Source organism: Juglans microcarpa x Juglans regia, chromosome 2S, assembly GCF_004785595.1.
Source record: "Juglans microcarpa x Juglans regia isolate MS1-56 chromosome 2S, Jm3101_v1.0, whole genome shotgun sequence".
Classification (NCBI taxonomy): domain Eukaryota; kingdom Viridiplantae; phylum Streptophyta; class Magnoliopsida; order Fagales; family Juglandaceae; genus Juglans; species Juglans microcarpa x Juglans regia.
The window spans coordinates 7,714,111-7,993,390 of NC_054597.1; the positions used below are offsets into that span (position 1 = coordinate 7,714,111).

Below are 279,280 nucleotides of genomic sequence, written 5' to 3' on the forward strand. Positions count from 1 at the left end.
AAAAAATTATAAATATGATACGTAGAGTGAATAGTAGTGAATGCCTCATTTTAAAAAGAAACACTACTTTATCCTCCAATTTGTACCGCTCCATTTGACCGCTTGACAAAAATTTTTTTTTTTTTACTTAATAATTAAGGAATTGATTTTAAGTGTATTAGTGTTTTTTTTTATTTTTTAAAAATATTTAAATGTATTAAAAAAAAAAAAAAAAAAAAAAAAAAAAAAACCCGCCTAGCGGTAAGAGGGGGCGGCATATCCCCCCGCCGTTTTAAAATATCGGAATAGGGATTGATTTCTCCCCGTAACTCAACTCCGAAGATGCCGGAGTGGACAAATCAAAGCATGTCACTAAAGGCACGTGAAGGAATGAAAAAGAGAGTCAACTAACAAATAAATAAGTAAAAGAAAATAGGAAAATAAAACGTAGTAGAGTTTGTTCCAACTTCTGTCTCTGCGTCTCAGTCGACCTCTCTTTCTTTCTTTTTAATGAAGAGGCGGAACTCTAAAATTCCATAACAGCTAAAAATTCAGTTTTCTCAACATTCTCTGCACTTCCTATTTGCGGCGCAATTTTCGAGGCCGATTCTCTCCTCTTCTCGACGGTACGGAATCTTAAAACTTCTTGGTTCTTAGAGTTCTTTCTAAGCTTTTGTTTGTCTCCTGCTTTCAAATAAGAATTGTTTGTCCTGGGAATCGTGTTCTGTCGAGACATATGGATTTTTTTTCTTTTCATCTATTTAATAATTTTTTCTATGATTGGTGGATCTGTTTTGGAATTGTACAAATTCCGCTCGGGTTTTTGGCATTTCTCGTGTTCTACAACTGTGGAAAATGTTTATTTTCCTTTTTGCGATTTTTATCTGTTGTGAAGTTCGTGGATTTGAAGATTTTTGGTAGAGTAGGGTATTCTGACTGGAAATACGTTTGTAGACTGGATCGGTTTTGCCGGCTGGTCAGTAAATGTTGAGCACTTGCAGGTTTCAAATAATTGACCTGGAGCAAATTTGTACGGAAATTTATAACGCAACTTCAGAATAATATGAGCTCATGTGAGCTTGTTCGCGTTTCATTGTTAAGTTGAAATGTGAATTTTGAAAATACCAATCGAATTCTATTTCTTAGAGTTGTTTTGAACAATTGAATGTAGCAAAAAGGAGGAACCTGTAACCATTTTGAAGTTTTTACAAACAAAGATGTATTGAAAACATATTGTCCGTACTGTCGTTGTGGGACTGCTAATGTCTGCCCACGGAATGCATTTGAATATACATAATAATCAATTAGTTGCGGATGTTATCATGCTGTTTCTCATCTATTATATTCAAGCTTTCGTTCAACTGTTGATCTAACATGCTAACAATAGCTGTATCATTTTTTTGCTTTATTCCTTCTTTAAAATTTGTGTGCATGTGGTTTAACTCTCTCTCTCTCTCTATCTCTCTCTCTCTCTTTTCTTTTTTAAATTTAATAGAGGTTAAAGAAAATATTTCTAAGGATTTTTACTAAATATTTTGTGTATGTGGATTTGTTGATATTGTTCTAGAAAGGACCCTTAAAAAAAAAATCTACAGGGTAGTTGTTTGTTAGCTGAGAAGAGAATCCTTTGGCCTTACCTTGTTCTAACTTTGGGGATAACTTGTCTCCTAATGCAGATAAAATTATTGGCTTTTGACATTCACGGGTAGTATTTGCTCTCATGAAGACTGAGCAGTAAAAATACTGGGGAAAAATTCAATGATAAAAAAGATGAATTCAGCAAAGATGGCCGATAAGAAGGCAACTCTTGACACTGCCGCATGGATGTTTAATGTCGTCACATCTGTTGGAATAATCCTTGTCAACAAAGCCTTAATGGCTAAGTATGGCTTTACCTTTGGTATGTTGTAGCTTATTACTATTTTTGTACACTACATTTGAATAATTTTCTCCTCTGCATTACTTAACTAATAAATTCCATGCTTCATGCCTTAATTAGTAGTTAGTTTTGATACGATCACCATGTTGCATGCTATTCCTCATGGCATTCTTGTGTTGCACATAAGTGTGATTTATCACAGCAAAAATTCCAGTCCTTATGAGTTATTCCCTTCCCTGGCAGTGAAGGCAGATGTGGAAGCTCAAACATAATCGGCCATTTTCTCACCTGTCTAGGCACCTTAGCAGTGCTTTCTGAAGCTTTTCCAGAGTCCTTTATCTCCAGTATAACACCATCAGGCCTTATATCAACCATTGGAGTTAAGCCACCACAATTACAGTCCATTAGGATTAAAGATTACTTTATACCAGCTCAAAGCCTGACATCAGTCGTCTATAAATTAAGTCCAAATTAATAGAGTCCTTCTAAGTCATATGCTAGATCATTACCAACAAGTTCTGCAATCTGACTAAAATACAACCGAAGTGCCTTGTAAAAGTACAACTAAGAATGAAATAGTTGAGAATCCTTAAAACAATACTGTTCAATAGATCAATACTTTCCATGACCACTAAGAAAGAGTTGGATACAGCACCGGTTTTTTAGATGGGGTGGGGAGTTGGGGGGGGGGGGGGGGGGATGACGCTAGAAGTAAGGTCCTCTGGTCAAGAAGATGTCAGAAAATGTCATTGTAGTTGACAATGGATAACCCATCAAGACTTTTTGTTTCCGTTAAGGTGGAATCCAATAGATACTTTCATATATCATACAAGAGATTAGGACAATGTTGAGTGAACAAAAAGTTTCTCATTGCTTATGTTTTAATAAAATATAACTTGTTCTTATTTAGTAATCAACTCCTCTTTCATAAAAAAAATTGTTGCAAATTGCTCCTCAATCCATGTATCGAGCCTGACATTGTATTTTACATAATGACTCCATGCAGCTACAACATTAACTGGTCTGCATTTTGCCACAACCACGTTGTTGACTGTTCTTCTTAGGAGGCTGGGATACATTCAGCCATCTCATCTACCATTTTCTGAACTTCTGAAATTTGTTTTATTTGCAAACTTTTCCATAGTTGGGATGAATGTGAGTTTAATGTGGAATTCTGTGGGATTCTATCAGGTCAGTTTGGGTTAACCTTTTCTTTTGCTCCCTTTTTGTGAAATTTTCAGAAATTACAATATATCTTTCTTTTCCAATATTTATCATCAGATTGCAAAGCTGAGTATGATCCCGGTATCTTGTTTTCTGGAAGTTGTCTTGGACAAGGTGCGTTACTCAAGGGACACAAAACTTAGCATAGTATTAGTACTCCTTGGAGTTGCAGTCTGTACTGTTACGGATGTGAGTGTCAATGCTAAGGGTTTTATAGCTGCTTTAGTGGCAGTTTGGAGCACTTCGCTACAGCAGTATGTAAGTATTCTTTGCTCAACCCATGATCCTTTATAGAGATGGCATCAGGTGTGATAGGTGTAGGGGTTGTAAAGTCAGTTGTGTGATAGGATTAGGTCTATGGTGTTTGCATTCTTTGCAAGTATTTCTTTCATATATGTGAGTGCAGACAGAATGTGCCTACATATACACACACGTTGCCGCCTATATGTGTAGTTTACATTATTTGCCAGTTTGTAATTGTGTAACCCCAGCTATCATATCATATGGTCTCTATATGAGTAGGGTTTTCACATTTTTATTTAGGAATGATTTCAGTTTCAAAATGTAATTTTCAAATTAAAGACTGGTTTGAGTAGAGTTAGTTCATTTTAAAGGTCACAGATTTCTAATATGACATTGTTGTCTTTATTATTATACTTTTGCAGTATGTACACTTCCTCCAGCGGAATTATTCTCTTGGATCTTTCAACCTACTGGGACATACTGCTCCAGCACAGGCAGCATCCTTGCTGGTAGTAGGACCCTTTCTGGACTACTGGTTGACTGGTGAAAGAGTTCATGCATATGGCTATAGTCTCACATCTCTGGTAAGTTTCCTTTCTCTTTATTTTAATGATAATTCCATAATTCTCAGTTGGAATAGTGTCATAGTGATGTGTATTTCTCTACTCTACAAATATGATAGATGGGTAACTGTCCAACATATCATTCTGTCACCTCATGCGGCTGTGTATACCTTTACATACATGTGAAGATCTATATATTTTTATGCTTAGTTGCATGCAATGGGTAGGGTTTTCACATATCATTCCTGGTAATCGTATCGTATCCTTAATGCCTATCGAGTAAATATCTTGTCAGCAGCCAAATTCTAATGGCTGCAATTACTTGGAAAATGCTCAATAGATGAACAGTAGCGAACTAGATAGACCCTTTGTCAAAGGTGGCCAAGGCTTGACCAATTAAGAGAGCAATCAAGGAGCAAAACCAGACCATTGAATCATCTTTAACATAGATGCCCAATTTCTTTTTTTTTCAGATAGTACCAAAATGACTCTTAGCAGGGCCAACCAAAAAGACCATACATCTTCTGCAGAGCTCAAATAGTGTCTAATAGTAAGTTCTGCAAGGTGTGGTACTGTTGGAAGTTGGAATCACAGGTTAAAATCGGTCCGAGTGACTTATATGGTTCTCTATACTAACACATTAGTTCCCAACATCTGTAGCACATTAAGATAAGACTTGCTCTTATATATTTTTCGCACTGAAAGGTTGGGATTTGTCCTTTTTTTCATTGCAAAGAAGGATTAGTTACCTCCTTCATAAAATCTCTCCTTACAGAAGAGAGGTTCAATGGGGATTCGCCATGAGCTAGCCTCATATCCTATAACCTTATATTTTGTGCTTTCAAAGCAAGGTTTCTCAGAAGGTAAAATGTTCATAATTCTTTATCCCACTTCAATCATGTTCATGGCACAAGGTGGGGTGTTTTTAGGACAGACATTTGACTATCTTTAAAAGAATTATACAAGTTTAACCGGGATGATGTCACATTGCCTCGAAGCCGTATTACCTCTCCCCGGCAAGACCAGTTTCTTTCTTTGATGTGACACAGAGTTATAGAGCCTTTCTTCTTCTTCCATTTTGCCTTCTTTTTGCTTCCTCTATGAAGTGCTTTTTAATTATTTGAGAATCCCTATCAGCTACATGAATGGGTGCTTCCCTTCCTACTGTACTTCACTACACTTCTTTTTATCCATATATAGCATAAGTCATGTGAATGTCATATCTGAAATATAGTTGGGACCAATGAATTTTTCATTAACCTCAAATTGCAAGGAAAAGAAAGGCAGTGTTATCGTGCTTCTGTAAAAATATTTTATGGTCTTTGTTATGTACTTTTTTTGGTAAACGTGTCTCTATCATCTATGTTGATATGTGATGAAGGTGGGAAAGGAGATCGTGAGGATGGAATAATTGTGGGTTGGGTTTAGGATTTATATTGGACAGATGAGGAGTCAGAAGACGAGAAAGAGAGAAATTTTTTTCTGATATTTAATTAGAAAACAATTAACTAAGAGAAATAGAAATTTGAGCTTTTGTTAGCTGTTAAGCTAGGTGGTGGTATATGCCACATGGATTATTTATTTATTTAAAAAAAAAAAAAAAAAAAAAAAGACGAAGGTCACCTGTTCATGAGTGACCCCCTCCCAAATTTTATTAATAAAAACCCTCAATTATGGCAGAGGAATACCATGGAAACAAGAACAAACCACAAAAAAAAAAAAACCCATCCATCATCAACGAATATATAGAATCCCCAACAAATCAAGACGCACAATCCCCCTAAGTCTTCCTAGTACCATGTCCTCACCTAAAAAAATCACGAACTCTCTCCATCGTTCCTTCTTTAGCCAAAAAATCACATGGATTTAAATTACCATGTTGGCAAAAATCTCTCATATTCTCGTATTGGTTGGGTGGTATTCCAGTTATTTTTGCCATTTGGTTTGGCATGCTGATAATTCTTCCCAAGTTAGGGGTCAATTATCCAAATTAAAAGTGAACTATAATTTTTCCAAAAAATAAGGGATGGAAGCTATCAGTCTTGTATGGGTGTGTGAGTTATACTTACCTTATATATATATATATATAAAGAAAGCAAAACTAAAGATTGCCTCTATTTTGCCACTAGAAAAACAGAGGGAGGAGCTCATCATTGTATAGCAACTTTCAATTACATTGATATATTGCCCAGCTCATCATTAGACACATCTTCTCCAATCCATCATACTTGCCAAATATCAATTCGGTTGGGAATTAAGAGTTATCCCGTCTGTTAAAATTAGAGAATATGATCATTATTTTCTAAAGAAAGTAAAATTATGAGCTTATGTAATAGTTATCCCATCACTTGTTTGTTTCTTGATTTTTCTTTTTGGAGTTCTCCCACATGACAAGTTTTGAGTTTTGGGCTGCTTGCTTTGGTGTAAATGAAGAAAGTGAGAAAACATTTTCTGTCAAAATATTCTCAAGGAAAAGCATTCTATTTTCATTGCCTGCTGAAGACAGAGGAAAACATTTTGACAGAAAATCATTTGCATATCACCACCACCAACCCATTGAAAATTGATCATATCACTTCCACCAACCCATTGAAAATTGATCTTTTATGAACATGATATTCTCATCACCATTTATATTGACAGGTTTTTTTGTTTTTTTCCAAATTGCCTCTTGAGTGAATTCTGCCCTCCTCTTTCATCATTCTCTTTCATCATTAGTGACAGCTTACAATCTCGTAAAACGATAGATTTTCTTCCATATTTGGCCTAATCTTATCATGTGACTGACATGACTTTTAAAAGAGAGAAACTAAAACAAGATTAGGTTTTCCAAATTGCCTCTGAGTGAATTCTGCCCTTCTCTTGAAACGATAGATTTTCTTCCATATTTGGCCTAATCTTGTCATGTCACTGACATGACTTTTAAAAGAGAAAAACTAAAACAAGATTAGGTCAGCACTTCAATCTTCAAATGCCCTGGCATCCAATTCAACAGCACCCCAGTGAGTCCTTCCGAATGGTCATTTACCATTTTACTTGTAGAGCCTGGGTGACATGGCCAATAGCCTTGCAATGTCCTCAACGAAGGAATGAACCTTACTATGTCTGCCTCTTTGCCCAAGGACTAGATGTGTGTACGGCTGGTGCGCACAAACACAAGCATGCTTTTATGTATATATGTACGTAGACGTGCTTGGCATACATAATTGCTCATGAGTTTCCTTATTTGTATAACATGTAAACACAAATATTGCTGGACATGAGATCAACAAGACTAACTTCATTTTCAGTCCCTTGCTGTTTTTCAAACGGGGGACAGTAGTAGAATGGTCCTACTTGTTACAGGCCACGCGTGTGCATGTCTGTATGTCTGTGTGCAATACATGTTTGGTTGCAGCTATTTGTGAGTACTGTAAATGATTTGGCCACTGTTTTTTGTTTGTCTGCAGTCATTCATAATACTGTCTTGCACCATTGCGGTAGGGACCAATCTGAGTCAATTCATCTGCATAGGAAGATTTACAGCCGTATCGTTCCAAGTGCTTGGTCATATGAAGACTATTCTTGTCCTGGTGTTAGGATTCATTTTCTTTGGGAAAGAGGGTCTCAATCTACAAGTAGTTGTGGGGATGATCATTGCTGTTGCTGGAATGATCTGGTATGGCAATGCCTCGTCTAAGCCAGGGGGGAAGGAGCGGCGTGCCCATTTCATTCCTAGCAACAAATCACAAAAACATGGCGTAACATCAGAGTCCCCTGACCACCTGGATGACAAGGTCTAAAATCTCAGTGAAAGGAAGTTCAAAAAAAGAAAGGGAGAAAAAAAGGTTGGCGTTTATTTACACATAGGAGGCAGATCCCTCGAAGTCGATTACCATAAGAGATTCTCATCACAGTTCATATTCTTGTTGAAGTAAAAGAATGCTGTTGAAGGGGCTGCAATTTCCCCCATTAAAATTATTGGTACAAATATTGTTCCATCGCAATTCCTTCTTTGATTTCGAGCCTTTGTGCGCTCTCTCTCTCTCTCTCTCTCTCTCTACATTTTTTTCCTGGTCCATTATTTAAGTCTCTTAAAATTTAGTAATTAGTAGAGAAATATTTTTTTTTATAGAAAAATTCTTCTCATCAGTTATTATTCACCATTTTATATTTTCTAAAAAATATCTTTATATTTTATAAAAATATTATAAATATAAAATATGAAAATAAATAGTAACTGATATAATATATCCGATTCATCCGTTGAAAAATTAGGCCATGTGTCAAAAATTATTTTGATGGAAGTACGCCCTGTGCGCTCTGTGGATAAACGACAGGTAATTCAGCTTTAACCAACAGTCGTCTACACAGACTGACACATACACGCAGTAAAACACACTTCCTGGCAGCATTTTCTTTTCTTTTCTCCTCCTCATGTTTTTTTTTCTTCCTTCTGGCATCATCAGAACGAACTCAAAAGGCCGCCATACATGCTAGAAGTCTGGAATGCGTGATCCTGAATAATTGAGATGTATGTACAGCATACACACAGGAGTTTCTTCTATGTTCACTTTATTGTGGCCCTAACTCCTACGTACTAACTCGGATATTTAACAACTTCAACTACTTGGATCTTCGGTTCCCCAGAAACTGGTAGACAATAAAAACATCTAATAAAATCTCGTTTCAGCCAGTGAGGAACAACTATGCAATCATGTCAATCCGTATTGAATTCTGTATACATTTATGTCGATATTCTCAAGATTTTAAGCAGCCAGCCTTACAATATTTACTGTATAGATTTGTCCAACAACATTAATTATTGTAAAGTATGTTTATTTTTCTTTTACTTAACATCTTTAACTTGTCCCGAAGTTAAAAGAGATTAAAAAAAAATGTTCAAACTTGATTTTAACCTTTCCTTTGCCCAATTGATTTGATTTTATTTATTTTTTTGTTGAATTTAAGCCATCGTTTAATGTTACTGCTTTGTGCAAGTGTGATCAGATACACTGATTACGACCATTGAGTTGAACTTTAAAATTGAAACCAGAAATTTCGGAGACTGGAAAAATAATTGAGAATAATGTTAGGCCTGTCGAAGATTTGGTTCAATACAGCTGCTTTCTGGGTCCCACCTTTTTTGTTCCCTTGCTTCTTAAGGTTTTTTTTTTTTTTTTTTAAATGTCTTCTTAAGTTCTTAAGCGGTAACCATTCCGTTTGCTTCTTAAGACTGCCAGCTATTAGATTGGAAGTTAGATTCCACTTAGATCAATTCACTTCATTTTAATTTTAACTTGAATATAATATTTAAATATTCAATTCTCAAATCATTAAATTCATATCAACTCAAAACATAATTACACGTGATCAGATCCACAACTTTTTTCAACTTAACATCTCTTTACATGTAGGACTTACAACTTTTTTCAATTTCTTATAAACACATTTAAATTCATTTTAACATCTAAACACATTTAAACTTATTTTATGTGAGTCTCAGAAAACTCACTTCACTATCTCAACTCACTATTATTTATAAAGAATTCAACATATCTCAACTCAGATCAACATCCAAAATTCATGAGTTTCCAGTTCTCCTTTTAATAAAAACTGATAAAGAAATTCTGCTAGTTACAAGTCTTTAGATAAATACAAAATTTATCGTGGGACATATTACAATTATAAAATATACCAAAATAATATAAATATATATTAACAAATAATCTCAATAAATTAAGAAGAATAGCCTCTCGGTTCGTTGCTATTTTATCGAGTTATTTTATTTTTAAGTTGATGTGTATAATACTACATTATTCACTTTATTTAAATAATAAAATTTGATTTATAAATTTAAATTTTAAAACTCATCTTTCAAATCCTTTATTATATATATAGGAGAATTTTACTAACCTATCTATCACGATTCACGTACCCACTGCCAACCGGAAAAACAACACGTTTTTGAGACAATACTATTGTATTTAAATTTACGTTGGCTTCTTGTTCTCTCTCTCATATTCATCATATGTCATAGAATCACAAAATAATTTGGTAGCGTCAGTCGCTCTCGTGTCACCTCCATCTCTCTCTTTCTCTCTCTCGTGGCACTGATTTTCATTTTTCCAATGTACTTTTCCCATTTCATGCAAAGAAGGAAAGACCAAAATGCAAGTGTGTCCCCACAAACTTTAATCATATAAACCCCTTCATTAACTTCCAAATTTTACCAATATCTTCCTCTTTTTTTTCTTTCTATTTCACCCAAAATCTTATCTTTTTCAATCCATCCCATCAAGATTACATACAAAATATTAATTTTATATGTATTATTCCTTGACTCTTTTAAATTAATTTTTACCGTTAAATTCTCATTTATTTTTCTAATTATAATACACTCCTCATGTGATGCAACATTTACGTGTGAAATCGTCATGCAACACTTTATTCCATGTCGATCGGTCATTTTACTAAAGAAGTAATACAAAACATATTATAAAAACAAGACATTTTATATAATTTACCAAAAAATGCAGCTTCTTTTTCATCTTATGCATAAAACACCCAACCCTATTGAGTGAGTCCCCCATAAACCTTACAATAATTCCATCCACGTGTTTGTGCACGTGCGGTGTTTCCTTTCTTCCTTCCTTCCCTCCCTTCTTTCATTGCTTTCTTTGTTCTAACTTCTCTCTCTCTCTTATGAATTTCGATTTCTTTCCTTGTTCATGCTAGAATGTTAATGCAAGTTGAAATGTCGAACAACTTCTTTTCTTTATTAGCTGTGGTCCGTTGGATCGCTGGTTTACTTGTGCTAGATATGGGCCTTTGGGCTTAGCACAAGAAGCCTCTAAGTCAATACTTTTTCTTTAATTGTTCCTTGCCACATGTCACAAGTGAGGAAAAAAAAAAAAAAAAAATTTATGTGTAGTCATCTTATACACTTTATTAATATGATTGATTATAGTATTTTTTTAATATAAATAATTATTTTAACTAATCACATCCATAAAATACATAAAAAATATATAAAAACGACTGTATGTAACAGAAATTGTACAAAAATAAACACCACCGCGTAATGCACCATTCAATGCTAGTCAATAGATACATTGCTGCTAGAAAGCCTTTGCAATGATGTCAAAGTTTTTATTTTTAGAAATTTCAAGTATATTTTTCAGAAAAATAAACGTATTATGTGATATTTATTAAATATTTAATTCATTTTAAATACACGCACATATAACAATAAAATATTATAAGACTCACAATCTTTATCCAGTTGTTCCAATAATAATATAGTGCTAAAAGTTAACAAAGCTATTTTAAAAATTTTAGATAAGAAAAATGATACAAGCTCAATTATTTTTATAATATTTTATATAATAATTTTTAAATATAAAAATTATTTTTATAATATTTTATATAATAATTTTTAAATATAAAAATATTTTTATAAAATAACTTATAAAAATAATATCACTTTTACTAAATAAGTTTATTTTACAATATTATATAAAATGTACGTGTCATTACATAAAGCTTGCCAACAGTATAGGTGACCCTAATGCTACTAGATCTAGTACAGTAGATTTGCATGGGTACGAATTATTTATAATTTTTTTTTACTAAAACCATTTGTTTTTAATAATTTAAAGAGAATTTATAAATAATATTTATGAAATGTACTGTAGGTAGATAATTTAATGCAACTATATAAAAGGCTTAGCATTAAGATGAAAGAGGTACCAAGAGATAATTTAATGTGGATAGTGCCTTTATTAATTACGAGCATGAATGAAATTAGTTAGATATTGAAACCACACGTGTACTCGAATGTAATGATGCTGTCAAGTAAAATAAAACGAAACGTGTCTGGTGAGATGGAAATCAATGACTGAATCTCTGAATGATATTGATGAGTACTTCCTCCTATTTCAACATTTTTATTTTTATTGCTGCCATTATATAATTGGTAATTAAATTTACGACGATGATTGTATAAGAGTTTAATACAATATATAAGCGAGCCGGATCATATCAAAAGGTTTTATCAAAAAATTGCTCAAACCTTATTAAAAATTTACTAAAATATCACAACAGATATCTTTATCGGATCGAATTATCAAATTGCTAGCTACAAATACACTCATAGTATGTTTGAGGCCTCATTTGAATTCAAAATACATCTCAACTTATCTAAAATATAATAAACAATTCAATTTTTTTAAATCTCAAAATAATTTTTTTAAATTTCCACGTAAAATATAATAAATAATTTAACTTTTATTCTACTATTCATAAATTATCTCAACTTATTTCTGAATCTAAACTATTTGAATGTCAAACTTATATCAACCTATCTCAAATCAATAATTGATGAGATTTATTATTTTTTTAATTTTTCATAAAAAGTTAAATATATTTTGACTTACTTTATATATTTAAATACATATTTTAATGAAATTAACAAAAATATTACTAATTATAAATTAACTCAAATCATATAAAATTAACTCAAACACAAGCTTAGACTTCCGTGCATAAAGGCCCAACACTTAAAAAGTTTTGAAGATTCTTAAGAGGGGGTGCTCCAATACTGAGAAAGGAGGACTCCTACAAACAGCCAAAACAAAAAAGATAGCTTAAATTAAAAATGATGGATTAACTTAAGGGAAGGAATCTCATTGACAGTAATGGACCAGTCATTGATCGCACGTACGCGGAAAGCTATTAGAGAGAGAGAGACAAAGAGACTGCTTTATAGAGAGAGAGAGTCGAAGAGTACGAAAGATTCAAATATTTTAATTGAGAGAAAAAAAAAAAAAAAAAAAAAAAAGAGAGAGCCATCTCAGTATGGAATCCAAATTTTTTTTTTATAAAAAAAATAAGTCTTACTAATAAAGAATAATTTTTTTACACTTTTTAAAGTGTGAGTCACATTTTTATAAATATTTATATAAAACTTGTCTATTTAAAATTTATATAAATTATTTCTCATTTTATAATTATAATTTAAGAAGCACGTTTTGTTTTGTTTGTTTTTTTTTTGGGAAACTAGACGAAATATGAGTGAACGTCCGTGTCTCCTCGTATCTAACGATTTCAGTTCTAACAGAAATTGGGTCAAATCTCTAGAGCCTTTAATAATATATAAATATGAGATATAATCTAAATAGCATTGTAAATGTATTATTATATTTAATATTGAGCTCATTTTATATTTATTGTGCTTATTTGGCAAAACATAATTAGGTTAAAGAATTAGGAAAAAATATTTGATTAATTGCTGATAGTATTTAATGTTATAGAGTATATTTAATGTGTTTATTTGGCAAAACATAATTAGTCAAAAATTAGAAAAAAATATTTATTATTTTATTTATTAACACAATTATTTATTAAAATATAATTATTGTTCATATGGAAGTTTTCTACGTTATTTAATATAAAAAATATTAATATGTTAATTTTTTTTATAATTATAAGAAATTTCAAAATATAAGAATTGTTTATAAGTTGATTATAAAAGAAAAAAATAATTACCATTTGAATAGTGAATTGAGATGAAAGTTGAAAATTAAATAAAATATTGTTAAAATATTATTATTATTTTAAGATTTTTAAAAAAATTAAATTATTTATTATATTTTATATAAAAATTTAAAAAATTTATAAAGATAAAATGAGATAAAAAATTTTCATTATCTCATTTTACTGGCGGGGAAGTGAGAGAGACAAAATAGACGAGAGAGAAAAAAGATTATAAACGGCAGCAAAAACCAGAAGGAAGAGAGGGTGGCGTGGCGTGGCGTGGAGTGGAATGGCATGTCATGTGAGCAACAGCTGTGTTCCTTCTTCTGTCCACTCCTCCCTCTTCCTTCCACTTGATAAATACCTCTTCTTCCCTTCCTCACTCCCGCTTTTGACTTCTCTCTCTCTCTCTCTCTCTCTCTCTCCCTTGATAAAGAAACCCAGTACTACTTTCTCTCTCAAAAACCAGAGTTTTCTTATAAGCCCCACCCCCTCTCCCTCTCTCTCTCCCTAATGGAAGCCCTGAGACCCTAAGACACCTAATCCCTTGCAGCATCCAAAATGAAACCTTTCTGCCTCTCAAGCTCTCACTTCTGTCTTTTTCTCCTCTCCTTCGCTTTCCTGACCTCCCTCCGAGCCTCTCCGGCTTCCTTCTCTTCCTCACCCGGTAAAGACACCCAGCAGCTCATTAACTTCAAAGCCGCTCTCCCTAACTCAACCCTTCTCTCCGACTGGCTCCCCAACCGAGACCCATGTACCTTCACCGGCATTTCCTGTAAAGCCTTCCGGGTTTCCTCCATTGACCTCAGCTCCACCTTTCTAAGTACCAACTTCAGCCTCGTCTCCGCCTTCCTACTCTCCCTTGACCACCTTGAAACCCTTTCTCTACATTCCACCAATCTCTCCGGCACCATTTCTTTCGCTCCCGGATCCAAATGTAACACTGTCTTATCCACCGTAGATCTCTCTTACAACAGCCTCTCCGGCTCTCTCTCCGACCTCTCCAACTTGGGTTCGTGCTCGGCTTTGAAATCGCTCAACCTCTCCAATAATCTCCTCGACTCTCCTTCCTCCACGAAAAATGCACTGAAACTCGGTCTCGAGGTTCTTGATCTCTCTTTCAACAAGCTCTCCGGGGCAACCGTTTTCCCCTGGCTGTTTTCAGCCGGTTGCAACGGTATGCAACGCTTGGCCTTAGAGGGAAACAAGCTCACGGGCGACATAGCGACCGTCTCCACCTGCGCCACCCTGCAGTATCTGGACCTCTCCTCCAACAATTTCTCTGTGGATATTCCTTCTTTCGGAGATTGCTTGGCTCTGGAGCACCTCGACTTATCTGTCAACAAGTTCTCAGGGGACATCGGCCACGCTCTCTCCTCGTGCAGCCATCTCGCGTTCTTGAACCTCTCTAACAACCATTTTTCCGGACTCATTCCGGCGCTCCCTGCAGAGAAACTGAGTCTCCTTTCTCTCTCCGGCAACGACTTCCAGGGTGTGATTCCCTCGTGGCTTGCCGGCGCGTGTGCTTCCGGCGTCCTCGTGGAGCTCGACCTTTCGACCAACAACCTCTCCGGTACGGTCCCGGCGGGTTTGAGCGTTTGTTCTTCGTTGGAGTCATTTGATGTAAGTTCAAACAAGCTCTACGGTAAATTACCAGTTGAAGTATTCGCAAAGATGAGCAATTTAAAGAAGTTGGACCTGTCTTTCAATAGTTTCTTCGGTGCTTTGCCTGATTCTTTGTCGAAGCTAGTGGGATTAGAGACGTTAGATCTTAGTTCCAATAATCTGTCTGGCTCTATTCCCATCACTCTCTGCGAAGCTCCCGGTAATAGCTTGAAAGAGCTATTCTTACAGAACAATCTGTTTTCCGGTTGGATTCCTGCGAGTTTGAGCAACTGTTCTCAGCTGGTATCTCTGGATTTGAGCTTCAATTATCTCTCGGGAACGATCCCTTCGAGTTTGGGAACGTTGTCCAAACTCCGGGACATGATACTCTGGTTGAATCAGCTACACGGGGAAATCCCACAAGAGCTCATGTACATCCAAACGCTCGAGAATCTGATCCTGGACTTCAACGAATTGACGGGGACGATTCCTTCGGGGTTGAGCAACTGCACCAACCTGAATTGGATCTCCTTGTCGAACAACCGTTTGAGTGGTGAGATTCCAGGGTGGATTGGGCAGTTGTCGAACCTTGCAATACTCAAACTGAGTAACAATTCATTCCATGGGAGGATTCCGCCGGAGCTCGGGGACTGTAAGAGCTTGATATGGTTGGATCTCAATACCAATTACTTGAATGGATCTATCCCGTCTGCGCTTTTCAGGCAATCTGGCAATATTGCGGTAAATTTCATAAGTGGGAAGACGTATGTGTATATCAAGAACGATGGGAGTAAAGAATGCCATGGAGCTGGGAATTTGCTTGAGTTTGCAGGTATTAGCCAAACCCTGCTGAATAGGATTTCAACCAGGAACCCTTGCAATTTCACTAGAGTATATGGAGGTAAGATTCAGCCCACATTTAACCACAATGGGTCTATGATTTTTCTTGATATTTCGCATAACATGTTGTCCGGCAGTATTCCAAAGGAAATGGGAAAAATGTTCTATCTATATATATTGAATTTGGGCCATAACAATATATCTGGAACAATCCCAGAAGAGCTGGGGTACTTAAAGAGTCTCAACATTCTCGATCTTTCTAGCAATAGACTTGAAGGGACGATCCCACAGTCCATCACTGGACTTTCTTTGCTTACGGAGATGGATGTGTCGAATAACTATCTCACTGGAATGATTCCCGAAATGGGGCAGCTTGACACTTTTCCAGCGTATAAATTTCAGAATAATTCTGGTCTCTGTGGTTATCCTCTTCCTAAATGTGGGGGGGATTTGGCCTCGGGTCCGAATTCCGAGCACCAGAAGTCCCATAGGAGGCAAGCATCCCTTGCTGGAAGTGTGGCAATGGGATTGTTGTTTTCCCTCTTCTGTATCTTTGGTTTGATCATAGTTGCCATCGAAATCAAGAAAAGGAGGAAGAAGAAGGAAATGACACTTGATGATTATAATGAGAGTCGTTCCCACTCGGGCATAGCCAATATCAATTGGAAGTTAATCAGTGCCCGTGAAGCATTAAGCATTCACCTTACAGCATTTGAGAAACCCCTTATGAAGTTCACTTTTGCTGATCTTCTGGAAGCAACAAACGGCTTTCACAACGACAGCCTTATTGGTTCTGGTGGTTTTGGCGACGTGTACAAAGCGCGATTGAAAGGCGGGAGCATTGTTGCCATTAAGAAACTTAAATATATTAGCGGACAGGGTGATCGGGAATTCACCGCTGAAATGAAAACCATTGGAAAAATTAAGCACAGGAACCTTGTCCCTCTTCTGGGTTACTGCAAAGTAGGAGAAGAAAGGCTCTTGGTTTATGAGTACATGAGGTATGGAAGCTTAGATGATGTTCTCCATGGCCAAAAGAAAGTTGGGATAAAGCTGAACTGGGCTGCAAGGAGAAAGATTGCCATTGGGGCTGCAAGGGGATTGGCTTTTCTGCATCACAATTGCATACCACACATCCTTCACAGGGATATGAAATCGAGCAATGTTCTGGTTGATGAAAACTTGGAAGCCAGAGTCTCTGATTTTGGAATGGCCAGGCTTTTGAGTTCAATGGATACCCATTTAAGCGTCAGCACTTTAGCAGGAACTCCTGGCTATGTCCCTCCTGAATACTATCAGAGCTTCAGATGTACTCCTAGTGGTGATGTCTACAGTTATGGAGTAGTCTTGCTTGAGCTGCTAACTGGGAAACGATCTACGGATTCGCCTGATTTTGGTGACAACAATCTTGTGGGGTGGGTGAAACAGCAAGTCAAAGTGAGAGTAAGTGATGTTTTTGATCCGGTGCTCATGAAAGAGGATCCCGGGCTTGAGATTGAGCTTTTACGACACTTAGAGGTTGCATGTGCCTGCTTGAATGATCGGCCGATGCGACGACCCACAATGATTCAAGTGATGGCAATGTTCAAGGAAATCCAAGCAGGGTCTGGGATGGACTCTCAATCTACCATTGCCACCGAAGATGGAGCTTTCAGTGCAGCTGAAATGGTAGAGATGAGTATAAAAGAAGCCTCTGAACTGATCAAGCAGTAGATCAACAGTTTCAAGCAATTTTCAAGAGCGTTCTTTGGAACCAAGAAAGAAGAAAGGTGGAGATGAATTTCTTTGCTCCCCCAGAAATTTCCCCTCTTCTTTAGCACTTCAAGTGGCATAAAAACTGCTGCTGCTGCATCTGTGCATGTATCTCTGTGATTTAATGTATGTAATCTTGTTATTTATACATAGAAGGTTGTTTAACTTGCAAGTTATAAAACCTGTATATAACAGTCTTAAGTTGTTGTTCTGTACTGGTTCGTAGATTTTCTTCACGAGTGAACTTTTCATTCAGATCATGTAATCCTCAAAAGTGGCCATTGCATCTGTTACCTCAGTGATGGTGACTATAAGTGGAGGGTTCTTTTGGCCCTTTCTTCATGCTATTGCTGCTTGACTTGCTCTCTCTCTCTCTCTCTCTCTCTCTCTCTGTGTGATGACCCAACTTTTGTTCCATTTTTATAATATAAATTAATGCCAAGAAATGTCCCCGTGTTCTGCAAAATATACTGAAATCATGGCACCAATGGAGTCAGAGATTCGTAACTCCATCATGTGTGCAAAACCTTCACTGATTCAGTATTCGGATATCGTATTTATGAATTTAATGTCGTCTTCATCTTTCTCTTATCTATGTTCGTAGTCAAATGAAGAATAGCTTCGAAACTGTAGAAAGCTTTCTGCATTCCAAGGAACATCCAAAAAGTTCAAAGACAAGTGCATGAATGTGGGAAACCCCAAGTGCTGTTTTCCATTTTTTTTTTTTTAAGAATAATTGTATATTAAATCCTATATACCACACACTTATTTGTCATAATTTAATTTGTAAAATAAATTTTAATATTAATATATCTTGAATTTAAAGTGGGCTTATCTATTAATTATTTACATTAATATTCATTAACAAAAGATTATTATCATTCCTGGTGGAAGATTTTTGAACCATGTTTTTTGAGAGAAATAATATTTATAGTTTTAAAATGTACAAGTTTCGCATATTCACTTTAAAAAAAAGTGAATAAATATGAAATTCACATGAAAAAAATCATTTTTTTTAAAGAAATATCTTATTTTTTTTTTTAAATAAAATGGGTTGTATTTGCATGCTCTAAAACTGTATCCTGTCCAACTCTATTTTTTAATTCATACCCCAGTTTTATCCAGAAATTAAGAAGGCAGGGACCATTTCTCTTTAAACCCCTATTCTATATACTCTTGGGAGTTTCTCTATTTCTTTTGCCATTCACATCTATGGCTGTACCATCTATAAAAACTAGTCCAAATCTCAATAACTCCAAAACCTATGCACAAAACTGGCAGCATGCTCCTCAAGTGTCAATAATAATCAATCTTGGAATTTCTTTTTTTTTTTTTTTAAATATTATCCTCTCCTTTCTATAAAAACAAAGCAAATTAAAAATAGAAATTTTGTCTCTTGTCGATCGACAAAATGTGCACATCACACGTGGCCTTGACCTAGGAAGTAATAATTTATTTATTTTATTTTATAAGCATGCATTAACTTAGCACGAAAACAAATGCATACAAGTTGTTTAATTGCTGTCATCGATGAACATTATCAACATGATGTTGCTTCAGATCTTGACTTTTCAGTCATGAGCACCAAATTATCAATCAGGACTCACATGGGCAAAGCCCACATGGCTTAGGCTATAAAATATGCAAATATTAATTTAGAATTATATGTATATAAATAATAAAAGTGGCCATGATTGAAAATTATATAAATGTTGGGAGTTTTGAATGGAGGTAGCAAATGATGCCAAATAGTCATTATTCTAAAGATTAAAAAAAAAAAAAAAAAAACTAACTATCAAATGTATAGATTAATTTGGTTCATAAAAATAGTTTATAGATTAACACTGATGTAGCTTATTGTGTTACATCATATATTTTTACTATAAAGAAAATCTAATTTATAAACTTTGGATTATAATTTATATTGTTTTGATTTAAGATTATGTGAGAAAAGTTATAATTGGGGGGTCAATTTGGTGTTGGCACTGTTATGCATGAAATTCAGGGTTGAATTAGTGGACATTGTCGGAGAAACTGAGTTTATATTAAAGGCCATTACTCCACTTTTTGCCAATGATAGCGAAAAATACCAATATTTGGCTAATGAAAAAAAGGTACTTTCTATCAATGTTTTGAATATGGTATTGGTATTCGTTTTGGTCGAACCATTCAAACAAGATATTTTAGTATAGGTATCTTTTTAGATACTATTTTAAAATAATTTATATATAAATAAATTATATATAAATATATATAAATTATATTTTAAAATAATAGTCTATATATGAATAAATTATATATAAATTATAAATAATCTAGTCTAAATTAGAGGATAAAAAAATGAACTTATTGTTTGAAGAAAAGAAAAAAAGAAAAAGAAGAAAGTAAAAGCCGAAATATCGATCTGTACGAGTCAAAATATCAGTCAGTGTTGAAATGGCTGAAATTTTGACCGGTATAAAACTATACCCTTATCTATACCGACTATATTATATAAACGAAATATTTCGGTCGAATCGGCAGTACAGTACAAAATTCAAAACCTTACTTTATACTTCAAAAGTAGCTAATAATTTTCTCATTCTCATAGTTTTTGGTATCTTTAAAATTATTTTATTTGCGTAGGATGGTGGATTAATACCGGTTCTCAGAGATTAATTGAGGTTAAAATTTAAAACCTTGGGGAAAAAAAACCACATCCTGTTATTTGTTTATTCATTAATATCAAATTCCAAAAAAAAAAAAAAAAGAGTAAGGAGGCTTTCCTCAAAGAGTCGGGCTACTCTGCCGCCGCTCATGTTTATCGCTTTTGAGTTTTGGTTTTTTTTTTCAATTTTTTTCATAATTTTTAATATATTTAAATATTTTAAAAAATTTAAAAAAAATCTAATACACTTAAAATCACTTTCTTAATCACTAAATAATAATAATAAAAATTTGTCAAGTGGTCAAATGAAGCTGTACAAATGGGAGGGCAAAGTAGTATTTTCTTTCCTCAAAATTTCTTCCCTGCCAACTATGCTAATATACTGTCATAGCAATAAACTATATGCTATAAATAATAATTTAGTTAAAAAAAAAAAAATCTCTCCTTTTGTTTTATTCTGAGGGTTACAGCTTACTCTCAATTAGATTACAGAAAATACATGTAGTAAAATTGCTACTATGCATGTACGGTACAAGTACAGGCCGTTGTACCTTTAAGATTTTATTTATTTATTTAAAAAAGCAATAAAAATGTCATATATATGTATATATATAAGAAATCATATTATGTTAATTAGCGTTAAATATTGCTTTTAGAAATTTGGAGGAACAGACATCATGTTGAAGGTATTTGTATTGATAGGTACAATTTGCATGGCATTAATTTAATTAAATGATATATGGAATGCATGCGCAAGACATCTGTAGCTGATTCCTCGATACCGTCCCCTTGTCACTATGTGGCCAATTTGGTGTTCACTATAAATGCCATTCATGTTTATTACTCGACATAGGCCATTGTTTTGAGGTCATATGACAGCTGGTGTGTCTCTGGGAAGAGTCTTGGAATCGACATGCTAGCTGTCTCGGAGCCCGGAGGTGATTGATTTATAAGATTGGGAAAACATCGCCATTACTTGTCTATCTTACTAGATGAATGTTAGGTCTATAGAAAAGATTTACAAAAGAATTACTTTACATATTTGTGTGACTTTATATGAATCATATTATAGACTATAATTCTTTTACAATAAAAAAGTTTTTATATTAATAATAAAGAAGTTTGATTTAGAAACACATTTTTCTTTTCTTTTTATTAATGTTATTTCTAGCGATGTCAACAATAATACAAAAAAGGATTTGTAATACATCGGTTACCATTCACTCTCATACCTAACAGTTTTTTTTTTTCATAAGATGTAGGGTGTGTGATAATAAATAGTGAATGATACGAAGAACTTTTTAAAAAAATAACCTTGGGAACCTAGTGGAGATGTCTCCAATAGAGAGAAATCATGTTCTCTTAATCCAGTCAAATCATGTTTGCAGTATGTACCTGTGGGTATATTTATAAAGATGAGCTTTGCTACTTATCATTCTCACACACCATACTTTTTTTTTTTTTTTTTTGGTTTTGTTTTTCTTAAACTAATTGAATTTTTTTACTTATTATCCATATATCACATATTTAGTAAGAGAAAAAATATAGTATGGTGTATGAAAATGATGAATAAAATTTTTCTTATAAAGACTGAGCTGCCCTGTATGGTGTGCCTTGCATGGTCTGAGATAGACTCCATTGGATGAGGTTTCTTATCGATTACTATAGTCCCCTAAGAGCCTTATCTTAGGGTCTAAAGTGTGTTTTATTTAGCTTTAACCTTTCATTGCCTTATATCACATGGATCTCTTGTGATCGTGCCTTTGGCGCCCGTTATCATTTCCTCGCCTATTGCGTGTAATGAACCCCATCATTCTTTCCTCGCGTGTGACGGGTTTTTATGCCTTACACTTTCTATTAGTTTATGTTTGGATGTTGAAATGAGTTGAATTAAATTGAGTTGAGATAATAAAATATTGTTAGAATATTATTTTTTAATATTATTATTATTTTAAGATTTGAAAAAGTTAAATTATTTATTATATTTTGTATTGAAATTTAAAAAAATTGTAATAATGAGTTAATCATCCAAACGAAATGCGTTGATACTTAGCCACTTGAATTTGTCCTCTCAAAATTATCATTAGTGTAATTGTATTTTTTTTTCAAATATTTTTTTAAACATTCTTAATCATTAAGAGAAAAAAATACATAATTTCATTGATAGTTAATTTCTTAATCATTAAATAAAAAAAATTAAAATATCCGAACGATAATTTTGAGGGAGCAAATTCATGGAGCCAAATATCATTCTCCTTTCATTAATTGCCAAGCTGAAATTGTATTGCAAACGTATTGACTAAATTATTAATATAATAGAAACGAGAGATCCTAATTCCTTCTCCGTTGGTACTTAATTATCAACATTCCAAAAGTCTACATTTCTTATTAGACTAATTAAATTTTTAATCCATTAATACCTTAACTTATATGCGTGCTTTGCCTCTAGTATAATTGATTCGCCAAATCATTAATTTGAAAATACTCCTGATATATATGTTACATATATATGACCTGCATACATATGCAATTAGAAAATAATTTTGGGATTGAAAGCACTTTTGATATATATCGCATGTGTAGAATTTTTGGAAAAGACAACGTGATACTATACACCATACATCTGAACTTTTGATCTTAGAGGTTAGGTTTCGTTTGGATGTTAAGCTGAGTTGAGATAGTATATTGAGTTTTGTGGAGTCTTACCTAAGATGAGTTTAAATGTATTTGAATGCTAAGATAAATTTAGATATATTTATAAGAAGTGAAAAAAAGTTATGAGTCTCGTATGTAAATAAATATTTAGTTGAAAAAAATTATAAGTTTCACGTATAAAAAAATTTTGAATTGAGATAAATTTTATAATTTAAAAATGTGATGTTTAAACGTTAGATTCATAAAGTTAGTTTGAACCACTTGGCCTCGTTTGTATTCATAATCTATTTCAATTCATCTAAATTTATTTCACTACTATTCAGTAATTTTAACTCACAACTCTTACTATTATTCACAACTCATCTCAACTCATCTTTAAATCTAAACTATACCTAAATAGCATTTTGCTATCTACTGTACCACCTGTCTTCCTGTAGTGTAAACCACAGATATCTGCAACAACCCGCGTCCAGGCGTGTAATTTTCTGTGTAACTATTAGCATTGCTGTCACGCAAAGTCGTTTTTGGAACCGAAAATATGCAGAATTTGTGTGTGTACACGTGAGACAGGGTTGGTTGGCGTGAGTAAGACCCTAGTACTGAAGCATTCAGTCCAACACGTGCAGAACAGAACAGCGCAGAGGTGGGCTGGGCAACACGTGGGGCTACGGGCCACGTGGGCCTGTCTGAGGGGTTACCCTACAGCGTCGCCTTCTCCTACTACGCTGCCGTCGCTTTCAGGTCCCCTATATAAAATCGACCTCCAAAAGTGACTTTCCCACCGTGTGACCCCTTTAGAGATAACTCTCAAATCAAGGCCAGGCAACCTTAACTTTGGTGTTTTTTAATCTGTCAAATTCTGTTCACGTCAAATTATTTCCTATGACTTTTGACCTTAATCTAGGACATAATTAATGACTAATATTAATTAAAAAAGTGTTAGTTAAAGACTTTTTTTTTTCTCTTTTTTCTTCAAATATTTTTTAAATCACTTTAAATATTTTTAAAAATAAAATAAAATTTATAAATTTATTAAAAAATAATTTCTTAATCATTAAGTAAAAAAAATCGATACAAAATATGTTTACAAAAATTCGGTGGCTCTGTCATTTATCGAAGACTCTTATACTATATACCATCTATCTCTTGGTATAATTTAATTAATAAAATTTAAAGTTTTAAAATTTATATTTCAAGTTAAATTATGCTACTATATGGTGTAAAGACATGTAAATAAAATGATTTTTTTTCAATAAATAATAAAATTAAGAAAATGATATTTCTGAATGGACCAAAATGGCAACCGTTTTACAAACACTGATCCTTTTCGAAGTCAGACTTAGCCATCGATACCAACTCTACTAACAGTCTACCACACGTGGAAACTTGACCGGATGAGGCTCGGGCAGCAGACAGCTAACGGGTAGTGTATGGTGGCAACCGAACAAGAGATAGCACAGTGAAGATCCATAATTGAAAGACATGCCGTAGGCCCATCTATAATATCAGTGCTGATGCAATTTATGTGAAATCCATTTAAAGAAAGCGTTATTCATTATAATATATATATATATATATATATATAGATTTTTAAAATTGATCTTATTTATTTTAAAAGATGTTTGTACTCTAAACTTTGTACACATGATTTTTCCTAAATAACTGGACCTTGTTCATCTATTTTTTAACAGGATAACTATGCAATTTCTTCATTAAATAATAACTCTAAGGACTTTTCTACTGAGCCCAACTCTCAATGCTGGGCATGTCCAAGTGCAATTTCACTTTTTCCTAAAAATATTTTTTTAAACATTTAAATATTTTTAAAAAATATATACAAATTTACTAACAGTAACCTTTTTAAACATTTAAAAAAAAAATTAAAATGTACTAGCAGTCAAAGTCAAAGTCATGGGCAAACAAGCATTCTCCTAAATCTAAACTCTAAACAAAATAATATTACTTATGTCCAATGAAAAAACTAGTGCTAGATGTGTCAGGTTGAGTAAAACTGTAAGGGCATGTTTCGATGTTATTAGAATTTTCAAAATTTTTTATAATTTCATTCTTAAAAATCACTTAAACAAAAATCAATTTTTAATTTTTTTTATCTAGTCAATATCTAATCATTATTTAAACATAACGATCAATACAATTTCTACAAATTTCAAAACAAAATACAAATTTTACAAATTTCAAAGTAAAAATTATATTAAAATAATTTTTTAACTTTATAATATTTTTATTCAACTTTTTCTCTCTTATTTTTTAAGACCTAATAAAATATTTTCATTCAAACTATTTAACTATTATTCACAAAATTCTGAGACAATACTCCAATTGTCCAAACACGTCTAAGAGCACTAGCAATAGTGTAGGCAAATACCAATATAAACCAATATTTAGCTAACAACTCCATTAAATGAAGAGCTAAATGCAAATTTTTTACTTACAAGCTACAATGTCTTAACATATTTTGATAAGTACTGTTCATCATTTATTAATTATTTTATTACCTATTTCTCTCTCCTCTTACTTGCTTTCACTCTTGACGGTAGGTAAAATAATAATTTAATTAAAAATTAAATTATTAATTAATATATAGTCAGTATAATTGTAAAATATGAAAAAATAGAAAAAATATTATTATTAAAAAATAATATTTTATTATTATTTTAACTAATAGATAGATAATATAATGTGGGTATCTCTCTTGAATGACAAAGACAAAACATGTAATTTTAACTAAATTTTACTTTCTTCTTTGTCTATACCATTGTTAATGCTCCTAAACGAACACGATAATTAATTATGATAAAAAAATAAAATTTGTTTATTTAATAATAACAAATGTTTTCATATAACTTTAAAACGTATAAATTTCGTGTTTTTTTTTTAAAAAATAAAAATATGAAACTGTTTTTAAAAAAACCAGCGGTCCAGCATGGAACTTACGCGACATAAACATGCATATATAAATCATTTTCTTTATTTCAAATGGACGGAGATGAGTTTCACGAGACCTTGAAAACGAGGGTTTGAACGTGCGGTTCACAAGGGACAACGTGCATGGGGTGTGCGGTGAAGGAAACTCTCATGCCGACCTGATTTTTGGGCTCTTATTATATATAGCTGCTGCTTTACGTGATGGACTCATCTTTTTACGCATTCTCACTAATATCTTCTAATATTTTTATTGAAACATGGGATTTTTGGAAGTATGTGATTTTAATATATTATGCATGTTTTAGTGAGTTTTGTCAGATTAGCGTAGAAATTAGTAGACCTCACGTGTTTGTGTTTAATTTCCTTACGTACGTCACGATCCTTGATTTTTCTATTCTAATGGTCTCTAACATTGAGCCATACAAGGATAAGGGTATTCATTAGGTACGACTATATTTTTATATATAATAAAGCCTAGAATAATGATGAAAACATGTTTTAATTTTGAGATTAAAATTCTCATGTTTTTTTTTTCGTCGAACATTATGAAATTCAACTCAAGCTCATGAGCACTAGTGTAAAGGGCGGCTCAACGCGTGATTAATTCAGGCTAAGATAAAAATTTAAAATACTTAATATCATTTATTTTTTTGAAAGAATTAATGTAAGTTTTTTTTTTATCATTCATCAATGCATGAGCTTTCTTTCATCATCGTTATAATAAACTTATAATAACATGTTTTATCCTATTTTTTGGGACAGTATTGCTCTGGGGGGCTTAGACAATTGCCTTAATGGCCTAACCCAAGTTGAAGCTGAATGTGTAGCTATAATGGATCGAAGACATATTGCAGGCTATATATATATATATATATATATGTATATATATATGATGATCAAGTTTGTCCAAGGAAAACCTGTACTGTGGGGATAATCAATATATATTATCCCTCAGAATCTTATAAACATGCATAGAAATGATCATCGAGGTTTGATTACAAGAAAACAGAACGTCAGAGCAGAAAATGCATATATATATATATATATTTATAAGCAGATCAGGTACCCCTGCGGCCTGCCCATTAGCGTCATGGATTTATGGAATTTGCTGATTACATATTCATGCAAGTACGTACGTGGAGTATATGTTCGTAGATATTCATCACACGCATGCTAGCTTTCACCTTTGTCTTCATTTGGTCAGAAAAAAATGGGGGAGAAAACGATGTTCATGCATGCATGCATGCCTACACATGCATTTATATATAATTAGATGCTCTTTATATATATACAAAGTTTCCAAGCAAATTAATCAGGTACATGCATCTCACTTGAGTTCAATTCATTAATTCACTTGCACACATATACATATATATATATATATATATATATATATTTCCATATATCAAGTTCTTTATTTTATTTTTCTTGTTTTTTTTCCTGGCCTTCTGAGATATATGATTCGGTCAACGAAATCGAGCAAGACAAATTATATAAAAATGCCCTTTTCTTCTTTTGCTTTTAGGTCCTATCTGAGAAATGGTGTACGCGCGTTTCTTGCATTGAGTAGTACTATATATCAGCCCTTGTAGTATTGTACTCTTCACACACCTTACGTGGCGTCCATTTTTCCCTCCCCACCAGATTCCCTCTCCCCCACTCGATTCTCTCTCTTGGCTCATTGTCTCACCCAGCCCTGCTCTGCGCCACCTGCAGTGCCACCGCCCACCACCATCGGCTCCCTCTCGCGCCGGCAACCTCCAGCCACCTTCAAACCTCCACGGAAGCCCCCAAGCGTAGCCCCCTCATGTGAAACCCGAAATGGGTTCTCTTACACGGTTTGCCGCTGCTACTGTCGCCGCCGTCAGCCTCCTGCCCCACCATCGAGCACCTTGACCTCCCCCTAGCCCCGTCGAGCACGACAACCCTCTCCCTCTCTTTCCCAAAATGGGTTTCACCCATACGGGGTCTGCCCCTTACTGAGCCGTATGCCGCCACCTCGTACCTCCCTCAGCCACCACTAGCTCCACCGCACCTCCCTTAGTCCTCCATGCTCAGCCATGCCTCTCATTTGGCCAACGGGGGGTACGGGTGGGGGAGAGGATGTGATGCGGGTTGCGGGTGGGGGAGACGATGGCGACGTCGGGTGGGGGTGGGGGAGAGGGAGAGGATGCCGACGCGGGCGGGTGGTGGGGGTGGGGGGAGAGGATGGGCGAGGGTGGGGACGGGGACGAGGGGCTCGGGCTACACGGGGTAGAGGAGCAAGATGGGTTTTGGGTTTTGTTATGGGGGTTTTTTGGTCATTTTACTTGGGGACACGTAAGGTGTGATCCGAATGTCCCAAAACATGGGGTTGTTCCCAATATTATTTCTTCTTGCATTTGTATATGAAAAATCGTGTAGTTGTGCCAGTCCGTCATGTTTCCATTAATATATATCTGGATAAAAAGATTTTCTTAAATTTGTATTCAAACTTAAGAGCTAAGGCATGAACACGTGAAGACTTGAAGTGAATTTTTCATCATCATTTATATATTGATCAGTACTCTTTAATATTGCACGAAAAATCTACCCGAACATGAATAAATATTATAGTATCTATTTTAAGTATTTATGTATCTTTCTCTTTCACTTAAATCCCTTAAGTTTGAACACAAATTTGAAATAATTATTTTTCTAGTATATTTATGGTAGGAGCAAGTTGTGGTGAAAGAGAAACTCCCGCTTCTCTCTAGAAAAGTTAATAATCCTTTTTAATCAGTGTTAGTCAGAAATATAAAAGCAATGAAGTCTAGCTCAATTAATTACCAGTTGCTCGAGTGTATTAATATATATAGATGAGTACAGAGTAGTTTAAATTACATTATCTAGATAGATACAAGAATTCAAATATTTAAACATCTACTAACAGAACACTAACAGAATTAAATCTGCAGTGATTCACTAGATAACTACAGCAACAAGTACTAGATAACACTGTAACAGATTTATCTTGATGAGATGCTGATTAATTGGAGCTAATATGTCTAACATCCCCCTTTAAGGTGATGGGAAGATCTCGAACCATCAGCTTGTCACGAAGGAGCAAAAATTTGGCTGAAGTGAGACCCTTAGTAAAAATGTTTGAAGGTTGAGCTGCTGTCGAGATGTAACTTGCTTGTATGTCTTTTTTTTTTTAAATATCTTCTCCCTGATAAAATGATAATCGACCTCGATATGTTTGGTACGGACATGAAATACTGGATTAGAAGATAGAACCAAAGCACCAAGATTATCTACCCATAGGCTGGGAGCACTGGTTAGTGGTATGTGCAACTCCCTAAAGAGCATGCGAAGCCAATAGAGCTCAGCCACAATGAATGCCATAGACCTGTATTCCGCTTCTGTGCTTGATCTTGCTACAATGGCTTGCTTCTTGGCTAACCAAGAAATAAGGCAGGGACCAAGATATATACAATAGCCAGATGTGGACTTCCTGTCATCAAGAGACCCTGCCCAATCAGAATCATAAAAACCATTAAGTTGCAAGGAGCCCTTGCTGAAGTTGAGACCAAACTGTAAGGTGACCTTTAGATACGACAACATTCTCTTAGCTGTTACTAGATGGTTAGTGGTTGGGTAATGTAAGAATTGACATAGCTGGTTCACACTAAAGGATAGGTTAGGTCAGGTAAGTGTGAGATACTGTAAAGCTCCCACCAAAGTTCTATATTCAGTAGATCATTGAGTGGATCTTCTGAAAATTTGGAAAGTTTTGAACCTGAGGTGCAAGGTGTGGAAGCTGGTTTAGCACCAGCCATCCTTGTGCGATCAGTAGCATACTTTCCTTGACTGAGATGAAGACCTTCTGATGTTTTTGTGACCTGGATTCCCAAAAAATAAGAGAGGGGACCAATGTCTTTGACAGCAAACTCAGCACTAAGGTGAGTAATAAGATGATCAATGGAAGAAGAAGAATTACTTGCAACTATTATGTCATCAACATAAATAAGCACATAAACAGAAATGTTGTTCAAAAGGAATGTAAAAAGAGATGTATCAATTGTGGAGCCATTGAACCCCAGAGCAAGTAAGGCTTGTGACAATTTCAAAAACCAAGCTCTAGGAGCTTGTTTGAGTCCATAGATGGATTTATGTAATCTACACACATGATCAGAGAGATGAGGATCCTAAATTCCTTTAGGTTGTTTCATGTAAACCTCATCTTCAAGAAAACCATTTAAAAAGGCATTGGAGATGTCAAGTTGTTTGATAAACCAGTCATGATGAATAGCTAATGCTAGTACCAATCGAATTGTGGCTGGTTTAATAACAGGGCTAAATGTCTCTCATTAAAGTCCACCCCATCAATTTGCTCAAATCCTTTAGCCACTAATCTGGCCTTGTAACGATCAATACTCCCATTTGATTTTTGTTTGAGTTTAAACACCCACTTATTCCCGACAACTTTCTTATGGCAAGGTCGTGGACATAAAGTCCAAGTTTTGTTGGCTATGAGGGCATTGTATTTATCCTGCATAGCCTCAAGCCAATGCTGGTTCTTCATTGCTTCCTTATAGGTTTGGGGTTCAGAAGGTAAAGTGATGGTAGAGAGAGCTTAGAGAGGATATTTGGTGGAGTAATAGATATGGTAGTCTGGAAATTGTTTAGATTTGCAAGAGTTGGTCATGGATCGTGTAATGATTTGAGTAGAGGAGGAGGCAGGCAGATTTATGGTGGTAAGAGGAGTGGAATTAGGTGAAGGAAGTTGGAGATCAGGTGAGGAGGAAACATGTGGGGTTTTAGAGATAAGATCAGTATGAAGAGCAGGTGGAGAAGGAGCAGGTTGTGTTTCTGAGATGGGAGCATCATGTGGAGCAGGTGGGCTTGTGTCATTGGGAAAACTAGGCTCAGGTGAGACAGATGTGGGTGATGTATCAAGGAAAGAGGCTGTGACAGTGAATGTAAGAGGTGTAATAATAGGAAAAGAAGAAATTGAATTAGGAGGCAAGGGATTAAAGGAAGAACCTGATTGTGAGGCACTGACAGAGGAGGGAAAAATATCCTGCAAGGGTGAGGAAGCAGCAACTGAAGCCCTTGTATCAGAAGCAGGGAAATTCAATTAATCAAAGATGACATGTCGGGAGATGTAGACTTACTGAGAATTTAAATCCAAGCATCGATATCCCTTCTGATTTGAGCTATACCCGAGAAAAACATATTTGGTGCTTCTAAAGGCTAATTTGTGGGTTTTATAAAGTCTAAGTAAAGGGTAACATACACAACCAAATGGCTTTAGGTATGAGTAATCTGTTGGTTTGTTAAATAAGGTAAAGAATGATGACTAATTGCTAAGGACAGGTATAGGAAGCCTATTGATGACATATATGGCAGTGAGAAAAGCATCATCCCAGTAACATGATGGAAGATGGGACAGAGCTAAGAGTGATACACCTGTGTCAGTAATATGCCTATGTTTTCTCTCTGAAATCCCATTTTGCTCAAAAGTATAAAGACAATAAGTAAAATTCCATTGTTAGAGGGGAACTTTTTGAAATCGGTGGAGAGGTATTCACCACCATTGTCAATCAAAATTTGTTTGATTTCTCCAGAGAATTGAGTTTCAAATTGTTTAAACTTAAGAAAACAAGAGAATACATCAGATTTGAATTGCAAAGGAAACAACTAGGTAAATCTGGAAAAATCATCAATAAATATAACATAGAGTTTACATCCACTTATAGAAGCAACTGGAGAGATCCAAACATCTGAGTGTATTAACTCAAGAGGATGTGTGGATCTGTTATTGGACTCAGGAAAGGGAAGTTTGTGACTCTTAGCAACTTGACAGGACTCACACATATTATTTTGTTTTACAGGACCATAAATAGGAAGCAAAGCTTCTTGAATGACCCTAGCAACTGTGGACTTAGAGGCATGAGCTAATCTGGAATGCCAAATATTGATTGGAGCTTTAACACCTTGTAATGTAGTGAAAGAGGAATATGAGCAACTTTAGGATTAGATTTCTTGAGTTTCAGCTGCTTGAGATACATGGGATACAGTCCAGCTTCACTTTGCCCTTGAAGAAGTGTTTCCTTGGTCTGTAGGTCTTTCACAAAGAAATGAGATGATGTGAGCACAAAGTAACATTTATTGTCATTGCAAAATTTCTGGATAGATAAAAGATTAGAAGATGCATTAGGGCAATGTAAGATATTGTGTAAAAGAAACTTGTTTTTGGAGTTAAGAAGAATAGAAGAACTAGTGTTGGTGATGAGCAGGCCTCCTCCATTGCCCACTGTGACCTGATCATTGCCCTGATAAGGTTGTTGTTGTAGGGTCAACTTGTCCAATTCAGAAGTAATGTGGTTGTTGGCACCACTGTCAAGATACCAAGGCTGTTCAACTTCTTATGTGCCATGAGTGTGGGTTGCCATGGCTGCCAACTGAGCTAGTGGATGTCGACCCTGGTAAGTAAAGTCCATCTTGTGATAGCAATCAAGTGCCTGGTGGTTATTTTTGCAACAAATTTGGCATGGTGGGAATTTGGTGCATGTGAAGGGGCTGCTGGATGATTGTGGCTTAAGGGAGAAATTGCTAGTGTTTGAATTGGTAGGAGGTCGATTATAGTTTGAAGGCTTGCCTTGTTGGGTGGGGTATTTGGGTTTCTTACCATGGTTAAACTTTAGTTTGTTTGTAAAGAAAGCAAACTGAGTGCCATCACTAGGAAGGGTCTTGTTTTGAGATTCAAGTAATTGCTCATAATTGAGCAATTCAGTTTGAAAATCATCAAATGAAATTGATTTGTCTCGGGTGGCCAAATTAAGAGGTGTGATGAAAGGATTATAAATGGAATTAAGACCCCCGATGACATAGGAGATCAAGTCTTCCTCATCAATAGGTTTACCTGCTATTGTGAGTTGATTAGACCAGTTTTTGGCAAGGATCAAGTAATCAGAGCAGGTTTTAGTACCCTGCTGCAATGTTTGGAGTTGTCTTTTGAGGTGGGAGATGCCAGATCTGGACTGAGGAGCAAATTTGCTAGCCAATGTATTCTAGACCATTTTGGATGTTGTCAATCCATAGACTGTGCATAGGATCTTCTCACTAAGAGTGGCATTTAACCAGGCCAAAATAAATTGATGTTTCTTTTGCAAAACCAAATAATCTGGATTGAGATCAGAAGTAGATTTCTTAGTAGAATCAAGAAGATATTGAGAGGGACAAATTTCTGACCTATCAACAATGCTTAGTAAGTCATGGCTTCTAAGCACAAGAATGAATTGGGTAATCCAATTAAGATAATTGGTTCCAACTAGTTTGCCAGAAACCAAAGAGGTAATGTTTGGGATAACAAAAGAGGGATTGGATGAGGCCATATAGGATCGAGTTGCGTGAGCAATTTAATGCTCTAATACCAAGTCAGAAATATAAAAGCAATGAAGTCTGGCTCAATTAATTACCAGTTGCTCGAGTGTATTCATATATATATATATATAGATGAGCACATAGTAGTTTAAATAACATTATCTAGATAGATACAAGAATTCAAATATTTAAACATCTACTAATATAATGAAATCTGCAGTGACTCACTAGATAACTAAAGCAACAACTAGGTAACAACTGTAACAAATTTATCTTGGTGAGATGCTAATTTATCGAAGCTAATATGTCTAACAGTGTTTCCACCGGAGAGGAGGACGGAGCCGTGACTCCCATCCTCCTCTCCATTCATTTTCTAGTACTTGTCTGTGTAGAAGTTTTTCTACTAGTATTTTTAATCCCTCATTTCCATCGGCTTGATTTTGGTCATATTTACTGCACTCCAACGATTGTCAACCTGCACGCACCCCCACCACGCAACCCCCTAGTTGCTGATCTATCAGGATGAAGTGGAACCCAGACATACTCATGTGCTGTTTGTTCCGCACGTGGTTGTTACGTGCCATCGCGCCAAAATGTGTCTAGTGGTTATGCGCACCGTATCAGTAGATTCACCACATCAAGATCTTATAGATTTGACCCACCCCATTCCATAATGACCAGCGCGTGCTCTCCACGTGCCGCCCCAAAAACTAGGTCAGCCGCAGTCCAGGCCATTCTATCCCGGTCTTCCTACTATGTTGTCAGTTTCCCTAACTGACGATTTTGAGGAAGAAAATATGAGTCTCTTCAAGAAATATCTTAGGACAACAAATTGTAATGCACTTTCAACATCTTGCACCTCTAGCGGTTGAATCATAGTTGGCACAGCTGTGCGAACTGTAAAAAACTATCATTTAAGATGGTGCTTTCTTGGCAGGGTATGAGTGAAGACTAAGATGTTGATCCCGAAACCTAATTTTTTTGTATTACTCTTGTATTGTGATTGTTGTAATGAAGTGTAATTTGTTGAGAAACTTCACCCTCTATTCATGTATCTTGCTTTCTATATCTTAATGATATATTGGCTTGTTTAGGGAAAAAAAAAATGCCAGATGGTAGAGTTAAATTTATTATTTATTTTGAATAATCAGCAAAATGGATTACGTACGGTACGAAGTTGTCGAGCGTATAATTAATACGTTGTTCCTTCATCATCGACATTGATGGTATTTTTGCTAGCTGGCAATGCTTTTATATGGAAAAAAGTCAACATCTATACAGCTGCATGCGTATATTTACAACGTGCCATCGATGTTGAATTATTGGAGGGGAATTCATCCAAAACTCTCGTACAATGTAAGTCACTGAATTGATGCGGAATGGTTGACTTTTAATTAGCGCCGAGGTTAAGCAAAAAAAAAAAAAAAAAAAAAAAAAAATCTTATTAAAAAATAATAAAATAGAAAGAAAAAGTAAATGTTGCATACTTAATTACTACTTTTTCTTTTCTTTTCTTTTTGTAATTTGCACGATTTATGCCTTATTTTTCATCGATCTTTAATGGCTAGATCTAAACTGATTAATTGTGAAAGTGATAATATATGATAATATTATCGGTTGAAAAATTATATCATAAACTTGGCGAATAAAGTACTGTAAAACTTTAAATCTTACAAATCAAATCTTATTATTTAAATAATATAGATAATGTATTCTACACAGACTTAATAATAGAATAACTTGTAATTTTGGACGTTCGGCACTTTCGCTTACGCGAAATTAATAAGTTTGTAAAATAAAAAAATAATAATCCACATAGATAATAATCCGTGGTTCTTTTGGGCTTTTGATTTGGGCAGAGTGAATTTCTTAATTACCCACTATCTGAGAGGGCCCTAACATACCGAAGATATGGCCCAGACAGACTGAAAGGCTTTATGGCTGTTAGTTGGAGTAGATAGAAAATGATCGGGACTTCCTGTAATTTTTTTTTTACTCAAACATCTTCAATTAACTCCACAATTTAATTGCACATGTCTCAACAAGGAATTCATGTTAAAGCTTCAACTACAAGTTAATTACATATATGTGTAATATATAAAGAGAAGTGTTATAGATACAAAGAGATTTCATGAAAGTAAATTCATAAACTGACGTGGATTTATATGAGTCGTTAAATTTACTTTATGATAAATGTAACTTTACAATCTGACGTATTATATCAAGGCACTTCATACTTGGTATGTCATGTATGGAAGGTAGAAACTAGGTAGAAAGGGTAGAAAGTTGGCATCGTCGAGCTCAGAATTCATCTAAATCTGGGCAGCTGCTGGGTATCTTGCCTACCATTATAACATGGAGGATATGGATTTGAAGGTGTAAGGCAAGAATGGAGGGGGTGGAGGAATCGGTTCAGCAAGTTTGGTCCTCTATTAAATTCTGGGTGTCATGGGCTGCTTGTAAGTTGAAAGAAGTTATTTGTATCAGTCGATTTGACGAGGTGATTCTTTGTGAGTTCAAGCTGCCAATTGTTTATGCGCGAGTCATTTGTCAAAACTGTTAAATGGGGCCGTCCGAAAGAGGGATGGATATTCAATTTTCTCTAGCTCATGTTTATAGAGAAGTTAATGGAGTAGCTGATGGTCTAGCTAAAAGGGGTGCTCATGGAGTTACGGGCTCGGGTTTCAATATTAGACTTGCCTTCTTTCAGAGTATTAGATTGGATAAGGTTATTTCTTTATTCATTCTTATAAGTTGGTTTAATGTTGTTTTCACGGTTTTTCTCGGCTATAAGTGAGGGCTTTAATAAAATCGAAGAGGGGTTGTTATTGGACATGTGGCCCTGACTATTTTTTTTTTTTTTTTTTTAAAAAAAAGCCATTTCATTTTGTGAGTTTACTTTGGTGTAATCATTTTGTAACAAAAATATTTCTCATATAAATATATATATATATATATATTATATGTAATTCAAATTTGTAATCCACATCGATGGCCCAAAGTGTTGATATAACACAAGTATGCATGCAGTGCATTGCATCTCATATACAAATCAAATTTAAACACACAAAAATCCACTTTACCGACATGTTCTTAGGCCAAATTTGGACTGTTAATATATCTATCTATATATATATATATATATATATAGAGAGAGAGAGAGAGAGAGAGAGAGAGAGAGAGAGAGAGGAACAATATACCTTTATACTCTTAAACTACTAATTAAGGGTTTTTGCATTTTACAATCCAAACTATCAAAACGGATACATTGGGTCTTCAGAGTTTCAGACTATAAAAAGTGACAGTTTGCACTTCTTAAAGACTAAATTGACTAGATCCAGCCTTTTGAAAACCTATCACTAATAATAAGAGAAGAGATAAGATCAAGAGATAAGACAAGGAAGAGATAAACCAAAAGAAGTTAGTTCAGACTCCTAAAAGAAAAAGTCTTCACAAGGCAAGTTGGGACTCTATCACTTCAAGGAAGAAAACAGATCTCTATAAAAGGAGGAGATCTCTCCAAATGAAGGATGGACTCTCCAGAGGCTTGTGACAACTTATTTATGCCTAGATTAAATTTATACATTGTATTGATCGATATGTAAGGCCATGAGAGATTGTAAAATTATCAATTATAGTAGAATTTGCCTCCAAACAATCCGTGGACGTAGGCTTTTATGCAGAACCAAGTAAATGCATGTGTTTCTCTTTATTTCTTTTTATTTGCTTATTTATTATTTATTTTATGGATGAACGTGAAGAACACCGTATCGAAACTCGAATCATCATCGTGGGCCGGGGATGATTCTTTCCTCCCTTCCGATTTGTTGTGAAAATTAAGGCATTAATAATTAGCGCCGTCTGTGGAATTTTTGTCCTGCAACCAGCGTGCTACTCACATGCCCACCACTACATAGTTTCAAGCAACTAGGGATCAGGAAGTGTCGTCAATAAATATGGAAGGAAGGATCGCAGAAATGGAGGAAGTAGTGAGGAAACTCACTGCTGAAGTAGAATCATTGTAGAAAGAGAATGACACCCTCAAGGCAAAGAACAAACCATCAGGGGAAGATACAACATCGAGCCAAGCCGATAGGATCGACATGGAAGCACATAGCGCGGGAGTAGACAAATCTCCCCAAGCAAATGAAGAGACGAAAAAGATGTACCACGACCTGCGCAATTTAATGGACAAATACGAGGAAATGGCTAAGAGGATAGGGATATCATCCTCGCTTGATCAATTGCTGACCAACACCAATATTCCGTACAACACAAGAATCAGGGCAGTACCTTTGCCACCAAAATTCAAAGTACCTGCAATAGACATGTATGATGGATCCAAAGACCCAGCGGAACATTTAGAGACCTTTAAAGCCCACATGACGCTTCACGAGTTTTCTGGCAAAATTGCATGTGGGGCATTCCCTTTGACTTTAAAGGGAATGGCTAGAGGATGGTTCGGGGTGTTACAACTAGGTTCCATCGACAGTTTTGAGGAACTAGGTAGACATTTCTTAACCCATTTTATGGCTAGTTGGAGGCGAAGGAGACTAGTGGCATATCTCTTGACCCTGAAGTAAAGAGAAGAAGAGAGCTTTAAGGCATATTTGGCACGGCTCAATAAAGAAAGAATGACAGCCGACAACCAAGATGAGAAGATCATGTTGGCTACTTTACTCGAGGGTATTTGGCTGAGGAGCCCTTTATGGTTCAGTTGGCAAAGAAAACCCTTTCCAATCTATGAGAATTTATGGACAGAGCAGACGACTTTGTCAATGTCGAAGATACGCTACTCGCCTTAACTGTTAGATCGGAACGAAAGGAGGAGTAGGTGACGAAGGGAGGTTAAAAAAAAGAACGAGAAGGGGGACAAAAGGGCAGGATAAGCCAACACGAAGGGAGAGAGACATTCATGCAGGATGATATAGTAGCGATCACATACACTATTCTAGTGTGCACGGAAAAGATAAGGTCAAAGAAGCCAGACGTGGCGAGGATCAAGGGTGACAGGCCTAGAAGTATTGCCTGGACCACAATGCAAGCGGGCATAGAAATGAAGATTGCCACACGCTAAAACAAAAGATTGAAGAGATGAGGGGCAATGGCAAGCTAGAATGCATTGTTATTCAAAATGCTACTCCACCATGGCATTCGGGTGATAAGAAACAGGGGCGCAAACCCTAATGAAGCTAGAGCACAAGAAGGAGAGGTCGCCAAAAAGAGGAAGGAGATCATAGGAACTGTGAGATCGATGTCCTAGGTAGGATGCAGATCAAAGACATCCACCACCAGGAGAGATACGAACAATCGCCTGAGGATATGCCAGGGGTGGTCCAACTTCCTCTGAGAGGAAAGCATATGCTAGGTAGGCTAGGTACGATGAGGTATACAGTGTGGAAAGACCAATGAAACAATCATGGATACAAGTATCACTCACTATCTCCTTCGACGATGATGATTGCAGCGGAGTAGTCTACTTGCACGATGATGTGCTGGTGGTGACAATGCTGGTGGAAAACTACATCACACGAAGGATATTAATTGATGATGGGAGCTTTGTTGATGTCCTTTTCTGGGACGCATTCACCAGGGTGGGAATTAAAGTAGACCAACTGCGTCCTGCACCAACTACGTTGAAAGGTTTCACTGGGGAAGTGATGCAACCCATGGGCTCCATCACTCTACTAGTGTCGGTAGGGGTAGATCCTCATATTGCCATCGTCGTGACAAATTTCCTCGTGGTAAGGACCCATCAACATATGATGCTATCATTGGTCGGCTTACGCTAAACGTCCTGAGAGCGATCACCTCCATGTATAATTTGAAGATGAAATTCTCCATGGAGGCGGGAATTGGAGAAGTTCATGGAGAACAGGTACTCGCCCGAGAGTGTTACATTCAGGAACTTAGATAAGGAGAAGTAGAAGTAAAAGTGGTTGAGCTGCGAGGAAACGACGCCAAGATCCCTCTGCCGCCACTAGAAATACTAATGATCGCAGAAACAAGGGACAAAGACGCACTGAGGGAGGGGGAAGTGGATGAACCCTTGGAATTTGTTGCCATCGATCCAACCAAACCAGAAAACACTATAAAGATCGGAACTAGAATAGCGAGTAATGAAAGACGACAACTAAAATAGCTCCTTATCGAGCACGAGGATATCTTTGCATGGAGTCACAAAGACATGCCTGGTATTGGCGAGGAGGTTATAAAGTATAGATTGAACATCAGCTAGGGCGCACGACTTGTCAAGTAGAAGAGATTTTAGCTACGAAAAGTACAAGGAGATTGTAGAAGAAGTAGACCGACTATTGGCAATGGGATTCATCAGAGAAATGCAATATCCTGAGTGGTTGTCGAACGTGTTATTAGTGAAAAAGTCCAACGAGAAGTGGCACATGTGCGCGGACTTGACAGACCTTAATAAGGCTTGTCTAAAGGTTAGTTTTCCTCTCCCGCAGATAGATCTAATTGTCGATGCGACTGCATGACAGAAAATGTTAAGCTTAATCTCTTATTTAGGATACAATTAGATCCGGGCAAGCCGGCCAAGAGAAGACGACCTTCATAACTGATCGAGGATTATACTGGGGCCACATACCAGAGATTGGTGAACAGGATATTCAAACATCAAATAAGTTGAAATATGGTAGTTTATATAGATGATCTATTGGTGAAAAACATGGAATTCAAGAAGCATATGGAGGATCTGAGGGAAGCCTACGGAGTATTACGCCAGTACGGGATGAAGCTCAACCCAACAAAGTGTGCATTCGGGGTGCAATCGGGCATGTTTCTGGGGATCATGGTGTCGGAGTGAGGCATTGAGGCCAATCACGAGAAACTGCGGGCGATCATTGAGATGAAGTCTCCCATGAATCTAAATGAGTACAAAAGTTGGTGGAAAAAATAGCGACTCTCAATAGATTCATGTCCCGGTTGATAGATAAATGCCTCCCTTTCAAGTTCTGAAAAAGGCCCAAGATTGGGACTCTAAATGTGAAGAAGCTTTTCTAAGATTGGAGGAGTACTTGGTGCACCCGCCATTACTTAGTCAGACCAGGCAAGGGGAACCATTGTCCTTATACCCTAGAAGTTGTATTGGCCGTGTTGGTAAGGTTGGAAGGAAAGGAACAATTGCCTGTGTATTACATAAGTAGAGCTCTATGAGAAGTAGAAACAAGATATCTGAAGATAGAACTAATCGCTTTTGCCGTTGTGACAGCTGCACGACATTTGTGGCCTTATTTTCAGGCGCATCCCATAAAAGTCATTGCCTTGGCGCCCTTACAAAAGGTATTACAAAAACCCGATACTTCGGGAAGGCTAGTTAAGTGGTCCATAGAATTAAGTGAGTACGACATCAGTTACGTTCCTAGAACTGCTGTCAAGGGATAGATTTTAGTTGACTTCATAGTAGAATTCACAAACTTCCATGAAGAAATGTCAAAGGCTTTAGCTGGGAAGCCATGACGGGTATACTTGGATGGATCATCTTGTCGAACAGGGGGCAGTGTAGGAGTGTACATAGTAATAGGTGATGGGGTTGAGATGAGCCGTACGATATGACTGAATTTCAAAGTGACAAATAACGAAGTCGTGGTCACCGGAATGGCCATAGCAGAAACTTTGGGCGGGAAAGAAGTAGAAATAAAGGGAGACTCACAAGTGGTGGTTGGCCAAGTCACGAGGGAGTATCTAGCAAAGGGAGAAAAGTTAATAAATTACCTCCATCAGGTGCAGGAAGGGTTCAATCGACTCCAATATTTTCGGATCTAGCGGATCCCTTGGGCTAACAATTGGAAAGCTGATCAGTTAGTGCAAGAAGTTTAGGCGAAGCGGGAAGAAACTTTGCCTTGAAAAGTAAGCATCTGGACAATTGACACATCGGCTATAGGAGCCAAGATCATGGAAGTATGAAGGTACACCCTGACATGGGCAGATGATATATTCAGATATTTGACGATTGGAAACCTTCCTACCGAACGTGAGGAAGCAAGTAAGGTCAGGAATAGGGCGATCCGATTCAAATAATGATGGAACATTATACAAACGAGGATTCTCAGCACCATTACTGAGATGCATCTCGAAAGAAGAAGCTAACTACATCATGAAATAGGGTCCCGAATAACCCTCCTGAAGAGTTGAAGTCAATAACCTCTCCTTGGTCATTTGCTCAATGGGGCATAGACCTGGTTAGTCCTATGCCCTCAAGCAATGGGGCACTAAGTTCATTATGGTCGTTGTGGATTATTTTACTAAGTAGGCCGAAGCTGAAGCACTGGTGACGGTGACTGCCCAAAGCGTTACTAGGTTCGTGTGGAAAGCGATAATATGTAGATTCGGGATACCGCAAAGCATTATCTTTGACAACGAGAAATAGTTTGACTACGAGCATTATCGTAAGTGGTGTGTTGAGCTCGAAATCAAGGTCAAATACTTGTCCGCAGGCCACCCTCAAGAGAATGGGCATGTTGAGGCAACCAACAAGACCATTATAGGAATATTAAATAAGAAGGTAGGCGAGAAGAAAGGGATCTGGGCGGACGAACTCCCTGGAATATTGTGGGCATATAGAATGACGATGAAAACATCAACCATTGAAACACCTTTCTTCTTGGCCTATGGAAGTCAAGCAGTGATACCGGTTGAAGTGGGGTTACCTAGCCACAAGAGGATAGACTTCGACTTCGAGAGAAATGATGCGAAGCTAGAAGAAAATCTCAACCTGTTGGAAGAGATAAGAGCAGACGCAGGGGTCAGAGTGGTAGCCAACAAAAGGAAAATAGAACAATATTTCAACAAAAGGGTAAGGCCGAGGTACTTCAAGGTGGGTGACCTAGTCCTAAAGGAGACCGGGGTAACTACAGTAGAAAAAAGAAAGCTAGGGCCATGACGGGAAAGGCTATACATCATGGTAGCTAGTCATCTTCCGAGAGCTTATCGCCTGAAAGACACCACGAGACGTGAACTGCCCCATCCCTTGAACGTTGAGCATTTAAGAAGATACTACGTTTAACTTATGAATGTATTAATTTCGGTACAATAAATACATTATTTTGATTGGATAACATCTTGTTTTCTCTTATTGCTTTATTTTATCTCACTGCCTTAGTTGTTGTCTGGCTAATACTCTTGTCTCCAAGGTTACGCGGTCGAGGAACTCTTCCGTTACATCTCTCGTCAAGGTTACACAGTTGAGGAACTCTCCTAGTACAACTCTCGCCAGCGTTAAGCGGTTGAGGTACTCTCTCGCCACACTATTTTCGCCAAGGTTACACGGTTGAGGTACTCTCCTGCTACACCTCTCACTGAGATTATACGATTGAGGAACTCTCTCGGTACACCTCTTGCAAGAGTTACGCGATCGAGGCACTCTCCCGCCACACTCTTTTCGCTAATGTTAAGCAGTCGAGGCACTCTCCAACTAAACCTCTTGCCAGAGTTACATGGTTGAGACACTCTCTCACCACATTCTTTTCGCCAAGGTTACGCGGTTGATGAACTCTCCCGCTATACCTCTCGCCAAGGTTACCTGGTTGAAGAACTCTCATTACACCACTCGCTAGAGTTACGCAATCGAAGCACTGTCTTGCCACACTCTTTTCACTAAGGTTACGCGGTTGAGGCACTCTCCCACTAAATCTCTCGCCAAGGTTACGTGGTGAAAGAGCTTTCCTGCTACACCTCTTGCCAAGGTTACATGGTCGAGAAACTCTGTTACACTCTTTTTACCAACATTTCCTGAGGGAAAAACACCAAAGCTAAGGGGGAAAAAAAAAGCCAATCACCACAGAACCAAAAGCACAACACAACATCGAAACAACAAAACACATTGTCAAGATCAAGACAGTTGTTCAGAACATACACATTTTTAGTCCAACATACACAAATTTTTAACTAAACACAAAAGTTAAAATTTTTTAGGAGCTACGAAGAGAAGGAAAGGCGTCCGACATGGTGTCTCTCCCAAAGTAGTCGAAGACATGGTAAGCAGCGGAACTGGCTCTGATTGACTTCCAGTCTAAGGTGTGAAGATCTGCCTTAGGATGATTAAGCAGGAATTCTCGCAACTGTTTAATCCTAAGCTTGAACCGAAGACCCCTGGCTCAGCCTCTAACGGTGTAGGTGACATTCAATTGAGGAAGAATGCGAGCAATCTCACTTTGAGAACGAGCTAACTTGACGTCTAACTCTGTCACCTTCGATTCCGACTCGAACAACTATTTTTTATGGGACTCCAAGATTTGGTTCAGCCGTAAGTAATGGCGATCATGTTCCTTAAGTTCTTTCTTCGCCGTTGCCAGATCCTGTTTCACCTTGGCTTTCTCGACCTCAGCTATACTTAGTCGGGTATTTGCTTCTCGACGTCCTTCTTCAGAGTTCACCAAGCGAGCAACGTAATCAACTTTCGCTTTCTCAAGTTCCACAACCTCTTTCTCCATCTGATTGAGGCGAGCGACCAGACTGTCCCATTCAACTCCACTGGCTTCTGCTTCACGTTGGTACCGACTGGTTTCTTCTAAGGAACTCGCCACCTCCGATCTAAGCGAGTCAACCTGACCACGCAAAGCGGCAACCTCATCCTCAAGTTTAGGAGAGCAGGATTCAGCTCGGGATAATTCTTCAGCCAACCTTTCCTTCTCAGTTCCTGAGTCGATAACACCATTATGAGCATTGCCGATAAAGATCGCATGGATTGGTTCTCCTTCTCCAATTCCAGGTGGTCCTCAACCAATGCAGCTGCCAACCGATCAACTCCCTGAGAATCCAACCAAGTTAAAAGCAGTGGGGTAAGGAAAATAAGATCTTTAAGATAGAGGAACTTACTGGTGAAAGGATGATGCGAATATTATGAATAGTGGAACGAAAAGCCTCTTCTCGGTGTGAACATGAAGATCAAGAAGAACCACCTGGGTGAGAACCCGATGAATTGGTTGAGGACAGGAACCTTGAAAGACATGCCAGCAGAACCTTTGAGGGTAGTAGTGTCCTAGATCGGCATGGTTGGAAATATGGAAGGATTAGAGGAGAGAGGAGGTGGAGTACTTGTATTCACTTGAGTAGATGTTCCTGTTGTCTGATCGGGGGGATCACAACATCACCATCCCGAGAGGGACCAACGAGAGGGCTATCCACCGAAAAGGTCGGAAAGGGTTCACCACCCCTCGCAAGAGAGATACTAAAGGGTGAGGAAGGTATCGACACCTTACTTCCACTGGCGGGGATAGGTTTGGAAAGACAAAGGGTATCTCGGGGGTAATCCCACACGCGACAGTTGAGGCAATAGGCAAGCAAGATACAATCGCAGTAGCCCCAGCCGATGGGCCCTCAACATCTTCAACTCACAAAGACTCCATGAAGCCATCTAAAGAAGGAGGAAAACCGCTCGATACAGTACGAGGCACATTTAGGAAGTCTGGGTTCAAGATCGTGATGACGTCGCCCTCATCCAAATGAAGGTCATCTTCTGGGGCCGCCAAGTGCGGGAAAGTCTGTGGGGCTACCTTAGAAGGGACATTTGGCGACAAGGCGGATTCGGCCTCTATCACCAACTCCAGATCAACTTCAACTTGGGCCATGAGCTCATCAAAAGAGTTGGTCATGGGTACTTGAGGGTGACCCGAGCCCTATCCTCCACTCACCAAAGGTGGTGGTGGGGGTCCACCTTTAGTGGAACAAGATTCATCCGAAGGTTTTACCCCAAATGAGCTTTTTTCTTTTTCTTGCCCCCTACTGTTGACCGAAGTCCCCTTTTTAAACAGCCCACCGGCCACGGGGCGCCCAAGAATTGAAGACCAAGAACATGTGCCCTACTAGGCACCATAAAAAGTCTATCAATATTAGAAGAGGTTAAAATAGTATCTGACCAGGTGGAATTGTTTTTCTCATCTACCCAAGGTTGTACCAACTGGATGCAAGCCTCCTTTTGGGCATAAAGAATGATCTCAAAACCGCGCTCATCGAGAATCGGGGACCATTAAGCCATAGTGGGAAACTCATGATTCGCGGCCTCATTAGCAGGAAACTCCCAATTGTCCCTAGACACTAAGAAGAACTTCCTTTGCCAATCCTGGGCATGGGAATATTTGCGTTCCAATTGAACCAGTTTATTGTGAGACCTAAAGCTGCAAACATCTCCTTCCAAGCGTCTGAAACTGTGCAAAGAAAGAAATTCACGAGTCGTGAGGTTAGGGTAGTTATCAGCTGTGGGCTCCAAAATGTGCCGCTAGAGAATGCAGCAAGCCATCATAATATGCCAGGCAATGGGCACAAGTTGAGTCGAAGCAAGACCCAAGACGTCTAGCACTTCAGGAACGGGTCATACAAAGGGCAAATGAAATCCCATTGCAAAGATAGCCAAGTACAAGGCAACAGAAACTTCCATACCTCTCACGTCAACGGCTACACGACGCTAGTCTGGTAAACCCAGAACCACCGAGTTTGGGATGTTGAAGTTAACCCTTGCGGAGTCCAATTCACGATGGGAAATGATGGAGGACCATCGATGGCCCTAAAAAATCGAGTGAGGAGCATACCCCCTTCCAACAGTAGGGTTAGCTGCCACCTCTTCCCAGTGAGGGGGAGAGTCATGAGGTCTTGAAGACCCGGCTCCATGGGAAGAGGACAAAGGGTTGCCTTTGGAAGAATCCATGGATTCACAAGGAAGATTGAGAGATAATGCACGGAAGCAGAATGCTCAAAAAAGGAGAGGGAATACCAAATAGAAGAAGTGAGAAAAGGGGGATGCCTAAAAATGATAAATAATCGTAACAGTTAAGTGGGGTATGCAAAAGGGCACGAAGGTGAAGCGATGTCTTGACAATGGGGCATGAAATGACGAAAAACCCAAACAACGAAACAATGCCATAATTACAAGTCTCATCATGTTGCACATGATGAGACTTCACGAGGTAACTGGAAAGGGACTGATCCTCTTCCGGGGGCCTGTTGGGTTGTATCATGGGGTTTAGCTGTAGCACAGCTCGATGACCTAGTTGATCCAAGGCCTAATCCAATCCAAGCATATCATGGCTAGCACCGGAGGAACAATCGCCTGAGAACTTCGGGATGAAAGGGATATCAGCTCATTCAAAGATAATCTAAGCCCCAATATCCTGAAGGCTTGAATTTCAAATAACGGGTGAGATAGTTATCGCGTAACAACAGGAAGCATTGTGACCTCTATTTATATCATCCATGTATGATTATGAAATCCATCTAAATGAATTACTAGAGAAATCTTTATTATCTTCACTAACTTTGGCATTAGAGGCGTTCCCCCGAACTCTGAAGCCTCATTCCTCTTTGGTTGCAGGTGATCGTGTTTGCGACGCTATGAGTCACGTCCAAAACAACACCCTCACTTAAAAACGACAGTTAAATCTTAATGAATGGTGTAAAGTGTTTGTTTTTACTAGTTTGAGGGTATAACATGCTAATTTGCATAATTTAGTGAGCAAAGTGTGCTTTAATTTTAGTTTTTTTCATTTTTTATTTTACAGATCAATGGCAATGTCGTAAGTACAGATTGATGCATGTTCTGAACGTACAGGAAAAAATGAGGATAAGAAAAGAGCGGTTCTCTCTACTATGTCAAAGAAATGGTGCTGATGAAACTAATTGAGTGGAATTTCATTGAGTCCTGGATGTTATATATATGTATATATATATAGGCTTAATTATAAGGTTCACTTGATCCTCGTGGCAGCCTCGCTCTCTCGCCTAGAGTTCTCTCTACATCTCTTAGCAGCGTTCCTTGACAACATTCCACAAACTCTCAGAGCTTCTTCTCACTCCCTCTATGGATATGGAGTAGTTGATTCACCAAACAGAAGCCCTTTCTTGGGAAGGTTTAAACGTATCCCTTGAAAACGAACCTGCTAATGGTGATCCTGAATTAGCTCTTATTGGTAGAATAGTTGCAACTCAATCGCTGAATAGAATTTCCTTACATGCTTCCTTCAAAGCTGCTTGGAGCTTTCTTAGTAAGTTCCACATTGAAGATCTTGATGTAAACCTTTTTCTCTTTACTTTTCAAAATGCTGGTAACAAAAAGAGAATCCTGAGCCAAATCCCTTGGAACTTCAAAGGTCATCTCCTCATCCTCAAAAACTGTCCTGCAGAAACTATATGGAAAGAGATTCGTCTCAATACATCACCTTTCCATATTCAAATCCATGGGCTTACTAGAAACCATATGACAGAAAAAAAATACTTATAAAATAAGGAGTGCTCTTGGAACTTTTCTAGCTGTAGATGTTGATCCTCTATTTGGTTTAGCTTGTAAGAAATTTATCAGAATAAAGGTGGACTTAGACATCACCAAACCTCTGAAGCAAGGATTCTGGGAACCAAGGGACAACAATTTTGACACATGGGTCTCATTTAAATATGAACGTCTATCTGATTTTTGTTATGCCTGTGGCAGGATTCGGCACTCCCAAACTTTCTGTTATTCTCTAAAATCCAACACAAAACAAATGCCATTTGGGCCTTGGCTCCGTGCAGATCTCCTATCTTCATGTCGGCTAATCCTATTCATCGAGGTCAAGAATGAGTCCCTAGGCTCTCTATGGCTTTTACTCCATAAGAAGAAATGAGTCAAGAAAATATACTTCCAGACATTGAAATGTTGAAAAATAAGGGTTTTGGTTCATCGGCCCTCATTCTACCCATGTTTCCTTTAAACGAAAAAAGGAAATAACCAATAACAAAGGATTTGCATGGGAAAGGGAAAGTTGTTATAACAGAAGAAGATCTCTCTGTAAGAGGAAATTCTTTCGTTAGAGGAAATTTGGGAAATAACTGGGACTTTCATCAAGCAGATAATCAGAGCTTCCACAAAGTTCTCAATCTTCAGAAACATCCGATTAGGGTTAAGTCACCCTATGAGCTTATTTCAAGCCAAATCCAAAAGAGTATCACCTCAAGCCTCAAGCAGATGCAAGCGGAAAATAAAAAAAATGAAAATCTCACCTCCCGGATTTCGACTAGGCAGAAGGAAACTAGGCTACTACCGGCGTCTCCACTGATTTTTCCAGCCCCTTGCAGCGGCGTTCTAGTGAGTGAAATCCCATTGGATTGGATGGCGAGGATGACTCCATCGACTATAGTCTATAATAGCCCCTTAACAAAATTAAATGGCCCTCCAACAACCGGATAGCCCTCATTTATTCTGGGTTTAATTTCTTCTCCACCAAAATTTTCTCCATCAATCACTCAAGATGCACAGGCTTCTCAATCAATCACTCCATAGGTCCACTGCAGTAACCTCACAGGGGCGGATTTGAAGAATTTTATCCTTCCTTCAACTATAAACACCGAGGAATGGGTCTTTCGTTGGTTGAAGACAAGTGCGGAAGTCTTTATGCAAACTAAACTAACTGGCTTCTCGTTGGTAGGAAACAATATTTCACAGCAGCATTCAACTGGACTTTCTCTACAAGGCCCACGAAAGACGACAGAGAGCACGTAAAGCCCAATCAGACATCAACTTTTTTTGGAAGGTATGGCCCAAAGCAATAAATGGAAGTCCGGCCCCCCATTCAATGCATCAAGCCCGTTGGATCCAAAACCAAAACAATTAAACTTTTTGCCCTCCATTATTTATCATCCGATCAAATTGAGTGCTCCCTCAGCAGACTGAAGCCATCTATCTGCTTCAAAAAAGCCAGAGCCCAACATACGATATGTGGCAAAAACCAATTTCTCTCTTCAAGATGGTCCTCTAGCTGGCAGTCAAGAGATCTCAACTTCACTAATCCCAATCAATGAGTTGGAAGCTCCCCAGAAAAGGGCGGCTCCTCTTTCTGTCCAAGGTTCTAACCCACCGAGAACAAAAGTGTAGAAAATATCTGAGGTTGATAACCCATAGACAGGTAGCATTATCAAAGATACTAGAGATGAGGAAAAATAAGCAGCTATTTTGTTACTATCAATTAAAACCAAAGGAGCATCATCTGGTAAGGTAAAAAAAACAAAAGAAGTTGCAAGATCAAAATCATACACCAGAGCTTCATCCAAGGCATCACTATCTGAAAAATCCAAGAAAGCTGACGAGGCGGGCTCTACCATGCCTCTAGTTTTTCCATGAAGTCTCTGGTTTGGAATTGTAGGGGTCTAGCCCACCCAAAAGCAATTAGAAGTATAAGCGCTTTTATAAATAAGTTTAATCTGGATATTATCTTTTTGTCAGAAACTATGGTGTCTAATGATAGCACCTATATTATTGTAAATAGACTGGATTTCCACCATTTTGTACATGTCCCCGCCTCGGGAAAAAAAGAAGCCTTTTGTTATTATGGCGACCGGGTGTGGATATTGAATCAGTTCATATTAATGCTAATCCTATTTCTATTTTAGTTTATTCTGATCCTCTCAATAATCCTGGTTAATAACTTTTATTTATGCCCCAACACAATGGCAACAAAAAGCAAATTTCTGGACTCATTTGGACTCAACTCATAGCTCCTTTAATGGTCTTTGGCTCTGCATAGGTGATTTCAACGACTTATTAGGCCAACGAGATAAATATGGTGGCAGACCAGTAACGTCCCATCCATAGGCGGCCTACAACGTTTAATGGATTCTCACGGCCTCATCGATGTTGCCTTCTCGGGACCTATTTTCACATGGACAAATAATCAGATGGGAAGAGCGATGATTAGAGAATGACTAGACCGTGGTATAACAAATGCAAAATGGCACCTACTAATTATAGATGCCACTATCCAGCACATAGTTTCTTCAACTTCATATCATAATCCCCTCTTGCTTAACACCATGAAGATAATGAAGAATCTCTCTCCTTTTAAATTTGAGGAATTCTGGACTCGAGAGCCACTCAACAATGTTATAATTCAAGAGGTATGGAGCCATCAATTTTATGGGAATCCAGCTTTTATTTTATGCAATAAAATTAAGGATACAAAAAAGGCACTCAAGCATTGGAATAAAATCCACTTCGGGAAGATCCAGACCAACATGCAACATCTCGAGTCAGAGCTAAGTAATCTCCAGAGTAACCCGCCGAACCAGTGAAGCTTACAGAGAGAGAAATTCCTTCACCACAAGCTTCAAGAACAACTAAAAAATGAAGAAACTCTTTGGTGACAAAAATCAAGAATCAACTGGCTCACCACAACTGACCTAAACACAAAGTTTAATCATTTGTCGACGACTATCCGTCGAAGAAGAAACGAGACCAACTCAATCAAGTTGAGCCCAGGTAATTGGACAATGGATCAAGATATCATTGAATCTATTTTCATAGATTATTTTAAATCCATTTATACTTCCACAAATCCTATTTTCCCGGAGCATCTTGAAAACCTTTTCGAAAGACATATTTTAGAGGATGAAAATAAATTCCTAGTAGCCATGCCTTCGGAATTGGAAATTTTTGGAGCACTCAATCAAATCCCAAACCATAAAGCACATGACAAAACAGGATGACAGCTATTTTCTACAAACATTACTGGTATATTATCAAAAGAGATGTGGTTGCGGCTGTTTAAATTTTCTTTAGAAGTGGAAAACTTCTGAAACAAATAAATCACACCCACATAGCCCTCATTCTAAAAATAGTAAGCCCAATTTCCCCTCAACATTTCTGGCCAATAAGCCTGACAAATATTATTTATAAAATCATTACAAAAATTCTGGCAAATCGGCTTAAAAAATCCCTTCCATCCATAATCTTCCATTTCCAAACAACATTCGTACATGGTCGCAATATCAAGGAAAATTCTACAATAGCTCATGAGATGTTTCAGCATCTAAAGCATCACAAGGGGAAGAAAGGTCAGATAGCATTAAAGCTAGAAATGGAAAAAGTTTTCGATTTGATTGAATGGAATTTTCTTTATGTTGTTATGAGCGTTTTGGGTTTCAACTCGACCTGGATAAATCTCATTAAGGAATGCATTTCTATGGCCTCTTTCTCTATTCTCATCAATGGATCCCCAAAAGGTCTGTTCAATGCACAAAGGGGTCTTCGGCAAGGCGACCCCATCTCACCCTTTCTGTTCATCCTATGTACGGAGGTACTCTCAAGACTATTAGTTAGATCAGAAGCTTTGCAAAAGCAAGAAGGTATTAAAAGCAGAGATAGCCCTCCAATATCTCACTTTCTTTTTGCAGATGATTTAATTATCTTTGCAAAATCAAAAGGAAGGGCAATTCAGGCGATCAACAATACTCTAGAGAAATATCAAACTTGGTCTGGCCAGCGCATCAATCAAAACAAATCTTCTATCTACATTACTCAAAATATTAGTCAAGCAACAAGAAGAGTAATCTCAGAGAATATGCCATACAAAGAGTCAACTTCAAAAATAAAATACTTGGGAATGTTGGCAACTTTTGGTCGATCCAGGAAATATGACTACAAAGAAATGTTGGGGAAAATAAATAAAAGGCTGGATGGTTGGAAATAAAAAAAAATGCTCTCTCAAGCCAGTAGAACTATGCTCATCAGTAGCAAGCGTCATCCCCACATATCAAATGTCAACGCACATGCTTCCAAAATCAATCTGCAAGAAACTGAATATTAGTTTCAAAAAATTTTGGTGGGAAAAAGCAAATGATCAAAAGTACAAGCTCTGCCTAAAATCATGGAAAACTATCTGCCAACCTAAAAAAGATGGTGGATTGGGATTAAGACTGATGAAAAATATGAATGTAACCTTGTTAGCAAAGACAGGATGGGAAATGAGCCAACCAAGTAATAGTATCTGGCACAAGCTCCTATCCAAGAAATATTTGAAATCAAGCATCTTTGAATTAGCAACCCAAAAGGTAACTGACTCGAGTCTTTGGAAATGAATTCTAAAGACAAGACCATTGCTGGAAAAGGTACATGTTTCAAAATTACAAATGGTTTTTCTGTGAGAGGTTGGCTTGACCCCTGGATCCCAACTCTGGAAAATTTTAAACCTTTTCCTTTCACCCACACAACTAATCTCTCGACTACCCTCGAGGTCTCAGATCTGATTTTTCAAAATAATAGATCTTGGAATCTCTCAATGTTAACATCTCTGTTCCAACAAGAAAGCATAAAGGAAATTCTTAAAATTCCTTTGCCCAACTCCAATCAAATTTCGGATTGCACCATTTGGACTAAAACCCAAAATGAGATTTTCTTAGTTAAAAGTGTCCACCATCTTGCGTCAACTATTGCAAACTCTTCTAGAGAAGCAATCTCGTATATTTCATTGAGGAAAATTTGAAATCTCAAGATCCATGATTGCCACAAGCTCCTTTTATGGAAAATATTTTGGGATATTCTACCAACAAGAGAGCGCTTTGAAAGGTTCATTTCGAGCATTCCCTCTATAAACTGCCCACTTTGTGATGAAAAAGAATAGACTCTCCTGTACCTATTCATTGAATGCCCCATAACTAGAATTCTCTGGAGTTATACAAGATGGCCTTCAAATCTATCCTCCCTGGCGGCAAACTCAATGAAGGATTGGTTCCAGTTCATTTTATACCCTCAGAAAAAACTCGGCCTTACCTTCCAGGAAGAACATCCTTTCAAAATTTTTGCAAGTCTGATTCTAAATTTTATCTAAAGGCTTCGAAATGACCAAGTCCATAATCATAAGGAATTCTCTCTTCACAATCTTTCACAATAGCTGAACCTCTCTTATCAAGAAAATCTACATGTATGGAAATAAAAGATCAACACCAAAGTGGAGAAGGAATGACAAAAACCTCTCACAAATCAAATATGCATATCTTTTGATGCAGCAGTCAGGAATTCTTTCTCCTTGGTTTCAGCAGTGAACAGAAACTCAACAGGAGAAGTTATCAAAATCTGGACCAAGAAAAATTTTACTACAACTCCGGTGATTGCATAGGCACTTGAGGCAAAATTAGCTTTCAAAATGGTGGAACATCTCAACTATCCCTCCATTTCTCTAGTTGGAGACTCTCAGTTGGTGATTTCTTCTATTTATAAAGAGGAGCAGATCTGGCAAATAGCACCAATTTCGGACGACATTGCAAACTCTTTGAAATCTTACATAGGCTAGAGTTCTAACAAGATTAATCGATCCCAAAATCGATTTGTGCACTCGGTTGCGCAACGGGCAACGACAAACTCTTTATTTGATAGTATTTCTTTAGAGATTATTCCTACTGCTATTTTGTATATCAATAATGTGAAAGACCCTCCTTAAATGTCTATAATATTTTTTATTTTATTTATAATTTACAAGTTTGCTTAGGATATATATGCTCGCCTCGCCCATAATTAAGCCTATATATATATATTTAATTATGGGCGAGGCGAGCAGGTATTGAGTGCTAGCTAGCTTGTCGCAGTTGAAGTCATGAGATCAATTAATAATGGAGCTAGCTAGCTAGCATGAATATTTGGCAACTCTGTCAATTATTAATTGACAGTCATATCTAAAATCTTGAAAGTAACAATATTTAAACTGTCTATAAGTCCCTTAAATATTAATTACCTATATAATAACTATATATAACAAATTTAGGAAGAATGAAATTACCCGGTGAAATTAATTAAGATCAGGATCGATCGAGTGGTACTTGATCAAGGTTAATTTTGAGAGAGAAATAACCAAACCAAGTTATAATTACTTGATGGCTAGGTGTTCGATCGGTCGACTTTTATCACTTTCCCGGCCCGAAATAAAGGAGTACGCATGCATGCAAGATATATTATATACCTATCTGGATGTGATGCCAATTGACCTTATAAATATCTTTGACAGAAAAACAAAATCTACTATATATACATTACAAGAAAATTATTTATTTGCGACCAGTTAATTTTAATAAAATAATTATTTACAATTAAAATTAATTACGAATAATCTTTTAATTACAATAAATTAATCATAAAAATCCGTTTTTTTTATAGTGATATATATATATATATATAAATTAGTTGAAAAGTGGTGCCAATAATTATTAGTTCATTGAAATGAAAGTTTTTCTTTATGATGCAGGGCGTTAAACTTAAAGACTTAGTACATGCAAAGACCCAACAAACCTGGGCATATATTTTACAAAACATTAGTACTGTTTATTTCCGGTGTCCCCAACATGACTGTCCGTCAAAGGCATGCACAGCTAGCTAGCAATGCCAGCAGCTCATCGTACGTACAACAAGCACAATGGATCGAGGATCATTATATATCCATGATTCAGTACTACTACAACATGAATTAATGCTTTCTTTGGACGACATTTTGCATTCCAAAAAGTCGGTCATTTTCGTTTTAAAAATCTTTTTGTGACGAAAAAGACATTTTTTGAGATGAAAAATCTCGTCCAAAATAAGCAGTTATATTAGATCATCATGTAAGTATTACCAGAAGAAATTATTAAGGTGGGATGGAGTTTGGGACTGATCCTCCATATCGTGGGACGGGGAATGTGCGTGTCTTCCTTCGTAGGTTGTAATAACCATCCTTGGGTCCTCCGCTAATCGCTCCACGCGTTTCTTTACTCGACAGTTATCTTGTGTGCAACGATAGTAGCTCCTGCATGCATGCATGCATGCATCAAAATTATTCAAAAATCCCAACAAATTAAATTAGGACTTTAATTATTACAGCCAGTTCGAGATGATCATCATGTTTTGTTGCGAGTCACTGATCATGATCACAATATATATTATATAAGATATTAATTATATATGAAGCACATCATGAGAATTAATTTATTTTTTTAATACAAATTGACAGTGCATGGCTATTTAATTAAGGTACAAACATATACGATCAAGTACTCTTTAAGAATTTCTGTACGTTTGAATTCTAAGGTCCAGATGATCAATTGGGAGAGATTTATAAATACAATATATAAGATCATGTGATTCTATAACAGTACTGATTAAATCTTTAACAATAATTACAACTAAAAGACCGACAACAATATATTATATAAAAAGGTTATTGGTCCCATATTTACTGTATGATATCCTGATCAGCTGATGTACAATAATTAATGAGAAATGATATTTGCGGTCATAAAGTGTGCAAGTACCACACACTCCTTTAAAAAAAGTGAATAAATATGAGATCTACATGAAAAAATTAATTTTTTAATAATGAATTCTACTTTTTTTTTTTAAAAGAGTGTACGATGCTTGCACAATGCATGATTGCATCTAACATTACTCGATCTACAAGCTGATGGACTTACGACTAATACTATGATATTTGTGTAACACTATATATATATATATATATATATATATACACACATAATATATATATATATAAAAAAGAATGATTACTTCTTAAATTAATTTAATTTAGATTATTAGAAAAGGAATCTGATTTACTCAAAGAAATTCAAATGATCATCTATATATCGATCCAGCTTCGATTTTGTAGTAACACTACAATAAATATGGATTTTTTTCACGAATTTTTTTTCCAAAATATTCGATCATGGTAAATCGTGTGCCGATGACATGAAAACTGTGCGTTAAAAAAAAAAAAAAAAATACACCTTTTACCACCCGATCACGTCGGCATGTAATCACCAGTACCTTATAATTAGTTACAAGGCAGGAGCATTCGATATGGCCGGGGGATATTATATAGAATTGGGGATCGATACTGGCCCCCAAAATTTTGTTAAAAATAATATTATATATATATATATATATATATAGTTGTAATTATCTAATTACTAATGTGGGTTCCCTAGAAAGATCCCATATAATGCAGTACTCCAAAATGCATGGTCCCTCCTAGACATGAAAAACATGCATGATTACAAAGCCTTCCTCCGGTCCCTCTGATCGATCCTTGAGTAAACAATCATCGTGATATTTACTTATATAAGATCAAGAGCTAGCTAATTGTAGGAAACTTCGTTACAGCTACACGACAGAAGAGACAGATCAAAGCCAGGGTAGGAAACTTAATTAGCTGTTCCTTTTAAAGCTACTTTTCATTGTGTCATCAACTTCAAAAGGGTATCATGATCATCAGGACGAGAACCCAATTAATTAACCTGGGTAGAATTAATACGGGGTTAATTAGCATGATTAGCATTACCCTAATATCCAAACATCTCCAACGTCGTACCCACGTTAACGGTCAAAATTCGACCCTTCAACAGTAAAAACCCTAACCCAGGTTCATGTTCAAATTAACTTGGGAAAAAGCTAGGTAGCTAGCTCGACACTTGGAGTACAATTTTCTCTCGAGTCCATTATGATTTGTTGGAAAATATGAACCACATGCAGAAGAAGTGAGTACTTCAACATGTATCATTATGCATTTCTCTTTTTCTACCTGCAACTAGCTAGACTCGAGAGGACATGCCAATTCAGAGCCGAAATCATTCATAAAAAATTATTATCCTTGACTTTATATATCCGGATTCTTTTATACAGCAGCCTCTAGAATATGCACTAATATTATTAAATTTACTAATATTATTATAATAATTAAATCATTAAATTCATCTTTTTATAAGTTTAAGCTTAATGCAGTGGTGACATTTGGGTTAGTGCGTGGTCTTGAGTTCAGATTTTAACTCTCTATTTCTGTTTCATATGCATGTTGGGATCATTTAGCAAGGGATCATCAGAGTATATATGACAGACATAAGAAAGTGCTAGAATATAAATTAAAAAAAATTAAATTAAATTTATATTTTCTTTACTAAGCGGTCGATCACATGCAGAACCGAACCAAAACAAAAAGAGGTGCTAACAAATCATTAAGGAGGAATTCCAGTTATCCGTGCAATTGCTCGTGAGTTGCATATATATACAGAAAAACGTGGTTTATGATCTGGCCGTGTGCTGCGCCACATCAATCATCAACACTTAGATTTGCTTTCTCAAATCCTTCATTAACCACATAATTAACAAATGGAGACTTCGTAAAACGTATATATAGCACCTAGATCAGGAATAAGTAGTACTCATGAGGAACTAAGAACTGAACTTTGCTTTCTTTGTTTTGAGTAAAATGCATGACTGATATGTACTCTGTATGTGTGTGTGTGTTTCTTAAATTCAATGATCACTTCTGTTCTTGGTCTTAATTTCCGCAGGAAAAACATGCATCTTCTGATCTTAAGCTAAGAAATTGGTACTAGTGTTAGTGCAGTTGCACTTTAACCCACACACAAGTATACATATATATATTATATATATATATATATATTGTCATTAATCATACTGCGCCTCAAGCGTGTTTTTACCCATCTAATTCTTCTGCATTAACCGTTTAACATATACTAATTATGATAACATGAATTAGAATATTAATGAAATCGAAAGGGGGGCATGGCATGCATATGGGGTACACCATAGCACAATATTATGATCTAAACTTTTGATCTTGACGATCGACCGAAGGGAATAAAGAAAAAATGAAAAGATTTTGATTTGTCTAACCTGGGATGCTGGGTGTTCTTTACCACTTTCTGTCCGTATTTCCTCCACTTGTAACCATCATCTAACACGTCCACATCGCTCATGGTCTTGAAGCAAAACCGAGGTTCCCTCACCTTCCTCCTCCCCTTTATCTTCTTCATTTTCATGGAAGAAACCCCTAGATGATGATGATGATGATCTAGATCTCCACCGCCTCTCTTGCCTGTTAAGCTCTCACCCACATCTCCCCATGCCCTAGATTAATTAACCATTCATTCAAAACCCAACTCATTAGAGAGAGAGAGAGAGAGAGAGAGAGAGAGATCCGAAAGAGAGATAATTTGCATGGAGCGTTTAAAAAAGGAACATAATTACATGGATGGATATAAAAAGCTGTCTCTTTACCAGAGATTTGCGCTTGATCTATTCAAGGAAAGTAGCTGGGATCCTCTACAACCTGCAGATGTTATGTCTTCTCTTTGCTTAGTAGTGGCAGAAGAGAAAAAAGTTTCGCTGAGATTACTGGAAGGTGCATCTGATGCAAGTGAAGGAGGTATGGTACTGAATGCTTTGAGAGATCTAGATTGGTGGCATCCCAAAGGAGGCAAGCTGGTCAAGTTGGAAGGGAAAGGAAAAAAACCCATATGTGAAGGTACCGGATCTTGATCCTCTAAGAGGCCATGGTTGAGCATGGTTTGGGAAGTTGTTGACATCTCTGTTACGAGATCTCTATGAAGAGTACTGTTGAAGATCAAATATGAAGGTGCTGAGTTCCTTTTATAGGAGAGGATCAGTGCTGCGATAATAAGGAATATTATCTATATATATATATATATATCTAGGACTACAAACAGTACTTACTACTCGAGATTAGAAGCAGTACGTACAAGAGGCTCTCTCAAACGATTCTAGGATAGATATACTCATAGAATTACTGATAAAAGAAAGTACTGTTCAAATACCTAGCTAGATAGCTATATACAGACCGTTTGCTCTTCCTGCTCTCTCTTTAATTTCTCCGATCTCTATCTCCCCTCTTTTTGAATTATCCTATTAGTAAACAACCTTACTACCAAAGAAGAAAAGAAAATCAGAGAGAGAGAGAGAGAGATGGAAAATAAAGAAAAATGAAAGGATGACCTGAAAAGGATTAAGATAAAAAAGGTCATGTGTCGCACGGGAAGCTAGTGGAATGTGAAGTACTTACTACTTTTTACAAGGAGGTCAACAAAACACGACAAGTATTGGGAGCTGAGAGCTAGCAGACTAATTAAGCAGTGGCGGGTTAATTTGGTTGACACATGAGCTAGGATGGTCATTTGCATTAATAAGTACTGTACAGAAAACCCGTGCTACTGCTAGTTGCCCAAATGGATCCAAGGATAAAAGTGAAAATAGATGAGTGCACAATAATAGAAGACAAATCCGAAAATACAAAGTGCACAAGTGATGATCAAAATTATTATGATTCACCACAAACTTTCAAAAAGAGCAAAAAGACGTTTATACTTATAATATCGATCACTCACTTTCTAGCTAGGGTTTCTTTTGCATCCTCAATTTAATTTCTAGCTAGGGTTTCTTTTGGGCAGCCCGAAAGGAATATGATCAGATGGCAATGATGATGAATCTTTGGTGCAAATCTCTCATCTCTTTGTATCAGCTGTGAAGATATTGTTATGATTAATAAAAGAGGCCCTATTTGACCTTTTGCAGAAAATAAAGCTTCTCGCCTTTCTCATCATCTTTCTTTTGGTGATTACAACTTTATATACTTCACTCAGCTGCCCCGGCCTGCATCCAGCTACCCACCATTTCTCAAACTCCAAACCATCCTATTATAATATTGTTGTCATTCAATTAAGCATATAAACAATATTTGGTAAATTTTTTGTTCTTTCTCTAAGCGAAAAAGTTCTGCATGGACATCCACAGCCTTGTAAGCATGCATTTTACGGATCATGGGAAATTATAATTCTAAGCATACCTTGGATTATTACTTATCGTGGTACCTGTTTGTGTTGCATCCTCATGATCCGAACAGATCATATATATGATCGTTATATAAACCGCTTTTGGTGGATATACGTGATTAATTAATACTTTATCATGAGGATGTAATTAGATGGCGCTTCTTAATCCACTACAAGAAAAATGAGAATTAATTGTGACGAGAACGACCATTTGCGACAAAAACAAACTCATTTTGGCAAGAAATTATAAGCATTTTCGCAGAAAATAACTGACTAAAAATAAGCAATTTTCTTGTAGTGATCAAACGGCACCCGTAGCAATTGAAGTCTAATCTCTCTAGCTACCAAACATTACTTAGTTCTATTGGGATTAATTGGTTATCAGCGGCTAAATTAAAGTGAAATAGCAGAAGCAAATAAAAAAAAAATTAACGATCACACATAGAACACCAAGATTTAAGTTGTTCGTGTGAGCCTACGTCCATAGGCGGAGTCGGCCTCAATGAACTCACTATCAACAAAGGTGGAGTACAAGTGATCAATCACAAAATCCTCTATCACATAGCCCCAATATTACACCCAATGAACTCTTAGGAATCTCACAAAAGGATTTCTTTTTCTCTCTCTGTATTCTGGCTACTCAAAATCACAATACAATGAAAAATAACATGGATTTATACTGTAAAGTGTGGAAAAACCCTAATTACGAACATTCACTCGAGCAGTGTGTCGAACGAACAATCTGCCTGGGGTTTGCTCGAGTGGACTGTCAAGTGGATGTTGAGCGAACAATTTGTTTGGGGTTCACTTAAGCCACAGTTGAGCCAGGATCGAGCCACAGTACGGGTGGGCTCCAACTTCGACGGAGTCAGAGTGCCCACCCCTGATCTCCGACTTCGACTAGGGTCGAAGGTCAAAACACCCTCCGACTCCGACTCCGATTGGAGTTCGGAGCTCGAAGTCAGAGTTCGGAGCTTCGATCAGAGTAGCATAAAACCAGAGTACACAGGATAGTCACCAAAATTCTTATGAACTCCAGAATAATTAAACATGTCTCATAACTCAGCAACACTTCACAATTCATAGTTTCATTTTCACAAACACGTTCCCTGCATACACTGGTGCCATTCCACAGTGTTCTACTCCACTGTAATCCATTTCATTTTACATTTAGAAGCAACCCAACAACCAACAACTAGACCCAAAACAATTGTTATAATGTAAAGCATCAAATAATTCCAAGCAACCCATCATCATGACAAAAAATAAAAATTACGAAAATTAATTAATTTAGGCTTCAGAGCCTCGGACTATACTTACGAGTTACGGCATTGCAAAGGCTGAACGGCACAGACGATGGCAAGATCACAACGGCAAATGGGAACAGAGCAACAAAGACTCAGAGAGGAAACAGAGAAGATTCAGAGAATTAGAAGAAGGGAATGAGAGTGAGGGGAAGAATGAAGAAAGGGGAGTCCTACGTTTTGGACCCCTGTGTGAAGAAATGACATCGTTCCATATTAAGTGGAACGGTGTCGTTTAGTTTTTTTTTTTTTTAAATTCAGATGTACGTCATTTTACATCTATATTTTTTTTAAAAAAAAAAAGTTAGAGTTCGGAGCTCCATGAAGCTCCGAACTTCGACTCCGACTCCGAATTCCGACCACTCTGACTCCATCAAAGTCGAAATCGGAATCAGAGTTGAGGTCAGACGGAGTTAGAGTGGGGAGAGGGTTTGCACATTCCTAAGCCATAGTCAAATCAAATCTCTGCAATGACGTTTTCAACATGAATCAAACCACACTCAACAAGTTTAATACTCCAAGAGATATTTCAAAGCAATCCATGTTGGTAAACCACGATATATATATATATATATATAATAAAAAGGACTCGAAATCAATTTCGAGATTATTTAACGTAAACTCATAATTAGCCTTTAGCTTTAGGTTTTCATTACTTCATGCATGCGTGGAGCTGACGTGTTTATGAGGTTAGGATGGTATACCGCGTACGTACTGTGGGAATAATAATAATATGTTGCTTCACCAACAACGAGTGATCTTAAATATGTTTTTTTTAGGGCTTGGCCCTAATTTATAAGTAACTTGGGAGTAGGGAATGGGGTAGTGGCTGGCAAACAGGCCGCATCATTTCTTTTTGTCTCTGTTTATAGATAGGTGGCCATTATGCCACTTAGTTTACATTCCATTACTTCATTTTTCAGCTTTTATCGACTTATTATTTCCAGCTTTGGCCAAAAAGACATAAAAGTTTATTAAAAAAGACTGTTATGATTTTACTGAATGTCCTTTTTTTTTCACCTTTTAAGAGTACTTTTTAATATTAAAATATTCTCCTAAAAAAAGTTAAGAATTAAATTTAAAACCGAAAGTAGAACTTGTTATAATGCTGTCGAAAACACCAGTTTAGCATATTATTTGTTGTATTACGATCGATGTCCCTTTTGTTAGTCATGAGATAAAGTTTTTTTTTTTTTTTTCAAGTGATCTTTGGTGGTGCTTCGTAATTTTCTATGATTGGGCCCTCTGTGATCTAGACGTTATACATGCTGATGATCCCCAAGAATTCTTAAAGTAGTTACATTCATGTTTTTTTTCCCACGAGCAGTTCTCGTGTAATAAGCTAATTATTTGCCACGATTACGTGTCTTGGAAAAGAAATTTATGGCAAAAGATCAAATTTCTTGTAGTGAGTTTATTATAATTAACAGATCAAGATTATTTCCTTAATTTGATGCAGATCAGATGAAGATAAACATGTAACGTCCTGAGTGTGAAAGACAGGTTTTGATGATCAGGGTATCGATCATCCCCGCCAGTTCCATGGAATGATTGCACCACGCCCACCTCTCTTATATCTTGATCTTTCTCTATCTTTTGTCTCTGATTCTTGTCTCGATCCCCCAGAGCCAAAACTCTCTCACACTGCAATCTGCTGTCTAAGATCCTGCCTTTGCAGAGACATCCCATGCCCTTCTCACCTCAATAATAAGCTGTCATGAAATGACCTCTCTCTCTCTCTCTCTCTCTCTCTCTCTCGATTGTATACATGATGATTTGTACGTATTTCTCAGTCTAATTTCTGCCTCCATCCCAAATGTGAAGAATCATCAGTACTCCAGCTAGCATATATATTAATATATATTATTCCAAACAAAGGTGCTTTAATTAATTACTTCAGTGATGTACGATTGGTTTATATATATTAAGATGATAAGTGATCAAGTCTCTCTCATATATATATTGAACTCGGAACATCATATTAATTTCCTAAAAATCCAGCTTGGTACTCATAGAACAGTGATGAAATACTCTAACAACGTCCATATATGAACTCGATGATGTACATAGTCGACAAATTAAGGGTGCTAAAAAAAACTTTTTGAGTCCATTTTTAATCTACACAAAACTTAGAAAAATATTATTTCCAAGAACATATTAATCACACTGGAACAAGCTTCAAGAACTTACACTACTGATCATAGCTTTTAATGACGACACCAATCAAGACCCTAAAAGATCAACACATGAGTGAAAGCTAATGTGGACCTAACATATATCCAGATAATTATTTGAATGCAACAATTCGAAAGGTAGGACCATAACCTGCATGAATTAATGGAGGCCATTGAGAAAAGCAGAAGCGGCTTTCCACTTGGGAAATTGCTCTCTCTCTCTCTCTCTCTCTCTCTCTCTCCACGCGCTGGTCTCCAGGCTTAGGAAGAATAATGGGACTAACTATATATATACCGTCCGTAAATGAGTTCTGTCGATCGAATAATTTCAGCAAACACACACATATATATACCTTATTCAAACTTCAAATTTCGAAGTAGTACTGTGTAGAAGCAGCAGTTCTCATGCACTACTGATCATCATCAGTTAATCTGTACATGATTCTCTTTCGCATAGAGAATGTGTTTGAAAATGACTGTTCAATGAGAATATTAAGGGTGGGGTACTCTGGCTTTGCTTCGAGGATATATGGTACTGGCTGGGTGTGCTCAAGAAGCTGCTGACATGCGTGCGCCAACTTATACATATATTGTTGGTGCCGCGTGAACCTCAAGAGTACTGTACAATATATATACTAGCTGTGCAGTACTGTACTCAAATTACCTTTTGTCTTCTTGCTGCTGGCCTGAAATAACGTCTGATCTGAATTGTCATGTGTTGGGAAAGGGTTTTTGTTCATAAGTACTCCACAATAAGGTTTTGAATTCTCTTTGCTAGCAAGGAGCCAAAAAAACAAAAGAAAAAAAAAAAAAAAAAAAAGACTCCGATACGATCTAGTGCATGACGCAGAGAATAGAACATACATATAGTTTTTTAGATATTCCAGTTTCATATGGTAGATTATTACCATTGGTCAATTTTTTCCGAATACTATTGCTTAGGCCACTGGAGAATCCTCACCGATTTTATTTTATTTTTACTTAATGATTAAGAAAATATTTTTTAATGAGTTTGTGATCTTAATTTTTTTTAAATATTTGAAAAAAAAAAATTTACCTGTTCCGTGAGGATTCTCACCTTGGTGGATCATATATGTAGCAGGCTCCTTTTTTTCCTTGCCAACTTTAGTACTGAGTGTAAAAGGTGTGCGCGTGTGTTTTAAAACTCTAGATCAGAGTATACAACGGATGTATTTACCTCCAGCGGTAAAGTTTTGGGTCTGATATAGTTGTTCCATGGATTTTTTTCACAAATATCGTTTGTCCAAAATCATCCTCATCAGCGGTGGAGTGTATTATATGGTAAGACCATAGTAACACTCACATACTTCACAGCCTAAATATTGAAATAGATATATATATATATGAATTTCTATAGAGAGATTTTTTTGTGCCAAGATTATCAGTATGTTACCATGTTGTACCAAAGGGGGAGGGGCTATATATAGCCCGGCCTCCAATCTGTAACTACTGGTTGGTCTTCAAGGCCGATGAAGTAATAGCCACTTCGTGACCCCTGACCATGAGAATGGGAAGAGATTTCTACTCTGGGTGCCCTTTTATTACATGCGGTCCAAAGAGACATTGTTGAGAAATCGACTAGATTAAGATTTAATGACATGAGGGCAAAAAGAAGACTATTTAGTAGTGCATTGATATTGTGTTTGTACTCACTTCCTGCAAGTTGTGTTGTTTCTTTAAAGTTGCAACATAGCTGTGGGTACATCATATTTTTTATGGAGATTGAGCATTAATCTGAGTTATGTGGACTCGAGAGGGATTAAGGATACTTAATTTCTTGTGACTCTTAGATTTGTGGAGCATGGTTTATTCTTGTGGTGGCTCGATTTGATGATCCAACTTGACAAAGGTTTGTCATGATTTTTTGGTGAAGTTTTAATGAGGCTTGGGCCATGGAGCGCAAGATTGAGCTGATAGCTAGGCTTGGACCCAGTTTGTGGACTTGAGAAATGCTAGAAATAAAGTTCACGCGACAGATAACTCGAGTGAAACTCAGGCGTAGAGAGTTTGCTTAACACTCACATAAACAAACATCAGATAAAGCGTTCACTTGAGGTTCGCTCGACACCTTACTCAAGCGAATAACGCAATAATTGAAAATTTTGGACTTTCGCCGTGTAATTCTATATATATATATATATATATATTTCTATTATGAATAGTATGAAAAACCTGAGCAATGTAACTTCGCATCAAGTGTAATTTGTCATTCCTCAAGACAATAAAATCATATGCAGTTTCGTAGATGTATGCACGTTGCTGAATCACGTAAATCTTTGTATCATGTGATTGATTTCTTGTTTTGTTTTACTTTTCTGTCATCATTTTTTACAACAGTGACCAAAATGAATCGATACATAACGAAACACTTTTTGGAATGTTATTATGTTGATCTTCTCTCAGAGAAATTTGATATAGTACTCTAATTTTTCTTTTACATATATGCTTGGTGCATGGTCACACAATCTATTTATTAGTATGAATAAGATTGAGAACATAATATTATAAAATATATATATATATATATATATATATATATATGAGATCTTGTCCACTATGTGTGACAATGAACCTTATAGAGCATGTAAAATGTATATATGTGAGTACTTAAATGGAACTCAATGGAAAACATAGATATTCTCCGGCCGATCGAAGCAGATGCATGCGCTCCGAGTTTTGCAGTCACAGCTGCAGCCACTAACAGCAGTCAGCAGCTGCATGCGGGTCCCGGCCCATGATTCTGAGAGCGGGGACGTGTGTTTTATTGCAAATTAGAGAATAGGCAAAAAATGGGAACCAAATTATTAAAACTTCTACTTTATGCAGAAACCTAACCTCCACACAAAGATCATATCTTATCTAATTCGATGTTAACGTATTATATGAATGAAGCCAAAGTTGAGTTGGCCGGAAGCTAGCTTGTCAAATCAACTTTTAGCCTCCTGGCCTCCTCCTCCTCCTCCCAACAACTCACACGAGGCGCATGTAACAGATCGAGATCAGTACTAGCTGCCTGTTCATTCCCCTGATCTTCATCCTTACGATATGTTTGGGAACTAATAAACTGTTTTTAGATTAGCTATTTCACGTGATCTGAAATACTCTTACCATCCAAACGGAGTCTACGTACGTTCGGAACTACAAAATATGGAACTGATCTTGATCACCTGCCCCATTCTCTTTGATTTAATGAAATGTGTCGACTCTCAATTTGTTTTTCTAAAACGTACCTGTGAGCGAGACATATATATTGATCAAACGAAATGTAAATGTCGTGAAATAAACTGCTAGTTATCATTAATTTCCAGTATATATTGCCATTTTCCACAACATATAAGCATGGTACTTTCCCCCCCGATTTTAATTTGGAGAAGAATATTAGAAAATTATAAGTTTTGCTATGTTTTCAGAAACAAATTAAAAAAATCATGATCACAACGAAAAAAGAGTTCAAACATGATATTTATATATTTTGGTTGTGTTTTGGGCCTTTGGCTTAAAATAAAAACAGAACGAAGAATCAATTATGATCTAAAACTACGTACAAATAATTAGAAACCCTTAATGATCAATTAAGAATCAATCTTAAGTGCAGATCACTAGCTAAACTCAGCTAGCTGAAAATGATATTATTGTGGCAACCCTTATGAAGTCGATTGCTCTTGGGTTTTGCCGACGTTGTATTTGCGAAAGTACTGGAGTACTAACAACCAATTATCGTTGCAAATAGTCTTTTACAACAAAAAGAAAGGTTATTAGTATCGATTTTTTTACTTGTAAAAAGTCGAATCTCTTATAGTACACTTGCTAAACGTTGGTCTTCTACACCACTAATTAACATATAAGCGAGATTAAATTTACAAGAGAAGTTTAAAATTAATTTTTCTTACAAATTAAATCTTGTCAAATTTATTTTTTCCTTGTTAAATGGTAATTTCTCGTAATCTTTTACGCCTTTTTATCCCTTCAAATCTCATCAAAATAATAACCTAACTAATCAACTCACTTGGGAGCGCATAATTGGGCATCAACAAATGATTGAAGAGGCTTATCTTCTCCTTTTGGTAATTAGGATTATTGGTTTTTTGGGGCCTACCCTAAAGAGTAAAGAGAGTGATCATATGCTATAAAGTCTTGGCCATTATTACCCATGTTTGCCATTACAACTTACCACGTCTAAAAGTTTTCTAACAAGGTAATTATGTTTCTCATAATAAGCTTGACATTGGGACAAACATCCAAGTTCTTATAATTTGTTGACAAAAGTCATGATCAAGAGAATTATTTTTCAATCGTGTTGTGCTTACAATCATATTGTTTTAATCACACTCCAGGGATATTCTACTACCTTTAGTACTAGCTTGGAAGACCCTGATTTACAAAACCTAGCTAACTGTTAGTTCTATTAATATCGATACTCTACCCAACCCAACTGATAAATTTAAGGAGTCAATTCTTGTCTCTTTAAGTCTCTTTAAGTGTATCGCTCAAAGTTATTGCTAGTATATATATTTTATTTTTTAAAAAATGTTTGAATAAATTATTACTAGTGCATTTGTATATTTTTTTTAATATTTGAAAAAAAAAACTAAAATATACTAAAAGTACTACACCTGTGGAGCTAAGTCAAGTGAGTGGCTAGTAGCACCACCTTTCAAAAAACTGCTTAAAGAAGAGTAAAGAACTAAACAAAAGGAAGTTCATGGCCCAGGAGAGGACTTTGCCTGCCTGCCAAACTTACATGGTTTGGTATCTGTGAATAGATGTTCTTTGTACTTCATCCACATCATTGGCACTAGCTTTACTGTCAAGCAACAGTGATTCTAGGTTGCTCACGCACTGTAACTAGAATGCTTTTGGTAGGTAAAAAAACATATATAAGAAATAAAGCAAAAGTAGCTGTGTAAATTTACAAGATATCATCATCTGATCTTAGCTTTAACGGGGTGACAAATTCTAAGTTGTTGATTTTTAAAGTTTCGAGCTATAGTACTACCCATGAACCCTTTGGTCAAGACTGCAAGGATCAATGTCAAACTTTGCTATATATGAATAATTATGTGCTTAATAGTCTTTGCAGGTTCTCTTTTATTTCAAGAATGTGAAAAGTTTATTTATTAAAATATATTCAGCATGTGGAATACTATCATGATTTTCTTATCACTCTTTTTCTTTTTCTTTTTTTAACAAGCAAACAAAATATCAAGATATGCTGATCAAAGAGAGTCGATTGATCGGGACGGAGTCCCAACTCCCAACGCCAGAACAATATTCAAAACGGTGCCCATCAACGGCCGGAAAAAGAAAAAGAAAAGGAAAGGTTATTAAAATGGAGAGAAAATAGGACCATGAGAATATAATAGTCTCGATCGATCATACTTTTTTGGGTTTGTGGTTGTTTTCATTACTAAGAAAAAAAACCACTGCAGAGATGTACGTAATTAGTCATCTACTAGGTTTGAATAGATCAACAGTACACTTGGTGGATTACAAAGTTTGTACAACATCTAGCCTACAAACTTTGACGTTGTAGATATCTATTTTATGATTGTAGTAATGAGGAAGATGAGCTAAGATTGTACGTGCAAGATCTAGACATATATAGAACTAGAGGTTGGATTTGAATATGAAAAGTTTGGATCTACACATGTTGAATCTGCTGATCAAGAGCCTTGGAAATGACAAATTTGGAGGCTTATAATGGTAGTAGATCGAACATGATTGATCACAACCGTTTATGTATTTTGCTTATACTTAAATGCAAGAATATTGCGGAGGCGGTCTTCGGCCTCCCAAAGCCCGTTGTCGGCATCGGCGTTGTCCTGTACAGGCAGCGATGGCAGAGAGGCTAATGCCATTTGTTTGATAGAGTATGAGGGACAGAATCAAAAAGTACATTTTGTTATTAAAAAAAAAACAAAAAAAGTCACGTAGGTTGTGCATTGTTACCGTGGGTGCTCTATAGTTTTACTTTATTTCAAGATATACTCATTTTGTCTTCCATCTTTCCATTTTTGTTTTTATTTAAGTTATTTTTGTCATTTTGAGCGGGGATAGACGCATTGCAATGAGGGGATGAAAATATTGAAAAAAAAAAGAATAGATAAGTTGAAGACTCATATATTACAAAAGTTATTAACTAAAATAGACAAAGTAGGGTTTTAGTTATTCAAAATAGATGAGTTTAGATATACATCGGGGATGCTCTAGTGGGAGGTGGAAGTAATTAATATAGAAAAAGAAGGGTGAGGAAAAGAACATGGTAGGTGAGGGAGAGATGGGTGGAGGTAGGTAGGAGTAGCGAAATACAAAGAAAAATGGTGGAAGAGGATAGATCAAAAAAAAAAAAAAACTTCCTAACTACTATGGGAAAAGGAGAAAGGAAGAGGAAGTGGGCCTTTCCTTGAGGGAGAGAGTGAGGTTGGTGGTAGGTTGAAGTTGGGAGAAATTAGAGAGAAGGGAGACAAAACATGAACTGGCATAAAAAAAAAATGAATATGGGATAAAGCTTGAAAGGTACTTAAAGTGAGAAATTAACATATTAGATCGTTACCTTAACCCAAAAATTCAACTGACGTGCTGGGACTCAATAATATTATATCATTTATTCACTTTAATTAATACCATTCAAAGTAAGATTCTATTCACACACGACAGAACTTCAATACATATATATGTATGTATATCCCAGCCAGCAAAAGGCACGTACAGACCCCAACTACAAGAAAGAGTCCCGAAGTAACTACTAAATAGGTTTAAATGAAGACCCAGTTTAACTTCAATGGCTCCTTCCATTTATTTCCCCGCAAGAGCACTTCATGCTTTCCCATATTTTGCACCCTGTTTTCAATTCTGTCTCATGTGCATTTATATTTATAGTTTTCTTGTAAAAGCAAAATCACACCCTCAAGTCTGTATCTGTTTCTTCTTTGTTACCAGTTGATCTTACACTTGTAACAGAAGAAATGAATGGGAAATTGCATATATTGATGTCATTCACTTGACAAGCAATTGCTAATCTCAAAACTCTAACCTTCATTAATCTAAAAACTTGAATGAGATTGAAAAACAATATCTATATTCTAGCAAAAAGGAAATTATCCAAGCTCAAATAGAAGAAAAACCATACTCCTTTATCTCAAAAATGATTAGCATGTCTGGCAATCAGTAAATGGTTTTCAGGAGAGATGCTAGACGGGACATATCTGACAAGCCGTGTTTCTAAACCACGTTCCTTGATCCACATTAATCTCCCCATGTCAATAATCTGCTTGCACATAAACCCCAAGGCGGCCCTTTCAATTGCTTTCATATTCCTCACAAAGTCCTCCACTCCAATTGCATCTCCGCTGCATTCTCCTCCCCTTTCACTGTCACAGAATTTAGAAGTAACTAAGCCAATTGCTCAAGAGAAAAAAAGATGAAAATACAAAATGGAATCCAATTTCTCACTGACATTCATAAGAGAAAAACTACAAGAAAATAACAACATAAAGATAAGTTCAAAATGATTACATAGAGTCTAGATGCAGTTGGACATCAGTAACGTCAGGGAGATCTGAACCATGATCAGCATCTACTGCCCAGCTGGTAAACCACGTAATTGCATGGAATTCTTCTTTGGTGATCCCCAAAGTAGATAAATATTTTTTATCTAAATGGCAGCCAGAGTCACAGAGCTAGTCAACTTATAATAAGAGATATCTAACAATGATAAACATGATCAGCTACTAATTGATAATCCCTCTGTTCCACAACAGATGAAAGCACTTTTTTTTCAGAAATAGATGAAACTTTCAAAAATGAAAGCATTTATCTATTTCAATTCTCATATTACCATCAAGTATGAAGTAGTTTCTCTCAAATTTGGACCACCTTTTTTTTCAAATCTCAATGCATCTTTTTGGGTCAATCTAATGGTTTTTTAGAAGTGCTTGTTTTATTAAAACACACAATCTTTAAAACTTCATCTATTGTGTGATGGGGGGAATATATTTTTAATGCTGAATCAATTGATTACTCGTGTAATGGTTTTTTTTTTTTCTGATAAGTTGATTACTTGTGTAATGTTTCCACTGGCAAAGATGATGGCAACATGTTGCTACAGCAAGACCTCTGAGGTTTTGATTACCGCTGCAGGAATCAACATTATCTGGACTAGAATGTTCAGCAAGACAACATCTTAGAGTCAAATCTGCAGCCAAAAAGTTTATAAGGCAAACTTATTCAGCAACACTATCATTTATCAATGGTCTCTATTCACAAAATGTTGTGATTGTATAAAAAAAATTCATAGTCAAGGTTGTATGGAAATTGAAAAAGTGGTACAATTACCGGTGGCAGGCCCACAGAGATGTTTACCAATGGCCAGGTAAGGAACTCCCCGCAAAGACTCAACCGCATTCAAGTTTAAATCCTCAACTGTGACAGTTTAATTTCACAATGTAACATGATATAAATTTTCATTAACTTATGTCGCCATACAATGAGAACGTCCTTCCAGCATGCAGATATGCCATCACTTTGTAATATAAAAGTTACAGAAGAACTTAAATCTACATAAGCAAATTATGTTGATAACATGTTTTACATGTAAATATAATGTGATATCATACTGTATAGGAGGAAGCAAAGCAAACTAATTGCAGATAAAACAAAATAGTTGGAAATAACCATTAATCTAACTAATAATCCTTAACGATGCAAACAGATATCAGAAATTTATGAAACTTAGGCAATAAATTAAATACTATGACAGCAAAAAAAATTATGTTTTTCCAATAAAATGTTTCCTTTGCTAACTTAATAATGCCCATTTTAATTAATTTTCAGATGCAAGTACTGGTGGCAGGGTAAGGGGAATCTGCTACCAGAATCACTAAGATAAACCACCTTCATTGCCAACTATAGCACCAATAAAGTTGTCAAAAGCGTCTCGCCCCCAACTGCTTTGGCTCCACAGTTATTTTTCCTGTCCTATAAACATTTTCCTCTTATAATTCTAATGTGTCTTGCAACTTCTTAAAGAAGTTTTAAAAAAATCTTGGAAGTATTGCTGGACTCCATTGTTTCAGGTAGGATGGCCCAACTGCAATCTTCTTGTATCTGAAGCTAAAACTATCATGTGTTCAACTATTTTTAGAGGGAGAAAAGAGTGAGACTGCAGTGTGGAACAGAGAGTGATGTGGCAGATTTCGGACTTTTAGATGGGCCCACGTAGCATACTCCTGTTTCAAAACTGGAAGATGTGGGAGGGGAGCCACTCCCAACGTTGTCACTCACTAATACAGGCTATCCACTCCAAACCAACGCTGCCATATTACAGTCAGCACCATCATTTTCACCACCACCATTGCCGCAAAAGCTTCAAAGTTCTTCAGCAGTGTATCTAATCAAACCTGAAAACTAGCAGCATAAAAGAAGCTAGGGATACAACATTTACCACTGATAAAATAGAATTAATCTTCAAAATTGTCCTGTGTCATATACGTTACACATGTTTCTGCTCAAGCAAGTACCCGTCTTTCATGAGTGAACGTAAAATCACTGGGAATCTTGGATAGTACGCTGTGTTTGATTGTTGGGATGAGTTGAACTCATCCCAACCAATCATTAATGGGACTCATTACTTTTTCAATTTCCCATAAAAAAGTTAAAACCCATCTCAACTTACTTTATACATTCAAACAAATCTCAATGGGACCCACAAAAAATTACTATTCACAAATCAACTTAGATCATCTGAAATCATCTATACATCCAAACGCAACCTAAGGTGTGGTTTGAATAGTGAATTGAGATAAGATGAGTTGAGATGAAAGTTAAAAGTTAAATAAAATATTATTATAATATTACTTTTTATTATTATTATTATTTTGAGATTTGAAAAAGTTGAATTGTTTATTATATTTTGTATGAAAATTTGAAAAAATTGTAATGATGAGATGAGATAAGTTGAGATAATCTCTCAATCCAAATTAGGCTTAGTACTGCATTTTCCTAACCTTGAAACGTGGGCTACCCAAAGTATACAGCTTTAAAGAAATTTGAGGTTCTTGCCTTAGAATAATACATGTAAAACGTTGGCCAGATGTTTCAGGATAAGTACTAGAATGGAAAGAAGTTATACTGAGTCTAGCATATAATTTTATCAAAGTTCTCATAAATGCAGCATAGATCTAATAATGGAAGTGTCGTATAGATTTTCAAGCAAAAGGATTCCAAAAACCCTTACTGTCAATTCTCAAGCGCTCCAATATCAAACACTCTTTTTGTCGCAAGGAACGATCAGCCTAGAATAGCATTGGCATAACATAAAATTAATAATTCGAAAAATCTTGAGTTCAAAGAGCACATGAGCAAACTCCAAATTAGATCATAACCAAGTGTAACGAATAACAGCGTTAATGTAAGAAGCAATTTCAGGTCCAACCCAACTAACCTTCAGCTTGTATGACTTTCGCTCAACTAGAAAAACCTTTTTGATCCCGTAACAATCGGCAAGCATTTGTGTCAAGTACCCTCTCCCAGCTCCAAATTCAACCACTGCAGACACGCCATTTTTGCCATCGTCATATGACCCCTCAGAGTCGCACTGTTTCCTCCCAGCGTCATTCTTCAATACCCCTGATTCTTCCAAGTGGCCAAGAATCGATGCCTGTTGCACAACATGTTTCTCCTGAAATGGCAATTTCCTACGAACACCCACTCAGTCTTTAACGAGACCACACCCACCCCACAAAGCAAAACTCTTTTATGCAAGCTTGTTTACCTATCGACTTCTCTCTTAATCCACATATTGCAAGCTTCCGGCATCTTATAGGATTCACAAATATCCTTACATACCAACCCATGAACAGATTCAATCTTCTCAATCAATTTAAAAAAATCAGGCAGACCCATACCATGAACAGCAGCTCTCTTCACTTCTGAAGACACGTGGCCCAAATCTTCTCTGTTTTCATCTCTGCCAGCATTTATGCCCTTCTTGTAGAAGGGTTGAAGAGTCAAGGATTGAACTTGTTTAAGTAATGGGCATCTCTTAACATGCCCTTGAAGATTATCCTTAAGTACGGAGCTGTCATATGAACATAAAAGAACCCCAGAAGAAGTAAGATCAAATTATGTTTACGGTGAGAGTATAAACCAGAGAGGGAAAAAGAAAACAAGAAGGGGAAGATGAAGAATTACTGAGAAGGGTCTACTGGGCATGGGATCCACTGGCCAGACCTGGGATTGTGGTTTCCACAGAACCTAAAGCACAAGTTTGATTCAGCAAAAAAGAACCGGAAAATTGAACAATTAAAGAAAGAATGGCCATAATAATTGCGAGGGAGAGATGGAGATTGACGGATGTAGAGAGATACAAAGAATCGCCGAGAGGGACGTTGGCACAGAATCTGTTCTTCTTCGGCAGCCAGAACTGGCAGCGGCACCCCTCCATGCTTGTGATAATTAGTAGCCGCAGGCCCGCAAGCAAGCCTCGAGCCCTATATTATAGTTTGGATTCTATTGGGGACTGCTTGCGCACGCGCTACGTGGCTTTACGATTCGTTTCATTTAAGTGCGTTTGCGTTTAAAAATAAATGAAATGAGATAATTTTAAATTAAAGATAAAAATTATAAAAAATATTATTAAAATATTATTTTTTAATATTATTATTATTTTATAATTTTAAAAAAATTAAATTAAATTTTAAAAAAAATTAAATTATTTATTATATTTTATATAAAATTTTAAAAAAATTATAATGATAAGATCCAAACAGTACAGGTGAGAAAGCCAGCCTCACTCATCGTCGAACATTCCCTACGTCAATGAATCCTCTCAGAGCATCTGCATCGGCTTCTTCAAACAACATTTCATCTCCAAATTTGACTAATTTTGTCAATAGTTGGTCTATATTGAATTAGCCAAACCCTTTTCATCCAAGATATGATCTCTAGTAATTTCATCTTTTTTTTCAAAGATGAAAAGAACTGTATCAAGTCCAAATGCATTGTTTATTAATTTTAGCTCCCTATCTCCTGCGATTTTTTTCTTTTTCTTCTTCCCTCTTTCTCTCTCGCGTCTCTTCTTCTCTATTTCTCTCTCGCATCTCTTCCTTCTCTCTTCTTCTAATTTTTTTTTTCTCTACTTTCTCTTCTTCCCTCTCTCTCCCGCGGCTAAAAAAACTTCCATCTTTCTCCCTCGCGACTATTCTCTCCAGAACGGCACCGCAGCAGCTTCTCCCCAGCACGACAAGCAATAACACGGTAAGATTCGAAACCCTAGTCTTGATTTTACTTTTGATTTTATTGTTTGGGTTTTATTTTGTTGATGTTGTTTGGGTTTGATTCGAAACCCTAGCCTTGATTTTACTCTTGATTTTATTGTACTGCTCCTTATTTGACTCATGTAGCTATCGTATCTCTGTCTCATTTTCGTGTGTTAGTTTGAACACAGAATGTTCTGTAAATATTGAAAATTTGTCATATTGGAAATTTAACTCGTGTAGCTCCTTATTTCTGTCTCCTTATTGGAAATTGGAAATTTTTCCGTATCTTTGTCTCCTTATTTGACTCGTGTAGCTCCTTATTTGACTTGTTGATGTTGTTGGGGTTTGTTTGTCATATTGGAAATTTGAAACCTAGTATAAGGCATGGAGGAACGAATAAGAACAAAGGAAGGGCAGAATAGACACACTACTAGTGTAACCTTTGATTTTTTTGGATGTTACATGTGTCCTACAAAGTTATATGATGGAACTACTAAATGATTCACCAACAAATTTCCAACTACTAGTGTAACTTCTGATGTTGTATAGATTGTCATGGTAGTGATTGGGACAAGGATGAAAAATTTTGTTTGCCCTTTACAAACTTCTTGTGCTGCCCCTGTTGCAAGATATACTGTTTCATGCATCTAATGTGAGCTTTACTCCTTTTCAAATACTTTATGGTGAATGAGTCTTTCAATAAAGAATTCTATGGAACTCCAATTATTTGGGATTATGTTCCTCTCTTCCTTTTAAAACCTAATGTGTCCAAAGGCAAGCTTGCCCTTCTTGTGGCATCAAAATAAACATGTTATTTTTCATTTTCAGAAGTTGAATCTTCTCTGAACTGTTTCCATTGAGACTTTTTTGGTAAGATCATTTTTGGTAGATCTCGTAGAAAACAACACCGTAGTAAATCTTTTGCACCCAGAATGATTTGAATTTTGGTTGGAGGCTTGCATGAGATTATGTGTGAATATGTGTGAATACTTGAGATTGTGGTTGCTATTCAGTGGCACTGTTTATTAGCTCTGCTTGTAATGTTTAATAGACCTGTTTTTTTTTTTTTAAAGGAAGTATTGTCCTTAAGCAATGCAATATTAGACCTACTTGCATGAGATTATGTGTGAATACTTGAGATTGTGGCTATTGTTCAGTAGCACTGTTTATTAGCCCTGCTTGTAATGTTTAATAGACCTATTTTTTTTTAAAGGAAGTATTGTCTTTAAGCAATGCAATATTAGACCTGATTGCATGAGATTATGTGTGAATACTTGAGATTGTGACTGTTGTTCAGTAACACTGTTTACGAGTCTAGTCCTGATTTTCTACAATTATATTTGAATTAAGGATGAACACCACATTTGATGAAGATCTATTTTTTACTACTCTATTGCAAAGTGGTGAGCAATGGAGATCCACTACCCTAATGACTAGTAGCCATGATAATGTTGGACTCCAAGCAACACTATTGTAAGGTGAAAAAAGGTCACTTAGTAAGAAAACACAATGAGGTGTGTCTTTCACCGTAGAGGAGAACAATCTCCTTCTATCGGCTTGGCTCAATATTAGCACAGATGTTATACGAGGGACAAATAAAAAATATTATCAAATGTGGGAGAGAATTAGCAATTATTACAATGAGCATAAAAATACTAGCATGACAAATCGTTCTGGGGGTTCATTGACCAATCGATGGCCGGTGATCCAAAAATGAACAAATAAATTTTGTGCTGCTGTGGCTCAAGTAGAATCTTTGCATCCAAGTGGTGCGATAGAGCAGGACAATGTATGAGTTTCTAACTAAATTTCATTCTAAATTTATCTTGCTGAAATTCTATTCTCACATTCTTGTTATATTCACATATTTAAATTGAAAGAGTTAAAATCATGTATAGGGAGATTGAGAAGACCACATACAACATGGAACATTGCTGGTGTCTATTGAGATACCAACAAAAATGGCAACAACACGTGTTCATGTTGTCTACAAAAAAGAAACCACATGGGAAATGCCCTATTATGGTGGAGTCGACTCCACTAGGAGACGACACGATAGATGACAACGTAGAAGTCATTTTTTAGAGACCTACAGGCAAGAAGGCTGAGAAAGAAAGGGAGAGAAAAAAGAAGGTTACAGAATCTTACGATTCAGAATTTGTTGAGACCTTAACTTGCATGACAAATGATAAAGCTATCTTCATGTTTGAAAGAAGACAAGCGACCAGTAAAATGGATGTTGATAGGGCTCAATTACTAGTGAAGAAAAAGAGGAGAAATGATACGGAGAATAGGAAGACGATATAGAGATAACAAAGATGGATCTTGTTGGCATAAATGGAATGCAACGAGAGTATTTCTTGAATCTTCAAAAAGAGGTTTTTGAGAAATCAATGAAGTGATTTTTATCTCCATCTCTATCTTCATCTTTTGAAGATGTGTAGCCTTTTGTTGGTGTAATGTTTTGGGGATGTTTTGTATCTTGTGGTTGTATTTGTTTTGGTGTTATAGTCTATGCTATTTTGAGATTTTTTATTATTTTGAATCACAAATATGGGTGTTTGAGAATGTGGGCAGCAACTATATATGAATGTTGTATTGTGAGCAGTGATGAATATGTGTATATTTGGATATTGATATGGTATAAATTGTTTATTGGATGAAACTTTGTTTATTGTTTTTAGATATTGATATCGTGTGATGAAACTTTGTTTATTGGATTGTGAAAATGAAAATGAATATGATTGTTGGAGATTATAGGAGGTTATGAAAAAAGATAATTATATTTTATTATTATAGAGAGTGTGATGACTAATCCAATGTAGACTTTAAATTTTGAATGATTAGTTAAAAGTGAAAAAGCTACATATTAGTTAAAATTTGAAGAATAAGATAACAAATCCAATGCCAGTGCTCTCAAAAGTGGGAAAAAAAAATTCCATCCCCTTCTTCAACTCTAAGCCATTGTCCCATTCTCAGATCGAGTTCACCGTCACCTTCCCCCCTCTGCCTTAAAGTTCATCCCCTTCCTCAGCCTTAATCGTTGTCCCCTGCTTGATTTCGATTTGTGTGTTGTATAGCGTCAATGGTTGACCTCTACCACTGCTGCATTTGGTTTGTCAAGCAATGGGGGTAGATGGCACTTATATAAATTCGGGTTCTCGTGTTTCATGGCATTGGTTGTTTTTTCGGGTATGAGGGGATATTTGTCACTTAACAATGAAAGTAATTATCGTTTGAGCATCCATGTTTGTCCTTTTATAATATTAATGTATGATGTTGTCTAATGTTTGTTTCAATTTGGAGTGCGAATGCAGGATTGGCTTTGTTGGATTTCCAGGCGAGAATAGATTGGGATCCTTTTGGTGTACTTGCAAATTGGAATCCTAATGACACTAATCCTTGTGGGTGGTCAGGAGTTCATTGCATAGATTGTGAAGTGCAAACGATGTAAGTCTCTTTTGCATGGATGACATTGCAAAAGATATTGCTTTTAAGGATTATATTATTATAGTTTTCTTCTTTTACTAGGCTAAGTAATTTCCTTTTCATAATTGTCTGATATATAAAAATTAAGATGGATCTCAATTCTAGAGGTCTTACGTTCATAAAATTAAGTATGGCAGTATGAAGCAATTTAAGTGTATTGCAGGGATTTGAGTCAACTTTCTTTGGAGGGGACACTGGCACCTGAGCTTGGGAAACCTAATAACTTACGTTTTCTGTAAAAATTCATTGTGTCATGTTTCTAGAATTTGATGTGAAGGGAAAATGACATGCCTCTTTTTGGTTGATTCATGTGAAAGAAAAATCAATGTGTTGTTATTGCATTACATGATAAAGCTTGGTAACTTCAGTCTCAGATAATTTTCTCGTTGTACCAATTCTAGTGATGTTTCATTTTGAAGTGATATTTTATAAAAATAAATAATTTGAATCTAGGATACTATTACATGTTCAAACTTGGTAGTTTTTACATCTTAAACCTTTATCAAGGATGTCTTTTAAGTCTTACTCTGAAGAATGTGTCTTTTGGTAAGCATTTTTTTTTTATGTCAGTTCATATAGTAGCATATGTTGTCATTGTATTGGATACTTAATGACATTTTGGACTTTAATAATTTTGGAGTCATGTCTCTGTCATTGGTAAATGAACTATTCCAGAATTATAAGGGCTCCACCATTGTAAACACTATATCTAGAGTCTTGTAATGCAGCTTGATATTTATCAATTTTGTTGTGTCTTTTGAATCTTATTGAAATATTCCAACTCTTGCTTCCTATTTTTCTATTGACTATTGATGGTGTACTTTTCAAGAACCATTTCTCCAGTACCATTTCTAATGAGATTGGAGAGCTTAAAAAGCTGAAGCAATTGGATTTGAGGGAAAATAACTTGTGTGGAGTTATTCAGCAGAAATAGGCAGGATGGTGTCACTAAAACGCTTGTAGGTTGACTTTTATATTTTATTTGCATTTAATGTTTTAGATATATTGAAGCTAATTAGATGATTTAAATCTCAAAGATGTATAGTTTGCACATTAATGAGATTAAATTTGTGGGTTCTAAACTTCTATATATTTTATTCTCTATTGAATCTTGTTCCTGTGTCACATTTGAGACGTTTCTCATCAATCTGAACCCAATTATATGTGGGCACTGGGCACTAAGTACATCATTGTGATACTTTGCTACTGAAATTGTTTGTAGCATGCAAGATATCTGAAGAATGCAGAACTTAATCATACACTAGATATATATTGCATTTCAGTTATAATAAATGTATGTGAGGCACATTCTAAAACTTTGCACTAGCGTTTAGGAGATTGACCAGCATACCTTGCTATAAAATTTCTTCTAGTTGATAATGTAGAAAGGTCTACAGTTTTCTCCTTTTAGATTTCTGATTCTTATTTACATTGCCTGTGTAGTGCTGATTAATAAGCCCGACTCATTTGTTGCAAGGAAGGCCACACTGCGACTACTTTTTATGGGTAGATATTGAGGCAGGAAATGAAAGAAAAGTTATCAGGAAAAGAGAACGTCACCTCGAAAAGAGAGAGAAAGAACTCCAAAATACAGCATGCTACTCTGCGTGTATTGGAGACTTTCAATTCTAATCTCATGTTGTTGGATAGGATCAATAACAATTGTATGTTAAGTAAATATGTACCAAGTTGTGTAACTTTGTTCAAGTTGTAATAGGTTTAAAACCATTGTCAATATTGTAATATTCAAACTTAGTAACTGTGTATGAAACTCTCCAAACTTGTAATATTTATTTATTATATTATTAAGTGTTGTTATGTTTTCAAATAGTTCGTATTGCTATATTTTCAATACTCAGAATATCAATGATGGCATATTGAACATGAGGAAAATGATGGCAGCATGTACTACCCAGGATTTAGAAAATTATAATGATCAATCTGGTTTGCCATCAAAATTTACCAATCTAGTAATCATTTCCAGATATGATGCAAATCTTATGTCCACCAAAATTTATAGAAATCCGTACTCATAAAATGATTAAAATACATTCAAAATACCCAAAGTCATCAATAATGCATCGAGTTACAACAATACACTGAGAGTCCCATAATTCCATCGAGTTACATAAATGAAGTTACAAAATACATGAACCAATTCTTTTAACATGGTAAAAAAATAGAAATCTACACAATCTTCTCATCTTTTAACCATCTCTCAAATCTCATTAAGCCACCATCATGCAAATGCAAATCTCCTTACAAGTAGGGACCATCATGCAAATGCGATCATCAATCCTCGAGAGGTCCATGATATTGCGAGTCCACCTGCAAGTAGTTTGAAAATTTGGATAAAAATCATGCAAAAAATCTCATTATTTGTTCACCATAAAATATTGGTCATAAATTGTCATTAATATCTAGCTGCATCTTTATTAGTGATTATTATTTAGAAACTACTTTGCCACTACAATAACATGTGGACCCCAAACACTTATTGTGGACTAAACAAAAATTATAAGGAAAAATATAGATTTGAGTTGGGCTACTTTGCCATTCAAAGTAATCTGCTCATTTTGACCGCTAGTTACTTTTGTAACTTTTATTTTTATTTTTTTATTTTTATTTTTTTTAATATATTTAAATAATTTTAAAAAAATATATTAATATACTTAAAATCATTCTTTAATTATTAAGTAGAAATTTTTTTCAGAGCGGTGAAGTATAACAGTACAAATTGAGAGGTAAAGTAGATTTTTAGGTATAGATTTATACCTCGGGACCCAAAACCCAAAACACCTATGGGGACCCAAAACAATGCAAGTCTCATCTACGACATCATACAAAATAAATTGATTAAATATTAGAGATAATGCCATGACATCATTTTTTTCCCAAAACAATATTTCATTCATGAATTAGTCATAACACAATACTTATAGAAAAGACAGATAACAAAAAAATAGCAAATTCATTATCTTTGATTCTTTTCACACCCTACCTACCACTTTGCACTATAGGGACATATGTCACGCTGTGAACTTTTGTGAATTTTCACTATTTAAGTAATTATAATCCACTTACCTTTTAAAAAAAATTAAATAAAAGCAAGGAAAACAAATAGAGAGAAAGTGAACCGACTGGTGCCGGTCAGCAGTGACCGATAGGCATGACCCCTAGGCAAAATTTCTCTTTTTATTTTTTTTATTTTTCTTATTCACGTTGTTTGCTCTTCTCATGCATGCATTTTGAGCTTAAACATATTCGCCACGAAGGAAATTAATGGATAGCATATGGCTTAACAAACTTGGGAGATGCTGCTACCAATGACTGTTGTTTAAGTTTAATTAGTTTCTCAAATTTCTCAATTGCCTCTATATATGGTTTATGGATACTATTACTATGCCGTTCAGCTTTAACCGCATTTATTATTTGTTTTTAATAGGTTGCATAGTTATATTTTTTACAAGGTTTTGGTTTTTGAATTCTTGCAAGGTCTTGGCCTTCTAGAAATGTAGGTGAACGAAAGAGAGGGTTATCAATAAAATGTAGGTTTCTTTGTCCACCATTGCCTATAAACTTGGTATTTATTTTATGTTTCTTGTGTCCTATAATGGAACACGTCTGTATCTCTCGTTTAGGGTGAGTTTGGATCTTAAATTCATTTCAACTCATCATTACAATTTTTTTAAATCTCAATACAAAATATAATAAACAATTCAACTTTTTCAAATTTCAAAATAATAATAATAATAATAAATAATATTTTAACAATATTTTATTATCTCAACTCAACTCAATTCAACATTCAAATACAGCCTTAATAAATTTAATAAGAACATGTACCTCGTCCAAAGTAAGATTTTAATATAGCTATACTACAGAAATTTTATATACAAATGCTTTTATTTATTTTACACATCATATTTTCATTTAATTTTCATAACCATAGATGATGTGACATTATCTATTAATATTGAGGCTAAAGTTAGACAAAAACACATGAATTAAACTAGAGATAAAATCCAAATACGCCAAAAGGGAAACAGATGCATGCATGCATTGTATTTGTGATTGATGTGAATTCGACTCTGCAAAATCTACACGGTGGACGCGCGTGACACAGAATCACTGCCCTACGCATAAAATCTGCTCTTTTGCCAACGACACTTTCGTCTTTCTTCGAACTTCGAAACTCAGTTCCGTCTGAAACACCACCCGGAAGACTCCCTCACTTCTCTCTCCATCTTCGTCTCTGTCTCTCTGTCTCTTTTTCTCTTTCTGATTAAACTTTCTCTAACAAGCAAATCAGAGTTGCCTTTGCAGGTCCGTACAATCGAGATCTTAGAAACTTCCCAAACGTTTCGCTCTTTACTGTGTATCTTTCGGTATTATCATCATCGGTGTTATCTTTATGTATGGCTTTTGATCTTAATCGAATCGCTTGCTTTTCGATATGGGTATTCTCGTTTCACGGGCTTGATTTGCTAGGGTTTTCGATTTCCGGGCCGCAGTCACGAACGATCTACAACTGAGTCGAACACCGAGACAATCATCTGGTAATTCCTGATCTGAATTTTCTCTGAAATCACATGGTTCTCGTTCAATTATGTTTTTAACTACCTGTTGAAAACTCTGAACAGCTGGCTCTTGAATACTTGGCCTCATTAATAGGGTTTGACGGGCTGTTTAAATTTGGAGTTTATTTATTGGATTAGGATCCACAATTCGGAACAATTTGGAGGGTTTTGGTGAATTTGTTGTTGGTTTATAATGGAACAAGAATCACAAAAAAGGAAGGTTGATGAGATGGGCCTTGAGCCCTCGAACTCGCCCATTCTTTGCACGAATAACTGTGGATTCTTTGGCAACACAAGTACTAATAATCTTTGCTCCAAATGCTATAAAGACTTTCTTTTGAAACAGAAGAACGATAATATAGTTTTACAAAAGAAAGTGAGCGATGAAACAAGCGTGGAGGATAAGGCTCAAGTTAAAGGGGTTTTGGAAGTGAACCAGAGTCGAGTTGAGGAAGGGGCTTCATCCGAGAACCCTGAGAAGCCACCTGCAAATCGTTGCAGCTTCTGTAGGAAGCGGGTGGGGCTGACAGGGTTCAAGTGTCGGTGCGGATTGACATTTTGCTCGCTGCATCGCTACTCTGACAAGCACAACTGCTTGTTCGATTACAAGATCGCTGGGCAGGAAGCTATTGAGAAGGCGAATCCTGTTGTGAAGGCCGACAAGATTGAGAAGATATGATGGTTATGGTGGTTCCTTTGGATTTTGTGTCTAGGGGGTTGTCATTTGCTATAGGAAGTATGATTTTCAGTTGCTTTGATGTATTAGGAAATAAATTTACTATTGAATGCTATTCATGTCTGATATGTACAGTTTGGTTGATTGTGGTCTCCAATAATAGTGCTTTAGTTTAAAAGATTTGGATTATTTATGAATTATTAATTTGCAATAGATCTTGGATTCTATTGATGTTTACTCAGTATCATATCAAATTGGTTTTTCATTGTTGTTTTATAATGTGCTTGCTCCATGTGTTGGGCAACATGTTGTGGTATAACGATCGTTGTGAGATATGAACACAGCTGTCCCTCTTGTTACTATCAGTTTCTGAAGAAGAACAATGCTTATTTTTCAAGTCCAAATTACTCACAGTTGCCATTTTTACGAAACTGAAATCAGGAATATGCATGCACTGTAATGCTAGGATCGTTTGAAAGTAGCTTGATGAAATGATGTGCTTCCAGTAAGCCTGTGATGATTTCTCTATTAACACCGTCGATACATTTTAATGTCCTGATTCACTTTTTTTGTTAGTTTACAGCCTTGCCTCTTTCAATTGCTTGGTTGACAGATCCAATTTGGTACTAGATTCAGTACCTCGATTAGATTCCACTGTCTTGTGGCATCATCTTCTGTTTCACACAATGGTGTGGGATGGGAATTTGGATATCGGTAAGCAAGTAGTAATTTCTCTGATAAAACACATGAATAATTCAGTACAATATCGGTAAACGCTCCAACTTAGCAGGCTTGGGTATTGCTATGTGGCCTCTTGTCTCAGTGCATCATTTGAGAATGTCTAAAGGGTGTTATAATCATGTTCATCAGCTGGGATTTGTTACCTTGTATTTTATTTTTATGCGTTTTCTTCATCTGTTGCCAGTTAGGAATGGGATTATTCAGGCATTGATACCCCCGCATTGGTATTTGTTCCTCTCAGTAGTGGTGCTGTCCTTGAGCAAAGTGCAATGGTGAGTTCCATTGCTTGTGGCCTCTCTTAGATTCTTCACTCGATGGTTTATCTCTCAGGGATTCGGCTGAGAGATAGACCGAAGAGAAGAAAAAATGGGCATGCTGCCTATGGCTGATGGAAGCCTTTGATTCACGATGGCCAGTAGTGACAGCCACATCTGACCTTCCTGTACACCCTTCAATCGTCTCCCCGATTTATTTTCAAGTCTGTTATTTGTTCTCGTGATGTATTCATGTAATGGTGATCTAAACTGCATTGAAGCAGCTGGGGTTTGTTCGCATATTTCTTAAACCTATAGTTTAGCGGATACGGGTGCACTTCAAAGGGAAATACTTAGTTCTTGGATTTTGAATGTAGTACAATAGAGTTCAGTACAATATAGTATCGAATGAGACATACGGAACTGTGTTAATTTCTACAGTGCAGCTTTTAGATAGTTCTTCCTGAGATCTTCTTCCCAGGTATAGAAACCCATCAGCAGACAAACAATTATGTCTGTCATGAAAGTTTGCCAAGGAGCTAGAAAACATGATAAAACATCCTCATACAAGTCATACTGAGCAAGTAAAATGATTAAGAAAATTCCTGCACATCATTTCAACACCAGCTTGTCTCCTCGGATAGAAAGGTTTTACCACAGCTTACCTTAACATGCCGATTGGTTAGAATGTTCAAAAGTGGGTTTTCCTCAGCATATTTACTAGATTGCATACCCTAACAACTGTATCTTTTAAATCTTTCGTCGATCAGCTCATATAAATCTTCTGCACTGTCTTGCTGATTTTCTATCTTCTGCACTGTTTAGGCTTCCTGATTGTTACATCATGAACTGTTGGATTCCCAATAAACTGCCGCTGCCTACTAGAATTTTCATTCCAAGAATCTAATATATTACAGGGAGTGGGGATCTCATGATGGCAGGAACCATAACCTGGCTAAAGAATGCAAAATAAACAAAATTGAAGAGAAAACTGAAGAAATATTTAGGGTCGCAGCCCATCATAGATTTAATCATGCTTGGTATTTGAGTCTTGGTGAGGTGCAGGATGCCTTTGGGCGAGGAGCCGTTTTGTGCTCTCAAGGACACCAAAAAAGATTGAGCCGCCTATGCCTATCCACAAAACTCTTGGCTCAATGCCCTGAAATAAAAAGAAATTTTTTAAGTATGGCTTCAAGAAGGTGCAATGGTTTAACAAGTTAGGTTAGTAGCCATGAATTTTTATGACTCGAAGAGATTAGAGCAGGAAATTCCTACCTTCAGTAGAGCAGGAGGTCCTTCTTTTCTAACGATAGTTTGAACACAATCAAGTATTCCTTTGTACTGGTTTCCAGATCCCTTTGAAAGAATAAAAGAAACCACCATATAATAGCTTTATATCTGACATTAAAATTACCTGAATGCATGGAAAATCTATATGCACCCAATGCATGTATCTGCAAAGATTTATAGAAATTTTACCAAGCTTAAAAAGGCCAGGAAGCAGATTGGTCTTACCTGAATCATCAACCTTGTCTTAATCACATCAAGGGGAGTAGTTATAGCCCCAGTTAGTGCACCTAAAAAATATTTATATATAACAATAGATTGATTTCATAAAACCAAAATGGCAATAGAAATTCATGCGTGCAAAAGCATTAATAGGAGGTTAATTCACTTATCATAAAAAAAAAAGGAGGTTAATTTGAAGCATCGTAGAGAAAATTTTGAAAAGATAATCTTTCACAAATTCAAAAGGGCATCATCATGAAGATGTCTGAACCCTCCCTCCCCCCTCGAAATTATATAAATAGTAGGCTAGTTGCGTAGCACACTCTTGCAGGCTGGAAAAGTGTCAAAGAAACAAACTAGCTAGCTGAAACATATAAATAGTAGGCTAGTTGCGTAGCACACTCTTGCAGGCTGGAAAAGTGTCAAAGAAACAAACTAGCTAGCTGAAACGTCGTGTTTCTTCAATTCTAGACTTCACTGAAAACTCCTGATTATCCTACTTGCCTACCATAGTTTCTGAAGCTTGAGACTATGGTGCATTACAAAATTGATGTTGACCACCAAATTCCAGTCAAACCATTAGCTCGAGGGTGCTTTTGGTCCGTGGAATAATATCTTGGAATATTGTAGTTATTCCCATTTTTTATACGCAGGAATAACTATTCCTTAGTTTGGTTACATTTCTATAAGGAGGAATGGCTATTTCTCCGAAAAATGAGAGGGATAGCTAATCCTGAAGCACTGGAATGGCGAAGTTTTAAAAAACCTTATCTTCTCAAACCTTTTTTTTTTTAAATAAACTTTAAAGTAAGTACCTTGGGTGGCCATCCACCCAAAAAAACCCACAGAGGTTGGTCAGACCACCCCCAACAACTACAAGTGATGGCCTAGGCCACCCACGTGGCCATTACGATCTCCAGAACCATTTTGGGGGTGGTCCGACTACCCCCATAGGTTTTTGTAGGTGGCCGGCTTTGTAAAGTTCTCTCGAATCTCCATAATACCGGGAAACCTACAGAGGCAAGAATGGGAAGAGGAAAAGGAAAATGGTGGAACTTGGATAATTTAGGAGTTTTGCTCCAATTTCAATGAGACTCTTATTTGTTGTCCACCAAACAAAAAGAATAGGAAAGGAATGGGAGTGGGAATTGGCATTCCGATTCTTTTAGGAGAATACCCGTTTTGTGAACCAAACATACCCTAAAAGTAAGAAAAGAAAACTCTTGGATTACTTTTCTAATTTCCTCATTGTGACGCTATTGAAACCCAATCTTAACTACATGTACATGAATCAGGTGTTCCTATGCAGCATTGTAGAGTAGGTGTTGATATGAATGACTCAACAGAATATAAGAGCCAACTCACCTAAATTTGCTATGCATAATCAGTTTAAGTGAGGGCTCCAATTTTCATTTGTAACCAAATTCTGAGAGATGCATTATTTCCTTCAAATGAAAAACCAAAACCCAACAGGGACATTCGATTCTCATAAGATATCTGACTACGCTGTCAATATTTCCAGCCGTTCATGATGGACATCGCATTACTCAAGTCACGGAGAATACAAATCTCATGATCTATTGTCTTTTCTTTCCTTGGACACGAGAGTGGGGGAGGGGGAAGTGGGCAAATGAGAATAGAATCTGATGTGGACACAGTCCAAAACAAAGTCTCATCTGAAGGAATTATATTTTGAGATACACAAACAATGAATGTATTCACCCTTCTCAGAATAGGTAGACAAGTTTCGATGTAATTACAGAATGCTGGAAAAATGTTAAGCCATTAATCTATCTACAAAGTATCATTACATGAAAATTTCAACTGAAAGCATATGGAAAACGTAATTTACTGTTATCTTACCAGCAAAAGCACCAATAATGGCATTCTCAGGATCATTTAGATCTCTATTTGCCTGGCAAAAAATGGAAACTGGTCAAAAGAATCAATCGCGCTCCAAAAACGAAATTAAAAGAAATAGAAGCACAACAGCATGCATACCAGCAGGGCCTACCATGCCATCATGTTCATACTGTTCTATGGTAGTTCAACAATTTATCCTAACTAACGACATAATCATATATGTCTTTGATAATCACATACGCTTGCAGTCAAGCTTAATACACACACACACACACAGAAAGAGAGAGAGAGAGAGAGCTGAAAATAATTGTAAACAATTTAGATCATACTATCAGTGAGAATGAGAGACTGAAAGAATATAGGTCTCTAATAATTATCACTGTGTATAAAATCAACCAAATATAAAGAAATAGGATTCTGGACTTGGCATTTTATAACAAAAGCAAAGCACATATTAAAGGTCTGTCGAATGATTAGGCTTTTTTTTAGTCAAATGATAAGCTTACTATTAAATTTTTGCATCAGATATCAGATGTAGATTTTGGTAGCATATGATTTTACAAACATTTGTTACTGTTATTTTTACGATAAGTAGTTAAAGCTATTAACTGCAAATTGAAATATAAAAATGAAAAATTGATGAGGAATATAATCAATACTTTAGCTCTAAAAAAAGGTTTATGTAGCCAATTCCTCTCAGTTTTTACCTGGAGAGCTCAGCCTTCTAAATTCAACTTGAATAAGCCTTAATCTGAATTAAACCAGCCTATATAATATTAGGTCTTGTACTCTCACTGTAGGTAAAACTTGGAGGTCAACATTATAGGAGCTCCAAACACTAGATCACAAATACAGCATCTTGACGTTCGAAATTGCAAATCATCAAATGCTTTTCATATACATTAGCATGATGCACATTCAAAGTGGCAAATGAATAACATCATCAAATAAAATTATTTTTCCAGAAAGTGCTTAACTTAAAATTACTTGGTAAGGAGCTTACTGCTGCCTTGTAACCAATCCGAAGCTGTTCATAGATGCAAAATTGAATGGCATCAAATGGCAAATCCCGTAATAGGAAAGATCCATATCCCTGAAATCTCAACAACAAGGCCACATATACAAACGAAACCATAAAAAGGCTGTCAATAACAAATGGCATGCAGGTCACATATCAATGCCACATGTAATGCATATGCAAATAAAAAACAAATCAAGAACTCAGATCCATCCTCTCCTGGAAAGAATCCTTTCAGCCTTTGAACAAGTGTAAGAATATTTTTATAACATGAAAGACATGGATATTTTTTTTTTTTTTTTTTGATCGGTAAATGAAAGACATGGATACTTGAATTGGGGGCAGGGGGGGAGATGGTGAGGACACACCGCATATAGTCCTTTGAATCCCTCCTTAGAAATAATAAGGCGAACAGCATCAGGAGCTGAAGTAAATTGCCCAATCTGCATCCTTTGCTTAACAATCTGAGAAGTTGGAAAGGAAAAAAAAGAGTGGGTTCTAGCAAAGCAGCTCAAAACATTTAAATGCAAGTAAAAGGTTTCCTACCTCTGTTGGAACACGAATGAAAGAAGTGGCAAAGCCCCCTACAACACCTGCAGTCTGCATGAAACTCAACAGCCATAACAGTTTATACAGTCAAACTATCAGCTATATTATCAAACAACTAAACAAATTCAGAGGACCATAGAGGACAAAAGGCTGAAAATGTATCCTCAATTTTCTTGGAGGATACTGCATCAGATGTATTCATTCACTAGGACAAAACAGAAACTGATATTCTAGACCTCTGGTCCAATGGGGAGACCCTTGAGACATTAGAGAAAGTTGTTCACAGAAAATGTGCTTGGGGCTTTGACAAGAGTAATGAACTAACCCATTGTTATGTGCCTATCTTTGTGTTGTGACAAGCCTTAATAAATTAATTAATGAGAAAAATTAAACAGTCATGTGCCCAGGCCAAGCCAACATATTCATGATAAAACAAAATTGAAGAATCTCTTACAAAATGGGCTGCAGCACTAAGATTTTCAGGAAAAGTCTTTAACAGTTTCTGTTTTGTAGGTTCGTAGACCCCAACAAATAAAGCAGAAGCCCTGAAAATAAAAGAATATTATCAAAACAACTTAGAAATACAAAGAATAACCTTTTCTTGTAGCTTACGAATAAAAAAAAATGAAGGAAAGAAGCTGCAACAAGAACTACAGTTGTATCAAGAAACAGGAGTGATGGTTGTTAGAGGACATGACATATCCTTCCAGTCAACAAGAGAGGACAAAACACCTAATAAGCCTGTTAACGAATACAATTTAAAGGATTGAATTCACTCTTTCTTATCAGCAAAAGCTTTTGGGACAATTAGCGGGTTAACATAGTAATAGAGCAATGGTATTAAGTTTGATTCCCCTTCCCTATTAAAATGACAAACTTCTTCCCAATGACAATGGATCACTGGAAGTTTGGTTCCACACATGAGAGGGAGTGTTAGAGAATATAATTTAAATTAATATATTCACACTTTCCCATTGGCTTAAGTTTTTAGGGTAATTTACAAAATCAAATGAAGTGATAGTCACAACATAGTGAATGGCGACTTCGTGAGCAAATTAGAGAAAAATCCCAAGAGATTTTTCTTCATCTGAGGGAGGGGTTGGAAGAACCTATGAACGGGCAAATTAAATGTAAGAACTACAACTCTAAAGCCCACCGCACGTTACCTGTTGCATGTACATCAAGAATCACAAAGCTAATGCTAAAGTAACTGTTAGTTTGTCTAATTGTTTTATGAAAGAAACTCATCACACTGACCACATAATTGTTGGTAGACTACTGCAGAAAAGTGGTCCTTGTGTGCCTAGAGTAGAAAATAAAGCATTATACCGCCATCATACCTATGAGTGTTTCCTAATATAATCAACACTGAGCTATGACATAAAGACACTTCTACAAGCATAATAGGAAAGTAATCCCCATGTGCTGGTGACATCATAGAACTAGAACCAGGATTGTGAAAGATAAAGCATAATACAAAAATCATAAGCACTTCTTTATATATTGTACATTCAGAAAGATGGTCAAATTACTTCCACAATGGTCATTTACTGGCAATATGGAACCATGGATCCAAGTTAAAACGTAAACAAGAGCTAATAACTATCACATTCAGACACCAAAACAGATAGATGCAAACCCAGAATACCCCTTCTTTCTCATGCAAAAGTCGATTCCATTACATTTCACAATTATTTAAATGCATTAGACTATCTCTAAGGATGACAAATAATAATTTTGTGATCTATAATAGATGACACAACACACTACAAAATAATTACTATTCTGGGAGTATTCTCTCCGTACAAGTGCGAAAAAGTTATAGTTTCTGCCGTCGAGGATGGTGGTTAGTTAGGAGCTTAGCAACGTTGATAGTGGTTAAGATGGGCTACACAAGGGAGATTGTGATTGAATCAAAGCTCTTTTCAGTTGTGAGAGAAGGTGGCCTTTCGTATTACTGAGAGAGGCAGGAGGCTCAAGCAGGAGTTATTACTGTTGGGGCTGGGCACTGTTCAATGGCTTCAGAGAGCTTTGGAGGATAGTGTGAGAGGCGATAGTAAGGATTTTTATAAGTTAAAAAGGGAGGGTTATCAGAGTTTTATTGCTCAACGCCGTGCGAACAACCGTGGTAGATTCTTGGAGGTGGCAGTGTACGGGGAAGGGGGCCGGCGAAGCTTCATTCTCATTCCTGAAGAAGAGGAGGGAAAGGGATGGAGAAGATTGTGGGAAGTGTTGAGGGAGGTTACTCAAGCAGAGAGAAACGGAGTTAGGCAAGATGGTGATGTTCAAAGGAGGCATTGGGAGGAAGAGGTTTTTAGGAAATCGTATAAGGAAGCTCTTGCTCCGGCAGGATCTTTTGGGGCACCGAGAGCTGGAATAGGTGGCTCTGCCATGGGTGAGCAGAGAACAAGATCAAACGGCTTTGTTGTTGGGGCTAAGCATCGTGGTACAAGTGGCCCTTTTCGGGAGAATAATGTTGTCAGAGAGGTGCGGGAGGTACTCTATATGGTGAGGGAGGTGCAGAATCAATTGGGATATTTGCAGGGGGAGGTGGATAAAGTGTTGAGGTGTGTCGGGGCTAATAAGGAATGGGAGGATACGGGGCGTTTTGGGGGAGGAAATGTGTTTTCTCAAGGGCTTATTAGAGTCGATAGTAATGGGATGGGCCACAGAGATGGGCTCAGGCCCGTTTTAACTCACATGTGTCTTACCCAAAGGGCCGGGCTGAAAGGCATGGGCCCAAGCCTTACTTTCAAAAAAAGGCCCAAGAATGGAAGGCTCGGGCTGGTAACGCTGGAGCAGGCTAGAGGTCCGCTATGCAGGTGTCGTCGTCGCGCCGCCAAAAGAAGGTGGTGGACCTACCAGAATCATCCTCGCGACGCCACCAGAAGACGCTGACGAAGGTGGTGGCGCAAGGGGAGGGTCGTTTGTCACTGCAGAAGGCACAGAAATCGCCGATTGCAAGGGAGGAGGACCTTCCACCACCTCCGAGTGCTTTCCCTCCTCTGGGGAGTGCACAGAAACCGCCGACGGGGTGTGGGGGAGGGGATGAAGGTCTGCGAGCCACCCTGAGTTGCACAGTGACGTGGTTGTAATGGGAGACAGCGATATAGGGGGAACTGAGGTCTCAGACAATGACGATCTTTTTCTTTCAGATGAGGAGAACTCTCAGAGGCTTATTCAGGTTTCAAATGAAGCTAGTGGGGAACTTGGTTTTGTGTTTGGGGAAGAAAATCTGGAGGAACAGTCGGATTTGAAATGCAGAACCCTATCCCTTTGAATTGTTTGTTGCCAAACCATTCTAGTGCTTCAGATTGGGTGTTTAACACGGTAAAGGATATACATGAAATGGTGGGTCTGAAGTGTGAAGGTTATGAGGAACAGTTCATGGCACTATTTACCGCTATCAAAGCGGGTCACCAACAACATAGGAAAGCTAGCTCTAAGAAACAGCGGGAACTCAAAAGGCTAACTTAGTCCATGAAGTCTGAGGGTAGCTCTAGTAGGGATAGGACCAAAGGGAAGGGGCTAGCCTATTCCAAATGAGACAAAAAATTGTATCATGGAATGTACGCGGACTAAATGAGGCTAGTAAGCGTCTTCTAGTAAGAAACTTGTTGTGAGGGTGGAAGGTGGACATCGTCTGTTTACATGAGACGAAGTTGAAAGTTATTATCACAAAAATTGTACGAAGTATATGGAGTTGTGCACACGTGGATTGGGTATATTTGTCAACTAGTGGGGCCTCAGGAGGGGTGTTGGTGATGTGGGATCAAAGGGTGGTGGAGAAAAAGGAGGAGTTTATAGGGTTGTTTTCGGTTGCATGCTCTTTTAGGAGTGTGTCAGATGGTTTTTTGTGGGCTTTTGCAGGTGTTTATGGCCCCAATTTAGACATTGATCGTAGATTATTGTGGGATGAACAAGCTGGAGTACACAGTTGGTGGGACCTTCCATGGTGTATTAGTGGAGATTTTAACGTTATAAGATTTCCCAGTGAGTGCTTTGGAAATAGAAGAATGCGTCCAGCAATGTCAGATTTTTCAGAATGCATCTTTGAGTTGAATTTAGTGGACTTATCAATGGCAGGGGGTTCAAGTACGTGGGCCAATAATCAGACGTGGTCTCGATTAGATAGATTCTTAATTTCCCGGAATGGGAAAGTCATTTTCAGGAGGTTTGGCAAAAAAGATTGCCTCGGCTATGTTCGGACCATCGGCCTATTATGTTGGATTGTGACGGGATTCAAAGAAGACGTAGATATTTCAAGTTCGAAAACATGTGGCTGAAATCGGAAGGTTTTGTGGAGAGGGTCAGACAATGGTGGTCTTCTTATCAGATACAGGGTACCCCAAGCTTCACGTTTGCGGGTAAATTGGTAGCTTTAAAACAAGATTTAAAGCTTTGGAATAGACAGTCTTTTGGCGACATTGGGGAACACAAAAATAGCAAGTTAAAGGAGATTCATGAGCTAGAAAGGGTACATGAGTCTAGGGCATTAACTCCGAAGGAGATAGCCAAAAGTTAGTGCTGGATGCAGACCTAGAGAGGATTGTTTTATTAGAAAAAATTTCGTGGCGACAAAAGTCGAGAGCGTTATGGTTGAAGGAAGGTGATCAAAGTACTAAGTTTTTCTACAAGGTAGCCAATTCTCACAGGAGATCAACTAACATTGAGATGTTGAAGATTGATGGGGTAGATTGTAAGGATGAGCAGAGGATTAATAATCACGTAGTTGGTTTTTTTGAACAACTACTTACCGAGCAGGAGAGTTGGCGGCCTAAGCTTGAGGGGTTAGTTTTTTATTCTATTGGGCCTATGGATGGTAACCGTTTGGAGAGGCCTTTTGAGAAGGTCGAGGTTTTCAAAGTGGTGAGGAAAATGGCTAAAGACAAGGCCCCAGGTCCTGACGGGTTCTCTATGGGTTTCTTCCAAACATGTTGGGAGGTATTAAAGGATGATCTCATGAAGGTGTTCCAAGAGTTTTACTTGGATAGAAAATTTGAGAAAAGCCTAAATGCCACTTTTCTTGCCTTAATACCAAAGAAGGTTGGGGCGGTGGAGATTATGGAGTTCCGACCCATTAGTCTAGTAAATGGGGTATACAAGATTCTGTTCAAGGTACTTGCGAATCGCCTTAGTGAGGTAGTGGGGAAAATAATCTCAAAACCTCAAAATGCTTTTGTAAAGGATAGACAGATATTAGACGCGGTTCTTATTGCAAATGAATGTCTGGACAATAGACTGAAAGCTGGAAATGGGATTATATGCAAACTAGACATGGAGAAAGCATATGATCATGTTAATTGAGACTTTCTACCAGACCTTCGTGGAAGGTGTGGTTTTGGGGAGAGATGGAGATCATGGATCCGTTGGTGTATATCTACGGCGAAATTTTCAGTTCTGATAAACGGAAGTCCAACAGGTTTTTTTAATAGCTCTCGAGGTCTAAGACAAGGAGATCCACTGTCCCCTCTACTCTTCGTTCTTGTGATGGAGGCTTTGAGCAGAATGACTACAGCCCTAGTCGCCAATGGGCGTGTGACTGGTTTCTTGATTGGATCTCCGGGAGGGGGAATTATTAATATTTCACATTTATTGTTTGCAGATGACACTCTTTTTTTTCTATGAGGCAGATCATAACCAAGTTCGAGTACTAAAGGCCCTCTTACTTTGTTTCGAAGCAGTCTCAGGGTTGAAAGTAAACTTGGACAAATCAGAGATGGTGCCCCTAGGAGGTGTTCAACGAATAAGACAGTTGGCTAATATTCTAGGGTGTAAGATTGTCTCTCTTCCTCTGACATATCTTGGTCTCCCATTGGGGGCCGCTTCGCGAGCGGCCTCTTTATTGGATACAGTGATCGAAAAAGTAGAGCGTCGATTAGCAGGCTAGAAGAGAATGTACCTGTCTAAAGGTGGTAGGATTACCCTGATAAAGAGTACATTATCTAACCTACCAACCTATTTTTTGTCATTATTCCCTATCCCAGCATCTGTGGCACTTCGTATTGAGAGACTACAACGGGATTTCTTGTGGGGTGGAGTAGGTGAGGAGTTTAAATTCCACCTAGTCAGGTGGGAGAAGGTATGTAGTCCTCTCTCTAATGGTAGTTTGGGAATCAGAAATTTGAGAACTTTCAATCGGGCGCTACTTGGAAAATGGTTGTGAAGATATCATAAAGAACCAAAAGTTTTATGGAAGTTGGTGATTGAGAGTAAATATGGTGGATTATGGGGAGGATGGTGTTCTAATGAAGTGAGAGGGGCAAACGGAGTGGGTTTGTGGAAACATAAAAGAGGAGGATGGGGGGTCTTTTCTCGCCACACAAGTTCTCGTCTTGGAGATGGGGCTAGGATCAAATTCTGGTATGATACTTGGGTGTGGTAATGGTCCTCTAAAGAATCTCTTTCCTGCTCTTTTCAGGGTAGCAAGTGCCAATGATGTTTCAGTGGCGGAAGTCATGGCGAGAGTGGGGGAACAAATTCAGTGGAATATCAACTTTAGCTGGGCGGCGCATGATTGGGAAATGGACAGTTTTGCAACTTTCTACAGCCTCCTGTATTCAATCAAACCGAGTATCCAGCATGCTGATTCACTGTGGTGGACTCCAACAGAGAAAGGTATGTTTTCGGTTCGATCGTTTTATAAGTCACTCTCTCAAGAATCTCCAACTCAGTATCCATGGAAAACGATTTGGAGACATAAGGCGCCTATCAAAGCTGCATTTTTCGTGCGGACGGCTTCCTTGGGTAAGATCCTCACAACGGATAATTTAAGGAAACGAAGAGTGATTATTACAGATTGGTGTTGCATGTGTAGGAATGGGGATGAATCTGTGGACCACCTTCTACTACATTGTGATGTAGCTCGAAGGTTATGGAACGAGGTTTTTAGTAGAATAGACTTGGGTTGGGTCATGCTTGAGACAGTAGTGGCGATGTTGGCTAGTTGGACAGATCTAAGAGGCAATCAACAAATCAAGGCTGTGTGGAAAATGATGCCTATCTGCATCATGTGGTGCGTGTGGTAGGAGCGCAATGAACAGACGTTTGAGGACAAAAGGAGATCGTTGGAGGAACTAAAAGCTTTCTTTTTTTGAACTCTTTGTAATTGGGCCATAGCCGTTAATTTTAATGGCCAAGATTTTCATGAGTTCCTTGTATCTTTTGCCCCTACGTAGTATAGGGTCTTCTTTGTACTGAACATGGTATTGCCTATTCTTTTATTAATATACTTTTACTTATAAAAAAAAACTTATGGCATATACCATGACAATTGATACAAAAATCAAGGAAGCTCTTATTATCTTTTAATGAAGCTCCATAATTTAAAAACAAACAAACTTGTTCAAAGGGAATGAACGGAGTAGTTTTCTGCTTCAAAACTCGGGATTAAGGTTGTGCAAACCTAGTTCATAAGTAACATAAAAATGGAGATGCAAGAGCAAATAAGAATACTGATATATATATATATGAAGTTATGAACCCTAAAATCTAAGTAAATTCATGCGCTTTAAAGGGTACTTACGGTAAGACGCCGGCAAGATTTCCAGTCAATCCAGAATAAAGGTCCTTCAAATCTATTTTACCACCACCATGCACAGCCTGTAACCAAAGCACAATATTAAAATCTAAAGACACCCTGGTAAACAATTTGCATCAGAGAAAAAGACCCATGCAAACCAAAAATCAAATTAACTATATAACCCCCTCTCACTTATAAAAAAAATATATAACCCCCCCAAAAAAAAAGAAAAAAGAAAAAGCAAACTAATAACTTCAAAATAGCCAAAAGCAAGCTATTTATCCCAAGCTTATACCATCCTAAGCGAACAACACACTAAGTGGACTGACAAGAGTTCTCTTGATGTAGGAACTAGAAGTACGATGCTATACCTTCTTTTTTTTTATATAGGTAAGAAATGTTTATTAATCCTCATAATTAGGCAAAGCCCGAGTACATAGGTAGTATACAAGAGATATATACCTAATTACAGCCTACTATCAAAGAAAGAAGTAAACAAGTCATTAAAATTAGTCCCCTCTAATACAATGGCCTTAGCCCAAAGCAACAAAGATTAATAAAAGAAAGCTCTAATACCCCCCCCCCCCCCTACAAGAACGTTCTCTATTTTCAAAGCATCGTCCATTCCTCTCGTTCCATATACACCACATAAGACATACAGGCACCATTTTATATAAAGCTAAGATGTAATTGCTAAGTATTTCTGATGCGGGCAACCTTGCACTGCTCACCCTCATATTCTCTTGTTCTATCTAAAATTCCTTGGCCGATAAAAAATCCAGACTTTAAAATTATATCAAATTGATAGTTTGAAAATACCAGAGAATATTTCAAAGTTTTACTTTAGGAGTGTGAGGTTGCATCCATAATCTCTTTGAATAATTGGATGCGTACCAAGTAATTCTCAGATTTCTTTGTTTTCCAGCATGATTTAACATTTAATTATATGTCACCATATAAACCTCTAGTGTTAAAAATGGTTAAATTTATTCTAAAAACTACCTCCAGTAGGGGAGAATTAGCTCATGGATTTTAAAGGCATAAGTAATTCTTATGATACGGGCTATTAAATAATAAATCATGTAAATTAATCTCAGATCATGTATATATTTCTCTTGACTTTTGAAGTTGATTGTCTTTATCCATCCATTTGATTATGACTAACGATCAATTAAAAGTATAATTAATCCTCTGTATTTTAGACCACCAAGACAAAGAAATCCTGAGTTGGCCACTGCGTGCAGATGCTTAACAAAGAGGCCAGGACATAGCAGAACAATCATGTGGTCAAGACAAGAAGGATAAAAGAACAAAAATTCAGGACCTCAGAACAGTTTTATCTTGATCACATGCCTGATAAAAGAGTAGAGGTGCAACTCAACTTAATGACATCTCTATTGGACATTGCATCAAAATATAGGCATTAATGAAGGAACTGTCAAAATAAGTAAAAATGCTGTATGAATGGCCGAATCGTTGGCCTTCTGATTTCTCTCTATTATATAATTTGTACAAAAGAATTCTATACATGGAAAGAACTACGTATATGCTAATGTTATCCCCATACAATCTGTCAAATATTAAGCTAATTATTCGGAAGAGTAAATCAAGGAAACAAATATGGAAACAAATATGGACAGCAAAGCTGTCCATTGACAGCCCCCCTCAAATTGATGCGGGTTGATCAACAAGCATCCATTTGCTACTTAGGAAGCAATGCCGATGACGAGTGAGAGCCTTGGTGAAGATATCAACAATTTGTAGTTCAGTGGAAATGTGTGGAAGAGTGATAACACGAGCTTCAAAGGCTTCACGGATAGAGTGACAGTCGACTTCAATATGCTTTGTGCGCTCATGATAGACGGGATTGGCCGTGATCTGAATAACACTTGTATTATCGGCATGTAAAGGTGTAGGATCGGTCTCAGAGAAGTCGAACTCAGCAAGCAAACCTCGAAGCCAAATAATTTTGGAACAAGCGAGACATCGCTCAGTACTCAGATTCTGTAGATGACTTAGAAACTCTGTCTTGCTTCTTACTCTTCCAGGAGATCAACGCATCACCTAAGAACACGCACCAACCAGTGATGGAGCGACGTGTATCAGCACAACCAGCCCAATCAGCATCGCTATAAGCAACAAGACGAGGAGAATTGCCTGCAGGAAAGAATAAGCCACGGGCAGAAGTGCCCTAAACATAGCGTATGATCCTACGAACAGCAGCCAAATGAAGATGACAAGGAGTCTGAAGAAACTGGCTAACTTGCTGTACAGCAAAAGAAATATCTGGTCTAGTGATGGTGAGATAGACAAGGCTACCCACCAATTTCCGATATAAACTGGGATCAACAAGTAAGTCACCCTCCTCTTTGCGAAGCTTGACATTTAATTCCATGGGAGTATCGACAGAGGTAGCTTCCTGCAGTCCAGCTGTAGCCACCAAATCACTAGCATATTTATGTTGATTGAGTGAAATACCAGAGGGACTACGATGCACCTCAAGACCAAGAAAATACGTGAGAGGCCCAAGATCTTTCATATGAAAGGATTCTGAGAGATGGGTCTTGAGCTGTACAAGTAAAGCAGAATCGGAACCAGTTATCACAATATCATCAACATAAACCAAAATGACAACAATACCCATGTCTGATTTCCGAAGAAACAATGAAGCGTCATACTTGCTTTGCTTGAAGGAAAATCGTAATAAAGTGGTTCGAAATTTATCAAACAGGCCCTCGGAGCTTGTTTGAGACCATAAAGAGAGAGACGAAGTTTACACACATTGGAGGTCGGAGAAGGAAACAATCCCGGGGGTGGCTTCATATAAATACACTCTTTAAGATCCCCGTGAAGAAAAACATTCTTAACATCCATCTGATGTAGTGGTCAATCATTGGAAGCAGCAAGAGCTAGGATCGTACAAACAGTGGTCATCTTAGCCACAGGAGCAAACGTCTCCTCATAATTGACACCATATTCCTGATTATTCCTAAAGGCAACAAGCCGAGCTTTATAACGATCCAAACTTCCATCAGAGCGAACCTTGACTGAGTAAACCCATTTGCAACCCAGAGGAACTATAGTGGAAGGACAAGGCTCAATGTCCCAGGTGTGATTGGCCTCTAGAGCGGCAATTTCTTCCTGCATAACTTGTCGCCACAGTCATGCTTGACAACATGTGAGTAGCATGTGGAAATATCAAAATTGGACAATGCAGCAGTAAGAGCTGAAATAGAATTGCCAGAAGAAAACCCAAACCTATCCGGGGGTACAGACACTCGAGGAGAGCGACGTACCAAAGGCTCTAGAGGCGCTGCAACTGACTGATTCCAGTGCATGTTAGGATCAGATATCAGGTGAGCCACTGGAAGAGACTGTGGGTGGGAGCGTCTTGTATACACCATACCTGGTTTAAAGCGAGAACTGACTGGATGAAGATCTGAGAACTGCTACTCAAAGGAGGGAAGGATCACAGTAGAAGAAGAGGGCACAAATGACACAGGAAAGAAATGTTGATTTTCAAAGAAAATAACATTCCTAGAAATGTGTGTACGATGTAATGTAGGATCATGGCAAACAAATCCCTTTTGACACACATTATATCCCAAGAATGCACATCTAACAGATTGAGCAGATAGTTTATGTTGCTCATGAGGAGGTAAATGAACGAAACATACACAACCAAAGATACGAAGATTATCGTAACTAGGTTGCTTAGCAAACAAGTGGAAATAGAGAGACTCCATGTGTAAGACTTGGGAAGGTAAACGATTAATCAAGTGAGTAGCAGTCTTCAGAGCCTCAACCCAGAACATGGATGGAACAGAAGATTCTAACAAGAGAGTACGTACCATATCAAGAAGATGACGATTTTTGCGTTCAGCTACTCCATTTTGTTCGGGAGTAGCGGGACATGAACGTTGATGGATAATACCTTTAGAAGCCAAGAATGCCTGAAACTCAGTAGACAAATATTCACCGCCAGAATCTGTGTGTAATGTCTTACTAGTCGCAGAAAATTGATTGTCAACATACGCTAAAAACTCAGTGAAAGTACAAAAAACCTCAGATTTAGAGCGAAGAAAATAAACCCAAATGAATCTGCTATGATCATCAATGAAAGTCACATAGTATTTAAATTTTTTTCATGTGAACTAACAGGGGAAGGTCCCCAAACATCACTATGGATAAGATCAAAGTAGCGAGAAGCTCTACTAGCATGCAAAGGAAATGGAAAAGTTTTGCTTTTACCAAGTTTACAAGAATCACACTCAAGAGATAAAGAAGTACGTTCTTTATTACCAAGAAAGCCAGAGTGCAATACATGAGTTAAGATCTGAGTATTGGGATGGCCTAAACGACGATGTCACACCATACTCAGATCAGGAACATTATTACAAGCAAAAGACTTAATAGAAGAAACTGGAGAAAGTGCTGGAACAGGTAAAAATAGTGGAAACAAGCGCCCCACTTTAGGTCCCTTCGCGATCGGCTCCCCCATTACCTGGTCCTGCACAACACAACCATCACCAGAAAAATTAACAGCACAATTTTTATCAACTAATTGACCAACAGAAATAAGATTCGTGGAAAGCTGAGGAGCAAGAAACACATTAGTAAATGTAGAAGAGGCATCTCCGACAGCAGCAATTGGCAGAGAACTGCCATTTGCAGCCTGAATGACAGATTGACCAGCATAGGGCCGAACATGACACAAATTTGTGGAAGTATTCGTCATGTGATTAGAAGCCCCCGAGTCTACGTACCAAAGTATAGTAGAATGTTTACCTTGAAACCCTATCGCAGATAATGCTGAAATTTGCATCTGTTGCACCATTTCAGGAGTGCAATAAGTTGCCGCAGGTGGTGCAAGATCAGAAGAAGCACCTGAGGAAAAGTCATGTGCTACAGAAGTCGCTACGGGAGAAACAGTAACAAAAGTCTGAAATGTTTGGGCCTGACGATTCTGGGGGCGGATACGACATTTTTTGATAATATGACCATTTTTCTTGCAATAAGAACAATATTTTTTAGGACAATTTGCAGCAATATGCCCATATTCCTTACAACAGAAACACTGCAAATTTTTAGAAATCATAGGTGATCCTCGTCCTTAGGCAGCATAAGCCACCGTTGCCGTCCCGGAATTGTCATGAGATTGCTCCAAAATAGCTTGAGTACTAAGATGTTGTTCTTCTCGAAGTAACTCACCAAAACAAATATCAAGAGAGGGAACAGGAGATTTGTTCAGTAGAGAGGAGCGAACAGATTCATATTCTGGACGTAGTTTCATAAGAAATTGATCACGCCGGCTAGTCTCGTGAAGCTTCTGAATAGTCGAAAGAGCGGCATCAGGAACATCCATAATAACCAAATCAGTATATTCATGCCAAAGAGTCAAAAATGCCGAATAGTAGTCTTGGATGGAAATACTACCATGTTGAAACATGGCAATCGCATGTTCCAACTGAAAGTGACGAGCATCATTATCTTGATGATAAACCTTCTTCAAGTAATTCCACATGGATTGTGTGGAGCGATGAGCCCGCAAGTTGGTGACAATATGTGGCTCCACCGAACCAAGAAGCCAAGACATGATTCGAGCATCAAGCACAGCCCAAGAAGGAGAAGACACGACATCCTTGGATTTGTCAGTGTTGGATGTCTGTGCAACATCCGTGCCATCAATATGGCCCCAAAGGTCTTTTCCATTGAGGAAAAGTTCAAACTGAAAAGCCCAGGTAGAGTAATTTTTGCCTGTAAACTTGACACACACAGGTGCAGAGTCCATTGCAAATAAATGAAACCCGAGACAAAGCAAAAAAAAATATCCAAAAAATTAAAAAAACTGAGAGAAGGACCTGCTGCCGACAAATGAGAGAAGCCAAACAAAATACCCAGACCAAAAAATAAATATGCCGAAACCACCCAATCCAGGAAAAATAAAACAAACTCCCAAAGAAATTGGAGAACAATACCAAGACTTTGAACAGAGGCTGCCGAAAGACACCACTCCAGCAGAAGAATGTGTCGATAGACTGAGAGGGTGCCAAAAATGCCCGAAGCTGAGACAGAAGGTGCCGACAAAGACTACCCCAGAACCAGAATGCCGAAAAACACAAAACCGACACAGAAGACGCCGAGATGTGCCAAGATGTGCTGCCGAGACTCAGAAACAGGTGCCGAGATGTGCTGCCAAGACTCAGAAGACGCCGACACACGAAACCGAGAGAAAAAAAAATGATTCACGAGGGCGACAACGAAACCGAGAGAAAAAAAAATTTTCAACCAGCTCTTGATACCATGTCAAAATAAGTAAAAATGCTGTATGAATGGCCGAATCGTTGGCCTTCTGATTTCTCTCTATTATATAATTTGTACAAAAGAATTCTATACATGAAAAGAACTACGTATATGCTAATGTTATCCCTATACAATCTGTCAAATATTAAGCTAATTATTCGGAAGAGTAAATCAAGGAAACAAAGATGGAAACAAGTATGGAAACAAATATGGACAGCAAAGCTGTCCATTGACAGGAACAATCTCTAGATCCATATGTCCTGCCAAAAACTTAGCATTTGTACCAGTAACATCAAAAAGTATATTCCATAGTCTTCATTTAAACATCAACTATAATTCCAGTAACATCAAAAAGTATATTCCATAGTCTTCATTTAAACATCAACTATAATTTAGTATGCATAGATAACCTACCTGCAGCCGTGTCTTTATTGTATCAATAGGGTATAAAGCAGCCTCAACAACAACACCAGCTGCACCTCCAGCTATAACACCCTCTGCAACATCCACCCCCACATTCCTTAGAAACATTTTTTTTCTTAGAAACTAAAAATTGAATGTGAAAGATTTATTCTTACTAGAACTTTGTCCATTTAGCATAATGAAAGAAACTGACAACACGAAAGAAGGAAAATTCTCTGCCCTCTCTATTTGTAGTCTGTATAAGGTCTGGAAGAGCAAAGGCCTTTGGTGTTCCCTCATGTCATCACCACAAGGCCTTACAATCACTAGTCAAGATGCTTTCCATGTCCCCTCAAGCATAATTTATTAAAGAAATAAAGAAAAAATTGTTCTTTTTTCCCCAAAAACTCATTGACGAGCATCTATGTATTCCTTTGCTAACATAGGGTATTGGTTAATCCTCATGCGGTGTCTAAACATGTATGGTTAATTAGACAAGATTGCTAATACAGGTTAAGAGTAAAAACAGCATAATTTATCTTCACACAACTTGCACAACAAATTCTAAAACACTTCAAATAGAAAGCATGTTACTGCTTTTCCTATTTGAGAAGTGCTACCGTAACAAAATGATTTCACAAAATTAAACTCACAAACTAACATAGCTTCACATAATACGTTGGATCTACTTTACAATAAAAGTAACTTTATACCACATCAAACCATGTCAGTTTGTGAGTTTACTTTTGTAAAATCTTTTTGTGGCTAAAGCATTTCTCTTCCTGTTTTCTGGTTATAAAACTTTCATTATTGCTTTTCTATTTTCTTTTTAACCATGATTATATATGAAAAGTTACAACTAAAAGCTCGAAAGAGGGAAAGATATAGAAACCATGCAACCTAATTTTGAAACTTGAGATGAGTCACTTAGTTTAGAGAGAGAGAGAGAGAGAGAGAGAGAGAGAGAGAGATCTACTACAGAAACTCAATGCATAATCTTAGTGTTCATACTTCAATGATCCAAAGTAGTAACCTACTTGAGAAAATAAATATTATTCATATTCTAAATATATTTTCCTGTAATAACATAATATATGCAATTTTCATTACCCACTTCTATGAGAATATAATTGTACCATTGAACATCAAATTCTTTCCAAATTAAATTTGGTTTCAAAATGATACATTTTAAATTAAGGCCCTTCATAACATTGATCAACTCGTGTTTGAGCTTCAGTATCATTCTTAGTCACCCCAAAACAATCAATAACCCTTGCCAATATTCTTCAACTACAAATTTAGAGCATACCAAAGAAAGTACGAAAAAAGTTAAATGGCTTTTCTTCTCCCATGCTAACTGATGCAAATGACTTCTTTCTTTCCAGCAGTGAGTTCCGCATTTTCCTGTCACATGCATCTGCAAAACCATATCACCTGCTCAAAAAAGAAGTAACAGAGTGTAATAAAGATATCACTGATGTAACAAACAAAATAATTCCAATCACATCAATAGATGGATTGAACAAAATATGAGATCCTGATATGAGTCTCCCCTAAACTGAAAGGATTTAATTCCAATTCATGTTCTGTGTTCTTTACATCGCTTGGTCTACCACCAGAAGTTGGCTGAATCATCAAGATACATGGCATCCTTATTCACCAACGCCTCCTCAGACATAAAATCAACATGATTGTTTAGTCCAAAAGATTATTCCATGAAAGTGGGAAAAATCTCATAATTGGTAAGCAGAAACTGGACTACATAAGTACCCAGGGTCAATTTCGTTCTGTTCTCCATAAACAGTTTAAAATCCCAGGCCACGAGAAACAGAAAACAGCATGAAATCAGGATAAGCATGTTTTTGGAAAATGCTTCTGAAAATTAAAAGCAACACACTTCAAACAAAGAATTCAATTGCTATTGTGGTTCAAGAAAAGCCAATCACTGTAACAACAGGGAAATTTAACCACTAAGAACGACATTGTTTTGATGTACAACAAGAGATGGCCCTACATTCCCTATACCCCTCGATAGAAATATTAGATTGCAGATTGAAAAAGTAATTGAATTTAAAACCCAATTAAAATAAAATAATGAAACCTATAATATGAAGGACTCTGAATATGAAGATATTTATCAAAATGAGATCCCATAACAGTACAGAGTAAAATCAGCATTCAGCTAGAACATGCCATTCTCAAAAAGTGGGCAATGTAAGATATAAAATGAAACATTTACTTTAAGAAGTGGTATTCTGCAGTAATTGAGAAGTATATTTTTAAATATTATTCATTGTACATAAAGAGGTTAAAGGGTGGCATGAGGTAGAAATGGTATCAGAATGTCAATGATATTAGAATGTTGAACAGTTATACTTGCAAGCTGAGTCCTATATGCAAGTTGATGTGAAGAAAATACTCTCTACACTGCTAATATCGTAAAATTTGATTTGCAAAAAATATATATATATTGAATTTCTCTTAGAAATTAAATTCTGCTATGTCACCGGTGTGGAGGGTGTGTTCTCCATACCAGTTTGCAAGTAGGATTCTACAATGTTAGGTTACACAAAAATCTTGAAACTTATGCAATTGGCTCAATTAAAATGGATGGCAGATTTCTTTTACAGAATAAAGAACAAATGGACAATTATCCTATATCCACCTGTGACTGGACAAATTAGATTCTGTAAGATACGAGTTTAAAAAGTTTCATTTCACCAAGGCACGTGCTTCAATATTTTTCTCATCCACAGATCCTAAAATTCGCATGTTGTAGTCATATTCCTGGGAAGAAAGCTCAAAAAACACGACAGGCAATAGCAAACTCATTAAAAAAATCAGAATTAATATCGACCTCAATTAGAAAAATGTATTAGCCCCAAAAAGAATGACCTTTAGGTCATCAAAAGGATGCTAAAAAGAAAAGAAAAGAAAAACGAACATATTAGAATCACGACAGCATTTTAGCCGAGATAACGAAGCCATGTTTAAACATATGTATCCATTAGCTGCAGTAAAACTATAAAAAAACAACGTTGCATTACAACATAAATTACGTAATTATCGTTGAAACACATTCGCGTAGAAAATCATACACAACTAGATATTCAGGAGTTGGGCTACCAAATGAAGCTACCGAAGAATTTTCGGCATCGGCGGCTAGCTTAATAGGACCCATTTAAAGTCCTCAAACTCCACCACCGCAACAACTCGAAATATGCACACTTCCAAACCACTGTCACTGTTCACATTCAATAAAGAAAAAACAAAAACGAATGTCACTTTGGGGATATAAGAGGAAGAACCCAAACGGTCAACAAAAACCACCAAAAAAATCTCAGTCAATTTATGCATTTTTTCTGTGCGAGTAAATTTGGAAGTTTCGTTGAAATAAGTGTGAGCGTGTGACTGTGTGCGTACGTCAGAGAGAGAAGAGAGAGACCAGAGAGCAGAGGCAATGACTGCGTTATGATCAGAGGGAAAGCCGAACGGGATGACTACGGTATCAATGAAAGGTTTTTTTTTTTTTTTTTTTTTTTTTTTTTTTTTTTTTTTTTAACGGTTTGACCCTTTTTATTTTTTAATTAGAAAAATTCTACTTCTTACACCATTTTTTTCTATGCAGATATGTGGTATAAGATTATTAAATAAATAAATAAAACTCTTATAATTAAGATTTATATTATATTTTAATTTTTAATAATTTTCTCGTGCTAAATATAATTCTATATTTCTTTAAACTATATTTATAAAAAAAATTAACCACTAATCTGATATCAATGAAACGCGATAGAAACAACTCTTCTACGGGCAGGGAAGTTGGTGTAAGAATTGCGCAGGGATGAGTTATTATGCCACGTCAAGTAAAACTAAATAAAGAAAGAGAAAAAAAAAAGAAAAAGAAAAAAAAAAGATGACAAATTACAATTGCTCGCGAACTGAACTCAGAAGACTAAAACTCACAAACACAAACATAGGTGTTCATCATTTCCTGCTTGTAGAAGAAATGCAATCCATTTCCTTCATTCATGTTTGTCTCAAAAATATTGATTTTTACAACCCATTTTCGAAACCCATTCAAGTTTGTTGTTCCTCCACGACCTATTCCTCGACTGGGCTGCGTTGCACTCCTTCACCACCCAGCCCACCGTATCAAATTTTTCGAATCTACCTCCACCAGTCGTCTGCAGCAGCGTCATCTCTGGCAACTTTGAACACTTCACCTCCTCCACCAGTCGTCGGCATCATCTGTGGTAAGTGGGTTCATTTCTCCCAAATTTTGTTTTCATGAGGTTGTTATTGCTTCTCTGGGAAGTATCCAGTTGAGCCTAGAGAGTTAAAGGAAGGTGAAAAGGATTGGTGATTTTGTCGATGATGGGATTATTTGTAGTTTAGAATCCAGTGATGGTGGTTGGGTTCAAACAGACTATGCATAGCCCATGTACATCATGGGAATACAATGAAGCAGAGCTCTCTCTCTCTCTCTCTCTCTTTCTCTCACTCTCTCTCTCTCTATATATATAATATATATATATATATCTCTATTTTTGTCTATCTCCCAACAAGGGTGGGTGGAAGCGTAAATGTTATAATTGGAGCTTAACATCTTACAAGCAGGTTAAGGTGATAAACAACATTTTTTTTATATAATTAAAAAGAGAATGTGATAGACAACATTTTAGGAGAATGGCCCATGAGCTCGATCTGTAATTTGGATTTTCAAAGCTAATGCTTATACAATTTTGTTAGTTGTATTCGGTTTTGCATCTAAATTTTATTTGGGTTTAACTTTCATGAAGAGGGACAATGGCCCATAAGCTTACTAGATTCTTCTTACTATTCTCTAGATAGATGGAGAAAGGGAAGGAGTACGTATCTCCTATAATACCTCCTACCGCAAATCCATCAACCAATCCATCAATCAAGGAGGTTACTCATTCTATGTACTTTAATGAGGCTGAGTGCGAGGTGAAGTGTTCATGCGGATTGTTTGAGATGATAAGTGTATTGTGTAGACATGTATTTGCCACTTTGAAGGTTAATCGAGTTCGTTTGCTGCCTAAGAAGTACATATTAGATCGATGGAGGAAGGACATAAAAAGAAAATACACCCTGATAAGTAGCAGTTATGACGTAGCTGATGCGAGGCCAGACGTGAGTAAATATTCACGTATAATGAAGATATGCGGCGACGTCACAAGTAATGCAGCTTCATGTGATGAACATACTCAGGATATGATTGACAAGTTGTATGCAATGAACGAGATCTATCTCACCAACAAGCCGCCAATCCAAAATTTTTCCAATATTGCAGTTCCAACTGTCGATACAACTATAGGTACAAGTTCAAATAAAGTACTTAGTCTCCTTGTTGTGAGAGGCAAAGGCAAACCACCATCTCTAAGGAGAGCTTCCATAATGGAGAAAGTGTGCAAGGCCAAGACGAGAAAGGCTACGCAAAAGGGAAAATGTAGACAAGTAATTAATCTTTAACTTTTTGTTATAGATTTTGTTTCGTTGTTTTTTAAATGTAACATGGTTTTGTTTTTTATACGTAGCCGCATGGAGGAGATACTGAAGTTGTTGACACACGTAGAAATTTGTTTGGCGAAGCATTGGTTGGGACACAAGAGAGTGTTCCCATTCAGGTTTACAAACTCTTCATATTTAAATTATATTTCATTTTTATTTTTATTTGAAAGCAATCAGGTTACTTTCATCTAATTTTTTAGTCGCGTGGAAACATCCTCGAGGTTTTTTACTCTAGTGGAACCCAGTTTGGTGAACCAGTGATTGCGACTCAAGAAAGTATACTTAATGATTCCATTTTGTTTCATCTCTACTTCATATTGTGGTACTTGATTTTGTTTCATCTCTAAATTATAACTGCTAAATTTTGTGTTATTATCTTCACATATGTATCTTGGGGTGGATGAAAGTCAGCTGGATAATGAGGGTGGAGCACAACCAAATCTTTCTGATTTTGGTTTATGATTTTGAGAGCTATTGAGTGTATTTTCTTTTTTGGTATTATGATTGTAAACAATATGTGAGAGCATGATTGCAATATGTGAATTGTGAGCAAGTGATTGTAAAAAAAGATGATAAATATTTTGTTATATAAGATTTATCAATTTCTACAAATGAAAGAAGCTTTTTTGTGATTCTAAAATCAACCTGTGTCCAGTGATATATTCTCATAGTACACAATAACATTCCAAATAGTTCCATAATACACAACATTTCAAATTGTTCCATAATGCACAACATTCCAAATTGTTCCATAATACACAACATTCCAAATTATTATGTGATACACAACATTCAAAATATTTATATAATACACAACATTCCAAATAGTCCCTAAAATATAATGTACAAAGTTCCCATTAAATGGGGCTTCATTTTGACTGTCTGAAGTGGGCATGCCACCAGAGAGTTCCTCTTTGGCCAACAATGGTGAAGTTGTACACATAACTCTAGCCAATTTGAAGACCAGATGCTTGAGTAGTTTGATTGAAGTCTTTGTCTGCCAAATAGTCCCAACTTGTGCAACAACAATTGCTTTCTTAGCAGATTCTGCAGCAGCTTCAGCAGCTGACACAATGTCCTCAAAATGCATATTGCCATTTTAGCAGCTACATGTTGATCTAGGTAAATAACCAAAAGAAAATATCAAGAAAGTGAATAAATATCAGTTTAACTCATGTCTTTTTTTGGTGAATTGGAGATGAATAGATTGGATGACTTACCTAGTAATTGCCTTATTTGGCTCAGCAGACTTAGTTGTTATTTCCTTCATGACTTTCAACTTCGCTTCACTCGTAGAGGTTCTTACAGAGAGCTTGTCGATTAATTGTTAGAAATTAGGAAAATAGAAGTTATTAGAGTACATAACAATCAGACTTTTGAGAGAAAAGAAAACTAGTAGCTGACTCACATATAAGCCATTAAATGAGGCAATATATGGATCTTGTTGTATAAGATATGGCTAATAAAAGGAATACGATAATTAGCTGCAGATACAAAATATTTCCCATATTTTTTCTCAAAAATATTCCTAATTACCAATAGTTCTGGAATTTCTAAGCACATTGGAGCAGCAAATATTAAGCTAGCAATCCCTTCTTTTAGATCTGCTAGGCGTTGCCTAGACTAATAAGACCCAGATCCGAATTACATGTATTCAAGCCTAACAAAGTAATAAATATTTATCAATTCTTTCATCTTTGCTTTGCAATGATAGTAAGTCTGGCCATAACTAATTCACAAAAGAGCTCAATGAACTCATTTGCAGCAAGAACATTCTGTTTTCTGATGACATGTTCAACCTATAAACCAACAAAAAGTCATTGCTACTTGAAAAGTTATAGTCACATTGTGCAAAAAATATAATTACACCTAACATTGAAATTTATTATATTATATTCCTGGATGCAAAATCCTTAATTGCAAATTCAATAACATGATTTTTTCTTTTTTCGGACTTGAGTAATTGGAAATATTATTAATAAATATGAAAGGTGTACCCCAAGTACACAGAAAACAATAACATAAAATTTTAAAAACAGAACATAAGAATAGCAAATCAATAAATAGCTAATTTGTTGGATCGGTAAAAGCAAGCTCAAGGGGCAACCGAGTATAAATGATATGTACAAGAGAAAGCAACCATAAAAATACTACAGATAACAAAAATTGAGAATTACCAACTGTCCTTGGTCCCATCTTCACATTGGTTACTCATTGGATGGTCTTTTTAGAGTATAAATCTAGGTATTGCTTAAACTTTTTTTTTAACCAATACATTTCTTGCTTAATCTGTTATAAAAAAAGAAAACCAGAAGAAGAGAGAAACACAATGAATAAATCCATTTTGAAACTATTCCAAAAAGGGAAAAAGCCCCAAGAAAACCAGCAAACTTTAGAGTTGGTAAGCAAGAAATGTCAAAGAACCATCTAATTCCCAATCTTTGTCAATGATCCTATATATTTCACTGAACATTCAAAATGTTCCAATCATTTTCAAGAACTCGTTTGGTTGGGCCTGCAGGTTGGTGATGGCATTGATCATCAACCATGATTTAGGCATGCAACCATTACTATCATACCCTCAACACATCAGTCCCTCCCTCCATTGTTTACAAGTTGTGCCAGTGCAACATAAATATAAGTGATATAGTTTCTGAAAAATCAATCCATGGAATTAGCATTCCAAGATGTAAATGGTGAAAGATCCATCACAACACAGTTCCAAATTACATCCCTAACTGATCAAAGATTGCAATTTAAGCTAAAATTATGAATTTTCTCAAAGCACGTGATTCATAAAAGGGGTTGCTCATACTTTGTTTCATGAAAAATTGCTGGTTCCACCATTCAATTGAACAAAAATAGACAAACAAGGCAGCTCAGAATTTAGAAAAAATTGTGAATAATCCATACCAACGTGAATTAACTTTGACCCATTCGATCAAGAACAAACGGAATAAACCTTCGAAAAAGAGAGAGAGAGGGAGATAGAGAGAGAGAGAGAGAGAGAGAGAGAGAGTACCTTCGCAGGATCGAAATGGCACTCGGGTCGTGACATGGAGGAGGGAGGGAGATGGCACTCGAGCTCTAAACCCATCTTGGTTCTTGGTTGCACTTCGGAGATGGAGGTAGTGAGAATGAAGAAGAATTGATGGAAGGGAGAGAGATGGATTTGAACGAAGGAGGGAGATGGAGGAGGAAGCCAAATGGATTGTTTGTGCGAAACGCACCGTTTCATTTTCCATGTAGGCGTTCTTGCGCGATCTCTGCGCCAAGTCTCCTATGTATATCATTTTCCCGATAGAAATAAGAAAAAGTATTGGTATCAGCCAAAGCACACCCTACATGGCAAGAAAAAAATTTTCCCCCCTCCCCTTTCGAAGCTCTCTGCCCTAACCTCACCCCCTCCATCTCAGTCCCGCACCCCTCCCCCTTCGTTCGTCTCTACCCTAACCCCACCCCTCCATCTCAGTCCCGCACCCCTCCCCCTTCGTTCGTCTCTACCCTCACCCCACCCCCTCCATCTCAGTCCCGCACCCCACCCCCTCCATCTCAGTCCCGCACCCCTCCCCCTTCGTTCGTCTCTACCCTAACCCCACCCCCTCCATCTCAGTCCCGCACCCCTCCCCCTTCGTTCATCTCTACCCTCACCCCACCCTATCCATCTCAGTCCCACACCCCACCCCCTCCATCTCAGTCCCACACCCCTCCCCCTCCATCTCAGGAACCACACCCCTCCCTCGTCTCTCCCCCATCCCTCACATGTCACCCATCCTCCCGGGATCTGAAAGGGATGGTCATGGGGAGGCTACAGTGGAGCTGGTGGTGTCATCTACTGTCAAGGTGGCAGTACAGTGGTCCGGTGGTGCAAATCTGGCCGTGAGGGAGAGGACATGTAAGGGAAAGAGGAAGGTCGGCGTGGGCTGGGGAATGAGGGCATGGCCGAGGGGTGGAGGTCCGGCGTGCTCGTGGGCGGCAACGCGCGACTGTAGGTGGCGGATTTGAGCCGCAACGTGGGGAAACTGTGTAGAGAGAAAGGGCGTGCGTGCGAGGGAAAAATGAGGAGCTACGGGCCTCGGGTTGGGGGAGGAGGAAGGGCTTGGTGGTGGTGTTCGATGGCTGCGGTGGGAGGCCTAGTCGACAATGGTGGTAGAGAGAAATGAGAAGGAGAATGAGAAGGGTTGCGACGACCCGGCATTTAAAAAAAAACATTTAGGTTGTGCAATATGTGCACCGCTACATTGGTTGCTCCCTAGAAGAACTCGTAAATAAGCAAACGAAGTAGAGTCCTACTTCATGATTTATAGGTCTTTATCTATTTATATTTCTTCTGTTATAAGTCTTGTAATTTGGGTAAAACTCTAGAAAATTTAGATACCATATTTCTTATTTAATGGATCAATTTCAATTAGAATTAGATCCAAACCAAATCGAATATATAAAAAAGGAAATTATTTTGTAACTTGATCTAAAGAACACATGACTCATGAGATATAAACATATTATAAACAGAAATTGGGCCAAACTAAACCTTTATAATGATCTAAAAGTTATTTTAATAGCTCCCATCGTATTACAAATATATATTAGTATGTCACTGATATTATTGAGAAAATACTTTCCTAGATTTTATCTTTACATTGTTTAAAAAAATAAGAGAAATAAAATATCATCATGAGGAATGTTCTGCATCAGCTACTATTCACTCACACACCTCATATAGAGTCACAATAAACAAAATAGTCACCACGCTCCGCAATCGACGTCCATGACGATCCCGACACTCACACGGATTGTCTGATGAGAATAATTTTTCATCATAATATCACATTCTTTTCTCCAGTTTCCTTCCTTTTCTTTCTTTTAAATGAAAAAAATAATAATATTCAACAGCACCACAGGTGAACGTGGCTTCATGGCTCATTAGGATGATTTGGATTATTTCTTCCAACGGGAATTAGATGTTATCTACTTTAATGGGAGGGAGACACTCACAAAAAGATGTGATCATTGTTAAAATATTACCATATTTATTATAATAATTATAGAATATAGTTAAATGTTTTAGTATATATGATGATATGACTTATTATCTATTATATTTAATTTATTGTGTAAATCAATTATTTCCATTATCTCATTTACCCATCAATAAGAACATATGTTATGTACTCAATAACAATTGACAATAGTAAATATGTAATTCTCAAAGTCTCTCTCATTCATTCTCCCTTTCCCATCTCTGTTTCTAGTTTGTTATATTTTCTAACATGGAATCAAAGAATATCCTATCTTAATATCTCTCAAAGAATTATTTGTGTTCGTACTCAATCTTTTTGTTAGCAGGCATGTTCCTTCATTTGCTATTTACGTAGCACACCGTGTCCAGTTAAATAGTCTTTTAACACTTGACATGTATGATTCTTTACAAGCCAGTTACATCCCTTTTTCAATTTGTTTTTTTTTTTCATATCAGACCACCAATCGACTTTGCAAGTTGTCGCTGGCATTTTAGCATAACAACAACCAATTTCGTAGTGTCTCCCACACCATTTCTTTTTTTCCATTTGTGATAAGTCTCATATTCAATATGTTATTTGGCGTTCTTTTCCCTTCACCACACATTCTCCATAGACTTCTTACGCACTTAACGGATCACCGTTTGTGATAAATCTCATATTCAACATGTTATTTGGTGTTCTTTTTCCTTATCACACATTCTAAAGAGGCTTCTTACGTACTTAACAGATTTTCGTTTGTGATAAGTCTCATATTCAACTTGTTATTTGGTATTCTTTTTCATTCACTACGCATCCTTCAGAGGGTTCCTATGCACTTAACGGATTGCTGTCTTCATTTTCATCATCAATCTCGTACACTAGTTTATTTTTGCTTGCCATACACTTGTGCCGTGTGCCATAAAGACACCTTTTGTCAGATTGTCAATCATGTCCCAAGTCTCATCCACCTAGCCGACAACGTGATTTTTATTTACAAATTCAAGATGACATGACTGGGTTTGAGAGTGGATGTTAGAATATTATCATACTTATTATAAAATATATTTATAATATTCTAATACATATGATAATATGCCTTATTCCTTATCATATTTAATTTATAAATTAATTATTTCTCATTCCTTCAACTTTCCCATCTATATTTCTAGTTTATTATATTTTCTAACTGCCACCTACACGTGATCGATTGCAAAAGATCATGTAAAATTGTTGAAGAGTTTTTTATTGAGCGGTAAAAGTTCTTTCTTTAAAGAGAGATTTTTAATTAATGATCTCAAACTTACATAACATCCAATTTTGGATTATTTATAGTTGCATTAACTAGCATCAACATATTATATCTTATGTAACGTTTGTGATCACAGATTTTTAGCTATTACCACTCTTAGGGACTAAATTAATTAGGTCCATCCCTTTGAAAACTTATCACTAATAATAAGAGAAGAGATAAAACCAAGAGATATGACATGGAAGAGATCAACTAAAAGCAGTTGGCTTAGACTCTTAAAAGGAAAATGTTTCACAAGGCAAGTAAGATTCAATCACTACAAGGAGTAAAACATATCTCTACAAAAGGAGGAGATCTCTACAAAGGAGGGGGACTCTCTACCCATCAGCCACCCAGGGACTCAAGATCGCCGGTGGCCACGACTGATCCCACTAGTGTTTTCTATCACCAAAGAGGTACTTCCTGCCCGGTGGCACGACCGTATCCAACGAACGGAGGCATGGATCAATACACATTGCGGGCAAAGCCACCTGCCGACAACTTGCTAGCCAGAGAGCCAATCAACAACCGCCACATGACTAGCCAGTAGCCTCTGTCACTAGCACAGAGGCCCTCTTCCCCATAGCTTTGCCCTTTGCGTCACCCCACAGTCAGCAACCGCCACATGACTAGTCGATCGCACCATGTGCGTTGCCGAAAGCCTATCGCCAAGTGTCTGTGTGCCAGCAGGACCATCGCCAGCCACCACCTGAGACGCTGGCTTCTTCTGTCGTTGGCTTGGTGGTTCTCGACCACAACGGTGTTCCTCGCCACCAATCCTCGCTGCAGTAGCACACCATGCGAGCACCGAGAGCACATTTTCGAGGACCCTAAGAGAACCGGCTCGACCACACCCAACTTGCCGAATTCTTCTGTTGTTGGCATGGTGGTCCCTAACTACGGTACTCGCCATTGAAGTTCCTTTCCCCTAGTATTCGCCCATGGAGACAACCCCGAGCAATTCACACATAGAGAAAATTTGCATGGCAAGCAACAACTTACGACAACGTCCCTTGGAACCAGGCCAATGTCTCCACCGGGAAGCACACGACTTGAACCCCTCCCACCTAACTCCCCCATGAGCAACGCATTTGTGCAGAATGTCTATAAATCAAATAATTCGATGTAAAGAAACAGCTAAAAACGTAAAGATAGAAGAGTTGATTAACAACGCACCTAGATCGTATATCAACCAGAAGTCCCGATTCCAAAAAAATAAAAAAAAAACTCAAACAGTCTCAATCAACAATGGATTAAGAGTAACGACAAAATGGCTCTGTTTGTCTTTCTCAAACTTGCTATTTTATTTATACGAACAAATTTGATTTTGGAAGATTTTTCCCACAAACCTCCTTGAGGTTCCACGAGAAACCTAGTGGTTGTAGGCCCCGAAAATATACTTCGCTTAGAATCACTTGCATGGAATGAAACACCGACTGTGAAGCCCCTCTCTAGCATCTCTCGCTATCTTAATTTGTTGTCATCAGAACAAACTGTTCGGTATCGAGAGCATCCCGCGTCCTCATCGTTGCCAAAGTATAGTTGTTAACGAGCATCGCCCATGTGTCACCAACTTTCACTGCACTCAAGCGAGATGGCTCAGGTTTGTAAATCTCAACTTGTAATTTAGATTATTTAGCTAACCTATTTGGTTTTTATGTTGATACAATTGAGCTCTAGCTCCCGCCATAGAGTGTGGTCGTGCTTTGTCTCCCACCACAAAGAGTTACATGGTTGAGACATCTTCTCGCTACACTCTCATCCAATGTTTTGAATACTGTACCGGAAGTCGTACCGGTCAAGGTACTGAAACAAAATATTTCGGTACTGGTACCGTTCCGTGTACCGTTTCGGAATAGTCGATATATGAATAAATTATATATATAAATTATGTTCCAAAATAATAGTCTATATATGAATAAATTATATATAAATACATATATATATAAATTATAAATAGCCTAGTTTGAATTAGGGGTCAAAAAATAAACTTGTAGTTTGAAAAAATGAAAAAAAAAATTTTTTGAAGGCCGAAATTCAGGCCGGTATTTGAGCCGGTACGAAACATATACAATATGTGTACCGGACCAGTGGCCGGTATGGCATATTTCGGCCGTACCGGTCGGTACAGTACGGTATTTGAAACTATGCTCTCATCGCCAGAGTTAAGCAGTCGAGGCATCCTCCAGCTATACTCACATCGCTAGAGTTACACAGTTGAGGCATCCTCCTGCTACAATCACATTGTTAGAGTTGCGTGGTCGAGGCATCCTCCCGTTACATTCTCGTCGCCATGAGTTACGCGGTCGAGGCATCCTCCCGCTACATTCTCATCGCCATGAGTTACATGGTTGAGACATCCTCTTGCTACACTTTCCTCGCTAGAGTTACGCAGTCAATGCATCCTCCTACTACACTTTCCTCGCCAGAGCTACGTGGTTGAGGCATCTTCTCGCTACACTCACAGTCGAGTCACTCCACTTGCACCATCAACGTGGTCGAGACATCCTTTTGCGGCCAGCGTGTTACCTTCGAGAACGAGCCTCTAGCTCTACAACTGCCTCGCGCGGGTGTCCTTCGGGAACGAGTCGACTGGCTCAACAACCACCTAAGATGGATCTAGGGTGTTGACGGGAACCCTGACCACTTAAACACAAGTTACTACAAAAAACAACTCTTACATCTACTTTAAAACAAAAAAGCACCAATAGAAAATTGCAACACAGGGCAAAATCCACTGTTGCCATTGAAAACCAAAAATGATCATCAAGCACGGAAATATGCGCACTTTACTAACAATAAACAATCATATACAATTATCAATACACTCAATTATCACGAAAATTTTCTTACAAACAAACTTCATATAGGCCCATCCTCAAGGCCCTTACAGTTCCCAAAATTGCTTTTCCTGCAGTTTTTTACAGGTTACCTCAATCACGATTGACTTGAAGATTCTCAAGACCTTCTTGATAAACGAGTTGACCTTAAGGATCGCGAGCATCTATTAGAGACTAAATTGACTAGGTCCAGTCCTTTGAAAACTTATCACTAATAATAGGGGAAGAGATAAATCTAAGAGATAAGGCAGGGAAGAGATAAGGTAAGGAAGAGATAAACCAAAAGCAGTTGGCTCAGACTCCTAAAATGAAAAAGTTTCACAAGGCAAGTGAGACTCAATCACTCTAAGGAAGAAAATAGATCTCTATAAAAGGAGGAGATCTCTACAAAGGAGGGAGACTCTCCACAAGCTCTCTACGTACAAATTCCACCACACATAGCGACTCCACCAGATCTCTCTCAAGGGAGGCATCGTCTTCAACCTCCTGAGACCCTAGATTTCTCAATTGTATTAAACGATATGTGAGATTATGAGAGATTGTAAAATCACCAGTCAGAATGAATTTTGCCTTAAAAAAATCCGTGGACGTAGAATTTTATGCCGAATCACGTAAATCTCTATGTCTCTCTTTATTTATTTTTATTTGATTATCTATTATTATGTTATGAATGAACGTGAAGAACATCGTATCAACACAAATTACTAATGTGGGTCGGAGATAATTATGTCCTCCATTTAGGTTTGTTATGCGAATTTAGGCATTAACAACCGTGATGATGATAATGAAGATAGCAATAACATGGTGGTAACCTATAATTCTAATTATATATCACTACATATATATAAGAATTAGAGTAGTAGTGGGTAATTAGAAAATGACAACAATAACGATAGCGCCGACATGTGTAGAGTAACGCGTTATCACTAAATGTGGAGGATAAAATATCTGGCCTGCTAAAGGCTAGGCCCAACCCACCAAGCCACACTAGAAGACGAAATAGAGATGATGGAAATGAGAGACCAGAAATGACCATGGGTCAAGAGAGTGGTGTTAGGAGAGTAAGGGAGGGGTGTCAGGGAAAGGTGGGAAAATAATGGATGCTCAGGCACGCAAATAATCAGGCCTCACCTCCACTGACAGACACGCAAAGGGACCGGTCACATCATGGCAGGCAGGCACGCACAATGAGAAGTGAGATAAAAGCAAGGGACTAGATGACAAACGAACTCTCTCTCGATCAGATCTTCTTCTTCAGATGAAGACGTTCTCTCCAACAGGAATAGTTCTAGCTTTCTTTGTACATTAAGAAATGAGAAATCATGAGATATTGTAAATAAGTATACTATAGTAGATTTTCTTTCCCAAACACCCGTGAACTTAGGCAACATGCCGAACCACGTAAATTTGTATGTCATTTACTCTTATTTTCTCTGCACTTGTTTTCCATTCATTGTCATGCACGTATGCATCGCCACTCTACAACCGCACTTGAATACTGTCAAAGGCTCCAAACAATACCGATCAAGGCCCAGTCAACTCAGTGGGCCAAGAATGACTATTTCTCCCCCTCCGACTTATTGTGCGATTTTTCCAGTGTCTACACTAAACATGTATAAGTAATAAGTACTGTGATTAGAATGATAAAATTTAAAATGAAAAATAGTATTTTAATTTTCGCGGGTGTTAGAAGGTATGCACAACTAAGATCGGAAAATGAGGCTAATTAAGAACTGATCTCTAAACCCCTTACTAATTTTAACGTTTATAAGCAACTCCGAGAAAGAACTACGTACCCAACCCCACCAAATGGCCAAAGAAAAACCCACATTTTCTATATACGAACTCATTTTCTAGCTAGTTGCCCTCCTTTTTCAATCTCAAGAACCATCCTAAATCTGCAATTCCACATATGCATTGCTACCAATATTCTGAACCGGCTCTATACATGGCACGAGCCGTGTTCATTGCATGGACGCTTTGTGCAATATTGGTGATCTCAGTCTGTTACAGATTACAAGTTAAGGTGTCAGCCAACCTTGCAGAAGCGTTGGGAGCCGAAGTTGATTATGCATGCGCCAACTCTGATAGCAGTAGCTTGGGGTACCGATCCACGTGCAACTTAGACATGCATGGCAATATATCGCATGGTTTTAGTATGTACTTCCAAATGCAAGACCAAAGTGTTGAGGCATGCAAATTTAATGGTCTAGTAGAGATTGTCCAGCAGAATGCCTCTGATTGCTTCAAATATTATACAGAGCAATCATTTTGGCTGGATTGTTGTTGAGCTTGTTTGCAATATTTAGAACGCACAACTAGTCTTTTTTATCCAAATAATTCTAATTTGTATATATAGCTCATTCTGATGCTAAATGGCCTAAAGTTTTGAACCCAATTCATACTTCTTCAGTAAGATCTTACTTGCAACGTGGGAATTAAAACAATTTATTGCAAACAGTACGCCGATAACTTTCTGATGATATATAACAGCAAACAATTTGGAATTTCTCAAGACTATCTGGAGTATTGACTCCAAGTATAATTTTAAAAAATTTTAATTAGACTTAAGCTAATAAGCACCAGTGGTCTAGTGGTAGAATAGTACCCTGCCACGGTACAGACCCGGGTTCGATTCCCGGCTGGTGCAATTTGGTTGTTTTCAGTTTTTGATATGCCACCGGATCTTCCCCTCCGACAGTTTTAAAAGTAGGGGATTTTGCTGGTAGCATGAGTTTTTAAGGAGCATTTCTAAGGCTTTTCCAATCCAAGTTTTCACCGAGTTGATCTTTTAAACCAAACAAGTTCATTCTCATATTTACAAACAACAATAATTTTGAAAACTTTTTGACAAATTATACTGGAAGAAAGTAAACAGAAGTCAGAATCTGTGGCAATATTGGTATCTGAAATTGACTGCACGTTGCTTTAAGGGCAACATGCTGCGACTCTTTACAGACCACCCTTACCATATTTGAACAGATGGAAATTACAACATTGCAATTAGCCAAGCTATTCGGCCAAGCTTCATTTCTGAGTCCCAAAGCAAAGGACTAGCCCATTTTGAGGCATTATTTTGATCACTGAAATTGGTGGAGAGATTGTGCGGTTTCTCTTCCCAGAGAAATTTCCATCGGCAACACAGCATTGCAATGACTCTATAAATTTCCCTTTCATTTCCTGGCGTTCTATACACACTCGATTAATTTTCAATTCATACAAACAGTTCCCATTTTACATCTTTATCGGAGATGAAACTAACAAAGCCAACTTTATCAAGCAGATACACTGAGGCTTAAAGAGTTGATCAGACCTAGCGAGGAAGCAGAAACCTGGCTTGAAATCTTAGGCAGAATAGGGGGAATTGGATTTCAATATGATGCACCAAACCATTACTCATCAACATTGCCCTATTTTGACAATCCCAACTCAGGGCTAAGCTGCTCACAAGTCTACATGCTTGCCTACACTGCGGTCCATGTCTGATCTTTAACTTCAATCATAGAATGTAAACTTGCACCTTCTGGAATGCCTAACGGAGGATCTATACAGGAACAATTATCCACTGTATATAGCTCCCAGTCTTTGATTCCACACTTCTCCAAAGCTAGAGCTAATTTCATCCTGTCTGCATCTTTTGGGTATGCCCCGTCTGGAGTAACAAGCACTGCCCCAGTGTAAGACTGTCCTGCAACTCGAGCAGCCCCACTATAATGAAACAATGCCCAACTAAGATCATTATTTACATCAACAATTGTCCAAAACTCATTTGAAACAACCCCATTATCCAAGACACTGAAGTAGAATGTCCCCGGGATCTTCCCTCTCTTAACCCTGTATTTTCTCCTCCTCCAAACCATCTTCTCCTCTAAGGTTTTAACCTGAAAAACCGGCTCATACCAAAATGATCCTTTTGCCTTTCCTCTATAAAATAACTGGTACTGGCATGGAAACTGATCATAAGCTGGGTTCTGGCCTGCCACAACACGCCAACTCCAGTTCAAACTCCCCAACCAGCCAACAAAAAGATCTTCAGCAGTTTCATTGCACAAGTCCTTCCCTCTGAATTTCTCCATGGGAGTCACGTATGGCTTTTCAGGGATCTTTGCGTCGAGTTCGAGACAATTGTGCTTCTGCAATACACACAGAGAAAATGCTTCTAGATTTGGACTTTCGTAAGAAGCAATACACCGATAATTACACACTTGGTCTACAGGACTGCACTGGTTCAAGCATTGAAGAGCTTTCCGACAATTAGGATCCAAGAGGCAGTTCAGTATCTGAGGCCCACAGTTCTTTACCATGCAGTTCAGGGTAGAAAATCCCTTAGACCTCAGATTCTTTAGGATCGAGACCGGCCTTATGTATGCATTGATTATAACCAACAAACAGAACCTTATATCATCAGAATTATGCCGGTCCCATGCCTCAGATACAGTCCGGACTACTTCCTCAGATTCATTTGCTTTCTTTGACTGTGAAAATCCTACAATTTTGTCAAATAGCTTTCCTTTTTTCTCAGATAGTACATAAGACCCTCCTAATTTGTTTACCAAATCCCGGGAGGACTCGAAGCAGATTATGTTTTGGATATTTACACAGTTGGCCTGTATCCACATAACTGATTCTTGATCTGTAACTGCAACAATAACCAAAATATCTGCAAGGCTCGATACCCTTTGAAGGGTAGTAGCATTTTCATCACCGGATTTACATAAATTGTCAGTAAATACAAGCATTTCATACCCTCCTTCGTCGACCCACTTCAGTCGTTTTGCCTGCGTACAAACAGAGAGTCAGAAAGTAATGTAAGCTCTCTTGCCAAGAAATTATGCCTGGGCAATTACCAAAAAGCAAGAAAATATGTAACGAATCTAAAACACGGGATATATAAGCGATTAAAATGAAACTATAAGGCGTTTGGTCCTGAAATATAACATTCTACTTTATTCTTCCATGTAAACAGCAAATTCAATCACTCGACACTGACAAAAAATGAAGCAAACCCAGTTCCATTACAATCATAGTTTGATCCAATCACTGTGATTTTTTTGGCTTTTCTGAATAGAATAAAAAGAAACTTAAAAACAAAATAGAGACCAAGGAAAAAGTGAGCAAAATGACTACTTACAGTGTGGAGCATGACCTCTTGCCAGGGGGCGGATTTCAGAGGGCTGACACTTCCCTCGCCGACGATGGCCACTATTCTCACCGGCGGGTCCGGTAAATCTTCCGTCATCGCACTCTCCTTTGCTTCAGAAACTGCCAACGGCAAAATAGTCGGTGCACGGAGAGCGATTCTTCTGAGTTGGGGAACCGGCAACGGTTTACGTCGGTGGCTACACGGATGACAAACGGTTTGGGAGGCGGCGAACTGGAGGGTTCGTAAGAAACCAGGCATGGGTTTGGGGAGCCGAGGTGGAGCTGCCAGAGCCATGCTTTGGTGGTGACTACTGACCAGTGTCAACGGAAAAGATATACATACGAGGGCCGTTGAATTGGAGGGACCTTAACAGAGAAGATTTATTATTATTATTATTATTATTACTATTATTATTATTATTATTATTATTATTATTATTATTTTAAATCTTAGTTTTTTTAAAATTTATTTATTTATTATTATAATGAGGCTTCACGGTGCTATTTCTCTTACTAATTATTTGAATAATTAGAAAACAAAAAAATGTTTACATAGTTACAAATTTGAGGCTTGAAATGTTATATATATATATATATATATATATATATATATACATACTTTGCACACGCACGCAAAGTATGTCTATTCATAAATTAGTGTGTAAAATACATAATTTATATAATTTATATAGTAAAAATTAATTTGTAAGATTTAAATTTTAAATTTCTTTTCAAATCAAATTATATTAAGTAATTGATATTGTTAAAAAAGTCATACATATAAAAATGAATATTATAAAATTCATTTCATATATTTATTTATTTTTATTTGAGAGTTTAAATTCAAAGAAAGAATTAAGATGTTTTTCAGTAAATCATCAAAGGGTAAGCTTTGATGTCTATAATCTTGTCCGATTGACCGCTCCATCTTTACAATTACTACTAGGCATTTTTGTTACCATGTGTCTTTATGGATCTGTCTACAATTCTAATTTATGTATTATTGACCATTCTTGTGATTTATATCTATTTCTAAAATAATAAAATAATTTCATTATGGTCTTATGATATATGTTCAACTATATCTTGTCTGATGACACTTATATGTTAAAAAGATAAAATATTTTTTCCAAATTCTAGGATTTAGATAAAGATGTTTTAGAATTTTAATCTAAATTTACTACCATAATGTGAATTTTTTTAAAATAATATTAAATGTTTAATAAATATCATAACACTAAGGTCATTTATATATTGAGCTAAGTTGAGTTTTTTTTATAAATAGTAATAAGTTGAGATGATGATGTGAGTTTTGTGAGTACATCTAAGATGAGTTTAGATATACTTGAATGTTAAGATGAATTTAAATGTATTTATAGGAAGTTGAAAAAGGTTGTGGGTTCCGCGTGTAAAGAGTTATTGAGTTGAAAAAGATTTTGAGGCACATGTGTAAAGATTAATTGGGTTGAGTTTAGTTTAATAATTTGAGTATTGTGTGTTTAGATGTTAGACTTAGTTTAAAATTAGATTGAACTCAGTTCCAAGTTTAAATGGATCCTAAGTTTATGGGTCAATTTCAATTCTCCATAAATATTTGGAATTTGGTCAAGAAATAATAGAAGATGATAATAGAATAAAATTTAGAGGGTTGCTAGAGATACAAAGGGATCCCATGCATTGATGTGACACACTAGCATGCCTTTTTTTTTTTCCTCTCTCTCCCTCCCATCTCTCTGTGCCTCCCCTCCTCCCCATTTCCCTTTCTCTTTCTCTTTCATTTCCCTCATCGCCAACGTTGTCTGCCCTCCTGGGGTGGTTCCCGACCACCACAGACAGGCAAAGGAGAAGCCATCAGCTTAGATCTCGCCACCTAGCGGTGCATGGTCGACCATGTACATGGTGTGCGAAATGTGGTCCTTGGCCATCAACGTGCATGGCAAGTTACTGTGAGCTCCACGCCGGCGGTGCCGCATGGACCGTTAGCTTCTGTTCATTCTGAGGTGGTCTCTGAACACCATGGCCAATGTGGAGGGTGGGCAAGGGGAGAGGGTAGGGGTGGCGGTACAAAAAAGAGAGGAAAAAAAAAGGTGGAGACATGACACATTAGCTGAGATTTTTTTGTGTCAATAATGTTTTCCTAAAAATTAAAGAATAATGATAGGATTACTTCCCTATTATTATCCATCTATTACTCTTTTTATATATGATTTTTTTTAATTATTTATTTTACTTAATCATTAAGAAAGTGAGTATTAGTAAAATTATATATATATTTTTTAATTTTTTTAGTGATTAAGGATGTTAAAAAAATAAAAAAAAATTGAAATGTACTTGAATAGTAGATGGATAGTAAATTGGTAATTACTACCCAAAGTTAAAACACAAAAAGGGGCAGTATTTCAGCAAAACGACATGCTTCGGTAAAAATTAGCGTCGTGGCGAGCGACTCTTAAACCCCTCACGGCCTCACATAAACCCTAGGCAAGAGCGGTGCGAGTAGCAAACAGTCTTTTACGCTTTTTATAAGAAGCATTGCACCTCCAATCAAAGGAAGAAAATTTTTCTGACCGTTGTAGCGTAGAGGAAGAAGAGAATGAGGAAGAAGGTTGACGAGCGCATCAGAACTCTCATCGAAAATGGCGTCAAAACCCGCCATCGCTCCATATTCGTCATCATCGGCGACAAGTCACGGGACCAGGCATTCCCTCTTCCCTTTCTCCTGTGTACTTTTATATGTGCGTTGATTGAAATTAGCAACTCAAGGTCTTTTCTTGCATCTCTTTTATCATTGTGGAGAAACTGAGTGTGGGAAGAATAAAGTGAAGTTTTCGGCCTTCTGTTGATATCATTGTTCTTTAAAAGTGGAAAATTTATTCTGAATTGATCCCAATAGTATTCAGAAATGGGCTTATACGTAGTTTTTCAATGAGTTTATAAGGGGTAACCCTTACTGGATTCTCGATGATGTTGTATGATAGGCGCAGACGCTGTTCTCTAACTCTTGTAGGTCATAATTTTGCTTTTTTTGTTTTGTGAGTTGTAGTTTATTTTTCCTCTGCTTTGCTGCCGATAAAAACTGAGGAAAAGAAGAATCTATAAATTTAAGAATTACTCAGTTTGTTTCCGTTATACTGAGTGAAAATTCAACTTGAGTCTTGCCAGTCTCGGCTGGAAGAATTCCTTTTTCTTTTTTCTTTCCCAACCTTTTTGCCTTTTGGAGGCAAATATGATAAAATTTGGAGTTTACAAAAATATTGACACTCAGAATAATGCTTAATTGATTGTTAATCCTACATTTTCATGTACTGCAGATTGTCAATCTCCATTACATGCTAAGTAAGTCAGTTATTAAAGCAAGGCCAACTGTTTTGTGGTGCTACAAGGACAAGCTTGAACTCAGCAGGTGAACTTTACCACTCTTATTTTCTTCTTCCATCCGGGTTGTGGAATTAGTAACGATTGTTACTTGTTTCTTTCTTCTTTTATCAGAGTAATGAATGTTACCTGTTACCATAGTTACCATGTATTGGATTGAATCTCTCTGTATACCCTGTACAATACATAATGCAATATGATGTCCCATATACCATAAAGGGATGTGCTGCATTATTTGATTTAGTTATGAACCACTGGCATTAAGATAGGATGTGGATGTCATCTGATAGCATATCAAGGATTCAAGAGCACTCGAAAAGTGATATCTACTTCTTAAAAGATTTTTTTTTATTGGATTAGAAAATTTGCTGCACGTGCACATCTCCATGTGTATACAGAAATTTTAATCATCATGGGGCCAAAATCTTAATGCTTCAATCCTGTTTGCTCTTAACATTATTTGATCGAGAGAGAGAGAGAACTGCTTGCAGATTGTGAAAAAGTAGTTGTTGGAGCTCAATACATCCTTTCTTAACACCCTGGACAATGGCCCAAAATGCTTCACCTTTTCTGTTTCCACTTTTCTAGATTTCCTAGCTATGTTTCATTTTTCCAGTTAGGTAGCGTTCTTATATACTTCCTGCTTAAAGGGAATACAATTTTTTTCTAGTATTAATGGAACCACTATTTTACTGATAAAACAAAGTTTTGGGTCTTTAAGGAGTTCAACTTATTGACGAATAATATTTATGTGTTACGTTCTGATATAACAAATGTTTTATGCATATTAGTATTGCGGTTAAAGAAGGTTTTGGTTTTGTGTTCTCTCTATTTGGAGAGGTGCCTGCATAATCTTTACTGTTAATTATTTAATGCAGTCACAAGAAAAAACGTGCAAAGCAGATAAAAAAGCTAATGCAGAGGGGGCTCCTGGATCCTGAGAAGGTTGATCCTTTTTCACTTTTTGTTGAAAGTGGGGGCTTAACTTATTGCTTGTACAAGGATTCAGAGAGAGTTCTTGGTAATACCTTTGGGATGTGTGTGCTTCAGGTAATCTTGCCTAGTGTTTTTCTCGTGTAATTGGATTGTAGCTCAACTCTTTAGTTGTTATTGATCTGTCATGGTCTCTCTCTCTCTCTCTCTCTCTCTCATGTTAAAGTTTACTCTGACCTGCTATCAGGATTTTGAGGCTTTGACACCAAATCTATTAGCAAGGACAATTGAGACAGTAGAGGGTGGTGGATTAATTGTATTGCTGCTTCGTTCTCTATCCTCATTGACCAATCTGTACACCATGGTTATGGTATGAATATAGCACCTATTGCCATAATAGCTTGTTTCTCTCTCTCTCCATGCACAGATACACATGTGCCTACACATTATATATATGCGTATATGTTTATTCTCTGACTTATATGTAGCTCAAATCCATCCTAGAAGTATGTGTTGTATTTGTAAGTCATAATTATTACAGCTTTTTTATAGTTGGTCTGATTGGTTGGATCAATTGCCTTATAGGACTGATTCTAGCTGGCGGTCACTTGTTTTAATCTATGGTCAATAGGGCTGAGCAAAAATCCAAAAATCCGACTCCGAATCCAGCTCCGCTCTGACAAAACGGAGTCATAATTGGATTTTTAAAAATTTTTTCAATTGGAGTCAAAGTCGGCGTTGGAGGTGTTGCTGGACCGACTCCTACTCCGACTTTGACTCCAAAACCGACTCCGATATTGTACATATGCTATAAAAATATGTATTTATCTCTATATTTATCATATATACTAGTATAGTTATATAGTTATGTAACTAGAACTTATATATTTAAATTCACTAATATAACAGTATGAGCTAATTATTATAAAATAATATACTTATACAATAATACAAATAGACTGATGATAGTTTAATATATGTAAACATCATAGTATTACTATCATACATAATCAAGTATAGAAATAAGTTAGACACTAGTATTTAAATAAGTCTAGTATAATAAGTTAATAATACATACTAATTTACTAAAGTATAATAACTTCAGGGCCCCATGGGATTAGTCGAGGTGCTCGCAAGCTGGCCCGGACATCCATGGTTATCAAAAAAAAATTTACTATAGTATAATAACATGTAATTAGACATTAGAAAGTCTAGTATATAATTAAGTTAGAAATAAGTTAGACATTAGTATAATAACATATAATACTAATGTATAATAACATGTAATTAGACACTATAATATGTCATATATAGAAATAAATTAGACACTAATATAGACATAACTAATAAATCTAGTATAATGAGCTAATAACACATAATACTAATTTACTAAAGCATAATAGCATGTAATTAGACACTAGAAATAAGTCTAGTGTAGAAATAAGTTATAAATAAGGTAGACACTAGTATAATATAATAACATGTAACATTATAGTATAATAACATGTAATTAGACACTAAAAATAATATGTAATACTATAGTATGATAACATGTAATTATACACTATAGTATAAGTCTAGTATAATTTTTTTTTTTTTGATAAGGAAGAAGAAATATATTAGATCAGGAAAAGGGCAAGGCCCGAGTACACAGGGGGAAGTCTAGTATAAAAATAAGTTAGATATTATTATATAAGTAAATTAGTAGTGAATGATTTAGTTTTAGTTTTTAATTTTCTGGAAAAATTGAAATTTGAAAGCCCACAAAAAAATCTTTTTTAAAATGGGCTAAATATAAAGCTAAAAAAAACCTAAAGTTGAAAGCCCAAATCCGACTTAGCTCGACAAGTCAGAGTCAAAGCCGAATCGGAGCCTACACAAGTCGGAGTTTGGATTTGAACTCCGACAAAGTCGGAGTCGGAGTCGGATTTAGGGGAATCCGACTCCGACTAAGTCGATGCTCACCCCTAATGGTCAGCTCAAGCTGGGGTTGACAAGTTTTTTTTTTATTATATTCTTGTAATTCTAAACTTTGTATAATGATAGCAACTGCAATGCATTGCATGTTATATTGTGTACTTACAGCTCCGTCATTAAAGCTTTAAATCCATTTTCAAAACTTTCAACAGAAGTTCTTGCTTTGCAAGCCCCTTAAATGATGGATTGATGTATTCTGCACTTAGTATTTTTTGCAGGTTAACCATGATTAGGTGTGTGGTCTATAGCTTGGACTTTCATCTCGTTATGTATCAAATGCTAATAAGTATTACACAACTAAATTTCAGAATTTATCTCTTGTGCTTAAACCATCACAGTAAAATTCTAATATAAGGCTTACTGATTTCAGGATGTTCACGAGAGGTTTCGAACTGAATCCCATTCTGAGGCAGTTGGGCGTTTTAATGAGCGTTTCTTGTTATCCATTGTATCATGCAAAGCATCTGTGGTCATGGACGATGAACTGAATATATTACCAGTTTCATCACATATAAGGTCAATCAGTCCCGTTCCTGTTAGAGAGGTAACTTTTGTCATCTACAACTTTGTGGTTTGAAGAGACTTAAACTCTTTTTGCAGTATCCTAAGCAAAACTGCAAAATCATGTCATGTATTTTCTATCTTCATGTGTGATTGACAGTGCAGTTTATTCACCACATGAAATGGAATAGTATAATAAATATATGACTACAATAGTGATAGATACCTTACATACTTTGGTTCCAAGAAGCTCTGTGTAACTATTTTCTCTGGCACTTCTTGGTCATTGAAGGACTTTGAGGGGCTATCGGAGGCAGAGCGAGACCTGAAGAATCTCAAAGAACAGCTAAATGATGATATTCCTGTTGGTCCTTTGATAAGGAAATGTTGTACCCTGGACCAGGTAGGGATTTTTTGCTGACATATTATGAGTTCCCAATTTTCTGTCGTGCTTGGATAATGTACGTAAGTTTAAGTCCTTTACTACTTTCTCATGTTTGAATAGGGAAAAGCTGTAATAACATTTTTAGATGCAATATTGGACAAGACACTTCGTAGTACAGTTGCCTTGCTCGCCGCTCGTGGCCGTGGGAAATCTGCTGCACTTGGTTTAGCAATTGCTGGAGCTATTGCTGCTGGGTAGTATGCTTGATCTCTATGGGGAGAGAATAAATTTTTTTGATATTACATCTATTTTTTATTTTTGTTGACCACTGTAGATTCTGAAAAGTGAAACTTGTCTCGATAGGTATTCAAATATCTTTGTAACTGCACCCAGCCCCGAAAACTTGAAAACCTTATTCGAATTTGTTTGCAAGGGTTTTGATGCACTTGAATATAAGGTACATGCATTATCTATTCACTTGAATTATCTGACAAATAATCTTGCTAATATTATTTACTATCATTAACATGCTTTTATGAGGCTCCTCTGCTAGAAAGGTAGTTGCAGTTATGTGCTTCTCTCAGGTTTTCTTTGTCAAAACATCTATCCTTGAATGCGTTTGAACACATGGCTTGAAAAAGCTAATTTTTTTACCCTAGTCATTTAGCTATAACAATTCAGAAGACTATGAGCTCAGTCAGCTAATTGGCGTTATGTCATTGTGATCATCACCCAACACCAGACATAAGTCATGTATCCTCCTTAATAAATGATGGATGATACATTTACTAGTCTGGAAAATGGACAATGTCAATTGTTGCAGATGTGCTGTAACTTTTCTAGCTCACGTTTGCCCCATTTCCCACTATATCTACCTCTAGAAGCATGTGTACTTATCCAAAGAAAAAAAAAGGTAGAACACACCCAAAATATAGAAAATGAAATACAAAGAACCTGTGGAATCATTGGATTATAGACATTCCTTAATCTATAATGGCATTACAAATCAAGGGTCGGTTCGTATTTCCTCAACTAAGATTGTCTTCACTAATGTGGACAAGATTCAAAAGTTGCATAAAATCTTTATTTTTTCTTAGTATTTTTTGTGGTGTTGTAATTTTAACACCTCCTAAGCATATGTGGTACTTCAAGTTAATTATATTTTTGATGTATATGTTAGTTTTTGATGTATGCTAATCCATTTCTAAAATATGTTTTCCCATTTGTTTTGCTTTTTCTAGTAGGAAAATGGTAATGTAAATGTATCAAGCATAACATTGTAACCCATGTTTTCAGGAACATATGGATTTTGATGTGGTGAAAAGTAACAATCCTGAGTTCAAGAAAGCTATCGTTCGTATCAATATTTACAAGCAGCACAGACAGACAATTCAGGTTTTTTTACTGATATGGATGTATAGTGTAATATGACTATGGTCAGTTTTGCCCTGCATGAATAATTGTTGGAGTGGGAGACTGGTTTTTACATGAGTATGCCATGATCATGCGTGCAATATTTAACCATGTGCATACGTGTTTGCAGCTGATCGTCTTAAATAAATTGTATCATATGTAGGAGGTTGTAGTTTATGGCTATGGTAGCTTACGCCTTTCTCTACTTATTTTTCCATGGTAGAAGTAACAATAGACTACATACAGAAGAAATATAAATTACCTGAAACAAGCTACAGATGCTCTAGTTCTGAATCTAAGAGTGTGCATATTCAACTTGGTTTAGCCGTTAGTGCTACTACATGTGTGATACCTTTTTTTCCATACTTCTGGATAACAATGTATGCATACCTCTGTAAGGGGAGGTGCCATCAAAACTTTCAAGGAAGGGGCTGTGTTGTTACAAATGTACTTGAGATGCATAAGCCTCATCCATGCAGGTATTAAAAAAATGTTTGCACACACTTACACATCAATGTTCTCTTTTTTCTTGAGCACCCTTTTCTCTTCATCTCATGCATGATACATAGTGCTATTCTAGGATGGAGGAAGCTTGTGGGGATTATTCCCCCCTTTTGGACTTTTTGGTAAAATACATTGTTGAGATGAAAGCCGAAGTCCTCAAATGCTTCCTTGTTGTTTATGCTGAGGTTACATTTAATGGATTCTGAACGTTTTAGTCTACAGTTCTCTGTGCTGATAATTTTTTCTTAATATCCCTGCAGTATATACAGCCACATGAGCATGAAAAACTTTCCCAAGTTGAACTACTGGTTGTTGATGAAGCAGCAGCTATTCCATTGCCAGCTGTGAAGTCGTTGCTTGGCCCTTATTTGGTCTTCCTTTCATCTACAGTAAATGGGTAAGACTTGTCTCATAATCAATTATATGATTTGTAACGAGAAGCTATTACTCAAGTAAAAGGACCTTTCATTTCCTTTTCCAATGATCTTAATGTTCCACATTTTCCTTCGATTTTGCTTAATTCACTTCCATATCTTTTGCAGTGATCTTAAATTTTCATATATTGCTTATTTTGGTGTTGGTGAATTTTAATGCAATTATTTTGCTTGCAAAGTTTTTTTCCCTGTATAACATGTATTGTGTGTACTGGAAACAAACAATTTCATGAAAGAACCTTCCATTTTCTTTTTCAATAAGGTTATACTTGTTTCTTTCGTTCTTAAGTCATGCTTAGTGTGCTCTTATTATTATGTAGTGAACATTAATGCAATTTAAGTAGTGAAGTACTTTCTGGTTTAATCCACTTGTAGCTATGAAGGTACTGGCCGCTCCTTGTCATTAAAACTTTTGCAGCAATTGGAAGAGCAAAGCAGGGAGTATGCTAATGGTATGACTATGCTTCACTCATCTTTTTTGTAAGTCAACAATTTGTGTGCAAATATCCTAAGATTTTTTTTTTTTTTTTGGGGGGGGGGGGGGGTGGTGGATGATGTAGCATAGAGAAAGCAGATTGGTCATCTGCATTTCCTGATTACAGTTATCCAATTTAGAGTGTGATTGTCCAAAATCATATTAATACTTGCAAGTCGATATTCTGTTGTATTCATTCCCGTTGAGAGCACAATATAACCAATTTGTGACCCATGCATTCAATTGAATAGATTTCCTATCTTCATCATCAAGATCTTCTTCTTCTTCTTTTATAATCCTTACTCCGTCAACAACTTTTGTTGGGATATGAGGTCCTTTTGCAATGTATCTCCATATTTGAGGATTTTAAGCCTAAAGAAATATTCTCATTTTGGCTTTCCATATAGTATAATTGTTCCCACAAAATAGCGGAGGCCGAACAGCGGATTGACCTTCACCAAATGTAGCTCCTGAAATGTTAGCCATAAGATCTTTAACTCAAAAGATGATTACTTTTACAACAGAGCCCTTGGTCATATACCAATTGCTAGAGGTGCAAATTATTAAGGATGGGATTCTCAAAGGTTGGCCTCATTGAAACAAAAATATTCGAGATTTTCGTCGAAGGTGGTGGCTATATATGCATTATAGAGCGAGGGAGGAAGGTGACCAAAGAGTTGCTATTGGGTATACCAATTGCATTAAATTATAAAAAAAAACCAATTGCATTATGGGTTGCACAAACCTTAGAGGAATGCTCTAGGTGAGGGTGACAGAGTTTATCAGAACATTCAACTTAGGTGGCAGTGCTTTTCTAGCACAGAGATCCTCTAATGCATATGGAAGGTACTTGACCATAGTTGAGTACAAAGGTGGTGGGTGAAAGCGCCTTAGCATCATCCCTGAAGAAGTGGAAGGCAAAGGGTGGAGGAAGATGACAATGGAATTGCATGAGCTATGTGGCAGTGCAGGAAAAAAATGGAGCAAAGGTATATGGAGGGGCTTAAATGTTCAAGCAGCAAACGTTCAAGAACACAGGTAGGGGAGTGAATACTAAAATGTATGTAGAGGCTGTTTCATGCTCAATGCCAGTCACTAACGACAACACCGGAAAAAATTGTGGAGAAACCTAGAAGGGATGGGATGCAGAACTAGAGTGTGAAGGACAGTATAGGTATTTTGCGGCTAGAAAAAGTTACTGCTTGTGAGATTGGCAAAGACAGGAGGTCTGAGGTGCAGTAAACCACCATAACTTATGCAAGAAAGGAAGGTAGCTTAATGACCAAGGGGCATGATGCAGAAATGGGGACTCTGCACAATCTCAGAGGAATTGCTCGACTTGAGAGAGAGAGTTGGTGGTTTAATATGTTGGGTAAACTGGGAGATGGGCCAAAGTATGGGCTCAGGCTTGAGTCAGGAAAAAAACAAAGAGAATGAAGTTGGCAAGAAATGGGTCACAGGCTCGGCTGTGGGCCTTAGGGGTAAACACAGCTCGTGGGCTGACAAAATAATGACTTCGTAGCTGCTTCTGAACCAGAAAATGCTGCTCAGGAGTTCTAAAAGGAAAACTCCATGGTATCACCCAGAAAATGTCGTCCCTGATAATAGGAGATGTATCGAGCCCTGGAAAGGATCAAACAGAGGGTGGGGCTTCTGAAGTGGGTAACACGAAGATCAGAGAAATCCCAGAAAAGGCCATGGTAATGTACGAGTCAAAGGGGGTTGAGGGAGAGCAACAGGCAGGTGTTGTGTCCTGTCTTGGATGGGGTGGGTGAGGTGCAACCAAATCATCTGGTCAGTGAAGAGGAATACTGGGAAACACCTACGCCACTGAAATTTCTTCACCCAAGCAGCAACATATGGGTCTCATAATGGGTCTTAGACAAAGCTAGGAGAACATTATGTGGGGATATTGTGCAATGGTTTCGAGGACCAATTTATAGCTTTCCTTGCAGCTATAGAGGTTGAATAGACTCACTCTTCACCAAGTGAGATCAATTCAGCAAAGAAGAGAGCTAGAGAATTAAGAAGGCTCAAATGGACAATCAGCGATGGAGTAGGAGAGAGGAGTTCTAACCGTGAAAGATCAAAGAGAAGGGCAACGGATGTTGTTTTATGAAGCTGAAAATCGTATCTTGGAATGTGAGGGGGCTGAATGAGGACAAGTGTCTCAAAATTAGAAACTAATTACGTAGCCGGAGAGTAGACATCATTTGCTTACAAGAAACGAAATTGGAATCTATCCCCCTAAACACTATTAGGAGTTTGTGGTGGTGTAATCAAGTAGGGTGCCATTATTTACCATCCAATGGAGCATCATAAAAGAGTGGTGGAAAAGTTTGAAGATTGTATGGGGGCTTATATGGTGGCTTGCTCGTTCAAGAACGTTGTGGATGTATATTAGTAGGCCTTCGCAGGTGTTTATGGCCCTAACTTAGATTGTGCAAGAAGTGTACTAGAATTGGCTGGCCTAAGCAGAATATAGGATTTACCTTGGTGTATTGGTGGTGACTTTAACGTTACCCGATTCTCAAGTGAACGATCAGGTGGTTCTAGCTTCAATTCACTAATGTTAGATTTCTCTAACTTCATCTATGAACAAGATTTACTTGATCTTCCTCTTGCAGGTGGCACTCACACTTGGTCAATCAACTGAGAACACCCCTCTTGGTCAAGGATCAATAGATTCCTAGTATCCTCTAAATGGGAAGCACATTACTCTGAACTCATCCAAAGGAGACTTCCCAGATTGTGCATAGATCACTTTCCCATCCTTCTTGATTGTGGATGTATTCATGAAGGCCTTGGAGTTTGCAAACATGTGGTTGAAATCAGATGGGTTCCTTGATTGAGTCCGGCAATGGTTGTCTTCTTATCAATTTCACGGCACTCCAAGTAATATCATGTCATGTAAATTGAAGTTTCTGAAAAAATATTTGAAGGCATGGAATGAGCAAGTGTTTGGCAATGTGGAAGCCCAAAAGTCTACTCTCTTTGAGGAACTTAAAGGATTGGAGGGAGAAGAGGACGTGAGGGTATCATTTGAGACAGAGAGGGCTCGTAAAATTCAGGTGTCCGCAAACCTTGAAAGGGTTTCTCTATTGGAAGAAATATCTTGGAGACAAAAAGCGAGAGCACTTTGGTTGAAGGAAGGGGATAAATGAACCAAAATTTTTCATTGGGTGGCTAACTCGCATAGGCGGAACAATGCCATAGAGACGTTGATGGCCAATGGAGTGGCTTCTTCCAACCAACCGTGATCACAGATCACATTGTCAACTACTATAAGAGTTTGCTTTCAGAAAAATTCTCTTGGAGACTGAGATTAGATGGGCTCCACTTTGACGCTGTTGACTTGCAAGAAGCAGGACAGCTTGAGAGTCCTTTTGAAGAAACAAAAACAGAAATCTAAAAAGCATTAAGAAGCATGGTGGGAGACAAAGCTTCAGGTCTGGATGGATTTTCTATGGCCTTTTTCCAAATTTGTTGGGAAGTGATCAAAGAAGATATAATGGGGGACTTTGATGATTTCCACGAAAATGGTATGTTTGAAAAGAGTCTTAATGCAACATTTATTTCTCTCACTCCAAAAGAACCTGGCAATGAAGAGGTAAAAGATTATCGCCCTATTAGCTTGGTGAGCGGAATTTACAAGATCCTTTCAAAATTTTTGGTGAATAGATTGAGTACAGTGGTTGAGAAGTTAATCTCAAAGCCTCAAAATGCCTTTGTCTGAGGTGGGCAAATTCTTGATTCGGTGCTTATCGGCAATGAAAGCTTGGATAGCAGACTCAAGTTGGGAGTGACGGGGCTCGTGTAAGCTTAATATGGAGAAGGCCTATGACCGAGTCAATTGGAGATTTTTGCTTTACATGCTCGAGAGATGTGGCTTTGGTTCGAAATGGTGTTCTAGGATCAAACAGTGTATCTCTACTGATAGTTTTTCTGTTTTGGTGAATGGCACATCAAACGGATTTTTTAAAAGCACACGAGGCTTGAGACAAGGTGATCCTCTCTCTCTGCTAGTTTTTGTTTTTGTAATGCAAGCTTTTAGCAAGATGATTTCAAAGGTCGTGGAGGGCGGGTTCTTATCTGAGCTCTTAGTTGGGGAGGCAAATACTGGCTCACTTCACATATCTCACCTATTATTTGGTGATGATACCCTAATCTTTTGTGGCGCCAATCATGATCAAATTGGAGCTTTGAGGGCACTCATTTTATGCTTTAAGCTATTTTGGGGGTTGAAGGTGAACTTGGCTAAATAAGTAGTCTGAGTGGGGAATGTTCCGAATGTGGAGAGCATGACTCACATCTTGGAAAGCAAGATATCCCAGTTACAGATGAAATATTTGGGTTTTCCTTCAACTGCACCATTCAAATTGAAGTCTATTTGGGATGATGTTCTAGAAAAAATGGAGCAGAAACTGACTAGTTGGAAGATGTACCTATCCAAAGGTGGTAGGATCACTTTAATCAAAAGTACACTATCCAACTTACCAACATACTTTTTATAACTATTTTCACTTCCCATCAAGGTGGCTCATCACATGGAGCAACTTCAACGGAATTTCTTGGAGGGGATGAATAATAAGTTCAAATTTTATTTGGTAAAATGGGCTATGGTGTGCTCCCCTATCCCGAAAGGAGGATTGAGTATTGGAAACTTGCAATCTTTTAACAAAGCTTTGCTTGGGAAATGGTTTTGAAGATCTCACAATGAATTGGGAGCATTATGGAAAGCTGTCATAGAATCGAAGTATGGTGAACCATGGGGAGGATGGTGTTCAAATGAGGTAAGTGGGCCATATTGGGGGTAAAGGGGGGACTATGGGATCGCATAAGAAGAGGATGGGACACCTATTCAAAAAATATTCGTTTTGAGGTGGGCGATGGGTCTAGAATCAAGTTTTGGCATGATCTATGGTGTGGCGATAGGACACTCAAGGAAGCTTATCCAAAATTCTATGGCATGACAATAATGAAAGAAGCCTCGATTGCGGACCTCTTAATCTTATGTAATGGTACTTCCAAATGGAACATTGCATTCTTTAGAGATGCACAAGATTGGGAAGTTGACACTTTTTCGGAGTTCTATGATCTATTGTACTCCATCCGTATAATGAGGGGAGCTGAAGACATGTCCCGCTCTCATCTAAGAACAACAGTCAACTCCTGGCCTGGCATCCAAGGTAAATGTGAAAGTCATCATCATCATGACTAATGTCCCTCTGATCACCCGGGTAGTGTAACCACTAAGGACCATCATCATCACTCTAAAAATCCCCAGGCTCATCAAGCTGTACCATCTCTTTTGGTGTTCTTCTAAGAAAGGGAAGTTCACAATCCGCTCTTACTATCACACCATGACCAGACATAATATAAATCTATTTCCATGGAAGAGTATTTGGGAGACAAAAGCACCAATGAAGGCAATTTTTTTGTATGGACGACCTCATTAGGGAAGATCCTCACAATAGAAGACCTACAAAAATGCCACAACATAGTCATAAATTGGTGCTGCATGTGCAAAAAGAGTGGAGAATCTGTAGATCATCTATTACTCATTGTGAGATTGCTACAATCATGTGGAATGGCTTCTTTGCTCGAATAAGATTAGCATTGGTGATGCCAAAAAGGGTAATCACCATCCTAGCTTCTTGGCGAGGTATCCATGGCAACCCTTTGATTGCAATAGTGTGGAAGATGGTCCCAATTTGTCTATGGTTTGTATTTGGAGGGAGAGAAATGCGAGAAGTTTTGAAGATCGAGAGCGGTCAACGGATGAGCTTAGAAATTTATTTTTCAATACTTTACTCCATTGGTCAATTGTAATTGATTTTAATGGCATGTCTTTTCATGACTTCCTTGTATTGCTAAACTCACATGCATAGGCGACACTCTTGTATATGTCTCTAATACTTAGGCCTTTGTCTATTTTATGCTCAATAAAATTTTGTTTATCGATAAAAAATTTGCTATCTCTTTAGAAGATCTTAAATGAACTATTTATAGACATATGAGAGACTTCCCTTTCAAAGTTAAAAAGTTCAAATGTATCATACGCGTGAAAAGGACAATCGATCATTTTTCAAATTTTCAAACTTCAAACATATCATGCACATGTGAAACGGACAATCAATCATCTTTCAAATTTTTAAAATTTCAAACTTTCAATCATATCAGACACATGTGAAAAGGATAATCAATCATTTTCTGAATTTTTAAATTTCAAACTTTCGAACATACCATGCACATGTTGAAAAGGACAATAAATCATTTTCAAATTTCAAAAATATCATGCACATGTGAAAATGCAAATAGATTTTTTTGAGTTAAAAAGAAATTTGAGCCGCAACACTTTTTCGAATTAGTAAGAGATGTACAAAAATATATTCTTAGAGCTTCAGTTGTAAACTTGTTCCATTTCTTGCTAATGCTTAATTTTCTGATATCCTTGGTCTTCAAGACTCCGTTATATTGACAACTTGAGACTCTTTTATGTTTGAACTCGTTTGTTATCATCAAAATCCATAAGTAGGTATAGAATTATATGATGCTTGAAACCTTGGATTCAACAATTTTAATGGGTTGTGCTTCCATAATTTCCTCATCTTTTTTCACATTTCTATTTGGTGTTACTATTATATACTTCCTGTATACTGGGTCTATATCTTTTGTATATTTTGGTAGTCTCCATTACTTAAAGACTACTTTTAAACTTACTTTTTTGTTTTTGTTTTTTTTTTTTTTTGCCATCTTTTTGTTTTGTCACATTTCTGATTTCTCAACTAACTTTGATCATAGGTCGTCTTTTCAAAAAGATAGAGTTGAGTGAATCAATTAGATATGCTTCTGGGGACCCAATTGAATCCTGGCTTCATGGTTTACTTTGCTTGGATGTTACCAGTGCCATTCCTAATATTAACAGGTGATGATACTTATTTAGAACTCGTCGTAAATGAAGCCATCTCCATTATCTTCATTAATTTTCTTTCTTTTCTTTAAGCAGGATACCTCCTCCCAGTGAGTGTGATCTGTATTATGTCAATCGGGATACACTTTTTTCCTATCACAAAGAGAGTGAGTTGTTTTTGCAGGTAGGTAACATAATCTGATGTTGCTATTCAATGTCTTAATCTCTTGTCATTATATTATCAATATATATTTGGTATTTATATATTTTCATTTGTACAGCGTATGATGGCCTTATATGTTGCTTCTCACTACAAAAACTCACCAAATGATTTACAACTAATGGCAGATGCTCCAGCACACCACTTGTTTGTATTACTTGGTATATTTGTTTCCCTTGCGATTGGTTTTATACATATTTTGTTGTGACTCAACTTCTACTAACTATGGATATGCAGGTCCTGTTGATGAGTCTAAAAATCAGCTTCCTGACATCTTGTGTGTCATCCAGGTTTGTACCTATCATCATTATGTGGCTCACGTGAATAAGTAGTTCTTTTTTTTTTTTTATGCATTACAGCTGAACTAATGTTTTGGTTCATCTGATGCACTAGTTTTTCTGACATTTCCTACCTGCATTATTTTGTGAATCATGTGTGAAACTCTCCCGTTGTGAACCTATTTTTGCAGATATGTGAGATTATGTCTTTTTCCGCTAATTTAAATTTGGTTTTCATAGCCTCAATTTTCTGAACTAAGCTGATTAATCTCCCATGGGGTTGTAGAAGTTTGGGTCATAAAAATTTGATTTTCTCAGCTTTACCTCGTAAAATATAGAAAAGCAAGTTGTTCAGACGGGCCACGGTCTACTGCAAGTTGGGAATGATTATTCTCTTGGAGGAGACTTGTTAGAGACAGAAATACAGAGCGAGTTGGCTCAAGGAGGGAGACTAGAATACAAAATTTTACCACGTGACAGGAAATTTAAATGGTAGAAACAATATGATTGACTCTATTCTTATTGGTGGGGCACTTTTGTTTGATAGAGGTGAAGTTAGTGAACAATGTCCCCAGAGGCTTTAGCTGGCCTTAGCTTTAATTCTATCGATGAAGAGGATGTGGTGTGGCTGGAAAGAGCCAATTCAATTTCAATGACCTTGTGAATTGGGCTTCGTGTTGTATCTGCTTCGGAGAAGTGATTTTGGGGATAAATGGTGTGGGTGGATAGCGCATTATATTTCTAGTTTGCATGTTTCAATCTTGATAAGTGGCACACACTCACACTTGTTTAACAGTTCACGGGGGTTGCGATTGGGGGATCTTTTATTGCCTATAATCTTTATAGCAGTAATGGAGGCACCAAGTAGAATGATGTAAGCTATTATGAACAAGGGCTTTTATCAGATTTCTGGGCAATGGCCAGAATAGTGAGGATCTGATCTTGTCTCATTTCTTGTACGCTGATGTTACATTGATTTTTTGGGAGGTTGTCGAAGAATCATATCCATCACTTACCCAGTTAATTCCTATACTTATAAGCTGTTTCTTGGCTGAAAATCAATTTCGGAAATTCATAATTGGTATGGATCTCCTGTTGGGAGTCCCCTTTAAGGTGGTATCCCATTTGGGAGGGCACCATGGAAAAGATGGAATGTCGCTTAGTTGGGTGGAAGGGGCTATACTTATCCAAAGATAGATGACTTAGTCTGATCAAGAGTATCATCTCATCTCTAACCTTCCTACCTTAGAAACTTATTATGGGAAGAATTGGCCGGAATCCTTAGTTGGTGGGAATTACCAAGTTGTATAGGGGGAGACTTCAATGTATCTCGTTTCCCGAGTGAACGGTCAGGTACAACCCACATCACTCCCGCTATGAGGGAATTCTCTAGTTTTATTTCAGAACAAGAGCTAATGGATATTCCACTAAAGGGAGGCTTATATACTTGGTCCAACACTCGAGATATCCTTCTTGGTCAAGAATCGATAGATTCTTGTTAACTTCAGATTGGGAATCACACTTTCCTGAAGTTATTCAAAGACGATTACCTAGAGTTTGTTCCGACCACTTCCCTATCCTTTTGGATTGTGGAGGCATCCAAGGAGGCAGAAGGTATTTCAAATTTGAAAATATGTGGCTTAAATCTGATGGTTTTGTAGACAGGGTCAGGTAATGGTGGTCTTCGTATGAATTTCAAGGATCTCCAAGCTACATTCTAGCAAGGAAACTAAAAGCGCTAAAATATGACTTGAAGTTATGGAATGAACAAGTGTTTGGCAATATTATATTACAGCGACGTTCCCTTACGGAGGAGTTACAGGGCCTGGAGGGGGAGGAGGAGGCAAGAATTCTGAACGAAGCTGAAAAAGTTCGCAAGAGACAGTTAGTTACAGATCTTGAACGAGTATTACTAATGGAAGACCTCTTGGAGACAGAAATCTAGGGCTTTATGGCTTAAGGAGGGAGATAGATGCACAAAATTCTTTCACAGGGTGGCGAATTCGCGTCGGAGGATCAACACTGTAGATACTTTAATGGTTGATGATGTAGTTTTTTCGGATCAGCCAAGTATTGAGGAGCACATGGGACAATATTATGAACATCTCCTAACCGAACAACAATCTTGGAGACTGTTAGTAGATGGGTTGACTTTCTCAGCTTTAGATCAAGAGGGTGCGGAGTGGTTGGAGAGGCCCTTTGAAGATGACGAAGTATGCAAAGTTGTTCGTGGCATGGCTAGTGATAAGGCCCCTGGCCCTGATGGTTTTACCATGGGTTTCTTCCAAACCTGTTGGGAAGTGATCAAAGGTGACCTTATGCGGGTCTTTCAAGAGTTTCATTTTTATGCTAGTTTTGAAAGAAGCCTTAATGCCACCTTCTTAGCACTCATACCAAAAAAGGTGGGGTTAGTGGATGTTCGTGATTATCGTCCTATTAGCCTTGTGACTGGGATCTATAAGATTCTCTCCAAAGTGCTAGCAAACCGATTGAGTACGGTGATGGAAAAGTTAATCTTGAAGCCACAAAGCACATTTGTTAAAGGTAGACAAATCCTTGACTCGGTTCTAATTGCAAATGAGGTGTTGGACGGACGTCTCAAATCTCGAGAACTTGGGTTAATCTGCAAACTAGACATGGAAAAAGCCTATGATCATGTCAACTGGAAATTTCTGCTCTATTTACTTGAAAGATGTGGTTTTGGAGAGAGATGGAGGAAATGGATTGAGTTTTGTATCTCAACAGCTCGATTCTCTATCTTGGTGAACGGTTCTCCAGTGGGCTTCTTTAACTCCTCTCGTGGGTTGAGACAGGGAGACCCGCTATCGCCATTACTCTTCCTATTTGTCATGGAAGCCTCAATAAGATGATTGTAGGTCTTGTGGAAGGCGGCTCTCTCCACGGTTTTCCGGTGGGGAATGGTTCTCTTAATATTTCTCATTTGTTGTTTGCTGATGACACTCTTATATTCTGTAGAGCAAATCTTGGGCATATCCAATCTTTGAGGGCTCTACTTCTTTGTTTTGAAGTCGTTTCGGGTTTGAAAGTTAATTTGGCAAAGTCTAAGATGGTGCCAATGGGTAATGTTCCTGATGTGGCAACTCTAGCCTCACTCTTGGGGTGTAAGGTATCTTCTCTACCTCTTCAGTACCTTGGATTACCATTGGGTGCCTCCTTCAAATCAAAGCAGATTTGGGATCCAGTGGTTGAAAAGGTGGAGCGTAGGCTGGCATCTTGGAAGAAGTTGTATTTATCGAAAGGTGGTAGGCTTACATTGATTAAAAGTACTCTCTCTAACCTACCCACCTATTTTTTATCATTGTTCCCACTCCCAGCAAAGATTGCCAACCGTATTGAGAAGTTACAACGTGATTTCTTGTGGAGTGGTTTGGAGGATGAGTTCAAGTTCCATCTGGTCAATTGGAACGCGGTATGCATTCCAGTTTCTGGAAGTGGTTTGGGTATTCATAATTTGATGAAATTCAATCAAGTTTTATTGGGTAAATGGCTGTGGCGGTACCAACAAGAACGGGGGTTTTTGTGGAAGTTTGTTATTGATGCACAGGTTGGAGAAGCATGGGGTGGTTGGTGCTCGAATGAGGTACGTGGTTCACATGGGGTAGGGTTGTGGAAAAACATTAGGAAGGGTTGGGAGATTTTTAGGAGACAGACACATATTGTTGTGGGCAATGGCTCTCACGTCAGATTTTGGCATGATAAATGGTGTGGTGAAAGTTGTCTCAAAGACACATTCCCCGCTATTTTTGAGTTAGCACGAGTAAAGGATGCCGCGATAGCGGACCTTTTGGCTTTTTCTAATGGCTCCCCTCAATGGAATGTGGACTTCACTAGGGCAGCCCAAGATTGGGAATTGGAGGTTATTTTAGACTTCTATGCAGCTTTGTATTCAGTACGTATGACCGAGGGTATGATGGATAGGATGTTTTGGAGCCCTTCCAAAAAAGGTAAATTTACGGTCCGATCATTTCATAGAGTTTTATCAGACCCGGGTAAGCTCTCATTCCCATGGAAGAGCATCTGGCAGACCAAAGCTCCTTCAAAAGCTGTTTTTTTTGTTTGGACAGCAGCTTTGGACAAAATTCTCACCACGAATAATCTCAGGAGACGTCGATTAATGGTATTAGACTGGTGTTATATGTGCAAGAAAGATGGTGAATCTGTTGATCATTTGTTTCTACATTGCGAGGTGGCTAGGACTCTTTGGGATGATTTTTATACAGGACTTGGTTTATCATGGGTTATGCCCGGCAGATTGTTGGACTTTCTAGCATGTTGGAGAGGCCTTCGAGGAAATACACAAGTTGCAGCAATATGGAAAATGGTCCCTATATGTATGTGTTGGTGTATTTGGCGGGAGCGAAATGATAGAAGCTTTGAAAACCAAGAGAGAACAATGGAGGATCTGAAAGTTTTTTTCTTTAAAACATTGTTTTCTTGGGCGGGGGCTATTGTTTGTAATGGACTTAATGTCCATGATTTTCTTCTTTCAATTGTAAATTATAGATAGGTATTTCTCATGTATACTTCTTGTGTACTTGGGCTTTGCCTATTATTATGAATAAAACGTCTTGATTACTTATAAAAAAAAAAAAAAACCTTCCTACCTTTTCTTGTCTTTCTTTCCCATCCATGTAGGTGTTGCCCAATGTCTTGAGAAGCTTCTGAGGGATTTCCTTTTGGGAGATAGACTTTGTGGCAAATGAGTGTGGATGTAAAATATGGTTGCATGTGGAGTGGATGGTATTCAAATAAGGTCGGCTGGCCTTATAGCCTTATAGGGTTGGGGTGTGGAAGAACGTTTGGAGAGTGGGGGAGAATTTCTCCCAATTCATTAGATATGAGGTGGGTGACTGGTCTTAAATTAGATTTTGGTATCACGTGTTATGTGGGGACCAGCCCGTGAAGACTATCTTCCTGAAATTGTTTTGGCCATCCTATTGTAAGGAGGCATCAGTTGCCAAACACTTGTTAATCTCTGGGAATATGTCCCATTGGAATGTTACTTCTTTTATATATATATATATATATATATATATATATATATATATTAGTCCAGGATTGTTCATTCCACAGCAAGTTGGCTTCCTTTTATTGCTCACAATTCACTAGTTTTCTAAACTTAAATATTTTTGCTCTTTCTTTTTAGTGTTAGTTGGGTGTATCCCTATGTAATACCTTGTATCACTTAACTAGCACGCTTAGGCATTGCTCTTGTATATGTCTCGTATACTTGGGCTCTTGCCAATTCTTATGATCAATAAAATTTTGTTTACTGATAAAAAAAAATACTTCCTGTGTAACTGGTTGTGTCCTGAGCTTTTGATCAAATTGCATTACTTCTCAAAAAGTGAGAAAAGCAAGTGATGTGCTTTAAGATTTCATTATTAAAGACTTAATGGTAAAAACCTATTTGGAAAAGGATATTGGCTCAATACTACGTTTGGTGGCTACTTGTCCTACTCACTTCCAGGAAATGCTAACAGCAAGTTTTCCTATTTGGTTGTTGCTTAACAAGTTTTCCTACTTGTCCTATTTGGTTGTTGCTTAACATGGTATATTTCTATAATCCAGGTCAGTCTTGAGGGACAGATTTCTCGGAAATCTGCAATCAGAAGTTTAAGTGATGGTTATCAACCTTCTGGAGACCAAATACCATGGAAATTCTGTGAGCAATTCCAGGACACCGTCTTCCCCAGTCTTTCAGGTGCTCGTATTGTACGCATTGCTACCCATCCAAGCGTCATGAGGGTAAGTCTGTTTTAAAGCATGGGGAATTAAGTTAGTTCAGCCAGATTGCTGTCACAATTTATTATCATTATTTAGTTTTTTTGTGTGTTTATATATTATTGCAGTCTGGATATGGTTCACAAGCTGTGGAACTTTTAACAAGGTATGAAACGTTGGACTGACTTCGTCATCCTGTAAGGAGTTAGAGAGAATATGACTGTGATACTTATTTTCCTTACCTATATAGAATGGAATTGGAGAAAAAAGTGGTTTCTGAAGGCCTTGGTCATTTTTCTTATACTTTCAACTGCACATGATGCTCGTGATGTTTTTCCTGTTGCTTCTATATTATCTGTTGGTGATGTTGGTCAGTATACAAGCCCCTCTTCCCACCACACTTCTTCTGCACTTGCAATAAAAAATACCATCATGGTTCTAGTTCCGTGTGTGTGACGCTCCAAGGAAAGCCCTAGTCAAATTTGGGCTTATACCGTATGAAGACTAGTCAAAGTTGCAGTTGGAGCTGCTTTAGAATCATTATAGACCATAAGAACTTATCTCCACCCTCTCATATATCCAGGGTATTACAATGGCTTGCAAATTAAAGATCTAAAACCTTAGAATGGATCTTGGGAAATTCATTTCGTGCTCTCTAATTAAATATCTTCATACTCATAAAAGAGAGAGAAAAGAATGTGGAACATGTGTCATCTGTTTATTTTGTTTGTTTGGGGGATAATATTTTTACTTTTTGAGAATCTGTAGTCGTTTTTAAAATTTTCCTCACCTGGTGAAGAAAGTGAGAATTCATTGTGAAGAAGCACATGTTAGGCATGATTTTGACTTTTAGATATGTTTACATACATTATTCGTAATATTGGGATATTCATAATACTGTTGTATGAACGATGTTGTGGGACATCAAGTATTTTTGCTAGGGGTGTAAATGAGTCGAGCTGGAGCGAATATTGGGTAATCAAGCTTTATTCGTTTAATTTTTATTCAAACATGAAACGAGCCCAAACTTATTCACGAACTAGTTAATTGTATAATTTTTCTTACTCATAAAAAAAAATTGTATCAAAATAGATTGAATAATGCTACTTGGCCATCTGAAACTTATCGCTCAGATGGCCCTCTTGATGTGGCACAACCATGTGATGCCACATGGTTTATTAAAAAAATTAAAAACATAAACACAAAACAGGTAAGAGGGAATCAAGAGTTTCAGTCTTCCTCTTTTTGTATTTTCAAACGCCATTTTGGTTTGAATATATTTTTAATAAACCATGTGGCACTACATGTGGTGCCACGTCAAGAACAAAGTTTTTATTTTTGTTCCGGCCCGAAACGGCCGGAATTTGACATGTCGGAACAGTAACCAGCATGGATTAGGTGGTCATTCCTGCCATTTTGGCCTGTTCCGGTCCATTCTTCCTGGATTCCAGTATTCCGGCCAAAATTTATGTCGGTCTGAAATCTACCTTCATGGCATTTTGGTAAATATGTTGAAAAGCAAGGGACGTACTGGTAATTCCTCGTCCCCGTTGACTTCTCCTGTTCTCCCCCTTCCCAGATTATCAAATCCCTAGTGTACAATTTCCAAAACTCTCCAGAAAGAATCAGAGAATAGAAAGCCCACAAAGCATACAAGCCGTAACAAGAAAGGGTCTCTAGGCAAAGAGATATTTGAGATCAGATTAGATAATTACCCATGGTTGATTGCGAGAGAGTGCTTTGGCCGCTGGGACTCTGGGAGTTGGTGCTGCACACCGGTGAAGATTTAAAGGAAATCTATGGTTAGGGTTTTGGGGAAGAAAATATATAGGGAGCCTGAGCGATCTGGGCTGGCTTTTGAGGGCATACCATGGTTTGTTGAACCCAGGAGTCTGGGACCTTGGCTAGAAAATATTTATAAACACAAAATATAATTATTATAGTTGGTGGGTTTTTCTATTGGCTGGAAAGTATATATAAACACAAAATATAATTGCACTTTTGCTATGTGATTGTGATGAAAATATTTTGATTAATATTTCGAACTTTGATCCTTGTTGTCTTTTGGATGAAGATAAGTGATTATTTTTTTAACAGTTGGATTAAGAACTTAAGTATTGTTGAGTTTTTCAGATATGTATATTTTTAAGACTTATATTGGGAAGTATTATTGAGTTTTTCAAGTATGTATCTTTTTAAAGACTTGTATTGATGTTATTTTGGAATATAATTTCTCTCTATATATAATTATTTATTTATATATGTAATTTATCCCTATAACGACCATCCCAAATGGTATACTGAAACGTACCAGTACCGAAATATTTCGTTACAGTACCTCAACGGGAATAGTGACCGGAACGGAATTCAAAACTTTGGTCAAGAGGGCCATCTGAGCAGTAAGTTTAAGATGGCCCAGTAGCAATACTGAAATAGATTAGTTATACTGCATCTTTTAAAACTCTATCAACAGAGTTCGATAACTTTGGGTTTTTGTAATATCTTTTTATTTTATTTTTTGATGTCGGGGAACCTCTCCAAGGCAGAGCCCTTCGGACCCATCCCTGCAGAGTAAACTCCGGTCCTATGCACCACACCCTCGGAAGTTTCCCTATACGGAATTGGTTAAATCGCTGGCTTTTCACTAGGAGGTGTGGCCCCAAGGATTGTTTGCACCCATGAGGTGTTGAACCTTGGACCTTGAAGGGAGTGATAACCCAAGACCAAGGCTTTTACCACTTGGTGTAATATCTTTTTGTAGTTTCTATATAAATATTTAATGATTTCTATATTCACAAGGATTCAAGCAATATGCATAGTATGAGGAACATGTCTTTAAGATATCTTCATTATAAAGTTAAAGATAATACTATAAAAATAATAAATATGAAATTGTTTGAGTTCATATGAACTTATATGAGTCAAGCTGAACTTTATATGAGTTGTAATTTTTTGATAATCGATCATAATTTTGCATTCATGAACGACTCATTTAATGAATGAATCAAGCTGGACTGGCGCTTAACCGTGCCAATTTCAAGTAGCCTGTCAAGTAGTCTTGTTAGTTACAGCCCTAATTTCTGCTACGGTTGATGCAATGGAAATTGTATTTGAGAAGATAATATGTAGAGTATTTGCTTTGGAACATTTTTTGACATATTTAATGATAAAGGTGTTTGCTTTAATTATCTGCAGGTACTTTGAAGGACAGCTTACTCCTATTTCTGAAGTGGATGATGTTGAGAATGCTACAGAAGCTCTGCCTGTCAGAGTCACCGAAGCTGCTGAGAAGGTCCATTTTCAAAACTGGGCTTCGATTCGTTTGATCCATTTTCTTTTCAAATAAATTAAAATTGATGCTAGCTAAGATCATTGTGTATAATGATGTCTTGCACCAATGCGTCCAGTAATAGTTATTGTTTCATTTCACATTAACTCTTACTTTTTTTTATATTGCATGCTCAAACCAAGTCAGAGATTAGGTCTAATGGTCTTGGTGAATTATTAATCATATGATTTTTTCTGAATTTTTTCTTTTGCTCTTTTAGCTAGTTCCAAGTGGCCTTGATTCATAATATGCAATGAAACCCAAATTTTGAATTCAAAAGTGCTAACAGACTTGACTGGCTCATTATTCCTTCCTCAAGCTTCAAATCAAAATGACGTTTTGTTGCTTAATGAATGTCAAAGAACCATGCACATTTGAATGATTGTTTGGCATTAGTAACCGTTACATTGTTATGCTTTTGGAACATTTAGTTACTTCCTGACTTTGATAATACTGTATTTGCAGGCTTCATTGTTAGAAGAAAATATAAAACCCAGAACCAATCTTCCTCCCTTGTTAGTTCATCTTCGTGAAAGACGACCTGAAAAGCTACACTACATTGGTGTCTCCTTTGGGCTTACTCTGGACCTTTTTCGCTTTTGGAGGAAACATAGATTTGCTCCATTCTACATTGGCCAGATTCAAGTTAAGATGCCTATTTTTTTCCTATATGAGTGATATGAATACTGTATTCTGCTATGAAGGATTAGTAGTAATGTAACCTTTTATCAATGATGTAGAGTACTGTCACTGGTGAGCATACATGTATGGTCCTTAAGCCTTTGAACAATGATGATATTGAAGATAGTGGGTCTGATCAATGGGGCTTTTATGGTCCATTTTACCAAGGTGTGCCAACTCTTTAAGAATTTCGTGAAATGTTTATATTTCCAATTATATTCAGTTTTATCTCAATATTTTGTTTCTATAACTAGATTTCAAGCGAAGATTTTGTAGACTATTGCATCTTAGTTTTCGTGAAATGGAGTATAAGCTTGCAATGAGGTTAGTATGACAAATTTACCCTTTTCAGATATGCGTTCATTGTCAAATATGCTCACACTACTCGTAATCTTTCAGCATCCTGGATCCAAAGATCAATTTTATGGAGCAGGAACCTACACTGCCCACCGTAGATGGATTTTTTAGTTCAATTAAACAATTATTATCACCACATGATATGAAGCGACTGGAAGCTTATACCAACAATCTCGTTGACTTCCATTTGGTGAGATCCCTAAACAATTGTATTGATTGCATATTATATATATTTTTTATCTCGGGCAGAACCGTTGGGGGGTGGGGGGGTAAGGTGGTAGTCCATGATGCTTCCAGCTATGGTTGTGATCTATTGTTGGTAGAAGCTGATATATACATCAATAAGTGATTTCATCTTTTTTCATGCCAATTATTGGCAATAGACTTTAGCTCCAATCACTAACAATCTCCAGTCTATAACTCCAACCTGATGGCAATCTCACATCTTTAACAACCTGCTTAAACTTTTTTTTGTTTTTGATAAGTAAAACCTGCTTAAACCTGCCCACCTGCCTTTTCCGTTTTAGCAAATGGCCTTTGCCAAATCCGGTATAAATTATGATGCAAGCTGACTTCAAGATCATATTGGTTCTCTCTTTGTTCCTCAAAGCCCAGACGCATATTTCTCCACTGTCCATGTCTCTGCCTGCAAAACCTCCACCAGATGATCCTTGCTCGTGTGTTGATTTCTACACCACCCCACCAATCACAAGGAGATGTTGGGTGCATTGGAGGTGGTTTAAGATGATTCCCTTCGATATAGTTATAGATTGTATGTAGACTAAGCTTTTACCAATCCATCCCTCCCATATTATTTATCCATCTTTCCTTTTGTGAATTTCTCATAAAAGACCTCCACTTTCTAAAAGATGTGTACTAATTTTTCAAAATTACCCTTAAAAAGTAATCTCCAATTTTGTAAAGGATAATGTCAAAATTCTTGTATACTCCCTATGTACCTGGATTGTGCCTTTTGCGCTTTTTAATGAAGAGTTCTTGCTTAAAAAAAAAAAAGGGTAATGTTGGAAACTTTACTTTTTTGGTTAAGAGATGGCAATAAATGAGTCTGCTTTAAAACCTTGGATTTAGGAAGTTGGAAACTATTATGGAAGGTCGGATATTAAATAAAGAGGTGATAGATATCAGAATCTGTTAAATGGTGTAACTATGAGGGTCAAGTTGTTCCTGCTAACTCAGTTAGGGGGTAAATCTCTACAGTGGTTAGATTAGTGGGAAATTGAATTGATTAAAATCTTCTGGTGGTAAATTCTAATTTATAACACATGTATATAAATTGTGGCTTGAGGCTGTTTGACTAGTTTAGTAAGTTTTTACTGCCCATCTGTAGCTATGAGAGAGTTGCCCCATTATTTTTGTAGCGTGGACAATTTTCCATGTAAACTTCTACCGTTTATGTTGCTTATCTGCGGTTTGTCTTACAGATTTTTGACCTTGTTCCGATTCTTGCAAATCTGTATTTCGAAGGGAAAATTCCGGTTACACTGTCATATGCACAGGCTTCTGTTTTGCTCTGCATTGGCCTGCAGGGTCAAAACGTTTCATATATTGAGGTTTGTTTCTCAACTCATCCATTTTCACATTGAGGGTCTTACGTATGTAGTTCCAGTTTTAAATTGGATGACATTCCCCTCTAGAATTGCAATTTTATTTCATTCCATTTGTGTTGAATATGCAAGGTGGAGTCATGTTTGGTTGAACTTTTATTTCACAGGGACAGATGAAGCTAGAAAGGCAACAAATATTGTCACTGTTTATAAAACTTATGAAGAAGTTCCACAAACATTTATACAGTATTGCTTCCAAGGAGGTTGAGTCAACCCTGCCCCGACTAAAAGAAGTAAGTTGAGCAGCCGAGGAAGTATTTTCATGGTGGAGAGAACTTGAGTGTTTGCTCTGTAGCGTAGCGTAGTTTAGTCCTCACTTTCTCACATAGTCTTTCCATAATTAATGTTATTAGTCAGCCTTTTTTGTAAGTTCTTGTGGGTAGTTGCTTCAGTTCGCAGCATCTAAAGCAGGAGGTTTTAACTGGGTACCTATCCAAGAGTTGCGTAAGTTTAAATTTCTATTACCAAGGCCTTATTCATAGTCATTTCAACAAGTCTGATGATTGTGTATTCACATTTTCTTGTCTGCATTATTATCAAGGACATATTCTTACAATTCCATAATCGATTTCTGTATATTGTGTGCTTCCAACGTTGATAATGCAACTCCTGGTTGTTGACATTGTATACAGATTGTGATGGAACCTCATAGTATCTCTGTGGATGAGGATCTCAATAATGCAGCAAAAGAAGTTGAGGTATTTGCAATTTGTTCATAATTCTTTCTTTTTTTCAACCTTCTATTTCCCCCTTCCACTTCTTCTCTCAACCATCATTTCTGAAAGAACCGAAACTTGATTGGTCGAATAACAGGATGAGATGAGATCCAAGTCGGACAGTGTGTTGAATCCTGAGCTACTGCAGCAGTATGCCATTGTGGACAGAGAAGCTGATTTTGAGAATGCTTTGCAAAATGGAGGTAAGATACAGTCAGGTGGTCTCATTAGTTTGAAATCAAGCAGAAGTAAAACTGAGAAGCATGGAAATCAGAAAGAAAGTCATAAGAGCGGGAAAAAGAGAAGTAAAGATGATCGTGGCTCCAAATCAAACAAAAAGAAGAAATTCTAATTGTACTGAACTCGAGAAATATCAAGATGCAAGGATTTTGTCATGGATTGCTTACGCCATTTTGTTCTCACGAGCGATTAGCTTATTGTACTTATTTTTTTTGTAGATTTGTATGTCCAATTTGGTATATATAGTTTACATGATGCGCAGTTTGGACATGGCATCATCATCAGGTTTAGGCCCGCACACGAAGCTGATTACAGTTTTCATTTTGTTTTCTAAAAAACATTTTCTTGACCATTTTTCTAATAATATGTATTTTTGATAAGTCATGGTGATTTACAATGTGCGTTACTTTCGAGTAGATTGATTGAATGTGCCGCAGGTTTTATGAATATTTCAAGATTACATTGGGTTCGTTATAAACAATACGATAACTTCTTGGTAGGGTTGAGCACCGACAATGTTAGAGTTGGAGTGTCCTTTGTTGGTGGTCGAATCCCACCTCCGACTTCAATTCCGATTCGCATAGCCTCTGATCTGACTCTGATTCTGATTTCAACTTGTTAGAGCAGAGTCGGATTTGGACTTTTTTATTGGAAATAAGAAATTTTAATAAACTTTCAATTTGACAATCTTGGGCTCTCACTAATTGGATTTGGGCTTTCATATTTTAGTTTTTTTTTAAATATTTTTTCAATTTCAATTCTATTAAAACATAACCAAAATTTTTAAAAAAATCGTTGTACAAATTATTGTTATTATACATTGGTATTATATGTCATTAAATGTTCATGTTTACACATTAATATTACATGTTATTATACATTGATTATTATACATTATTAGTATATGTTATTATACTTTAGCTATTATATATTAGTATTACATGTTATTATAAATTTTTATATATTTGTGTTTATACATAATACATTAGTATCAAATGTTATTATACATTAGTGTTTATACATTGGTGTTACATGATATTAATAGTTAATAGTATGATATTTTCATATACTAAACTATTATTAGTCAATTTAGTCAATTTATATTATAGTATTGAGTATATTATTTTATAATAATTTGCTCATATTACTCCGACTCCATCTTATTCAAAGCAAAATCGTCAGAGGCAGAGTCGAATTTTGCTCAGACCTACACTTATCATCGTTAAGTGGGTTTGGTTGGTCTCTCCTTAACTATGACCTTTTTTCTTCTTTCACATGCCTATTTCCACGAGGAACAATTAGATAATCTGGTTGACGAAAATCTTGGTAGTGATTGAATAGAACTAGCTAGTTGACGCTTTCCGGAAATCTTGTAATACGTACAAAAAACTTATTTTGAATCTGTTGATCAGATATCAATTTAAAGGCATACCGCACAGCGATGAAAAAAAAAGAAAAAGAAAAAGGAGACAAGTAGTCTCCAATAACCATCTTCCAAACAAAAATTGTAGTTTCCACTCTGTCCAGACTCCAAACGATTATTAACTTCAAACGGTAAAGCCGACAGCAAACTCCGATCTTAGATAAAATTCCGAATGTCCAAAGACTTCACGTCAACCGTTTCCTCATCCTTGAATTCCTCCCTGAAAAAAAAATCACGGAAATTTTTCAGAATCAGGGCCAGAATGGTCTGAATAGTTTTTTTTATAAGTAATTGTCTGACAGAAATTAACATGTCAAGTGGATAGAATAAGGTGAGCAAGCATTAACAACATACCGCTTCTTTTGAGTTTCCATTGCCTCAAGAGCATCTTTCTTCAACTCCTCCAACTGTGCCTTGGAAATTTTGAGTTCTAGCTGTTCTTCATACTTGGGCAGATCTTCCCTTCGGATTCCAAGCCTGGAAAGATGAAAAAATAATTGAGGAAGGATAAAAAGAAAGCTGAGAAAAGTAGCTAGAGATTCTCCTTGCTCCATCCTCTCTCTAAAATACCCAAACCTTTGTAAGATGAAATATAATGTTGAAAGTCACCACACTCATTTCTCTCCTATGCCCCACACAAGAATCATTTGTAAAGCACGCATTACTGATAACTCTTGCATGCAATTAAAAACCCTTAGCATAAAGAATACAATCTCAAAAAACCACATCTGAAAAAATCCCAGTGACAAGACAACCGTCCACACAAGTATGCTGATATATGAATAGCAGCAGTCAGGTGAGCCCACATAATCTTCAGGACTCGCCAAAAATAAAAGAACCTTACAGCACAGCACAGCACAGCAAAGCATTTACTCACCTAGAAAACTAAAAGTTTCTGGGTTAAGGCGATCTGATTGATTACCCCCCCCCCCCCCCCCCCCCCCCCCCCCCCCCCCCCCCAACAAAAAAAAAAAAAAAAGTAGAAAAAGAAAAAACTAGGATGGATTAAGGTGGCACTTACTTCTTATTGATTTTATCGAACTCTGCCATAAGAAGAGCCATTCCTTTCTTGTCATTCCTCATAAGGGGCTTCTTAAGTTCCTTTTCAACCTTTTCCAGTGCGTCAAACATCATTTCCTCCGCACCAAGTTCATCCGTGAGACCCCTCCTGCACCAAGGGAAATATCGGCAAGTGATATAGAAAAATAGTCCTTCGATCCCTATGACAAGATAGTTTCCAGCTGCAACATTAATTAGCACACTGATCATATCTAAAAATAGATATGCAACAAGTTAACCAGCAGAACTGTACACATACTTGATTCGTATTTCCTTCAATGTCAACAGATATGTCCGGGCATCTGGAATATCTCGAGTTCGTGTCTGTATGGTGTACTGGATCCTTTGGGATTCTGAGAACAAATCTGCCCTGCAGATAACATAACAGCAGAATAGGCAAATGCATCAGAACTTAAACATGGCATATGAGGTACAGTGCATAAAACAATTATATGAAGTTATTCATCACCTCATGGAAAACAAAAATACCATGAACAGAATACTTACCAGTTACCATTTTTTTTATAGGTAATCATGAAGTTTTATTATTAATAATAGGCATAGCCAGACACCAACGACGTATGCGTAAGTAATTAGGGGTCGGGTGGCAATTCATGTTTGTGGGTTGTGTTCGTGTTGTGTCAAGTCATGGACATTCGACTATATATGTAAACCCGAACCCAACCTGTTAGGCTAAATATGTCAAACTTTCAAATGCTAATCCGACCCATTTAAATAAGAGAAATACTTTAGTCACAAAGGGATTATACAAAAATAAATCCACAAACTGATGTGGCTTGATGCACTATGTTAAATTGTAAAGTTACTTTTATTGTAAGGTAGATCTAACGAATCACGTGAAGCCACGTCAATTTGTGAGTTTACTTTTGTGCAATTTCTCTTCTGCATGTAATAGTTCTCTTTAAATAATAGGTTGTGTCGTGTCATCTGTTTTGACCCATTTAATAATTAATTAAAAATATATCAGCACGACACTACTCATTTCAACCCGTTTTAATGAAAATGGGTTGAATTAACACGCATAACCCATTTGACTTGATTAACGTAAGTTCACATAGAAGGTAAAATTTATATTTATTAGTAGCTACAATATCTTTAAAAAAAAAATAAGACTACCTATTAACAAAAATATCAATATTTTTCAAATTTTAACCTATAACAAAACCAATTTTACAAACCCTACAATAACAAATATGAGCATAGGTCCAACATTACAATCCCAACAATAAAAACATAAGCATATTGAGAAATAATAATATTACAACTCAACAATAATAAAATTGTAAGTTTGAAATAAAATTTAAACGGGTTCTTGCGGGTTGCTTTTGAGTTATGTGGGTTGACCCGCTTATTAATCGTGTCTTAATGGGTCAACCAATTTTGACCCGAACCCTTTTATGTCAGACCCGAACCCTTTTATGTCAAACCCAAACCCGCTAATTTTGTATCGTGTTCGTGTTGAGTTCATAGGTCATGTCACATATTGCCACCCCTATGATTAATACCTAACTAGGATTTACAGATCAAAATAAGAAACTCATGGACATTAAGCCCATTAAAATCTATTGCCCCCTCACAAAGGAACAAGGTTTTAAAAAAGAAACCTTTCAATTCATCCATTGTCCTTTCACGGTCTTCAAAGCTTCAATTATTTCTCTCCCTCCAAATACACAAACACATACATATAGGGACCATTTTCCAATTTGCAGTCACTTGTGGATTGCCTTGGAGACCACTCCAACTTGCTAGGAAACCCACCAGCTAGGAAATCTTCCAAATTCCAGTTCCATTATGACTGATCATGTCTCATGTATCATATCATATAAGTATGACTTGCATAAGTATGTGATTCCATAATTGTTGGGTAGCCTAAAGGGTTATAATAATAAAATGTGTTAGATTTTAATTGCAGCACTTTTTATTTGTCATTTTATTTCTTTCGAAACAAACATCTACCATAGTAATGAATATGTTTGAAAAAGAATATTTACAGAATTCTCATGAATAGGAACAAATCTGTTTGAAAACAATGCTCTTTTATCGCAGAACCAGACCGGCTATTAATGTCAGCTTATTTTCCTGAATAATTGATATTTTTGTTTAAGAAATAACTCACTTCTGTTGATAATGGTTTTCAATCAAACAGAGTGAATTTCCAGTCATCAGCCATTTAACCACAATCGTTTTCCTTTGCTAAGACTCTCTCATGAATAGCCCCTTCACGTTGCATGTGTGTGCATGTGCACGTGGAAGTAACATAATGTGTGGAACTTAGAAGATTGTGAGATGCCGATGAATAAGCTTAGTTCCACGGCACTAGATACTCCTCCATGTGCAGCTGTCAGCTCATAATTGTTCTGGACATTTTTTTTTCTTATTATTCACATTTCATGACCTTTTGTTTCCCTTCATCCACTTAGCTAGGTGCTTCTCTTGTATACCCTGTGTGTACTTGGGCAGTGCTGTTTTGCGCATTTTAATTAAAATGACTTATAAAAATATTTCTCATACAGGAACAAAAATAAAAAAGGCAGAAACTGGAGATATGTGCTCTACAAAGCATGTTGAAGTTCAAATTATCCCACTGACAACCAGAGCTCATGCTAATAGGGAATCTCAGATCTAATCAAACTTTTGCAAGTTTTGATATTTATAATGGAGTTACAAAGAAGTTTTGAGCAAAAGTTAGGTCTGGCATTAATAGGATTATTTCATGGGTGCTTCTGGCATTAGCAATTTTGACAAGCTCAGGGAACAGAAGAATCACTGTGAAACAAAAAAGGGTTTGAAGAAAAAACAGACTTACTTTTCTCTTATTGTCTTCATAACCTTGGCATACTGAGCAACTGCAGCTGGATCTTCCGGATCTATGGTGATCTTCTCCGTTCGAAGTACCCCCAAGGCTGTCTCAAATTTGTTCTTAACCTCAAAAAAGATTCCCTTCAACATGTCTGTAAGGGTAATATTTTAACTGATTTGTCATTAAAAGAAATACCATGAAGGAAAAAACTCGTCGACAAAAAAATATACAAAACACACAAAATAAAAATAAAAATCTTACTTTAGTGGATCATTAATGAATCAACCTATAATGACAATCATCAGGCATTTTGTATCTTGCTAAATGGGAGATGGGGTATGGGATAAGAAATCGCTATGGGCCTAATATAATACTCATAAAGAGTCAACCTTGTAGGATATCAGACAAAAGCAAGTATTTGATTCAGGATCATGATTCAATGTTCCACAGTAATCACCCTTCTAGATCATGGTCTAGTTGTGACATGCATTAATCTGTTGTCTTCATGTTCTACAGCTAACCATATATGTTTTTTTTCTTTGATCGATAAATAAGAATTTTGTTGATGAGAAATAGGCATAGCCCAAGTACACAACTAAACATATATGTTATAAGCATGCATTGACACTTAAGGCATACAAATGAGACATGCATGTGCACGTTCCCACACACATACGAAGTAGAAAAGAAACACATGCATGCCAAGTGATGAAAAGCTATTTTATACACCTTCCTTTTTTCCACTCCAATGATTAGGAGAAATTCAATTGAGGCTCTATTAACTGATGAAAACAATTAGAAATCTTCATATTCACTTACTATCTCCCTTAAGAGCAGGGGATCAGCTTGTTTGGCAAAGAAGCGGACTGGAATAGCATGAGTCTGCTGCAAGGTGATTTGGCTACCACAAAACTGTATCTACGAGGGAAGAAAAAAAGAAAAAGGAAAAGAAATAGAATACACAAAATTAAATGGTTGCACAGGAAAGATCCTATAAAAATACAAAATATATGCACATATGTACTCTCCCAGACACACATTGTATCATATTATACATGTATTTCCATATATATATATATATGGCATCTAATTCTGGAATTTAACTACCATAGAGCTAAATAAATTTATATACTTTGATAAGAACAAATTTAATTATCCTCAAATATGCAGCAGAAGCCTGAACAACACTGCTATCAAGAGAATGGAGGTCGGAGGGAAACTTCTGAGGGTGCGGTGCACAGGACTGGGGTTTACTCTGCAGGGGTAGGTCCGAAGGGCCCTGCCTTGGAGAGGTTCCCCGACATAAAAAAAAAAAAAAAGAATGGAGGTCGGTTTTGCTAACTTGAATCTCAATACCCTACATCGTAGTTATAATCCTCAAATCTTTATATCAAACAATAGGTGACATAAACATGCTATCTTAAATGTTTGCCTCTACATCACTATTGTTGTTTGCTTTAAAAGCACTCATAACATTGTGATTTTTTTTTTACTTGTAAAAAAAAAAACATTGTGATTTTTTTTCATTACCATAATACTTGTATTTAATATTTTTTTGTAAGTAAACCTTATATCTAATGTACACAAATGAATTTCAACTGCATTGTTTCCCCACACTTTTGTGCCATGCTGCCTCTTTACCCATTTGATCAGATTCTAGTTGGTTGGCAAATAATTGAGGTGGAATATGTAATACATAGCTTTAGATTTCTCCAAATAACCCAATGACCCACATAAACCTCTGCAATCTAACGTTTCCATTCTTTTACCGAATTTTCTCTCAAACCAGGAAAAACACGAAATAAACGTCTCAATTTAAAATAAATAAATAAAAACACCAATTCAACATCTGCAACACAAAGAGAACCCCTAAGCTTCAATTATCCAACATATTTACCATTAATACCCAACAATCGCTCAAAAGAACCAAACGTTTTCACATCAAACAAACCCCCTAAAAATAATTTCCCGTTGCAAAAACCCCTACCAATTACGAAACCCTATCTCAACCCCTGGTAAACTAGAAAATGCAGGATATGAAAATAAACGAAGCGACAGAATCCCAAATTCCTGATCATTTCAGATATAAGAAAATATTCTGTTTGGCTTCCATTAGAAATTTCACTTCCAGTCTTCCGGAGTAACCAAACGGATTAAAATTTACAACTCCTCGGGAAAAAATAGAAAAGGAATCTGACGGTCTCGAAAACGAGAGCTCTGGATTGGTCAAATAATCGAAGAGGACGGCATACACAATAATATCTCAATTGGATCGAGAATAGTAGGGACTACCTGTTTGGATTTGGACAAGAGGCGGGACGAGAAGGCCATGATCATGGGCTGGGCTGAGCGGCGTCGTTTTTCTCTTCTTCTTCTTCGAACTGATGGCTACCAGGTAGGCTGAACTTGGTTATGTGTAGAATGTACCGTTTCCGGCGTCTATCTAAACGACAGAGACAGAGTGAGGCACTTCGACGGAAGGGAGGTTGACCGTGTGTACCCTGAGTAGGATTACCTCTTTATTTCCGCCGTTCGATCCCCCGACCTTGCTATTCAGAAACCGGAAATGAACGGCCAAAACTGCCTAAGACGAAAATAAAATGAAATAGACATTTATTTCCGTGGTTTTAAAGAAAAATTGAAAACAAATTTCATACATGAGAAAAGCTAATCCTTCGTCTCGATAATTTTTTTTACTTAATAATTAAATGAGTATTTTTTTAATGATGTTTTAAATTTTTTTAAACAAATATATATTTAAAAAAAAAAAAATCAATTGATCTTGTTGGTAGCCATTCTCGAACTACACTCTTAGTGGGTGTAATAAAATCTATACATATATTTAAAGTATTGACTAAATACAAAAACAAGTTTTATATTTTAAAATATTTGATTTTTAATTTTGTCATCTTAATTCTCGAATTTAAAAACTTCGTCAACTATAAACTATTGGCATGACGTGACACGCATGTCGATTATCACAAGCATGGCTAGAAAAGAATAAAAAGTTTACAATTTTATAATTATCTTAAATGTAATTTTGACTTTTTAGAATTGCAATGATGCAATCACACACCCAACTTGATTTTTATCTCTTAATATTGAAAAACTCTATTCATAATCTTTTTCATTTTATCTTCTCAACATTTTTTAATATGCCATCAAATAATTGATTAATAATTGAAACATAACCAATAATTTTTAACTATTTAGTTATTGTTTGAGAATATGTTTCATCTCATTTTATTGTTACACATCACTCAAACACAAACACTCATCAATTTTAAATTTGTAATTTTTTCATCTAATCATTACAAAATTTTCAAATTATCAAACAAAACACAAAAAATAATTTCATTTTTTAAAATTTCAAAACAAAAATTATATTAAAAAATTATATTCTAACAATATTTTAACTTTATACTTTTATTCAACTTTTTATCTTTCCTTTTCCAAAATCTAATAAAATATTATAACTCAAACTATTTCATTACTATTTACAAACTATTTCATTACTATTCACATATTTCTCATCTCATCTCATTTTTCAAGCACCCCTTAATGTTATATATATATATATATATATATATATATATATAATCATGAAATGGTGAAATGATAATGCTAAAAAGAATGGTGAACAACATTACTCTTATGGTTGCGATTGGTCAGGAACTTTTCGATGTAGGTTATTCATTCTCTTAGTCTCAAATGTTCATGTTCTTCTTCTTGCATCACTTGTAATACTTCTTTTGAGTCACCCTCTATCTGAATTTGGTTGCTTGCTATCTTTTTCGCCAACTTGTAAGCTAACATTGCAGCTCTTCCTTTTGCTTTACATAAGGATATGGGACGTTGTATCTTTTCCATCCATGCATTCATGTGGATCATGTTGGGGTTGTCCCACATCGATTGTGGAAAGGACTGGTGGTCAATTTATAACTGAGTGAAAACCTCATATCTTGAGCTAGTTTCTAGAATTAAGAGAAGTCCAAGACCATTGAACCAAGTGGTATTAAAGCGGGATAATAATTGTTGAATATTTTGTAATAATGGAAGCTAATTATCATACTTGGAAAAGAAAAAAGGAAGACCTTCTATTTGTGAAGCAATTTTAGTTACTAGTCTTTGTTTCTAAGAAGCCTGCAAAGAAATCTAATGAAGAATGAGCTTTGCAATATCGACAATTTTGTGGATTAGACAGTGGGTAGATGAGACATTGATAATGTTTTGAACTATATTAGTGGGGAGACACATGCATGTACACTTTGGAATCATCTTGAACAATTATATGCTTGGAAGACTGGAAATAATAAAATGTATTTGATCAAGCATTTGATGACTTTGAGATACCAAGATAAAACTCCGTTGACAGATCACTTGAACACATTCCAAGGAATAATTAATCAGCTAGTTGGAATGGACATCAAGTTTGATGATGAGGTACAAGGATTGTGTTTGCTTGGTACATTTCCAGACTCTTGGGAGACATTCAAAATGTCATTATCTAACTCAGTCTCAGATGGTGTAATCAATATGGATCTAGCGAAAAGCTGTGTTTTGAATGAAGAGATGAGAAGAAAATCAAATGGTTCCTTTTTGCAGTTAGAAGTCTTGGTTATAGAAAAGAGGGGAAGGAGTAAAAGTAGAGGTCCGGAGAACAAAGATAAGGGAAGAATCAAGTCAAATAAGTTTGCTAATGTTGAGTGCTATCATTGTGGCATGAAGGGGCATATTAAGAAACATTATAGAAAATTGAAGAGATAATACAAGGAGAAATGGAGTGAGAAGAAGAACGACAATGAAAAGGATGATAATCAAGTTGCCACCACTACTACCAGAACTTCTTCATTGTTTATGATGATGATGTTGTAAAGATTGCTTCTCATGAAACTAGCTGGGTAATTTATAATGGTACGTCCTTTCATGCTGCATTCCGAAATGATATCTTCACAGGCTATATACTTGGTTACCACTTTGGCATAATAAGGATGGACAATGATGACTTGGCTAAAATCATTGGCATTGGAGATGTGTGCTTGAAGATGAATAATGGCACGATGTTCGTTCTTAGATATGTAAAGCATATTCCTAATATTCGTTTGAACTTGATTTCTACAAGTAAACTTGATGATGAGGGTATTGCAACACCTTTAGTAATGGCCAATGGAAGCTTACAAGGGGTGCTATGGTTATAGCTCGAGGCAGAAAGGTTTCAACCTTGTACATGCTATAGGCAAGGCTCTCCAATAACATTATTAATGCTATGGAGAATGAGCTCATAGTACAATTGTGGCATAAGAGACTTGCCCACATGAGTGGGAAAGGCTTGGCTATATTGACTAAAAAGAATTTTCTATTTGGAATAAAGAGTGCACATTTGAAAAATTGTACTCATTGTTTGTCAGAAAAGCATAATAGAATTTCTTTCAAAAGTTATCCTCCTCCAAGAGAGCCAAGTATACTTGATCTAGTGCATTCAAATGTTTGTGGCCCTATGAAGAAAAGAACACTTGGTGGCTCGTTATATTTTGTGACTTTCATAAATGATCATTCAAGAAAGTTGTGAGTTTATACCTTGCAAAGAAAACATCAAGTATTGGAAATGTTTAAATAGTTTTAGGCCTTCGTTAAGAGATAGACTGGGAGGAAATTGAAGTGTATTCAAACTGATAAGGGGGGAGAGTAATCAAGCCCATTTGGTAATTATTGTAGACATAAATGTATTCAGCATCAAAAGACATATCCAAAGACTCCTCAGTTGAATGGTTTAGCTGAGAGAAAGAATAGATCAACACTGATTAAGAGAGTGAAATGTTTGCTTTCACAGGCATAATTGCCAGGATCTTTTTGGGGTGAGGCTTTAAGTGCAGTTGTATATGTTCTTAATCTCACACCATGTGTTTCTTTTCAATTTTATGTACTAGACAGAGCTTGGACCGGTAAGAATGTTACCTATGATCACTTAGGTGTCTTTGGATGTAAAGCATTTGTGCATATTTCAAGGGATGAGAAGTCTATGATCGATGTGAAGATCCGATGGTGTATCTTTCAAGTTATGGCCTGGATGAGTTTGGGTACAAATTATACGATCTAGTTGATAAGAAACTAGTGAGATTAAAGATCAAGCCATACAAGATATTGAGAAAACAGATAGAGTAGTGTTTAGGGACAATGGTGGTTCAATTTAATTGGATCTGGTTCCATTGACATATTTGCAGCACAGGTTGAAGATGTTGTTCAAGATGACCAACAGGGTCCAAGTGATGCAGATGCTCCATTGCAGAATGAGACCCTTGATTAGTTTCCAAAACTAGAGATACCACCAAATGTTCCACTTAGGAGGTCTACCAGAGATCGATATCCTTCCACTCGGTATTTTATAGATGAGTATGTATTAATGACTGACGGGAGAGAACTCGAGAGTTATTCAGAAGCAATGGAAGATGAACATAAGGCATAGTGGGTTGTCTCTGTGTTGTTAGAACTTGAAAAAAAAAAAAAAAACTCACACTAATGATAATAGTTCTAATATGTTAACGAAGTATATAACAAGGGAGAATCTTGAGACTTGTTGCTCAATCGCAGGAAGGATTGGATGGTGAATCTTCCCACATAATCGGGAATGTGGAGATTTGTTGTGTTGAGCTTTCCATCCTATATGAAGGATAGCCCATTTGGGACCATTAAGCCCATATGGAGAGAGGGTTTAGGCCCAAATTAATTAAGTTTTAAACCTAATTGTTGCAGTCATTAGAAGTAGAGTTGAAAAGGTGAGAGACCAATACTACCCAACACTAGTATCAAAACTTATGTTTACCAACAATCTCGACCTAACAGTCTGAAGGAGAAACGGGTTATCCCTCTCCAACTTAGGGTCCGATATGTGAGGAGGAGATTGTTGGGGTTGTCCCACATCGATTGTATATGGGGCTAATGGTCAATTTATGTGAGGGAAAGTCTCACCTTTTGAGATAGCTTTTGGGAATGAGAGAGGCCTAAGAGCATCCAAGAGATCATACCATTGTGATCTTTGGCCACTGAAATAATTGTTCTTATAGTGGATCCATCTTTTTCCTTTCTCGTTTTCAATCTCTTTTCTTCTTGTTGGATACTCCTCCAGTTTATTTTCAACCTTAATTTCTTGCTATTGCCAAGGCATTTGGTGTATTTTCTTGATGGACTTTCATGTTTATGCTATATCAATTAACTGTGTCCATGATTCTTGCTCGTTTTCACCGTCAATGCCAGTTTAATATGGGGTTGCAATACAGAATAAATCCATTCCTTAATGGGTAACCGTGATAAGCTAAGTACATCTAGAGAATGTTTGCTCTGGTAGGTGATGCTTCCCAAGCAATCTTCCATAAATAGAAGTTTTTAGCTTATTCTGTATTTTCAATTTCCACGACTTCCACTCCATTTGATCTACTTATTTAGATATGCAAACCTCTCTTATTGATCCTAATCGTAGTAAGTCAGATTAACATTGTATTCTCCATTGGTACTTAGAGTTGCAGATAAGAGAATTCTCATTCTCTAGGTTTGTGAGTGTAATGTTTAGTATGTTTTCTGCTAACTCAGTGTAGAACATCTCTAGAACATCTCATATATTATACCCTTCTCTATTTCCTATTGGTTGAGTCTACCAGCTCAGCTACCATGATATTTGGAAGGGGTGTTTACATCCCTTATTGGGTCGAGCCCAACTTACCCAGGAAGCCCAACTACCGAAGTGTTGTTGGCCCATAAGCTAAAAGAGGCCTGGGGTTCGCCCGAGAAGGAAGTAGACGTGGAATGATGGAACGCAGACATTTCTGACACTGCTTTGCACACACATGTAATGATAGGGCCACATTGCCCTTATGTATTGACACAAGACATAAACAGGGATCAAGGTGAAGTGTCCTGTCAATGACAGTCTATGCGGCACTACTCCTGTCCCTGACAAAGTGCGCGGGAGGTGGCCGTACTTACCAACGTGCACAAGGATGTGACCCAGGAAAGTCACACCACAACGACGATGACAGTGTGGAGGCCCACTCGAAAGATAGCCACTTCTGATGCAGGATACAGAAGGCCCCTTTAGCAGGCAATATAAATACCAAATACCATGTTAGAATTACGATGCAAGCTCTCTTATTTACTAAAAACTCTCCCTAAAGAACAGATTGCTAACTTAGGCATCGGATGTATCCTTTCCACCCCGAGCTCCTCATCTTCTGTGTTGCAGGTGATTGAGTCTGGTACCCAATGCACGAAACATGTTGTTAACTATGTTTCTGGGAATATTATCAAGCATCTTTTTTGCCTTGGTTTGAAACACTAGAGATTGGGGAGCTAGGGATCTTCTTTCCACTTTTGACTATATAACACATCCTTTTCTTTTTTGTCTGTCTAGGTCCAAGATTATTGCCTTTTAGGTTTCAACTTGAGGAAGTAGTCATTTTTCACATACTTGGCCTTCATCATGATTTGGACTCAAAACTCATGAGCTTCACATTGAGCTAGCATTGTCCATCCTAATATTCCCATGACTTTGGAGTGAAGTGTCTTTTGCCATCTTGGAAGCTATGTCAATTATTATTTTTTATTAGTCGGTCAGACTATTAATTTTACTTCAAGGTCTTGATCAGTACTAACAATATTTATGGTTAATGATGCATGTACAAAACTAATTAAGCATATATATAATGCACATCTGAATTAACAGAATAAAAAATCTTAAATGCACATGGGTCAATGATCGAACATATATATAATTTGAACTGAATATATATATATATATAGAGAGAGAGAGAGAGAGAGAGAGAGAGAGAACATTATTGAGATTGAAAAGAATTTCACATCTAATGCTCCTTTATTATATATCTACATTGAAAAAGCTGCTTTCGTTGCTTTTGTTGGAAAAGTATTTAAAAAGGAATGAGAAACAAGGAGAAGCACACGCCCTTTGCATCTCATTTTTGGGAGAGCATGCAGCACACACGAGTTATTGGAATATAAATCCTTCATGTTTTTCTTTTACAGGGTTTGAAACTTTCAATACAAAAAATGTAAGAATCTTTGGGACCTTAGATTCGTTCCTGCGGCCGAAAGGGGGAAAAAGAAGCTAATTGGCCTAGTTTGTTTTCATAAACATCCTCATCTCATCTCATTTAACCACAACTTTCTCAAATTCTCATACAAAATAAAATAAATAATTCAACATTTTCAAATATAAAAACAAAAGTAATATTAAAAAAATATATTTTAACAATATTTTATTTAACTTTCAACTTTATCTCAACTAATCTTATTTGCGAAAACAAATGTGACACATAATTGATTAATGAGTAATTCTATATATGTGCGTAAACGTTTTGAAAAAAAATGGGATCTACTATTAAAAAATTAATTTTTTTCTTATAGGTCCCATATTTTATTCACTTCTTTCAAAACGATTACTCAACGGTTGCACAATTCAAAATTACAAATATATTTTCTCTTGATTAATAGTCTTTTATATATATATATATATATATATATGCTTTAAAAATGCAAGCAACTGAATTTATAGTCTTTTAGATTTTATGAAAGGATTATTAATTAATGAAAAATTTAACTTATCATCTCCTACATCACACATCAACATGTGATTTATTATTTTTGTCTTTCTATTTAAATATATATATTGATATATAAATATGTGTATTTAAATAGAAAAAAAAATAAAAAATTACATATTAATGCATGGTGTGAAGATGATAAATAAAATTTCTCTTAATTAATTTCATATATAATTCGAGATTCCTTACAATCACTATTACAAGGTACAAGAATTTCTCTCCAAGCAATACGTGAGGTCATCGCCAAGTTTTCAATGATCACTATCTTCATGACGTGGGAGTGTTGCGTAAAGAATCCATGAGAAAAGGTGATCATACTTGGAAAGATCGAGAATAATTTCCAAAAAACGTATTTTTTTTTTAAAAAAAAAATTCTTTTGCAATGGATTTTCATGCTTTATTCATTTCACATGATTGAGCGTTCTAATAATATTAATTTAATTTTCAGATTTATTATTAAATATCTAATAATATTTCATTTTCAAGCAGGCGAATCTCAATAATTAATACAAGCAAGTTCTTTCTAAAAGAATTGAACTACACTCACATCTTCTTAATTTCCAAGAATAAAAACCTCAATACTGTTCATCAATTTATACCAACAAGGTATTCAAATGTATGTACAAAATCATCGCAAAAATATGAGCAAACAGGCTCAAAACACTCGTTCACAAGATAATTTCTCCACACCAAACAACTTTTGTCTATGGTAGAACAATTCAAGAGAATGCCATTCTTGCCCAATAAGCTTTTCATCATATGAAGAAAAAAAAAAAAAAAGTAAGGTTGGTCTGATGGCAATCAAAATTAATATGGAAAAAGTTTTTGATTTTATGGAATTGAGTTTAATTCATCATCAAAACCCTTGATAGTCTAGGCTTTCATAGCAAATGGATCATGCGGATCAAGGGATACATTTCCACTGTTTCCTATTTATTGGTCATAAATGGGACCCCCATGGTTTCTTTATCTCTAATACTATTTTCGTGTAGAAGCTATATATTGCTCATAAATATCTATTAAAAGAAGTTGCATGGTTGCTTGATTCTGACATGATCGACTTTTTTAAAATTAGAAGATCGATTTTGGAAATAAACAGGTGCATGACGCCCCCTTTTGGTACTACAATTAGTTGGAAGTAGACCATCATTTTCATTCATCCTCAAAAAGGAAAGTAGAGCTAGCTCTGCATGCCCTCCGCGCGCACGCTGGTGCTGTTCAGTGAATTAAAATTGTGAAAGGAGAGAGTTTCATGCTTCGGTTTGTATTCTTAATTCATCTCAATTTATCTCAATTTATCTTATTATTATTTATTACTATTCAACAACTTTAACTTATAAATCTCACTACTATTCACAATCCATCTCACTACTATTTACAACTCATCTCAACTCATATTCGAATCCAAACGATATCTAAATATAAAATTTAAAAATTAAATAAAATATTATTAAAATATTAATTTTTAATATTAATTTTATTTTAAAATTTGAATCATTATTATGCACCGGTGCTGTTCAGTGAATTAAAGTTGTGAAAGAAGAGAGTTTTATTAAATATAAAAGTTAAAAATTGAATAAAATATTAATTTTTAATAATAATTTTATTTTAAAATTTGAATCATTATTATGCACTGGTATTGTTCAGTCAATTAAAGTTGTGAAAAGAGAGAGCGCTTTATTAAATATAAAAGTTAAAAATTGAATAAAATATTAATTTTTAATAATAATTTTATTTTAAAATTTGAATCATTATTATGTACTGGTGTTGTTCAGTGAATTAAAGTTGTGAAAAGAGAGAGCGCTTTATTAAATATAAAAATTAAAAATTAAATAAAATATTATTTTTTAATATTATTTTTATTTTAAAATTTGAAACATTATTTGCTAAATAAATAAATCATTTGGCCCACCTTATGGATATTTTTGTCCCATTATCACTCATAATTTTAATCCTTTTGATTTTAATTAGTATAAATCCATAACTTTAATCTAACATATGGAGTGTGTACGTAGGACACTTAAAAAATTTAAAATTCCTCTCCTTACTAGGCTATTTTTGTCCATAATTGACTTTGATATCATTTGTAAATCATAATTACATTTGGATTTATATTTCAAAAAAAAGAAAAAAACTTGTCAAGATTATAAATTGAGATTCTTAATTATAATTATCATTAGTAATCACAATAACTTCTCTTTTAAGAAAATATGAAATCCCATTCACCAAGTTTCAATAATCACCACTCATAAACGTGGGGTGTTAGATCGATCCCATGAGAAAATAAGGATCAAATACTTGCAAAAATAAAGTATAATTCTTGAAACAATAAATAAAGGAAAAGGAAGAAAGTTCTCTGCAATCGAAGGCTTTATCTTGACTTGACCATGGGACGTGTATATGCTTTATTATTTCCTTAAAGAGCATTCAGATCATACTTAGCAAATATAGTTCGCCTTATTCTTCATGGAGCCCACTCTGGTATTTTGTTCTCTCCTCTCTGCTTAACGTGTCTGTGACGGTGTTCCATTGGGGAATCTTAATCAGAGAAAATATTCACTTCTAATCACGAAGAATCTTGCAAAAACATCTAGAGTGATCTCAAACTTACTATCATATTTCCTGTAATATTGTTCCTTAAGCTGCAGCACTTCTCTTTTAAGTAATTACCTGCAGGTACCAATTTTGTCTATAAAAGCTCCCAATTTCTTTGAATTCTAAGCAACCAGCACAGAAGTACACCCTATTAGAAGGTCTTGTCTCGTGATCAGAGGGTAGAAACAATGGCCAGTGAACTCCATAACGAGAAGACCATTCGCAACCCTGAAGATGATGAAAGCCCAGCAGTAAAGCAAGAAGAAGATTTCAGCAACAACCTCCAAAGAGGCACAAAACCCAAGAAGGGTATTCATTATAATCCTGGTTTTGTTTTGGGCTCTTTATTTTAAGTAATTATGAGTATTATCATACGATTTGAAATTAGGATATGTTAGGATGATTGCAAATGTTGAATCGCGTTTATTGTCGATAGACATCTCATGTCTAGCTCTAGCAAGCTGCTTTCTTGGGAAATATAATTTCTCTACCTTCCAAGTTCTTTAATTTAAAGTAAAATACATTCCAAGTTCTCTAATTACCAGTCTTTTAAAATTGATACTTGAACATCTAGACCTCAATTTGTAATTACTTTTTATAAAAGTAAAGATCTTTAGATACTGATTTTGCGACTAAGGTTACGTTTGGGTAGTGATGTATGTTTAGTATTTTGTGAATAATAATGAAAAAATAATAATAAAATATTAAATAATAGTAAAAAATAATAATAAAATAATTAATAATAATAGGGTATTTTGATCAGTACCCAAACTAGGCCCCTTAGCAAAATGAGTAATAGATCTAGCTAGTCCATTACATATATACACTCTTGGGATTGCAGATATGTTGCTGAAGGAGGCTAAAGACATTAATGGCGGAACCCAAGATTGTGACTCTTCAAAAAGGATCGCAACTGAAGAGGCCAAGCCATCTGATTATACAGCCCCAAAAAATACAGTACCTTTGCCGATTTATAGACCAGGTGAAAACAGTACTTCGACCTTCCACAACAACAATCCATCAAAAATGGCACCGGATCAAGAGAAAGGTATATTTATTAATTCTTTATTTATTTTAGATTTTATGATGTCTTATTTGATTATTATTATTTTCATTTCTAATATTCAGGTAGTACTATATATACATATATATTGGTTATTAACATGAGAATTTATTTTGAGAGTGGGAATTAGATTAATGTTCTTTTTTTTTTAAATATATATTGGAAATATATATCAAGATTAAAGATTTCAATTAGAGTTGTATATTAGTTTATATTATACCTACCTACTTACCTAATTGGTTCAATTTTATTTTCTTTTTTTTGTTATATTTGTCATATGTATGATATGAATTTCGTAATTTCATAAAATGACAGCAAGAATTTGAAGATTTTTGGCATGAATGCATCAATCTTATAGTACTAATATTACAGGATGTAGTGGCAGACTTTTCCCCAGACAGTACTATGCACCATGCATGCATGGGATCATCAGAGGAAGTAGCTTAATTAGTAATTGTTTGAAATATAATTTATTTTTCTTCCAATGAAAAGATCAAAAGAAAAAGAAAAAACACACGTCATTCTCATTATAGACAATAAATGTCATGGCCTTCAGAGCTTATAATCATGATCTGCAGTCTTGAGAACGTATCTAGCTTAATCATTAAGAAAAAAAAGATAAAAAATATTCAATTTCACTAATAGTGATAACTTCTTTAGCCATTAAGTAAAAAAAAAATTAAAAAATATAAGTGGCAAGATTGAGCAGTAAGTGTGAGGGGCTCCACTAACATTTTCCATATAATTTTTTCAAACTAATTCACATAAAAAGAAAAAGAAAAAGAAAAAGAAAAAGAAAATGATAAAGAAAAAAGTATGTTCTTAATTCTCATGCTTGCATATATATAGTTACAACTTATACGATCGAGTTTGTACTTCCTTTATATCTTTTTATGAACAAAATACGTACCCATCTCGATCACTTTTAGAGATGATCATATATATATATATATGTACTGATCATCTTTGGATCGCAGACCTGTTGTCAAAAGAGAAGAAAAAAGGTGGCAGAAGTACTCCATATTCTGACCCTTCAAAAAATGTCGTGGACGGCGTTGCACGGACAAGTTCTCCACTTGAAAAGGAGAAGAAAGGTATATTAATTAATATAATCAATCGGCAGTTTCCAACTTTATCACAAACTTTCAGCTGGTATTTTATTTATATTTCATTAATAGACTTATTTTCGCTGTACGTATAAATTATAAAACACTAGAGTGGTTTAATTTAATTGTTTCAAAATTAAAAAAATATGTAAGAAGATTTTTTTTTTTTTTACAAGATTTTTACATGAAATGTGACACATTGTCACGTTACGATTGGAGATGATAAAGTTTAGAATAAAGAATACAACTTTTTGTTGTCTCTTTAATTAATTATAAAATACTAAGAATATATGTAGTACTAGATTGGGAGACTGATCATATATATATATATATATATATATATATATTTTTTTTTTTTGGGGGGGTAACTCATCATGAGTTCGTCCAGTTTTTATTTATTTTTTATTTTTATAATATATATTTATTTATTTTAAGCTGGTACGTTATATTATTTAGTTTGAGTTATTTTCATTTTATAATAAATACTACGATTTGACGTTAAATTAAACGCCATTTTCTTATGAGAGCAAGAAGTACTACTTATGTGTTTTTAACAAAAATATACTAATTAAGAAAATGTATATATATATATAATATCTACAATCTTGAGAACACACGTATATTATCAAACGGAACGGCCGGCCAATCTTCCGACAGTACAAAAATATTACAAGCTGAGAACGTTTCATCATTAACAAGTCAAAATGGAAGGAAATTAAGTATTATTACAAGCACTCTGTTTACCGATTTATAGGTTTATTTAATTATTCTACATTTTACAGAGTTTAATTAATTTCTTTAATTAGTATTATAAATGTTCACTTATAAAAAAATATTGGGATTGGTTATATAACAGTCGGAGACTTCTATAATTTTGAGAGTGGGGAGGATTTTCTTTTTCAGAAAAGAAATTAATACCAAGATTAATTAATGCAAACTATATATTTAATTAATAGTTATATCTAAAACAAATTCTATATATATATATATATATATATATATTTGCATATGGATATGCTAATTTAGTTCGATTTGTTCTCTTTTTGGTTATTTTATGACGATGCCTGGGGGAACCCAATATTCTAACTCTTCAACAATGAACGACACTGTACGTAGAGGCCGACCGGCCGTATGCAGCCGAAAAAAATATAGGGGTGCCATACTCTAGTAATGAAGCTCCAGGGAATATTAATACATCACCAGCTACTAGATCGTATGAAGAGAAAAAGGAAAAGACAGGTATTATAATCAGTTTGTGATCTATCGATTTATTATATATAGGTTTATTAATTATTTATTTTATAGTTTACATGCAGTTAGGACTACTGTCTTCTTTAATTATTGCAGATTGCAGGAGTTTAGCAGCTTACAATTAATATCTTATTAGTTCAGTTTCTTATTCAGTTTTAATTTTCTTATATTTTTCATATAATTATTATTATTATTATTTTTTTTTAAGAAAGATGACAGGACCCTGTAATTATGGGCATGCATGCATATATCTTTTAGTAAAAAATGTTTTGTAAACTAATTAAGGAAAAGAATATTTGTAATGTCTTAATTAACTTGTCGCATAGGGAGAAAGAAATATCATGTGAAATGATATTGATTATTTTAAGTTGGTTTGGACGGCCATCTAATGCCCAGGAAGCTGCTGTCCCTGCTGCTCCATATTATAAGTCAAGATCTGCATGCGGATCTAGGGGTCTGTGGATCATCTGGCCAAGCTAGCTGCCGCGGGAGGAGGCAAGCTGTGGGTTTTGACTACTGCATGCAGAGGCAATGCCATTATTAAGTCGTGATGTTTTATGGAACATAAAATGATCAGTGCAAATCCGGAGGCAAGACATCCCCAGATTCAGTTTCTGCTCCTTATTTCATAATCTGATCGATAATGATTCTAATTAGTTCGATTGAAATTTTGATCAAGGTGCTTGTTTTTTGTAAGAGTCTTACTAAGTACAAACGGGTTGGCGCACCAAACTGCATATCACGCTGACATGACTTTTTTTATTAAAAGAAAAAAACAAGCCTTTGCCGTAACATGGTAGCATTATGGTTAATCATTTCTCCAATGTAAATCAACACAAAATTCAAACCAACACACACAGCAGCATTATGCAAACCAACACACACACAATTTAACAATCTAAAGAATGGTTAACAATGCAAACCAACACAGTAAAATTATGGTTAACAATTTAATAATGCAAACCAACAAAGCCAACATGGTAACCTTATGGTTATCAATGCAAACCAACACAAAATTCATTGATTATAGGCTGTCAAATAGAATGAAAACAAATAGAAACTAAAAAATGGTTAAAAATGCAAAGTAACACAAAATTCGAATTGCCAAAAACAGTGTATGAATGGATTCAAAGGTACAAACAATTTTCTCAAACCATAATAATGCAGTTGATGAAATTAGTTCAAACTCGAATGGCTGCCATGAAGAAAATTTAAGATCTAAATTCAAACCTTAGAGTAGCTCACAATGTAGGGTTTTCAATTGAGTGTCCAAAGATCCATATACATACATCCAACAAGTCGAAATTGTGCAATGTCTCAGATGAAAGCCATGGCAGTGATTTGGGTGTGTTCAATTTGTGCAAGAGAGAAGGAAAGTGTTTAGACATGGAGGAAAGTTAAACTGAAACAAGAAGTGCATTTGTGCAAGAGAGAAGGACAAAGACTTACATGAGATCTGACTGATGAAGAGGGGCCTCTAAAGATGGCGGCAAAAGGTGCGAGAGAGGGCCGATACGAATGAGGGCAATCGAGACTCAAGAGAGATTTTCATGCGAGACCAATAGCAGGAGAGGAACCGATGGGTCGATTGGGATGTACAGTGATTTCCCACTATAGCGACCTTAAATCAAATCCCTAATTTAGGGACCCAGATGGGAGGGGTTTTTTAGGTTTCTCCAAAATTTTCCTCCAAAATATAGGATATCCCTTCAGAGCAGATGACCATGGATAACCCTATTCCTATGCCGGAAGAGCAATACGAAGGTACTTCTCATCATGATCTTAGGCTAGAACACAACAAGAGATCAGACTTTTGGATAATGAGTTGATCTTAATTCATCTCATCTAATTATTACAACTTTTTCAAACTTTCAAATAAAATATAATAAACAATTCAAACTTTTAAAATCTGAAAACAAAAATAATATTAAAAAACTATATTCTAACAATATTTTATTCAATTTTTAACTCTAATCTCATCTCATCTCAACTCACTATTCAAACTTTAATTTATTGAACTTATAATAACGTACATTTAGTTTAGAAATAGTAGGAGAACGTTTTTTTTTTTTTTTTTAATGAAAAAACCAATCAGAATTTAATCTTATATACGAAAAAGAAAACAATTATTGCCTTGATTGTTTTTCCCAATTTGCCAAACGTATAAATCAAGATGTGCTAGCTTAATTCCCTTGACATGTATGCATGCAGCTGGAGGCCTATTGTTGCTCGCGTTACATATTTTAAATTTCTTATTTTATTTTATTTATTTTTACTAAATTAATTGAGTTGTTCTACTCATCATTTATACACCACATACTTATTATGGAAAAAAAAAAAAAAAAACTAAACCAGATGTGGTGTGGTGTGTGGGATGCTTAGTAGAATTTTTCCCTAGCTATTCTTGAGATACTTCTCTGTGGTCGAAAGAGGACAATTATAATGGTGTTCTCGTGGGTGGAGACATTAACCAATATGGTAGGTATAATATTGCAAGAGATCAAATTTGTTGCAGTGAACCATACAAGAAAATATTTTAGGCCATAAAATTTATATACTAATAAATTAACTGGTGAAGATCTCAATTTGAAATTCCTTAAGTATTTTTTTTAAGAAAAAAGGAGGACACCTCCAAAACTTTATTAAAACTAATGCTCACTTTTGATGGAGGAAAACTTTAGACAATCAGGACTAAGACAAACACAAAACCAAAACTCACCAAGCAACCAAATTAAGGCCTAATACTAGGCAAACCAAGAGAATCCAACCTAAGCAAACCTCTAACACGGTGGGGTAAATAATCAGAACCCACATTTGTACAATTCATCCCCTCCTCCCCCTGCTTTGCCAAAAATTTGCCAATTTATTGCCTTCCCTAAATTGATGAGAGCCTTAAGAAGCTCTTCCCAAAAATCCCACAAATACCAAACCGTACACGGATTATTTCTTAGCCATTGTACCACCAAAGTCGAATCACATTTGATTTCAACTTTCCAAATACCCAACTCCCTACAAAGCAATAAACCACAAATGAGCGCCCGAAGTTCAGCTTTATTATTAGTACCAAAGTCAAAATTTATAATTTGAGGTCTTTGAACCACGACTTCACACACAGGTATGTCCAGTTTTGGAAGGATCATATGGTCTACACTAGAAATTACACCCATCTTTGACATCGATCTAGAAAATTGCTGTAGCCAACACTTTACCGACATCCAAACAGCATCAATGGATTCAAGTTTCCCTTCCATTTTAGCAGAGCAGCGTCTTTGCCACAACCTCCAAGAGATCAAAGAGGGCATTAAACCAATTAGCATCCCTTTTTGCGATGATCTCTTTGCACATCAAAATCAACAACAAACTCTCGCCCACCAGCTTCCTATGTGCATGCAACACACCCCCAAAACTTGCGCTACCCTTTTCCATACTTCCTGAGCCACCTCATCCGAACACAGCACATGGTCTCTATCCTCAACATTACCCAAGAAGCAGCAGTCATAGCGAGAGGCCAAAGGGATGCCAACGGACTGCACTTTTGCATCCACTGGAAGACAGTTGAACCTTGCCTTACGCATACACACTGAAATATTTTTTGGCAGCAAATTATTCCATATCCACTCCATCCCTTCTAGCTGAGGACCCTTAACTCGTGTCACCTCCCAAGCATTCACTGTAGAGAAACTTCCATCACAGCTAGGATACCATAACACCAAGCCCTTCCCTTCTCGACTGCTAGGTACATCTGATATAATTTCCGTCGCCTGGTTGGAACCCACCATCTCCTCCAGCATCCTCATATCCCATACATCTCCCACCCAACACTCCATAACCTTCAACTGCAGCAAAGTAATATTAGAAGTTGTAGCTGCGAGAGGGTCACTATACAACCACTTATCAAACCAAAACGAAACACCTACATCATGCACCCGAATAGACAGATTCTCCAAGACCTCCGGCATCACACTTAGGATCGACTTCAAGAATGTCGAATCCGATGCTTTAGCCTTGGTCACCATAATATGCTTACCTTTTAAATATTTTTCTTTAAAGAACATGTCCACAAATTATCCGTAGACAAAAACCTCCAAGCAAACTTAATATGCATAGCCCTTTGCACTTCCGAAAAATCCCTTACACCAATCCCCCCCTCCAATGTTGGTTTACACATTTTTTACCACGCCATCCACTTCCTCTTAGCCTTTCCTTGCCCTTCCCCCAAAAGAAAGTAGCCAAGATGAAATTCCTTAGTATCATGACATGAGTACATTACTTCTACCCCAGAAAATATAAAACCCGGCCCATTCATGACTACATTTGGATGATCATTACTCGCAGACGTTGGTGTTACACACAAAGATCCCATGATAATTAAATTAGGAGATATTTTAAAACGTCAGGCATATAATTCCTGAATCCAGTAAAAAAAAAAAAAAGAAGGAAGAAAGTTCTTTGCAATGGATTGGAAGACTTTATAATATTGACTGGACCAAGACTTTATAATATTGACTGGTCCAAGACTTTAAATTAGGGACGTTTTATATATGCTTTATTCCTTTCTTTAAGAGCATTCAGATAAGCATTAATATCATGTGTATAGTTCGCTTTATTCTTCAAGAAGCTCACTTTGGTATTTGGTTCTCTCTTCTGCTCTCTTTTTATTTTATTAAGTGGTTATCTTCAGATTAACGTGTCTGTAAAGGTGTTTTTCCCAGCTTTGGGCAGGAATCTTTAAACGGAGAAAATCACTTCTAAAACTCCAATCATGAAGAACCTTGCAAAACACCTAGAATGTCCTATATATAACCTATTATTATTTGCCTCTAATGCTCCTTAACCTACGCTAGCTCCTCTAGCCACCTGCTGGTACAAGTTTTGCCTATAAATTAAGAGAAGAAAGCTCCTAATTTCTTTGATTTGTACGCAACCAGCAGAAAAAATTACACACTATTCGGAGCCCTGATCCAGAGCATGCAGGTGATTATAAATATTAACCCTAATCGGCAGGAACATTCAAACAAGAGGGATGGTACAGTTCAACACATACTCTTTTTTTTTTTTTTTTTTTTTGATCCTGCATATTACATGTATTTATTTCTGCATAAGTTACTTTACTGTACTTTTTAACTTTTACTTTATAAATAATAGAAGCAAGATTTTGTTTGTTTGTTTGTATGTATGTACAACAATCCTATCATTATCATCCATGAAAAGCCTAGCCAAAATTTAATCATATGCAGATTCTTGTTTGTTTCTTAATATGCTGGACTCATGTATTTCTAAAAGATTTGCTTCGATTGCTTGAGAATATGCAGCTGGTCATGTGTTGCCAAGACATCATGATCAGGAGCCAAAAAAGAGTTTTGTTGGGTGGGATCAAGAGTACAGCAGTAGTACTACTAAAGATCAGGGTAAAAACAATATGGGCAGCGAGATGAAGAGCATGCGCAAGCCTGGAGAAGAAAGCCTAGTAGTAAAGCAGGAATATTTAAGCGACAACGTCGTCGAAAGAGACACAAAACCCAAGCCTGTTGTGGATAATCCTACTGGGTATGATCCTTTTCTGTCGTCAAAAGGGGAGAGTACTGATGTTCTCGGGGGAGGAGACAGCAACCAAGATGGTAGAATATTATATATTGCAAGTCATGTTTAGTTTTATCTATCAATTATTCAATTTCTTAATTTGCAATATTATGAAAACTATCATATGATTTAAATAGGGTGGTTGTGAATTTGAAATTCATTTTGTTATCGATATCATTATCCGTACAAGCTGCTAGCTTGCTTGCTTTTTCGCTCAATATATTTGGATCATGCTAGCGGCCGCAAGCGTTGGCCGCCAACTGCTTAACATACTGCTAGTTATAAATTTTTTGTCTATTTTGTTTTAATTTTTTTTAATATTCTTAATTATTAAAAAAAATAAAAAAATATACAATTTTTCTAATAATCACTTTCTTAACAATTAAATAAAAAAATTAAAATGTATAAACGATAAAATTAAGCAGTAAATTTGAGGGACTCTACTAACATTTTCTATATAATTTTTTCAAAATAACTCATATAAAAAGAAAAACAAAAGAAAATCATGATAAAGATAAAAGTATGTTCTTGATTCTCATGCATGCATATATATATATATATATAGTTACAACTTATACGATCGAGTATGTACTTCCTTTATATCTTTTTATGAACAAAATACTTACCCATCTCGATCACTTTTAGAGATGATCATATATAATATGTACTGATCATCTTTGGATCGCAGATCTGTTGTCAAAAGAGAAGAAAAAAGGTGGCAGAAGTACTCCATATTCTGACCCTTCAAAAAATGTCGTGGACGGCGTTGCACGGACAAGTTCTCCACTTGAAAAGGAGAAGAAAGGTATATTAATTAATATAATCAATCGGCCGTTTCCATCTTTATCACAAACTTTCTGATATTTTATATTTCATAATTAATAGGCTTATTTTCGCTGTATAAATTATAAAACACTAGAGTGGTTTAATTGTTTCAAAATTAAAAAATATGTAAGAAGATTTTTTTTTTTTTTACAATATGTTTTCAAAAAAAATATTTAATTTGCGTTATTTTCATTTTATAATAAATTCTACGATTTGTTAAATTAAACTCCATTTTCTTATGAGAGCAAGAAGTACTCGTGTTTTTAACAAAATACTATATAAATAAGAATATGGTAGATTAATGCAAGAGTTTAGTTTTATATCTAATTATAATATAGTTCGACTTTTTCTTTTTCTTTTCCCTTATAATTTCTTTGTATAATTAATGGAATTACAAATTAGTGTCAATTTCTTTTTCTCTACACATCATGAGGCAAGAGAAGGGAATTAGGAGGAAATTAATTACACACACACAGATATATATATATATATATATATTTAATATCTACATTAATCTTGAGAACACAGGTATATTATCAAACGGAACGGCCGGCCAATATTCCGACAGTCCAAAAATGAAAGCAACTGAAGAGGTCCCGTCAACCGTTGCAAGAGAAAAAAATGTAGGGTCGCCGCCGTTTGTAGTACCTAATAAATCTCAAGCTGCCAACGACGTTTCATCAACAACTCAAAATGGAAAGAAAGGTATTATTATATTAGGCACTCTGTTTACCGATTTATAGGTTTATTTATTTATTCTACATTTTACAGAGTTTAATTTTTTTAATGAGTCATGCTACATGCAGTCGTTTTGAAAAAGAATGAGGTCCACTATTAATTTTTTTTTTTCATGTGAATCTCATATATATTCATTTTTTTCAATCTCATTGCATGACACTTGCATACTCACGACTGTAACTATCATTTATCTTCTTTAATTAGTATTATAAATGTTCACTTATAAAAAAATATTGGGATTGGTTATATATATAACAGGAGACTTTTATTTTGAGAGTGGGGATCAGGATTTTTTTTTTCAGAAAATTAGGAAATACCAAGATTGCAAACTAAATATTTATTTAATAATTATATCTAAAACAAATTCTATATATTTGCATATATATTGCTAATTTAGTTCGATTTGTTCTGGTGGAATTACCCAATATTCCAACTCTTCAAAAATGAACGACACTGTACGTACGTACGTATATACGTAGAGGCCGCCCCGTTTTTTGTAGCCGAAAAAAATATAGCGGTGTCATTATCTACTAATATTGAAGCTCGAGGGAAAAAGACATCAACAACGAGTACTGGATCATACGGATTTATAGGTTTATTTATTTATTTTATTGTTTACAGTTACTACTGGTGTCTTATTTAATTAATTATTGCAGATTGCAGGGCGGGTTTAGCTTATATCTAATTAATTAGTTCAAGTTTTTATTCACTTTTTTTTTTCTTATATTTTTCATATGATTGAAATTTCCTAATTTCATATAATTATTTATTTATTTTTTTTAAGAACGATGACAGGACCCTAGGGCTGTAATTATGGGCATGCATGCATATATATATATATATATATATAATATATATGATCTTTTAGTAATTACGAGTGTATAAGGAAATTAATTTGATCAAAACTTATAAGTACTTTACCTCCTAATTATTAAGAAGTGTTTTGTAAACCAAGGAAATGATTTGTTTAAATGTCTTAACTTGTCGCATAGGGAGAAAGAAATATCACGTGAAAGAGTATGATATTGATTATTTTAAGTTGGTTTGGACCCATTTAATGCCCAGGAGGCTGTCCCTGCTCCATATTATAAGTCAAGATCTGCATTCGGATCTAGGGGTCTGCGGATCATGTGGCCAAGCTAGCTAGCTGTTGCGGGAGGAGGCAAGTGGGTTTTGACTACTGCATGCGGGAGGCAATGCCATTATTAAGTACGTAGTCGTGATGTTTTATGGAACATAAAATGTAAAGATCCAGAGTGCAAATCCGGAGGCATGCATGTAAGACATCCCCAGATTCTGTTTCTGCTCCTTGTTTCATAATCTGACCGATAATGAATATTCTTAGTTCGATCGAAGTTTTGATCAGGGTACTGCTTGTTTTTTGTAATTGATCAGGATATACGGCGGAAAGTTTGATAAGTTTGTAGAACTACTTTGGGAAGTGATAGATAGGTTTACAAAAATAAAGTCCACAAATTTATAATGTGATTAGATTAGCTAAATGTGATTAGTTCATAGCTCTTTGAGCTTGGATTACCAAGAAATAGAAACTTTACAAAAAAAGCCTAGGATTGACATTCTATTGCTGTCATTTTATATGCATATCGTTACAATTATTTATGTTCCCAATGTGCCTACAATGTAGCACCAGGCGGACTGTTAGCTAGTGTGTATCATCTTACCAGAATAGTTTTGTCCCGTCGGCAGCCTGTCCCTTCCTGGATCATCCCCGCACGTGTCCCTAGTTGTCCTATTAAATTCAAGGGAGGGATCTCTCTCTCCCGTTAATTGGGCCTTCCTCAACGACAAGAAAGATGGGCCGGTTATCCCGTGACTCTAGGACCTCGGGGGCTCTCTGGCCCGCAATTTGGGAACCGATTTCCCCTTCTAGTATGCGTACAATTTGTTCAAAACTATTTGTGCGTACGATTATATGTATTTGAATTTATTTTTCTAAAGGACTAATCAATGATGGAAATTTATTCCTTTAACGACACTTAACTTCTCACCACAGAAAAATAAAATCACATTCATGAAGTTTCCATCACCACTGCTGTTATGGAAGCTTAACTTAACTTTGACAACTTTGCTATTTTTCTGCTACTTTACTGCTTTTGAATAAATGTTTGTAAGGGTTCACTTGCCTTGTTGGGAATAAATCAATTAGCTACAATTATGTTTGAGTTTTGCTTAATTTCCGTGTATGTTAGAATACTTTCCTTGTAAACCCATATAGTTATAAGTTCGCAAGGATGCTATGAATGGAGGTATCTAAAAAATATTCAAACAAATTGTTTGCAGAGGTGGGATCCTCATTAAACAACCCATGACTTTTATCAAAATTTATCCACAATATGTAGAACACGTCGGAGTGATCCAGCGTCTTTTCCTGTTGATCCACCAGTCACTCATTCAATCACTCACGCTCGTAACATTTTGGCACCAAAGCAGGTCATGGCGGATCCCAGAATTGAGCGTTTGGAACAACAGTTGGCTAACTTTGGGAGTATTATGGAAAGACTTATGAAAAAATTTGAGGAAACTAGTGCAAAGTTAGATTCCTTGCCGATAAGAGTTTGGGAGGTGCATAAGGCTCAAGATCAAGAAATAGACCTGGACGAAATCATTGAGGAGGGAACAACTCAGCAGTTCCAAAATTGGCCAAGTTGGACTTTTTGAGGTACAACGTTTTGGATGATCCGACCAATTGGATTTATAGGGTAGAGCAATTTTTCGATTATCAATGAACGGATGAGATCGAGTAATTACCATTGGCAGTATATCATTTGGAGGGAGAGGTGCAGATGTGGTACCAATTATTTAAGAATACTGAAGAAATTAATTCGTGGGAGGCATTGAAAAGGGGACTTCGAATCCGATATGAACCAACCACGTTCGAAGATCATTTTGGCACGTTGAGCAAGTTGTTCCAAACTGGAATTATTCATGAATATTGTTGCAATTTGAGTAGCTACTGAGTTGTGTTGGAGGATTGGCCCCTACTCATCAATCGGGGAGTTTCATAAGTGGACTCAAGGAGCCCATACGAACTGATGTGCAGGCTGCACGACCAACATCCATCACGAATGCCATTGGACTATCCCGATTGTTTGAAGCAAGGCATGCCAAGAGGCCAATAGCTATGGAGGTCATGAAGCGGCCAGTGAATGTGGAACCTACGCCACCCCCGCTGCCTTCGGTGAATTTGTCGAGAAATAAAACACCACCCATATGGCGTCTCAGCCCGAGTGAGATACAAGAAAGGAGGAAGAAGGGACTATGTTTTAATTGCAATGAAAATTTTGTACCTGGTCATCGGTGTAAAAAAATATTTTTTATTGAAGGAATATTTCTGAATGAAAAGGAAATGGAGGACGACGAAGGTGAAGTACAACTAATTGATAATGAGAAAGAACTGGGGATCTTACTCCACACCATCGTGGGAACCACTTCCCCACAAACAATGAGGAATAGAGGTGTCGCTAAGGGGCATGGTATCACAGTACTTCTTGACTCTGGGAGTTCCCATAATTTTTTTAATACATCGTTCGTTGAGGCAATGGGCTTACCGCTTCGGCATATGCGTGGAATGAAGGTAATGGTAGCCAATGGGAGAAGTTAGATTGTAAGGGTAGATGTGATGGGGTTCAAATATTTTTTCTTGGTATCTTGTTCTCCATTTATTTTTTTTGTTAGCCATTGAAGGATGTGATGCAGTTTTAGGCACTCAATGGTTCTGCACTTTGGGACCAATATGTTGGGATTTTACCAAACTAGTGATGAGCTTTGATTACATGGGAAGTCGAATGGGGTTGAAGGGGATTAAGGGCCCAAAGCATAAGGTGGTGGAAGAGGGAGTTGCAGCAAGGGAGTTAAAGGCAGAAAAAAACTGGGCTACTATGCAATTGTTTCCGTCTGAACCACTGGGAAGTGACGCACCATCCTCAAGTTTTTCAATTAATTTGGGTGCTAATTTTGCAGGGCCTACAACAACTTCGGCTAGTTTGAACAAATTATTGCTGGAGTTTAAAACAATATTTTTGGAGCCGAGGGGGTTGCCTCCAGACCGAACCCACAATCACAAAATACCATTGGAGCATGGCTCGGGACCAGTCAATGTGAAGCCTTACCGCTACCCTCATTTCATCAAAGGAGAAATTGAGAAGTTGATCACAAGCTTGCTGCAGTCAGGCATGGTGCAACCAAATACCAGTCCATACTCATCGCAGGTATTGATGGTAAAAAAAAGGACGGATCATGGCGTCTATACGTGGACTATAGAGCTCTTAACCAAATTACAGTAAAAGATAAATTTCCTATACCCGTCATCGAGAGATACTGGATGAATTAAATGGAGCAAAAATATTCTCAAAATTAGATCTTCGCTCGGAATATCACCAGATTAAGATGCACGATTTGGATATAGAGAAAACGGCGTTTCACACGTATCATGGGCATTACGAGTTTCTTGTATCGCTTCCTCTGTGTCTCTTCTGAACTATTTGGAATGGGTTGTCGCAAGCATGTGAAATATACGTAAGATCTATGACGATCTCACAGACGGTGCCACTGTTAACGTCATGTTTTGCATGCCTTTGGGCCAGGTCCTGACAACTCAGGTATTCAGAACTTGGGCCTACAAAAGATAGGGAAGGAAGCAATTATGAGAGTGCTGCCTTGGGACCAGGGAGTCTCTGATGCCAAAGTCAGTAAATTTTCTTGGAAGTTTGTAAATAAGTGTAAGAGTCTAGAGATCAGAGAGGGTTTTTTCGTACTTGAGACTTGCTATTTATACCATAAGCCTGGGGGGACAGATCGTGTCTGCCCCCATGGAGTCCGTGTCCTTCCTACTGTTCCCTTTGTCAGAGTCCTTTAACACGGCGTGACTCTATGACAATGGCATTAATGTGGCATGTAGCTCGTGTAATGCGGCGTGGTTTTCCGATTTCCCTCTCCCCACTAGCGTCCTTGGTAGTCCGTTGATGTCCCTCTTGTTAGAGGATCGAGGGTCCCCCGTACATTATGCCCGCTACACAAACAATCACTCAAGAACTGGACACTATTCGAGGGATCTTCAGGTCGATGAGTCTCATCCCCTGCAACACGTTCCCTCATGCAGGTTGCGTCCAAATGAGCTTACCCATGGGCCGGGTTGGAGTCTTTATTTGTTCTGAGTTGGGCCTTAGTTCTTGCTCCCTTAGTTGCTATTCTCAGGCCTGTTGGAACTAAGGGAGAAAAGTCCCCTTACAGACATAATTACAGTAATTGATTTAAAATAAATTATAAAATAGAATGTTATAGCTAGGTATATCATTATCTAAAAAAAATAAACTTTCAAACTATGAACCTAACTAAAGAATAAGCTCAGTCGAGCAACCAATCTTTCTTTTGAGTTATTATAAATGTCCAAGGCATGATGCAATGTTTGCCTACCGGTAATTAGTTCTGAAACTATTTGTATTTGTAACCATACAAGAAAAAGTTTTATACGAGATCACAATTTGAAATTCCTTGGTATCATTCTCAATTAATTACAAAATATATACTTCTTCCCCAGAAAATATAGAAGTACCCCATTCATGACTACATTTGGATGATCATCACTCGCAGACGTGGGTGCTACACACAAAGATCCCATGATAATTAAATTAGGAGATATTTTAAAACATCAGGCATAATTCCTGAATCCAGTAAAAAAAGAAAAAGGGAAGGAAGAAAGTTCTTTGCAATGGATCGGAAGACTTTATATTCACTAGACCAAGCCAGCTAGGGACGTTTTATATATGCATGCTTTATTCCTTTCTTTAAGAGCATTCAGATAAGCATTAATATCATGTGTATAGTTCACTTTATTCTTCAAGAAGCTCACTTTGGTATTTGGTTCTCTCTTCTGCTCTCTTTTTATTTTATTAAGTGGTTATCTTCAGATTAACGTGTCTGTAAAGGTGTTTTTCCCAGCTTTGGGCAGGAATCTTTAAACAGAGAAAATCACTTCTAAAATTCCAATCATGGAGAACCTTGCAAAACACCTAGAATGTCCTATATATAACCTATTATATTTATTTGCCTCTAATGCTCCTTAACCTACGCTAGCTCCTCTAGCCACCTGCTGGTACAAGTTTTGCCTATAAATTAAGAGAAGAAAGCTCCTAATTTCTTTGATTTGTACGCAACAGGCAGAAAAAAGTACACACTATTCGGAGCCCTGATCCAGAGCATGCAGGTGGCCATGAATTATAACCCTATTAGGCAGGAACACACAAACAAAACAGATGGTACACAACACATTCTCTCTCTCTCTCTCTCTTGTATTTATTTCTGCATAAGTTACTTTACTCATGTACTTTTTAGCTTTTACTTTATAAATAATAGAAGCAAGATTTTGTTTGTTTGTTTGTATGTATGTATGTCCAACAATCCTATTATTATCATCCATGAAAAGCCTAGCCAAAACTTAATCATATGCAGATTCTTGTTTGTTTCTTAATATGCTGGACTCGTGTACTTCTAAAAGATTTGCTCCGATTGCTTGAGAATATATATGCAGCTGGTGTGTTGCCAAGAGATCATGGTGATCAGGAGCCGAAAAAGGGTTTTGTTGGGTGGGATCAAGACAGCAGTAGTGCTAAAGATCAGAGTAAAAACAATATGGGCAGCGAGATGAAGAGCATGCGCAAGCCTGGAGAAGAAAGCCTAGCAGTAAAGCAGGAATATTTAAGGAACGACGTCGTCGAAAGAGACACAAAACCCAAGCCTGTTGTGGATAATCCTACCGGGTATGATCCTTTCTGTCGTCAAAAAGGGAGAGTACTACTGGAGTTCTCGTGGGAGGAGACATCAACCAAGATGGTAGAACATTATATATTGCAAGTCATGTTTAGTTTTATCTATCAATTATTTCAATTTCTTAATTTGCAATATTATCATGGAAACCATCATATGATTTAAATAGGGTGATTGTGAATATTGAAATTCATTTTGTTATTGATATCATATTCAGATTTTTTTTTGTTTCTCAATAGCCAAAAAAAATATAGCGGTGCCATTCTCTAGTAATAATGAAGCTCAAGACCGGAATAAGACATCAAGAACTACTGGACCAAACGGAAAAGGAGAGCCGCCAAAGAAAGGTATTATATATAATCAGTTTGTCTACCGATTTATAGGTTTATTTATCTATTTTATTGTTTACAGTTACTACTCATGCTGTCTTATTTAATTAATTATTGCAGATTGCTGGGGTTTAGCTTATATCTAATTAATTAGTTCAATTTTTTAATCAGTTTTTTTTTCCTTATATTTTCATATGATTGAAATTTCCTAATTTCATATAATTATTTTTTATTTTTTTTAAGAAAGATGACAGGACCCTGTAATTATGGGCATGCACATATGATCTTTTAGCAACGAGATGTATTGCAGACTTTTTCCCCCCTATGCACCATAGCATGAAGAGATCAAAGCTAGGGAAGTGGGGAACGGTTTTGTATAAGGAAATTTGATCAAAACTTATTAGTACTTTACCTCCTAATTATGAAAAATTGTTTTGTAAACTAAGGAAAAGATTTGTAATGTCTTTACTTGTCGCATAGGGAGAAAGAAATATCTCGTGAAAGAGTATGATATTGATTATTTTAAGTTGGTTTGGACGGCCATCTAATGCCCAGGAATCTGCTGTCCCTGCTGCTCCATATTATAAGTCAAGATCTGCATGCGGATCTAGGCGTCTGTGGATCATGTGGCCAAGCTAGCTGTTGCGGGAGGAGGCAAGCTGTGGGTTTTGACTACTGCATGCAGAGGCAATGGCATTATTAAGTCGTGATGTTTTATGGAACATAAAATGATCAGTGCAAATCCGGAGGCAAGACATCCCCAGATTCAGTTTCTGCTCCTTATTTCATAATCTGATCGATAATGATTCTATATATTAGTTCGATCGAAGTTTTGATCAGGGTGCTTGTTTTTTATAATTGATTCGGATATATAGCGATCAGTTTGTAGAACTACTTTGGGAAGTGATAGATAGGTTTACAAAAATAAAGTCCACAAATTTATAATGTGTAATTAGATTAGCTAAATGTAATACGTGCAGTCTACTTTATAAAAAAAAAAAAATAATAATAACAATATAATGTAACACAACAAACCGCATAAGTTTGAAAACTACTCACCTTTTTCAATTTATTTTTTAAACCAAACATTTCTCAACTCGTCCACGGCAAGTACTTCTTTCAACTTAATTAATGTCTCTCTCTGGGAAACATATTTACTAATATATATTACGATTCATTAGTTCCCCGACCAACTGCTTTTTCAGGCAAAGGCCGACACAGTACTACGATCGATATGCATAATGGCACAAATAACAGTAGAGTGCACATGACGTGAAGTATAAATAAATAAGGCTTATTCCAGTTATAATTACATATTCGCTGTAATAGAAATAGTTAGTAATAGTACTTTATTGCGGCACAAGTAAAATCGCCTTAGAAATTTTGGTTTTTATTTCATTGTGAATAGTTTCCAAACTTTTTGCGTTGATATTTTGATCTTTTATGATGATTTAGTATATTTGCCACTAAATTCATTTCCGGCACTGGAAATTTAGTCGCAAAAAGTAAATTTTACTGTAGCGGTATTTTCTTTCTAGCGACAGAGGAAAAACACCACAAATTTAACTTTTTGTCGCCGTAACAGAACCTGCTGGGTAAGGGACGGAAAATAACAACAAATTTTAAGGGGATAGAATTGTCGCCGAAACTTATTACAGCAATTTTTAAGCTTTTACGGCGGCAATAAGTTTTTCTCCAAAGGGAAAGACTCAAAACTACTTTGTCTTGAGACAAAAATCCTGATCCCTCTTTTTCTCTCCTTTCCTATTCTCTCTCTCTCTCTTCTCCCCTACCCCCCCCCCCCCCCCCCCCACCTGTCACGTCCCCTTCTGTGAGCCTCCAACAAGCCTGTCAACCAGCCCGCATTGCAGTTGTCGATAGTAGTGGCAAATCTACATATGGCTTGATGGGGGCCATGGCCCCAAAATTTTTCAAAATTCAAAATAGCCACTAAATTTTATTCATAATTCCATGTATATAGAAATTGTCCTCCTAAAAAAATTTATAATTTCCTTATTCCCACATGCTTTCTAAAATTTTGTAAAATTTTAATATACATAGAAATGTCTCTTTCTAATTTTTTTCCTATAACCCTTAGATTTTGTATAATTTCTATATATTATATATTTTCAAGGATGTGGCCACACTAAGATTAAATTAAAATTAAGATTAAGAGAAATAATAAACTATTAACATTGACCCCAAAGTTTTTTATTATACAATATTAAGTTTCTTGATATAGAATTTAAGGTGAAAATACCAGAAAAACCATTTAATGATTTATATGAAAAATAGCGGAGATGATTTATCCTCTAAACTTCATTAAGTAGGAAAAAGTTTATTTAAGGTCGTAGTTGTAGTATTCTATGCTTAATGTGACACCAAAATAGATAGATTTTTCATAAAATTTGATAAACAACTTTAGATATTAGAATAAAAGATGGTATTCTAAAAGGTCACATGATAGTTTATACGAAGAAAATAATTTTTAAATATTTCATATTTACAAAAATAATAATGGATGAATATTATTCTATGAAATATTGTCGTAAAAAATCAAAAACATGCATAAAGTTGTGTTTTAAAAATTTTATTTTTACATTATTTGGCAAATTATCGAGATTTCATTTTTATATATGCTTTATAATTTTGTAATATTTTTTCATTTTATATAAACATTTCATGCGATAGAAAAATTGACCCCCCTAAAAAAAATTGCTGGTTCTGCCACTAATAGATAGCGCCACGACGCCGTCACGCCTTGCTAGTGACGAACCCCTCCTCGCTCTCACCCTCACACTCACATCCTCTCTCTACTTCTCTGAGCATCTCCCTCTCGATCTCTCTTGCCCTCCCTTATGCTAAGCCGCCAGCTGTTGTGAATGGTAGCAACAAAGCCGCATTACGAGCAAGCCACCATACCTCACCAGTTGACTAGCCCCTCTTTTCTTTTGGTCCACCGTCGTGTGCCCCAACCCTGACTCTACTCATGCTCCACATCGTTAATTGAGAGCATTTTCAAAAGCTAAATAGCTGGTGCACAAAAGAATGTAAGGGTTTTGTACATACTATCTTTTGTCATTTTTGTCACTTTATTCTAAATTTTTATTTTATAGCATTTATTTTGTTTAAGTATAAAGTTTTTTATTTTATTTTTATTCTAAGAATAAAGTATAGAATTCCGAATGAAAGCTAGATCTCTAATTTAACTCGTATATATCTAGTTTAATTATTATCTAAATTAATAAATTATATTCTTTTTTTTTTATAGGAATTAATTAATTATATTCTGATTCAGTGTAATCATCTAATACTCTCTCACCGGTGGGGCCGCCTAATTAACATGCAGGCCGGACGGAAAAAAAACTTCTCGTCTGGGGGCAAATAGGTTCGGGACGTCCAATCCATTACTCTATTTCGAGTCAAAAAATAAAAGCAGAGTCGGAAATAGTGGCCTACTTTTTTTTTTGGATGAAAACTTTGAATATTTCGAGACTAAATTTTTTTCTAGTTTCTGATATATACCATCATGATTCATTAAAACATAAACAAAATCTGCATTTTGTTAAAAAGAACATAAAATATATAATAAACCAATAATAATATTCGGAACTTTGAGAGATACATCTAAGACTATAGTCTCGTTTATTTTCAGAAAATATATCATTTCATCTAATCATTACAACTTTCTTAACTTTTAATATAAAATAAAATAAATAATTCAACTTTTTTAAATCTCAAAATAAAAATAATATTAAAAAATATATTCTAATAATATTTTATTCAACTTTTAAATTTTAATATTAATTTATTTTATCTCATCTCATCTACAAAAACAAACGAGGCCTAAGATCATCATCATGTGATCAAATATTCCAACTATACACTATGCAACAACTATATCAAAACAACTCAATATTATATTAAATCATAACTTATCCTTAGAACTTAAGCTGATAAAAAAAATAATTTTAATTGTTTAAATTATATTATACAAATTTTGATCTCTCTAGACTTTTTTAAAATTATAAAATTTGGAAAAAACACGAGATGCCCTTTAAGTACTTGTTAGTTGGGTCTAGCACCAGCTCACCATCATTTTCATATATCTGAAATGAAAATGGTTGTTGATAGGAAAAAATGTGCACTAAAGAAAAAATAGAGAAAAAAATTCAATAAAATATCTTAATTTAAATTATTTTATTACTATTCACTAGTTGATCTTGACAATGGATCGGAAGACTTTATAGTTTATATTGACTGGACCAATGGACGTTATATATATGCTTTATTCCTTTCTTTAAGAGCAGTCAGATCACGAGCATTATATTTAGTTCGCTTTATTAATCTCTAAGGAGCTCACTTTGGTATTTGGTTCGAACCAAAGTGATTAATATTTTAAATAGTGAGATGAGATGAGATTATGAGATAAGATGATTTTGAATGAGTTAAATAAATATTATTAGAATATTATTTTTTTAATATTATTATTGTTTTAAAATTAAAAAAAATTAAATTATTTATTATATTTTGTACGAAAGTTTAAAAAAATTATAATAATAAGATGAATTATTAAAAATATTTCTGTATGGTCTTAACATTTTTGTAAATTAAGGTGTTCCTTTGGAGGAATCTTAAACAGAGAAAACCACTTCAAAATTCTAATCCTGAAGAACCTTGCAAATTAAAACACCTAGAATTTCAATATATAACCTACAATTTCCTGTAATTAATGTTCCTTAAGCTACGTACAGTACCTGGAGGTACAAATTTTGCTTATAAAAGAGAAGAAATTAGCTCCTAATTTCTTTGATTTGTACGCAACCAGCAGAAAAGTACACGCTATAATTCGGAGCCCTGCTCCAGAGCTGCATGCAGGAGGCCATGAATAACCCTATTCGGCAGGAACACATGAAAAATAGAGATGGTACGTACACAATACATCTCTTTTAACTTTCACTTTATAAATAATAGGCGCAATATTTTTTTTGTTTGTTTGCTTGTACATTAACAATCCTATCATCCATTAAAAAACCAGTCAAAATATAATATATATATATATATATATATGTATATATATAAATACGCCAAAGAAAAAAAAAAAAAGCGCAATTCGTGCGTTGAACTGTATTTTCTCAATATGCTAAACGTATATATAAAAGATGATGTGCTTCGCCTGACATGCACGGATGCAGATAGTGTGTTTCCAAGATATCATGATCAGGATCATCTTCCAAAACATGAGAATGCTTTTGTCGGTTGGGAAGACAGCGATCAGGGTAAAAACATATGGGCAACGAGATCAAGAGCATGCGCAAGCCTGGAGAAGATCAAAGCCTAGTAGTAAAGCAGGAATATTAATTTAAGCAACAACGTCGAAAGAGGCACAAAACCCAAGCCTGTTGTGGATAATCCTACCGGGTATTATCCTTTTCTGTCGTCAAAAAGGGAGAGTACTGGTGTTCTCGTGGGAGGAGACGTCAATCAAGATGGTAGAATATTATATATTGCAAGTCATGTTTAGTTTTATCTATCAATTATTTCAATTTCTTAATTTGCAATATTATGAAAACTATCATATGATTTCAATTGGGTGATTGTGAATATTGAAATTCATTTTGTTATCGATATCATGATTCGTACGTTGTATCTTATTGTTGTAATAAATGTGGATCATGTGGCACATAAGATCACATTTAGCTGGATTCGCGCACAGTTCCTGATAGGAGTGGTACGTGGAGAGCCCATCGACTTGCTACTGTGTATTTTTGAAATGATTCATTACGAGGCGAGCATTATCTTCATAAACAATCTCTTATATGAAGTCATCATTACCCGGCTATTATTGACTCGAGGAGTACCACCCTAGGTGGAAACAAATCAGCCCTCTCGACATGACCACACACAGTCGGAGCATTGGACAGGGGAGGGGGCATGCTCGACGTCAACCTGGCCCTATATTAGATCTTGCTCCTCCGACCCAGTTTGAGCCCAGTACATGTTGCTCCCCATATTGGGAATACTAGTCAATGACTTCTACTGGGGATGTGCGGCCTACTTGAGTTGATGCAGTGATCTTAGATCTTACTGCACATATCGACACACAAATCACGGCTGTGGAAGAGACTGTCACTGAGATTGCCCATCATGTAGATATTCTAAATAAAAAGGTCACGACATTGATTGAGGAGTTCTGCAGTACATGATTTGTTGATTTGAGTGTTGTTTACAAAGTTTTATCATATTTTGTACATTATTTTTATTATATGTAATGAACAATATTATTTAAAATATCTACTGTTTTTTAATTTTAATTCTTAATCTTTTTTAATGTTAGCTTATCCAACTATAATATTAAATCACTACACTTCAATTCTTAATCTTTTTTAATTTGAAATATCTAATTTCAATATTAAATCAATTAACATTCAAACATGGCGCCAAAAATTTACACGTTCACGCATAAGTAGCCTCAATGTTCGAATGTTTAGGGCCCGTTTCAATGTAAATATGTATGTATTCGAACGTAATACACTTTTTCGACTACCTTTAGTGACGGTTTCCACAAACCATCACAAAAAAATATTTTTTGGTGACGGTTTGGAGACTGTCACAAGTTTCAAACCGTCACAAAAACTCTTTTATGTTCTAGTGGTACGTGACGCCCTTTAGGGGTTAGGTTGGACTAGAAGATGATCATTTTCATATATATGAGAATGATTGTTGCATAAATGTGTTCGAACATATCTACACTATAAGAGACGCCTGGTTCTCTATCAATCGAACCCATTTGTTTAATACATTCAAAACTCAAAAACCGATCGAATGCACGCCGTAGCACTGCTACCTTCGACCATCAGTATAACTATTCAAAAGGTACATTTTTTTCCTCCATTTCAACGTATTTTTTTGGTTATTTTCATTTAGTTTTGAAAAAAAATAGAAAACTCATATAATTTATAGATTTAGTATTCTTGGACTAGAAAACACAAGGTCAGAATTCTTCTATGCAATTTTTGACCTTGTGTGTGTATTATTTCTGGAAGAAATGGAAGGAATTTTTGTTTTAATTGCCATTGAGTCAACTCGGCTATTGTTGAGCTTGATCTAGTTTTTGTTTGAATGTGGTTTAAATACGTTCAAACGGTTAGAGCTCAAGGGCCAGAATTTCAAACAGGTAGGATACCGTTCGACCATCTACTAAGATGGTGTTCGAACATAAAAATGACGTTCGAAGGCATTTGAACGCATTCTAACTTATTATTGACAAGTTTTAATTTCAAACGGTTGGGAAACCATTTGAAATCTTTTGTTTCCGTTCAAGCGTGTGTAACATTATGCGAACAGTTAATTTAAATTGCATTGTGGAGTTCGAACGCCTTATAATTCGATCAAACGCTTAAGAGTAAAACAATTTTAAATTAGTTTAGTCATTATATAATTTTGTCACTATTTTATATTTGATATTTTATAACTAATTTTCTTAATTTTGTTATTTAGATTTCAGGTTGAAAAATGTCTTCTATGGGAAGGAAGCGTAGCAGATCAAGGTCGGTAACTGACACTAGTACTTGTGGCAATACATTTACAGGCCGGACAGTGTTATTGGAGCATCGGGTGAAGATATCTAACTTTTAGGATCTTCTTTGGGAGGGGCGCTCCTTGGCATCCATCTTCATTCATGGAGTGCAGTTGCACATCGATTCAAGACCACTGGGATGAGGCGTTCCACTTCATCTCATACATCGACATCGTCACTAAGTTTTATAGAGCGCTCGGTGGCCCCAGTACTCGAGATGTTGAATTTTGTATTTTTAATTTATATTTTATTTTGTTTTTTGTATGGACAATATTTGATGTTTGGTAAATTTAATTAATTATGAATTAAATCTTTTTTTTTTTTATAAATTAATTGTTGATTTCTATTATATATTCTTTAATTAAAATTAATGTTAGCGTTCAAACAACACATATACCATTTGAACACTGATATCCATGTTCAAACATTGATGATCTACATATTCGAATTGTAAAGTGGTATGTTTGAATGCGCTTAATCTGTCAATTTCTTTACCATATTCGAAATGTTATTTTATTAGGGGTAAAATTTATCGTCCCTACATATGCCGTTCGAATGTGTTCAAACGGTCAACATGTTTTAGTCTTTTTTTGGAACGAACTCTAAATTTTGTCTCTACGTCTCATTTTTTGGGATGCTTTCCATTTTGTTGATCTAAACAAAAATCGTCCTAAAAACCAAATTTTTTTGTAGTGAAGCTTCTCCATGGATGTTGTGAGACAAGACTAACAAAAACGTACTTGGGCAGGGTGATCATCATCATGTTCGGATGATTTATAACTTTTACAGCTTGACCATCTATTTAGAATGAATGAAAATGATGTAAAATTAAAATTATTTCTGAATGGAGTGACATAATTACAGTAGTTAATTTAAAATAACTTCTAGGTATATCATTATCTAAAAAAAATAAACTTTCAAACTATGAACCTAACTAAAGAATAAGTTCAGTCGAGCAATCTTTCTTTTGAGTTATTATAAATGTCCAAGGCATGCATGATAGATGCAATGTTTGCCTACCTGTACGTAATTAGTTCTGAAACTATTTGTATTTTTATAAAAAAATTAAAAAAAAATCCCCATACATGATAAAGTTTCATACGAGATCTCAATTTGAAATTCCTTGGTATCTTTCTTAATTAATTAAAAAACAAAACTTCTCCCCGAGAAAATATAAAACCCCATTGATCATGACTACATTTGGATGATCCCATGATAATTAAATTAGGAGAGATTTCAAAACATCAGTTATAAATATTCCTGAATCCAGTAAAAAAAGAAGGAAGAAAGTTCATTGCAATGGATCGGAAGATTTGCTTTATAATATTGACTGGACCAAACTAGCTAGCTGGGGACGTTTTATATATGCTTTATTCCTTTCTTTAAGAGCATTCAGATAAGCATTAATATCATGTGTATAGTTCGCTTTATTCTTCAAGAAGCTCACTTTGGTATTTGGTTCTCTCTTCTGCTCTCTTTTTATTTTATTAAGTGGTTATCTTCAGATTAACGTGTCTGTAAAGGTGTTTTTCTCAGCTTTGGGCAGGAATCTTTAAACAGAGAAAATCACTTCTAAAACTCCAATCATGAAGAACCTTGCAAAACAACTAGAATGTCCTTTATATAACCTATTATTATTTGCCTCTAATGCTCCTTTACCTACGCTAGCTCCTCTAGCCACCTGCTGGTACAAGTTTTGCCTATAAATTAAGAGAAGAAAGCTCCTAATTTCTTTGATTTGTACGCAACCAGCAGAAAAAATTACACACTATTCGGAGCCCTGATCCAGAGCATGCAGGTGACTATAAATATTAACCCCATTCGGCAGGAACATACAAACAAGAGAGATGGTACAGTACATCACATACTCTCTCCCTTTTTTTTTTTTTTTTTATCCATACTACATGATGTATTTATTTCTGCATAAGTTACTTTACTGTACTTTTTAACTATTATTTTATAAATAATAGAAGCAAGATTTTGTTTGTTTGTTTGTATGTATATATATATGTACAGCATGAAATCCTATCATTATCATCCATGAAAAGCTTAGCCAAAGTTTAATCATATGCAGATTTTTGTTTGTTTCTTAATATGCTGGACTCATGTATTTCTAAAAGATTTGCTTCGATTGCTTGAGAATATGCAGCTGGTCATGTGTTGCCAAGAGATCATGATCGGGAGCCGAAAAAGAGTTTTGTTGGGTGGGATCAAGACAGCAGTAGTGCTAAAGATCAGGGAAAAAACAATATGGCCCCCGAACGCCTTACCGAGAAGAGCATGCGCAGGCCTGGAGAAGAAAGCCTAGTAGTAAAGCAGGAATATTTAAGCAACAACGTCGAAAGAGACACAAAACCCAAGCCTGTTGTGGATAATCCTACTGGGTATGATCCTTTTCTGTCGTCAAAAAGGGAGAGTACTGATGTTCTCGGGGGAGGAGACAGCAACCAAGATGGTAGAATATTATATATTGCAAGTCATGTTTAGTTTTATCTATCAATTATTTCAATTTCTTAATTTGCAATATTATGAAAACTATCATATGATTTAAATAGACTGATTGTGAATATTGAAATTCATTTGTTATCGATATCATGATCCGTACAGGCTGGCTAGCTAGCTGGTTGCTTGCTTTCTTTTTGGCACAATATAATTTGGATCAGGCTAGCCGGCCGCACAGTGTTTATGCTAGACGTATCGCTAGTTATAAATTTTTTTTATTTTAATTATTTTAAATATTTTTTTAACATTTTCAATTATTAAAAAAAATACATAATTTTATTAATAATCACTTTATTAACTATGAAGTAAAAAAAATTAAAATATATAAGCAATAAGTTTGGGCTCCACTAGTATTTTCTATATAATTTTCTCAAACTAATTCATATAAAAAGGAAAAAATAAAGTATGTTCTTAATTAATTCTCATGCATATAGTTACAACTTACATGTACTGATCTTATCATATCATTTCGATCACTTTTAGAGATGATCATATATATATGTACTGATCTTTGGATCGCAGCTCTGTCGTCAAAAGAGAAGAAAAAAGGTGGCAGAAGTACTCCATATTCAGACCCTTCAAAAAATGTCGTGGACAGCGTTGCACGGACAAGTTCTCTACTTGAAAAGGAGAAGAAAGGTATATTATAATCAATCAGTTTCCAACTTTATCACAAACTTTCAGCTGATATTTTATTTATATTTCATTAATAGGCTTATTTTCGCTGTATAAATTATAAAACCCTAGAGTGGTTTAATTTAATTGTTTCAAAATTAAAAAAATATGTAAGAAGATTTTTTTTTTTTTTTTTTTTTTACAAGCTGTTTTCAAAAACAATATTTTTAATAATTTTACAGTTTTACAAATTTTTTATTAATTTTTTAAAAAATAAATCATGTTTTAATAAGCTAATTTGTAAATTTTTTTTTTTAATTTCAAATTTCTTATAATCAAAGATAATATTTGTCCAGACACTCCCAAAATTATGACTGCAACTCGTTTAGGCCCTGGGGTCGAGCCAGAAAATGTAGCAGCCCCGACTTACTCGCGTGGTACTCGACCAGTTGTACCTCAAACGACTCAAAGTCACTCTGAAAATAAGACCGTCATCGAGAGCTTTCCACCAGCAATTCCATCTTATGAAAAGGAAAAGAAAGGTACTATATATAATATATCAAAACTAGTTCCAAATCTATTGTATATAATATAAAAATACCAAGATCAATATAGTAGCTAGATCCAGAGACTTTAGTTTTATCATGTCTAATTTAATTAGCTCATCAATTTCTTTATTTTATTGGTACATTTTTTTATCGTATATATATATGATTGGAATTACTTAATTCGTAGTTTTTATTTTTTATTTTTTTGCATCCATATAGTTTAAATAAAATTAATGATAGTAAATGTTGAAATAAATTTTGTGGAAATATGATCATTTTTCATTTTAAGTGAAATTAATGGTATATATCTATTTAGTCTAAATTGTATGAGATATTTTAATTATTTCACATGTTTATAACATGAATATTATAATTAAATTATCAAAATAAATTTTATTCTATACTAAATGGATATATATATATATTACGATCTGTTTCTTTCAAAATGAAGAAGATTTTTATCCCAATGATAGGTAAGTACGTAGCATTTTTTTTTTTTTAATTTTGAAAATATGATTTTTCTAAAACTTCCTTTTAAAAACAAGAATAACTTTATTCTAAGGTTTTTAATTTTTACACCATACACCAATTACGTGGTAATTTATAAAATAAATTTTATAATTTGAGCGTGTGTATATATATATATATATACATATATGCACACACTTAAAAAAAAAAAACAAATACAAAAATAAAATAAAATAAAAACTCGTCCTTATGAGTGCATATATTAATTCATGCTGTTCTTTCTTTAAAATTTTGTTGTATGAACAATTGTTGTACTTGCTTTAGGGATGACGGCGCCGGCCATGCGCGCTCCTCGGAACGCAACTATGTTATCAAACGAAAAGTCGAAAGACAATGCAGGGAAAATCCAAAATACCGATCCTCCAAAGACGACTGCAACTCATGTAGGTGTCCAGTCAAAAAATGAATCAGTGACGACGAGTAGATCAACGTCGAATCAGCCTCAGTATGGTTATCAAAATACGCCCTTCGAGAGCATCCCACAAACTCCATCGTTTGAAAAGGAAAAGAAAGGTGCGTACCACTATATATATATATATATATATATATATATATATATAATCACTAATTAGTTCCTAATTAATTATTTATTGGTTTATTTATTTATTTATTATTTTCATTTTAATTATAAAATACTATATATGATTACTTTATAAGATGGTGATTTTCATATCAAAACTAGTTCCAAATCTATTGTATACACACACACACACGCATGCTAATTAATTAGTTCGATTTGTTCTCTTTTTTGTTTGTTATATTAATTAAGACGATGGCGGGGGAACCCAATATTCCAACGCTTCATCAAAAGCGAACGCAACTGATCGTGTAGAGGCCGGCCGTTATGTAGCCAACAAAGATATAGGGGTGCCACTAGTCCGCACTAACAAAGCTCGAGGGAATAATACATCAACAACTACTGGACCGTATCAAAAGCCAAAGAAAGGTATTATATATAAATCAGTTTGTCTACCGATTTATAGGTTTAGAGTAATGGTACATATAGTTATGGAGTGTGCAAGCGTCGCGTAGTCGTTTTAAAAAAAAGTATGGTCCTTTATTAAAAAATTAATTTTTTCATGTGGATCTCGTATTTATTCACTTTTTCAAAGTGATTGCGCGACGCTTCATGCATATTCACAACTGCAATTATCATTTATATTTAATAAATTAGAGAAGTACACAGCACCCTGTAATTATGGGCATGTATGCATATATATATATATATATATATATATATATATAAATATCTTTTAGTAACGAGATGTAGTGCAGACCTTTTTTTCCCCTGTGCACCATGCAGGCCACAAGAGAACAGGGGGAAGTGCATATGGGAACGCGCGGTTAAATTTGTATAATTAAGGAAGTTTTGTCAAAACTAAGTACTTTACCTCCTAATTGAAAAATGTTTTGTAAGCTAAGGAAAAGATTAATTTGCAATGTCTTATGCTCTTGCATAGATAGGGAGAAAGAAATATGTGAAATGATATTGATTTAAAGTTGCTTAATTTGGACCCATTTAATACCCAGGAGGCTGTTCCTGCTCCGTATTATAAGTCAAGATCTGCATGCGGATCTAGGGGCCTGTGGATCATGTGGCCAAGCTGTTGCATGCGGGAGGAGGCAAGTGGGTTAGTCGTGATGTTTATCGAACATAAAATGTAAAGAGCAGAGTGCAAATCCGGAGGCATGAATGTAAGACATGCGCAGATTCTGTTTCTGCTGCTGCTTATTTCATAATCTGACCGATAATGAATATTCTTAGTTCGGAGTTTTGATCAGGGTGCTTGTTTAATTTGTAATTGATCTGGATAAATAGCTGAAAGTTTGATCCGTTTGTAGAACGTCTACTTTGGGAAGGGTTAGGTTTTTAAAAAAAAAAAAGTTACAAAAATAAAGTCCACAAATAATTTATAATGTGATTGGATATAATACGTTAAATCTACTTTACATAAAATTAAAAAAAAAAAAAAAAAAAAAAAAAAGCTGCATCACTTTATGAACTTTACTTTTCTCAAAGAAAAATTCTAGTTATCATTTCCTATACCACACACCAATACGTGATTTGTCATTTTTTATCATTCTATTTAAACACACATTATAAATAATTAATATCTAACTAGTTGATATTTATCCATAATAACAATATATTATATGCCTACATATATTATTAATACATATACATGATAGAATATATTTATTTCATATGTGATTCCTGCTAATTATTGTACAAATTATAAAATATAGCTATCACTAGAACAAAAAATCAATTTTGGGATGATTTTTATTTGGGACGAAAGAAAACTCGTCTCAAAAAATAAGATCTAGGGACGAAATTCAAATTTTGTTCCAAAAAATGATGGAAGGTGTTTACTATTCTAACAAGTTCAAACTATATATGTAGGGACGAAATATTTTGTCCCTAATAAAATAAACGTTCTAACATCCAAAAAAATATTTGAACAAAATATTATAAACATTCGAATGGAAATTATATATAGTTGAACAACAATTTAACACGTTAAGTGACAAAATTTAGCGGAACATTGACTTAGTGTTTGAACATCATAAAACAATGTTTGAACGTCATGGTTAATTAATGTTTGAACATATATTATATATGATCGAACGGAAAATTGGCAATTTAAGTCAATAAATTTAGCGGAACATTAATTTACCATTTGAACATATTACTATACCGTTCGACCTAATAAGTTATCAATGTTTGAACGTATAATAAAGTGTTCGAACAGAAACTAGAAACGTTTGAACATGAAATTTTCTATTCGAATGGTTACATAATTTTTACAATTATTGATGGTAATAAAATACCTTACTTAATTATCGATAAATATTTAATTTATATTAAAGTTAGCAATTAAATAATATAAATAATATAAATCAATAATTTATTTAGAAAAGAGAAAAACTATTTAATTCATAATTAAATTAAATTAAATTTACAAAACATCAAATATTGTTCATACAAATATATATATATATATATATATATAAAATAGAAACTACTAAGATCTCAACTCCTAGCACACATCCTCAACTGCAGCTAGGTGTGTCTCTAGTTGTGTCAGTCGAGTACTAATCATGACCAGAGTCGCAGACATGACATCAATCTATGTACGCAAATTAGAGATACTAGCATTAATCTCTGTACGTAAGTTAGACATGGCAGCACAGATCTCCGCACACATTGCATCGATCACTGCTGATGTTTGTCCACTGATCTTTGCACACAGTATATCAGTCATCTCCTCGCGAGTAGATGTGCGTGATGCCTCGGCCTGCGTGGATGTCTCATCGGTCGATACTCAACGATCTCCCGGGTGTCCATCTCTCTGAGTATCAACTGGGTTTGGAATAGGACCACGAAGACGAAGTCTCGAGTATCCAGTGCTTCGTGATAGGGTGGAGTTGTTGATCGGTCTCATCGGCTCCCAAACAAGCTCGGAAATATATGACAGGACCCTGACATGTAGCAGAAATCGGGTGATCAGGATCTCAAACGGAAATATATCGGTCGTAATGTACCGGGCCGCTAATCGAATCCTATCAAATATATAACCCATCAGGTCGATAGGAACCCCACGAGCGACGCATACCATAAACTTCACTAGATCGCAAAGGTGGCAAATCGTGTTAACCGGTCGTGTTCGTGTCGTGTCAAGACATGTACATTATACTTAATAAGTCAGCATGAACCCGACCCGTTAAGGATTTCGTGTCAAAATCTCAAACTCTAATACGATGACACGATACGACCCATTATAACACGTTAGTGAATACAAAATAAATTGACACGACACGATACGACCCATTATAACACGTTAGTGAATACAAAATAAATTGACATGACACGATACGATCCGTTTCAACCCGTTTATGTTAATGGGTTGAACTGATCTGTTAGTCACTCGTTTGACCTGATTGATTGTATATAAATATTAAAATATAAATAATATCTATAAAAAAAATAAAAAACTAATTACAATCCAAACAATAAAAATCCCAACAATACTAAATATGATAAATACAAATATGATCCACACACATTATAATAATATTAATAAACAAAACACCATAAACATATTAATGTTACAATCCTAAATATGATAAAAACACAGATTTAAACAAATTTAAAACTCGAAGAAGGAAGTGGGGCGTCCTCCTTGCCCTCGTTGATCTCAAATTCCATTACATCTTTGGTTCACTCGTCTAATTTAACTTCTTCTTGTGTTTCTATTAAAAAAAAAAGCATCACTAAAGTTTTATATCAAATAATATTATTGTGCTTCAGCTTTTACAAATTTTCATCAAGTACAAAATCAAATGGATGTAGTTTAAGAGAATCTGTGGCGCAGGAGCATAGATAATGTGGGAATTAGGACTGAACCACTGGCTTTAAGAGAATCTGTGGCACATGAGCATAGATAATATAGTTTTTCCCTTTCTTCCAAATGCTCAGAAGTATTGAGTAAGGATTTGGCACTCTTCCCATATAGTCGTCAGCTGTAGTACACCAGCATATGAAGCAATGAAATCATGCAAATAAATCTCAACGAAGCGAAGTTCATCAGGACACGATAAGGTGACCAAACAAAGCTACACTTCCCAACATTAAGTGGCCAGAGCCTGAAAATATCAAATCTAGTCAATAAGTAAGCACAATACTCGGAGTTTCTGAACGATGGGGACAACGGTTAACCATAAAAGAGTCCATAACCTTAATGAAGTCATATCATAGATGAGCGTTAACACATGAATAAACTAATAGAGACAAACATTAAAAGAAGCAGGTATGGAGTCACATGCATCCGACATGTCAAGTAATATCAAGCCTATATGAAGATGGCCAATAGCAAATGCTTTCATACCTTCCAGAAGCAGGGATCAGAAGGCTTTCCTTTCCTTTGCTCACAAAAGTATCTTCCAGAGGTATCTAAAAAAATATCAATAATAAATCAATTCCATAACAATCATTGTCAGAAGAGCTTCCCCACTCGACACATCAAATGAAAGAAATTACTTGGAACATATCCATCAAATAATCCTTAAGGTTCCTCATCCAATGACAAATATCCAGTCCAATGGCCCTGTGTTTCCATCAACAGAGACTCACAGCTCCTCTTCACAATATATTACTAATATCAGAACAAAAGGCCTGCCTCAGAAACTAAATATCCAGTAAATCAACATAATGGCTCTCAATCGAACATATCAACTAAAAATTGTTAGCCCCTGTGCCAATTCAAGCGTATGTGCTAGTTATCCACCATATATTTTCTATCATTATATTCTTTCACGTAATGTAACACCTCTGAAAAAGCAAAATTTTGGGGAAACAAAATGCACCATTTTACGCTTACAATTTAATTGATAGATTCTTCAAATCCTAATGATTGATTATCATGTGTACTTTCACCATGTATCACTTAGGTAGAAGCATGTAAAAAACTAAGAAATAGATTGAACCAATCGAGATTAAATAGCAGATAGTACCTTTGGTATTAACTTGATATAACAAATTACAGTACCTTTAGGATGGAAATCTGAAATAGCAATCCGATCAACGATGAAGCCACAACCAACGAAGCATTTAACAAACCAACAACGCTAAGTCATGCATAGAGAGAGACAGAGGTAGAGACACACACAGACAGAGAGCGAGAGAGCACGCCCATGGAGGGAGACCGGTCCAAAACGAGGAAAAAAACCCCATGGAGCGAGACCAAGAAACTCAAGAATATAACCACGATAGAAAAGAAAAGAATACGAACAAATTCATTCAGTTTGGTACCTCTTTCACATCTCCTACGGAAATATATCATCAGAGATAAAGACGCAACAGATCCAATGTTGTTCACTATTCCAGTCCTTACTCTTGGATCAGTGGCATGGGGGTGTGGCGTGAGAACCGAGAACTACGGAGCTATGGGTTGAAGTCGTAGAAAGGAGGGTGGGCGTGGGTTAGGAACTTAGTTTTAGGGTTTTTTGAATTTTAAGTCTAAAGGTATAATGGTATATTCAATTTTCTTAACGGGTCATAACTAGTTGATCCGTTAGTGACCCGTTAAGCAATCATGTCTTAACGGGTCAACCCGTTTTGACCCGAACTCGTTAAGGCTAAACTCTAACCTGTTTTTATTGTGTTGTGTTCGTGTTGAGTTAACGGGTCATGTCACATATTATCACCCCTACTCGATCCATGATAACCTCTGTCTTGTGCTACCGAATATCAATATTGTTGGCAATGATCAAGTTCATGATTTTGAAGAAAGCAGATAGATCTGCCTGCTTGATGCTCTTCGTCCCATCAAACAGAGAAGCATCTAGACCAACAACCAACTCCCTCACCTCATGATCAGCGAGAGTATCGAGCTCATCTATATAAGCTAATCCCTCATCCTCAGCCGTCTCCCCATCACACGTAACTAGAGACTTTCTAAGCACCACATTCGGATATGTTGTGCACAATCTGGAAATATCAATAAAATCAGCGAGTCTATCCGCTAAAAATAGGACTGAAGCTCTTCGGATAGAGATTGTGTATGCCTCTCTTTCATCTGGGTTGGTACCACCAATCCCGTTATAGAACTCGGAGACAATGTCAATATAAGACATGAGGTCCCATGCTTCGTTCTTATGATCGAGGATGGGTGTCCAACCATGATCAATAAAGACTAGTGTCAAAGAATGACCCTCCCAGGTAAGCGTCTAAAAGACAGAAAACTTCACATGATGCTCTAATAAGATAGTCCTCTCTCGAATTGTTTCAATAGAAGGTTGACTTAGTCCGCCACGCTTACGTCTCCTACAAAACATTATCAGCTTGAAATTTAAAAAATAAAATATATATGCAACATTAGTTGTAAAATATAATATATAAATATTCACAAAATTATATACTAATTAAAACAATTAGAAATTCTTTTTTGTTATACCGTTCGATCGAATCCACAACCGTTCAAATATATAAATTTTTTCATCACCATTCAAACATGTCTTATATACTTTCGAACGTATGGTGATAAGATCAAACGTTCGGCATTTGAGTTCATACTATTTGAACGAATACAACATTCTTTCAAACGATATCAACTACACAATGAAATATAAACACTTATGGTGGATTTCTAGCCACCTATGGTGGCTATCGACTGAAAATGGTGTTTTTCCTAGTTTTTAAGAATAATCTAACAAAACTTAGTTAAAATAACCCAAACGAGGTATTTAAGGAGCGTAACACTTGAAAGTAATGACTCTTGTTGTGAAAAACGATGACAAAAACGAAAGTAAACTAGAAAAGAATAATCAAACAATCACACGATACAAGATTTACATAGTTCAACAACTTGCCTACGTTCACAGAGCTGCAGAGGACTTTTATTTCTTGAGGAATCACAAGTACAGTGTATGGGGTGACTATTGTGCTCAAGTGTACGGCCACAGTAATAGAAAATTACATTTAAATAGGGTACATGGCAGAAACCCTAATTTCTTCAAATAAGCGATGTTCGCTTGAGTGGCGGGTCGAGCACGCGTCCAGTAAACCTGTTTACTGGCCATTTGCTCGAGCCATCTGTCGAGCGGCTCACGAGCAAACTCTATGTCTGAACTCTGCTCGAGCGGACTGTCAAGCAAGTAACAATCGAACTCTCTGTGTCGTATCCGCTCGAGCTACCTATCTAGCAGATCTTGCGTAAACTCTCTGTGTAACGTCTCCGCTTAAGCAGCCTGAATGTCCCATTCCACAAATTTCTCAAGTATCAACTAGCCATCATCAAGTAATGAAAGAATGAAATAATATCTTATCTGAATGTACTTAGTTATGAAATGAAATGTCAGATTCTTGGCGAGGAATATGACACTCTAACTATCGTTGTAGAGAGTGCTCTTTTAATTCTTCTTACCTAACTCCTCCAAGAAGCCTTGTAGCCAAATCATTTCCTTCGATGCTTCTGACACAACAATGTACTCAGCTTCTGTAGTAGACAGAAAATATTTTCTACAAGTTAGAACCCCAAGACACAACAGTACCACCAAGAGTGTAAACAAAACATATGGTACTCTTTCTACTATCTGTGTCTCTAGCCAAATCCACATCAACATAGCCCTGCACTTCTAAGCTCTCTCTAGAGAAGCACACGCACACTTCTGAGGAGCCTTTTAGGTACCTCAGAATCCACTTCACAACTTTTCAATATTGTTTTCCTGGGTTACTCATGTATCTGCTCACAACTCCAACTGCATAGGCAATATCTGGTCTTGTGCAAACCATGGCATACAGAAGTGAACCAATAGAGGCATAAGGAACCTTACTCATGTAGTTGTGTTCCTCTTCTGACTTTGATGACTGATCATTGCCAAGTCTGAAGTGATTGCCCAAGGGTGTGCCATGGTTTGACGTTGTCAACATTGAACCTTCTAAGTACATTTTTCACATAGTTAGCCTGTGAGAGTCTCAACGTGCCCTTGATTCTGTCTTTAACAATTCTCATGCCAATGATTTGTCTTGCAGCTCCCAAATCCTTCATTGCAAAGTGTTTTAACATCTGTCTTTTCATATTATTGATCTCTTCAATACTAGACTCTGCAATAAGCATATCATTTACATACAGTAGTAAGATAATGTAAGAATTGTCAAAGTGCCTGACATAGCAACAATGATCTGCTTGACATCTGATGTACCTTGAATTGCACATAAAACTGTCAAACTTCTTGTACCACTGTCCAGGAGCTTGCTTCAGGCCATACAAGCTCTTCTTCAGTTTATAAACTGAACTCTCTTTTCCTTGTACTGCAAACCCTTCAGGTTGATGCATGTAGATGTCTTCTTCAAAGTCTCCATAAAGGAAAGTTGTCTTCACATCTAACTGCTCAAGATGCAGATTTGCAATAGCAACCATTGCCAACACTAACTTGATGGTTGTGATCTTCACCACAGGAGAAAAAATTTCAAAGTAGTCAATACCTTTTTTCTGTTGAAAGCCTTTTACAACAAGTCTATCCTTGTACCTTTTACTGCCATCATGCTGAGTATTCACCAGGTACACCCACTTGTTATGCAATGTCTTCTTCCTTGATGGAAGTTATGTCAACTCTCATATCTGATTCCCTGACAAGGAATCCATCTCATCTTTCATGACCAACTCCCACTTCTTTGAATTTTCATCTTGTAAAGTTTCCTCATAGCTCTGTGGTTCTCCATCATCTGTCAATAAAATGTAATTCAAAGTAGGTGAAAAATGCGATGGGGGATGAATAGTCCTAACTGACCTGCGAACTGCAACTACAGGTGTGGATGGCTCTAAATCTGACTGCGGAATAATAGGAATGGGTGTACTGGGCCCACTCTATCCGTCACTCACATCCCTGCACTGCACTGTAACCTCTGGTAAGTCCTCCAAACTCACAAACTCGAACTCCTAAAGAACTGTTTTAGCAACTGTACTGGACTTATCCTTGTACATAATCTTCTCATTGAATATCACATTCCTGCTTCTTATGATCTTCCAACCCGGCTCATCCCAGAAACGATAACCAAATGCCTTGTCTTCATAGCCAATGAAATAACATTTCTTTGACCTTGCCTCAAGTTTACTATGAGCATCAAAATCAACATGAACATAAGAAAGACAACCAAAAGTTTTAGGGTGAGAAAATTTGACATCTTTTCCACTCCAAACCTCCTCAGGCAGTCCACAATCTAACGGAACTGATGACCTTCGATTTATCAGGTAGACAACAGTGTTAACTGCTTCTGTTCAGAATGTAGGTGGTAGTCCAGTATGCAACCTCATGTTTCTAGCACGCTCATTAATGGTTTCGTTCATACATTCAGCAACATCATTTTGTTTTAGTGTCCCAGGAATGATCTTCTCCATTCTGATACCATGAGCAGCACAATACTCCTTAAACCCTCCATCAATATACTCACCACCATTGTCAGATCTTAAGTATTTCAGCTTTAAGTCTGTCTCTATCTCAACTAAGGCTTTCCACTTTTTGAACACATCAAACGCATCAGATTTATGCTTCAAAAAATAAACACATACATTCCTACTGTGGTTGTCAATGAACGTGACATAGTACCAGGAACCCCCAAGAGACGGCACTGGAAAAGGCCCTCACACGTTTGTGTGCATAAGTTCTAGCTTTCTTGTTTTCAGTGTTCTACCACTCTTCAAGAAACTGACTTTTTTTTGCTTCCCTAGTATACAACTCTCACACATGCTGAGATCAACTGACTTCAATTCTGGTAGCTTGCCTTTAGACAGTAGTTCTTTCATACCCTTCAGAGTCATATGACCAAGCATACTGTACCACAAATCTATGGTGATCTCTGCAACGGTAGTAGCAATAGTATTATTCAAACCAGTCGTCATATACAGAGAACCAGTTTTCTTCCTTGAAGCTAGTACTAATGCCCATTTAGTAACCTTCCAGGTGCTATCTAAAAACACTACTGAATGACCACAATCATTGAGCTGTCCCACAGAGATGAGGTTTTTTTTCAACTCAGAAATGTGTCAGACCTTTTGTAAGGTCCACTTGTTCTTGTTAAGGAGTGCAATATCAATGTCTCTCATTCCCACCACGTTCAGTGCCTCTCCATAAGCCAGCTACACCTTCCTAAAATTACCAGCAGCATAGTTCTGCATTATCTCTTGATGGGAAAATGTGTGAAAGGCAATCCCTAAATCCAGTATCCAATTATCAACCAAACTATGAACTGCAAGTAGTAGTGCATCTTGTACTTATTCAGTTACCACATTAACATTGTCGTTCTCCGTCTTCTACAGATTTTTACAGTTCTTTTTTATGTGATCAACCTTGCCACAGTTCCAGAAAGTTGCTTGATGCCCAAGCTTTGACTTGCTCTTGCCCCTGTTCTTTGATTTTAATCTTCCTCTGTCTGAGTTTTTGTCTTGTGATCTCCCCCAAGAATCAACATTCAGTGCTGAACTCAAATCCAAGGTCTCGCCAGAATCCCTCCTACGCACATCCTCAGCCAAAATAAAATCATGAATATCATCATATTGCAACTTTGATTTACCAGTAGAATTACTAACAACCAATTTCATGGCTTCCCAATTATTTGGCAGTGAAGCCAACAGTATCAGTGCACGTATCTCATCATCAAACTCAATTTCAACGGACAACAATTAATTTGTGATAGTATTGAAATCATTCAAATGCTACGCAACAGACGTACCTTCTGCCATCTTCAAATTAAACAACTTTCTCTTTAAATGTACCTTGTTATTCTCAGTCGGCTTTTCATACATGCCTGACAGAGTCGCCATGAGATCTACAGTCATCTTCTCCTTGATGACGTTGTATGCAACAAATCTCGACATGGTTAGCCGAATAACCCCCAGAACCTGTCAATCTAATAGGCTCCAATCAGCATTTTCCATTCTATCCGGCTTTTTCCCCAACAATGGAAGATGAAGTCTCTTCCTATATAGGTAATTCTTTATCTGCATCCTCCAGTATCTATAATTGGTGCCATCAAACTTCTCAATCTCAGATACCTTCACTTCTTTTTTAGCCATCGTTTTTCCTCAGACCCGAACTTTGGCTCTTTTCTATCGTCATGCCTTTAGTTATTTGGAGTTGACTGATTCTAATTTTAAGTATTGTCCATCAATGTTTGAGTGGGAAAAAGTAGAGAAGATTAACGGTTTATTGGGAGTTTTTTATGAAACCACTTGTGATTTTTCTGAGATCAAATACCCTACAGTCAATCTGTACTTTCCAGCAGTGTTTTTGATTTATTTTACGTTAAAGCGGCACTCTGAGGGTGAAGATGACTACATGAAGAAAATGTCTTGTAAAATACTTGCTAAGTTTGAGAAATGTTGGTCTAAGTTCAATGTGTTGTTAGCTATAACAGTTATATTGGATCCTCAATACAAGTTTCATTTTGTTAATTTTTCTTATACAAAGCTAACATTGTTCCAAATAGTATATGAATGTTCGGACCAAAATGGCATCTCTTTTCATGGAAAATAGTTCTTCTAGTGCTACTTCTCCCACATGTTCTACCACAACTTTTGAAAGTACTATTAGTATAGTGGAAAGTCAATCTTCATATAATAAACAAGTATTTCAGGTAATATCAAATAATATTTTTTGTTTAATGATTTATATTAAATTGTTGTTTCATATCACATATTGGCTTGAAATATATATATATATATTTTTTGTATAGGAATTTGATTCATTTAGACATGATGATCTTATTGCCCATATGCAAAAAAGTCACTTGCATCTTTACTTGAATGAACCTAGGGCAGATAGAAATGCAAAGATTGATATTATTTCCTTTTTGCAAAGGAAATGAGTTTCGTTATCCTAATCTTGCTTATATGGCTCGTGAAATTTTGAGTGTTTCAGTTTCTACAGCTGCATCTAAATCTACTTTTAGTGTTGGTGGATGTATCATTGATCAGTTTAGGAGTGCACTAAAAGCATATATTGTTGAAGAATTATTCTGCACAAGAGATTGGTTATATGGCGAGGAGCAATGTAATATCATTTTTATTTTATTGAATAAATGACTATAATTTTTCAAGACAATAATATTATTTGATATAAAATTTTACTGATGTATTTTTTTTAAATAGAAACACAAGAAGAAGTTAAATTAGACGAGTTAACCAAAGATGTAATGGAGTTGGAGAACAACAAGGGTCAGGATGACGCTCCACTTCTTCAATTTCTAAATTTGTTTATATCTGTATTTTTATCATATTTGGGATTGTAACATTAATATATTTACAATGTATATTTCGTTTATTATATTTGGGTTGTAATTTTAATAATGAATATTATTACAATGTGTGTAGATCATATTTGTTTGGATTGTAATTTTAGACTTGTAGTTAGTTTTTTATTTTTTATAGATATTATTTATATTTATATATTTATATAAAATCAATCAAGTCAAATGGATCGTATCATGTCGTGTCGTATCGTGTCTGTTCAACACATTAATGTAAACGAGTCGTATCGTGTCGTGTCATGTCAACCCATTATCTTATTGTATCGTGTTAGGGTTTGAGATTTTGACGTGAAATCCTTAATGGGTCGTGTTCATGTTGACCTATTAAGTACAATGTACATGCCCTAACATGACACGAACACGACCCGTTAACACGATTTGCCACCCTTAAGTTCAAGCACTTCCTATCATCAGTTATAGTTTCCATATTAGGATCCTCGCCGATGACAGTACGATGGCCTAGTTGTTACCACCTGCCGCCATGCTCTAGTGGACTTCCCATCGACTACTTTTCCCCATCATATTGAATCTTCCAGATTGGTTTTCAATTCTCTTTCTGTTGACAGACTCTGCACGTAGCCATGGCCCAAACTGCTCGACTTCTGAGTTATGCTGACCAAATTGTGGACAACCTTTCCCTTCATGTATGATCCGACCACACTTGAAGCAGAGCCTAAGAAGTTTTTCGTATTGAATAGGAATCCAATACTTTGTTTCATTGATAGTAACTGTCCTTCCTCTTGCAAGCAGTTTTTCAAATCCATGAGGATTTTAACTCGAAGAAAATTTCCCCACTCAACATCATCATCATCAACTTACACTTCTTCCACCACTCATATTGACCTACCAATTCTGTCTCCACAATCTATGTTCATCCCCACGAGAGGCGGATTATGGCATTGAATCCATAATAGTGCCTTGTCAAACCTCATCTTGCTTGGTTGGACAAACCCATCGAACGGATTAATCACGAACAAGTTATTATAAAAAAAACCATGGTCGACCATCTTCAACTCTCTTTTTATCCGTATATGTAGCAAATGTGATTGTGAATATGTTTGTCCCCACTTCTTGGAACATAGCTTGCTTACTCAATCACCAGATTTTTGCCATTGTAGTTTCAACTAGATCCTTGTTAATTGTATGATCAGTCCATATTTTTCCTATCAAGCATCTTTCTCCCTTTCTTTGCATCTTTGTAGTTGCCCCCCCTTCTAATTCTATTGTCAAATCTTCCTCTTACGTCAATTTTAATTGCCCCCATAATTCTTCTAGGCATTCCTTGGCGAAATGTGAACCAGAGGATAGCACCACTGTGATAACCTCCGACTACCGTTTCTCTCTGATGACTATTTACACCATATCTATTTTCTCTAGAGAGAAAAAAGAGAGGAGACTCCCTAGATATTTTCTAACAAAAATATTAAATCATCATTTATCTTAAAAAATTATATTAACAGGATTAAGTAGGTTTAATTATTTAAATTATATTTTACAAATTTTGATCTGTCAAGCTCTTTAAAATTAGAAAACCTAGCACGTGGCACCCTTTAGGTGTTATTTGGGACTAGAGGCACATTAATTTCATATTCGAGCTTATACTTCAAAATTCAATCTCTATAGTCACTCAAAGGCAATGTTTGCTTACAATTTGCTCTGATTAGGGGTGTACGAAGAAACCGGAAAACCAGACTGGACCGGACCGAATTGGTGGGTTCAGCCGAGTTTGTAACCAGTCTGGTGCGGTATCGGTTCTTAAAAATGAAAATCTGTCCTAAATTAGTATGGTACCGATTTTCATATTTTGAAAACCGGTTTAAACCGAACCGGACGGGTACGTATATATTTTTAATTTTTATATGATATATAATCTTTATATTATTATATACATTATATGCTACATTTCTAATTAATATAACATGAAATTCTAATCTTATTATTCAAGTTTATTAATTTGACTAATAAGTTAGATACTACTTATATTATACTAATATAGTTGAATATTAAAGAATTAATGATTTTTAATAATAAAAACTAAATTCTCACAATTAAGTTTAGTATTAAAAAAATTATAATATTAAACATATAGTGTCACACATGTAAATGGTAAACCAGAAAACCGGACCGGACCAAAACCAGAAAAACAGAAAGTTCCAATTTTGGTGATGAATTAGGTCTCGTTTGGATTCGAAAATGAGTTAAGATGAGTTGTGAATAATAGTTAGATTTGTGAGTTAAAATTGATTAATAGTAATGAATAGTAGTGAGATGAGTTGTGAATCCAAACCGTATCTTAGTCCGTATCGGTTCTTAAATTTTCAAAACCAGTATACACCAGTTCGGTTCCAAAATTTCTCCAAAACCGGATCGAACCAAACCGATTACCCCTAGCTCTGATCACAATAATGCATAATTACTTATTAAAAACATTAGCATTGGTCTATGCATATGCATATGCAAAATCATCTCTTTTGCATATTCATTTTGCCATTCAAGCAAAACTTTCACATTGGCTTATACATATTTGAGACAAAATAATAATAAAATATTTTATTATTATTATTCTTTTTTTTCTAAAATCAAATTTATATATATATATATATATTTTGCAATTAGCATCCACTACATACATTTGACATTAATAATTCAAATGCAATAATAAAAAATATAATTTTTTTTTATATATTATATTAAAAATATAATCAAATGAAAAAAATATATAATATATTATAATAATAAAATGAATGTGTAGGTGAAGATTTGTTGTGTTGTTGAAGGAGGGAGAAGATGAAAGGATTGTGAGAGAGAGAGAGAGAGAGTAGGAGAAGAGAGAAATAATGATTAAAATATGTTTTGTGGAGTGAATAGTAGCTTTTTAAATTTAGATAAGTACTATTCATAACTAGCTAAATATATAGATATGCATAAGTCAATGTAGATGAATTTAGACTTATATTATGCAAATATGACTTTGCATATGTATATACATAGATCAATGTGGATGCTCTTGAGACTGAGATTATTAATATTTATAGAGAGCTCAAATTACAACTTTCATTTTGTATTCCATATTTTTTAATAAATTAATTTCATGAATTGATATAATTTGAATCAGTCCATTTAGGCTATGTGCATGATATTATAAGGAATGAAAATCAAACTGCCATAGATCAAGCACAGAATCAAAACAATCCAACAATCACAGCAAGCAATTAACCATGATTTCAGCAACTTTCCTTAAGCTGCACCATGATCACTGATGTATAAATTTAGGAAGATAGAATCTGCCTAACTGTGTATAGTCATTATGTAATTCCTTTAATTTAGCATTCTTTTTATATTGTACAAATTTCTAGTATAGAAGCAGATTGTACATGATCAATACATATATATATATATGAATGAAAGCATATTTTCTCACTCAACTCGTGAGATTGTTTTTCTCGAAACTTCTTCAAATATATACATGATGAATCATTAATTAATCTCTCTTAGACGGTTGTCTAAAGAGATATATAAATATATATATATATATATATAATTTATATATAAAACAAAAATCACTTCCTTAAAAATTAACAACAAAAAAATATCACTACTAATTGGTTTATAATTGTTATCACTTTTTTTTAGACAAAATCCATGCAGCTGCTTCTTTTTTCTAGTTTGGTTGGTGGGCATATATAGGCACTACAAATGAGTTTGGTATAGCAATTATAATATATTTAGGCTACAGGATTTCGTGCGTAGAATGAGATCAAGTACGTACGTCAACTATTCGTACGTATGAGAGAATCGATTCTATTTGAATTTATTTTTCGAAAGGACTAATCAAAGTTGGCAATTTGAGATTCTTTGGTTTCGTTATTAATGACACTAACTTCTCCCGACAGAAAAATAAAATCACATTCATTAGGCCTTGTTGGGATATTGGCATGCATGACCTAAACAACTCAAACACAAATATTTTTTAATTTTAATGTTTTAACTTTTTTATTTAATCTTTATCTAATTATTATAATTTTTTCAAATTTTTAAACAAAACATAAAAAATAATTCAACTTTTTAAATCTAAAAAAAAAAATTAAAAAATAATATTCTAATTATATTTTAAAACATCTTAACTTAATTATTTCATTACTATTTATAAACCATTTTATTATTATTTACAAACTTCTCATCTCATCTCAACATCTAAACCACTGAACGAACGAGCCCTAAATTTCCATCACCAGTACCACTGATCACATTTATGGGTGTTACACAAAGATCCATGACACAATTAAGGAGACACTCAAAAAAAAAATTCAAGCATATTTCCTGAATCCAAAAACAAGGAGGAAAGTTCTTTGCAATGAAATCTTTATATATCTTGACTGAACCGACGTTTTCTTTATTCCTTTCTTTAAAGAGCATTAAGATAATTATATATAGTTTGCTCTCTCTCTCTCTCTCTCTCTCTCTCTCTCTCTATATATATATATATATATTCTTCAAGGAACTGGTCATGATGATCACTTGATTCACTTTGGCATTTGGTTCTCCTGCTTTTATTTATTTATTTATTTTTTAAAAAACGGTTCTAGATCTTCTGCTTAACTTGTCTGTAAAGTTCATGTTCCCTTGGGGAATCTTAATCATAGATAATCTCATAATCACTTCTAATCATGAAGAACCTTGCAAAAACGCAAAGAGTTGTGCTATAATGTATTATATTACCTGTATTAATATTGTTCCTTAAGCTGCACTTTCTCTACTAGCTAGCTAGTAACAATTTTGTGTATAAAAGAGAATAGAAAAACCTCCTAATTTCTATGAATTATACGCAAGCAGCAGAAGAGTACACACTATTAGAAGGCCTTAATTACCGGATATCCCTCCAGATCGAGCAGGTACTACTGATCACCATGGATTACCCTATTCCTACGCCGGAAGAGCAATACAAAGGTCCTGATCATCTTAGACAGCAACACAACAAGAGAGATGGTACCCTCATTTTTTTCTTATTATTTAATTCTGCATAAGTTCATGATTTACTGAACTTATAATAACGTACATTTTTTTTAGAAATAGTAGGAGCACCATTTTTTTTAATGAGAAAACCAGTCAGAATTTAATCATATATACGAAAAAAAAAAAAAACAATTCTTGCCTTGAACTTGTTTTTCCCAATTTGCCAAACGTGTAAATCAAGATGTGCGTCTTAACTCGCTTGACATGTATGCATGCAGCTGAGGTGTTGCCAAGAGATGGGGAACCAAAAAAGAGTAGTTTTGTCGGGTGGGAAGACAGCAGTACTATTACTACTTCTAGGGATCAGGCCGGTAAAAACAATATGACCCCTGAACCTTGCCTTGAGGAGAAGATCAACATGCGCAAGTCTGGAGGCGAAAGCCAAGTACTAAAGAAACAAGCAGGTTTCAGCAACAACGTCGGAGGCAGTGCCAAAGCCAAGACGGGTGTGGATAATTATAATGGTGTTCTCGTGGGAGGAGACATTAACCAATATGCAGGTAGGTATAATTATAGAGTTTTGCTATATACAAGCAAGCTTGCGTACCAATCTGCGTATTAATATTGTTGCCTTCATATTCTAAATTCAAATTAGCACTGTTTTCAATAAAATCTACTTTCTGATCAATCATATTGAATGGGTGCGCGTATTAGTGCGCAGAACCGCTTACAATTAGATTTTTCCATAATTATATTGCAAGAGTTTAGTTTTATCTATAATTTATTTCAATTTCTATTTTCTTCTCTCTCACTCTTTTTTTTTCCCCCTTTTTTTTATTATGTATTTCGTATGAATATCGGATCAATTCAGTAGTTTCATAGAAAACTTTTGAAAGCTTGTGTGCTTTTATATATAAATTAATTAAAGGGTCTAAGGGCGCTTGAAGTATTGTAGATTTTTCTGAGTTTTTTATTTGCATTATGAATACCATATATAATAATTCATGCATTAATTTCAAATAGAATGATTGTGAATGATGAAATTCATTCCTTAATAATTTATAGAAATTATCTAAGGGTGATAAAAGTGCCACATTTTATACAGTAAGATGAAAGTGTGACGGGATATGACCATGTGTAGAATTAATCTTATAGAAATCTGTACAAGATCATAGGCAGCTTAGTCGTTGGCAATATAATTTTATCAAACTTCCTATAAAAAGAAAAGATAACAGTAAATGAAACAAAAACCAAAAAAAAAAAAAAAAAATGTTCTTCTCGATCATATGGTTATCATGATACATATTGTTTTATTCTTCCTTCAAAATTCTTTTGTAAACAAAATATATACTCATCTCACTTTGCGAGATAATCGTTCATACTGATCTTGGGAACGCAGATATGTTGTCAAGCAAGCAAAAGGAGGACGGTAGAAAAACTCAACGTGATCCTGGCGCGTCAAACACGATTTTAAACGTAGGGGGAACAATTTCACCACATGATCAAAAGGAGAAGAAAGGTATATATTATTATAATCAGTACTGATCAGTTTCTAATTTTATGGTACTTTTTATTATAAATTTTCTGATATTTTTTATTCAATAATATATATATATATATATATATATATATATATATATATATATATATATATATCCTGAGTCTTCAAAAACGATAGAACCGGCTTTAATTTAGGGGTCCTCTAAAAAAAATGTAGCTATATATCCCCATGCAGCAATATCATGTAGACCTGATAAATTTCATGCGTGGTGAAATTAAAATAGGAGGGATGATATTGATCAACAACATTAATTAATTCCACGAACAAAATCATGTAGGGAAAACATGGTCTTGATCTCATACATTAAATATTAATTTAAGGCATATAGATCTGTTCTTCCCTAGCTAGCTAGTAAATAGTGACTCTTTTATAAACAAAATCATGTTAAACTCATTTTAAAGATATTCATCATCTTTCAAGCAAACTAATGCAGGTATGTTAATATCAAACGAATGTAAGGTCGACGATGGGAAAACTGTAGGGATCCGTCCACAGTCAGAAAATGTAGCAGACCCGTTGATGATCAGCATACCTCAATTTCAAGGTGAAAATACGGCATCACCAACAATTCCATCGTCGGATGAAAAGGAAGAGAAAGGTATACTCTAATCATGTCATCGCCCTTTATTGTTGTACTTATTTATTTTAGATATTCTTCTTTTCTTTTCTTTTCTTTTTTTTTTCTGAAACAGAAAATCATTATGTATTACCTCATAACTGGAACATTACAAATCTTGCATTGCAATACAAAGGAGTCAATACCCGGAGGCCCCCTTTCCATCCAGACAACCTCTTCTACTACATTTAAATAGGGGTGTTCATCCGGGTTCCGACCCGAGAATCCGGGTATACCCAGACTGAAACTCGGATTTCAAATCCGGACCGAAATCCGGACTGGATTATTCCGGGTCATAACTGGGGCGAAACTCGGATGAATCCAGATTTTTAAAACCCGGAAATCCGGGTTCCGGGTTGTACTCGGGAAATTTTTTTTTTTCCATCCCCTAATTATTCATGCAAACAAGGCCTTTTAAGCTCAAAAGCCATCGACTTGACCATCAAGAATTCTAGATGCATTGGACTCAAACTATGGTGTTTGGAAATTTCTCTTGGACTCAATCAGAGCATGGATGAGTACATACAGAGAGTGAAAAGGACGAAGTTAACAAATTTGGGCTTTTTTCCTTCAACTTTCCCAACAACCAAACAATACATACAGAGAGTGAAAATGACGAAATAAACAAATTTGGGCATTTTTCCATCAACTTTCCCGACAACCAAATAGATTCATTAAAATAGAGAATCAACGAATCCATAAACAAGTCGATACCCAATACAGATTTAAAAAAAAAAAAAAAAAAAAAAAACAAGTTTCCAAACATTCCAAAAACCACACGGCCACCAGCAAACAGATGGTCAAAGCATCCATCCACCACTGCACGACCCATCTCAACAGCAAACAAATGCGGCGACGGCAAAGGAGATGCGGCAACGGGGTCACGATGGCAGCAGCTAGGGACGTAGGGTTTCTGCTTCTACCGCAGCACAACGAGAGAGAAAGCGAGAGACTAGAGACAGAGAGAGAGAGAGGTGAGTTGAAGTAGTCACGCGCGCGGGCGGGGGGGTTTACCTGAATAATGACCTAGAGTAAAGGTCGACGGCGACAGAGATGCGGTGACGGCGAAGGAGATGCGGCGATTCAATGGTGGCGACTAGGGTTTCTGCATCTACCGCAGCGCAACGAGAGAGCAGAGTAGAGAGAGAGAGAAAGAGATAAGTGGGTCAAAATAATCGGGAGGGGGGGTGAGGGGTTTATCAAAAGACCCGGGTACCGGGTTTAAACCCGGTACCAGGGTCCCTAACCCGTACCCGGACCTTGTTGGTCTGGGTTTTACAATCCGGGTTTCGGATCCATTTTGATTTGGGCGTTCCGGACCGGGCCGGGAAAAAATCCGGATCGTATGAACAGTGCTACATTTAAACCCAGTTTTGCTAAAGAATGAGCTACCTTATTGCTCTCTCTATTTGTATACTGTGTAGACCAATTTATTCTATTGTGTAAAAACAGCTTTATATCCTCAACTAATTGTCCATGCCAATACCAATAACAACTCTTACCATTTTCAACTTGTATAATCCCCATAGCATCACCTTCGAAGATGACCCTAGGCCAGTTCAACTCAGCACAGAACTTTAAGGCTCTCCACAGGACTTGTAGTTCTGCTACAGCTGGAGTACACACACCTGCATTAGAACCACAAAGTGTCAATAAAACCTTCCCTTCTTCATCCCTCACCACAATTTCTACTCTCCTTCTTTTCTTTTCAGAATCCAAGCCGGCATCCCAATTCACTTTCACAAAGTCCCTCTCTGGTTTCCTCCATTTAGCTTCTTTCTTTTGTAGCTCCCATCCCCTAATAATTCCATCATATTCTCCTCTGGCCTCTACAAAAATTTTCAAACTTCATTGAGCTTGTAGAAACAACTCAGAAGGCCCTTTAAACTTGGCGTCAAAGACAAAGACATTTCTTCTCCACTACATGTTTCTCATCACAGTTGCCACTAAGTCAATTTCTTGCTTTGTTAGTTTATGTATCATCAGCAACCACAGATCACTAAAGTCCCCTCCATTCGATGTCATTTCTGAACTAGACTTTCTTTGTCAGCCCAAACATCACCTGCTGCAGTACAGCTCCACAACACATGACACACGGATTCATTCTCCCTTCCACACACAGGACAAATAAGGTTTTCTACAACTTTTCTATTGTACAAATTCCACCTAGTAGGTAGGCTATTCACAACAACTTTCCATATGAACACTTTCACCACTTCAAGTGTGTTGAGCTTCCAGATACTATTCCATACATTTTTTTTCCCAATTTTGACTCTGAAGAGTTCCCTTTATCTCTGTCTCTCCTAGACCTCTCCAAGTGGTAACCACTTTTAACACTATATAAACCATCCTTAGTAAAGGCCCAAATCCTCTTATCAGGTAAATTGGATTGACTTATAGGGATACCACACACAATTTCAGCTTCCTCTTGTAAGAAAGTATCATATACTAGTCTATAATTCCACCTTCCATCAAGTAACAATTCATTAACTTTTCCCTCTGCACACAAGTTCCTTCGAGGTGATTGAATGCTAAACTGGGAGGGTTTAGGAATCGACTTATCCTCCCATATGCTCACATGTTCTCCATTCCCCACCCTCCAAACCAATCCTTCCTTTAGTAAATCGAGAGATCCCCATAATTAAGCTTCTCCATGTTTTTGAAGGCTCACACCCTAATTTGCTTTCAGCAGATTAGTATGCCTAAAGTACTTATGTTTAGTATCATAGCAGCAACTGAATATGGCATGGTCAAAACCCCCCAACACTACTTTGCAAGTAGGCGAGTATTAAAGTTTTGAAGCTCTCTAAAACCCATTTCCCCCTCTGATTTTGCAACTCGCATCTTTGCCCAGCTCTTCCATTGAATTCTTCTTTCATTTTTCTAGAAACCCCGCCAGAACTTAGCCATTAAAGCAGATATTTCCTTACATAGTTTCACTGGGAGTTTAAATACATTCATATGGTAAGTTGGGATAGCTTGTACCACAGCCTTCAACAATACTTCTTTACCAAAAGGTGAGAGGAAACGATTTTTCCAGTTGCTTATTTTGTTTCACACCTTATCCTTTATACTTTGAAAGTGTTATATTGAGATTTTCCCACCATCACAGGTAAACCCAAATATTTTTCACAACTGTTTTGGATTCCAACTCCAACATCAAGCCTGATCCTTTTCCTTATATCTTTCTTATATTTGAACTGAAAAACAATAAAGTTTTCTGCCTATTCAAACTTTGCCCATAGGCTTTCTCCTAGATCTCAAGTAATTCTTTAATCTTCAACCATTCCTGCCAAGAAGCCTGCCCAAACACCAAGCAGTCATCTACAAAGAGCAGATGTGTTACTCGAGTCCCACCTCTAGCAACAGAAACTCCTCTCAATTCTCCCTTTCTTTCATCTTGGTTATAAGGGTACTTAGTCCCTCTGCACACAGAAGGAAAAGGTAGGGAGATAAGGGGTCTCCTTGCCTTAACCCTCGAGTTGGAACAAAGGAACTACCAGGTTTACCATTTACAACTATGGCATAGGAAACTAATTGTACACAATGCATTATTAAGCCCACCCATCTTTCACCAAAGCCCATTTTTAACATCACTGCCCTTAAGAAATTTCACTCAACTCTACCATATGCTTTTGAAATATCGAGCTTTAAGGCCATACTCTCCTTTTCTTTAATTTCATAGAACGGAGTATCTCATAAGCTGCAATGATATTGTCTGTAATAAGCCTCCTAGGTATAAATACACTTTGATTCAGTGATATCACATGGCTAAGCACTCCCTTAAGTCTGTTAGCAAGAGTCTTTACAATGATTTTATAAAACACATTGCAAAGACTAATTGGCCTAAAATCCCTCACATTTATTGGCTCCTTTATCTTAGGAATCAAAACCACATGAGTATGGTTCATTGTCTTCAAATCTCCCTCTCCTCTAAGAAAGCTAAGCACTGCCTCTATCACCTCTTCCTCCACTACCTTCCAGTAATTTTGATAGAAAGAGGCTTCAAAACCATCTGGGCTTGGAGATTTCAAGGGCCCAATCTGGTGCACAGCAACTTCCACCTCTTCTCTAGTAAACTCTCTCTGCAGGTCTTTATTCATCTCATTTGTAATACTACTCTCCATTGCTAACAGACAAGATTCAATAACCCCACTCAATGGAGATGTGGATTGGTATACTTGTTGAAAGTGATTAAAAAATGCCTCTTCAATATCCTCTTGTTTCTCCCATAGCCTGTCATTAGTATCCACTACCTGTTTAATCTGGTTCCTTTTCCTTCTCTAAGAGGCACATGCATGAAAAAACTCGTTGTTTTTATCACCAAGTTTATACTAGTTTTTCTTGGCCCTTTGTCTCCATTTCAAATCCTCCTGAACTAACAAATTCCCCACCTGTTTTTGTAACCCTTTGATCACTTCGGTATTGCTTGGCCTCTCATTATCTTACAACAGCTTTATTTCCTCAGATAATCTGTCTATTTCCTTCCCTCTTTCCTTTTCCTTATCTCTGGCCCACTCCTTTAATTTTCCACTACATGATTTTAGAAGCCTCTGAATCCTACTCATAGGCTCATAAATACACCTTTGTATATCTCATCCCCCCTCCCCCCTCCCCCACCACCTCCTCACACTCCTCATCTTTTACCCATGAAGTTTCAAAAAAGAATCTCCTCTCTCTCCTTCCAACCACAAAAGGTGTATCCCTTGCCTCAAGCAAACCAAGCCTATGGTCAGAGCATATGGTTGATAAGTTCATCACCTTCACCCTTTTAAACATATCCCTCCATTCATGATTAGCTACAAATTTGTCTAATCTTTCCTTAGTGAAGGTGTGGTCCCCATGTTTATTGCTCCATGTGAAAGGGCAGCCTACATACCCTAAGTCAATGAGATTTTTTTCTATCAACAACTCTCTGAATTGTCCCATTCCTTTTTCATCTCTCAGATTACCCTTTCTTTTCCCCTCTTGTATTAAAATATCATTAAAGTCCCCTACAATACACCAAGCCTCACCTTTCTTAAGCTCCTAAGAAGCTAATAACTCCCATGAAATCTTCCTCTTCGAGGCATCAAGATGCTCCTAGAAACCAGTAAAGTTTCAATTATTTTTACCTCCATCACCCCTAATTATACTGCTTATATGCCATTGAGAATAGTGAACAATTTCTAGATTAATGCCTCTACCCCCAAAATAAAGCTAATCCACCTCTTTTCCGAACAGGCTCCACTACTAGACAACCCTCCATCTCCAGTCTTTTTTTTAAAGCTTCCCCCTCCCTGCCTTGATCATTTCTTCCATAAGAAACACAATACTGGGCTTATTTATCTTTACTAAACCGCAAAGGTCCTAAACTGTCCGAGGGTTGTTCCCCCTCTTCATCTTTTTCTTACTCTCCTTCTCAAGGCCACTCCCATCCCTACCTTCACTCATTCTTTTTTAGAGTACTGATTTGAAATCACCTATAATACCCTCCCCTCTAGCTCTCCCTTTCCAATTTCTTCCCCTACCTTTACCCCTAACCACCTGCCCTCCATCATATTCTCTTGTTTCTTGCACCCTCAGATTTCCTCAACAGACCCCTCATAGCTAAGTAGATTGTCTTCGGCTATAGGAGTATTTACAGAGTCATGTATCCCTTCCTCCCTCCCCAGTTTATGGCCCCATTCTCTACCCTCATTTGTCACCCTCTCAACTTCACTTTGAATTTTCTTTAGCCCAGTAACTTGAATTCCATCATTATTCTCACTATTTTCAGGAGCAAAGCTCTCCTCTTCCTCTTCCTCCGCCTATTTTCTCACCTTTTTAGTTCGACTCCTCCCTACCATTTTTGCTCTCAACCAGGGACCATACTGGCATGATCCCCCTTTATCATTCAAACACCCCTTTGACCCATTGCACAATACACCCTCATTTCAGGCAAATCATCGGTAACCTCTCATATTGAAAAGGGATCCACATCTTTTCCCCCTGTAGATTGATTATTCTCCCTCTCCCTGAACTCCTTCTGATGTCCAGTTCCACCTTAACCCTCAAATACTTCCCCCATACTACATCCTCCTTCTGGACTTCCACCTCTGTTACTGTCCCCATGGATTCTCCCAACTTCTTTCTCATTCTATGATCCATACAATCCAATAGTAAATTGTGCATTTGGATCCAGAAACTCTGTTTGAAGAATTCCATCAAGTGGATTTGGGCCTTCCCCTCATATGGCATTAACGCAAGCAGTTGGTTGTCAAACAACCATAGACACCCCCTCATCACCTTCGCCTTATCTCTCCGATTGGCAAAAGAAATAACAAAGCAGTTATTACCCAGTTCTCGAAAGCAACAGCGGACCTATGAAGGGGCGTGGCCCCCCCAAAGTTTGAAAATATATATATTATTTTTTTATGACTTAATAGGATTATATTAATCTCGTCTTATGTTGGCCCCCTCTCTAAAAAATTATCTTGGTCACCTTCTACAAAATTATTTTGATCTTATAAATTATTTTAACTTAAAAATAGAATAAAAAATATTTTATTTTAGTTTTAGCTTTGCTCGCACCCCCCAACAAATTCCTGGTTCCACCACTGCTCGAAAGGTCAGAGTACAAACCTTCCAGATCTTCTCTATAGTAGTTCTGATGACCTCCTTCCCAATCCTACGTTCTGCAAAGATCTTCCCTAGCAGGCTCCTCTCCCCCAGATTCTTCAACTCATCATTGTCATATGAAGGGATTTCGATGGACTCGCTCTCCTCATCGCCCAGCTTCAATTTCTCCCACATATTCTCCAATCCATCCATACCACCACCCTCTGTATACCTCAGTAAACAGAGACTCAATAGTTTCCCCGCCAGAGTTAGGAACAGCTGACCTCCACCACCTAGGCCGTTAGCACCCTAATTGGAGAGAAAATAGTTAGAGGAGATTTTTTTTTTTTTTTCAAAAAAAAAATTATTTTAGATATTCTGATTTTTCATTTAATTTGAAATATATTCATTTTATATAAATTAATACAATAATTTCTTCTTAACATGGGAATTTCTTTTTTATTTTTTATTTATGTATTTTTCTTTTTTGTACTATAAAATACCAAGATAGAAAATTGCAAGACTTTAGAGGTCGGTGCAGAATCCAATATTATCCCAAGTTCCTAACCTTAAAAAACGATTGCGATTTTGGGTTAGATCATTCAAAAAATGACCCATCGTGCAAATCTCAACCTGTAGGTCATGAAAATGCGACGTTCGACATTAACGTTCCAAAAACAACTCCATCGAATGAAAAGGAGAAGAAAGGTAGTGCCTATTATGATAACATGCACAATGCGCGCATGCAGTTTCAAGTTTATTGTTTAATTTATTTATTTTAATTAGTTTTCCGTTCTAATATTTAATTTGTATTATTTTCATTTTATAAACTAGGAATGTGATTTGTTAACCTGTCAATTATTTCTTATGATAGCAAGAAGTGTTTAATATCTAGATCGCAATTCAATTCGCATCTCAGTTTTATAGATGATGATTATGTTCACTCTTGGGAATGCAGAACTGTTGTCGAACGTCGAGCATGAAGACAATGGCGGAACCCAAACTTCTGACCCTTCAAACAGGAATGCAACTGAAGAGGTCCAGACATCTTCTTATAGACCAAGTGAAAGCAGTACGACCTCGCCCAACAACAATCCATCAAAAATCGCACCGCATGATGATCAAGAGAAAGGTATTTATTTATTTATTTATTTGTTTATTTTAGATTTTGTGATGTCTTATTTAATTAGCATTATTTTCATTCATTAAATAAAATGCTTGGTCAGCATAAGAGTTTATTTTGAGATTTTTTTTTTTTTTTTTAAAATGTTATCCTATGTTCTTTTAAGATTCTTTTGTAAATAAAATAACCATCTCACCTATAGATATTATCATGTGGACTCTTGAAAACCCATGTATGCTGTCACCAGAGCATGAGGACGATGGAACCAAATCTAATCCCGACCCTTCAAGGACGATTGCGAATGGTTACGAAGGCACAAAAGATGTAGGGCTGCCGTACCTTACATCTCAACCTGAAGGTAGAACCACTCTTTTTTTCTATTTTTAAAGATTTAGAGAACATGTTTCTCAATGGGAAAGTATCCTGTTTGGTTCTCTAGTGAAAAAACAATTGTAATGTCTCTCGCCAAGGGAGAAAGAAATATGTGAAATGATATTGGTTTTAAGTTGGTTTGAACGCAATGTTCAGGAGGCTGCTCCCACTGCTGCTGTTCCTGCTCAGTATTATAATTCAAGATCTGCAGATCTAGTGCAGAAGGCAATGTCATTAAGTCGTGATGCTTTAGGGAACATATAACGTAAAGAGCAGAGTGCAGACCCGGAGGCATGTAAGACCTCCCCGATTCGGTTTGTGCTGCATATTTCATGGTTTCACCAGTAGGGAAGTTTATATGAGGGGTGCTTGTTTCTGTAATTCATCTGGATATATACCTGAATGTTTGAGTTTGTAAAACTCTGCCTCTGCTTCTTTCAATTCAATGTTTCTCTTTGAAAAAATATTTGTAATGTCATTAAGTTGATACACTCCCAGATCGTGCAAAGTTGTTCCAGTGGTAAGCATAAGTTGGGTAAGATGTAAATTCAATGTAAGGAAACTGTCACAGTAAATTATTAACAATTCACTCGAACAACGAAGATTAACTATATGGGAAAGCAATAGAGAAGATTCAGATATGTTTTGTGAAGATCAGTGAAGGCAGCAAACGAAACATGTTTGAAAGATTTTATGCTAGAAAAGGTCACAGTAATGCTCTGCTATTGTTCTTTTGTGAGCGAAAGATGAAGAAATAGAGGATCCCACTGGCAGACATATAGCAATTAGCTTATAGAACTAAAAACAGTTCCTCATGATTGAGCATTAACAATTAGGTCAAGGATGGAATTAAAGAGTAACGGAACAATATCTACAACACAGGTGCAGTTTTGAGGCAGCATTGAAAGAGCATTTGAGGTTTCAATGAACTAATTTCCCAGATTCAAAAGCCTTGCACATATACGTAAATGGTGGTTATGCAATCATATGATGTGAGTTCAAAAATATGCCGCAGCCTACAGTAACATGAAATGGACAAGGATAAACAAATCAACCTATTTGGAACTAGAGAAAAATGCTTATCATTATACATTTCTTTTTTCATAATTCGGTGCAAAAGGTCCATTCATAACTTAACAGTAATTGATAATATAATATTTTTTATTAATTCTTACATATAATCTATTTTACTCCCAGTTCAGTTGTTTTACATGTACTTTCACATCTCTGCGGCAAAGGATTTACCACAGCCACAAGTTTGTGTAGCATTTGGGTTCTTAAAGGAGAAGCCTCCGCCAATCAGAGCATCACTGTAGTCTAACTGCATCCCAAATACGAAAAGAAGGCTCTTTGGATCACAAACTGCCAAAACAAAAGGAAAAAGGAAATTACCCATCTAAAGTAACAATTTCAAAAAAGATTAATATGTGGGACCATGTCACAAAATCTAGTACATGAAGTGGCATTCCGGTGTTTGAAATGTGCAGACAGTTTGATATTTGTATAGCCTGGTATCAATTAATCTTGCCACGTCAGAACACTTTTAAACTTATGAACGAAAGAGTTGTGTCCCCCCCCCCCCCCCCCCAAACCACCACATATGTCGAGGTGTATCCAAGTTCCTCAACATGAAAAGATGCAATAACTTCCAAAATTCAGAGAAAAGCAAGATGATCATATTGTGATGATAATATAGTAATACTAAAGAAATAATTAAGAGATCAATTTAGTGCCAAAGTGTTGGAACCCCATATAATTCATTGTTATTAATTACGGCACATTCTTAAGCCACCCCTCCTTTTCCCCATAACCAAGTTTGCTGATATTCACAAGATACTATATAAGGACACTTAAACTAGTCCTACTCAGGTGTCTCTCTGGTATATCTTGTGTCTCTCTGACTTATGGTATACATCATGATACAAACTGTAGAGCATACAATGACTTATGATATACATCCTCACATGCAAATGAGAGTATATAGGCGTACCAATCACAAAACCATTATATTCAATGATGGAATCGTCCGGTCGCTTATTTGCTCTATTTTCAAATTCCATTGTATAAGACATGCCAGAGCATCCACCCTGCTTAACACCAATTCTCAAGCACAAATCTTCATTACGATCAGACCTCATCTTATTCAAGTGCTTCAGTGCATTATCAGTGAGCGAAATCGCAGGTGTGGTGCCCTCAGATGTAGGAGCAGCTGAAATGTGGAAGGTACTTAATATGATTATAATCATGCACAGCTAGAAATCTAAACAAAAATGATATTAACAATAATAATACTTCTTACTTATCAAAAAACAACAATAATGATAACAATCATGAAGGCAGTGCTGTATGCGACAAACTAATTACAAATTTTAAATAAAGATTGATTCAGCATATATTCTCAATCCATTTAACTGCAATTGCGAAATATCTATTTCAGTTTCAAGCAAAGGAATCTCAAATACGAGCTCGACTCACAGTTCTCCATATTTAAATCCGGATTTTTTTAATAAACAGAAATTAATAATCAGCCAGTAAAGCACATCATACCGTATAATTCACAATAAAATATAACCAATCACATATTAATTTCGATTTAACTTCAGATAGAAAATATAAACGAAGGAATTGAAAAATAGATCATTGAAAGTATATACAAAATGGTAAAGGAAAAAGGAGTACCTGAAACCGAAACTGCTCGAATCGATATGGGTTTGCGACCGTTTAGTTTTGACTGTGAAAACCTAAAAGAAACTGAGTTTTGAGGTGAAGAACTTGATGGGGGTTCTGGGGTAGAGGAAGAAAAAAGGGGCAACGGGTAGAAATTGCAGAGAACGCCATTGGAGAGAAGGGGAATTTTTTTTTTTTTTTTTTTTCCTCTCCTCTGGATATTTTCCTAAATCAGAGAATATACGTTTGTGTGATTTTTTTGGGGGACTGGATGTTGATATAAATTTATCAGAAGATCATGGCCGTTCAAAGTTCAAATGGTGATATCCTAATCCTACGGTCAATGCAATTTTTTTTTTTTTTTTTCCGTTTTATAGTAAGGTTGGTGTTTGAAGAAGAGAGGGGATATACACATAAAATGGGGTCAGTATTTATTAATTTTTATATAAATATTTTAGATAGAATTAAATAAAATATAAATGATATTAGCACTTTCTATTTCTATGATATTCCCACTATCTATTTCTATTTCACCCAAGAATTTGAGGGAATTTTTTTTTTTTTAATTAGATTAGTCCTTCTCCCTTCATTGTCACCCACACTTTTTATTTTTAGAAATATTGTTGTAATTACCGGCTTCAGTAATAGAGAAAATTTTTAATTGCAAAAAATAATTATTTATAAATTGCAAATTAATAGTTCAAAAAATTTTATTCATGAGAATGACGCATGAAGTGGATTCTTTTAGAATTTGTTATTGTTTGAAAAATTCTTCTCATCAGTCACTATTTACTATTCCATACCATATGAAAAAAAAATTATTAGGTGTGGAGTGTGGGAATGAATAGTGGCTAATGTATAACATTGCTCTTATTGTTTTTATAAATTTTTAAAATATTGAATAACTCATTTTCTATGTTTAATTTTTTTTTTTTTAAAAAAAAAAACTCGATTAAAATGTCTCGTATCCTAAATTTCCATACTTGTAAGAGATTGCACATTTTCTTACATTTATCATTTTTAGTTATAATTTTTTGGGTGTTTTTGGTTGTACATCTGTTGTCAAGAAAGAGTAAGGAAAAAGAAAAGAAAAAGAACAGTAATGAAGTCATTTAAAGCATAATACAGTATGCTTTGATGTTTATTTAGCACTGGCATCACACGAACTTGACTGCTTTGTCTTTTAAGCAGCAAAATGAATAAAAGTTAAAAGCCTTACAACTATAGCTAAATTACATGAAAAGGATCTAACATCATTTCCTATCAACAAAATTGATCATAATAACAAAAGTGATAAAAAAATCATAACAATCCCAAAAGCTTGAAATAGATGTAAACCAACTTTAGCAAGCACAAAATCCTTTCCTTTCAATATCTGATAGAGATTCTGACATTCCCAGAAAGTAACTGCAGAATGAACACAAATGAAAGCTGCCCTTGAGAGAATTGCTAGAAGAGTATAAGAATTCAGTAGTACAAGAACTTTACTCAGAATAAAAAAGAACAAAAATATTGCATAGTTCTTGCAGAGAAGTGAATCTGAACCCTATCAATTGATAGTATAGTTATAGTATGAAAGAAGTAAACATCATTTACAAGTCTGATCATAGACATGAAGAATGCATCTTCATTTATGGATTGCAGGCCGCTGCACAGACATGATCCAAGAATACACATATCTAAAACCAGCATATTCTCTCACAGTACTTAACCTAGTACAGAATTGGTAAGAAATTGAAGTTATTAGTCCCCAGGTTTGTACTTACTTGTCCAGATCACATCCTTGTTCATTAGCTAGTGCAGTTCTTGCAACACAGAGAAATGCTTCATCCACATTGTAGCCCTCTTTTGCTGAGGTCTCAAAGTATGCTATATTTCCCCTGGAATCACACCACTCCTTTGCTTGCCTTTCAGAAACCTGCACCGCTGGTTGTCTTAAAATTATATGCCAAGAACAAGTGCAACAAGTGTTAGAGATGCATCCATGTCCATACCACTCGGCTGTTTCCACCATCTAGATCAATCTTATTTCCAAGCAATATGAAGGGAAAGTTGTTGGGTTCAGCTGGATCTGCCTGGTGTCAAATGAGGATGAGTACATACCATAATCAAATATGCCGGTAATAAAGAGCAAGAGAAGGATCTCTAGACACAGAATAACTACAACACATATTGCATACTATCTACATTCTTAACATCATGTCAGGAAATTGCATCACAAATTAATGAAGTAATCCCTCTTTGGTTAAGAATGATACCAATAATGATAATCTTTGCAGTTTTACAGGAAAAAAAAAATCCATATGTTTGGATAGGATGTGACAGAATTTCATAGCTTCCAGTTGCAATATTTCTATGAAGCAGCAAACATCACAGCTGGTGGCTGTTGAGTTTTTTTCACGAAGTTACAGAGATTTGCCTTGAAATAGTGTCATTGAGCTTAAGAATTTTGGCCAAGTAATATGGACACTATAGAGAGATTTCCTCTTTAACCTACTAATTTTGATGTATTATGTCCAGATGATCGCGTGTTCGGCAGGATCTAATATCACATGACACTTTTCACATTCTAAAATTATGCAAACATGACCCATGATACCTCAAAAGAATGATCACAATTCAATTATGCCAGTGAGCAGAGGATAGATTCTGTGCCATCAGCTATATCACAACCTCCTCCATTTGAATTAAAAAAATTAACAAAATGAAGTACGAGCATATAAATCCTTTGCACCTTTAGTATGCAGGATAAGAAGAAAGCTTTCAGTAATTATACATTGAACCAGCATAATAAGCTTTGTTTATAAATCAGCAATTAACTAGAAAAACAATGAAGCAAGAGAAGCATCGTCAGACCTGTTTGAGAAACTCTTCACGCCAAGTATTTAGTGTTTCAAATGATCTAAATACATTTACATCATATACAAGAACACAACATTCTGCGCCTCTATAAAATGCAGCCCCTAGACTTTGAAACCTTTCCTGGCCTGCTGTGTCCCAAATCTGCCAAACAATTGCTTGAAACCAATTTTACAAGAAAGAATTGCTATAATACTCCGTTGAAATGAGAAGAAAAATCAAGGAGAATGTTTCTCTGCACGAAAACTACCTGCAAAGTGACCTGTTTATCATCAATCTGCAGTTCCTTTGTGACAAAATCAGCACCAATAGTAGATTTATAGTGTGGGCTGAACTTTTTATGGACATATCTGATCAAGCAGTTAATGAATTAAACAGCCTGCTAGTGGATTCCAAATGCTCTAATGTAGTGCATGCAGGGGCAGCAGCATATGTGTGTCAAAAAAAAAGGGTAGAATTTAAACCATACTCAAAGCAAAGACCATGTGTTAAGAGGTAAAGGATACTGATTCATCATAGATGTCTTTCCCACCCTGATTATCACCAAGAGGAAATTCATAACTTTAGGAAATGTTCATGAAAAGTAATATATATTGCCAAATACGTAATGAAAATCAGTACTCAAACCACCCAAAGAAAATGAGAAAATGAACGAAAAGAAACAAAGAAAGAAAGAAAGAAATTTCAAAATCGTACCCACTATCGCCAAGGACAATGACTTTTAGCAAGATTCTTCTTGTAGACCCGTCCATTCAAACACTACAAAATGATTTTCCCAACAGAGTGCAGATAAAACGCCCTGATTTGCTAAATTTCTGAAAATTCTGGTCGTGGCTGTTCTTGATCCTTCTAAATTCTCAGTTTCATTTCTGGGTACTGCTTTTAATTCCTCCTCTTCCCCTACGTTTCAATGGTTCTAAGTGGGAACCATGTGAACTTCTGCCAACTACAACCGACGTTACCCGCCAGCAGAGCTAGTTTTTCCTTTCTTTTCTTTTTTTCTTTTTTTTTTTTTTTTTTGTTTCTCCTGAGAAAATACTAAATCAACACTAAACTACTGTAACTCTCGTTGTCGTTGACCATTCGCCTAGGACGACTCGTGGATATGTGCTGTCCTCGTTCTCTGCTTTGGTTAGAAAGATATGTTTGGCACTACTTAACAGGTTTGTACAGGTTGTTCTGCATGGGTAACGTTTCCTTGTCTCCTTGTTATTACTATTATTTTGTCCAGTTTCAACATAATTTCCTATTTTTTTTCCTAATTTCCTGAATTATTGCTTTTCTTATCACATCTGTCTATATTTATGTAATTTGTTTGCATGACCATATTATCTCTTTTATTTTCCTCAGTTGTTGATCACAGCCAGATATTTTTCTCGTTTTTTGTTGAGACGTTTCTGGCACTCAAAGCTGGCATTCTATTCGTGGACTTGTTTATATTTCAATATGTGGCTAAGAGAAAGGCACGTAGCTAGCCTTTTCACTATCTAGAGCCAGAAAGTGCTAAAATGAGAAAAGCAGAGCATTAGTTTGAATTTGTGGACCATTCCATCAATGATCTAACTGAGGTGTTGTATAGGGAGATTGATTAGTGCATAATAGAAGGGGCATGGTTGGTGATGGTTGGAAGATTAATTTGACCTAATTTTGTGCTTATTTATTAAATCAAAGAAGACATGGTTTGTACTTCATCATCCATCGTTTGATTGGCCTTAGGAATTTCTGCCCAATTGTTGCGTTGAGACGTACAATTACGAGTGAATAATACTATATACCACATTCTCATCTCGCTCGCATTCTATTATGTCAAATGTGACACATTTATCATCATTAAATGATAAAAAAATTATCTAATAAAATATCATCTAATGATAATAAATATACCACATCTTATATAGTAAGATGAAAATGAGGTTGTGATGTAGTCTATAGAATTTTTCATTATTAACAGCATTATTTTTTGTTTTGGATTTTGCCATTATTAGTCTTGATACAACATATTTTCGAATAATTTTATAAGTCAATCATTTAAATGAAAAATCATATGAATCCTTTATTTTTTTTTTAAGCAAATCATATGAATCCTTATGATTAGAGATTGATGAAATATAAAATGAGAAAAAAAAAAAAGATTGTAGATCTTAAGAGATCAATAATAAATTATGAGACGAATGGCTGTGGACCGTCTGTTGGGTAATCAATACGAAGGCAAGAATAATATATTTTTTTAATTATTTTCTTTCTTTTGTTTCCCTTGGTAAGGAGGGTACAGTATGCAAAAAGGCAAAGTTCAGAGTTGTCTTTTTTGCTAACAATATAAGAATAAAATACTACTTTGCCTATTTGTCCATTATTTTGGTACCTTATGTATTTTAGTTTTTTTTTTTATTTAATAGTTAAGAAAGTAACTATTTGTGTATTAATATTTTTTTTTATATTTTTTAAAAATATTTTAAAATGATAAAAAAATGTCAATTAAAAAAATTTAAAAAAAAATATTAAATTTAGCCTAACAGTCAAATTGAATAGACTATTCTGGACAGTAGAGTAGCCCGACTTAATAAGAAAGCCTTTTAATGATAGCTAGCTTCTTCTGATGATTGTGATGGGCTTAATAGGTTTCAAGATCCTGATAGGACTTTTTTTCTTTCAAGGATTTGGGCTCTAATTTCAGACCAAATAGACTTCGATATGAGTTTAAATTTTACATCTTTGAAATCCTAAAATAAATCACTGGATAAAATCTTTTCAATTTGTTAACTTTCATAAGCAATTCATTAATTTTTACCCTCTCCCTTATTTGCTTATGCTAAAAAGGTAATATGAAGCTCGAAAAAATAATATAAAGAGAAAGGATATGTGGCCTTGGAATGTTGGAGAAATGTGTGTGACAAGCTGATACAAATGCATCTTTGATAAGCGAATGCGACCGTCTATCTATTCGTGCTTACTTGAACTTGTACTAGTTGCACTTGAGTTCATATTACCCTAATTATATGATAATTTTGATCATAATGCGGCTATAAATATATATATATATATATATGTTACAATAATAGAGTTTTAATTATTTAGCATGATATAGTGGGTGGATCCACCATAAAAATTGGTATAATTACAGATTCATTTTGCAATAATATGATATGATTTCTCTCTCTCTCTTTCCATTCTCCTCCATTAGTTTTGAGGAGGGCTAGCTTTCTTTAGTATTTTACATTTTTTAGATCATATGACATAATTAATTATACCATGAAATGAATTGTTGACATTGGTTCAATTTTAACTCCAAGAGACAACAAAATTGCAAAAACTAGTTTTTCAATTTTGAAGTTTTTTCACACCGAACTGTTTGTGTTTCTTTTTCCCGACTTTGGTGGTTTGGTTCTTTTTTCTTTTTTATTCTTTAGCTTTTTTTATAGGGAGAAGGAACGTGATTGACAGATTTAAACTTGAAAGAGAAGATTATTCAATGTCGGTACGTCCTTTCCGTATTTAACGGATAAAGATGCTTATAATTTCCTACATGCATTTGCCCAAGTAGGTGGCCCACAACCCCTCACCCAGTCTTCTACCTAAATCATTTACAATCCATGTCTAGTAGCTAGGGTTGTAAAGAGAAAGCATGCTCATAAAAGCCATGCAAGCACTTTACAAGACCAAGAAGGTTTAATTTATATAGAATACTTCAAGATCAGCTTCAACAAAAATGATGAGAAGAATGCAAACAAAACAATTCAAACTCTGAAATCTTAACAAATCTCTCTTCATCATCTCTAAAAGTGGGAACGTTGGAATATTATGCATGCTGCATAGGAAAGGAATCAATCAAACAAAACAATGTAATATATGCCAAGCAAAGGATATTGGTATTGCTTTTTTAGTGCAGCATATTATAATGAGAAAAAAGGTGCATGGTTAATGGAATGACAGGAATCAAGCAAACAATGTTTCTGATATCCACTATCAAAGTAGGTACATTAGTTTGAAATAAAGGCGCCTTCATTCAGAAAAAGTCATCGATTCTCACCGAAAGAGACTATGATGATGACAATTTATATATATATATATATATATATAAATAATGATAGAGCTACCGTTGGACGCTAGGAGCTAACTCTGGCTCTATCATATGTTTTTTTATGTATTTTTTTTATTTCTTTTTTGATGTAGATTTTTTTAATAATTTTAAATATTTTAAATAAATAAAAAAATCACGATATCATTCAAAAATACTTATTTAATCATGAAGTAAAATAAAAAATATTTTTCGTGATTAAGGAAGTATTTTTTAATAATTTTTTTTTTACTTTATAATTAAGGAAGTGTTTTTTAATAATATTTTAAATTTATTTTATTTTTTGAAAATATTCAAAAAAATTTCTATAAAAAATAACTGAAAAAAAAACACATCAAAAAACATATGCTAGAGCCAGCGGTAGCTCCCGCAGTACTCATATATATATATATATATATATATATATATACATATATATATACACTAGCAGTTAGGCAATGTGCGAGGCACATTTGCCCGGTTGAATGCAAAACAAGTTGTTTTATAAAATATAAACATGCTTTGTGTTGTAAAAAAAAAAATATTATAAGCAAAATAAGTGGTATATGGAGAATATTTTATGAACTCAGTTTCTGCACGTAACAAGTGAAAAAAAATGTTGAGAATCTATGTGATGATAACAGTACTTCACTACATAAATCGAAGCAATCCAACTGAAGAAAATAAAAAACGAGAAGTGGTAAAATGAAATTTAAAAATAGCGAAACCAATAGAGAAAAACAAAGTATTGGAGTGCAAAAGAATATGTATCAATAGAGAAAAACACATTATAGTTAGGAAACGAAAAAGAACCCAATTGTAAAATTCTGAGTTAATTCCTCCAAAGTAGCAGTCTATATGTAAAGCCACAAAAACTCATACAAAAATTGCAAAAATAAATGTTACAATAATATGAGTAATATGAAAATTAAAAGATTTTAAATATTCTAGTAATAGTTTTCTTAGCCAAATATATGAATTGTAGAATTCAATCATACTATTCAATAACTTAGGGAGTACTAAAAAAATACAGAATCTTTTATTTCTATATTGTTCTCACATTTTTTCATCATTAAAGTAAGTCTCTTTTATTTTGAAACTCCAAAAATATTATAATGGTAGAAAATCATTTTATTTAAATAATTTTAATTAATTTAGAATATTATGAAATTTAAATTATATTCAAAATTCTAATTATTTATATGATTTTATTTTTATTTGACACTTTCTGAGCCGCGTATGCCCCTGTATGACTTGTTATAATTACGATTGTGCTCTCTTGGGTTCTGTTTTCTAATTTTTTTCACAGTATTTTCCCGCACTTTATTAAACCCAAATCTTCCTATGTGTTAGTTTAAATAATATTTTACCTTAATTTTTTTTAGTATTTTTAATTAAATTAATGTTTACGTATTTTTAAATTAATATTTTAATCTTTTACTGTTAGATTATTTTAAAAACTCCAAGACGAAAGGACTGGGATAAATATCCAGAACCTCTTTTTTCTCCCTCACTTTTCCCTCTCCTTTCTCTCTCCTCCCTCAACTCACACGTACGTGGTACGCTACCCCCTCTCCAAGCCGATTCTTCCTCTGCCCAGCCCGGCACTGCCGTGCACTGGTGAGCCTCACCGCCCCCTTACATTGGCACCACCTCACTCCGGCGAGTCCCCCCACACCGGTCTCCCTCTCTCACGCTCTCTCTTCCTCTCTCTCAGTTGTGCACAGCCTAAATGGACTTGATGTTGTTGCACCGCCGTGCGCCATCTTTCGGCGCCACCACCTCCACGGTAGCCTCCCCTCCCACTGGCCATCCCCTCCAGTGAGCTCGGCCTCCATCTCCCTGTCGTTTGCCCCCACGAAGTCCACCTCCCTCACGCACGGGTTTTCCCACTTCCACCTCCGTGCGCCGCCACCCACGGTGTTCAGCCACTGTCATGAGCCTCCTCTGGCCACCATTGACCTACCCCAACCATCCATGGTCCTGATCTACGCCTCATGCATGCCCACTCTCTCACGGACTCTCCCTCCTTCCCAAGCTCCAGCCGAAGTTTGTGATTTGTGTGAAACCTATATGTTGATTTGGTGATTTGGATGATGATTTGTACGGTGATTATACTGTAATTTTGCTGTGGTTTTGCTGTGAGGAGGGACGAGGATAGAGTGAGGGACACAAGATGAAAAGTGTAAAAAACGAATCACTATTTATGTAACTGTTCATGTTTATAATCGTTTTTAAGTATAAGGAGATATATATATATATATTTAAAAATTTTGCATAAAAATACACACGGTAAAAGTTTCCCTAACTAGAAGTGGGAATACATAATTTTAATGCATATTTGATTTTTGATACAAATGATGATTTCATGTTACATAAAAGTAGAGGTCTCGATTCATATTTAACTTCACACGTAGACTCGTTTGTTTTTATAACTCTCAATTCATTTCATCTCATCTGATTTAATCTAATCATTATAACTTTTTTAAATTTTTACATAAAATAAAATAAATAATTTAATTTTTTAAATTTTAAAATAAAAATAATATTAAAAAAATATATTTTAATAATATTTTATTTAATTTTTAATTTTAATTATAATTCATCTCATTTCATCCTATTTCATGCGAGAAAACAACGGTGGTATCGGACAACTTTAAATTTATCTTTTCTTCTCATTTTAGGCCAAACCGAAAAATTTAGGGATCCGTACTATTTTTCAAGCACGTGCATTGACCATTTGTCTTACATCCATTGATGGTTTCAGATTATATACGACGGAATTCCTCAACATTAATCTATACCGTTGATTGCTATGTTATTGGCACCAATAATTGGCACTTAATTTTTTTTCTCTGGTTATGCTGTTTTCTATTTATTTCTCGGCTTTTCTTGTCTGCCAAACAAATTAACAAAACAATTGATCATGAACCATCTAAGAAATTAGCTGGTTAGAATTAATTAATTTAGGGAGTACGGTATGTGTATATATATATATATATACATACATAGAGATTTTTTTAGGTATCCAAAGTTTACACTTCTCACTTAGAGCATTCACAATGACTCATGTTAAATATATTTTTCTATAAAATATAAAGAAAGTTGGTCAAAAGTCATTCTAATAGATTTTGTAATTTTATTTTTATTTTATATTTTGCTATAGTAATTCTCTGGATGTTGAGAATATTATTCACAATTCTAAAATATTTTTAATTATTTTCTCTCTCCTTTAAATGTTTTTTCTCCGTTGCTTTTATTTACTAGTATTTCATTTCAGCCCCTTCTCCTTATTACACATTTTTTCACCCTGGTTTCATATTAGGAAGGACCCACCCACTTATCTCTAGATATATGCTTATCAAAAATACATATATGAAATATGACATAATTATGTAACATATATAATTATATAATTAAATTTGGATTAATCTGAAATATGACAAAATTATGTAACATATATAATTATATAATTAAATTTGGATTAATCTGAAATATGACATAATTATATAACATTGTATATGAAGAGATATTACAAATTCATTGATAGTTAGAAGAAATATTTGAAATGAATAAAAAATATTAAAAAGAATACTTAAATGATATAGAAAATAAATAAATAAGTTGATACATGACCTATTATAAAAATCAATATGTAAAATAGAAAAAATAAGTTTTAATAATGTATTTTAAAGAATAGGATAAATGAAACATTGGGAATGCTCAACAGTTAAAAGTACCGAATTTTGCAAATTGATCTATCTCTTCAAATTGTAGATCAAAGTAAAGTAGGGATATATATATATATATATAATAAAATCCCTAAAAATTATCAACTTTTAAAAATTTAAAATCGTTTGTTTTTATAAATGAGATGAGATGAGATTAAAGTTAAAAATAAAATAAAATATTATTAGAATATATTTTTTTAATATTATTTTTATTTTAGTATTTAAAAAATCTGAATTGTTTATTTTATTTTATATAAAAATTTAAAAAAATTTAATAATTAAAGAAAATGAATTGAGAGAAATTATGAAAGCAAAACCAAAAAAGCAAAAGCAAACGAGAATATACCTTGAAAATTATTTAGATTAATTTGTTGCATAATTATTATACATATGGTATGCCTAATTTCAAATTTTAAAATATTCTACTAGCTAGCTAGATAAAGTTGCACGAAAACTCCAGACAATATTCTCTAGATTTTCTTAAAAATAAAAATTAATTAAGTACCATAAATTGCAAATTAAGACTAAATACGAAAACAAGATAAAAACAACAACATTAATAATAATAATAGTTATAAAACCCCTTCTTGACTTGACTTTTGGTGTTGGAGTGAACAAGGGAGAGAATAGCTGTCTTGTGAAGTTTCCTTGCTGTTTACTTCAATAAATTGGAAAGCAGATAACGGATTGAATCTGGACGTATGTGATGAGAAAGTTCTGATCATAAGATCAAGCTGCTGTGATATATATTTCCTTGCAGTTTCTGGCAGCAGTTTTTAAGTACTCCTGCTCTCGGCTTAATAAAAAAGTACGGTCAATGTGGGACTGCTTCAGAGGATTTCCACCTTGTTGTTATCATGGCTCTATCTTGATCGAACCCACCTTGACTCCGTTGACATCATGATGAATTTGTTTCCTCCTCGGCCTTGTCCATATATTTTTTATTTCATAATTATTTTTTTCCAAAATATAATAATAATAATAGTAAATAATTGCTTAATTCTCCAATACTTAAGATGATATGGACACGAATTAATTACAAAGTATATATTTCTTTAGTATTAATTATCAGCCATATATATAATCCATCAAAGGCATGAGTTAGTCTACATACAGTCTTTATTTCGAGATTGTTTATGTGAGCTCATACAATTACGTTTAAAAAAAATCAAAATTACAATGATATCTTTTTTAAAATGATATTTTTTTTTTTCCTTTCATTCTCATTCATTAATGGGACTATATACACAGTCTCCTACTCAGGATTATAAATAAAATTTCTCTAAAAATATATATATATCTTCTTATATATGATCGTGTGCATGGTTATTCAATGACGACCTATATATACTAATTATTCCAATAATGACAAGGATATCAACCAATAGCTAATTTTCAGTCAAAAATAGTACCATGTAATACGGGTAATATTTAAAGTCCACAAAACAAAAAAAAAATAAGAAAAAGTTGAAGCCCCACATTGGGAGAGTGCATGGTTTTCATTTTATAGTAAAAGAAGGTTTATTTACTTGTAAGAATAACGCATAATTGTAATTTTTTATGCTTCTGTTTTTACCCCAATACTGTTTATTTGAGGCTGATTGAAGATTATTTTATGGGAAATAATTCTACGAAAAGTACATCCATCGACTAGATAATAAAGTGTACACATCATAGTCTTGGTATTTATATTTTTTATTTTTTCTAAGATTGAAAATATAGATATGTAGCTTTTTAAATTATAATTCGCTATTTTTTCATGTATCTTTTTCGCTTTCTGTTATTTCTATTGTTTTAAATTAAAAAAAAATACATAGTTTATTAGATTTTATCCATAGAGTGTGTCTTGATCAACTCCGTCTTAGACAGAGTGTAGGATTGTTTAATTTTGTCTTAAGACATAATATGGGGTTTGTTAAATTTGTCTTAAGATAGAATGTTGTCTCTTAGACGATTTGTCTGCAGAGAGTTACAGCAATGGACTAAACCATGTCAATCACAAAAAAATTTGTATATTTAGGAGCCTTAAAAGCAGTAGTTGGCTTGTATCTTGTATGTCTCATGTCAAAATTGTAATGTCCCGTTTTGAATGAATGAAATTTATTCTACCTTGAAAAAAAATAAAAACAAGTATACACATAATCAACGACCCGGATTTGGCCAAGTTTGATTACACAATTCAAATTATTTCATCTCATCTCATCTCATATAATTATTATAGTTTTCTCAAACTCTCACATAAGCTGGTTTAAATTCAAAGATGAGATGAGATAATTTTAGATAAAAGATAAAAATTGAAAAAAATATTGTTAGAATATTATTTTTTAATATTATTATTATTTTAGAATTTGAAAAAATTGAATTGAGATTTAAAAAAAAAGAATTCTTTATTATATTTTTTATAGAAATTTAGGAAAGTTGTAATGATAAAATGAAATGAGATAAAACACTTTCTGAATCCAAATAAAGCCTAAAATATAATAAATAATTCAACATTTTCAAATCTTAAAATAAAATTAATATTAAAAAATTATATTTTAATAATATCTTATTTAACTTTTAACTTTTATATCATCTCATCTATATAACTGTAACCAAACAAGGCTTATTAAAATTACCAGTAGTTGGAAAAAACAGTTACTAATTCCGTTGACACAATATATATGATATAGCTGGCGCTCTAGCTAGCTAGCTAGGTCATTAATTTAATTAAAAATGTAAACTTTTAATTAATTAGTTTAAAACTATACTGTTTTCTTCTCCTCTTCTAAAATATTATATAAATATAATGATTTTTTCTGGTTGTTAGAAGAAAAAGTAATCTTATGACCATGAAGTTGTTTAATTTGGATATATTAATAAAGGTATTACCTTTAATGAGGCGGCCATTTACTAAAGTAGAGATTTACGCTTTTCCGATTCCAATAAATTAAAAAAAAAAAAAGAAGTTTGAAATTTTGTTTTTTTAACTTTTCTGTCTCAACCATTTAACTTTTCACGATCTTTCATTTTAAAGTTTTCAGTTTCTTTCGTATATAATTTTAAGAGAAGCCATCTTACGGTTATAAAGAAATTTTATAAAATTAAATTTATAAATTGACATAATTTTATATATGTTATATTTATTTTATAATAAAAATAATTTTATAATTTAACATATCATATTAAATCACGTCAATTTATAAATTTATACGACATAAAAAAGATAATTTAATTTTATATAAATAAATCAATCCTCAATTTTCATATATTCAGCGTCTATTCTGATACACAAATAGAAAAGCTGAGGGCCACGTCGTGGTCATATAGCTTTCCTTGTCGATAATATTGCCAGTACACAACAGTACTGATCCCATTCGAGTGGCGCTCAGCCTACCATTAAAAGAAGAAATCAATGCATTGTTAATTAATAAGTTTATCAGAAATGCTAAAACCATCGAATTTGGGTCTCGGAAGTGTGTCCCGTGCATCGCATATAGAGAACATGAAATTAAAATCTAAAGAAGAAAATATCAAGATTAAAGTAGACAATACACATTAGTTAGTTATTTTCTGTTATCTGTATTTTCAGCATAAATAAATGTAAATACAATGATCAGACTACTTGATTCATTCAATACAATTCATTTTCAAATAGGTTGCGTTGATTTCCTTCTCTGTTTCTATACTTTCATTCAATACAATGTAATTTGAAACCCAAAAGTGTGTCCAAGATAATTTATTTATTTTTACTTAGTGATTAAAAAAATATTTTTTAATAAAATTGTAAATTTTTTTTAAACAAAAAAATATTTAAAGATGTTAAAAAATTACATGTAAAAAAATTAAAAAAAGTAGAAAAGATGAAATACACTTATCGGGACCCAAATTTGGATTCCGAATTCAGTGGCTGTTGCTTTACCTTTCTACTCATTATTTATACATCACATATTTAATAAAAAAAATATAAAAAATTATATATAATGCGTAATCATATAAAAATATAAAGATTTTCATTAAGAAAAATATTACGTACAGTCTTTACTTAGAGACTATAATACAAGATCAGACAATTCTATCTTTAAAATTTTATAAAATTATAAAAATATCCCCTAAAATAATGTTTTTGCACATTTAATAAAAAACTTACGTATACAATTTTCAAAGCAGGAACGGCAAATAAAATTACTCTTTTACTAATTAATTTACCGGCGGTCCCAGAACACGATAACATAACACGACCTACGTCATCATGCGTACGTCATCAAACATCATCTGATATGACACGGGAAAAAGAACATTCGCTGTATTCGCCACGAAAGTGTATATGAAGGAGCTGAAACGAATATAAATATATATAGTCATATAATTAATAATAAATAAATCTATATATTGGCAGCATGCCTGACAAACATATCCGGTCCTAGTCTTTACGCTTCTTCCATTTCCACGACCATATATCTCTGGCTCTGGCTCTGCCTCTGCCTCTGGCTCTGTAGAAATGGATAATCATTACCCTCATGAAAACCCTAATCTCAAACCTAGTTATAATTACACACATCTAACCGATGGTACCATTACAGATCCTTTCTCCTTGGATTTTGAGTTGTTGCAGTATCTGATGCTTGCTGAACATGGGATTCATGATGACCACGATTCGACGCCGCAAATTATTAGAAAGGCATCATCGGAAAATATGATCATGATTGAGAAGGGCTCGGCCGAATCCCTCACCGGTGCAACATCAAGAAATAATAGCATGCAAGTGAAACCCCTTTTCTTTTTCATTTGAAAAAAGATTGAATAAATGTTGTTTTTTTTTTTTTTTTTTTCCTCTAAAATTGTTGCGGAAGATGCAGAAATATTGGGGTGAAGAAGGCAGCCGAGAAGATGGGTGTGGGTCATCGAGTTGCATTTAGAACCAAATCGGAGCTGGAGGTGATGAATGATGGGTACAAATGGAGGAAGTACGGAAAGAAGTCTGTCAAGAGCAGCCCAAACCCGAGGTAATTAATAAATTCCCAACTTGGGATACTAATTATATATTATTATTAGATCTTTTCTGTGTATTATATATATATATATTAATGCTTAATATGGTGAAAGAATTGGATCATGAAGATCAATCTCATGGTTTGATGATCATGTGGTGCGTACCAATACTAGTATGCTGTTGATTTTGTCCGTTCATGTATTTGAAAAAAATTATTTTTTATTTACTTAATATTCAAGAAATTGATTTTTAGTGTATTGGTATATTTTTTTTTATTTTTTAAAAATATTTAAATATTTAAAAAAAATGTAAAAAAAAAAATGGAAATGAAAATTTGTGCTGGTAGCTAACCGTTGGGCGGCATGATAGCACCGCCACATATATATATATATATATGTATGTAGTTGTGTTTTTGTTATCTAGTGTTTGCATGGAGTTAGAACCTGTGGATCCCAATTGCTTTGCTAGCTGAGATCTATGGATCATGTGTGCAATTTTGGCTTGTTAGGCGCCGCCCCCCCCCCCCCCCCCCCCCCCCCCCCCCCCCCCCCCCCCCCCCCTCTCTCTCTCGCTCTCTCCCACGGCGATCAAATTTGATAATAGAACTAATCCGAGTTTCTTTTTTTAACTATCGGATTATATAATATACATATATATATATATATTATAAAGATGTGCTTTCTTCTTTTATATATACATAATATATGTAATTTCTTAGTTAGTGTACATGAACTACTACTAGCTAGTACTCTTGGTAATTGTCATTGTGGACTGGAGACATCAGTCACTATAAAAAAAAATAGAGTAAAGGGGCAATAGACATTAGTATTGGTTTCATCAAAGTCATTTTTAAAATTTAGCTAAAAGTACATATTTATCATAAATTCAAAATACATAATATTTATAATTTTTTTTTCACATTTTACAAATACACTAACTATATGTTAATTTATAATTTAATTTTTACTTAAATTATTGTTTTCCAACTAATTTCTTTTCTCAACCTATTTTGCAACTACAATAACCATGGATTTGATATTTTAGAATAAAATATCATTTTTGAAAATGAACGGTACATCTTCAAATACGAAGAAACATTTAGAAATGTTGTAGCTCATATTTGAAACTATTTGTATTTGACTACTTTAATGCAGATAATTCTATCTTTATTCCTTCAAATTTTAAAAATGAACTGACATTTGACTAAGCCACTCCAATACTTAATAGCGAAGTTCACACAGTTTGCAAGCCACTCTACGTACAAATAAATAAATAAATAAAAATAATGAGCGGAGAATTTAATAATGTGAGGAAAATTATATATATTTATTTATTTATATATTGAATGGATCATGAAGGGAGAAACCGATCAGGCTACCATAATAAATTTAGGAGGCACGAGTATATATAATTGAGAAGTAACTACGTACATACACAAAAGAAATCTTATAAATGTTAATTTACAAGCTTAATATGTATGATATATTCTATAATAAAAAGAATTTTATAATTTAATGGATACTAATCCCTTTTAGATGAAATATTTCTATATATATATATATATAATTCCATTCAAATGTATATAATAATTAATTATATCCATACGTGTGTGTAATAATACTTTTCATTATGCATAAAGATCATTAATATTTAATTCGATCAAATTACAAATGAAATGTGCCTTTTTTTTAGGTCTTGAGTTGGGTATTAACGTTATATTTTCCAAATAAACTAATTAATTGAGATTGGTGGTTAAAAAACAGGAATTATTACAAATGTTCAAGCGGAGGATGCAACGTGAAGAAGAGGGTGGAGAGGGAGAGAGAAGACCCAAGCTACGTGATAACTACATACGAGGGAGTTCACAACCATGACACCCCCACCTCTGATCATCTGCTCTATTACAACCACACGCCTCGTATGCTCTCGTCTGCCTGCCGGACTAATTTGCTACCTACTACTACGTATTACAATAATAATAATTCCTCTCGCTCTTCTTCTTCTTCCTGATCTCATCCATCCGTCCATCCATCCCTATATATTATATATATAAGCCTTTTTCTTGCTTAGTACGTGTACGTTCTAATTATAAATCGAAGCGTCGAGTCTGAACAATGACACTCTCTGTAGCATTCACGTTGCATAGAAATTGAAGTAGCTATACTACTTAGATAAAGGATGGGGGCGGCTCATGTATAGGATCGATTTTGGAGGATTTACAGCCATTTTGTATTGTGTTGGAAGTAGGCTGTCCATATGCATTAATTTGGGCTCCAATCTTATAATGAATGAATTGCATGAGATATTGGGCCTTCTCTCAGCTTCAAGTTTGTGGGTATGCCACAGGACTTGGACAGCAGACTCATGTATCTCTTGCTCACTTGCTCAGCATCGTTATTGGTTTCTCATCACATTATACATTAAGTTACGTTATGACTCCCCACTCAAACAAATGTGCTAAACCAGAAGTGGGAAGAGATTACGGCCTCGTTTGTTTTCGGGAACTCTTTTCAGTTTCTTTTATCTCATTTAATTATTACATCTTTATCAAATTTCCATACAAAATAAATAAATAATTCAATTTTTTTAAATTCACAAAAAAATATATTAAAAAAATATATTATAACGATATTTTATTCAACTTTTAACTTTAATCTCAACTTATCTCATTTTATCTGTAAAAACAAACGAGACTTGACTCTTTTTAAAGTTTTTATCTGAATTTGTAAGTATGAAGTGAAAGGGAGCTATATGCGTAAACTAGATTCTATAACATTTATTATTTATTTAACGTTGTCTAGAATATTTATAAAGACAATACTAGATGTTGTAGGACTGTTTTCTCTCCCAATTGAGATCCTCAAGTTTATTTTTTCTGAGAAAATAATTGCTTTTATTAAAAGCTCCTTATAATAATTAATGAATACTGGGAGGGTGTAGGTTACCTCCATTCCCCTCCTGACCCCATCATTTAACAATTTAGGGTCCTCCTGTTGAGAGAGGTTCTGTCTTTGCTCTAAGCAAAGTGAGTCCCTGGAGTTTTTAGTGGAATAACTGCAGAGAAACGTATGGAGAACGAACTAGAGAGACTATGGAAAGGCTTCACGTTAACAGAGCAGGAAAAGCAAGGTTTTGAAGTTACTAAAGCACAGGTTGAAACGGTGGCGGGAGATAAAAAGTTTTGTCTGTTGCTCCTGGTGGTTACTGAAAAATAGGTTAATAAGGAAGCTTTTAGAAATACTATGTCGAAGCTCTGGGGTCCAGATGGCTGGATCTAATTCAAGGAAATGGGCATCAACAAATTCCTATTGGAATTCAAGTTAGAACAAGACAAAAAGAAGGTCCTGCAGGGGCGTCCTTGGACTTTTGACAGATTCCTTGTCTGCATGGAAGATGTAGATTGGACAGCCCCTCCAAACGAAGCCTCATTTTCACATTAATCTTTCTGGATACAAATACATAACATGCCATTGGGTAGTATGAATACAGATATAGGTTCTCAAATAGGAGCAAGCATTGGAGAGCTAATGGAGATAGATTCAGATAGGTCAGGTTGTGCATGGGGTCAGTTCTTACGTATAAAAGTTCGCATTAACATCACGGAACCGCTTAATCGTGGCAGACTTATGAAGATTGAAGAAAAAACTCTTTGGCTCCCATTCAGGTATGAGAGACTACCAGCCTTTTGCCTTCACTGTGGAGTCATAAAGCACAAGAAGTAAGGTTGCACAAGTTCAACAAGACGTAGCCATAACCCCCTCAAAATCGAATATGGCCATTGGCTTCGGGCCAACACTCCAAAACCCGATAGCTTATCCATGAAGCGTTACGAGAGAAGAGGAAGGGGAGAGGCAGAACCATCTTGGCGGGAAAAAAGCCCCCTAGAGGTTACTGTTCCTAGTTATAGGCACGAGGGACACAAGCTCTCAAATCATGGAGCAGATAGAACGAGTACCAAGGACACGGCGCAGGAAACAAGTGGTGACTTGAATCAGGTCCAAAAAGGGTTTACTTTTAAGGCTACCCTACCTAAGGAGTCCAACTCTACTCAGGAGAACAAATCTTCACAGTACTCTGATGCTACTCGGCAACAGGCTATACCCGATGTTCCAGGATTTGATAAGGGTCGTGGGTATACTGCTGTGGAAGAGGGGAGTAATAGTAAAATGAAGACCCAACAAGTCCAGACCCAACAGGTTCTAGCCCCTCTTTTTAAACCAGACCCATCTATTGCTAACCAGGTTAGTTCTCTTAACCTTTTCTTGGAGTCACAGATTAAATTTCTTAATACCCCTAATAAAACCACTTGGAAAAGAAGAGCGAGAGAGCAGACTCAAACCGTAAGAGATAATGAGAAGGAGGACATGGTTATGTGTAGTGATGAGTTACCGTTGAAACGAAGGGGGGATGATCATCTTATCAGCGCAGACGTTAAAAAAAAAAAAAAAAAAAAGAAAAAATATGAGAGACAATCAGTGGTTATCAAGAAAGAAAAAATGGTGGAGGCTGCTAGGTAGCCCCACCAACAACCATGATTTGTCTAAGTTGGAATTGCCGAGGGCTTGGGAACTCTCGGACAGTTCGAGAGCTTCACCTTTTGGTGAAATCTAAATTCCCCAGTCTCATTTTCTTTACGGAGACTAAATGTAATAGAAACAAGATTGAGCTTGTTAAGAAAAAACTGGGAATGGCTCACAGCTTTGTGGTGGATAGTAGAGGGGCTAGTGGAGGTCTGGCATTCATTTGGAACGACTCTGTTAGTGTGAATTTGCTCAACTATTCACAACAACATATCTCCCTTAGTGTGAGCCTAGAAAATGAGAAACAGACTTGGACACTTACTGGTTTCTATGGAGATCATGTTCCTGGAAAGAGGAAATTAAGTTGGGCCCTCCTTTGTGCCTTGCAACCAGCAGATAATCATCCATGGCTTTGCTTAGGTGACTTTAATGAAATATTGAACTATGGTGAAAAATTCGGGGGTGCTCAAAGGCCTCTCTCTCAGATGGAAGATTTCATAATAGCCTTATTGGATACGGGTCTGCATGATTTAGGCTATAAGGGTGACCAATTCACTTGGTGTAATAATAGGGAAGGTATCCAATTCACAAAAGAGAGACTTGATAGAGCATGTGCTAATTCCCCTTGGCAGTCTTTGTTTGGAAATTCCTCAGTTACTACAACAACAACTAGCTGCTCAGATCACAGCCCACTGGTGGTGTCGATTCTTACTTTTGAACAGCTTGCTACTAGAGTTGAGAAACCCTTCAGATATGAGGCAAGTTGGGCTTTAAAGGAGGAATGTAAGAAAGTGATTGATGAGTCTTGGAACCGAAATAACATAATATCCAACAAGTTGATGGTGGCTACAGAAAATCTAAAGAGGAGTAAAGATAGACTGAGTGGATGGAGCAAAAAGTCAGTGAAACCCGATACAAAGTTAATCCAGAACAAGTTTCAGAAGCTACAAACTCTCCAAAAAGCAAATAAAGGGGACCTCAGAGAGGAGATTCAGGCTACTAGAAGAGAGATTAATCAACTCCTCGAAGAAGAAGACACTCACTGGAGACAAAGGGCCAAGCAGAAATGGCTCCTAGAGGGAGATAGAAACACCAGATTCTTTCACCAGTGTGCAACTCAAAGAATGAAGAAGAATATTATCAAGAAAGTAGCAGATGAATTTGGCTCCATAGCCTCTACACCCGAAGGAGTGAGTGAAAAATTTAAATTTTTTTTTTTTTAAAATTTGTTCTCTACCTCTAATCCTTAAGGCTTATTAGAGTCAATGCAGCATCTCGACTTTGTCACCAATTGGGCCTCACCAAAATCATCTTGGAAGGGGATTCCCTTCAAGTAATTCAAGCTATCAATGGCAGGGGTGAAAATTAGTCTTCAACTGGGATGATCATTGACGATGTCAAGGGTCAGCTGAGCACTCTTGAGAATTGGTCTGCAGTCCATATAAGTAGAGAGGGAAACAAGGCAGCACATGAGCTGGCCAGGAATGCACTTGTAACATCTACTTCTTCCTTAGATGTAGACTGTATTCCCTCTTGTATCACTAACTTCATTTAATAAATGGAATGAAGTATGTTTTCTTCAAAAAAAAAAAAAAAAAAAGAATACAGGGAAGGTATTCCTCAATCTCAACTATATCCTAAAAGGGTCATGCTACACTTACTTAAAAAAAAAACTTAGGAAAAACGTACAATACGTAAGTGCAATTGACGACAAAGTGAAGTAAAAAGTAAATGGAAAAGTAACGTACAAATGGAAAAATGGAGAAAATATGCTAAAATAGAATTATTAAATTTGGTTATATCCTTATCATAAAAAATGGTAAGTGTGAAATTGAGTCAATTTTAAGAATTTATTATATTCAATAACAATAAAAAGAAATTACAGTTGGACCAGATTTGAGTTTATATTCTAAAAGAAATAGTCAACAGTATAATTGGAGCTCTTTAAAATCAATACATTAACGCACTAATAATAGTAGCAATTTGAATTCTCAACAACAAAATCACCCAAAAAATTAGTTCAATTATTAAGTACATGACACCTTGATAATAACAGAATCTGAATCCTAAACACACAAAGTCATCTAAAAATAAGTACAATTGTTGAGTACATGACACACTAATAATTGCAGTAACCTCTACTCAAAATACATGGCATGGCAATTACATATCCAATATTTTTCGCTGCATAACAGGGGCATCATTATGTATCCAAGTGTCCACCACCTTGATTTCCGAAATCATTGGTTCTTTCACCTTTTCATTTTGTTCTATGTTAGTATTTACATCACAATCATTACCATCCATGTTTATCACCGGATCAATGTTCAAGTTCTCTACATGATCAAATATTCAATATAAATATACTACGCCAGAGATTTCAAATAGAGCAATAGATCACAATTTTTCAAGTGATTACAAACAACCTTTCATACTACTAATAACATAAAAAAAAAAAAATGCAACAATCTTCCAAAATGTAATTAGTCTTTGATAAAAATAAAATCACAAAGGTTCATACCACTAATAATGTATAAAAATCATAAAATACACTACTAAATACATCTTGTAAAAGTTGGGACAAAGAAACAATCCCACACACAAAAACCCCATTTCATATTTGTTATTAAAAATTAACAATCACCAACACCAACAAGAACATCAATAGCATTGTCTAAATCAATTCAAATAAACCCTACAAACAAAAACGCTCTTTCAGACTTGTTTAATTTAATAAATGAATCTAAATAAATGCCTAGACGATGAGAGAAAAAAAAATTCTTACCATTAGTATCTACGTTTATGAGTGGAGAGATGAAACCCAAAATGAAAAAAATAGATTGTTTGTGGACAACAGTTTGCTGAAGAGAAGTGCTGGGTTGGAGGCAATGGGTTTATTATTTCTACATTTGCTTCTTTGCTTTTCTATCACTTCGTTTCTTTTTAACTTTTTTCCGTTAGCCTTCATTTTCTTCACTTTTCTGTTTCTTTTAACTTTGTCGTTTAGTTCCTTCTTTTGTCAACTATCACGTGTGGGATTTTAAGTGTACGTTTTTAGTACATTTTCTTTAAGTACAAAAAGCATTTCTCATCCTAAAATATTCCGAAAGCACTTTTTGCTAAAGAATCAACTACTTTATTAACAATCTTTGGAACGTGTTGAACAGACCATCGATCAATCTTTGCAAGCATATTTTTAATATCATCAATGATCATCCTTGCACTACTCCACTGCACCTCAGTACTCTTGAAAGCATTGACCACTGTCATAGCATCACCTTCCAATATGATCTGCTTCAGTCCCATCTCAGTGCAAAGGATTGAAGCTTGGAATGCATCGATGGTTTCTGCTAGTAGAACATCTGGGAATAAATCCCTATTTTCTCTTAGAGCTACTAGAACTTTTCCTTACTAATTGTGTACTTCACTCCAATTCCAACTTAACAGTTAATTTTTTCAACAACTGCATCCCAGTTTATTTCTTAAAATTCCTTTGGAGGAGTTGTCCATTCTTGTATGGGATTTGTGATCTTGGCTGCACATATAGAATTCTTTTGAACCATACTTCTATAGTCATCAAGGGTTTGTTTGAATTGGTTCACTACGGTACAAGGATGCAAGAACCTTGCATAAAAAAAAAAAAAAAAAATCTCCTCTGCCAATTCTTCTGAGCTACCATTGCAAATTCTTTAAGTTCCTCATCTATCATGTAAATGAAAAAGTTGTTTAATACCTCAATAAATGATTTCCTTTCAATTTTACATTTTTGAATCCTCCATGAACATTGGCCCCTGAAATCTTTTGCTAACGTGCAACTCCAAAGGGCATGCTCTACAGTTTCACTTTGTTAAGATAGATGAGGCAATTTGGGTTGTCGACTATTGAACCCAAGGTTTTAAGCATCATATAACTCTACATCTACTTATAGATTTTGATAATAACAAACGAGTTCAAGTATAAAGCAGTCTCAAGTTGTCCACAAAATAGGAGTCAATGACATCAACAAATCGAGCATGAGCAAGAAAGTGAACAAGTTTACAAATAAAACTTTAAAAGCATTTTTGTACATCTCTTTAGAATTTGAAAAAGGTTGAAGGCTAAAAAAGTATTTTCACATGAAACATCAATTTGTATTTTTCATATGTGCATGATATGTTTGAAGGTTTGAAGTCTCAAAATTTGAAGGATGATTGATTGACATTTTTCACATATACATGATATGATTGAAAATTTGAAATTTGAAAACTAAAAATTTGAAAGATGATTAATTTTCATTTTTCACATGTGCATGTTATATTTAAAAGTTTGAAAAATGATTCATATTCGATTTCACATATTAAAAAAGTAAAAGGTTTTACTTCAAAATTTTATGAAGTGATTGATGTTATTTTTAACATATGCAAAATGTAGAAGTTTTTGTTTAAAGATTCTAAAATGTGAATGATTCTTCTTTTGAAATATGCAAAAAGGTAGAAGATTTTATTTAAAAATTTTAAAAAATGAATGATTTTGTCTTTGATAATTACAAAAGAAGAAATTTTTGTTTGAAAATTTTGAAAAACAAATGATATTCCTCTTTGACGTTTGAATCTTTTTAAGTTTGAAAATGAAGTCTTATATGTCTATAACTAGCTCATTTGAGACTTTTAAAAATACATAATAACTACAAGCTTTACAACATTCATTTATCAAAAGTTTTAAATCTCTCTTTTCTAACATTGAATGTTAACACTTATTCATTTTGAAAGAGATAAAATTTGTGTTGTACTGTTTTCATTTTACTCATTGAGGAGTGTGCTTTAATAATCTACCTATTATCAGCTCTTATATAAACAGTAAAATGGTGTGTATAACCCTTGAGAGTGTAGCAAGAATTCTACACTGGGAATAGTTGAATCACCACTTATAAGGTGATTGCAAGTGTAAAAAATGGTCTACACGAATTCTTTGAATCAGAGTCGCTCAAAGGTGTAATAAGTTTCTCTTTTCACCTAAATGAGACTAAATAATGAATTTGAGAGTCCTTAGAGGGTTGCTTGAGGCGAGAACATAAGCAATATGGTTGAATCTCGTTAAAATACCGTGTTTACATCTCTCTTACCCTTTCTCTTTGTATTTACTATTGCTTAGTGTTTTATTCACATTTTATATCGTGTGTTTGATTTATAATTATTAATTTTAAAAACAAATTCTCCTCTTGGGTTAGTCATCTAGGAAATATCAATTTCTTTTCTCCTGAAAAGATTTTACTTGGTTGTAAGAGTCTCATGGCATGCTCTCCATAGAAATACTTCAACTGCATTTACAACCCTGAGTCTCCATATCTTTTACCATATCATACTCTTGTGATTGCTGCTCAATTATTGTCCATTGCCTCTTTCTTGTAGCTTTCCCTATAGGTGGTATGCACTTCTTACTACGAATTTCTTATATGTTGTACATCTCCACTTTAATCTATCAGAACTGTTAAAGGGACTAATTATAATTCTACAAATTTCCTCAATCTCAAAAGTTGAGAAAATTTCTTTTATCAAGGGAATGTTCCATTACTATTTTGTGTCACTATCAATCAACTCCTTAACTTTAGCTTCCTCATGTAGTTCTCTCACAGGTGATTGTATCTTGAATGACACTAGTGGTGAAATCTATTTGTCTTTCCAAATCTTAACTAATTCCCCATTCTCAATTCTCCATATCAAACTTTTTTCAATGAGATGTCTTACTATCAATAAGCTTATCCATATATAAGATGGCTTACAACCCAGCTTAGCCTTAAGAAAATCGGCACTAGGATAATACTTTGCCTTTAGCACTTTTGCTGCTAAAGAATATGAGTTCTACACTAGTATCTAGCACTGTTTTGCTAACATAGGAATATTGAAATTTTCAAGATCCCTAAAACCAATACTGCTTGCCTTCTTTGCCTTGCCCATTTGTTGCCAACTTGGCCAGTATATCTTATCTTTGTCTTCTCTTTGACCCCATCAAAATTTCTCAATAATTTTGTTAATTTCATTCAATAAATTTGTTGGTATCTTAAGCACACCCATGTTGTAAGTTGGTATGGATTGTATGACAAACTTGAGAAGAATTTTCTTGCCGGCTTGGGATAGAAACTTTACCTTCCAGTTACTAATTTTGATATTGACATTATCCAATATGTTCTTGAAAGCCTTCGATCAAGATTTGCCTACTAGAGTAGGTAACCCCAGTCCCCAAATACTTTTCATAGGAAAGTGGTGATTGGATCTCTATTGTTGCCAATATGATATGTTTCCAATATGATATCTTTGACTTCTTGCTTAGTATTATTGCTAAAAAAAAAATCAAAGTTTTATCCTTGTTTAGCCTTTGACCTAAGGTCTTCTCATAGATTTCCAACAACCTCATTAATCTACTCCACTCTAGAGAATTAGCCTTACAAAATAGAAGATAGATTCATGTGATGTGGCCTTGAGCATCAACATTGTTCAAAATTGAGCTTAGAACTTCAAAGCATAGAATGAATAGATATGGTGATAGTGGATTATCCTGTCTAATTCCTATGGAAGGTTTAAAACCTCTTTTAGGGACACCATTTATAAGAATGGAATATGAGGCATTTATAAGATCAATCCAATTACTAGCAAACCCCATATTGTGCATTATAGCTTCCAGAAATTCTCATTCAACTCTATAATAAGTTCTCATTCAACTCTATAATAAGTTTTGCTCATATCAAGTTTTAGGATGTGTTTGGATGTTGAGCTGAGTTCAGCCGAGTTGAGTTTTTTATGAATAGCCGTGAGTTCAGTACTGGAGGTAGTTATGTAGGGTCCATCTAAACCGAGTTTAAAGTGTGTTTGGTTGTTAAGATGAGTTTAATACTTTTGATGGAAAATTGAAAAAGGTTATGGGTCCCTCGTACATTTTATTGAGCTTCCTTTTTTAGGACATTTAGAGTCGAGATACTAACTAAATTCCTTAGTGGGCTTGTCTCATTCTCTAGCGTTAACGTTTGAATTGAGAGCCCCACCCACTCTGAGATTTTGTTGACTTGATCCCAATCCATCCACCCATAATTTACTCCATTAGTAAGATTGTCATATGGATTCTCTGACTCTTTTCTTTTTTTGAGATTGTGGGGACATTTGTAGTCATCTCTGTAATTGTTGCCTTTTGAGTCTCCTTTCTTTTTTTTGTCTACGTTGGATTGCACCTTGTTGGGACTCCTTTGTCGTTATCTTCTGTTATGTTCCTACCTTGAAGCACCTCCATGTCTTCTATGACCACTGACCTGAGGATTTGAAGTACCCACATGTAGCCAAGGGTCATATTGATCCTCCATATTCTCTGCTAGTCGTTTGCCAACCCCCAACTTTGGGCATCCCCTGTTTTTATGTTTGATAGCTCCATAGTGGAAAAAAAGTTGGGAAGGTGTTCATATTTGGAAGGGATCCATAATTGATTTTCGCCTAATGTCAATAGCCAACCTCTCGCAAGCTGGTTTGTGATATCAACTATCACCCTGACTCTTAGGAATCTTTCCAAGCGCAGACCACCACCAAATTCATTTAGACTTACTAGGAATTTATCAAACCTCTATGGTCTCCCCTGGATGACTCTTTAATTTTCTTTTCCCTTTTGAAACTCGAGTAACTAACGATTTCATCCTACTTCTTTGAAAACGATTTGACCCTATACCTTCGACATTATTGATTGAAAAATTTTCTGGTCAACTCCTATTTTGAAACAATTAATACTACGAGACATCTCTTCCCTTTTTCTTGAGACACTTCTCAAACTCCTAGAGATTTTCATTGGGAATCATGATCTCTTGTTTTTCTTTATCAATGAGCTTGAATCCCTCCCATAGTTTGGAAAGTTCGTAATCCAACAAAGCAAATTTACAAATTGATGTCTTAATGTGATGCGTCATGTCTGCTTTACAATAAAAATAAATTTACAATCCAGCATTTTCTATCAAGACACATTAGTTTATAAATTTATTCTTATAAAATCTCATTATAGATCAAACATTTCTCGTAATATAAATGTGATAAATGAAACATACGCCGATCTTACTTCCACAAAAGACTTGCAATAACCCAAAAGGGCCAAAACTGAAAATAACCTCGTCCCTTAGTAAAAAAAAATTCATTTATTCATGTTTTGGATTAGTATTCTTGGAATGCCTCCCAAGACAAAGTGACTTTCAACAACCATTATCTTGTTACTGTACGATTTTTACTATTTTTGTCGAAGTATCAAAATAAAAGAACTTTTGGTAACCTTTATCATGTTGTTGCACATCTCCTATTATTTTTGTCAGGTATAATTATCGAATACATTATTAAGATGCCTATAAAAAGAAGACCGATAAAAGAGGAAGGGACGTTCAGAAAGGAAAATGCTATGTTGCCCAATATATGTGACCAATGCTAGTGACCGATAGACGTGGCATGCCACGTTGCTATTAATTTATATTAAAAATAAAAGAAACACGAAATGAAACTTGGGCTCACTAATTTTCTCATCATTTGAAACCCTAAACTTACAAAACTTGGTATCAGTCGCAACGTGCCTCCCTCCAAGAGTATGAGCTTTTGAGAACATTGAACTAGATGTCATTTTCTAAGCTAAGGTACTGAGGCTATTTGCAAAGGAAAAGAAGGAACACTATATAGTGAGCGATTGTATGAATGAATGAGTATAAAGTAGGGAAAATAATATTTCTTAGAAATCAAAATTAAGGAAGCAAGTAAGAAAAGCTGAAAGGATAAAGATAGTCCGTCAGAGAGGTTTGAAGAGAGTTGAGAGAGAAAGAGTTATAGTGGTGATATGTTAAGACAGATGCCTATTTCTTCTCCTTTTATAAGTAGGAGTAGAGGGGTTGAGGTGGGGTATTGTCAGTTAGGGCATAAATCTTTCACAAGAATTTTTCCAAATTCTTGTGAAATTTTTATTATATGTAACCTTTGGAACCATAGAAAGTTATGTGAGTGATGGAGGGAGGGAGAGGGAGGTTAGGGTTTCGGAGATAAGGGGTATCGGGCTCTCAGACTATTTTTTTTTTAATTATATAAGAAATAGCTATCGGGCACTACAATCAATCACTGTAGCATGACTTGTTCATAAATCCTGATTGGTATTAATAGATTAAAGTATTAATTTAAGTTTGATTTATTTAAATTTTATTTAATTTTGCTGGATTTAGATTTTTTTAAAAAATTGGTGCTGGTTAAAGTTTAGAAATCCCCCTTTTTATTCTATTAAAAAAAAAGTTAGCAAAATTTTGAGAGGTGAATATTATTAGATTTCTCAACTGCTTATATATTATATATAAAATGTAAATTATTTGAATAATTGTTCAAAAAAAAAGTTTCATCCGATTATGTAAAAAAAATCTAAAATACAATTAACTACACTAACCCGTTACATGCAAAATGAACTGTTCTTTTATCTAAAAAAAATTTATTCATTATTTTTCTCTCATTCTCTTTTTTTTTTTTTTTTTATTTGATGCTTTTTCTGCTATTTTTTTTTTTACTATTCTATAATGGCCTCCTGCATCAATGTTTAAGAAGCCAAGTGTGTGAAAAGACTCTTACTCATTTTGTTTTCATTTTCTGTTTTTTATTTTTTTTATTTAAATTATTTTTATGATTTAGAGTGTGATAAACACATTACAATCACATTAATAAGAAACATTAAAAATACTGAAAGGTGCAAAGATATTGCAACGTGCTAGATAAAATAAATAAGTATATATAATTTTTTAATATTTTGGTACTATAATTTTTTTTTATATATTTTGATTTTATTTTTAATTTTTGTTTGGCTTATGAATCTTTATTTTCTGTGCATAAGATATAATTATATGGTATTGTATGTGAGAAGATATTATAAATTTATTGATAATTAAAAAAAAATATTTAAAATAAATAAAAATAATATTTGAATGATATAAAAAAATATGTATAAGTTGGTAATGATAGATTGTAAAAGTTATTAAATAAAATAAAAAAAGTCAGTTTTAATAATATATTTTTGAGGGTAAAATACAAAAACCTCTTTTTAAGAGAATTGAACGACACGCACCAATGGGGGAGCAGACCTTTTCCCTTCAAGCTCTTGCTCCGGAATGACCGGAACCCGCGTTCGATTTGGAGCCCCTACTCCTCACGGACCTTACCGATCCAAACAATTTTACGTACCGTTTGATTTCATTTAGAACAGTTGAACAAACAGAAGTAAAGCCATTTCTTGATTCAATATCCCTCAGATCTTGTTTAATGTCTGATGCTACTGAATACTGAACTCCACCATCAGTTGATTCAGTTTTGAGCAAGACCCGCTTCTTATATTTGCGGTTTTTGAGCTTAAACTTGCATTCGAAGAGACCCAATTCTTATTTTTGGCGATTTTTGTAGCCTAAGCTTGCTTCAATACACACCCACTCCAGGATTAAGATTTCAAGCCAGATCTGTTGTGCTTTCCAGTGTTTTTCTTGTTGAGCATCGCGAGTAATTGTATCGGTTCTCATAGCAGATGTTTTGTAATAGATTATGTAATTGCGGCTTAGATCTTAGCCTATTTCTCATCTAATATGGATTTGAGATTGAAATCCGGGGTATCCATATCGAGAGACTCTCGCTTTTCACGGTTTTTGGGTTTCTTTCGTTCGACTTGGATTGGTGAATACGCGAGGAAGTAAATTGGTGGGTCTTTGTTTGGAGGCGAGTTCGGTTTAAAGTTTCGGGTGAAAACATGTTTTGGAGGGACCGTGAGAGGGACAACAAAGAGCAAAACGGTGGACCGCCTTGTGGGCAGGTTCGAGTACTTGTTGTTGGCGACTCAGGTGCTTGTTATTTTTTCGTTATGAATCTGTTATCTTCTTTCATCGCTGTTCTGTAACGCCATGCTGGTTCTTGCAATTATTATTGGTTCTGGTATTTATTTGCTTTGTTCACGCTTCTATGCTTATGGTTATGCGTTGGGATGTTGGATGTATAATGATTTCCTTATGCGTTAACCCGATATAGGGAACATGGCTACTGATACTTAAATTCTGCTTAAAATATTAGGGTAAAAAGGTGACGGCGTGCTTTTTTTTTATGTGCACGCTTATTTGGTTTATTTCAATTGATGAGCTTTGGAACAAGAAGTGCAACTTGAATTGATATTAAACTTTAATCATCTTCTTTAAGAAATGGTATAATATGTCGTGATTTTCTTACTGCAAACTACAACTGTATGTGGCTGCTGTTTCAATCATAAAATTTGATGGGAGGTTTCTGTGCCTCTGTGAATTTGTTTTCCCATATCGGTAAGTTATAGAGCATTCTGTGGGTCTTGAACTTTCAATTTCACTCACTGTCCTATTCTCACAGGGATGCGGTGTCATTTGAGCTAGAGCTCATTGGCATTGATATGATAGATATCTTGCTGGAGCAGTTTCAATAACAGAATTGAAAGTTGAAATGGTCTGAATGTAGAGATTGATTTTTTTGGGCTTTTGTATGTGTATGAAGTTATGAGCACATATGTTGGTTTATGGAACTAAGTTGTACTAGACAGTGCTCATCTCTGAGTTAATTTTATGTAATTGTGATCTAAATGAGAGTTTTTCCATGGGGATTTAGGTGATCTTGGATGTTTTTAATAAGTAATACAAATTTCAGTAAAAAAGGCAAAAACTGAAATCAAAGTATACAGTAAGTAAACAGGAGAGACACTTATCTAGAAAGAGAGAAAGATACAGGAAAATATGAAAATTAAGCCCATTAAAATCTATGGAAGCTATCTAGAGGAAGAGATTATTGAAAAATAAAGTCTTGTGCTCTTCCATTATCCATTCACAATCCTCAAAACTTCTATCATTCATTTCCTCCAAATATACCATATGAGGCAAGTAGGAACCATTTTTCACACTGCTGCAATTTGTGGGTTACCACCTAGCCCTCTCCAAGGTCTGCTATCCTTCTGGACGTGACCCAAGCCAAACCAATCCGGCTGAAAAAATACTCCATAAAGCACTATCCATCTTGCAATGGAGTTGAAGGTGATCCCTCTTCTTTCACATGCAACACTAATCAACTCTATCTCTCTCTTCTTCTTCTTCTTTTTTATTTTTTATTTTTTTTTATCTTTTATAAGTAAACAAATTTTATTGATCAAAGAATAGGCAGAACCATATACAGAGTTCTAAATAGTAAAAGCAAAGGCATGCCCTAAGCTACGTAGGCACATTATAGACAAGAAAATCATGTAGGTCCATGTCATTGAAGTCAACAGCAATGGCCCAAGTACAAAGTGTTCTAAAGAATAAATCTTTCAGCTCCTCTTGCGATCTCTCCTTGTCTTCAAATGTCCTATCACTATGTTCCTACCATAGACATCACATAATGCATTTAGGGATTATCTTCCAGACAACTTTAATCTGTTGCATGCCTCTTAGATTTGTCCAGCTGGCCAACATTGCTACCATTGTCTCCGGTATGACCCAAGATAAGTCTAATCTACTGAACACCTCATTCCATAATACCCGAGCGGTCTCATAATGTAGTAGGAGATGGTTTATAGACACTTCCCCTTCTCTACACATACAACACCAATCTACAATGATTACCCTTCATTTTCTCAAGTTGTCGGTTGTGAGAATCTTCCCCAACAAGGTTTTCCACACAAAAAAAGCTACTTTGGGAGGCGCCTTATGTCTTCAAAGCCTTCTCCACAGAAAATGAGTTTTGGGTTCTTGTGTGAGAGCCTTATAAAAAGAGCGAACCGAGAGCTCTAAAAATCTTCCTGCCAAATTAACTCTTCCTGCCAAATGCTTGGTTTTATAGAGTACAAAAGGCTGTAAAAATCCGCAAAGCTGCTCATTTCCCAGTCTTATGCCGCTCTACTAGAATTTAATCCTTAAGCCCTCACCTAGAAGCAGTCTAGTGTGTCTAGTCAAGACCTTCCATCCTCTTCGAATGTGTTTCCACAAACTCACTCCATACGCCCCTCTTACTTCTTTAGAGCACCGTCCCCCCTCCCAATAAACCTCCATATTTGCTCTCAATCACCAATTTCCACAGAGCTTCTGGTTCCTTATGATATCTTCTTTTTTTTTTTTTTTTTTCCTGCCAAATAACACCCGATTAAAGATCCTCATACTTCTGATGCCCAAACCACCATTAGAAATGGGGCGGCATACCGTCTCCCACTTGACTAGGTGAAACTTGAACTCCTCCCTCACTCCACTCCACTCCACTCCACTCCACAAGAAAATACGTTGGAGTTTCTCAATTCGATCTGCCACACTTGCAGGTATAGAAAACAAGGATAAAAAATAAGTTGGTAGGTTAGATAAAGTACTTTTAATCAACGTAATCCTGTCACCTTTTGACAAATACATCATTTTCCATCTCGTCAGTCTCCGCTCTACTTTCTCAACCACTGTGTCCCATAAAGAAGACGCTCTAGAAGGAGCCCCCAATGGAAGGTCTAGGTAAGTCATAGGAAGTGAGGCTATCTTACACCCTAACGTGTTGACCAACTGTCGTAGAGTCAGAACACCTCCAATAGGCACCATCTCTGATTTGTCGAAGTTCACTTTCAACCTGGATGCTGCTTCAAAACAAAGGAGCAAGGCCTTCAGTGCTTGAATCTGATTTTGATCAGCCTCACAAAAGATAAGTGTATCATCTGCAAATAATGAATGAGATATGTTAATGGTTCCCCTCTCCGGGGTTTCGATCGAAAAACCATTATTAGCCAATGCCAAGATCATCCTACTAAGCGCCTCCATCACAATAACAAACAACAATGGCGACAACAGATCTCCTTGTCTTAGGCCTCGTGTTCTATAAAAAAAAACAGCTGGATTGCCATTTATCAACACTGAGAATTTCGCTGTTGATATGCACCAACGGATCCACGACCACCACCTCTACCCAAAGCCACACCTCCCAATAAGGTAAAGAAGGAAATCCCAGTTAACGTGATCATACGCCTTTTCCATGTCTAGCTTGCAAATGATCCCTGTTGTGCCATTCATTTTATTGGTCCAATCGAGACAACTATAAAGTATTCTAAACCATAAATTATTCTAATTGATAATATTAATCTGGATACCTCGGTTCTGTTCTCTAAAATGAAAATGCTGTAAATCCTTGCGTCTAGGCTTCAATTCACGGAAAAGATTATATTAGTTAATTTTGTTACAAAAAAAAGACTAGGTCTTATTATTACTACATGTTAGTACCATTCCCTTGAAACTTCCAGGGGTGTATCTACGTATTTTGCTTGTGCTTAATGTTTCCCGATTCTACTAGAAATCATATAAGAAACTGTTATAATTGTGAGTTATTGGATTGTTTCATCAACGGTGTTGGGAGTTCTTGCAGAGTAGAACCGTGCAGTACCAGACAAGAGATAGATCTTCCAAAGAACAACTATAAATTCCTATTTATTTGTTAGTGAATAGACCATAGACCAATTCCCCCTTTTATTTGGGAGTATTGAATACACCCATAATTCTGAGTTTCATGTTCTTTCTACCAAGAGACATGTCAAATCTGGGGCATACCAATTCAATAATCTACTATCCATGCATTTGTTGATAATAAGAACCACATCAAGAATCTGTCTCCCTTTTACAAAAGTATTTTGGGGTTTTGTAATGATCTTCCTTAAAACCTCGCTTAGACGGTTCGCTAGCACTTTGGAAATTATTTTACAAACGCCATTCACTAAGCTTATGGGCCGAAACTCCTTAACCTCCATGGCCCCCCACCTTATTTGGTATCAATGCAAGAAAGCTGGTGTTAAAGCTTTTCTCAAATTTTCCCATTGAGAATAGCTCCTGAAAAACCCGCATAAGATCTTCTTTTATCACTTCGCAACAAGTTTAAAAGAAGCCCATAGAGAAACCATCAGGCCCCGATGCCTTCTCTTTAACCATTTTCCTCACTACATTGTAAACCTCCACCTCCTCAAAGCCCCTCTCCATCTGAGATACATCATTCGCCTCAATGGCGTCAAAGGCAAGGCCATTAAGGGTAGGTCGCCATCCCTCCTACTCGGTTAGGAGCTGCTCAAAGAAACCTACTACATGATTGTGGATAACTTGCTCTTCCTTGCATTCAACATCGTCAATTTTCAGCATCTTCATGTTGTTGTTTCTCTAAATGGGGGTTCGCAATTCTATGGAAGTACTTGGTACTTCGATCTCCTTCTCTTAACCACAAGGCTCTCGATTTTTGACGCCATGACGTCTCTTCTAATAATATAATCCTTTCAAGGTCCATAGCCAACATTGTCATTTGTGCTAGCTCGTCCTGTGTAAGAGGCCCCGTCTCTTGTAATCTCTCGAACTCCTGAATCTCCATCACCTTGCTTTTCTTGCACTCCCCTATATCTCCAAAAGTCTGCATATTCTAAAGCTTCAGATCTTTTTTTACGCATATTCCAAAGCTTCAGATCTTTTTTAGCGCCTTCAATATACCCGCTAGGATGAAGCTAGGGGTAATCTGAAACTGATACGAGGACCACCATTGTCTCACCCTCTCTACAAAGCCTTTTGATTTCAGCCATATGTTTTCAAATTTGAAATACCTTTGCTTTCTTTGGAGACCACCACAAGCAAGCATGATAGGCCAATGATCCAAGCAAAGACGAGACATTCGTTTTTGCCATACATCTGGAAAGTGACTTTCCCATTTTGGTGATATTAAGAAACGATCCGAACGAGACCAAGTCTGATTATTAGACCACGTGGCTGAACCCCTTGCTAGAGGCAAATTCACAAAGTTCAAATCAATGATGCACTCCGAAAACTCTATCATTGTTGGCCTTACTCTTTGATTCTCCGAACACTCACTTGGAAATCTTATAACATTAAAGTCTCCCCCAATACACCAAGGGAGATCCTACCAGCTATATACTCCAGTTAATTCTTCCCACAATAATCTTCTGTTGTTATCTAAGTTTGGACTATAGACACCTGCAAAAGCCCACAAAAAGTTATCTGATACACTCTTGAAAGAGCATGCCACCGAGTATAACCCTATAAAATCCTTTATTTTCTCTACCACCTGTCTATCCCACATCAGCAATACACCTCCTGAAGCCCCAATAGAGGCCATATACACCCAATCCACATGAACACAACTCCATAAACTCTGCACAATTTTTCCATCAATTGTTTTCATCTTCGTCTCTTGTAAAAAGCAATATCCACCTTCCACTCACGAAGCAAAGTTTCTTACTTGAAGACGCTTATTAGCCTCATTGAGTTCGTGAACATTCCACAATGCTATTTTGGGTTTCATTGAGGGAAGTCTAGCCCCTTCCCTTTTGACTTGCCCCTGCTGGAGCTACCCTCAGAATTCATATACCAAGTCAATCTTTTTAGCACACGCTGTTTTTTTTTATCCAACTTTTTTGTCACTTTGGTGCCCCACCTTAATGGCTGTAAGCAAAGCCATAAATTGATCCTCATAGCCTTCACACTCCAACCCCACGCATTTTTGTAGTTCTTTTACCTTATGAAATGCCCAATCTGAGACATTATAATGAACTGGTAGCATGTAACTCAGAGGGACTCATTAGGGGCTTGTTGGGTCATTTTGGGCAAGGTGTTTTTCTTGTATACATTCAGTGTACTTGGTTTCTCCTTTTGATATATACAATATTTTTACTTATTAAAAAAAAAATGTAACTCAGAGGGACTGGATCACCTCCCTTGCAAATTTGCAATCCATCGGCATACCTTGGGTCTCTTCCACCAATGAAATATCCTCTAGCCCAAGCTGTCCACTTAGTGCCTGGGCAAGACTCCTAGAATGTTATGCATTAAAAATAGAGGCTTGCTCACTATCGGGATGATAAGCCATCCAAGCCCACCCCATCCTCTTCATCCATCTCAGATTCACCAGAAGACTGTGCGGGTGAGTTCGCACAAGTGGGGCCTTTACCCACTGTGTTTATCTGCTTTTTCTGCCCCTCTAATGGTGTCAGGGATGCCGTTATGGGCTCGCCGATCATTTTCTACCCCTTCAACACCTGCTGACCTTCATCGAAGGCCACCACTGTCGTCGTCGGCATCTTATGTGTCGCTGTTGGCACCTTCAGACCACCACCAACACCCCCCGATGGTGTCGGGGAAGCCATTATGGGTTCGCCGGTCTTTTCTGCAAAATTAGCAACTGCTGGCCGTCATTGGAGACTGCCACTGACATCGCCGGCAGATTTTGTGTCGCTGCTGGCTGTACCTCCACCGACGACGTGGTGGCTAGTGGGCGAGCTGTGCTCCCGCTGCTAGAAGGAGCCCTAGGGCTAACCTTCTTGCGGTAATGGGTTTTAGGCTAAGGCCAATAGTATTGAGGCCCAACCCTTGCTTCCGATGTGTTACCATAGGCCTTAGAAGGCTTATGACTCTTCCTATGGGCCTCATAAAGCCTTTCAACAACAATTGGCTCCTTTCCCTTATACTCTCACCCTTCTTTTTCCTTTTTAGTCCCAACACTCCTCAGCACCTCATCTATTTTCTTCTGCAGTTGCCTCAATTGACCCTGCTTGTCCATCAGAGCATGCTACACATCTCCTTCATCCTTGTTGACAAACTCCCTGTCATAGCCCACATTACATACAAACAGAGGGGCTCGATGTAGCTTTCTGTCCTTAAACCTCACACCACCATCTACACCTCCTTGCGCATGAAGCGGCACCGACTGCACAAGGGCATCCTTGTATGACCGAGTTCCTCCATGCAACCCACCCCTGGTTCTCCCTTCCAGTGCATAATCCAACAGAGCCTCCCTCAGTCTCCTCCATTCCCTCCCTCCTTCACCATTAGTTACCAACAAAAAACTCCTTCTTCCTCCCTCACAATACTCTGCCAACACCATATATTGCCCTCAACTATTTGAGCACATATGTGCTATAAAACTGCAATATCCTTCCCTAGTTGCCATATAAAAATCCTTCTTTTCCCCATTCAAGCATTCCTCCATTGCTCCTCCAAGCCATTGCACTATCTTTGGTCCCAACAATAATGTACTCTCCCCTTTCCACCCTCTCTCTGTGATAATCAACTCTTGTCTAGGTGGTCAAACTGGAAGAATTTGGAGGGGCTCTTAATCTTTGAATGCATTATAACATAATGAGACTTAACTCTAATTAAGCCGGAAAGCTTTAAAAAAATAAAGAAAAGAATTCAAGTCTTGAATTTCACTGCCATGCTTATTATTTCGTTTATTTTTCTGGGACACTTCTAGCATAGCAAGCTTCCATGCATGAGGGGTGTGCTTTATCGGTATCTATTTCATCTTGGAGGTTTTGTGTCAAATGCTTCTAGGCTCTCCGTCAAGATGGAGTATATTAAAATTTGTGATAGCATATCTAGATATCTTGGAGGATAGTGAATGAAGACGCAATCTGCTTTCACGAAATGAATGTTGCTTTATTATGTCTGTAAAAGTCTTTAGCCTTAACTTATTTGCTATATCTCTTACACTTTAGATACTTATCTTCAATTTTTAATCTTTTGGTAGGTGTTGGGAAAACGTCTCTTGTTCATCTGATTATCAAAGGTTCTTCTGTTGTTCGCCCTCCTCAAACAATTGGGTGTACCGTTGGTGTGAAGGTAAAACATAATATTCTTTTATCCTACAAGGATTTTCAAAGATACTCCGAAGTTTAAGATTGCATCAAGTAATTACTTATTCTTTTATCCAGCACACTACTTACGGAAATGCTGGTAGCTCTTCAAGTAGCATAAAAGGTGATGCCGAGAGAGATTTCTTTGTCGAACTTTGGGATGTGTCAGGACATGATCGTTACAAAGACTGTCGGTCGCTTTTCTATTCCCAAATTAATGGTGAGTGCCAATTTTTCTTCCTTCCATAAATATATTATTCTCCAGAATGATAATTGTGTATGTCGAATGACTCAAGTCTTATGAATTAAAAGAAGGGTTCCAAAAGAACACGTGTTATCTATTGTATATGCTTGTGCACTAAGATAGCGCATATTTGCTCATTAAAATAGCTATCTTATATATATATATATATATATAAAGAAAGAAAGAACGCCTAGGTTGAATTTAAAGAAGATTAAAAAAAGCCTTTAAAAGAAAAGTAATCTCAAATGTAATTCCCATGCAAGTTAAACGTAGTGATGATCTCTTATAGTGATCCCATATTGGACTTTCTGGCAATGAAAACCAAGAATGAGAACCATGGGTGAGTTGGAACTGTCCCCTAAGTTTCCGATGCATGGGCATCTAGGGTAAAACTAATTAATAGTTTCTTGGGAGGCTAAGTTTTGCCACACAGAAGAAAATGTTATAACAGTAATATAAATAGTAATTATTGTACCAATAAAAAAAGTAGTAATTATCGTGTAATTCAAAGATGACGAATAAAATTTTTTACAGGGAGTACAATTCTTGTTGTCTCACATGTCTCTTCTCATAAGTAGGCTTGCTACCCGCCCTATGCAGGCTGGCAACCAGGCATCTCACCACCCACCCCCCCATCTGGGCAGGGGTCCCCTTTTTCCCACTAGTCTCGTCCCTGTCCCGCATATGCGGGTGGCCCTGTTTGGCTGCCGGGTAGGCGGATTCTCAAGCTCACCATCCGGTTGGGCGGGGGTCCCCTTTTCCCACCAGTCTCCTCCTCATCCCGCATATGCGGGTGGCCTTGTTTGGTTGCCGGGTAGGCAGATTCTCAAGCTCACCATCCGCAGGCGTGGGTTGCCAAGCATACTCACGGCCACGACGTGGCCGAATTAAAAAGAAGAAGAAGAGGAGGAGGAGGAGTAAACCTACCGGGTGGGTTTTAGGGTTTTTTTGCTTTATAGCCGCTACCGGGTGGGTGGGTATCCTACCTGCGCCCCCCCCCCCCCCCCCCCCCTCACTGGGGGAAAGCGGGAGGGGGAGGGGATGGAGAAGAGAAAGGGGATGAAGAAGAAAAGAAGAAGAGGAGAAGAGGCGGCTGAAGAAGAAGAGTAAAGTTTTAGGGTTTTTTTGCTTTATATACTGCTACCGGGTGGGTGGGTATCCTACCTTAACCCCCCTAGTATAGCTGTCTGCCCACCTGCCCATTAATACTGGGAGGATTGGCCACCCAGTACTAAGTGGGTGCGGATGGATGGGCTGGGTGAGCCGGATATGGTGGCCCGCCCAGCTGGCCGCCTACTCTTATATAGTGCTACACTCATCAAACAAACATTCGTTTCCTAATTTTTATTTCCAACTAAAACTAATGGTGCCTCAGTGTGTATCATAAACAGGGCCATTCTATGATCTCTAATTATGAATCTGGGTTGAACTTTGAGTGCAGGCATTATTTTTGTTCACGATCTCTCCCAGAGAAGGACGAAAACAAGCTTGCAGAAATGGGCAGCTGAGATTGCTGCAAATGGGACATTTTCAGCTCCCCTAGGATCTGGAGGTCCATTTGGCTTACCTGTACCATATATTGTTATTGGTAATAAAGCTGATATTGCTGCAAAGGAGGGTACAAGAGGAAGCAGTGGCAATCTTGTTGATGTTGCTCGTCAGTGGGTTGAGAAGCAGGGTTTACTTCCATCCAGTGAGGACCTTCCACTGATGGAAAGTTTTCCCGGTAATGGAAGCCTTCTTGCAGTAAGAATTTGGACTTAACCTTTCAATTGGATCATTGTTGGTTGGTATAAGAAAGTCTCTCCTGCACTCACTAACAAAAAAGAAAAAGAAAAAGAAAAAAAGAACAGTTCTGTCATTGCAGAAATGCCCCATGGAAAATGAATTGCTTAGTTGTGACTTAAATAACATATGAATGAATCTGTTTTGTTCTTGCTATTCAACCAACTCATATGTTCAATCGCTATTAAAAGACAATTAAATGTTTAATTTTCATGTGTTTGTTTATATGGTCTGTTCCCTCTTTCCGTCTAACACCTTGAATCTCCTATACTTAGGATTTATTTACCTCTCGCTCGAGTGGACTTGAAACCACCATTGTTTCTCTTTTGCATTCATTTTAGTAACTGAAATCAATTGCAAAATGGGAAAATTAAATACAGTGAAGCAGAGAGATGCACTTTCTGTGTTTCAGAAACTTGCTTATGTTGGATCTCTGTTGTAGAATTTTGGTGAGTTGACTAGACACCGTACTTAATGGAATGGGATGCTTCAGCAGTTTGTACATCAGGAGAATTTCATAATCAACCTGGGAGGTTTCTTGCTGGCTAATGCCATCTTAGTGGTTTCAACATGGGCCACATAAGTGAGGTCATGAAAAATATTTATGACCTCAGATGTGGGTTAAGTACTTGTGTAGAAATTTGTCCTTCCAGAAGAGACTCAAGCCTTTCAAAATTATTTTCCTGTTTTGTGAAAATTTGACTAGGATTTTATGTTTCTTGAAGACTTTTAAGGTCTTCACTTGCAGAGGAACTGTTATTTGTTATAGCTTAATTGTTTTGTTGGGTATTGAGTCTATCGAGAGGTTCTGCTGGCTGAAACTTTAAGACTTCCTGTATGTCGATTTCTTATGAACGCATATTCTCGTTTCCAGCTCTTCCTCCTGTTCATCGATGCAAGTTTCTATTTGGAAAATGCTATCTATACTTACAATTTTACTTGCATAACCATGCGTGTTGATGCGTCAGTTAATGAAAATTGTGAAAATTTTAAAATTCAAAATTTGAAATTCAAATTAAAAAAAAAAAAAAAAAAAACTGATAAAAAATGGGACTGTCACTCGGTTCGTATAAAATTTGTGCAGACGTGTAGCACCACTCTTTCTATTTTTAGCAATTTCCCTACCAATTTAGTAAGAGATTTTTACACATGGCTATACATATATTGGAAATTTTGAGAGACCTGTTCATTATAGCCCATGAAAAATATCACGTCCTGGGCTCACTGTACTTATACATTATCTGCATGTTGGTTTTGTTTTCCTGTTCCTAGGGGTTGCGTTTTGTAATTTTTTTAATGCATAATATCATTTTGAGGATTTTACCAGATGATGCCATGCAAATATATTGTTTTTGTTTTTTCTTTCTTTACTGATAGAAAAAATATATATTGGTTTTTTTTTTTTGGAGTTAATTTTTATTTTCATCTTACAATTTAGGAAGACATGTTGGATAAATTTATGAAAAATAAGTCCGTTTCTGCACGGAACACTTAGTTGGGTCAAAGTTTTGAAAGAATACGACCACTTGGTTGGGTTCTATTCTGAGAACAAACTTTGCAGATTTGGAATTGGTTAAGATGTAATAGTCAGTTAATTCTGTAAACCTTTGCATCAAGGGAAGGTAGAGGATATACTAAAACTTAAAGAGTAGTATTTGATGCAATGATAATTATCTATATTGGGAATGGATGTTAAATAGAATAGCTGTTGACTTGTATTATATCTTTTGTGATAGTATTTGTATGTCATGTCGGATGTTTCGGGCATATGCAGGCTGCTAAAGAAGCGAGATATGACAAGGAAGCTGTGGTGAAATTTTTTCGTACGGTCTGTATTCTTGTTCTTTTGTATTTTTCCTTCCCCTTTCCCCCTTTCCCCCTTCCCCCAAGTTCATTTTTCCTTTCCCTTCTGTTTGGGACATCATCAAACTTTCTTGGAATCCCTTGTTTTTCAGCTAATCAGAAGAAGATACTTCTCAGATGACCTACCTGCAACAACTCCGTGGTCTATATCTCCTGTTCAGAGAGCCTCACGTCGTCTAGATGAAAATTTGAGTGATGAGGATCAGCCTTACAAGAATATAGGGTACTTTCCGCTCAACACTCATGATTTCTGGTTTGCTTGTGACCAAGTTTTTTAAACAATGGCAATCTTCATTATTGTTATCATCTTGTGGTTACATACTTGCTTAAAAATGAAGAAGTTAGGATTTTTTAGAATTTGACTGTGAGTAATATCTTGGCTCTACATACTAATTTGTTTTGCAGTTTATTTTATCATGTCTGTTTAATTACTAACAAGATGGGAGAGGGCAAGATCTTTGAATTTTTTTCACTGTGGGTGGCTATCAATGGTGTTTGCAAGAAATTTCAGTTGTGTTTTGGTGACACAATTTGAGGTCGTGTGTCTGTGTTAGATAATCTCGTCATGAGTTATCATTGGATGTCTTTATACTTTTATTTTGTTTTCTTTCACCCCATTTGCAGCTTTACTGACCACCATCTTTATTGTTTGCAGTTTAGTTGGCGACCCTTATAAATATAACGTGCTCCCTCCCCTTCCAGCACAACGCAATCTCACACCACCTCCCACACTTTATCCCCAGCAGCCAGTTTCGGTTTCTGAAAGTTACAGCCTCCCAAGATTTTCCCTGACTGGCTCTCAAGAGATCAGCCGTAATGCCAGATCAAAGCGCTCAGATATTAATGTATGATTATCATCGAGTCGTGCATGATCCTAGAGAAAACGTTGATAAAGATATATTGATGTTAACGGCCTCTGATTACTGAGCTACAAGGAATCAAGATAATTCATGCTTGAATGGGGATCATATTAGTGGTTTATTGTTCTCTTTGCCATGCTTGTTAAATGTTCTGTTGATTCTTTTATATCTACACCCACAGTAATTGGTTTTAGTCTTAACATTAGCTAAATGTGCAATGATGAGTGTTGAACCTGAAACTGCAGGTTAATTCTTTGTAATCAAACTCTCCTCATTCTTTTCCTTAGAAACTATGGTTGTATAAAAATCATTTTGTAATGAATGTGCGAAAGGTCACTTTGAATATAAAACCTACCTTTTGGTTTCTTCTGTTGGGTGCTATCTTCAGCAGATGGGATTTTCATGAGTGCAGGTGGATACGACACATCAGAAGCAAGAACTCCCTTGTATGACTATTGTATTACCTTGGTTTCCTATATAAAAGTTGACCTAGGAGGTCAAGATAATCCATTAACTTGAATTCAACTTCAAGTTTTTAACAAATTGTATATATCTATAAACAATATATTTATATAAATTATTTATATAAATATTAAAAAATATAATTTTTTATATTAAATATACGAGGGGTGCGGAGCAGGACCCCGTTGGGGTTAGCTCCACTGTTATTAATACCGTACCGTACTGGCCGGTATTTGCCGTACCGGCCATTGGGCCGGTACATGTATTATATATATTTTGTATCGGCCCAAATACTGGCCGTACCGGCCAATATCTCGGCCTGTGTACCGGCCTGTACCGGTCGATATTTCGGTCTTAATTTTTTTTTTCATTTTTTCACACTACAAGCTCATTTTTTTATCCCCAATTCAGACTAGACTATTTATAATTTATATATATGTATTTATATATAATTTATTTATATATAGATTATTATTTTGAAATATAATTTATATATATTTATATATATAATTTATTCATATATCGACTATCTCGAAACTGTACACGAAACGGTACTGGTACCGAAATATTTCGTTCCTGTGTCTTGACCGGTACGACATCCAATACAGTATTTAAAACATTGGTTAGCTCGCCCGCCCATGCAAGGGCGGGGCGGATGGGGGCGGGATAGCGCGGGACGGGCCCCCGCTGCCCACCCCTATTAATCATTCTCACACACCATATACTATATTTTTTTCTCTGATCAAATATGTGGTATATGGATGATGAATAGATGATGAATAGAAGAATTTAATTAATTTAAGAATAATAAAACGAAAAAAAATTAAAAAAAATAGTAAAAAATTGTTGTGTGGTGTGTGATGATGATAAGTAACAAAACTCATAAATTTATGAAAATGTCTAGGGAATGGCTCTGGGTGTGTTAGCCCTGGGGTGCACCTAACGTAGAATTTAAAAAGTACTATTTGGTTGTATTTTTTGTGACTTTTTTGTTCTATGGACTTTTGGCCTGATCTTAATCAAATTGCTAACTATTAAAAAACAATAATATTTATTATTTATCATTAACAAATCTTGTATCATATACAATGTGATTAGAGTTGGGTTTAAATGAAGGTAGGCAGGGGGTTTCAAAGAACCTAACTGAAATTAAACTAATATATTTTTTAATTTAACTAAAATGAAAGCACCTTCTACACGACAGAAGTGTTACATTCACGATGACAGAAAATTCGTCATGGCGTCTACTTGTTCATGATGGCATTAGCTTCCTCACACCGATGGTAGCATCTTTTTCACGTCGGCGGCAGCGACTTTTTGGACCAAAAAATGATTGTAGAAAAGAAACAAAATAATCAAATGGCAACAGACAAACACACCTACTGCTGGGCTTTGAAAGATGGAGGATGAAAATTACAACAGTTCTTGTAGATACAATCAGTTTGGCATACCAACATGCATGCCAATTTTTATTTTAATGTTTTTATCAGATGATATTTTTATTAAAATAAAAAAGAGGAAAACACGATAGAAGAGAAGAACTAAAATGAAAGGAGTGGCGAATTGTCCTCGGTTTCAATTCTTGTCCTTATTTTTTTCCCTATCAGGTGACTGGAAACTAAAGATTTGTATGTCAAATGTCTATTTTTTCCCTATTCTTGTCCTCCTTATTTTTTCCCTATCAGACAACTGGAAACTTTAGACATTGAACTCTCTACTGAAGCTTCTTGTTGTGGCAAGAAGGGCTTCAAGCTTCTTTATGGATAAGTTGCTCACACCGATTAATTTAGCCAGACCAATGCATGGTTTAACTACTTGAGGGTTTTCTTTAGTGTAGGGAGGACACGATCGTGGTGTGCATTGGTGCTCCAAAGCTTGGAAGTGATAAATAGTTCTTCCTTGCCTTTGATTAAGCCAAGGCGAAGGGCATCATTAATGGCTTCCCCAAGATGCTACTTGGACTGGTAAACGGCAGTCGAATCAAAGTATCGGTATCCCAGTTTGATTGCATGGAGAAAAGTTTGTTTCAGAAGTCTGTTACAACTCCGGCCTCCACGACGAAGGGCTACAACATTGGATTGTACTCCAACTAGGGTCTCACTCACAATCTTCCACAGATGACTCAAGTGAGTTATGAGAGTTATATAAAAACTCAGATTCTTACAAGACGAGGAGTTATGTGATGTTTCAAATGGGAATTGTTGAATAATAAACTTAAATAAAGTTGTTTTTAGTATATTCATGAACTAAAGTCCAGGTTCAACTTGAAAGAAGTAATTCATGTATTTGGAGATTGTATTTGGAGATTCATGTATTTGGGGTATTCATGTACTTGGGTATTTGTGTACTAGGGAAGTTCATGTATTAGAGTAAATGCTAGCTAGGTGAATCTACAAGCCTATAAAATTATAAATACCCATGTATGCATTGGCACAAAGCAAGCCACTTGAGAAGTAATTCACTTAGAAAAATTTTAGAAATAGTCTCTCCTCTCTCCCTCTAGAATAGAATATCAGTTTTTCTCCTCCAACAAACTGGTATCAGAGCAACGGGCAAAGCCCGCGTCGACCTTTTATCTAATAAATGCATCCCTTCCAAAAGTCGGAGTTTGTTGCACGTATTAGCGCTAGAATTACTACGGTTATCTGAGTAGCAGATACTATCAAACAAACTATAACTGATTTAATGAGCCATTCGTAGTTTCACAGTCTGAATTAGTTCATACTTACACATGCATGGCTTAATCTTTGAGACAAGCATATGACTACTGGCAGGATCAACCAGGTAGAGGGGGTGAGTTTGAGACAGATAGAGGGGGTGAGTTTACATCTAATGAAATTAATGAGTTTTGTGAAGCACATGGGATTCATCGGGCTTTGACGGTTTTGAGATCACCTCAACAAAATGAGGTGGTTGAAAGAAAGAACAGAACGATTCTCAATATGGCTCGAAGCATGTTGAAGACGAAGATGATGCCTAAAGAGTTTTGGGCAGAAGCGGTTGATTATGCTGTTTACTTATCAAACTGTTGTCCTACAAGAAGTGTAGAGAACTCAACTCCCCAAGAAGCATGGAGTGGAAGAAAGCCAAGTGTTTCCCATTTGAAAGTTTTCGGAAGTATTGGCTATGTGCATGTGCCCGATCAAGAAAGATCCAAGCTTGATGATAAAAGCAAGAAGCACATCTTCATCGGCTATAATCAAAGATCCAAAGGCTACAAGCTTTATAATCCAAGCACTAAGAAGATGGTCATTAGTGGAGATGTGAAATTTGACGAAAAAGGTTCGTGGGATTGGAGTGATCAAGAAAATGAAAGATATGATTTCTTTCCCTTCCCTGAAGATGAAGATCAAGGAAATGATGTACAAGAACTCACGACACCTCCTCAATCACCAACAATTCCTAGTACTCCTTCATCATCTTCTTATGAAGGAAGTTCTAGTGAAAGGCAATCCCGAATGAGAAGTCTCCAAGATCTTTATGAGGTAACGGAGAATTTAAGTGATGATCTAACTCTTTTTTGTCACTTTGCCGATTGTGAACC

The 279,280-nt window shown here is 36.0% G+C and overlaps 15 protein-coding genes, 1 long non-coding RNA gene and 2 other non-coding genes across 36 annotated transcripts; 8 read left to right on the forward strand and 10 right to left on the reverse strand.

Annotated features, from left to right (window-relative positions):
* Positions 1 to 411: 411 nt before the first annotated feature.
* On the forward strand, positions 412 to 7,886 carry LOC121253258 (UDP-rhamnose/UDP-galactose transporter 5-like). The gene is made up of 6 exons (XM_041153254.1): positions 412 to 605; positions 1,656 to 1,879; positions 2,865 to 3,049; positions 3,140 to 3,340; positions 3,748 to 3,909; positions 7,338 to 7,886. The coding sequence occupies exons 2-6, from the start codon at positions 1,738 to 1,740 to the stop codon at positions 7,668 to 7,670; spliced, it is 1,023 nt and encodes a 340-aa protein (XP_041009188.1). The 5' UTR covers positions 412 to 605; positions 1,656 to 1,737; the 3' UTR covers positions 7,671 to 7,886.
* Positions 7,887 to 13,692: 5,806 nt separating this feature from the next.
* Positions 13,693 to 17,948, forward strand: LOC121251698 (brassinosteroid LRR receptor kinase-like). The gene has a single exon (XM_041151021.1). It carries the CDS (start codon positions 13,966 to 13,968, stop codon positions 17,560 to 17,562), a length of 3,597 nt encoding a protein of 1,198 aa, XP_041006955.1. The 5' UTR covers positions 13,693 to 13,965; the 3' UTR covers positions 17,563 to 17,948.
* Positions 17,949 to 32,594: 14,646 nt separating this feature from the next.
* LOC121253722 lies at positions 32,595 to 32,733 on the reverse strand. Its single transcript, XR_005938446.1, has one exon. It is a non-coding gene; the product is annotated as a small nucleolar RNA Z247 (small nucleolar RNA).
* Positions 32,734 to 54,244: 21,511 nt separating this feature from the next.
* LOC121253646 (probable WRKY transcription factor 13) lies at positions 54,245 to 58,674 on the reverse strand. The gene is made up of 4 exons (XM_041153639.1): positions 58,449 to 58,674; positions 57,993 to 58,328; positions 57,609 to 57,842; positions 54,245 to 54,723 (listed from the first exon to the last, which is right to left on the reverse strand). Exons 2-4 carry the CDS (start codon positions 58,298 to 58,300, stop codon positions 54,549 to 54,551), a joined length of 717 nt encoding a protein of 238 aa, XP_041009573.1. The 5' UTR covers positions 58,301 to 58,328; positions 58,449 to 58,674; the 3' UTR covers positions 54,245 to 54,548.
* An 11,351-nt stretch (positions 58,675 to 70,025) lies between these two features.
* LOC121252535 (tRNA:m(4)X modification enzyme TRM13) lies at positions 70,026 to 74,588 on the reverse strand. 2 transcript variants are annotated; one of them, XM_041152233.1, is made up of 9 exons: positions 74,426 to 74,586; positions 74,250 to 74,312; positions 73,831 to 74,136; positions 73,501 to 73,753; positions 73,294 to 73,351; positions 71,394 to 71,480; positions 71,119 to 71,253; positions 70,575 to 70,713; positions 70,026 to 70,429 (listed from the first exon to the last, which is right to left on the reverse strand). In XM_041152233.1, exons 1-9 carry the CDS (start codon positions 74,500 to 74,502, stop codon positions 70,198 to 70,200), a joined length of 1,350 nt encoding a protein of 449 aa, XP_041008167.1. In that variant the 5' UTR covers positions 74,503 to 74,586; the 3' UTR covers positions 70,026 to 70,197. The 2 variants fall into 2 exon arrangements, with proteins under 2 accessions (XP_041008167.1, XP_041008168.1); XM_041152234.1 differs by having other exon boundaries at positions 70,172 to 70,364; positions 74,426 to 74,588.
* Positions 74,589 to 82,959: 8,371 nt separating this feature from the next.
* On the forward strand, positions 82,960 to 84,239 carry LOC121251841 (zinc finger A20 and AN1 domain-containing stress-associated protein 6-like). Of its 4 annotated transcripts, none has more exons than XM_041151223.1 (3): positions 82,960 to 83,131; positions 83,297 to 83,364; positions 83,449 to 84,239. In XM_041151223.1, exon 3 carries the CDS (start codon positions 83,579 to 83,581, stop codon positions 84,062 to 84,064), a length of 486 nt encoding a protein of 161 aa, XP_041007157.1. In that variant the 5' UTR covers positions 82,960 to 83,131; positions 83,297 to 83,364; positions 83,449 to 83,578; the 3' UTR covers positions 84,065 to 84,239. The 4 variants fall into 4 exon arrangements, with proteins under 4 accessions (XP_041007157.1, XP_041007160.1, XP_041007158.1 ...); XM_041151226.1 differs by having other exon boundaries at positions 83,480 to 84,239; XM_041151224.1 differs by having other exon boundaries at positions 82,970 to 83,221.
* Positions 84,240 to 85,492: 1,253 nt separating this feature from the next.
* LOC121251840 (S-adenosylmethionine carrier 1, chloroplastic/mitochondrial-like) lies at positions 85,493 to 107,719 on the reverse strand. Of its 6 annotated transcripts, none has more exons than XM_041151217.1 (13): positions 107,646 to 107,719; positions 107,349 to 107,466; positions 105,532 to 105,639; positions 104,235 to 104,317; positions 97,521 to 97,597; positions 90,450 to 90,540; positions 89,993 to 90,046; positions 89,815 to 89,910; positions 89,432 to 89,521; positions 88,429 to 88,480; positions 86,572 to 86,633; positions 86,332 to 86,412; positions 85,493 to 86,215 (listed from the first exon to the last, which is right to left on the reverse strand). In XM_041151217.1, exons 2-13 carry the CDS (start codon positions 107,401 to 107,403, stop codon positions 86,084 to 86,086), a joined length of 981 nt encoding a protein of 326 aa, XP_041007151.1. In that variant the 5' UTR covers positions 107,404 to 107,466; positions 107,646 to 107,719; the 3' UTR covers positions 85,493 to 86,083. The 6 variants fall into 6 exon arrangements, with proteins under 6 accessions (XP_041007151.1, XP_041007152.1, XP_041007153.1 ...); XM_041151218.1 differs by having other exon boundaries at positions 107,362 to 107,466; positions 107,668 to 107,701; XM_041151219.1 differs by having other exon boundaries at positions 107,362 to 107,466; positions 107,646 to 107,679.
* On the reverse strand, positions 101,887 to 102,615 carry LOC121251843. Its single transcript, XM_041151227.1, has 2 exons — positions 102,306 to 102,615; positions 101,887 to 102,027 (listed from the first exon to the last, which is right to left on the reverse strand). The coding sequence occupies exons 1-2, from the start codon at positions 102,613 to 102,615 to the stop codon at positions 101,990 to 101,992; spliced, it is 348 nt and encodes a 115-aa protein (XP_041007161.1). The 3' UTR covers positions 101,887 to 101,989.
* Positions 107,720 to 121,464: 13,745 nt separating the features above from the next.
* TRNAG-GCC lies at positions 121,465 to 121,535 on the forward strand. The gene has a single exon. It is a non-coding gene; the product is annotated as a tRNA-Gly (tRNA).
* A 184-nt stretch (positions 121,536 to 121,719) lies between these two features.
* Positions 121,720 to 124,372, reverse strand: LOC121253050 (violaxanthin de-epoxidase, chloroplastic). Its single transcript, XM_041152945.1, has 2 exons — positions 124,017 to 124,372; positions 121,720 to 123,663 (listed from the first exon to the last, which is right to left on the reverse strand). Exons 1-2 carry the CDS (start codon positions 124,320 to 124,322, stop codon positions 122,350 to 122,352), a joined length of 1,620 nt encoding a protein of 539 aa, XP_041008879.1. The 5' UTR covers positions 124,323 to 124,372; the 3' UTR covers positions 121,720 to 122,349.
* A 2,108-nt stretch (positions 124,373 to 126,480) lies between these two features.
* On the forward strand, positions 126,481 to 154,507 carry LOC121252770 (RNA cytidine acetyltransferase 1-like). The gene is made up of 26 exons (XM_041152571.1): positions 126,481 to 126,725; positions 127,339 to 127,430; positions 128,281 to 128,452; positions 128,583 to 128,705; positions 130,683 to 130,856; positions 131,106 to 131,216; positions 131,319 to 131,452; positions 131,562 to 131,655; positions 132,495 to 132,593; positions 133,376 to 133,512; positions 133,925 to 134,001; positions 140,829 to 140,952; positions 141,034 to 141,121; positions 141,219 to 141,318; positions 141,395 to 141,447; positions 147,028 to 147,204; positions 147,309 to 147,346; positions 150,376 to 150,472; positions 150,974 to 151,153; positions 151,249 to 151,357; positions 151,444 to 151,513; positions 151,589 to 151,736; positions 152,989 to 153,117; positions 153,279 to 153,404; positions 153,804 to 153,869; positions 153,985 to 154,507. The coding sequence occupies exons 1-26, from the start codon at positions 126,621 to 126,623 to the stop codon at positions 154,237 to 154,239; spliced, it is 3,078 nt and encodes a 1,025-aa protein (XP_041008505.1). The 5' UTR covers positions 126,481 to 126,620; the 3' UTR covers positions 154,240 to 154,507.
* LOC121252771 lies at positions 145,346 to 155,162 on the reverse strand. Its single transcript, XR_005938277.1, has 3 exons — positions 155,149 to 155,162; positions 149,080 to 149,084; positions 145,346 to 145,581 (listed from the first exon to the last, which is right to left on the reverse strand). It is a non-coding gene; the product is annotated as an uncharacterized LOC121252771 (long non-coding RNA).
* Positions 155,163 to 155,490: 328 nt separating this feature from the next.
* LOC121253138 (probable ATP synthase 24 kDa subunit, mitochondrial) lies at positions 155,491 to 161,914 on the reverse strand. The gene is given in 8 exon segments (XM_041153071.1): positions 155,491 to 155,770; positions 155,905 to 156,027; positions 156,572 to 156,718; positions 156,869 to 156,979; positions 159,437 to 159,581; positions 160,250 to 160,273; positions 160,276 to 160,342; positions 161,723 to 161,914. Coding segments are annotated over 8 exon segments (726 nt in total). The 5' UTR covers positions 161,768 to 161,914; the 3' UTR covers positions 155,491 to 155,706.
* A 9,771-nt stretch (positions 161,915 to 171,685) lies between these two features.
* On the forward strand, positions 171,686 to 202,909 carry LOC121252437. Of its 8 annotated transcripts, none has more exons than XM_041152067.1 (8): positions 179,585 to 180,079; positions 180,366 to 180,611; positions 180,642 to 180,671; positions 181,322 to 181,438; positions 200,361 to 200,546; positions 201,345 to 201,593; positions 201,850 to 202,026; positions 202,384 to 202,480. In XM_041152067.1, exons 1-8 carry the CDS (start codon positions 180,022 to 180,024, stop codon positions 202,440 to 202,442), a joined length of 1,122 nt encoding a protein of 373 aa, XP_041008001.1. In that variant the 5' UTR covers positions 179,585 to 180,021; the 3' UTR covers positions 202,443 to 202,480. The 8 variants fall into 8 exon arrangements, with proteins under 8 accessions (XP_041008004.1, XP_041008001.1, XP_041008000.1 ...); XM_041152066.1 differs by lacking the exons at positions 180,642 to 180,671; positions 181,322 to 181,438 and adding exons at positions 189,016 to 189,045; positions 199,912 to 200,028; XM_041152071.1 differs by lacking the exons at positions 180,642 to 180,671; positions 181,322 to 181,438 and adding exons at positions 189,016 to 189,045; positions 199,912 to 200,028 and having other exon boundaries at positions 200,394 to 200,546.
* A 27,344-nt stretch (positions 202,910 to 230,253) lies between these two features.
* Positions 230,254 to 232,003, reverse strand: LOC121252438 (iron-sulfur assembly protein IscA, chloroplastic-like). Its single transcript, XM_041152075.1, is given in 4 exon segments — positions 230,254 to 230,451; positions 231,080 to 231,298; positions 231,769 to 231,894; positions 231,897 to 232,003. Coding segments are annotated over 4 exon segments (519 nt in total). The 5' UTR covers positions 231,928 to 232,003; the 3' UTR covers positions 230,254 to 230,308.
* Positions 232,004 to 232,855: 852 nt separating this feature from the next.
* On the reverse strand, positions 232,856 to 235,699 carry LOC121252066 (ras-related protein Rab7). Of its 2 annotated transcripts, none has more exons than XM_041151535.1 (7): positions 235,312 to 235,699; positions 235,122 to 235,176; positions 234,866 to 234,965; positions 234,613 to 234,759; positions 233,751 to 233,831; positions 233,523 to 233,674; positions 232,856 to 233,163 (listed from the first exon to the last, which is right to left on the reverse strand). In XM_041151535.1, exons 2-7 carry the CDS (start codon positions 235,172 to 235,174, stop codon positions 233,100 to 233,102), a joined length of 597 nt encoding a protein of 198 aa, XP_041007469.1. In that variant the 5' UTR covers positions 235,175 to 235,176; positions 235,312 to 235,699; the 3' UTR covers positions 232,856 to 233,099. The 2 variants fall into 2 exon arrangements, with proteins under 2 accessions (XP_041007469.1, XP_041007468.1); XM_041151534.1 differs by having other exon boundaries at positions 235,122 to 235,148; positions 235,312 to 235,694.
* An 11,072-nt stretch (positions 235,700 to 246,771) lies between these two features.
* LOC121252065 (probable WRKY transcription factor 51) lies at positions 246,772 to 249,780 on the forward strand. 2 transcript variants are annotated; one of them, XM_041151532.1, is made up of 3 exons: positions 246,772 to 247,140; positions 247,233 to 247,385; positions 249,136 to 249,780. In XM_041151532.1, the coding sequence occupies exons 1-3, from the start codon at positions 246,881 to 246,883 to the stop codon at positions 249,380 to 249,382; spliced, it is 660 nt and encodes a 219-aa protein (XP_041007466.1). In that variant the 5' UTR covers positions 246,772 to 246,880; the 3' UTR covers positions 249,383 to 249,780. The 2 variants fall into 2 exon arrangements, with proteins under 2 accessions (XP_041007466.1, XP_041007467.1); XM_041151533.1 differs by having other exon boundaries at positions 247,239 to 247,385.
* Positions 249,781 to 261,969: 12,189 nt separating this feature from the next.
* On the forward strand, positions 261,970 to 275,628 carry LOC121252064 (small GTPase LIP1). The gene is made up of 7 exons (XM_041151531.1): positions 261,970 to 262,732; positions 270,417 to 270,508; positions 270,601 to 270,742; positions 272,208 to 272,512; positions 274,326 to 274,379; positions 274,507 to 274,637; positions 275,070 to 275,628. The coding sequence occupies exons 1-7, from the start codon at positions 262,642 to 262,644 to the stop codon at positions 275,263 to 275,265; spliced, it is 1,011 nt and encodes a 336-aa protein (XP_041007465.1). The 5' UTR covers positions 261,970 to 262,641; the 3' UTR covers positions 275,266 to 275,628.
* The last annotated feature ends 3,652 nt before the right edge of the window (positions 275,629 to 279,280 follow it).

Excerpts from the sequence above, each read along its gene's own strand:
- LOC121253258 (XM_041153254.1), top strand. The coding sequence starts at position 1,738 with ATGATAAAAAAGATGAATTCAGCAAAGATGGCCGATAAGAAGGCAACT. Across the intron at positions 3,050-3,139 it reads ATTCTGTGGGATTCTATCAG|ATTGCAAAGCTGAGTATGAT; the intron begins GTCAGTTTGGGT and ends ATTTATCATCAG. Across the intron at positions 3,910-7,337 it reads GCTATAGTCTCACATCTCTG|TCATTCATAATACTGTCTTG; the intron begins GTAAGTTTCCTT and ends GTTTGTCTGCAG.
- LOC121251698 (XM_041151021.1), top strand. The coding sequence starts at position 13,966 with ATGAAACCTTTCTGCCTCTCAAGCTCTCACTTCTGTCTTTTTCTCCTC.
- LOC121253646 (XM_041153639.1), bottom strand. The coding sequence starts at position 58,300 with ATGTCAACAACTTCCCAAACCATGCTCAACCATGGCCTCTTAGAGGAT. Across the intron at positions 57,843-57,992 it reads AGATCAAGCGCAAATCTCTG|GGCATGGGGAGATGTGGGTG; the intron begins GTAAAGAGACAG and ends TAATTAATCTAG. Across the intron at positions 54,724-57,608 it reads AAGAACACCCAGCATCCCAG|GAGCTACTATCGTTGCACAC; the intron begins GTTAGACAAATC and ends GCATGCATGCAG.
- LOC121252535 (XM_041152233.1), bottom strand. The coding sequence starts at position 74,502 with ATGGAGGGGTGCCGCTGCCAGTTCTGGCTGCCGAAGAAGAACAGATTC. Across the intron at positions 74,313-74,425 it reads GTCCCTCTCGGCGATTCTTT|GTTCTGTGGAAACCACAATC; the intron begins GTATCTCTCTAC and ends CTTGTGCTTTAG. Across the intron at positions 71,481-73,293 it reads GGAGCGCTTGAGAATTGACA|TTGAGGATTTAAACTTGAAT; the intron begins GTAAGGGTTTTT and ends AAACTGTCACAG.
- LOC121251841 (XM_041151223.1), top strand. The coding sequence starts at position 83,579 with ATGGAACAAGAATCACAAAAAAGGAAGGTTGATGAGATGGGCCTTGAG.
- LOC121251843 (XM_041151227.1), bottom strand. The coding sequence starts at position 102,615 with ATGATTTCTAAAAATTTGCAGTGTTTCTGTTGTAAGGAATATGGGCAT. Across the intron at positions 102,028-102,305 it reads ATCTGCGATAGGGTTTCAAG|GACCAGGTAATGGGGGAGCC; the intron begins GTAAACATTCTA and ends TGTGTTGTGCAG.
- LOC121251840 (XM_041151217.1), bottom strand. The coding sequence starts at position 107,403 with ATGGGTCCTATTAAGCTAGCCGCCGATGCCGAAAATTCTTCGGTAGCT. Across the intron at positions 90,047-90,449 it reads TTAGTGCTGCAGCCCATTTT|ACTGCAGGTGTTGTAGGGGG; the intron begins GTAAGAGATTCT and ends AGTTTCATGCAG. Across the intron at positions 86,413-86,571 it reads AGACAAGGTTGATGATTCAG|GGATCTGGAAACCAGTACAA; the intron begins GTAAGACCAATC and ends ATTCTTTCAAAG.
- LOC121253050 (XM_041152945.1), bottom strand. The coding sequence starts at position 124,322 with ATGGCTCTGGCAGCTCCACCTCGGCTCCCCAAACCCATGCCTGGTTTC. Across the intron at positions 123,664-124,016 it reads AAGAGGTCATGCTCCACACT|GCAAAACGACTGAAGTGGGT; the intron begins GTAAGTAGTCAT and ends GTTTGTACGCAG.
- LOC121252770 (XM_041152571.1), top strand. The coding sequence starts at position 126,621 with ATGAGGAAGAAGGTTGACGAGCGCATCAGAACTCTCATCGAAAATGGC. Across the intron at positions 147,347-150,375 it reads GCTGTGGAACTTTTAACAAG|GTACTTTGAAGGACAGCTTA; the intron begins GTATGAAACGTT and ends AATTATCTGCAG. Across the intron at positions 153,118-153,278 it reads AAAACGTTTCATATATTGAG|GGACAGATGAAGCTAGAAAG; the intron begins GTTTGTTTCTCA and ends TTTATTTCACAG.
- LOC121252437 (XM_041152065.1), top strand. The coding sequence starts at position 180,022 with ATGCAGGTGATTATAAATATTAACCCTAATCGGCAGGAACATTCAAAC. Across the intron at positions 180,080-180,365 it reads ACATTCAAACAAGAGGGATG|CTGGTCATGTGTTGCCAAGA; the intron begins GTACAGTTCAAC and ends GAGAATATGCAG. Across the intron at positions 202,027-202,383 it reads GTATCAAAAGCCAAAGAAAG|GCCACAAGAGAACAGGGGGA; the intron begins GTATTATATATA and ends TGCACCATGCAG.
- LOC121252066 (XM_041151534.1), bottom strand. The coding sequence starts at position 235,367 with ATGGACGGGTCTACAAGAAGAATCTTGCTAAAAGTCATTGTCCTTGGC. Across the intron at positions 234,760-234,865 it reads ATAAACAGGTCACTTTGCAG|ATTTGGGACACAGCAGGCCA; the intron begins GTAGTTTTCGTG and ends ATTGTTTGGCAG. Across the intron at positions 233,675-233,750 it reads ATGGTGGAAACAGCCGAGTG|GTTTCTGAAAGGCAAGCAAA; the intron begins GTATGGACATGG and ends CCAGCGGTGCAG.
- LOC121252065 (XM_041151532.1), top strand. The coding sequence starts at position 246,881 with ATGGATAATCATTACCCTCATGAAAACCCTAATCTCAAACCTAGTTAT. Across the intron at positions 247,141-247,232 it reads ACATCAAGAAATAATAGCAT|ATGCAGAAATATTGGGGTGA; the intron begins GCAAGTGAAACC and ends TTGTTGCGGAAG. Across the intron at positions 247,386-249,135 it reads AAGAGCAGCCCAAACCCGAG|GAATTATTACAAATGTTCAA; the intron begins GTAATTAATAAA and ends GTTAAAAAACAG.
- LOC121252064 (XM_041151531.1), top strand. The coding sequence starts at position 262,642 with ATGTTTTGGAGGGACCGTGAGAGGGACAACAAAGAGCAAAACGGTGGA. Across the intron at positions 270,743-272,207 it reads TTTCTATTCCCAAATTAATG|GCATTATTTTTGTTCACGAT; the intron begins GTGAGTGCCAAT and ends CTTTGAGTGCAG. Across the intron at positions 272,513-274,325 it reads GTAATGGAAGCCTTCTTGCA|GCTGCTAAAGAAGCGAGATA; the intron begins GTAAGAATTTGG and ends GGGCATATGCAG.